Here is a 288,358-nt window from a genome sequence, read left to right on the forward strand (position 1 = left end):
TACAATCAGCATCGATGAAGTAGAAATTTTTGGTACTATTTCAGTTACGTCTGCAGAATATTAAATCTTTCAAAAATATCAGATATCAGTCAGAAACTATTCATTATTAGTTAGATTTTGAATTAATCGTCAATACCTATATCTACAATTTTAATCAGACTACATTGAAAAAAAGTCCTTTCACCGTAAAAAGACAATTGAGGCTAAATAATAGTACAAGTCCTTCAGTAAAAATAAGAGTTTCGCAAAGACGTGTCATGGTTAAAGTAAAGCCTAATGTCAATCGTCTTCATACGATGGAAGGACTATATACCACTATAAAACATAACCTTGGATTTCGTGCAATTGATAATTTCAAATTGTATTTTCACAATCATCTTTCACCATAATTAGCGTGCTTTACTCAAGCTTTTTTTTAAAGTATAACTTTATCCTTCAAGTATGAGAGTAACTATCAGCAGGCTAGACTTGATTTATCATGAGACTTGACAAGCCCGGGCCTACAAGCCCGGTGTCTGGGGGCCCCCTAAATTTTACAAAATGTTTTTTTGTGTGTATTTTTCCATACGAATTGTCAATTAGAAATTATGAACTAACAATAATTGAGCTGGGGTTAAGCTAGGGTTCCAAGATTTCTAAGTCAGACCCTGCCAGCAGGAAGTTTGCTTTTTATAGGTAAGAATAATGGGTTCCTTGTAAGATGCCTCATTTGTCTTTTTAGTTGTTTAAACATAATTGATAAACTCATTTAACTTTCGTAACGTCACTAACGTTTGGCGCAGTATATTCCACTCCAACTATTGTGTCATTTCAACATTCGACACTACACACGTGACGCCTGTGATTTATCTCTAAAGTTTAGACATAAATTAACAATTTGAAACTTGCACAGTTCATTAAATATTTGAAATAATCACCCTTGAAAATTAGTGATCTGGCATTGTTCTTTTGTATAATGAATAATCCTATGTTCAAAAATGAGGTATTAATTAGCAAAGAAATCCGTAAAAAATAGTTAAATTTATGTATCGTCTTAACTTAAGTATCAATTAGAAAAAGAAATTGCGTGAAATAAAACATGTGAGAACTGTTTCAAATTTTGCGATTTCTATTGGAGGAATCTCTTTACTTGTTCTCGTGTTTCAAACAGGGCCACAACATTATTAGGAAGCAGCATGCACTACAAATACCTAGTTTTATTTTTGTATTGTATATTACTCTTTATATACAGTAGAAAAAAATATTTCTAGCATTTTAGATAAATCTGATTAAGCATTATCGTCCGTTTGCATGAACATATGGTAACGAAATTATTAATGTGCTCAGTAATTATTTTCTCCCCATTTTTTTTAAAATTGTGCTTAATATTTTAGAGTTATTCAAAACTTTCCTGAGTCTACATTTAAAAAGAAGGACGAATTAAAATTAGGGCTGCTTATAACTCGACTTTTAAATTATAGTCCGGACTAAAATTTCAAATTACGCCTTGGCCTACTAATATCAACTAAAACAAAATTACTCATAAAATCTCATCCAACAATAATTATCAAATCTTAGAATCTTACAATCATTTAAGCATTTATAAAAATTTGCGCATTAATGAAGTTAAAGCAAAAAGAAAAAAAAGAAAATTAAATTCAATGTATAAAATGTAACCACTCATTCTCCGTAAATAATATTTACTCCCTCTACGCACTCTATATTACATTATACATATTTCATAAGCACACAGTGTTTTATAAGCTATTAAGTCTACAGTATTGAGTAATTTTTTATAAAGCAGAGGTTGCTTAATTTTGTTAAACCGAAATTAAACAATTATTTTACTCCTTTTTATCAACAATATTTTGGTATCAACAAAAATGACGCTAAAGATCATTATGTCACCAAGTTTTTTGCATATGATTTCTAATACTAGTATATTTAATAAGAGAAGAGTTGTGTCAATGTTCGCTAGACGCATTATTTTGAAATCGTAAATCTTACATAGCGTCTACAATTTTCATCGAAATTGTTACTATGTTCTTCGAATCGCCAGGCCATCTCACTATCAATCAAGCATGCTATCAATCGTAAGTAAAGAACGCTGTCTTTTCATTCTTTAATGTCTCAAGCACTGTTCATCTTTAGTTTTCAGAGAGAGTCTTTAGGGATAAATTTGAAAGAAAAAAGCTGAATCTCTTGAAATTTTATAATTTTTATCTTTAAAAGTATTTTATTACTTTTAAAGGGATTTTTTTTCCTGTCTGATGCTATATAAAACATCTAAGCCAGATAGTTTGTTTGTTTCTCTTTTTTTTTTTAACTTAATAGCATATAGAAAATAAACAACAGAAAAAGAGGAAATAATATTTTTTTGTTTAGTACACGTGTAACGATTCAAATAAAAAAGGAAACTGGTTTTTAATTTTAGAGCACTTTTTACTTCCCAAGTAACAATATTTCTTTGACCGAAAGTATTATTTAGGAAAATCAATATGTTCTCTTTTCGTACAAACTAATTTTGAATTTTAAAAAATGAACTTTACTTAAAAAATAATCTGTAAAAATATTCTTTTTTTTTTAAATTTCCGGAAGGTTTAATTTAAAAACTTTAAAAGTGAAGGAATGAAAATTTATTCTATTTCAATCAATCCAAAATGAGACTATTTTACCATACAAGTTTATATAACATCATAGAGAAAATAAATTTAAAAACTTTATGCATCATATATATTTTCTGGCGAATACCATTTGTTCGTTAAGATATCCAGTTTTACCACCGATGTTGATATAAAACATTTAATTCACTGAATTCTAATAAGTTTAGTGATACACTAAATTATTGTGATAGTGAAATTCCATAAAAATGCCAAAGTTTTTCGGACCAAAGACAAATTTTTCGAAGCCATGTTAAGGAATGGAAAGTAGGTAACAGGTATTTACTTTTCTAATTTTATAAAATTTCGAATAACAGAGTCTATTTCTTGGCTCTGTGGCGACCAGTTATGGATTTGTAGAGCATATTCCAAAAAGTTAATTTTAGTTTACTTGTAATAAAATAATATTTAGCCCTCTTTAAGTTTATTTAATATAAACAACACTCGGCTCGCAACGACCACAGAACTGACGTAAAATACAAAGTAGACGGATCATGGGTTAGAGTCCGCATGCCATCAGGCTAACCACGGGAAGTTTTCGTAGTTTTCCTCTCCACGTAACGCAAATGCCGGTTAGTTCCGTCAAAAACTCCTCCACGAAGGCAAATTTCTCCCAATACTTGATCCAGAAGTTCCCTTGTCATCTGGATTGGGTTAATAACCAGGCTAAGGAGGTGAACATTGGTAGTCCTGAACTGAAATTTGGTTCAGCTATTCAACGATGGTTACAAAATAAAATAAAATACAAGTAATTTGAGTAGTGGTAGCTCTGGAGATAGAACCCTCGCCTACCAAAGAGGTGGCCCTGGTTCGAATCCTAGCGTTGGTAGGTAGAAACGAATTGGATAGCTATGAGAGGTTTTGTGGTTTTCTTTTCTATGTAGCGCCTATGTGGGTTAATCCCTTTAAAAAGTCCTCCATAATGGTTAGTTTGTGTCCAATACTTAATCCAAAAGTCCCTTGTCTTCTGGGCTTGTCTCAAAATTACAAAGTAAACTCAAATGGAGGTGTGAACTCAGAAATGGGTCGGCAATCTAATGGCGTTTCTAAAATAAAATATAAGTGGCAATATCGGAATTACAATCCAATCGAAGGAATTTCATCAACATATCTAAGATGTTATTTAATTTGAATTTCAGATATTAGTGTATTTCAGATATTGAAGACCATATTATAGCAAAAGTGAAAGTTTAAATCATGTGGTTGATGCTTTAAGCGAGTAATGGGATTTTAAGACCATTTTCGGTTTTATTTATTTAAGCTAGGCTGGTATCACTAAAGCTAGGCTGTATCACTAAAAATCTATTTAAGATTTGACAGTAATAACATTCATAAGAATTAGTGATTTTAATTCATAAACACTTTTTGGTGAATTTCAGTGAATCAATCACACTTTTTGAACAATTCGCAAACACTTTTAGAACAATTTCAATGAAACCACTCAATATTATAAATTCGAAATAACAAATTCGTGCCTTTTAAGTAATAGTTTAAAATCACTTTTGAAGAATTATGCTATGATTGGAATTAACGATTAAATTGTTGATAATTACAAGGCATAAATTGGTATTTCTCAAAACAATTTTCAATTGTTTTCAAAAAATCATCCAAAATAGATATTTTTATGTTTAAAAAAAGATACTGTGAATTTCAAAGTTAGCACCAAGCAATCATATAACAGTTAAAATATATATTCTAAAAAAAAGAAAATATATACTTCAACAAAAGTCTATATCTTTTTCCACTTAAATTTTAAGCAATATACCTTAATAAATTAAATTTTACACATCATATGCCTCCTTAAAAAATGTAAATATTTTTGTAAAATTTTACTTCCTAAAATATGTTAAATAAGTACAAAATATTTATTTCGATCAATGTCATTATCATCAACGTGAGCGTTATCTTCTGTTTTTGTTCAAAATTTTATTTTAATATGTCAGAACTTCAGCACAAAATGCTCACAAATACATCATAAAAATTTTATTAAACAAATCCTTGATTAGAGCAAAACTTAAATTGAAATGATATAAATTGATATAAAACAAAATCATCATTTATTACGAATTTAGTTAATATAGTTTTAATCGTAAAAAATTTAAATTTATTAAATTTATAGAACACAGCACTTTTATTAATTAAAGAAAAACATAAACTAATTTTCACAACTTACATTTATTCCGATTCTCTAGCGAAGTTATATGGTGCATTTTGGAACTCTGTTTGCAGAATTTGTTCTGCTACATTATTTATTTATAACAGCTGGATAAAGTACAAATTTTAAAGTAGATTGAAACCTTAACAAAAATTACTAACTGTATAATTTTTTATCATTATGGAAACATATTCTATTTAAAGCACCAAATATGATTCAATAACGCTGAAAAGTTCTAAACTAAACTGAAATGTTTAAGAAAGTAGATTTAGAATATTCCAAATGAATTACTGTGCAAAATCTTTTAAGACCTGATGCCAAAATTTTAGCTGACGCGAAGTAAAGTTTTAAACAGTAAGCAAAAAAAAGTAAAATAAAAAATAAATATTATCGTCTGCGTAATTATGCTGATCGAAAATATAGTAAAATATATTTAAATTAATTAAGAAGTTATAATAATTATCAAATGTGAATAAAACTAGCATAATTGGTTAAATTTTCCATTACGTGATTATTTATTTATTTTGTAATGTTTAAAAAAATTAAATTTGGATCGTACCGAAAAAAGTAGTTTGATAAAAAGAAATCGAATGAGAAAGAAATCAGTAAAAAATGAAACGTTGCGTAAAAATGTCATGAATTAATAAAGTTTTTCATAAAGCAACCTAATCTCACTTTTCTTAATTTTTCAGATATACGCAAGTAATCTCATTTTTTTCAATATTTTCTGTGCTTGTAAACATCTATTAGTTTAATGATTGACTTAGTTGTTTTAAATTTATATTGTGTCTGTATTGTTGCCCCCTTTTCATCATGCAAATTTATGAATAAAAAAATTTATCATGCTAACTTCTTATAAGATTCCAAAACATTTTTTTTCATTATTATATTACTCTGAATTGATCACAATTGTTTCCAATTTCTAATAAATTAAAATTAAATTAATAGCTGAGTATTAAAACTTGAATCAAATTAAGGAAATATATAATTAAAAAAGTTTTAATCAATGAAACCTTGAAATGTAACCTGAACACCTTGAAATGTAAAAAAAAGAGAGAGAGAGAGAAAGAATTTTAACATTTTTTTATGAAACAGATTCTTTGTAACTGGTAATTCAAATAAATGTTTTTCTTTTTTTTTGGAACATCTGTATTACTATCACATAATGCCTCATCAAGTTTTAACTTTTAATACAATTCTTTACATTTTATCTTTCAATTCATTAAAACTAAATAAAGAACTTGAGTAACCCCAGCAACAAAAAATTTCAACTATATTCCAATTATTTATCAATAACACCTTACGAGTGTCGTAAATATACTATGTCTCATGATTTGTGCCTTTTCGAAACACGACTTTTAACTTTTTATCAGTTCTAGACCTAAAATAGAAGCATGGTGTGGCGACATTAAGCATCTATTGATAAGATATCTTTTCTCTAAGTGATAATAATCGATCTTTCCATTGTTTCCCCGCTGCTCAATTGAGATGAGGAACCACATAAACGTCTTCGAATGCTTTTAAAAAACGGAAATCGTCTGCTCTTTTACATCATTTAAATTTATGAGCTAAAAGCAAAAACAAGTGACGTACTTCCTACTTAAATTTCCTTTCTTCTCAAAGTGAATACCACTCCAAAAAAAAAGAATGTAAATTCTTCACGGAGAACAATAGTTTCCTTATCTGTCTTTTTGTTTGACTCACACCTTCGAAGATTGCATTGACGCGCTTGCGGCTAACTTTAACTTTAATCATTCAATAAATGTAAACAATAGTGCTCTTGAGAGTATTGGTAAATGGAAACTTATCTTTGATTTTTTTTATCGGTACAACACTTGACAAATGAAACTTTTAGACTATTCTCAGTTTCGTAAACCTCTTTGATCGTACCAGAAAAAAGTTCTGTGAATATGTATCCGCAATTTGTGACTTTGTTGTTAATATTTTGTACCGTTCATGGTTCGATTTTAAATTTTTTACAAACCCCAAAACATGATGGGGTAAAAAGAGTGTGCCATTTAACAGCAGAAAATTTCACTAACATCGTCGGCGCGGCTGATACTGCTGTTGTTATTGTGAAGGATTTAGCAGTACCGAAGACTACATGTCCTACTGAAACAGAAAGTTTTGCTGAGGTAAACTATAACTTCATTAATTATTTATCTGAGTTTCATTTATTCCGATATAGTTTCTTGTATCATACATTAACGTTGATTACAGTAAATTATTAATGCATCTACATACTCACATCTACATAATATTTTAATTAAAATAAAGCGTTTCAGTTTGTTTGTTTGTTTTGTTGTTTTAATTTTTTTGAAGTAAAATGCAGCAGGTTCAAAAAAGGAAACCACATATATCTATCTATATTGTAAATAAAAAAAAAACTTTTGTTATTCATAAAATTCATGTTAATTTCAAAGTTTAAAGAAATTAATCAAAACAAAGAAAAAATAGTACAATGTTTATGATGTGTGTATGCCTTTTTGAGTACCGATTGTGCATCGGGTAGTTAAGAATAGACAATTATATATGTTCGTGTTTTTACCTCTTTTTGTTTGAAACATTCTTGCCATTTACGCGTCAAAGAAATAGAATCCCTTTATAAACCATAAAAAAGTTTATGCGCAAGTTTAAATTATAACTGTGGTGAAAAGTTTGATAGGCGAAGTGTTTTGTTAATCGGCTTTTCAATTGCATCATTTGCCTTAAGGATTAAAATTATTTTTAAACTCTTTTTTTTATTAATAGTGGACCATTAATACGTGAGACAACCCGAAGAAGAAATCAAAACTTTTGCTTCAATAATTTGATTCAAGGAATTCATTCAGATATTATATTCAAACTATTAACTAATGAGTGAATTGATACTAATATCTAATTAGGGGATATATAGAGCGTTAAGTTGTGACCGAAACATATGTAGTTGTGATTTATACATATGTTTCGAATTCATGTTAAAAATGAAGTCAAAATGATGTACCTGTTTAAGGACGCAAATTAATAAATACGCGAGAAAGAGACAAAAAATGTTTTCGAAATCTGACGAATTACTGTAGAAAAGTCGAGATTAAAAGACATCGAGAATTTTTAAAGAAAAAAAAATTAGTTTATTTATTTTAAACCTTGGTTTTAAATCAAAATTACAAATAATATCATGTTGGCGCTCTTTTTCCCCCAATTTCAACTGACAATTCAAATAAGTAACGTCTGATTCATGCTTACTTTTTGTGTTACCAACAACGACGAAAGTTGTTAAATGTTGATTGAATATTATTCTAAATATATTAAATTTCCTTTTTTTTTCGTTTTTTTTAATCATATTTTGGGGAATAGAGAGACATATTACAGGTATTCATTTTTTTCAATCATATTTTCGAGAATAGAGAGACATATCACAGGTATTAATTTTTTTTCTTTCATTTTGATGACGCTGCGTATTTTATCACACAAATAGTGAAAAGTAAAGACGCCACAACTGTTCTCGATCATTGTTAATATTGTGTTTTTTGTTATGATTAACGTTGTGTTTCAATTGCGGTATTATAAATGCGCTAAGAGTTAGCTTTTTCAAGTTATGTTACAAACTTATTTTGAGAAGTTTAAGTTTGATTTCTGAGAATCAAAACCTATTCCGACATAGTATCAAAAAAAAAAAAATTCCTAAAATAGCTTTCCTAATGTTTTTATTCAGTAATAATCCTAAATTTTCTCAAATCTTCTAATAGGTAATTACTTTCATGCGTTCTTCCATCGGGCTCTTCATTTTTCCTATTTTATGAGTGCCTTCAAATATTTCTTCCCTATGATATATTACTCTATTGTTTTCCGTTGGCATAAAAACGCTGAGAAAAGTTTAATATTTTAGTTCTCATTCTTCTAACATGTTTCTTGTTCCTTTTTTTCTTATTTAAATTTATCCTTATTAGGCCAATATAAAAATATATATCTTTTCATAAAAAAAAAACTTTTTATTCCTTGTTTAGCATTATTTATCAACCTTAGAAGTGAAAGAACATAAAATTACGAATCTAATTGTTGCGAATAATATAGCTTCTCAGACTTAAATATGGATTGCGCGTTCTTTGGATCTTTTTCACGATACGAAGCTTTTGGAGCCTACTCAAAAATATCTTCAACTTTTGAGAAGCTTATAGTTTGACTGTAAACAGTTATTAATCGTTTAACGATTGACTTTTCGATGGATTCAGTTTATAATTTTCACATAAATCAACATTTAAATTTTTTTTCAGAAAATTATACTGCAACAAAAACTTAAAATATAATTCACACTTTTTAACAAACATAGAGAATATTCCTTCTGAATGTGGCTTAATAATTCTCCTTTGAATGCGCCAATCAAATTCTCAATTTTTTTACTTATATTTTACATACATTTTTATTTTGATGAAAACGTGATAAAAAATATTATCGGTGCAAGCGTTGGAAAGTATTTTGTATGAATGGTGTTTTCAATGCAAAAATGTAAACAACAACAATCTCGAGCTCATGACATGCTCTAATAATGTCTCATGATCTGTAAATAAACTTTCTACTACGTTTTACTAATTCGAGATCGCAACGAACTATAGGGGGCGTTGTTGTATGAAACGAATAGCTGCGATTTCTATAGATGGTGTTTTCAGTAGAAATGTAAACAATAACAATCTCAAGCTGTATGTCTGCTCTAGTTCCGGTTAGAAAGTTTGCAGCTGCTTACTACATGTAATTCTGCAAGGCGATATTTTCAAACGGATAATTTTGTTTTCAATAAAAGAAATTAATTAGATGATTTCTGAGCTCAAATCTGCCGTATTTCACAAGATATTAATGCTATTATGTAATTCTGGTGAGTTTGAAGTGAAAATTTGTTTTAGTTATTTAGAAATATATTGTTGAAAAAGGTGACATGGTTGTTATATTTTAAATAACTCGCTTTTTTGGCAGTCTAGATATGGTCTCTTTCCATAAGTTTATTACTGATTGCTCTTGTTGCAAGCTGTGCACCATCTTACCTTAGTGTTAACAAGAATCTCAAAACGCAATGATGCCAAATGGCTTTAAAATACAACGGAAACAGTAACCCGGAAATTTAGGCGGCGCCGAGCTTGCAGCGTTCCCTAGTGTAGAAAACACCATCCATGTGAACATTGAATAGTCATTCAGTTGCTCTGGAGATGTCATTAATGTGGCGTGTAGCATTGTAACGTTCCTTCTTTATTGTGGCTTATTGAATTTAAAATATAAAATTGTTTGATATTCTTTCTTATGGAAGCGAAAACAACATGATATCTCTTTTTTTTTTAGAGAAGGAACATCCAAAACACATCGAAAAATGTTTCTAAATAAAATATGTATATTCTTATTAGAGTTAAAACGTAATACCTGCGAAATCGTTTTACTAAATTTAATGATAAAACATAAAAGACCTATTTAAACTTAACATTCCATAGTTTTAAGAATCATATTACTTCAAACATTAAAATATGCAAACAGTATGCATTAGAAAACAAGAACAATCGCACATTGCCATTGGAAAACAAGAACAATCGCACCACTCTGACTTAACAGGCATACGAATACAACAACAACTATAGTTGTTGTTGTTTTCGTATTTTTTGTTTTATTAAACATTGTCGACATTGCTTATAAACAATATTGACTTCACTTTAATTTGTAATTTACTGAAGACAAAGGAATATTTGAGGACTATGTTAAAATTCGGAAACATATTCCATCCAGAATGACATTAAAATTTTTTTTGGACAACTATTGAAATTTGAAGAGTATCCTTAAGATTTCATAACGTCTTGTCACCTTACCTATGGATAGTGCTTTCTACACTATAATGTAGAAAACTATAGGGAGTGCTTGTACTTCCGGGTTACTGTTGTTTTTGATGCTTTTTTAAGCTATTTGGCTCACATCGTAATCATTGAGTTCTGAGAATCTCTTGAGTAGTATTTCTTGTATATGTATATTTGTTACCTGATTTATTATTACTGTTTAAAAAAAAAATCGTAATAAAAATCGTCATTTGAAGACCTGTCATTTCAAGATGTAAGAATTGTCCTTTGAAAAAAGAACCGTTATAAAGTACTTCTTACCTTATTAGCAATATACCAGCTTCGAAATTCAAACCTAAATGATAATTTGTAAAATTAACTTAATCTCGCTGCTCGAATAACATGCTGACACTAAGGTATGATGGTGCACGGCTTGAACCAAGAACAAACAGTAATAAACAAGTAAAAGGAGGCTAAATCAGAGATGCCAAAAAAGTGATTTATTTATAAAACTGTCAACCATGTAACATATTTTAACAATACGTCTCTAAATAACAAAAACAAATTTTCACTTCAAACTTACCAAAGTTACTTAAAATTATTAATATCTTATGAAATACAGCATATTTTAAACAGAAATTATGTAACTTATTTCTTTTATTAAAAACAAAATTATCTGTTTGAAAATATCTTTTCGCGGTATGGATGGTGTTTTCAATATAAATGTAAGCAATAACAATCTCGAGCTCAATACCAGCTTTAGTTCCTGTTAGAAAGCTTACAACTGCGTACTACAGCTTATTCTGCGAGGCGATACTTTCAAACGGATAATTTTGTTTTCGACAAAAGAAGTAAATTAGGTGATTTCTGCACTCAAATCTGCCATATTTCATAAGATATTAATGTTATTAAGTAATTCTGGTGAGTTTGAAGTGAAAATTTGTTTTAGTTATTTATAGATATATTGTTAAAAAAAGTGTCATGATCACGTTGTGAGCCAAAGGGCTTTAAAATACACCGGAAACAGTAACCCCGAAGCATAGGCGGTATGGAGCTGGCAGCGTTTCCTAGTGTAGAAAACACCATACATAAGCTGTAGTAAGCAGCTGTATAATTTCTAACCGGATGATGTTGTTAGCTCGAGATTGATGTTGTTAACTTTCATATTGAATAACCATTCATACTGAAAATGTAATAAAATATTTCCAAGTAAGTTTTATGTTGAGTTATGTCAAAATAAAAAGATTCCTTTAAGAAAAATACGAAGAAGAAATATCTTCAAGAAATCTATTTTAATTATTTTTTAAAACAAAAAGCATGGCTTTATCATGCGTCTTTTTTTATTTTTTGTGCTTTTACGTCTTGTAGATTTTGTTTAATTTTAGTATAATACAGCGATTCTGATATATGCTTTGTAAGAGGAATTATGATTCTTCGTCACAACAGTATGTATGTATTTTTCCAATCAAAATTTGAAATAGAAGTTTAAGTTATATTTTATTTTTCTCTTGCGGTCATATATTGACCAGTCAGCCACCGTGGCCTCTTTATTTCCTTCTCTTAAATTAACTTTTAACCGTAAAGAATAAAAGCGTCAATTGTAGAATTGTAAACAAAAACAAAACTTTTGACATTGACGATTCTTACTAATTTGCTTCACATTTCAGCAGAATTTTTCAAGATGTGCCCTTCTAAATTTAGAAATGAAATAGATTTTAAAATGAGGCGAAACTTTATTCGTTTTCTTCTTTTGACGATGTGATATTCAAAGTAATATATGCGATCTCAACGAACGACTAGAAGCTGATGTTCCTTTCCAAAGATCACTAAATTGCTTTATTTTATTAATTTTATTCTTATATGACGCCAGAAGTACCCGATTCATTCATAAACCAATGCTATAATAGGTACTTATACTCAGATTTCCATAAATAATATTCAATGTAAAATTCCATAATATTCAATGTAAATTGGATTCCACATATCGTGATATTTTCGAAAGTATAAAAACTTTTGGTTATTTTACAAGCTTTCTGGCATAATTTAGCTGTTTATTAATATTTTCTACTATTAACCCGAGATTTTCTACTATTAACCGAATCTCACCAGAGCTAACTTAACTAAAGAAAGTGAATTTTCCAGGAAGTGCCTAAGATTGCTTCCAATTGCTATTATTTAATCATGAAGTCATTGTCTTACGATCGTCAGCTAGGGCAAATTTAAATCATTGTAGAGCTTACTTAATTGGTAGAGCATATTTTTGTAATCCTAATGATGGTTTTAATACAAAAATTTAAATTTTGGAGTTAAGATACTGTTGCGAGGGTATGCGATGTTCATTATGTAATTTAAGTTCCCTAAATAAAAATTCGAAATAATGCTATTCTTTTTGTATTGATATATTTAAATATAAATGAAAGTTTTCTTTTTTTTTTTCTGTTCTTTATGCAATGAACACTTTGGATCGAACTAATCCAAAATTTGAAAACAACCAACTACCTTGCATCAAGTTCTCTCTTTTTTTTTCAAATTCTATGTTAAATATGTTGGAAAAAACATTTGTAAAGTGTCCATTTATAGACTCTAATTTTGTAAAAAGTCTGTTTTTTACAATCACTGTTTTGTACAAAATCAATGAATGTATAAAAGGTATTCTTTTTTACTTTTTGTTTATTATAAACAAGTCAATTTGTAAATCACTTTCTTCTATTTTTTTTCTGTGTAATCTATAATTGAAAATAAAACCATTTAGGTGTAATTATTCTATTTTGATTTTTTTTAAGGAAAAATCTTGTTTTATTTTTTGAACAATTTTATAAACATTGATAGAATTTTTTTGTTTCAATTTAAAATAAATATAATTTATCTCAGTAAATTTGTAAGTTACTATTGAATAAAATGTAATATTTTAACAGTTTGCTAAATGTTTATTTATTTTGTAGATAACAGCACAAGTACTAAGAAAGAAAAACAGTATTGTTTGTGAAGCATCAGTTGAGGTTGTTTCACCTAGCCAAAGTCCTGATGTATCTGGTAACTTTTTCTTTTATTTATTTATTTATTTTTTGCATTGTAATTTTTTTCTGTCTGATAAGAATATTAATTTATTAATATTTTTTTCCCATTTATACTTAAGCTACGTTGAATTTAATTCATAATATAATATTTTAATCTTAATCAGAGGCGGAAGATGAGTTAACGGCACCTGGGGATGACCTTAGTTTGTGTGCCCCCTTTCAAAATCATGTTGGGCTTTTGGGACTAGAAATTTTAAATTATGAAAAAACTGAAAATTATTGTACATTGGATTATAAAATTTTTACTGTACATTAGATTATAAAATTTTTCATTGAATAAAATTTTGAACCTTTAAATAATGTAACTTCATAATTTTTCATTCACTTTGGTTTTAAATTCATCAATTATTATATTATTTAAACTTATTTATTAAATTTATTGGTTACTAACTCTATTTCTGTGTCATAGATGTTTTTGATCCTGTTAATTATTCTTAATTGATTAAATTATAGGTTAATTGTAAGAGCATGTTTCATTCAATAAGGCATCTTTGTTAAAAATAATTTAAAAGAAAACTATGTGCATAACAAACTACAGTAATCTTCTTAAAATTTATTTTTAAAAAATTTACGAAGTTATGTGGTTGTAATTAGCAAATGAAACTGGGGATATTTGAAAAAGAAAAACATTTTATTCTGAAATTCATTGTACTTTTTTAGGAATTTATCATCTCTACATCACTGTACCAGATGTCCCTCTAGTTATGCCACTGTTCTTAATACTTAATTGTGTGTAAATTTTATTTCTTCACACCATAAAAAGGCATGAACAAATAATCAAACTTTCTTTTTATACTATCAAAATGCTCAGTGATAATTTTCTGATTGTTGTCTGTGCTAAAATTGTTAAAATGTAGAATTATATTTGAATCGCCAACTGTTTAAAATTTTATTAATTAAGACTTTGTTAGCAATTTAATTAGATAACATATAAATTGAAAGTTTAAAATAAAATTTAAATATTTTCATAATTATTTATTTTATTTTAAGAAATTATGAATGGAAAATATAATTTTGAGAACTTTAAGTCGAATGAACTTAACTAAGAATTAAGTCAATTTTAAAGAATACCAAATGGAGCGACTTACTTGTGATGTTTAGGCATGAGCTTAACAAGCGTAATCAAGGGTCTATCTAAAATTTCTTGCAAGAGTTTTTTTTCTTTTTTTGTAGGAATTTTTTAAAAATTACTTTTATCAACCCAAGAACTTGGGTCTGAATTTTACAAAATGTGTGATTTTATTGAAAAAGCTGCATTTATAAAAGAATATGTAAATTTTCAAACAAAAAAAAGAAACATATGGATGAAATTTAGAATTTTGTAAAAGGTATGTTTCAGTAGTTTGGAATTTTACAAAGGAACCTTTTTATCTTGAGTTTTATCGGAAGGTCCCTAGAATTTTGAAAGGCCCCTAGACAGACCTATTTTCGTTCTATGTTGATATGTGTGCAATAGCATTTAAAATGATATTCTATAAAATTATAACTTTCTACTAAAAGATTGTTATCCTTTCAGCTGAAAACTAAAAATTAAATGTTTTTTGTTGTAGCTCATCAAGCAAAACCAGGTGATGTGCTCATTTATAAGAAAGGCAAAGGAGTTCCATATTTTGGAAAACGTTCTACAAGAGCTTTGTTAAATCATCTTTTTAAAGTATGTGAACTTCGACATGCTTCCAATAGTCATGTTAAACTTTATTAATTTACTTTTATTATGCACGAATTTTATTAAATCATTTATTTAAAATTTGAGTTAAAATGTCTGTTTTTTTATGTTGAAGTAAGGAAATATTATAAATATATCAATGTATTTTGAATGTGTTTAAAATACTGTTTCAAACAAATTAATTAAATAATCCTAAACAGACATCCCGAAGATAGACATACGATCTATCTTCTTTTTTCTTCTTATTTTTGTTAGGAAGAAAACATGAAAATAAAATCAATGCAAGAAATTGGTTTGTAGACAAATACACATTCTAATTCTAAAGCACTTTATTATTCATCAGGGTTGAAACAAAAGATTCAGTTCTGCATATTTTAAACAAACACCACTATAATTTAGTCAAATATTTATTGATAAATTTCCATTTAGAAAAATTTAAATGTAGTGTGACCTTCCTAAGTTTTGTCAAAAGGAATTGGCACCAGATACATTAGATAGAAAAAATTTGTGTTAACAAGGTTATAAAGTTTCTCAATCTATTTTCACCAATACTCTGTTGTTATTCTTAACAATAATGTAACTATATTAATCTAATTTAAGCAGATTGTGTGTCAAGAGGGAAATGAAGAGCCTCCAAATCTCAATAGTTTAAAATAGTGAATACTAAACTGTTTATAGAAAAGGAACAATCTTGATTAGAGTTAATGTATATGGTTGTTCACAATAACCTTAAACCTTGTGAAAATGTTCACAATTACCTTAAACTTTATTTATAAGATCAAGGTATTGCTGAAAAAAGGTTGATTTTTTATGGTTGTGTAGCTAAAAAAATTGGGAACCACTGCTCTAAAACATATTTTTAAGTTTAGTCAAATTAAGTTCTCCGAAGCTCATTAGTTATTTCTGTTTCTTGTAATTAGTTATTTCTATTCTTTTTTATTGTTATTTCATATAAACTCACTAGTAGCATTTTATTAAATTCTATTATCTAGTTCTTCTCCAATCTTTTTGCACTGTAAGCTAGTAGGTCTTCGTTTGCACCTTTGGTCACCCCTTAAATTTTCAATTCCTTCTGTCTTAAGTCCTCTAGCATCCTGTGATTGCTTCTGTTACAACAATATTCAGGCATCCAAGAAAGAGCACATTTTGTTATGTCATCAGTATCAGTTCTTAAAACACATCTAATAAATTTAAGTCTGTGTTTCTTAATCTCTTCAAATTCTGTTATCAATAAACTTCAACTTTAAAAAAAAAGAAAACATTTTAAGTGATCAGATTATGTTGGGGAAAAAATCTGATATAGTATTTCTTTGTTTTTCTACTTTCTTTTCTTCCCTCAATCTATATCGTTAAAAGTACAATTGTTCTCCTTTAATAATGTTTCAGGTCAATGGAACTCAAGTTAATATTATTACTGGAAAAATTGAAAAAGTTGCTTTTGATGCTGTAGAAAATGTCAAATTAGTTGGATTCTTCATGCAAGGCACAGCTGGTAAAACTAAAGATATTTTTATGTATTCAAAAAACTGTTTATTTCACAGAATCAGCACCAATTTTTAATCTTTACCTTTTCTCACATTGAGTCATTTCAAATTCATATATCTTTAAAAGATTAAATTTTCTCTGTAATTTGAGAGATAATTTTTGTTTTAAATTAGCATGATTAAACCACTTCTTCACTGACAACCTTTTTTCTCATTTAACAAAATTTTCATAGGTTTGCATTTGGGAAACAGTTATTAACACTAGAAAGACTGAACATTGCTGTATACATAGAAAAATTGAAGGGACAAGTTTGGCCCTTTCCAGATTGTGTGTTAGTGGATCAATTAGACATCCAAAATCTTAAAATATAATCATAATTAATCTAATATGATATCTATTAAAGACTTTGTCATCAAAATTGGTATTTTATTTATTATATTATATTTTTCAAAATGGTATTTTATTCGATTTGATTAACTAAATATTTGATAAAATGGAACACTGGCTTTTCATTTATATGTATTCAATAGTTTCGTAGATAATTGAGTTTCCTTTTCAAATAGAGTTTCCTTTTTGTCAAATACTCTTGTTATTTTTATTAAAAACTAGGGTACCTTATACTCAAAACTACCTTGGGTTATCTACCTAAATGCCTAAGGAGTCTCTCTGCCTCCCCCCCCCCTGTCATTCTAGGTATAGGTTCTGTATTAACTTCTATAAGGATGACACAGGTATGTTTAAATATGCACTTAAACTGGATCAAATAATGAAAAGTCAGATGTACTCAACACTTTTAGTTAGTTATTTTTTGAATTACGGAGCAACAAAAAAATAGAAGAGCTTTTTTCTAAGTATTAACGTAATTAGAATGTGATTTTTTTTTTCATTTATTTATCTTCTTGGCTTTGCAGCTGAATGATTTTTTTTTAACGTCTCAAAATTAGTTCGGTTAAAATGGTGACATAAAACTGTTTTACATAACTCTGTGTAATCTTCATTCTGATTCTGAATAGATGCAACAATGAAAAGTTCTCTAAACAAATTTATGGACTTTAAGTGAATTTAATCAACTTACGAAATTCAAATTTATGTCTATTATTTCCCATTGATAAGTTATTTTCTGTTTCATTGTAAAGTTACCTCTCAAAAATAATTTTATTTTGTGGTTGAGCAAAATTTTGCACCCTAAAAGACTAGTGTAATTTAATAAGACATTAACAGTTAAATCAAATGCTGAAAAATTTGGTTCATTTCTTTAAAACATTTTCTATTTTTTTAAACTTTTCTGATGTAATTTTCATTCTATTTAAGCTTTAAAATCTTTCAGACATTGTTTGTTTATAATTTTTCTTTCAATTTCAGACTATTTGGCATTTGAAGAAGCAGCAGCACGCCTCAGCCCTTCTGTTACTTTTTATGCTGCATTTGACAGAGTGGTATGAAATATTTTGATCTTTTTATCTGGAAACATGACATTAATAACTTATAATGCAGATGATCTGAATGGAGGGGGGGAGGGAGAAATCTGGCATAAGATTCCTCTGAAATCAGCAACTTTTTTTTTCCTTTTTCTTTTTAATTTTTATGGCTAAATCTCCAATGTTTTAAATTATTTCTGAAGTTGTATAAAATGACCATGCCGTCAACAATGTTCTCTTGAAATCAACTTAAAATTCATAGATTGATAAAGATTGAGGTCATTGGATTTTGGATGTGCCTTATTTGTAAATCATTCTCTAATTTTTGTAAAATTAGTTTCATCAATTAAACTAACGTTTCTGTGATCACTTTTGTTATCTTAGTCTTTCATATTTACACCAATAATTTATACAGAAATTTAATCTTATTCAGTTAAATCTTTGTGTTACTAGCATTAGAAGATAACTTAAACATTTTTCAAATAATGTATTTTCTGTCCTGTTCTTCTATTGGTGCAGTGAAACCTCTTGAGAGCGACCACTCTCTGTTCCACAGTAAAATGATCATAGATGAAAGTTGGTCATTCTTAGAAGTTCCATTGACTGCAAAATTGTTATCGAAGTACATGATTTTTTGCAAACGATTTTAACTTTAGGCAGTGGCATTTTCTTGGTGCGGAAATGCCACTTCTGTTGGCATCATGAAAAGACGGATCTGTGAATAAAATTTATCGTCAATAAAAATGATTCCAAATGACAACTTATTTGTTTGGTTAAATTTTTGTGTTGATATTTTCTTGTGTTTCCTTATTTGACCTTTTCCACATTTGGTGCAGATGTTTGCCCAGTCGCTGGGAGAGATTTTAATGGTCTCTCCTAAAGTTTTTTTCAACACAAAGTTTGTGCAAAATTTATTTATTGAAAAAAATAGCATATAACAAATTTAATACATGACTCATAAATATATAACTTTAAGGAGTGGCAATGAATTTGATTTTTGCTTCAATTGATCGCAATTAAACTACTCCTTGGTGTAATAAAAACTGTATCATTTGTCCTAAAGATTATAAGACTAAATGCAGCAAAATGTATATAATGTGTGCTTACTTTGTCTTCATTATTAAAATTAAGGTAGATTTTAAACTTCATCTAAAAAAAAAAATTTTTTTTTTGTTTGCATATAAGTGGCTGATACCTTAGTTTTCAATTAAACCTTTAAACTACATCAGTTTTAAACATGCTCTCTTTCAATAAAAAAAAATTTTAACTAATAACTAAATCATATCCAGAACCCAATTATTTTTCAAAAAAATCTATTTTTTTAAAGACCAAAAATTTCACACTCCGTGTTCGTAGCTCAACATTTTTGATTCTTATTGTAATAATATGATTATTTTTTAAAGTTTATTAAAACTAGTTTGAAACACAATTATAAAATTTCTAATACTAGTTATGTAGTTTCTTTTAATTAGTATTTGGGAAGACAGATGGGCCAATCAAAGGTTGTGTTTAGTCCTCAGACTAGAAATTATGCAACCCTAATATATGTTAAACCTTAGTTTATGTATGGTAAATTTTTAGAGGTACAAAAAGGTAGTATGAATGAGACAGCATGATAACTACTTTATCTACTATAAAGTTATATGAATTCAGAAAAGAAAAAAATATTTTGAACCATAGTTAAGATACCAGTACAGTATTTAAACAATTGGTGTAAAATCTCATTATCTGAAAATCTGTCTTGGTTTAATAATGACCAGCTGAATAATCTAATTATTTTAATGATCTAACTGCAACAATGTATGCAACATCACAACTTTTGATTCATTCAAATATGCACTTGTGTAATATGTTTTATTTCACATAATGTTAATTAGTTTCTGCTGAAAAATATGTACTATCATATTACATGTTTGGAAAATTTCTTTCTGCACCTGAGACTTATAAGTATATTATTAATTTTTTTTTTATTGCTGACATTGATGAATCCAATTGTTGTTCTTTTAAAAGTAAGCTGTTTTTGGGTGTTTTATCTGCATTTTGAGCTAAAAGCTACTTTAGNTTTTTCTCTCTCTCTCTATGTGTATATATAAATGTAATACAAAAATTATAAATACTTTTGTATTAATAAAACCATTAAAGCTCTTTCGTTTTCATAAAATGTATTTGGTAAAGAATAGGTGCAGAAATTCTATTTTGGGACCTCAAGGATGAAAACATACCATTGAATTATAATTAGATTTATATTTCAAAGGAGGAGTTATTTTTAGAATCTTGTCCCTCTTTCACTTCCATATTAGGAAGCATTAAATGATTGTCGATTATGCATAGAGTTACAACGTATGTACGATTTGAGCCTTTTCACCTTTTTGTTCATTAGTATATAATGCAGGAGCAATTGTTTTTGCGTGTCTTTTGCTGTACGATGTTGCCAACATAACCTTCGCCACTACTGTCTTGATATTAGTCCACCACCCCCACCCCCTATAGCTGGGAGAGTGGGTGAGACTTCTGTTTACACCATACTCCAGTAAATAAAGCCTGTTAAAGTCTATTGGCTTATTATTTCCTCAAATGTAAATTAAAAACACTACCAAAATAATGGGGTTGTGGTTTTTATTAGATATATAAACAGCAGAACTTTTTATTCATCCTAATATGCACTACTGTAATGCATTTTTATTTCGCATAATATTTATTAATTAAATAATTTCTTTTTAAAGATGTTATGTACGATCTTTCCTTATAACATGTTGTAGAATTTCTCTCTGCACTTTGATTATTACTGTCTTTTTTTTTTATTGCTGATATTCGTTAATCCAGTTGTTTCGTTATGGTTTTAAAAGCAGGCTGTTTTTAATGCTTTAAAATTTCATCTGCTTTTTGAGTTTAGAATATGCAGTTGCATATGCCAAACCAATTTTTATTAAGAGTATGTTTATAATGTCAATTTTTGTTATTGTTGTTATTCTATCAATCTGTTTTTACTGTATAGAAAATAAGTTGTTTACTAAAGTTTAGAAATTATCTGTAATGCACTTAGATTTTTAAGTTAATCCATTAGCTGAAGCAACATTATTAAAAGCATTCAGTAAAATATGATGATTTTTACTTATTGTTGATATTGATTAATCCATTCTCATTTTAAGGTTGCAAAACACCTCAAATTAACAACAGTTGGGGAAATTCAATTAATCAAACCATTTAGTAAAACACCAATCCCATGTCCACAAAATGTAAGTTTAAAGTTTTTTATCATCCTCTATATAATAAGATTTTTCTATTAAAATTCATCTAAATTTTTTGCTATAAGTTTATTAGTTGATTAAATCCTTGTCAAGTTACAGATATCATTATAAATGTAATGTTAAAAAAAAAATTTATTAAGCTATTTTTAACAATATTGAAAAGTAATAACTTTAAAAAGTACTATTCTCTAATCATCATTATTATTTTTGTAGCATTATAATCAGTCTAGCAAAGTAAAATATCGTTAATTTAATAAATGTAATGAAACTTTGAATTTAGTTTGTTTACTTATCTAGATTGTTTTTGGTTTTCTAGCCTGCATCTGCCGCTGATATAGAAGCTTTGGTAAATACCAATGAAGGCTCCATTTTATCCAAGATTAATGAACATAATCTTTATGATCCTAAAGTAAGAACGATTATTTAATAGTTTTTATGAACATCAAACGTTGTTTTCCAGAGTTTGTTTTTATATTCGCAAAAAATAATTGCCCCTTACTGTGTAATTTTTTTCCAAACTTAATATTATAGTTATGTATGAAAAAAATTAATAAATTAGTTTAACACTGGCAATTATTATGCAACTCAGTTTAAGTATGAGACAATGTAGCAATTTTTAGCAAAAATTTGTGTTTTCAAAATCTACCTCGAAGAGAAATTCTTCATTGGTTTATGATAATTTTGTAAAAGAGGACACATGTTTAAAAAGAGAACGAAATTACACTGAAATATAGTATAAGGAATAATTTTAAATTCTGTATAAAGATCTTTGCATCGTTTAATTTTACGAGACAAAATTTAAAATAATTGAGTGAAATAGTTCCTAAAAATAACATAAAAATACAAGTGCTGTTTTAAAGAAGGAAAAAAAAAATTTTTTTAAGTTATTTATAAAGAGTTATTTTACTAATAACTTTCTCTAACTGCATTATTGACTAGTATATTATTAAGATTAATAATAAATAAATCATAATAATTACTTCCCGGTTTATGGAGTGAAAAGAAATAAAATTAAAAAGACCCAAACTTCTAACTACTCTGCTGGCAAACTATTAGAGCCACCTTTTCTTTATTAAATGAAATAGTTAATTCATTGCTAAGAAAATATTCAGTGGCTCAGTTACTTAGAGAGAGAAAAAAACATGTCTTTCCTGTATTATGAATGAAATAATTGATTTGTGGTCAAGAATATATTCAATGGTTCTTTTGTTTTGAGAAGAAGAAAAAACAAGTCTTTCCAGTTTTATGAAATGAAATAGTTGATTCATTGTTTAAAATATATTCATGACTTACTCACTTTGAGAAAAAAACCAAGTCTTTCTTGCATTATAGAATGAAATATTAATTTATGGTCAAGAATTTATTCAGTGGTTCATTTATTTTGAGAAAACGAGTATTTTCAGTATTATGAAATGAAATATCAATACATAGTCAAGAATATATTCAGTGATTCTCTTTCTTTGAGGTTTAAAAAGGTTTATATTCCTCAGTAAGAACATGCCTGGAGAGTTACAAATAACCTTATAAAAACTCAAGGAACGCTCTAGAAGAAAAGGAAAAATTTTGCTGAAAACCTGGAAAATTTTAATTTTTGAACTTTTTTTTACCCTTTTAAAGATTTTTTTTCTCAAGGCAAATGTAGCACAATGTCATCTCTGTTAATAGGAAATAGCTTTTACTGAAACTCTATAAGAAATTATTTACTGTATTGTTTGACTAAGTTTTGTATGATGGAAATGGCAGTTTCTTTGTATCTTATATGTTAGAAGTGTTTTAATAAGTCTGTTTTACTCACTAAACTAATTTTGATTATTTCTTCATGACAATAAATATATTTAATTATGGGGATTTTAGTTATTATTTTTTTAACTAAGAATATGAGTTATTTTCTTAAAGTTTATTCGTGGTTAATGATAAATAGTCTCTTATTTGAAATTCCTTAACATATTGGAAATTATTTAAACTCAACTATTAATTTATAGGTATATAAAGATATTGGAATAATGAATTTCTATTGATAATGATGCATATAACTTTTAATTTTTCATGGTGTTAAAGTGTTATTAGTGTTTGTCTTCTACAAATATTATTCTCTTGTTTTCTTGATTGAAGTATTGGATGGCTCCTTTTTTATTTCAGCGTTGCTTGAGAATTTTAAGGATTTTTTTTTTTCCTGAAATTAAGTACGAACTTTGGTTAAGAATTATGAATTGTCAAGAAAAAGTCATGCTTGTTTGTAACGCATATTATTATTATTGTATACATTATTTAGATATATATTGAAACCTCAACAACTCAATATGCTTTTTAAAAATATAAATAAAAAACTTCTTTATGAAATATTTAATTTATCAATTATGTTAATTATTTTTGCTTATTACATTTGTTAAAAACAAATAGCAGTTAAGATTTTAATTTTCATCAATGAAATTTAGCTTTTAAAAAAAAATAGGTTTTAATAATCAATTGTATTGAGCAATTGATCAGCTGGAATACAATACTGCATGATTAAAAGTTTCTAGACACAATTTTGGTACCTTTTAACCATTTATTGTGAGATTTTACTCTCTTGTCAAAGTCTTACATAAGAATATAAAATTTGTTCCAGTTTCAGTCTTCTAATTAATAAAGATCTTGGCACAGCAGCAGTCAACTTATTCATATTCATCCAAACTGTAGAGAAGACATGCTGTTCTGTAGTAGTTACTCTGCACAGTTCATACATACAATCAAGTGCAAAATACTAGTGAAAGTGACAAGTCACTAGAATATGAAAAATATATTGTAGTTTTTCAACGAAATATAAACCCTAGAAAAAATAAATTAAATTGAATTTAAATCTTTCTTAAAGAGCACATATCATTATACCTTTCTTAATGAAAGTCAAATTATACCCAAATTTGTTGAATTTGTTACTTAAAATTTTCAAGAAATAAAACGAACTTGTTATATTATGATGCAACTCTGCCAAACATTTGCATGTTTGTCACAAAGAAAAATATTTTTTAAACTTAAGCAAACTGTAGTTCTGATATAAAGTTTTGTTATTATATTTTTTCCAACAGTGTTAAATTGTAGAAACTATTTTTGTGTATATACTTCTTTGACTGTTTTGATTATTTTTAAAATTTAATTTTCTTTTTTAGCTGTTAGACCCAAACAGATATTTAGTCCTAGCTGTTGGAGAAGAAGCATCTGGTTTAGGCCGTTATTTCTTCCATTTGGTTACTAAATTAGTACGAAATAATACGAACAATACTGAATTTGAAAAATTAAATATAGTGTGGGTGGAACCTCAAATATTTCCAATTATTCATCTGGTATGTGTACATTTATGCATTAATATATCTTCTTATTTATTCAATTTCAAGCTTGTTTTATTTATTTATTAATCTATAGCAATAAAACTTTCTCAAATTAACAATATTTATATTATTGTGACATTTATCAAATAAGTATGTTATTAAATTTAATGTATTAATCTTTTTTTTCCTTGTTTTTAACAACCTATTTATTTATCAAAGTAATTAATAATTCGAATTTTAGGTTATTAAAAATTCATAAAAATATCTTCACTTATAATGTAATTTTTTAATTAAGCAGAAACTCACATGAAACATGTAATATAGCTATGGCTATCATTTATATATTTCTATAAATATTGTCAAAAATGTGCTAGTTTACTTGAGCAAACTAGTACTGATCTGGCAACTTGTAGATCCCTAATGTGTATAACAAATAAGGTTTTATTATTATTTAAATAGAATATTTTAGAAATTTCTAAAATATTCCATTACGTTATTTCCATTTCTGTATTGGCGTATATCACATGAAAATGTCGGTCTCTTCGTTCCTGGTATACTACAAGTTTTTTAATAAATCTATTTGATTTATCAGACTAATTTCAAATCTTTGTTTGTGACAATATATGGCTTTTTTTGCACTTTTTAATATAACATATAAAAGAATTTCATTTAAATAAAAACAGTGTATAGTAAATTATCAATGTTTAATTGAAGAGCTTAGGGAAAGAAGTTTCTTAGTGATAATTTAAACAATCGAAATTTCTCTGGGAAAAGTCTCATAGCACTTTACAACATTTATTTATTTTGCCGAATCTTTAAATTTTGCAGGTACTAGGTGACAATCTTTAATGGTTTTGGAGTGGAAGAAGATACCAATTGCATTTCACAAGAGATAGTCAATGAATAAACTTTCAAAGCTTTTCTTTTGGCTGCAACTAAAAATGCTAAGAGTGTGAATACTCTTAGCATTTTTAGTTGCTGTTTAGTTGTTTAAATGAGTGTTAGGGATTAAATATTTTGCAAGCTTGAGGACAAGAAATGTAGGCAAGATGTAATCTTTACAACATATCAACTTTAAAGCTTATTTACTCAAATATCAACTTAACTATTGATTAAACATGTTAAAATTATGCAATAATCATTTTTTATTTATTCAAAGAATTTCATTTTACTGAAGTTGGATGTTATAATGAATATTGTGAACCGTTTTATTTAATAATAATTAATATGCTTAATATCTTATTTAGGTTATGGATGAGTTAGAGACAACTTTAGGGATTCCAAACAAGCTGCCAGCTTTTGGAGCTTTAAATATTACTACAGTATGTTAAATATTTTCATTATTCGTTACAATATATGTTGTTCATGCTTATGTGTTCTTTTTTTTTATTTATTTAAAAAAAATTAAACTTATCTGTTCCTAACAAGATATGTCTAAGATTTAAGGAATAAAAATGAATTTAATTAAATAATTACAAAAATATGATGGTATATGTCTCTTTTTGAAAAATTGAATTTTGTGGGCAGTATTGATATTGCTAAAATGAATATATCTAAAAATATGACATAAATCAATTTTCCCTTGCTTCTGACATAATCTATAGTTTGTTAAAAAAAAGTTATAATGTATAGTGCTTCCCAATTTGTAAACTCACTGGTTAGTGGAATTATTGTCCACTAACTTCGAAGAATAGAACCATTTATATGTGATAACATTGAAATTTCTTTGATTATCAGACTCATAACAAGAGATATCTGAATCAGCGAATTTCTATGAATCAATCATTATTCATAAAAATTTGCTGAAAATGAGATTAAGTCAAAGAGTCATAAATGCCTAGAGGCAATGTTTTGCATTGCTTTTCTAAAAACTATCTGGTGTTACATAACAATATGCATTTTGTTATTTACAACTTCACTTAAAAGACATTATTTTTCATCATTTAATAAGAATATGAGATTTGACAGAATGTGGAAATTTCATGCGCAAGTGAGGGAGTGATTTCTTTGGGGATTGGGAGTGATTGGTAAATTATTTTTATCTAAACCATTATTAACATAGAATCAGTACAGAGAAGAGACTTTACTGTTACTTTAATATCAATATTAAATGTTAGTTAATATAGTTTCACTTTCTCAATTATGATTCCCATTTAAAATTTAAATTTTCTAAATTTGCTTCTACTGAATCCTAAAGTGCATTTAAGCTTGTAATGCCAAGCAAAACTAAGGAAATGCTACTGATTTATTATTCTAAGTAAGTATTCAGTTAATTTATTAGAATCAAAACCTGCAAGCATTAATGGGATTGTATTTAATGGTGGGCCTTGTACATAAATGTCACAACTGTTTTATTTTTAACATGTTCTTGCACTATATTTAAAAAGAGAAGTTAAAGGCATCCTGTCATTCAAACTTCCTCAACCTGTGAATGCTTTTTGATGAAATTGTGTGGAGTTCAGCAAAATATACTGCTTCCTAAGTGAAACCTAATTTTAATAGCCATGACTATCAACTCTTTAATTTAATAATTTGGTAAAAAAAATTATTTTTTAGCCCTTTTTTGAAGAAATATATTCAAGAAACGAATTTAATAGCATTTTTAATTCTAAAACAATATTTACAAATGTTTTTTTTTTTTTTTTATGAAATACATACTAGTTTTAGAACTATGCAGACTTTACCCCACTCTGGGGTAAAGTGGGTGTATCAANAATTTAACAAAAGTAAAGTGGGTGTATCAAAACATGTTCTTTTAAATGTGTTACTGTAAGAAAACAATCAACCAAAATAGATAGGTTATACTTCATATTTAATCTGTAAGAATCCAATGTATATAAAAAGCATGATGTATAGCATGAATGTATATAAAAAGTTTTGGTGAAATAAATTTATTTAGTTTGGTTTTATAGCCCTCCTTAAAAAAGAAACTTGATTTCATACCCACTTTATCTCACTTGGGGTAAAGTAGGTATTACTTCCTGAGGATCTTTGTTAAAGAGTAAGGCACAGTATCGATAAGATATGTACTAGTATCTCTATTTATAGAAATTCTGCAGTGTTGCTGTCAGTGCCATAAAATATGATCAACACAAATTTCCTTATTAATTGACAAAAAACTCATTTTTTATAAGTTAACTTATGTTTTTGACCCTTTTACTAGCTTTTTCGATTATTAACCTGTACTTACTCAAGATTTTAAAAAAAATTATTCTGCTTTTTCTATTTCTCTTTCGTTCTCGTCTTTTACTGCCTTTTCTTTCCAAAGCAGTGGGACAATAGTTAAAACTTAAAAATATCTATCATTATTTGTCAGTACTGATATTTTTTTAATTTTGAAAAAATATCAAAAATATTATTTTTAAATTAATATTTCATACTAATTCTGGTGATATGGCAATGCTTTGTCAATAAGTTTTTTAATAAATTTTATTGAGATTTGAGTTTTTTCCCTTCATTATTATTTGAATGATTTATTTAAATATTGCAAAAAGGTAAATAAAGGGTGCGAAATACATTATGTTTGTATTTTATACAGCTTAAAAGTTCGTGGTTGGATACTTCTTTACTCAATTGCACAAGTGATAAAACTACTGATGCCCAGAATCTGCTAGTTTTGCAAGAGTTTTTGACAGGAGTTGTTACCAATACTCTCGTACCTGTTAAAATAGGTATTTATTTTTTATTTATATTCTAGCGGAATACCCATACTCTCGTACCGGAATACCCATTCAGGGTTTATAAAAAAAATAATCAATATTTTAGTACTGAACAACTCTACAAAATCATGCACAACAGTGAAAGGCATATACCGACACAATTAATAAAGCTAAACTAATTTTAAAAATTTATTATTGTTTGTTGCCTTTTTCAGTGGCTTTACATTATTAGATTAAACAAAACATGTGCTTGTAGTTTATTTCGTCAGAATAAGGATTTACTGTACTTGACATGATGCTATTACTTGTTTTTTTTTATCAAATAAAGCTATAGGCCACCAAATATCTCTCACGTTATCGTTAAAATATTTGAAAACTTAGAATTGTCTATAGTTCAATTTAAAATAATGACTGATGCTTAACCAATTGGAAGTAGAATGTTGACAGTAACCTTCCTTGTGCTTCAAACTATCAGTGTGCCAAATTTTATCCTTCTCAGTAGGATGGCTTAGGAGTAAGATAAAATGTCAAATGAAAAAAATTAATCTTTAACTTTAGCACTTTTTACACACGTAATTACTATGCGCATACTTTTTTTTATTCTAACTTTTTGGTAATGCATTTTTAAATTAATATATCACTCAAGTTTTCAGTTTTGTAATTTTTGTTATTTACTTAAAAGAAAATATTACCTTAATATAACATGAAATAAAATATTTATTTTTATTAAGAGTTATACTGGTATTATGTTTATGCATTGTGTTAGTATTATGTTATTATTTAAATTTTTCTGACATTATATAATCTAGCATTAAGTTTCTGTAGTAATTATTTGGCTTGTAAATTTAGATTGGGTTTAACAGTGTAAAATTATTCATTAATTTGTTCCATAATTTTTTGTTTTTCTCCCCACATTCCTTTAAATTATAAATTTTAATTTTTCATTAGATCTATGGAATAAGAACAAAACACATTGAATTGTTTCTGGATTTTAAAAAAATAAAGAAATAAAAAATCCAATACTATTTTCTTAACTTCACCAAAGTTATATTTTTATTACTCTTTAGTGAACAATTTTTAATAAATTTGTGACATTGTATTTCAATTTCTATGTAAATACTTCATGTTTTTCTGTATAAATTTGTCGATACATATTTTTATATATAAAATTGTGTTTATCTTATTACCGCATTTTTAAAAGATGAAAAAGTCTTGTACAAGGAAATAATTCATTTTTACAATCAATGGCCTACTTGTAAAACATACTTTTTAGTCATGTATCTATTTAAAAACAACTTTCGAATCAATTTTAAACTTATAAATAATAAAATTTCAGGAGGTCAAGCATTTGTTCAGACTCCAGTCTCTCAAACTTTAGAAGAAAACTCAGCTGTCACATTGGAATGCGTTGTGGAGAATCCTATTGGTGACTGCTTGTGGATAAAGGATGGCAGAAATATTGGATATAACTTGGATAGATACCAACATTACAGCTGGAGAGGAAACCACCTCAATGGAGATTGCAGCCTGCATATTTCTTCCGTTCAGCTTGCGAGAGATAGCGGAGAATGGGTTTGTGAAATGACTGGAGATGCCGACAGTCCTACGTTGACGTCTCCACCTGCAAAGCTCTTAGTCACCGGTAATATATCAACCATTTCATGAAATATTTATCCATAATTAAGTATTTAGTTGTTTATTACATGCAGCATTTTATTTTGAAGTGTGTTGTTCTTCTACTTTAACTCCTGGGAATTACAAACTATATTAAATTATTTAGTAAAGATGTCCCTATAAAAGATACAGCAACACAAATCTTATTAAAATTTGTTTTCTGTGAAATTTTGACTGAAAATTTAATAAATTGCAGTTCAAAACATTCGGATTAAAAGTTCTCATTGACACAAAGTCCTAAAATTATAGTTTCCGAGATATTGAGCCTCAAACATAAGATATACATTAAAGTCTCAAACATAAGATATACATAACGGTCAATGTGGTGAAAGATGCTTGAAACGCCCTTGTGTGCAGTCTTGGCTTGGATTAATGCGAAGAAATAATGCTCGCTACTCATTTAGCGTTGGACTTTTTGACATACTGCTAGCTTTTTCATCACTTAATCTAACTGTCCATACTTATTTAAAAGTATTGAGAGTTAGATTAATTCATTTAATTTTTTGGTATTGTAATGTAAGTTTTTATATTGGTTAATACTAACGTGGTAATGGTAATAGAGTTTCTAAGCTATCAAATTATAAAAAAGTTTTATATTTAAAATTTGATTTCACACGATCTATTCTAAGGATTTCTTTTAAATTTTTAATATTCAAAAAAAATTTAAAAAGTCTGTAAAAATTTTTATACCTATCAATTCCAAAACTTTCAAACTATCATTAAACAGAATAATAATAAATAATTATTAAAATTTAATTTTTAAATGGAATTATCGTTGGATAAACGATTTTATTTGTGTGCAAAGATTCTAGAGATATGATCACAGAAAGTAAAATTAACATTAAGGGGTCCAAACGTTCGACCGCTCTCCTGACTCTATTGGGGCGATATTTCCCAGATCGCTGCCCCCATATTTTAATGGTAAGGAATTTGAATCTATCAACAACAAAAATTTTATTCATAAAAAAAGAATTTTGTGTCTTACTGCGTAAAATCTGCAGACAATAATTAGCACTAAGTATGACATAATAAGTACAATGATTGATTGGTACGGACAATATTTAACTTAAAATATCTGTTCTAATTAGCATATTTAAAATAAGTCCCACAAACTTAAGATTGATTCTTAATTCATGAAAACACGATCAAAAATCATTCTGGATTTTCCATCTGCATTGTACAGTCAATGTTTCATACATAATAAAAATACAAGGTCAACATAACTTAACAAGGTAAACATAACTACATGCATTAAGAAATTTTTTTTTGTGCTGGAAAACAAGTTTAAAATCATTGAAACCACATCAATAGCTTAAAACTTCCAATTATTAAAGTGGCAGGTTCTTGTTTTTGGTGTAGGTTCAAAAAAGTGCAATGTTTTTTTTTTTTTTTTTGCTAACATTGCAGCATTTTAATTTTAAATTTCTAATTACGTTAAAATTTTATTTCTATTTTAGCTGCTCCAACTGGAAGTGCAACTGAAAATGTGAAAATTGAACTGTGATGTTAATAAATGCAATTTCTATGTAAATATTTCTGTACATATAATTTCTAATTGAACCATTGATTATGAGCAAGAATAAAGATCAAATTGGACTAAGATGTTTATTTGAATGTATGTAATTGTCTAAAATAATTTGAAAAATTATTTTACATGTGTGTAAATTTATTACGATTGAATATGAAACTAACAAATAAACTGTGTGATGCATGCATGAAACCAGTTTTGATATGCAGCGCTAGTCAATCTCCTACCAACCAACCTCCAGTCAATCCTACCTAAGACCATATGCATCATATTTGTTAGTCTAGGTAATTCTAGTTCTTGTTAGTTTTTTTGTGAAATATCAAGTGAAAAACTTTAACTCTCTAGTAAAGTTTTCGAATGTTCCTAAGGCTCTTGATTTAAAAGTATCAAGTCTTTTTTTTCTTATTTTGTTAATTATCATGATTCTCTATTGTAAAATAAGGCAGATTTTCATGCATTATAGGTTACTTGCTAAAATATTAATAAATGAGAAATAGCAAATGCACTTAATTTAAAATTTTGCTATTACATAAAAAGTTCTAAAAAAATTCCATTTTGAAAATAAAAAGAAAATATTTTCTGCAGCATATTACCAATTTTAATATGTTAGCACATTAAGTTTAACTTATTTATATAGTTATCTAAGAAGGATCACGACCCACACAGATTCAGATGACTTTATGAACATAGATTCAGTTTCATAAATTTTAGTTCCTAATTCTATAAATATAAATTTTTAAACTTAACAATTTTTAAATAATTTAATTAAATTTTTGAACTTAAATCTTTTTACTTGTTAACAACTAGAACTTCATACATATTTTTTTTAATTTAATTATTTTCTGCTATAAAAACTCATTTAAGAAAATGTTTTCATCAAGGACATTTTTTACAAAAAGTGTGAAAAATTCATTCCTGAGGGTGTCTTACAATCTTATATTTAAATTTTGTAATTTTTCATGACTGGATACAGTTTTAGACACAGCTAAACGTAAAAGTCATTATGACTTATTTACTGTTTCATAATTATAAAGCACTGTATAAGATTAAATACCAACTTAAAATGTAACATCATCATATATAAGGTAACATCATATTATGTAAAGATTACTATAAAGAAACAACATTACTATAAAGAACATTAGTTTTCAACTTTTAATGTTAAATAATGATCAAAATCAAATTCATAAAAATATCTACAAGTACTAAAAAGATAATAAATAAATATTACACTTTCATACCTTTATATTAGAAGAGATAAAGAACTATATTATAAGTAAGATATGGTTGTAACTTTTTTTAGTTTTATGCTAAAGGCAACTAAGAAATTTTGAACTTCATGTGAGCATACCATGTGATTTATCTATCCAATGAAAATGCACTGACTGATGATTATTATCCTCTGATTTTTATAAGTGGTTTTAGCTTACGGCGGGTACTCATGATCCAGAATAGCAGCGGCATAAAGGTAAACGTTAATAATTATTTTAATTAATCAAAAGATAATTTAACTTAGTAAAAACAAATTTCTGTTCCAGAAATTTCTGAACATAAATTACAAATCAATTTTTAATTGAGATATCTCGGATGCATTAAAAAGCCTGTAGAACATTATCAAGAAGTCGTAAATTACATTAAAAATTAAATTATCTTGAGGGGGGGGGGTTTCAGGTGTTTTTATGGAACACCTTTCCTGAACTTAAATGCATTATATAATTAAAATAATTTACATTGAATGAATGAGCTAAAATCATATGAGAAATAAATTTGAAAAATAAAATTGTTTTTATTAATCAAAATAATTTTTGGTTCAAGAAATTTTGAATCGTGAATTAAATTTTAAAGCGCATTTATAATCAGTGGGACAATTGCATACGAATTGAATGCGTAATGATTCCATTTCTAAACCTATTTTAGTTCAAAGACAAGTCTAGTCACCTGAACTCCACTAAATATTCTTTTTAGTAAAATTCACAGTTAATAATGAAATTGATTTTTCAAAATTAATATTCCCACTTATGCTCCAAACAACCAGGCACTGAATAAAGTATGCAAGTCTATAGGATTGATTTACTTCCAACGTTAATTTGTCCTGGGAAATGTTTAACAAAATGTTATTAAAAATGAAATAATAAAGATATTTACACTGCATTCAGTAAAATATTTTTCTTTAAAGAAAAGGTTATTATTTATATGGCATTTTAAAGGTCATTTTTAAAGAAATTTGGCTCCTTTAAGAATTACAAAAATATTTTACTACAAAAAAGGACTTCACAATATTTGTTTTATTTTAAAAAGGGACCCTTTGCAAATTTCTTTTTTTGGAAAAAGAATTCTATGTAATGATTTAAATCTTAATTTTATATCTTTGTTTCGTCATTCTGTGAACGACATAATTTTTGTGAAATCCCTCTCCCCATAAAAACAGGATCCTGACAGGAAGGGAAAAAACATCTTAAGGTAGTGAAAAATTCTGAATAGATTTTTCATGCACAAACAAGATTTTTTCACAAAAAGCATGAACATATTAATGATATTTGTGATTTATTGTGAGTAGATTTTTTACATTTTCACAAAAATTGAGATTTTACTTAAATGCTCCTGAATACCTGAAATACTCCTGATTTTTGTGGCATTCATAGATAGGAGGATTTTTAGATTTTATTTAGGGGGGGGGGTACTTCTGTTGTCGCATTCTAAAGTTGTAACGAATTGGTACATAACAGTTCAATATGTATCATGCACAAAAAGAATAATCCTGATAAACTATGTCACATCATCCATTTTAAAAACAACAGATTAAAGGGGGAAAAAGATTTATACTTACAATTATCTTCTTTTCTAACCATGCAAGCATAATTAAGATTTTAAGGATCCAAGGTATAAGTGGATGACAACAAGTGATCTGCTTAGGGCAGAGAAGATAGTGGTTGTTGAAAGAAAAAACACAACCAGCTAACCACACTGCCAGAATCAGTCACAAAACATCCATGCTGAACTATCAACATCTCTAAGCATAATAATGAATGGAACCTAAGCTAGGTACAAAATTTTTACAATTAATAATAAAATTTTTATCATTAATAATAAAATCTTTACATAATGTAACGCTATTCCCAATATAATAATTATTTCCTTGTTTGATTTTGTGTATATATAACAATGAACTTGGAGAATAATTACTGACTGAAAACCGGTGTTTTACAAAAGATAGTATTAATGGCATATCGGTTAAAGTTTAAAAGCTTAACATAAAGGCAAATTAATTCCGATACGAAATAGTTTCTAAGCCTTTTTTTATTTCTTCTTTTTTGTTCTAATCTTAGGGTTTTATAACCCATTCAACTGACAACCGTTTTGTCTCATTAATAATATAGAAGAATTTTTAACTTAATTATCATTTGGAATTTTCAACCTTGAGGTTATTAAGCTTTTGATATTATCTTCCGCGACTATAAGACAATGATTCATCAATCTTATGTGAAAGGATAAAAGAGATACCTAAACCTAGAGTTGCAAATTTCTTTTCTTATTAATAGGATGAAACTTGACATTTTTAACGGTTATTTCTGGTTGTCTCATAAAAATATACGTTTACATGAATATGCATGCAAATAAATTTTAAAAGGAAAAAAAAATTTTCAAGATTGTCTTACTTTTAAAATATTAAGGATTTTGATTCTTTCATAGAGTTGAAAAAATTTAAGGTTTTTTGCACTGAGCTTATTTTAGATAAAGTAAATTCATCTTTTCATTTCTTTTCCTGCATAAAATTTGAAATGAAAAAAACCCCAAAAAGTGTGTATATTAAATATATTTCTTTAAAAAATAACATAAAATTATTTTTATAAAAAAGATAGAGGAATAAATCATTTTTGCAAATCAGATAAGTTTTTAATAAACAAAAAGAAATGTAATTTTGCGAGACATTTAAAGAAAAAAAAATTGGAGTTGGTCAAAAAATCAGAAACGAACATAAAGATTTTCAGTATGTTAATAATGAAGTTTTTCAAAGAGAAAAAAGGTGTATCAAACTGAAGACCTAAGTTAGGTTGTTAGGAAAGCAATTTCGTTTTTTTTTTTTTTTTTTTTTTTTTGGTGGAAATAAAAGACAATTTTCTTGTAGTAAATAAATATTATATTACATCATATACTGTCCGTTCTGGTTCAATACCTTTATCCTCCCTTCTGGCAATAGTATGATTCTACGCGCATAAAATTTTTGTAATTAGTGGTGCCCAATAAAAAAAAAACTGATCCAAATGATTTTTGACTTTCTTATTTGAAGTAAAGGTTTTCTAAAAGATTTTGTAGAAACCGGAACATCGTTGTAGACAACCGATTTCTTGTACCTACGCTTTAAAAATGGATGTTTGTTTTTTTGTTGTTGTTGACGTTTGAAAAGCAAATCACAAATTTTAATCTGCAAGTGCATGAGAAATCTGTATATCGAGCTTTTAGATAAAACATTTAGGCTTTTCAAATGATCAGGAACAATCGAATTGGGTACTTATACTTCAAGAAGAAAATCACCGATAACCACACATGTGATCAATGACACCAGCTGACCGTTCATACGTAAAATGACGTGTTAAAGTTTAGCTAAGTTATTCCACACGTTAGAATGTTAATTAATGTGAGGTTAGTTAAAGTGCCGTATCGCCCATCAAATTTGTTACAATAGAATTCTCTCTCGTCTTATACTTAAATTAGATTTATTATTTGTTATGTATTTTAATGTAACCGTGATATATTTTTCTTTGTGTACCTGCCAACTTCGATGCATAATTAGTTTGTTTATGTACCACGTGGCTTCGTGCCTGTCTTTGTGCTAAGTAAGAAATATATAGTGAAAGAATTGAAAATCTTTGTGAAAGAATGTAGAATGTGTCATTTAAGAAAATTGCTACTTGGCAGTGCCGGATTACTCATTAGGTCAGACTAGGCCTGACCTGGGACCCCCTTTGATTAGGGGCCCCCTTAAAATGGATTTTTTAAAAATAAATTTAAAAAAATTAAGAAAAACAATGATTTTNTTTAAATATGCTTTCTTAAAAGAAAAGATAGATAAATACTTTTATATTTGAATAAATGAAAAATATATACGAGAATTTTTTTTTATCTAAGGGCCCCAAAAATTTGAATGGCCTAGGGTCCCTGCAAGCGTAATCCGGCACTGCTACTGGGAATTAATTGCTTGGCCTAGTCGAATAAGAATGGAAGGAACAACTGCTAATGTCAACAAATGCCACATTTCAACAACCAATCAGGATCGAGCTACCCACACTACGTCACTTGTAGGTATCCCATTCAATAATTTTAATCTCTCAGCCAGTCTCACTGGATTTTATTCACAGGTTTACATCAATTCATGTTTTTATTGTATCTCCATCAGCTTAAACTGGTGTGGTGCACCCTTAATCGAAATTTTTCAAACCACTTTTGCACTGGTGTACAGCCGAAATAGCTTCTTCATACACATCGTAATAAAGTAAATATAATAAATAATTTTATTTGTTTGAAGTATTTAAATTTTTTTAGATAAGTGCCAAACACTTGTCTTGAACAAGAAAATGTTTGGCTTGGTATTTTTCTCAAAAATTTTAAAGATCAGTTTTAACAATTTGAAATAAAATAAATACTTTTATTTGTTTCAAAATCTTAAATTTAACAAATAATTTCAAATTTTTTTAAAGTCATTTTCGAAGGGAAAAAAATAGTTTCCATGTTAACAACAAAATTATATTTTTCGACTAAGTTAAAAAATATTTTACTTAAGCATGACATTCATAGTTTTCTTTGCTTTTTTTTCACTCATTTTCTTTTTATTAGCTTTTTTTTTATATATAATGTGAGATGGTACGCCATAGCACCGGAGAAACTTTTCATCGCAAACATAGAAAAATTTGCAATGAAACATTTCTCCCATGGTATAGTGTCCTCTTCAGAAAAATTAAATTAGCCTGCATTTCCGTTATATGGAGAGGAAACACATCCATGATTAACCCAACGTTGTCTCTGGTTGTTGAAACTTTTTGACAAACTTTTCTTGACAAACGTTGTCTTGAACTTGACAAACTTTTGAAAAATTGAAAATTTATCTCTCGTTGTTGACACTTTTTGTCATTAATACAGTCAAAGCCATTAAGAAATCATAATATTTCAGTCAACATGGATTAATAGCTTGAATTCGAACCTGATTCAGAAACGATGACAACTGAGACATTTAGGAGTAAGGCTTTTGAATTGGACACTGTTACATTTATAAAAAGTTTAAAAATTAGAGTATCCAAAATTATTTCTCTTTACCAGGAATAACTTCCCAAACCTATTAAAAATTAGTTAAGATATGTTAAAGAGATAATTTAAAAATACCTAAAATTGAAGAATCAGCAATCGAATACTTTTTAAGAATTCGTGGCTTTTAAATTATGTTTTTTTAAAAGCACCATTTGATTTGAAAACAGTCAAGTGATTTCTTAGACGTTGCGCGAGACAGCGGTATCGAAAATCGCCAAATAAAAGTAGTAAATGCAGCCAAATGTGGCTGAGGTTTGGAAGATCGATATAACGCTTCGTTAGGAGGTCAAGGTGAAGGTTGGGCCGCGTGGAGACCATTTTCATTGCCAAGATCAAACCGGCCATAAATTATGACTCAGGCGAGATGAGAGCTAAGTCTCATATCACAAAGATCCTTTTCTTAGCATTGGATTTAATTTTTTTCAAAAAACTTATTTTGATTTTGGTCGTTTCTTTTGTATTGTGACAATTATGTTCAGGCGTTTCAAAAAATAAAATTTAAAAAAAAGAACATAATTATTTTGAGATCTTAATTCATCAGGTTCAGTATAAAAATATACTTAATTGACTATACCAAGCTTTTGCTGCAATCTTTAAGTGTTGTCATGATGGCTAGGTTTTCAGAATATAAAATACAAGTTAACTTTTGAAGCAGTTTCTTTTCCTGCAAAATCACATTAAATTGACTAATTGTTTTGATTCTGGAGTTATGGTACTAGTTTGTATCTTGTGATTAGATCTCCTCTCAAATATAAATTACAACTGCACCAAATTAGTATTTAAGAAGTTTTCTATGACCACGTGCTTATTTTGTTTATAGTTATGCTTTTAAAACGTGGTCATATATAACTAAATAATTTAAAATAACGGCAATTGGGTATACTATAGCCTACGTCACAGGTTGTGTTATTCCTACTAAATTTAACCCAAGAATGACATTTTCTGCGAGCATAACTTCAAGCCATAAATAAACATACGAAGTGTTTGATCGTTTAAATAGCTGCTCGCCAGATTTTATTGCATTATAAAGAAAAGTAATTGATATTCGATTTTTGATTAATAATTGATTTATGTGGATAGTGGCATAGAATTTAGCATAGCGTCATGGTAAATGTTATTCCTACTAAGTGGAAGTAGTTGTGTTTTTTTCATATTATACCCAATTGGGTACTTGAACTCCAAAATGAAGACAAACAATACCCACACGTGACCTATGACGTCAGAACCAGCTGATCTTGCCAAATGGCGTATTAAAGTTGAGCTAAGTTTTTCTACATAGCTTAGAATGTTAATTAATGTTAAGTTAATTATATACATAGCCGTATCGCTCGTCGAATTTATTTAAATATAATTTTTTCTCGTCTTTTTATTTTATTTAACTTAGATAAATTGTTTGTTTATGTATTTCACTGTAACCGTGACATATTTTTGTACTTTTGGCAACTTCGATGCATAATAAGTTTGTTTATGTTCTACATGGCATCTTGCCTGTCTTTGTGTAAATATACAGTGAAAGAATTGAAGTCTTTGCGAAAAAATCATTGTGGTGTTGTATTTAGACTGTGTTACATAAGGGAATTGGTACTTGACTTACTTGAAATAGAATAAAGTCGCTAACGTAAACAAATGCTACGTTTCAACAACCAATCAGGATCGAGATAATCACACTAGGTCACTTGCTGGAATCCCATTAAAATAATAATTTTAAAAAAATATGTTATGTAATGATTAGCAAAATTAAAGTAGAAATAGTAAAAAGTCACCTCTCGATTATTGACTCTATTATCTCGATTATGGCGACCAATGATTCATAACTAATTTTGAAAATAGATAATAATTGGATTAAAAATATAATTGTGAAAAAGATAACAAATTTAATAAAAAAGTAGTACTACTTCGTTAAGGAGAAGCTTGAAAAATCTACATGCTATTATTGACGCCAATGGTGCTTAATTCATTTTGGTAATAGTTACTACTGGTGTTATGGTAAATGGTGCAGTTTTAATAGGTGATAAGAAGGTGCAGTTTTAATAGGGTATCATAGGTGCAGTTTTAATAACTGTGAAAAGAAGTTTTTACAGCCTCTCAAAAGGGATAAATACAGAAGAAAATTGCTTAATTATGGTAAATTTTGATTACCATGAGTTAGCCTCGAGCAACAGCATCGTGGCAAATGATACTAAATACAGTTAATCTTTATTTTCATGGGATGAAAGACTAAAAACGTGTTTTGCTAAATGCAATAAATTTAAACAAATGGGAAGAGCAAACAAAAAATAAATTTTGTAAAAAAAAGTTTTTTTAATTATTTTAGTTTCATTAATTATGTCGGTATATTTTTTCAGTTATGTGCATAATTTTTTAGTATTGATGAATAACGATTTGTCACCTTTTTCTTTTATTCCATACGAAGAAAGAGTATTCAGCTATTTGCAAGTAAAAAATTTAAAAAAAAACTAAATTAACGAAATTTTTAAAAAAATTATTAAAAAACTAAAATTTTTCTGTAAAATATTATTTTAGCCAAATTGTTTTAAGCCTGTAAGGTAAACTTTAATAGGCATTTAATTTTTGAAATGAAGCAGAAGAGGGAATAACATTTACACGTGGTAGATCAGTCATCACTTTCTTTTATTAGCAAAAATAAAATTTGTTTTTCATAAAACGAAATGGAAAACTATATTTTTCGCTCTGCAGATATTTCAAATACTTTCCTGTATACATTAATTGAATATACGTTTTTGTATTCAGTGATCAAAGGAAAGAAACTTAATCATTTTTAGTATGGATTATCGGTAAATAACTTTAATGAAAATAATAACATTAAAGGAAATTTCTGAAGGTCATATTTTCACGGAAATCCATTACGCTATCTGTAAATATAGGCTACAAAGATAACATAATTTCGTCAGTGTTATGACAAATTTATATCTAGACATGAAAAAAATATTTTAAAACTTCCGCTTTATCCCCAGCTTGAAGAAAAATAAATATTACTATTTTTTATGTTTTATTGTGGCCATTTTGCTTAAGATTAAAATATAAATAATTACTTTGCAAGAATAGAATACTAACAATCAATACAAACTAAATCATACGCATACCAAATACGCAAAACAAAGAAAATATTTATTTTGAAAGTTCTAAAATGGCAGGTGTAGTAAACAAAGTAACAAAAAACACATTTATGTTTTATTTATTTACTTTTCACTAATACCATAACGTGTAAAAGTTATATGTGGTAGAAATAAATAAGATACATTGTGATACATTACTAATAGAATATAGCGAAAAAAATTTATTTAAAATTTTTTTTTTAACAATGCAGGGAAGGGTTGAATTTAATTCGCCAATTCTATTTCTCATGGTCTATTAAAGTCACTTTTTCTTTTTAAACCCTAAGAAACTGTAATACACTTTAACGATATAAATTTAGTATTTTTCGACTCATCTAAACTACTCAGATAAGGTAAATTAGATTTTACAGATAAGGTAATGTTTATTTCAAGCGATGACAACACCAAGAAGTCGGTCATTTTAATAAATATTTCATACACATGCAGTCATTGACTAAAACAAGACAATAAACTAATAGAACTTAGTCTAAGGCCATTAAAAAGTTTTTTAAAAAAAATTTAAAAAAAAAAAAAAGGTAAAAATTTATTTTACAGTAAAAAGGATTAACACCCTAAGTGCCGGTACTTTTTACCTTAATTTGATTTGGAATTTTTTACTGTGCAGATAGCGGCTATTTAATTTTGATTGTCAAGAATCCTGAAAAATAGTCTTGCGTATCTACGTTTTTGTGTATTATTTCTTAACTCAATTAAGATTTTGAATAAAGTTATTAGCAGGTTAGTTCTTCGAACTATCAAGATTGATTGATTTAGTATGCGGGAATCCGATCTCAAGAACATAAGTTATTGAGAGCTGAATCTTAATTTTGTTTTATTTTGCTCACTGAATTAACACATGTCTGAAATATATGTTGTAAGTAAAAAAAATAATGATAAATATGTAGACATTTTGTATGTAGACAATGTTGAAATGTAGACAAACAGAATAACTGATAACAGGGATACATGTAAAGAAAAAAAAAATAGCAAAACTTTTTACATTCAAGTGTATGCTAATTGTGAACATTCTCGTTCGTCATTTAATAAATAATTTTTAACAAAATATTTCGGACTTACAGATAAGTCATGAAGTGAATGCTACATTCAAAATAGAGAACTGGCCATTGACTATTGTCAATCTTTTATGGACAACATAAGCAAAAATAAATTACTGGGAAAAAAAACTTACATATTGTGGAGCTATCAACTTGTAGTTTTCATAATAACGCTTTTTTGAAAAAATAAATTCGTGTTTCGTCGTTTCTAAACGAACTTTAATGGTAATATAAACACAGGAGCAGCTTTTATCAGAAGCTTTTTATCTATTGGTTATTTTTAAATTTGTCGTCAACACATCAAAAAGCATAACAAGTTCTTAAAAGATTTCTTCTTAAATTCTTTTTTCTTTTTTTTTTTAACTCGTAGGTTTTAAAAAAATTATTTACAAGAGATGATCATATGCACAAATGGATCTTGCCCACACTGAAAAAAAAAGTATGAACAAAACTGTCAACTACTAGAGTATAGTAAAATTTCGCGAGTTTCTGGCTCTATGGAAACACCAAAAAACTCAGCAATTTTTACCTGCTTGGTTAATTATTTTGGTAAAATTAGCCATAACATAAGATTTTTAAAGTGATAAAATTTCGTAAATGTAGGAAAATTCAGTTATCGTGATACCTTAGATCAGGGATGGGCAAACTTTTTTGGTCGAGGGCCAAAAATCAAGGAAAAAAATGCTTGGTGGGCCAAGTAAAAACCTTCAAAATTTAAAAAAAATAAAAAAGCGATTTACAAGTTTTAATTTAAATATTTAGTGAGATGAAGGAAATTGCGATTTCATTTTTAAAAGTTCCTTATATTAAGGTTCGAAGTGAGATGTGCTTATTTTAAAGAACAAGACTAAATGCTTTTCTGTTAGTCTACTTCTGAAATGACTTTTTCTAAGGTTCATAATTGAAAACTATTGTTCACATATATAAGATTAAGCGAACATAGCACTGATTTTCTGGGCATGAAGTACTAGTCATGGGAACTAGCACATTTGGCATGGAAACTAGCTTTTGGTAATGATTTGTAAGACTTTGGCATATTTAGAAACAACTGCTTCAGATGATTGTTAGATTGTTCGTTCTTTGGAGCGTAAAATGCGCAGTCTGCCAAATGTGAAGTACAATTTACCTATATTAGATTCCATAAGTCAGCTCCTCGAGAAAGACAAACGCTAGTTGGAGCCAATCTACGGCCATTCCATAAGGAACTTCTGCCTTCAACATTTTACCAATTGAAGCTGTCTGCGCTAACTATTTCCATCAATTTATGTTTGGTGGAACAAAAAAAAGAAAGTAAAAATGTGTTCAGTACTTTGTTAAAAAAGGAAAAACAGAAATAATTTTAAACATAGTTGACAAGAAAATGGATGTATATTGTTTATAATTGCCAAGGATCGACAAATAAAAATTCTATCCGTGGGCCGGACAAAATCTTCCGGCGGGTCACAGTTGGCCCGCGGGCCGTAGTTTGCCCATCCCTGCCTTAGATCATGGCATAAAAACCATTGATTCGGTTAATTTGCTTTTCAGGTTTGTATTTTTTACTGAATGTGAGGTTATAAAAACTATAATTTTGAAAACCAGCATTTCCGGTAAACCACATTTTTACCACATGAACGGATAAAAAATGGTTTGAATACAGAATATTTTAGTTTTATTCAACAGAATTTATAATTATTTTTATTTACCAGAAATCTCATTACTATACAAGACGGTAATTTTACCAGAATTTTTTTTTCCGTGCACCGTTTCCAGTTTTAGTAAAATTTGCTACAAAGATATAGTGGACCAAAATAAATTAATAAATAAATAAATTACGCCCAAGAAAAGTTTTGTTCTAACGATGGGATTTTCAGAAACTAAGCACCAATCTTGGGGATCGTCTAAAAATAATGTCAAGCTTCGAGTGGAAATGAGGATTCTTAAAAATGAGTAAGAAGGAGAAAATAGAAGGGGGCTAAAAGAGGCTGCATCATACATTTTGGTCTAACTATTTAAAATCCGAAATTATTTAACATTAAATTATTTAAATTTATAATCCGAAGTTTAAATATTGTTCATCAAAATTACTACACCATTTGTTTAGTGTTTATGATGTATCGATCGATTAATCAGTGGATTGCAACACACATAATAATTTATTTACAAATTTAAAGATACAAAAATTGATAGGATCATTAAGAAGTGACAGGGAGATGCGTCCTGTTCCGGAGTTGAATGGCAACTGATGATATTGACTTGAGCGCCGCCTCGTGGCATAAATTGACAATTCTTAACACGATTATAGTAGTAGTTAAGCTCACAAACGTCATTAAAACGCGTAGTTAAAGTTTATACTCATAACAAATTTTTAAATATGATCAATCATGCGTTTTGATTCTAAATTGCTAGTATATGTTTACACATTAAAGAATGATATGTGACAAGTAGTTGTTGTTGTAGTTCATTTACGTCGCACTAGAGATGCACATAGGGCTATTGGCGACGGTCTGGGACACATCTCTGAGATGATCCGAAGACATACCATCACAATTTTGATCCTCGTGTGACAAGTAGAGGTAGAGGTTAGTGTGACGCATTGTGACAAAGGGAAGGCCAAAAATACTGAAAAAATGATCGACTTCATTTATGTCAGTGTTTCCCGAAGTGTGGTACGCGTACCCCTAGGGATACTGGAACAGTTTAGCGGGGATACGCGTTCTTATGCGAAATATCTTGCAACAAACGAAAATTTCAAAAATTTTATTTAAAAACAAAGCTAGCCAAGAAAATGTACGATTACGTATTTTTCTATTGGCTATTTTTTGCACAGTTAACAGTTAATAATTAGTGGTGTCAACAGCCAGTTTTCATTTTCAACTTTTGTGCAATTTTTTATAGTAAAAAATAGTCATTTTTAATTAGTGGTACATAGCGTTACAAAAAATTTAGAAAGGGTACACAAAAGTCATAAGTTTGGAAAACACTAATTTATGTGTACGGTCCCTCTTTAATAGTTCAAAGCGTTGACCTCAAATATGTTATTAATTTCGAAAGTAAATTACAATATTCAATCATTTATTTCTTTTAATCATTATTGTTTTAACTGACTAATATATTTAATATTTACATGCATTCTGGGGTGATTTAACCCCATCTAAAATGCTTTTTTTTTTTCTACGCCTAACTTTTTAGCAGAATTTTTGGTACGATTTGCAGCGTTCTGTTTAGGGAACTACATACTTATTCTCCCTAAGATCAATTTAGCTATTAGGTTAATTAGCATATGAAGCAGCTGATTTGAAAAACGTGGACAGTATTTTTAAAACCACCACCATTTTCAGCGGGAAATGGAAATTGTCTGAGAGAGCAATGAACATACCTCCTTGCAAATATTCCAATTGGAATGGTCTGATATAGTAAATTTTTGTTTTTAGTTTTTTCAGCTGCGTCATATGTTGATGAATTGCGCAGCTAATTAAAATTGGGTAAAAGCGAATAAACTGGTGCCTTAAGCAGAAAACAACAAACCGTATATTTCTAGCTTTTTCGCATTTCTTAAAATGATATTTCCAATTATCGATCACCTTTTCGGACACAGAATATCACACCTTAGAGAATCCACTTCAACAGTCTTTCCCCTAATTTAGAAAAACCCTTTTTTTATGATACATCACATAAACTAGGGGTGCACAACCTGCGGCCCGCGGGCCAAATGCGGCCCTCCGACTGCTGAAGTGCGGCCCGCGAGAGCTTCTAAACACAGTAAAAAATTTTAAAAAATGGCAATTTTTAATCGCACTTTTAAGTCATCACGTTTTGACCCAATCAATTTTAACAGATTCTTTAGTAAATGTACGTTTAAGCCGATTTTATCGTAAATATAAATGATTTTTTTTAACGGTTATTTCTGATTTTCTACGTGATTTCGAAAACCCGGAATTTTTATTACGATGCGAGTTTCAGATCGCAAATTTAAATAATCACTTTTTGTGCACTTTATTTGTGACGATTTCATCTTAAATCTAAGTGATTTTTTATCTTTTTTTTTCNTTATCTATTGGTTATTTTTAAATTTGTCGTCAACACATCAAAAAGCATAACAAGTTCTTAAAAGATTTCTTCTTAAATTCTTTTTTCTTTTTTTTTTTAACTCGTAGGTTTTAAAAAAATTATTTACAAGAGATGATCATATGCACAAATGGATCTTGCCCACACTGAAAAAAAAAGTATGAACAAAACTGTCAACTACTAGAGTATAGTAAAATTTCGCGAGTTTCTGGCTCTATGGAAACACCAAAAAACTCAGCAATTTTTACCTGCTTGGTTAATTATTTTGGTAAAATTAGCCATAACATAAGATTTTTAAAGTGATAAAATTTCGTAAATGTGGGAAAATTCAGTTATTGTGATACCTTCGATCATGGCATAAAAACCATTGATTCGGTTAATTTGCTTTTCAGGTTTGTATTTTTTACTGAATGTGAGGTTATAAAAACTATAATTTTGAAAACCAGCATTTCCGGTAAACTGTTACCACATGAACGGATAAAAAATTGTTTGAATGCAGAATATTTTAGTTATATTCAACAGAATTTATAATTATTATTATTTACATGAAATGTCATTACTATACAAGACTGTAATTTTACCAGAATTTTTTTTTCCGTGCACCGTTTCCAGTTTTAGTAAAATTTGCTACAAAGATATAGTGGACCAAAATAAATTAATAAATAAATAAATAACGCCCAAGAAAAGTTTTTTTCTAACGATGGGATTTTCAGAAACTAAGTACCAATCTTGGGAATCGTTTAAAAATAATGTCAGGCTTCGAGTGGAAATGAGGATTCTTAAAAATGAGTACGAAGGAGAAAATAGAAGGGGGCTAAAAGGGGCTACATCACACATTTTGGTTAAATTATTTATAATCCGAAATTATTTCAAATGAAATTATTTAAATTTAAAATCCGAAGTTTAAATATTTTTCATCAAAGTTACTACACCATTTGTTTAGTGTTTATGATGTATCGATCGATTAATCAGTGGATAACACACATAATAATTTAATTACAAATTCAAGGATACTAAAATTGACTGGATCATTCTCACCACTGCTCGCAGAATAAAAACAGTGGCAAAATTTTTGGCATGGTTTGCAGCGTTCTGTTTAGGGAACTAATACTTATTCTCCCTAAGATCAAAATTAGCTATTAGGTACATTAGCATATGGAGCAGCTGATTTCAAAAACATGGACAGTATTTTTAAAACCACCATCATTTTCAGCAGGAACTGGAAATTGCCTGAGAGCACAATGAGCATACCTCCTTGCAAAATATCCAATTGTAATGGTCTGATATAGTAAATTTTTAATTTTAGTTTTTTCAGTTGCGTCATCTGTTGATGAAATGCGCTGCTAATTAAAATTAGGTATAAGCGAATAAACTGGTGCCTTAAGCAGAAAACAACAAACCGTATATATTTCTAGCCTTTTCGTATTTCTTAAATTGATATTTCCAATCATCGATCACTTTTTGGATGCAGAACAGTCAACAGTCTTTCCCCACTTCAACAGTCTTTCCCCCTAATCTAGAAAAACCTTTTTTTTTATGATACATCACAAAAACGATAAAATCCAATATCAACTCCTAATTATTTAATTGCCGGAAAAAAAATTTACCCTGAATTTTGAGAAAATTTCTTCTTTATAGCACACAAAATGAAATAATTTTCCAAAATAACCTACAGAATAAAAATGTACCGGCACCCTGAGTTACCAGGTCTTTTATAATAAATTTTCGGTAGTTTTTCTCTCTTTTTTAATTAAAACATCTGTAATCTAGAAATTGTGGTGTATTGAAACATATTTTTTACAACCTTAAGTTGTATCCTATTATCGTGTTTCTTTATCTTGATTGCATAATACAATTATTCAACTTTAACAGAAACATGATTCAATTTTACATCTTATTCAAGTCCAACGAATTTGCCTCGTAGTTCAGCCAATATTATGGTTCATTATTAAACCGATTTTTCCGAAAACATATTGAAGTTAGGCTTGCAATTCACAAAAGTAACACTTTTGATGACTGAATAGTTGAGTATCACTAATGTATTACAAAGATGCGAGAGATATTTTTAACGTACATGACCCAAAGTAGCAAACTATTTAAAGTACTTTTTTTTTCTGTCTCACTGAATTATTTTTATTTAATTTCCTGCGTATATTGACACGCATGTTTTTAAAATGTAATCGATTATTTACTCTCAGAAAAATCTTATCAACGTTGAACCAAAATATAGGTACCATAATATGGTTCAAAATTGATGCAATCTCAATAAGATAATGAACCATTTTTTCATTCAAGTTAAACAATGGTATTTTGCAATCAAGATTAATGAAACATGTTCAACTTATTGCGATGTTAAAAGTTGAAGCAAGCTTTAACGATATTATCGTACATTTCTAACAATGTATCTAATTAAAAAAAATATGACGATGGTGTCGTAGGATCCAATGAAATCGTTGACAATTTGAGCGTTGACATTTGAAAACAAGTTTTAAGTTCAAATGGATTAACCAGCCAATCAGAAACGGGAACATTTTTAAATCAGAAATTTTTAATTATATGAACTTATGAGCGAGCTACAAATCTTTATATAACATAAAAACAGAATGGTCTAACAGTTTTCCATTGCTGTCGGTGGAATTTTATTAGCCGGAAAATCACATAATAGAATCCTGTTTTCCCAGATTAATTTCCATATATTTTTTCAGGATACATCAGGATAAAATTTACAAAAATCAAAAAAGTATAGTTTTCTTATAAAATATTTTTGCATTCCTAATTTGAAGGTATTTTAACTGCAATATTTATCTTCCTTATTTTACTCTGCTGTTATTACGTTTTGATTTTGATTGTTTTCTAAAATAAGAGTTTAAAATTTGAAGAGTTTTTTCTTTATTATAATGTAATTCTACGATATTACCTTAATACGCTACATTTTAAGATAAAATTATTTAAATCGGTGCTGAATTTATTAGATGTTTTACAATTGTTATTTTTTGGTGCAAATTAAATTAATATAGTATTAAAAATTACAGATAAAGAGATTCATTAAATGGTAAAATGCTCGATCAGCTTCATGCACAAATTACATGTAATGTATCAGCCTATTCGGTAAACGGAAATATTAATTTAGTGCAAGGTTAGAATTTCGGCCAGAAAATTATGTTTATAGAACACTGGAAAAAAGTTGAAGAAAGTGGAGAAACTGGACGAGATGGAAAAAACTATAAATTACAAATTCAAGAATAGCTTTAATTCAAACAAAAAAAATTATCATGGTACAAAGCAAAACAGTTTTCATATTATTTCAGTTTTACACAGAATTTAAAACCTATTATATTTAATTTTTAAATGGAATTATGTTAAACTTATTTTCCTGAATAAATAAATAGAAAATTAATACTAATATAGATTGAACTAATATCGTTTACGTGTTACGCAAAACAATATTTTTATTAATTGTGTTTTCCTTAAGATTTAGCTCATTAAAGATAATCATTGTTATAAAAAATATTAAGTATAGACATGGACATCTTTATAATTTAATGTATAGCAATTAACTACGATTAATGATGGGTCAGATAATTTTACTTACAATCAATCTTTAAGAAGATATAAAATAATGAATGATGAAACTAAAATCGATATTTTCATTTTAATTTTAGCTTATCGTTAATGAATTATCAAGCTTTATTATAAAACTGATAAACTTCAGCAAACATTTAAGACTATTATCATAGTGCATTCCAGATAAAATCATCGCTAAATTAATGTTTTATCGTTTTTTTTTTATTTAATGGACACTATTATTGCACAATTATGGGACACTTAATATTCCGGAATTAGAAAACTTTTTTCTTATTTAAAGCAAATAGCTTGACCACACGTATATTCAGAGATATCTTCACTATCTAGTGGTGTTCATTTTTTTTAGAAAAAGGAATTAAACTCTAAGAAAATTGCCGAAAGTTAATTATTGAAAGTAATTTCATTCAAGCCAGTATTAAAATAATTGACAAAAATTCTGGCAAGTTAGACAAGCTTAGTAGAAAGGCAAAAGAATCTACAATGCTTGTAAAAATTAAACTAGTTTCGTTAAACTAAAAATATATTTGAATAATTTGTATTAGTTGCTTGGCTTAATAACACGTAGAAAAAAAATTAGGAAAATTACCGTACTGTATGGTGATGACATTTCCAGCAACAACAAAAAAAAAAATAATAATTCTGGTTAATGAAACCAAATTATAAGATATTCAAACCATTCATTTGGTAATTTTTCGATTCATGTGGTAACGGTTTACTAGAAATTCTAGTTTTTAAAATTATAAGTTCTTATTACCACACATATAGTAAAATATGGAAAACTGAATAGTAAATTTGGCCGAATAAATAGTTTTGATGTCATTCTCTGAAATATCATGATAACATTACCAAGTTTTACCACATCACATATTAAAAAACCAAATTTAATAGTTAATTTTACCAAAATCGTTACCAAAGTGCTTCGGTAAAAATTACCGAGCTTTTTTAGTGTTCCCATTCACCCAGGAAGATGGAAAATTTACCACATTCAGGTAGATGTGAACATACTTTGTTTCTTAGTGAAGAAAAAAATTATAATTTGTATTGTAATGAAATAATAATAATACACATTAAAAATAATTATGCAAGGGACATTTTTGAAAATTTAATTCATTTAATAATTATACACATTTCAGAACAAACTTTCAAATAAATTCAATTTTTTTTTCTCATGTAATAACATAAATTAAAATAAACAAAAAATGATTGCAATAATAAATAGTATAAAATACTCAAAGCAAAATCTAAATATTTACTTAATGGCTACAAAATAATTCACGAGTAGTGAAAATGGAAAATTAAAACTTTCGTTTTGAAGGTAAAACTTTTTTCAAATTACATTCTTGTTAAATGACTTATAGAAACGGTTAATACACGGTTGAGTTACACCAAAATGAATTTTATAAATAAGTCATCATTTGTAAAATTTTATTTCATAAAACATGGCTATAAACTTCTACAACAAGAAGGAAAATTCTTTAAAATGTCTTCCTTTCAATGTCTATTTAAAACTTAAAACATAAGCTTGAAAATTTAACCACTATAATACCATATACAGTACCAAGTACCAAGATAATATACAAATTAAATAAGACTACACATCACTTTTGAAGTCAAACATTATTATTTTAGAATATTATTAACAACGAATAAATAAACATATCAAAACCAAATCAATTTCAAGCCACGTGTAGACACTAATTTGATGTTGAAATCGATAAATTCAACAAAATATTTACAAATGTCATCCTATTTTAACATATAATCAATCACTAAAAAAAAAACTGGTATTTGAAAATATTTAGAATTCTACTAATATTCAACTTTCACAAAATTATAATCATGTGAACGAAAACCAACTGTTTTATTGATCTACTTTTTTTTTTCAAAAATAATAAATGCAAATATAAAAAATCTAAAAGCGCTTTAGGTTTATGTAATGAGTTAAAAATTACAGATATAAACAAAATATAACGGGTTTTGATTCATGTCTTTCAAAAGAACATGATAATATACAAATTAAAAAACAAATATTTAATTAAAATAAGTAAAAACACAGCTGTAAATTTTATTTATTCTAAAATATTACTATTTTAAAAAATAAATTCTGGAAAATCACTGATAATATTAATATAGTATGAATACTATTTTCTGGAAATGATATTTAAATTATTTTACAAGCAAAAAAAAAATTTGCGATAGAAAGTATAGTTAAAACAATTTTTAATTGGTTAAAAACCTACTACTTTAAACGGTCACTGAAGCAAACATTTAACACTCTTCAAGTGCTTTGTTTTCGTTGCAGGTTTCCGTAAAATATAACGGATTACAATTAATCATCATTTACAATTACAATAATGATAGTGATTGTAAAAGGAATCATGATCGCGAATAACTATGATCTACGATTACAAGTAATTATTATTTCATATAACTTCAGTCAGATATCACGATACAATTGTAAGTAATCGTTGCTTAAGTAATCAGTTACCTTTATGATCAGTCACTTAGTAGCTGATTGCTTACGATTAATCGTCGTATGTGTAATCATTTACCTTTTGCTTACTTCTCTCTTTGAATGATATAAAATTTTGATTAATTAATAATAACTATTTTATTTTTTATCATTATGCTCAACAAAATATATTGATTAAAAAATTAAGAGATACACATAAAGAATTAAAATACAACTAAATAAAACTACAAATGAACTACACTATACAGAATTCATTTATTACAGGTAATTTACTTTTCTTAAGGAAAACATATGTATTCAAAATACAGAAACATGTTTATCGAAATAAAATAACTTTTTTTTTCACCTTTTAATATTTCAATCACATTATCATTTCATTTATCTTAATTGAAAGTTAAATATTTAAAATAAAAATGTTTATCTTTCGAACTTATGTTTGAGGAGGAAAATCCTTAATTGTTTTTTGTTTCAATTTAATAACCTATTTCAAAGTCAGCAAAAGGATGTTTTTACATTTAACATAAAAAATTAATAAATTATGAAAAATTGAATATTTCATTTATTAAATATGAAAATAAAACAGCACTAATATTAGAAATGCCAACTACTACAATATTTTTTCGTATCTTCAATGGATTTAATTAAATATTGCATGCGAAATTTGAAACGTACGAAATAATTAAATTTTTTGATTACCTACATTTTTTTCATTCCCTTCACTAATTTTTTATTTTATTTTTTCCAATCAAAAATTAAAAATTCTTACATTTTTTCTTACGCAAAGATTATTTCTTAGGAATAATTAACGAAGTTAGAAAAAATCCATTTGTCTACAGATATAGTTTATAGTTAAGAATAAAAAGCTAAGAAAATGACAACAAATTGTCGTAAGATGTCATAATCAATTATAAATGACATTTGATCTTAGTTTCAAAAGAAACTTTAATTACTTGACTAATTACCTCGTTACAAACACACTCTCAGAAAGAAAGAAAAACTGTCACTTATGCATGTCACATTCAGCAATTTTTGAGCAGTATTTCGTTAGTTAAAAAATCGTTTCGTCACGAAATCACGTGATTTGTGGCGAACTGCGAGTTCGCAAATATGACAAAAATGTTTCCTCAACTAGCAACCTCACCGTAGAGCATTGTGGAAGGTTGTTAACTAAAATGACAAAACTATAATGAAGATAAGACGATTGGAATGACTAAATATTTCTTAACTTTTGACGAAATTCATTTCGCCGAGATAGTTATTTCGTCACTTAGATGAAATGTTCGCTCAGAGCATATACCAGGAAACAGTCTCATAAAATCTGAGTATCCGTTTTGTGAATTTTATTTTCAGCAAGAAGAAAAAATATAGCTTAAGGAACAACATTTGTAATTTAATATTAGTACAAAAATAATACAACAAATTAAGAACGGGAAACTAATTCCGATACAACGGAAAAGCACGGTTAGAAGTTGGCATTCCTACAATACAATAAAATCATGAAGAAATTGCTTTAATTTCAAATAATGCAGTTAAAAATATTTAGTAAAATAGATAATAAAAATATATAGCATACCAAAATAAATGATTTCCAAGCAAAGTAAGACAAGATTAAAAATGTTAAATAACTTAAAACAATGAACAGTTAAAGCAGCATGCAGAAAGAAGTATAGAAGTTAGTCGCTCATATCATGGTTCTAGAGGGTGCATTTACAAATGTCTATGTATAATGCACCTCTGGAACGAAGATACAGACGAAACAGAAAATATATCCTTAACCATGCAAAATGAGGAAACCAAGTATATCCAAAGCCATGCATAAGAGAGAGCTGTAAAAGCAAGCAAAACTTCATATAGCCAACTACCGCTAAAGAATATTTTCTTTCTTTTTTTACTTTGATTTTATGAATGAGAAAAAAAGGGGGAAAGGAAATGCTAAGTGCAATGATGACTAAAGAAAATTATAAAAGATATCATCCATGAAAAAATTTATCAAAATAATACATTTAAGTTGCACTTGAGCTGCTGCCCAATGGACTAATAGCGACGGTCTGGGAAACACCCCTGAAAATGTTCCGAAAACATGCAATCACAATTTCGATCTTCTACAGAGCGGATGGCTTCCCTCTTTGGTAGCCCGAAACCTACGCGCGAAGCCGAGAACGAGGACCATTACTGCACACCCTCGGTCTGAACGCAGGCTGATCTGAGTGGTCACCCACCCGCTTACTGACGGCAGCCAGTGATACTTGACTTAGGTGTTCTACTGGAAACCGTGTTTTTACGATCAGTCCATTGCGGGACCATTTATGCCAAGGGCTAATTGGAAAATTCGAAGTCGACGTCAATTAAAAATGTACTAAGTTAATTGGGCAAGTCTTCCGTCATTTCTATTCACCCTGATATCTTTAAGCTGATTACAATCAGCTCATATACTCTAACGCTAATTCGAAATCATTCGAAAAATTGGCCATCTTAAATTTTCTTATGCTTATTAATGAGCTCCGCTAACTCGTTAAATAGAGTAGTGAGAAGTATATTGAATCATCTTAAAATATATTATTAAAATATGGAAAAACTAATGCATTAGTCCTTAATATTTTTAGGCTCATTGCGTATGGCTCATAATATATCAAGCTAATTGAGCAATGAATGATATATTCTCGAATTAACCTAAGACCTCTAACTGTTGTGCTGAGCAAAATATATTGGTAACACTTCCAAGTAACTAAGTACTGGTAACAAAAAGGCGAAATTTTTAATTAGAAATTAAATATATGTGCCATAGGCTATTTTAATTTAACCGTTATTGAAATATATACACATTAAGATTTACACCCAATCAACATTACGATGGCGGATCCTGTCCTATTGCGACCTGCGGTACATTTGAGTAAATTTATTAAAAGACTAATAGATTTCACTTATACTTTATTGTCAGAAGCATACTTTTCTACATATTCCGCAGTTTTAAAAGTTTCTAGCCTTAATTACATTTTTGTGGGGGTCATGTTCTTTAAGGCTTAAATAATGACATTATTTAAGGATGCGGCATTTTCTTTTTTTATGCTTGCTCTATTAGACCAGATATAAAATGATATCATTGGATCTGAAATTCAAGGTTATTTTATTCTAACGTCATCGGTGTTGTCATAGTAACGATGAGGCTCGGTAATTGAAGTATGATATGCGGAAACGTTTCCCGGAATGATCAAAAAGATTTTTACTTTGAGACGAGTAAATATGTTAATTCATTTCCAGAAAACGAAGCGGTGTTATCTACGTAAAGTTTTTTTTTTCCTTAAAAAAAGGTTTTCTCATGAAAAGGATTTTTAAATACATTGTGTGTCGCTAATGGTTTGAAAGTAGAAATATGAATAGATGGGTATGACCACTAAATTTTGCAGACAAAATACTGATTTTTAAAGGCTTAGGATTATTATTTTTATTTTGAGTTCATTGATATCAACATTCAGTGTTATTTACAACACTCAGATAATAATTTCCGCAAACTAAATAACGAAGTTAATCAACGGAACAAAAAAATAGCCAGGAAATGCTAAGCTTGGGGCAATATAATGATAAACCCTGTTTTTAAAGTGTTAAGGAGGGAATTTTTGGTGAAAAACAACAACTAAATTTTAATGTAGGCTATAAAATGTTGCCACGGATTGTGTTATTAATAGAAATTCTGAAAACTTGTTAAGTACTTATCTAGAAACTGTAAAAAGGATGGAGTAAATATTCAACCTTTTGAAAAAGTGCGTCTTAATATTTTATTGAGGAAAGAAAGCATTTTGACAATAATAAGATTTAAAACACTAGGGCATCAAATAGTTCGAATACTATTAAAAGAAGCTTTGAAAATTCAGTTCTAATCCTTTTTTGGAATAATTTGAATACTATTAGAAAAAAACTTTGCAAATTTAGTTCCAATCTCTATTTGGATAATTAGATTATCAGAAGAAGCTTTGCAAATTTAATTTTAATCTTTATTTGGAATGGTATAAATAGATAACCAACAAGGGATATTTTATTTTTACATAAAATAAGAATTCATTAATTTATTAAACGATATCTAGTTGTAAAGGTCATACGGCAACATAAAGTTTTGAAATTCAATTCCAAACTCTTACTCAAAATAGTAAGGGAAAAAAACGAATTCATTGAAAACTTAATATTTTACGCTCCATACAAGCTTTGAATAAAATTAAATTATTTTAATTGAAATAAAAAATAAATTTCGTACTTTTCTATTTATTTTGCATGGACATTGAAATAATTATAAATGTTCAAAATTGAGGTATTTAAAGAAAGGATTCGTTCAATTAAATCAACCTACATAGTGTAACCAAATCATATTCTAATTAGTTACCATGAAAGCAATCATTCTCAAAAATAGTTTTTTGTTCGTTATTTATTTATTCCATGCTAGAAAACGTTTCTTTATCGTTTATATTTTATTTTTCTTAAAATATTCAAATTGATCTTTAATTGTAATAGAACTACACAAAACTTTTTCTTGAAATTTTCCTCGAACTTAAACGCATAAGGATATTCTCAAATTCCATTTTTTAAGTTTTTATATTATTTTAATAGGGTATTGGGTGAAATTTATTCCAGATTAGGCTTTATATTATTGTATCATTAAAATTAATGAAAAATATGAAAGATAGAAACGAAATATGGTATTGTAATACAATACATAATTATATTAAACAAAATCCCTATATGCATTTCTCTGATAAAATATCTAGTGAAAATATACTGAACATTTACAGATAAAAATCATTCTAACGAAGCCAATTAATGTTTGTAAAACTACCTCACTGGCAAAGATCTACCTAGCTTTTTTAGTCATGAATTAAGTCACTTAGAGGATTTGTACGCGGAAATAGCGTGCCATTTATAATTAGAAGCAAACCTATTGCTAGAAGGTAGAACACAAGAAAAATATACTTTGGAAGTATTAACTTACTTGAGATAAAGAGTCGAGCCAGCTGCTTCTGACGTCACTGAGGGACTATGACGTGGCAGATGACGTCACACAAGTTCCACTGAGATACCACCAGCTGTGTTCACAGAAAGCAAACGGCACTTGTGAACGCAGGGAGGCTCTCGGCAGAAGAAGTGCTTTTTAATTTCTCCATAGTCACTGTCAGACTAGATGCATTCTTGCAGTTTTATATAAACAAGATAGTATTCAGTGAGATCCTTTATCTATGACATGTGGGAAAAAACATGCATACATAATAACAAAATATCAAATTTATTACAATTATGATATCTCTAATTTCTTTTTTTTTCCCCACCTACCCTCGGACTATTCATTCCGCCTTTTTTTTTGCCTCAGAAATAATTAGTAAACTTAAATAACTAGGTAGTAGAAAATATTAGCAATTACTAAATCAACAAATTCATGTTAGAGTACGTTTTTAAACTAGCTAATAAAATCATTGTATATTTTTTATTTATATTTAATGTTCCTTAAGAGTTTCTTCATCTGTTAATAAATACTAAAACTGATAGTAAATAATATTGAATACGGCGAAAATGCAGTTTAGTGAGAAAAATTTAATTACGGAAAAAAAATACTTTATTTTTTCTTTTTTGATGAAATAAATTTTGTTTTATATGAGAGTAGGAGTTCTGTTTCAAGTTCTTTTTACTTAAAGTATTTCAATAGTTTGGTTGGATTCAAGTGTAAATAGACAGTGGGAGAGACACCTTTATAGTAGAATCGTAATATTGAGTCCTGAGTTTAATTTTCTTAATATCACTTAATTAAATTTCCAAAAAAAATAAATGAATAAATAAAAAGATAGTTAATAAATTTAAATTCTTACATATTTATTGATACCGATTATGCAGGTTCGGTGTTTATTTAAAATTATCATTTTAAATAAAGATTAATAAATTATGAAAAAATAATTAAAAATATCATTTTTTTAAATCACTTAATCACACATATTTTTTGTTAACTATCAACCAAAAAAATATATACATTAACGAACGATAAATATAGTTTTCCTTCGATTAAATTAAATTTTTTGTTTATTAAATTACAATTTTTTTACATCCTAAATTTTTTTATACGGCAATATCTTTGCGCAAATGTATCATACGGAATGAACAGAAACTCATTTAACGGAATGCATTACACAAAAAATAACTATGAAATTGGAAAAAATTTAAATGCTTTTGTTAAAATTTCAAATAATTCAAAAAACATGGAAAAAATTTTGAGGTGTCTATGAGCATTATTTAAAAAGTTATGAGCCAGTTTGGACAACATTTTTAAATGCTTTTTCACATGAATTATTTCGCGTTTAAATGTTATTTAAATCATAAAATATATTTGTCTTTTGAAGATAGAGCTTTGAAGTAAAATATTTCATTATTACAACGATACAATTAGTAAAACTGTGTACGGAGTACGCGTTTTAAAAATGATTACATTTTTCACAACATTGTGATCAATATTTCATTAATTGTTTCGTACACAACCGTACATTTTTTTTAAATAGTTCTACAAACAAATTACTGCACAGTAGTCGATGTACTAATTAGATAAAAAGAACTTTCAAAACAATGCCAAAATAAAAAAAGTGTTCATATCTAAAAATAAATAACTATTTTTAAACAAACAAAACAAATAATTTTGGTAAAAGATTATTGAATTTCAAATTTTTAACATTTAAGTAAAATTCTCATTAGTTTAAAAAGTATCCAGGTACTTAAATCCTTCAATTCCTATAAAGTCAAGCTTTTATATTTAGGTGCATAGGAGATCACAAAATTTTGAAAACTACAAAACACAAATGTTTATGGCATAGGAAAATAAAATACAATTGTGAATGCAAAATAGATAATTTTTCAGCTTCGCGATATTGATTTTGTATATAAAAGAGCATCATATCACTTGGTTAAAAATAGATCTCAATATTGATTTGAAAGGAGAATTGATTCCTGAAGTTTGTATAACCTTTAAAGTAAAAAGCTTTTAAAGAGTTCACTCGAAAGGAAAAGAATTTATTAATTAATACGTTATATTTTAAGAGAGAGCGAATTTTATTAGCATATTTAGGACAGATTACATTTCATTTGATTACTTAATAAAAATTCAAAACTATTTTTATTAAATGATACAACTAAATTAGATTACAGAAATATTTACATTCTATTTTATTGTAGTTTTGTTAAATTTTTTTTTTCAATGCTTAATTTCATTACCTACTAAAATAGTTTAGGTGGGAGTACTTCCCTGGTACTTTTTTGAAAACTTTATTTATTAATTTCATTCGTTGAAAAATTATTTAAGCAACTTTTTACCTAATTATTAGAATTTACGACAGAATATTAAAAGAAATAACATAGTAATATAATATACTCTCAGATTTTACAATTTCTAGACCAACAGCGTGATGTCTGCAATGTGGTCATGTTTGCGCAAAGGCCGCCTTTACTAACCAGACAAGCTGGAACCTATCGATCTGAAGCAAAACGAATTTTAAGCCGCAGACGGAGATAGAACCTCACTCCTTCAAAAATAACAACTCAGTGCCTTAGCGACTTCAAAAAATATAAGATTATAAATTATTCGATTATTAAATATTTTCATAATTGTATTCAAATCAATTATACTATTTATTAAGCCTTGTTTCCAAATTTTAAACCACAATTATTTTGAAACTATACAAAAAGTCCCCTTTTATTAAACTAACCCTGGTATGGAAAAAAATTAAAAAATGATAGAAAAAGTTATAAATAAAAAAATAGCAGTTTTATATAATAAAATTCACAAACTATCGAATGTTGGCTTTAAAGAAATATAATTAATTCCTTTCATGTAAACAGAGCTAGCAAGTTAAATGGTCACACTAATAATGCTTAAATTAACGTTATTAAAATAAAAAAGTTAGGATACTTTCATAAAAAAGTATCTTTTAACAATACCAGTTTCAAATAAATAAACTAAGTATTTAAAATACTTACCGTCATTGAATTAAAGAGCAGAAGCAGAATGAATATTCCTAAAAATAAAACACAAAATTAATTCATACATAAACAATAAATAAACAGTATAGTGAGCATACATAGCACCTAAAGTTTCTATCTATTTAATAATAATTAATATAAATTAAATATATAATTGTTAAAATACTATAATTTAAGAACAATAAAAATAACATAATTTGACTTAATTAAATATTATAATATAAAATGCACAAACATTAAAACTATAACTGATAATAAATTATAAATAACAGTGAAATGAAATGTTATAATGATAATCAATGTTCTGTATACACCATTCTTTCCGTTATTTCGGGTAGACGTAATACAATTTTTAACATTCAACTGAAGCGTTTGGAATAAAAAGTTTTTATTAACGACAAGCGTTAGTTTAGAACTTCCGATTTCACTTATTAAAGGTAATTCCGCTTTACGAAAAATTGACGTAATCACCTGATTATGAACAAATTCCAATATTAAGTAAAAATAATGCAATGATCTACTCTGTATTACTAAATTGTTAAATCACATTTTCAAAACATGTTTCTAAAAAAAGCAGAAATGTTTAAAAAACAGCAATCAAATTAGGTTTAAAGGGAAAACTACACGTTTGCAAACAAATAGATTTTAGTTAAAAATTACCAATTTGCGTCCAGAAAATAAAGATAATTTAAACTTAGCAATTCAAAAGAATTTTACAGAATTTAGAAGGGGAAAAACTTTAATAATAATTTATTTCATAATTAAATTTAAGCTAGAACATCACACAAATTATTCAAATATTTTATAAGTAAATAATTATTAGAAAATATTAAAATGTTATTGAAAAGGAACCTTAACTAAATATTATTTTGGAGAAAAACTACATAATACTTTTATTAATTTATTTTATTTTACGTTTGTATTTATTTTACGTTTGAATTCTGAATTAATGTATATATACAAAAATGTAAACGGTGTTAAAAGCAAAAATAACTTCTTTTTAAATATTTTGAAAATCAATTAATTCGATATTTAGTTCATTAATACAATTTCTTTTACTTAAATGCTTTAAAAACTGCCTTCATTACATTTAGATCGGAAGTTTTGGGCGTATCCTTCACACATTTAATCAATCAATTTAACAATTTCCAGAGAATGGCAATTTAAAAACGCAACTGATTGTTAAAACAAATATTTTAAGTTTTTATATTTTGGAAACAACACGTCTGAATTTCGTGACATAATTTAGAATTAAGATAGATAAAAGTATTGCCAGGTACCAAAATTTAGAAGGAAAAAAAATAAAAGAAAGTTAATAAAGACTAAAGAAAAATAATTGTTTCACGTGAGAGCGTTTTATAACTAATATTGGAAATTTCAAATCTATTGGTAAAAAGTAGATTAACGAAAACAAACCATTAAATTTTCTAAAATACAAAAAAAACTCGATAAATTATCATTATTATAGAAGTATGTACATTACTTACTGTTGCAGATTTTGTTAAAATTCAAATATTTTGCAAAAAGCCCAAATTTGATTAACAAGAATTTTGTTGTCGTGTTTTTTGTTTTTTTTTTAACAAAACTTCCATTCATTATAAATGAAAATCTGAACTATAACTATAGTTACCCTTCTATCATAACATCAAAATACGAACTTAGACTAAAAAAACCTAACAGATTAAATGTTTGCAACTAATTCATAATATTTTTAAGAACTTAATTACCACTTGCGAAATATTATCTTTCCTTTTTATTTATTCATTTTTTGGACAGTTTCTACATAAGAATATTTTTTTTTAAAAAAATAATAAAAGAAATAAACAAAGCAAGTTAAAGCATTTAAACATTTTCGCAAAAAAAGCAAGTGCAAAATATTAAAAAAAAAATTTGCGTTAGCAATTTATTTCAATAAAAACTAATATAATGAATTACTACAATTAAAATATATGTTTGTCTGTAAGTATTTTCATTTTATATAGCACAATTATTTTTTAATAGATAAGAAATTAATAATATACGACGATTCCAAGTTAGTTTACACAAAAAAACAATGAATGGAGAAAATAGAATATTAAAATTACTGTATCAGCGATATAAAATTGGAAGAAAAAATTACACAGCAGAAGATTATACAGCAACTAATAATGTACGCAAAACTTCAATTGTAATGATAAATCACTTTTATTATTACTGAATGCCGCTTTATTATTTAACTCACATGACTAATTTCCTCGAATAGCGATAATGGATAATAACATGCCAAAAGAATATTCCTATTTTCATGCATGGCACGTACATCCTAACTCATTCAATCAAAGAAAACATAAATCATAAAAGATCCGAGGTACGAGTTTTTTTCTCTCCCCAAAATCAGGTAAAAATTTGAGCGATTCCGACTCCGTTGGAATAAAACAGCGGTTCCCAAATGGTGTTCGGGGAACTCTAGAGCAGTGATTTCAAATTTTTTTTGGTTACGGAACCCCAAATGATCGAGCTTCTTTTGGCGGACCCCGACTTTAAAATAAAGCTCACTAGCAACTGTTAATATACTAATAAAATAAAAATATGAATTAATTTAGAAGAAGTTTTAACTGTTTCAGAAACAAGTCTTAAAATTTGTTTTTAAAATAGGCAGATGAATTCGGAGGTATATGGTGGTTTCCAGTTTAGCAGTTGCTGTCGTATGCGTACGTTGAAATTGATTAAAATAAGCTGAATTATGTTTCCTTTTTAAAAAAAAATTTTTAAACTGTAATAAACAGTGAAAAATGGTTATCAACAAAATAGATTTCCTTATTCTTGAATTTGATTATTTTATTTTGAATTGTCAAGTTTGAAGATACTGATGCAATTATTTGTAAATGCATATTCTTTTCGTAATTCTTTTTCGTTTTCGTATTTTTTTAGAACAATATATTGATATTTAAATTTCGTTATTTCCTTTTTCATTGGCATTTTACTTAAATAATTTCATAACATTAACCAAAATATTAAATAAATAACAGATTATGCAATAAAAACATAGTTACGGGTCTTAAAAATCATAATTAATTAAAAAATATCCTAAAACCCCGGTAACTTTTCACGGAACCGTAACGCCTCCAGACCACCATTTTGGGAACCGCTGTCCAAGGGTTCCGTGGAAGAGTGAAATGAGTTAGTACTCTTATTTATAACCAGCGATGAATATTGAAATCACCGATTATATTTAGATACAATCTATAATTATTCATAATTTGTTTAACTTTTCGGTTGCCTTGATGAAGTTATTTCAAGTAAAATGCCGATGAAATGGAAATTGTATTTTTTAAAAGAAACTTTAATATTTCTAATAACAATATATTGAATAAATTATGAAAAGAACGAGCATTTGTAAGATATTGCATTGTTCACCCCATTGCACTTTCCATATCAAAATAAAACAATCCTTTAAGAAAGAAATATGTTTCCTTAATAAACTATTTTCAATAGCAGTTTTCACCTCGGAGGAAGCTATAATTAGACTTGTTTTATTCATTGTTTAATAGCAAAGATAATTTTCTAAAGTATTTTTCAAACTAAGTTTAAAATTCAAATAAAATTTTATTGATGCTACAGTATTTACATCTTTCTAAATAATTATTAAATAAGACTAAATTTACTAAACTACTTAAAGATCAAAATCCAAATTTATTCAAATATTTTTAAAGATTTATTCGAGTATAATTATTGCATAAGCATTTAGGCTGATCGCGATAAAAAGAAGTGTTTTTTTTCCACCAAATGTTTAAAAAACTTTGTAAAACAAAGATGGACAAATCGTAATAAGTTATTTAAAATTATTTTTTTAAGTACGGAAAGAAATGGCAATTGAAAATAATTAGGGTATAGGATTTATTTGTTTTATATTTTTGTTTTTACTGATATAATATCCAGATTTGCTAACTTTCCAAACTAGTTATTTATAATTTTAAGTACAGAACAACAGAGATATATACAGTTGGTGTTGCAAAATTCCTTTTTAACGTTTATTTTCTGCGTAATTCTCTGTAAGTATATAATACTAAAAAAATTATGCTGGAATTCATTATTAAATAAAAAAAATAACTCATAAATAAACCTACTAAATTAAAAATTATACTTTATACTTCAATATAAAATGATAATATTAAAATGATTACTTGGAATAAAAAAATTTCTAATTTTTTTTACACACAGCATTTCTGATTAAGTTCATCTTCTTTTGCTTCACTTATTCATTAATTTATTTATTTATTTTCTAAAAATAAGTTTTAGAGTAGCTTGTCTGAAGGGGAAAAGTTAGGATTTTTTTAGAATTATCTTTTTAGAATTGTTTAATTAGTTGAAGAAAATATCGTAGATTAATTCCGAACAACAAAATTTCAAAACCTTTCGTTTTAAGAAGAAGAAAAAACTTACTTTAAACAGATTATTGTAGAAATTCTTAAACCGCGTTACTCAACCGTAAAACCATAATCTTGGCTATACGACAGGAAATCGTATTAATTAAGGAAAAATCGTAATCGTTGACACCCACCTTTGTAGAATCAATTTTAGAACATTATCACAATCACTTCAACTTTGTTATTAATAAACAAATATGTCAACTAAAATTTTGATTATTAATTAATTAAAAATATGCTCAGCAAATAACAGTATTATTAAAGAAAAAATATAATTCAATTTATGCTCATAAAATCAATTTGAATTTTTGTTAATTCCGTAATAGTTGAAAATAGATTTACCTAGGTTACCTACTTCAGACAAATATCAGAAAAATAAATTTAAGTTAATAATAATAAGAGGTTAAAATAAATTCAAAAATAAATACTAGGCTAAAATAAAAATAAATAAATTAAAATAAAATGCCTCTTCAGAGGCTTTACCACCAAATCAGTGTAGTATTCCAAAGCACTTAAAAAGGTAATAAATTCGTAGCAATAGATAACCATAAGTTTTTTTCAACTTTTTGGCAACATCAATTGAAGGTATTCCAAAGCGTCACGAATCATAAGTTCGATACAAAAGTCGAGCTTCTAAAACTACTCTTTATAAAGGCCAATCTAAAGATTCCAAAGTTTATAGATAAAACGCTACAACAGTGATAAGTGATTTGAAACAATGCAGGTCGCGAGTATTGTGGTTTAACGCTTGTATTCTTTAATCAGGGCTAAGAGCTTTGTTTCAATAATTTTTTATCCAGTTTTTTTTTATTTATTATTTATTATTGAAGCACTTGTGATGAATTTGAAATTATCCTTATCTAGTTATAGATTACGAGTTCAGCTTAAAAAGGGAGTAACAAATAAAAAATAAAAAATAAAAGAATTCGCTGTCGAATAGTGAGGAAATAATGAAATGATTAAATTGTGTTCGCCTACGTTAGTTGCCACCTCCTTCAAACTTTCGCTTTTTGCGTAAACGATAAATTAATATCTACGTCGCCAAACATGTCCTGTTTTAAAATTTTATCTTGAAGATAGCATTGTAAAGAATATTTCCTAATTTACTTTTGGTGTCCAACGAACAGACAATGAAATCGAAAGTAAATTATTTACACTTCTGAAAACTTCAGAGAAAAGATAGTATTAGAGTGAGCATATCTTGCTTTAGTAACCAAAAACGTACATCAAACATCAACAGATAAATAAAAATTGTATCTTGTCTGCACAAAAAACCAACCATTTTAAAGTGGATTTAGTGATTGCGTCCTCAAGCGGGGTGCTATTCTACTGAAGAAACTTTTTATCGTGAACTAAATATCTCTTTCACTTCCTTAAGTCATTCAAAATTTTAAGTACAGAAAAAGTGAATTCAGGGCCACGAAATTTCATACACTGAAAAGAAATTTTCAAAATATTAAGATGAAAAAAAATTATGAGAGGGTAAGTTAAGGATTACGTAATGGAGAAGATCTCGTCCAATAATTCGTTTGCATTTTAAGATTAAGAAATTTTTGTTACAGCAAGTGAAATTTCATGTCTTACTACTCTCGGGTTTGTCTGATTTCACTTTTTCTATATTTTAAATTAATTATAGAGGTGAAAGTGAATTGGCGATGAGAAATAGGAAGCAGTTACGGACACAACACATCATTTTCGTTTTATAAACTTTGACAGAAGTTGTTTATTAAATTCGGCCCTGAGTACGGATTTTTCACTAATTATTTTCTCGTAAAAACGGACCCTTTACAAATCATTTAACTGCAAAAATGAATTCTTCACAATGAAGTCTTTACTTTATAATTTTAAACATTAAAACTCATTGAAAGACAAAATTTCATGTTTTTCACAAAAACAGGACATTTCACAAGTCTCGACAAACTACTGGTATTAGAAACTTTTCACAAAATCACAAAAACAGAACACTATTTCAACAAAATTACCACTTTTTTTTAAATTATATATTTTTTATGCATTTTAATATTAAATATTTTTTTAATGTATTTAAATTATAATATATTTTCTACAATCTCATAAAAACGGCCTAGTTTTATCACAAAAAGCCTGGTATAAACATACATGGCAATACTTGTAACGAAAGTAAAAATAAAAAGTGCGTAAAATAAAAGTGTTACTTCTTAAATTTAGTGCTTTTACTTGTTTTTTCGTTTCTATTTTGGCGGAAAAGTACAAATATTTGTAACGAAAGAAATTGTTACTTCTTCTGAATTTGTTAAAAAACAACTTCCTATTTAAAAAAAAAATTGAAATTTATTTATTTTTTAATTTATAAATTTAATGTATTATATATTCCTTAACAGCTAACTTCTTTTTTCAAACATATTTGAGTATTGCAATTTTCGAAAGGTGGAGGGCGGCTGGTGGGTGGGTACATGAAACCCTTACTATAAATGATTTTATGGATTTTATCTGCATAATGAATACATTTTTTTATTTATTTCTTTAAGCAAAAATTATAACGTTATCGAATTTGTTCAACAAATTAATTTGTTATTAAATATTCTAAAGGAAAAACAAAAAATTTCTAAATATTTCATAGTTAAAATGAGCATAATATAAAATTCCTTTTTAAATTCAAACATTTAATTTTGATTTCTCGTTTGGCTTCTTTCAACGTTCACTTTTTCCATAGAATTTGTAACATTTTCCGGCTTTTTAAAGTTTTATACCTTAAAATTAAAATTTAATGCATTTTAAATAAATTTTTCTTACATTTTTTAATGAAATTTACAATTACGTTGAATTTTTGATTTCCTCGAAATGTACTTTAAAATAACTACTTTTTTCATTTTGTACTTGTACTTTTTACTCGTTACTTTTTCCTATTATGGGTAAAAACTTTTTTAACGCGAATAACCACAAAAAACATCGATGCATCGACACTTCAGCGAGTTTTGGGGAATTTTTCTTAACGTTTGCGCTGATACGATGACCAGCAAATCAAATAAATCATAAATTAAATGTGAATGCTTGTTATTGCTTTTAAAATTATTATAAAATTGCATATTTTAAGAATTTTATCAATGTTTAACTCCGTAGCCTTGTAATTTTGAATCCACTGCAGAAGACAAGGGAACTCCTAGATTAAGTATTGGGAGAAATTGCCTTAGTGGAGGACTTTCTGATGGAACTAACCCGCATTTGTGTTACACGGAGAGGAATACCACGCTTAGACTGCCTGAAGGGAGACTCTAACCCATGATCCCTCTATGAGGATATTTTACGTCTGCACTGTGGTCGGTCCAAGTCGGGTGAGGAATTCTAGGATTCGAACCCGGTTCACCTCATTGGAAGGCGACCGCTCTATACCCTCAGCCAGCATGGCTCAACTCAACCCATTGAGAAATTGGTAGAAAGGGGCCTTCAATAAATAATGTCATGCTCAGGGGGAAAGGTAGGGTAGGCCCGTATAATATACAAGAACGCGCTAACTCTGTTGGCAGAAAATTTGTCACCATTGAGGAAAATATTTTTACTATTACTTAAAAAGCAAAAAAATCAGCCCCTCGAAGAAAGTTTGTCTTTTCCGAATTCTCGAGGGAAAAAATATTCATTTTTACGCTTTTTCATACCAATGCAAACGCGATTTAAAATTGCCTTCACTTGATTTAATATCACACATCGCGATTCCTTTTAACTCGATTTAAGTTCACGCACCGCGTTTCGTATTCATGCGATTTAAAAACCGTGTTCGTGACTTTAAAATTATACATCGGAATTCGTATTTACGTGATTTTAAACTGAAACATAAGGATTCATATTCACGCGATTTTAAAATCAAACATGGAGCAGATTTCTATTCAAGCTATGTTAAAATCAAACATCGAGGAGATTCATATGCAAGGGAAACTCAAAACATCGTGATTCGTATTCACGCAATTTTAAAATTGAACATCGAGACTCGAATTAACACGTGATTTTAAATCAAACATCGTGATTCGTATTCGCGTGATTTAAAAATCACATATTGAAATTTCTATTCACACAATTCATATAAATAAATAAAATCTTGCATATTTTTTATTAAAATGTCGATANTGCATTTTAAATAAATTTTTCTTACATTTTTTAATGAAATTTACAATTACTTTGAATTTTCGATTTCCTCGAAATGTACTTTAAAATAACTACTTTTTTCATTTTGTACTTGTACTTTTTACTCGTTACTTTTTAAAAGTACTGTTTCTATTATGGGTATAAACTTTTTTTTAACGCAAATAACCACAAAAAACATCGATGCATCGATACTTGAGCGAGTTTCGGGGAATTTTTCTTATCGTTTGCGCTGATACGATGACCAGCAAATCAAATAAATCATAAATTAAATATGAATGCTTGTTATCGGTTTTAAAATTATTATAAAATTGTATACTTTAAGAATTTTACTTGCTGCATAACTATTTGTTCCCATATAGATAACACAACGCAATTTACACCGGGAAAAACCTGAATACATGACACTATAGAACTCAATCCATTATTAACTCAACCCATTTTATTTTATAACCGTCGTTGAACAAATGACCCAATTTTTTGAGCTTCTGGCTACCAATGTTTAACTCCGTAGCCTTATAACTTTTAATCTAATCCAGAAGACAAGGGAACTTCTAGATTAAGTATTGGGAGAAATAGCCTTAGTGGGGGATATTTTGATGGAATTAAACCGTATTTGTGTCACATGGAGAGAAAAACCACGAAAACCTCCCACGATTAGCCTGTCTGAAAAGGGACTCTAACCCATGATCCGTTTACCAATTAAGATATTTTACGTCAGCACTGTGGTCGGTGCAAGCTAGGTGCGGAATTCGTATCGACCAACCATTGCTGAGATTCGAATCCGGTTCACCTCCTTGGAAGGCGAACGCTCTATACCCTGAACCACCATGGCTCAACTCAACCCATTGAGAAATTGATTGAAAGGGGCCTTCAATAAATAATGTCATGCTTGGGTAGACCCTATCTACCCTACTTATATTCATTTTTACGCTTTTTCATACCAATGTAAAAGCGATTTAAAATTGCCTTCACTTGATTTAAGATCACGCATCGCGTTTCGTATTTATGCGATTTAAAAGCCGCGTTCGTGATTTAAAAATTATAAATCGCAATTCGAATTCGTGTGATTATAAACTGAAACATAAATATTTGTGTTCAAGCAATTTTAAAGTCAAACATCGAGGAGATTCCTATTCAAGATGTGAAACATCGAGGAGATACATATGCACGCGATGTTAAACCAGGAGTAAGTTTTGTCTTCGGCAGACGCTTTATTCGTCCGAAATTAATATTCTGCGTTCAGCAGTATAGGCTAAATACCAAATATTTGTATGTTGCATATCTAAATTAGTAGCAGCAATTGCTGTTTTTTCTTTAAAATTTAATTTTTTATATTATTATAATTTTACAGTGTTGAGCATAATCTTGTATGTCCTTACAATTTGAAAATTCCCTGAAAAAGGGTTTTGCAATAACAGGACCCTATTTGCACAAATTCACAAAAGCAGGACCCTGGTTGAAAGAATGTGACTTAACGTTTATTTTATATTCACAAATTACGAGTAATTTTTTCACAATTTTACAAAAACGGATCTTTCACAAAATGTCTGGACAGACCCCTGGTTAAACTCACACATCTTGATTCGTATTCACCCAATTTTAAAATTTAACATTGAGACTCGAATTAACGTGATTTTAAATTCAAACATCGTGATTCGCATTCACGCCATTTTGTATTTAAATATCGAGATACTAATTTGAGTGATTTAAAAATCACACACTGAGATTCATATTCACACAATTCAATAAAATCTCGCATATTTTTATTAAAATGTTGATAATATTCTGTGGATAAATACTTCCTACGTACACTTTTTTCTTGCTCAAATTTCAGGTACTTTTTCAATGATTTAAAAAATATTTTTGCACATATTAGCATTTCTTTTTAGATTTTTTTTTTCTTCTTTTTTTTACTAAACTCATCCAATCAATATAGAATTCTATAAAAATTAAACGTTTAAAAAAAATAATAAAATCGTGATTTTTCAAACAAATTTCGTCTAAATGAGATGGCGACGAAAAGTTAATTAATTACTTTCATAAAGATTTTTAATCGAGATTTTGTGTTCGCAGAAAGCCTGGGAAGGGGATTTTTGAAATTAAGACCAGGGTGAATTAAGGAAAAACGAGAAATGCGACATCACATATTTCGGTTAAAATAAAACGTTTAAAAATGGAGCACATCAAATATTTTTATATTTTTTTATCAAAAGGCGTACATAAGTTAGCAATAATATTTACCCATAGAGAAAAATGTATGGTCAGAATATGATAAAATTTACCGTGGCAAACAATGGGACCTATGGGAAAACCAAAAAGCACAGTTATTTTTACCGTGAATTTTGGTTAGCACTTAGGTAATCATTTTGGTAAAATGAACGATGAAATATTGTTTTATAATCTGTTTTAAAATTTAGCAAAGGTGGTGATATTTGGTAATTTTATCATGATTCCGAATAGCATAAAATAAAAACCATCAAATCGGTTAAATTTATTTTCCAGTTATGTATTTTTACTAAATGTGTGGTATTATTAAACATAAATTTGAAAACCAGAATTTTTGGTAAAATATTAACTCATGAACGGAAACAGTTAATGAATGGTTTAAATACTTTTTCATTACCAGAGAATTATATTTTGTTTAACCACACGTGTCTTTAACATACAGTACGATAATTGTACCAGAATATTTTTCTCCGCGTACAAATGTAATTTAAAACACTAAATAATGTTTTACACTAAATAACGCTGATTAATATCATTTAAAACATTAAAGTCAAAAAATAAAATTTGAAAAATGAGCAGTAACATGTATTTTGTTTGTACACTTATATTATATTTTTATGTGACAGCGTGGCATGTGACAAGAGAGGGTAAAGGATTATGAAGTGTGACACTTTGCGACAAAAGGGTGGGGTTGTCAAAAATATTGAAGAAAATTTCATAATTTATAGACCACACCAAACAAGTTTTGTTTTTCATTCTTTAACTAAGTGCTCTACTGCTCTCATAAACTATTTCAAATTTTTATGAGTCTGAAAGAACGGCAAGATATCCTATCTGGTAAAAATTTATATTTTACCAATACAGACTTTTTTTATATACACTTTATATAAATTCACTTAATTTTGATAAGAAAATTATTGGATAAACGTTATGTGTCATTCGAAGTTATATAATTCGCAGTTTATTACAACTATTTTCGCGAGCTCTTATTAAATTGCGAAATAATAACTGATGTTTTTTTGGGCAGCAAGGAAAAAATGTCATAATGAATATATACAAATTTTAAAAAAGATAAATGTAATTTCCATGAGCTAAGATTATTTCATTATGTATTAGAATCCAAAATATTAAATTAACCATCTCAAGTCAAATGATGATTGTCAACTACATTTGAGTCATAGTTGAGTCATAAGTGAACCATAGTCATAAGTAAGACGGGAAAATCACATTTCCAATATACATAATTTGATAAGGAAAAAAGAAAACTACATTCTCAAGGTACATAATTTGATTAGGAAAAGTAAAAACTACATTCCCAACATACATATATTGATTAGGAAAAGAGAAGACTGCAGTTCCAACGTACATAATTTTATTAGGCAAACGGAAGACTCGACGTACAATGACGACTCAAAAGCACATAATTTGATAAGGAAAAAGAAAAACTTCATTCCAAAAGTGCATAACTTGATTGGGAAAAGGAAAGACTACATTCCCAATGTACATAATTTGATTAGGAAAAGGGAAAAATCTTCAGAACGATTAATAGAAATTATGCATTATCTGGGTAAATATAAAAACCGCAAATACAAAACCCACAATCACTTGTAATAACTTTTTAACATTCACAGGGGAGTTCTTTTACCTGAAAATGACATTGTATATTCTTTTTATCGATTTCTCGAAGGAGAATAATTCTAAATTTGACAGTTCCATTGTTCGCCTATCTTAAGATGATGGGATTGATGAAAGCCAGTTAAAACATAATAGCGATATCAGACCGCAATTGTGTTTCAATTCTTCTGAAGAATGTAATTGTAGCATTTCTATAGAGTAGATATCAAGAAATGAATCTAAAATATTTAGCGTATTCCACTTCAGAACTGATTTTCAATCCTTTAAATTTAATGCGTATTGTTATATTAGAAAAATAGGGTAATATTTAATAATCAAGTTCTGACATTTCTGCTCGCAATAAAGATATGTCATGTAGACATCATAATAATTGAAGACTTCCATAAGAGAATAATAATTAAAATAAATCAAGAGCTGAGACATTAGCTTGACACAACTGAGCTCAACTCGGAAGAAAAAAAAACATGCACTGAAATTCATCAAAAATTCATCAAATTGGTATTATAATTACAGGCAAGGTTGGTAAGTTTCTGCCGAGGTGGTTAAAACCACTGGTAGAAACCGGTTAAAACTGGCATGGCAGAAACCCCCTTTCTGCCACATTTGTGGCAGAAACTGGAAGAAAATCAGAAAATGACAAAAAAGTAAATACTGAGATTGACATACAATGGATAATTCATAGAAAAAACAATTAAATGTTAAACAAAGTTAAATTTTTTTATAAAATTATCACCATTCAAGATCAAATATTACATTGTTTGCACTTCGCAGTAATGTATAACAAAAGACAAGTTTTGGTGCAGTTTCTGAACCTAAACAATTTCTTTTCTTAATTTGATATACTGCATTCTTTATATTTAATATAAACGAAGTAATATATATTTACAAGCAATGAATTAAAAAGTTTGTTACATTTGCATGGAGTTACATTTTTCAGTTCACTTAAACAAAATGTCATTAAGCAATTACTAGAACTAATATAGAAGTATTTTTAGTTTCTGCCAGTTTCTGCCGGTTTTTACCGGTTAAAACCAGTTTCTGCCACTGGCATGGCAAAAACCAGTTTCTGTCGGCAAAAAGCCAACCCTGATTAAAGATTAAATAAATCAACTAAATAATTATTAAAATAAATATTTCAATTATTATTTAGTATATTAATGTATTAGCACATTAGTATTTTAAAAATTATTAAATATTATTAAAATAATAACAGGGTTACCGATTAAAATAAATCAACTATAGCCAATTCCAACTGAGACATTATTAGCTTAAGACAACTCAGCTCAACAACTTAAAAAAATAACATGTAGCGAAATTCATCAAAAATAAACAAACATTTAATATAATCATTAATGTAATCTTGAAATATAATCATTAGTATTATAATTACAGGGTTTCCGATTAAAATAAATCAATTAAATAATTATGAAAATAAATATTTTAATAATTATTTAGTATATTAATGTATTAGTATTTTAGAGGATTTTGTAATAATATTATTTATATCATATTATTTAAGAGTCGGTTGGAGTATTCAACTCAACATGGAGTATTCAACTCAAACATAATATTGTTTGAGAATAAATATTAGTATGTTAATTTTTAATTCTCATTTAAATATAGTGATATGTAATTATGTATATGTTTTACATGTGATTTGTTAATCTACTTTTATTAATATAATTCGATTATGATATTTTAACAACTCTTTATACAATTACAAATTTAGATTTTGCTAAACTCCTTCACATTAATTTTTGAAAGAAATACCAATTATTTCAATTTCACAAAAAAAAAATCATTAATCTTTTTCCATTGTTGCTTTTTAGTATTCACTTCTTAAGATATTATACATCAAATATCTTAGAAACTAGTACTACTTAAACTAATTGTTAGAAAATGTAAAATATTTTTTTGAAAAATAATATTTATATTTGTTTTTTAGAGTTTCTGAGGTGATTTTTTTCATGGTTATTTCTGAGGCTCCTCTCACACTGAAACTTACCATACCTGATAAAGTTAAAATTAATTTAATTCCTAAATCTTAATATTTTGCAAGAGAATTAAATGCGACCCAAAATAGATATTTTTGAGGTATCATAAACAGCTTAACAACATTTATTTGTGAGTTCTGTTAGGTTTAAAATTCATTTTTACTTACGTTGACAAAAAAAAGAAAAAATATTCAAGATAAAATTTATTTACACCAAATAACATCAGATTTTTTAAACGAAATAATAAAATAGCAACTAAGTTAATTCAAATTTAAACAATTAGAATAATGAAAAAATATAACTTATTGGTTTTAAATTTTAAAACTCAAAATTTAAGTTAAACTTCAAGTGTAACTATAAACTTCAAGGGAGTTTTTTGTCAACTAACTCATAAAAAAAAATAATTTTATTTTTAGGTATGTTATATTGCGCATTTTCCCGGGAATATGAAGCAATAGACAAAGGAATCTTTTATCTTTAATAGCTAATTTGACAGCAGAACAAAAAAGAGGGTCAATTAGATAACAAACAAATATTGACAATAGTTAGATACTCCTGATAGTGATAACAATGATAAAACAAAAAAGACAATATGCAAAATAAAACATATTTCACATTTAGCATAATTTAAATGATTAAAAAATTTATCTTTCTGATAATGTCACAGCAACTGTTAATATCACTTTGCAAAAAATATTAAATTGTTAGTCAGGGACAATTTTTTTGCATGTTACATCGATACTAGGGATACGAATATATGACTGCCATATAGTTTGTTTAAGTAAATTAAATTGCAGATAAACTCAATTTCTTTAAAGTAATTTTGAACCTCATGATGAATATAAAATACTCAGTTTATTATAGGTACAATCAAGCATTGTTCAAAATGCAATAAATAGTGATGAAAAATATCGATTGAACAATTAATTAGGTATATAAGGGGCGAATATCGTCCATTTTATTTTTATTTAAACTGCTAATTTCGTTTTATTTTAATTTAAATTGTTAGTTTCATTTTTAATTAAAGCAAAAACGTATATGTCTTAGATTATGATTAAATATTTTTTTTTTGTGAAAAAAATATTAACTTAAAACTTTTTGTGTTAGAAACAAATATTAAAATTACTAACTTTATTATAACTTTAATTAAAATAAGTAGTTAAAAATGATTTATAAAAATGATCTTTTAATATTAAATCAAAATTTCATATAACAAAAAATCATTAATAAAACTAAGATTTAAAACTTATGAAACAAAATCCCAAAAAATAACTCAAGCAACTTAAGATAATCATTTTGATTAAAAATAATTTTTAGTTCTTTTTCTTCTTTTTAAAATAGTAAAACCTCAAGTAGTAATAAAACCTCAAATAAGGACCCAGATTTTAATTAAAATTTTCTTTTACTTTATAAATGCTGCCTTTTTATACGGAACAATTAAAGAGGTAGTAATGTAATGCAAGTAAATGAATTTAGTTTATCAACATTTTACTTGAACGTGTTAATATATGCTCCAATATGTCAAAAAGATCCTTGCGGACGTTGGTTTTAATATCATTTTCATTTTATTTTTACTTGTCATAAGAAAGAACGATATATATCAGTGTCACCACGATCACGAGTACCATGATGGATATTAGGATCTAATATGATAAGTAAAAAGAAATTTAAAAAAATTTGATTCTGAAATAATCTAAATTGAAACAAAATTATTGATATTGTTATATTATTTCCAATCATATATTAAACTATTCATTAGTTTGATTCATGAAAATACATTGATTTCACTAAAAACAAAAAGTTCAAACTATTTGATTCTCGTAAAATGTGTGTGAAAGTGAAACGGCTATTTTTATACTTATTGCTAGTAAATAAAAATATCAAAAATACTTATATTGTATCATAACTAATAACGGAACTTTTCTAACTTTCATTTTAAAAATATTTACATCGTTTTTTTTTTTGGGGGGGGGGCTAATGTTTCATTTTTAACTTCTAAATAATCCTTTGTTTAGGATTTGTTAAATCAGTTTGTTTAGTTGGTTATTGAAAACACAGTCAATAATTAAGCCACTTATGAAACACATTTTGGAAGAATATAGCTTTCATGTGGTACGCGACAATTATTTTGACTTCATTAAAAATTTGAGAACTGATTTATGTTTATTAACACAGTTCCATAGATTAAAATGAAGCAAAAAGAAATTTTATTCGATTATACGAAATAATTCATAAAGAAATTTTGGTTTAAAATAAAGAAGCATGAGAGAGGCTTGTATACTCAAAGGAAAGATATGATTTACTTATATTTTTTATTCGTAGAAATCTATGGGCGGAAGTGGGTTTAATAGCTGCGTGCTTTAAGCAAAATATATCTGTTACTTCTGTGTAGTTGTTTTTGTTGTCCTAGTAGGGGGTGCGTTTCTCGTTTTGGGACATGAATGTCCGAGAATTTAACTTATGCCATACATACGTCACAGCCCGTTTATAATGCGGTCCTATTCATACATACATTTATTCAGTCATCCACAGAACGTAATTTTGACCTTAACCTTAATTTAGTATTCCCAGAAGTCTGATTTGATAAGGGAACATGGGGGAATTTGTGACCTGACGGATTTACCGTGCACCAGTTACTATTTAAATGCACGAATCTTCGGCCGGCGGGGATCGAACTCACGATCTTTTGCACATGGGCCCAGCGCCCTACCAACCAGGCTACCCAGGTCCTATGTGTTACTTCTAAAGTGTATAAATAAATTATACTCCAGATTATCTAGCCAATGTCTAGGTTAACTACGGTGATCCGATAAAGTAGCAAAAATTTTTACATTTTTTAAATTACCGCGGTAATCTGCGAACTACCTAGATTATGTGCATTTTACTAACTAGGCACTCGTTAAAGTGTATTGAGAAAAAGAGTATTTTATTTCATAACAATATCTGAACAGCTGACCCAATTCTGAGTTAACTACTAACAATGTTCAACTCCATAGACATTTAATTTCTAACCCAATCTAGAAGACAAAATTAAGTATGGGGAGAAATTTTCCTTCGTGAAGGACTTTTTTGATGGAACTAACCCGCATTTGCGTTACATGGAGAGAAAAACCACAAAAACCTCCAACGATTAACAATAATCTCAATTAACAATAAAATATGGTTTTGTAATGTGCGTTGAAATTTGGTAAATGTGGTAAAATTTGTTAATTTTTTCATGGTAACTTTAAAGCATGGCGCAAAAACCATTTATTCGATTATATCTACTTTTCAGTTTTGTACTTTTACTAAATGTGTGGTAACTAAATTAAGAACTATAATTTTGAAAATCAGAATGCTTGCTAAATTTTTACCATATGAAAGGAAAAACTACTAAGTAAATGGTTTAAATACCATATATTTTGGTTTCATTAACCAGAATTTTGGCTTTTTTTTTTCCCCAGAAATGTCATTACCACACAGTGCGATAATTTTACCTGATTTTTTTTTTCTCCGTGTGAAAATAAAATCTTTGCTGGATAAACATATACGTTCCTATTTCGTTTCATATTTCGTTGGCAGACATTAACTTTATGAAACCTGCAAAAATTTTCATATTATTTAAATATTTTTTATGATTTGTTAAAAGCAAGTCAAGTTCGAGGCAATACATAAAAATGTTTATTCCATGAGACGGTTCTAAAATACATTGTAAATGGTGTAGTAGATACATTCTTCACTTTTCAACATTACGGTTTAGTAACAACCGGCGATAACATTGAGAAAACTCAGAGAAATCGAGAATATCGATAACATTACTTCTCTCAGTAGTGAGGAAGAACTTTGTATGGAGAATTACAAAAATACTCATAATAGAAATTTAGATGGCAGTTATGTGGTAACAATGCTTTTAGACAATGAACAAGGTTCAGGAGACATTAGGATTTTAGTAGAAAAAAGACATACTCAACTTTGGAATAGATTATAGCGTGAATCGAACCTGCAACTACTTTATACAGATTTTTTTGAAAGAATATAAAGATCTAAATCACTTGGAGTTTGTTTCAGAATCAAATAAGGCTAGTAATTGTAACTTTTTACCCTACCATCGAGTTTACCGCCCACACAAAAATAAGCTTTGAGTAGTTATTAACGCAACAGCTCCTACAACATTAGGCTTATCCTTGAATGATATTCTTTTGAAAGGAAAAATTCCGCAACTAGAACTTTTTTCCGATTATGCTTCGTTTTCGTAAACATCGGTATGATTTCCCTGTAGACATTGAAAAAATTTATACACAGATCCTAGTGAATCCAGATCAAAGAGACTTTCTTCGAATTTTGTGGAAGAACAGTCCTAGTGAACATTTACAAATATATAGACTCAAAACTGTGACATATGGAACTTAACTGTTAGAACGTTGGGGCATGAAATTGTACAAATGGCGTGCCAAAAATCCAGAATCGCAGGCCAATGAAAATCGTGATGGTACAGATTATAATTTTGATCATCAACAGGAATCGACTCAATTAAAGATTTGGGTGCTCTTTGGAATCCCAAGTTTATTGTTTTTCGTATACTGTGACAGTCGCAAGGGATGATTCTTACAATAAATAAGATGTTCTATCTTACATTTCGGGAATATTCGATCCTCTTGGCTTAGTTGGTCCAGTTATCACAAGGGTCAAAATTATGCTGCAAAAACAGTGGCTTTCCAAAATTGATTGGGATGACCTGCTGCATGAAGAATTGGCAAAGGAGTGGGATAGTTTTGCAACCACCCTTTCGGAATTACAAAATGTTGATATCCCAAGTTACATCTTTACATAACATTGCGTGGTTATGCTGGTGCCTCTTCGATGGCTTATGGTACCACAATTTATGTTAAATCATTATCGGTCCAGAATAGAATTCTTCTTCGGGACTTCTGAGCAGTAAATCACAGGTATCTCCGATAAAATCTCTTACCATACCAAGACTGGAATTGGGAGCTTGCCTTTTGTTGTCTAAATTAAAGGAAGAGATTGTAAAATCTTTAAATATTTCGATTGAGAAGGTAATTTTATGGACTGACTCGATAATAGCACCAGCATGGATTAAAAAATCCTCTCACCTTCTTTAAACATTTGTGAGCAAAAGGGTTGAACAAATGCAAGCACCGACCGAATGTCTAGACGATAAATTCTCGTCTCAAGTTATTGAATCTCTTTATAGATTCGGATGGAATATTACGGGTGGGTGGTCGATTAGCCAATTCCCAGATAAGTTTTGATAATAAATTTCCTATTATTCTCCCATCTAAACACAGGCTTACATAATCATAATGTTACAATTTCATCTAAAATATTTACATCTTGGTCTTCAGGCCCTTTAGAATTCGGTCAATACATGGCAGGAATCTTGCTAGAAAAATAGTTTATGAATGTATTGTTTGTTTCAAATTCCATCCTCTAGTTAGCTATCAAGTAATGGGTAAACTTCCTTCGTATAGGTTTAGTTCAGAATTCACCTTTATTAAATCAGTTTTGGATTTTAATGGAACTTTTTTTGATTAAGCAAAAAAAATCAACGAAAGGGAAATTTTCAAAAAATGTATGTCTTTGTGTTTGAGTGCCTTGTCACTAAAGCAGTGAATTTAGAAGTTGTTTCTGATTTATCAACAGAAGCCTTGATTTCTTCTCTAAAAAGATTTTTCGTCAGAGGAAATTGTTCGTTAGTAATGAGCGATAATGCGATAAATTTTTCTGGAGCCCGCAATGAGTTAAAAGATTGTTTAATTTTGCTGAAATTTCCGAAGAACATTCAATTTATTACAAGTAAAAGAGATTGAACGAAAGTTCATACCCCCTAGAATACCTCAGTTCGGTGATCTATGGGAAGCGGCAATTAAGTAAGTCCTTTAAAACTCATTTGCAGAGAGAAAAAAAAACTTATCAATTCTAAACCTACTTTAGAAGACTTTTTCACCCAAGAATTGTTGACCAAGAATTTTTAACAATTTTTGACCTAGTAAGCCAAACCTACCTGACATAGTAAACCAAATCGAAGGAATTTTAAATTCAATACCAATTAAGCCGCTTTCAACAAACCCAAATGACCTTAATGCTTAAACAACTGGACATTTTTAATAGGTCAACCAATATCAGCCCCCGTAGAACCAGAAATTACCCAACAACCAGACAATAGATTGTCATGGTGGGATAGAGTCACTAAAATCTCTCAAAATATATGGAAACGTTGGCAACGCGACTACTTATCTCAATTGCATCAACGTAACAAGTGGCAACTTAGTAAAAATAATGTAGTACCAGGTACTGTGGTTCTTGTTAGAGAAGATTTTTTTTTAATTATTACTTCCTATGAGCTGCACAATCAGTCTTCCAGATGAGTAGACCTAGTGCGTTCTCTAGAAGTGATATCCACACTTTCAGGACCACCACAATGGGTGAGATACCGTTGACCATGTTATTTTGGACGTCTAGTTTCTGTCACACTAGATGGCAGCACCGTAACTCTATTTGGATGCTAAAGTGCACTAGGAATTTAATTTTACCGGAAATGCCAAGAGCCAATAAGGCACTCCAGGGATCTTCTACTTGCCGCATAATTATACGACATGGCCGCTGAGGATTTTCGGCATCCCGAAAATCCGGTGTCTGGGCCGGGGATCGAACCGGCAGACTTGGGCTCAGAAGGCCGACGACAAACCAACTGCGCCACCCAGCTACTTGTTAGAGAAGAAAATCTTCCAATTTGCCACTAGATTTTAGGAGTCACAAAGATCAACGAGTTAAAAAGTTAAATCCGTTACTCCAGGAAAAGATAATAATACTCGCGTTATTATGATTAGAACTTCTAAGGGTATCTTTAAAAGATACCCTTAGAAGATTCATAAACAATCATTGTTAATGGGCCTTTAGAAGTTATTAACTAAATTATTCTGCTTCGTATTTTCATGAACATTTATTTTAGCTATTAATAATCGTTGCAATCATATAATCGCATTTATTCATATATTCACATCTTATCTTGTTACTTTTAGTATTGTTTATAATCCTATCAAGTTTGTTTTCTGTAGTAGATGTAACTTATAATTTCAATTTGTATTCGTATTTTCATAATTGAAATATATATATTTCAATGAGGGCCAAAATGTTCGGTCTTACTTGGAACTTAGTGTCATATTTATGTTAGTACAACAACGCCCTCTGCTGAGGAACGCTTTAATCAGTCAGCTGAAAATAAATTCTCCTACTTGCCAGTTGTGGCTGCAAGATTGTTAATGGAGCTTACTATAGTATAAGCTATTTGTAAATATGTAAAGATTTATTAATTAATTTTCATAGCCATTACTATATTTGTCGTCAATTTGCAATAAACCAGGGTCTGTAGATTCGTGCAACAGTACCAATATTAAAATCCATACAAAGTATTCAAAATAATATTAACAACGTGACAAGAATATAGCATTAAAACTATCACGCAAAAAAAAAGCGAATAAAAAATTCAAGTCAACTTTTCCTTTTGAGTAAAACATCAAATAGCATACAAAATATTCAAAATCAACGTGGAACTATATTGATTTATTTTAATTATCATAATGATTACTGAGTGTGTTTGAATTAAACTTTACACTTAACGAATTAAATGTTAGATATAAACGTTTGAATTAAATTTACAGATCTAAACTGAAGTTAACATTTCATGAAGTTCAATATTAATGGTGAAAAATAATTAATTTTTCACAATACTAAGCTGTAAGTATCAAAATTGAAGTTCAAGATGTTTAAATTATGACAAATATAAAATACCAAGATTATAAAACAAACTATACATGTGAAGTATAAAAATTAGGGTGAGAAGCATTTAAATTAAAGTTTGCATTGCATCAAGATTAAAATCCGAAATTTTTAAAAATATTGTAACCTTACATAAAATGTAAAATATCAAAATATAGTTCAATGTACTCAAATTAAAAATTTATTTAAGTGCAAGTTAAAAAATTACGATGTTCTTAAAGTAATCAAATTAAAATGCAAATTGTACCAAGGGCAAGATGCGAAAATTATAAAGCAAATTGTAGTTAGAAATTATATAGCACCTAGTAAAAAATATTAAAATTATAAGGCATATCATAATCTAAAATTACAAAATCACAAATCTACATTGCAGGAATAAAATAATAATGTTACTCAAATTAATAAAAATTATGATGCAAAATATTCGCATTTAAGGTCCAAATGCATAGAGTACCAAATGCATAGATTTAAACTTAAATGCATTTATGTATTAATTTTATAAAAACATTCATCAGTTCTAAAAATTTAAAGATAAATGTGAAATTTTTTTCTCTTCACCAATGGTAATTAAACATATTAAATAATAATTAAATATATATGAAATGAATAGTTAATAAATATATATTGCTAAATTGTTTTTTTAATTATTTATATGAATAAATATTAATTTTAATAATAACATAAAAGAATTTTCTGAAAAATAAGATTAATTCTGAATATAAAGAAAATTAATTAATATTATTGATATTCTGACGATTTTTCTTTTCTTTTCTTTTTAAAACTGCAGTATTCCTTATCTGTTTCTATATCTGTGTAAAGAGGTATAGAGTTAGACTTACCAGATGAAAAAAGCATACTAAAGATCTACATGAAAATTATCTTCTTTCTTTTTTTTTTTTTTTTAAAAAAGAAGAAGAAAAGGAAAGAATGGAAGAAATATAAATTAAGAAAAAAGAAGAATGAAAAAAAAAAGAAAAAGCATTTCTTTTTTTTTTCGTTCAAATATTTTCAAGACATTAGTAAGAGCTCAATACTTAAAATATCATGAAGTTATTAATTTTTAAAACTAAAAAAAATTATCCTTCTTAGGGACAAATCGAACTTAAGCTCTACTCAAGTTTTTAGTCATATATAGACGGGATAATTAACACATTTTTATCTTTGAAAAACTCTGTTGTTCACATTTAATTTAAAATAATGAACAAAATAAAAATTAAAAATTAGCAAAACAAACACAGATGATACACATTTTCAAATCAGATTTGAAAAAGAAAACGTTAATATCAAAATGTTTTAATTAAATAACATTTTAACAAGGAAATTTTTAAATTAAAACAAGTCTTCAAAACTTAAAATGCAAAACTTAAATACGTTTTTTAAAATTAAATGTGACTCATTGCATGACGTCACTTTACAAAGATGACGTCATTCTGCTTATATTTCCTCTAGGTACAAAAATAGAATCAAAATTATTTAAATTAAAGAAGTTAAAACCGACAAAAGAAACAAAATGCTTTTTTCAATTAAACGTAATCAAAACGTTAAGATATTTTCCTCCACATTTTTCAAGGTTGGATAAATATTTTTTAAAGTATAAAGCAATATGGCGACAAAATTTGCATGCCAAAACAATGATGCAATAGAAGAAACAAAATTTTAATTTGCTCCAAATCGAATTTCTTCGAGAAAATATGCATAAGACAGGTGTACTTCATAGACTTTTAAAATTAAATAAAAATCTAATTCATATATTCACAAAAAGAATATAAGAGAAATTATAAAATTAAACTTACTCCTAAAATCACATAGCAACAATTTTGTTAGTAAATACGGCAGTTGCGTCATCTTACTTACTATCGCAGGTATATTACGGGATAAAAGTTCGATTACGAATTGCAAGTAACTGGTGTCCGAAGGGAAAAAAAGTTCTAAAGAGCGCCAAGAACTAAAGGGAACAAACTTTTCGCCCCTCTTTTTTTCATTCGACTCTTGGTTAAGTCCCGAAATCAGGAGAAATGTCCGGAACTTCTCCGGAGAATGATGCGGACTTAGGAGGAGCATGGAGAACGGGAGAAAAGGGATGTAGGGGGATGGATGATTCTTCTGCGCAAGTCGAATGAGTCAGTGGTATGTCCAGCGTTAGATCACGGGATTGATGATCAGGGACTGTGAACAAATTGATGATTCACAATGTTTCACGTAACATAAATAGTGAAATATTTGACTCAAAACATTATGTCAGTATGTCAGTAGAAATTGTAGTCTAAATAACTCATACTTCAGAATAAAATAAAATAAGTATAGTCAGTAAAGTAACAGGAATTTAAATATATTTTGATCTAATAATCAAATTTTTAAGCTTTCACAAACATATTTTACATCGAATTTAAATTACATCTGTGTATAGTTGTACTCATTATTAATTTAAATAATTATTAAAAATTATTTATTTAAATGCAGTAAATTATTATTAGCTTCTACAGACGACGCTAAAAAAAAGAGGACAAAACAAATTTTCAAGTCGTTTTTAAAACAAAATATCTTGCATTCATATTTGATGAAAATTATAAAAAAATATATCCTTAGTATGATAATTTTCTTTAGTTATAACTCAATAAGTAAAGTGATTCCGCACGACATGTAATCAAAGAGACACATAGTTTAAATAAAATAGTTCCTTTTTTTTTCAGTGAGTCATCATAGTCGATGTTCTTTGACCTGGTATTTTTTTTAATTATAGGGCCGGAAATAAAACCTCTAATAATTTATGATTTAATGCTCCGATTTTTGCATACAAAATTTTCCTTAAATTGACTCAATGTGTGTTACATTGTTGATAAATAAAACTCTAAATTTCACACATGCATGAGACATTTTCAAACTGGAGAGGCATGTAGAAAAAAATTTTCTTAAAAAATTAAGAATTCGAATTACTATTTATAAAAGCAGAAATTGAAATGTTTCTTGTCCATAAAACTTAAACAGCAGTGCACTTTTTGATTTAAAACATAAAATAAAGACATACTATGTTATTTTGATTCCGAATTTCGTTCCCCCAGGTTCACAAGTTGCAAATAAAAAAATAAGTTTTCCTGAAACAGTAAACGATTCACACTCTTGTCAAATTTACATGGTAAATCACTAAAATTGCTATTTTTAAAAATTATATAGGGAAATAAATGGTAGGTAACAAAGTAGAAAAAGGTAAAAGAGGGGCTAACAGCAGATTGAATTTTAACTGTTCTTGTATTGCAAAACACTCATTTTTAGTCATACAAGTATTAACATTTATCTATATTTTTTAATAAACTGAACATTTGATAAAATACTAAATTAAAAGTCAGTAAATAATGTTACCATAAGCATGGTAACAGAAGGGAAAAGAGAAACTGCTAGTCCCTTCACTTGGACATGTTCAATTGAAAAGAAAAAATGTTTAAACGTTTATATTAAACTGAAAAACGTAATTTGATATTACCGTAAAAAAAATAAAGTGAACATTAAAACAATTACGTTAGTGACAGGCGTGAAAGTGAATAAAACATCCTAACCCTATCAAAGACTTATTTTCTTAGAACTCAACGAAAAAAATGACCAATTTTAAAATGGCTAATTTATCTAAAAATACATGATCCTTTTTCCATTTTAACAGAAATCCAATAAATTAAAATTCAATACCAGAATTATGGGAACAGTGTGGAAAAAATCATCGGACAACATTAAAATGTTTGATTTTTACTGAAAAATAACTTTAAAACTGCATATTAGATAATCTGTTTTGTATGCTGCATATTAGATAATCTGTTTTGTATGCAACATGTAACACAATTTTCACAACTAAAAAAATTAATATTATCTTCAATTAACAGTTTGTTTATTGCAGTAAAATAAGAGGCAATAGCAATTTGGCTATATTTGACGCATAAGAAAGGTATTGCAAGGGCATTATTTTTAAAATAGTATTTTCTATGTATCGACAATTATGTAAAAAACACATAGTAAATCACTTTGAATGCTAAACTATATTATTTAGAATTTTATATCAATAATCAATATAGCTTAAATTTATGGGACATCATTAGAAAAAGATGTCCCATAATTTAAGTCCCATAATTAACATAATAATGGGACTTAAATTAACAGTATTATTACAGTCCCATACATAATTAACAGTCCCATAATTAACATAATTATGTCCCATGATTAACATACATACTCCCTTGAATATAATTTCAAAATAATGGTTTATAAAAAATTTTATTACGTTTCTAAACGTCGTCTGAAGTAAACAACGTTTTTTGATTAACGCAACCACGCTAAAATCAAAAGATACTTTAAAAAAGTGCATGGTAGCTAAATCAAACTTTAAAACAACTTATTTAAACTCAGAAACTATTTGACCAATTGAGCTCAAATTTTGTATTTTGTACATTTTAGAAAATAATATTCATAAAATGTAGAATTCAATTTTTTTCGACTACTATTAAATAGAATTACAAATAAATAATTATTATCAAGTATTTATAGCATAAAATTATCTTTCTTTGGATTAGCGAATTTAATTGTGTGCAAAAAGTAAGATGGTGAAATACGCAAAAAGTAAAATTAATTAACATCAAGGGTTTTTAACTTTCGACTGCTCTGCTCAAACATTGTTGGGACCATTTTTTTTCAGACTGCAGCTGCCCAACATATCCTAGAATAAGGAAGGCCTCAGCACGGATCAAATTAGTAGTCCGATGTGACGAAGTTAACTGCGCAGTTGATAAAAAATAAGAAAGATGTCATTACGTTCGGGGTACTAAGCTGCGCAGTGGTTGAAAATACGTAATATGTCATTACGTTTGGACTACTAAAGGATATTTATGGTAACCCGTGCAGAGGCCTACTCTTTTCTAGGAGGTATTGAGCTGCCCCCCCCCCATACTTTGAAGACCAAATTCTAAATACCTCAAAAAACTCAAAAAACGGAATGTTTATTCAGAGAAAGTACGCTTTTGAGCCCGATTTCGTAGTTAAAGTATCGTCTATACTAATTAATTAATGTATTTCAGGTTAGATCCCTCAAACTTTTAAAATTGTGTGCGAGTACATGAAAATCCGATCATTAGATCAAAATGTATCCAGGAAGTTCAATTTTTTTTATTTTGCGCACTGTACATCAATTCGGTAGAGAAAAGAATTTTCGCCAATTCGCAGTTTTACCCTCATTTAAGAATTTCACTATTAAAATCATAATCAAAACAATTCTATATAAAACACAGCATGATATCTGAAAAAATTTTAGAGTCACTAAAATAATAAATATTTAACAACATTATGGTCAGCTTATATGTCGATGAGAGTGTTCCCGTTTCGTCCAAAAATGGAATCCCATCATATGACGAATGGTGATGGGGGAAGAAGAGAGGTGTAGAAAGTCAGGTGATGGCGGAATGACGTAGGAACAAGATCACACGTGGACGTCGGGCGATGCGGGAAAGAGAAACCAAATGAAGTGGGCGGAAAAGAATACCGCTGCTGCCTCTACCTTAGCCTTCAGAAATAGGAAAACCTGTACACTTTAATAACAGAGTCAAATAAATATAAGTACACACAACTCATTTCCCTTCCTGCAACCTTCAAGTATCTGATGTCTGAAGACAGATGTTAATTTGCTTTTAAAAACAATATATTACACAAAATGTGTGAAATGATTGAACAAATAATAGAACCATATGAGTTAGTTCGACATACTGAGTTATCAGTTTGGGTATAATAATGAGACCTAATATCATCAAATAAGGAAGAGAAAATAACCAATTTCAAAGTTAAACAAACAACATAAGAGCACAACTTATTAGAAATGTTTGTCTTGATATTTTTATGTGCTTAATTAAGTCTTTAGAATAGAATAGCATTCTACAAAACAATGCTTTTACAAAAGAGATGAGAATTCCTTAGAGGCAAAATTTTTATTCAGCATATTTTTCAAATTTTTTCCTTTTTTTGTATTGATATAGATAAAAATAAGTGAGAAATATTATATTTGTCATTTTAATAACTTATGGTTATGAAATACAGCATGTAACACCGGTGTCTTTTTCTGAGTTAAAGGTAAAATCTTCCAAACATGGCTGGCTCACTTCCAAACAATACTTTTTCAAATTTGCGCATATTTGTAGTAATTTATATCTAAGAGAAACAGTTATTCATCATTTAAATTTCTTTAATTTACAAAAGATTATGAATGGAAAAAAAATTCAAACTAATTTTGTTTTATTTTTGTACAAATATAATTCCGATAATCTTACTGATTTTTAGTAACTACTAAACCGTTTTTTTATAATTAAAAAACACCAAAATATATTTTTTCTTGTAAACAGAGCGTCAGAAAAAAAAATCTAAAAAAGGAACACTGGTGTTTATAAAATGAGAATTAGCATTTTATAGCTTTACGAATCCAGCGAATTTTTTTTTTCAAAAACGTTAAGCTATAAAATTATGCGGTTAATAAATTTGGATAGGTAATTGAATAATACTCATTTGCTATTTTTATATGTTTTAAGATGCATCTATATTTTTTTAACTGATGACAACTGAGTTGGATAAAATGGAAAAATTCCTTTGACATAAATTACGCGAAAAAAAAATTTTTTTTTTTCAAAAATCTTAACTTAGACAAATGTTTAATACGAAAAAATCATTAATTTATCCGAATTTATCTGACTGCATATTTATGTTAGCATCATTTTTTCAGGAAAAATTCATTAAGTTATAGAATACCATCTCTCATTTTGCAAGTTTCGAAAGAGACTGCTTACTGAAACAAATATTCATCATCAGTTCATTTATGAAAGCTAATTGAAGTAAATTCAAAGGATGTTTAATAATTCCTACTTTGCTTACACACTTTGAACAGTTAAGTTCAGTCTCTATAAAGTGACATCGCAAGTTTAATTGATTTTAATATTATTCAGAAACTAAAATTTTTATACAGTGAAGTTCTGTATGAACAAATAAATAAATAAACTAATATCACATAGCAAGTGATATCATAAAACAGAGTAATACAATTTTCCCTGTGATTTACGCTTCATTTGAATTCTTCTATAAGAGTTTTTATCTTTTTTTTTATCAGTACACACGATAATTTGTAATGCACTTTAATAACTGGATGAATTATTAAAATTTGATTAATTATCAAAATTTAATTAAACTTAAATTTATTTATAATAGTTACAAAAAATACAAACTAGTATAGGCTACATCTACTAATGAATGGATAATCAAAGCTCAGCTTGTTTGTAATTTTTAAAAATCACCAATATTTTTGAAATCTGTAATTTAAGATACATGAATAATGTGAAGTTTAATGCAACATATATAATCGTTAGATGCATAATTATGAAATAAAATTGGAGTGAATTTACATAGTTCTGTTTTAAGTTTTTACTAGTTCAAGCTATAGATAAAAAGATAAGTGAATGAATAATTGGTTCAAAAATTAGTCAAAATGATTATTTAAATTTTGTTGAGTTTTTCGCTTCTTAAGTGTAAATCTTGTTTCAATGCCATACTTTTTTCAATGTCATACTTGTTACAATGCCAACATATGCTTTTCAATATTTATATAATAAAATATACAAAGAAAGAAGGGTAATCTTTACGCAAAAACAAGTAGTGAAGTTCATTGTTTTTCCATTATATTAAGAACTTAGAAAACATACCTACTACGCTACGTCCTATACATTAAAAAAAATCAAACATTTCTTATTTAACAATAAACATTGAAAAAATTAATCAACTTTATAACCCTTTATACGTTAAATTATATTTCTGAGAATAATACATCGATTGCATTTAACAATCAACTTTGAGGAAGATTAATCAACTTTATAACTCTTTAAACATTAATATTTATTTCTTAGAATTAATATCTATTACACTTAACAATCATCTTATAGGAAGATTTATCAATTTTATAACTCTTAATTTTATTATATATTTCTGAGAATAATACATCGATTGCTTTTAACAATCGACTTTGAAGAAGATTAATCATAGGTACAACTATTAGATAAACTCTATTTTATTTATTTTTTAAAGAAAAAAATACTTTTATAATAATTATTAAAAACTTAAATCAAAAAATATCTTTATAAACATAATTTTCAAAGCAAAATTGACTTCCAGGCATATTTATTTGAAGAAAAAAAAGATATATATAGATATAAAACCTGCACGCAAAAACTAATTGGATGCTTTTTTATTCAATGAATTGTTAACATAACAGCCCGTTGCTATACGAGTATAGTTAAGAGATTATCGATCGAACTGGAGATCGAAGTTGAGACCTTGGCCAGCTTTTAACCACCGGAAATCACACACTCGTACATCATACAGCCGCATTTTTTTTCTTCAGTCTCGTAATAATAGTTAAATATCGATTGTAAGACTTATGCTTCTAAGCTAGAAATCAATTACAAGGACAAAATGAAATAAATGTTTTAAGCCAACGGTTCCCAAATGGCGTTCCGCGAAACCCTAGGGTTCCGTGAAAAAATTAAAGGAGTTCCGCGAGATAGTACTTTTTTTATGATTTGCGATTTTTTATGATTTTAGAAACCTCAGATTATATTTATATCTAACCTATAATCTTTCGGTTGCTTTTATGAAATTATTTCAAATAAAATGCTAATGAAATAGGAATAGTGATTTTTTTTAAAGAAAATAATTTCTAAAAACAAGATATTGAACAAATAATGAAAAGAACAATCATTAATAAAATACTGCATCCTATAGTATTTCCTATAGCGCTTTTCGAATCAAAATAAATATAAATTCTTTAATAAAGCAATGTTTCCTTAATAACCATTCTTAACGTTTATAGCAGTTATTGTCAATTTTAAGTTCGAAGTAAAGCATAATTTGTTTTATTTTATTCATTTCCTGTTCATGTATATACATCAAAAACAAAGTATCCTGACTAGAATAAATGCAAATTTAACTGACGGATATAATATCTAATTTAAGATTATTAATGATAAAACGATGAAAAATCTTAATTCTAGTGACTAACTTTTTAAAAGATAATCTTTTATAGGTTATACGATCACAACTGCTTTAATGAACTATATAAAGTCGGAGTTCCACCCCCCCCCCCCAAAATGGATTAGGGTTCCGTAGCTGAAGAAAATTAGGAAATGCTTCTTTAGACAATTAACATGCAATATTTCGAATTCGTGTGTAAAATAACTGTATAAATATCTATTAGTATAGCTGTAAAATTCTTAGCACTGTAAAAAGTTCATGATCAAATTATGATATAAAATACTGGCTCTTAGAGTTTATCTTTTTGCCGTAATATATTATACCATCATTTTTATAGTAATATTTATCAGATTCAAATTATGTGAATAATATTTAGAATGATTCAGTGATTTTACGGTAATTTTTACAGTAAAAATAACGGTATATCAGATTTCAAATTTCGAAAAATGCTCCTGAAAAACAGATTTTAAGAAAAAAAAAGTCACGGCACCCTGAGAGCCGGTACATTTTACCGTAATTTGGTCTGGAATTTTTTAGCGAAGAAAAGAAAAACCTAAGTTTAAAAGTAAAAATTAAATTTTTTTAAGGTGCAGAGTGGTCAAAAAACGATAGACCCTTAAATAACTTTCGTATGGCCATGATAGCCAGGTTGGTAGGACGTTAGGCCCATGTCCAGGGGGTCGTGATTTCGATCCCCACCGGCCAAAAAATCCTCGTGTAGAAAATGGTGACTGGTGCACATTAAATATATCGGGTCACAAAGTCTTCCAAAGTTCCCATANGTGTGGTTATCCAAAGTCACAGCCGGTCTCCGCTAAGCTTAGTTTCTGAGATAGAAATGCGTAAGTTTCCTCCGCAAGCAACTATCCTGCTTGGCTTATAATAACAGGGCTACATCCCTGTTATCATTGTTGTATTCAGCTTTAATAATGGAGGGGGTGGACAAAACTTCGGATGGTTCCGGCAGATGTTTTATGGAACACGTTATTCAGCAAGAGACATGCGAAAACCATCGGTCCCGCATTAAATACTACAGAGAATGATGTAATTAGGTTCCAGTCGTACATAACTTTGTAACTCTACGCATTATGGAAAATCATTTAATGCTTCCTAATATGGAAGTGAAAGAGGGACAAGATTCTAAAAATAACTCCTCCTTTGAAATATAAATCTAATTATTATTCAATTGTATGTTTTCAGCCTTGAATTCCCGAAATTGAATATCTCTACGCTTACTCTTAAACAAAGACATTTTATGAAACCGAAAGAGTTTTAATTCTTTTATTAATACAAAAGTATTTATTATTCTTGTATTGCACATATATAATTATTGTCCGGGTATGATACATTAGTTATCAGGTCCGAAAGGCTTGAGCGAAATAAATAAAGGCCTCTCTCCCCGTTGCAAAATTAAATATATTTTATTTTATAGCAGACGTTAAACAACCGACCCAAATCTGAATTTACGGATATCAATGTTCTGCTAGGTAGTCTTGTAATTATGAACCCAACCAAGAAGAATGGGGAACTCTTGGATCAAGCATCCGATAAACTAACACCTTCGTGGAGGACTTTTTGATGGAACTAGCCTGCATTTGGGTTACATGGTGAATAAAATCACAAAAAGCTTTCACTGTAAGCCTGATAACAAAGGGTGTTGTAACAGATGATTCCTCTATCACTGAGGCTATTTTAAGATCAACTCTGTGATCGGTGCTAAATATATTTAGTGGGATTCTGCATTGCACTAACTGTTAGGCTAAACTTGATTTTTTACCCCTTAGCAATACTGTGGTTTGTAGGAAATGTCTTGCGCATACGCTGTGAAGCGCAGTGGGAAACCATAATCAAGGGTCTGTCCAGACATTTTGTGAAAGGTCCGTTTTTCGTGAAATTGTGAAAAAATTACTCACATTCTTTCAACCAGGCTCCGCTTTTATGAATTTGTAAAAGTAGGGTCCGGTTATTGCAAAAAACTTTTTCAAGGAGTTTTTAAATTGTAAAGACATACAAGATTATGCTCAGCACTGTAAAATTATAATAAAGAAATTAAATTTTCAAAAATAAACAGCAATTGCTGCTTCTAAATTGGAGATGCAACATACAAATATTTGGTATTTAGCCTATACTGCTGAACGCAGAATATTCATTTCGGACGATTAATGGAAGAATCGTCTGCCTAAGACAAAACTTAATTCGTTTACATCCATCTTTCTTGTTTTCTGCCTATTCGATTAACAAAACAATAATGAAGATAAACAAATTTGTGAATAGTCCGATAATAAGAAAAATCCTTTTGTGAAGGGTCCGTTTTTAAGTTAAAATATTTTGTGAAGGGTCCGTTTTGATGAAAAGATATTTTGTGAAGGGTCCGTTAATGGACCCAAATTTCTTCTAAACAGACCCCTGATAATGATATGCAAAATCTCTCTACTCATAAAAATAATCCTTACAATAATCTTTTATTAATATATGAAAAACTTGATGGATTTTGAAATTCTAAAATAAACGAAAATCATTCATATATAAATGCTTCATCTACAACGTTTTTATAAAATCAAATTAATTAAACAAAAAATATAATTCGTATTTAGAATTATTTACCTTCAACAAGTATGCATAATTTATTCAATTTACAATTATTTTGAAATTGTTAGTTAAGTAAAAAGTAATTGTATATTTCTTTGGATATATAACTGCTTGCTTGCAATTTACTTGCAACTTGCTTGCAACTGCTTGCTTGCAACTGTTAATTTGGAAGAGTAATTTTACATCTCCGTCGGGATTCCTGATTCAGCAAATATTTAGAGCTAGATGCATCTCTCCTTCATAAAAAAAGCCTTATAAAAGAATTTAGAATATTCTATCTTTCCGTCGTTATTGAACAAATATTTAGGGCCGAATACATCCCTCCTTCAGAAAAAATACCTTATAAGAGAATTTAAAATATTCTATCTTTCCATCGGGATTCCTGATTCAGCAAATATTAAATCCGGATACATCGCTCCTTCAGAAAAAATACCTTATAAGAGAATTTAAAATATTCTATCGTTCCATCGGGATTCCTGATTCAGCAAATATTCAGAGCTAGATACATCTCTCCTTCAGAAAAAATACCTTATAAGAGAATATAAAATATTCTATCTTTCCATCGGGATTCTTGATTCAGCAAATATTAAAGCCGGATACATCTCTCCTTCAGAAAAAATATCTTATAAGACAATTTAAAATATTCTATCGTTCCATCAGGATTCCTGATTCAGCAAATATTAAAGCCGGATACATCTCTCCTTCAGAAAAAATACCTTATAAGAGAATTTAAAATATTCTAATCTTTCTAAGGGGATTTCTGATTCAGCAAATATTTAGAGTGGATACATTTCTCCTTCAAAAAAAATACCTCATAAAAGAATTTAGAATATTCTATCTTTCCATCGGGATTCCTGATAACATCTCTCCTTCAAAAAAAAAAAATACCTCAGAAGAGAATTTAGAATATTTATCTTTACGTCGGGATTCCTGATTCAGTTAATACTTAAGAGCCGGATACATCTTTCCTTCAAAAAAAAAATAATAACTTATAAGAGAATTTAGAATATTCTATCACATGATGCAAAGAACATTTTTTCTTTCTTATTGAAAACAGTTTAAATAAAAAAAAACTAAAACACACTCAATTTGGTGCAAATTAGAAGAAGCACTAAACACCCTTACAAGTCTTCAACAACAACTCCCATAATAAAGCCATGAAAGATTTCTCCGAATAATTTCAATAGAAAATTGCAGCTTCATACTTTTCGATTTATACTAAAAAACATTGTAATGGATCTCGCAAACCAACCGAAGCAAAGTAGTTTTTTTTTAAGTATCTTTTCCTTCGAAATGGTAGGCCGATCTTCACAGCTCATGAGGCGGTAGGCGCCTCCCAATTATCACTGAAACGAAGAAAACCTTCAAGGGCGTCCAAACACTCAACGCTTACGTAATATCAACAATTATTTCTTTTTTTTCCTATTCAATATGGCAGAGAGATAAACAAAGAGAAAGGCCTACTTGACACAAATAATATAACTCTTTATCAGGCGTCTCGAAGGTGTTGATCGGCTGTCTATTTCAGCTCGTTCCAGCAACTAAACACATTCAAACAATTGAAATTTTTAATTCTTTTACTTGGAAAGGGATAAGGAAAAGAGGCGTTTCTAAAAGGCATCTCGAAAACTTTCATAACGTAAGTGAAACTAGTTTTAAGCTAATAAAGTCATATTAAAAACACAAAATGAAATTCATCACATTAGTCCGTCAATTTTCTTCTGAAACTCTTACATAAATTTTTATATTACTTGAGGTAGATAGAGTAATGTTAAAGGAAAGATTTCCATATGGTGATCTGCGGTAGAATAATCGCCAAGTCTTAGCAACTTCCGGGCAACGGCCCGTGAGAAAATATATTAAAACAACACAGAAGGAGGCAAACTCGAAGGATATAAACTCTTAACCTCGACATGATTTTTTTTTTTTTTTTTTAATTTACAAGTTTAAAATCCATTTAGCACCTTGGCGGTTGTAGTTGGCGGAAATATCCCTATGTTGAATGACCGCCAAACTTTACATTTAGTTTTCAATAAGAAATATCTTAAATCTAAGAAATATCATGCGATTTCACGTTTCGCCTAAATCGTTTATCAAAATGTATCTAGAGTACTATAGAACGAAAGTTTAAAATAGGGGTGCACGTTGCACCACAGGCTCCACAGACAGACGAATGCTGTCCATGAGTGGACAATGCACGACTCTCCGCCAACACAACTAGAATTAGAAATTTTATAACGGATTTTAAAACTAATTTCAATAAACTTGTAAAAAAAACTGAAATTATAATATAAAAGTTTCAGAAAGTAGATGCCAACTGGCTTTACTCTTTATACAATTCGTTTCTCTGTTAGTGCTTAAGTGCAGAAAGCAGTTATTCTACTAATTATATAGATGATGTGAAGATTAATTGCAGTGAATTAGAATTAAAAATTGTTTAATTTCTTTAATTTCTAGGTAATCTGCAAACTACCTAGATACTTTTCAAATTAAACGATGCAGAAACCGTCAATGTGCTCATTGCCTAGCTAAATTGCCGCAAATTCTTATATCCTAATTATATCCAAGCGGATTTCCCTAGTTATTCTGCAGATTCGCCAGGTAATATGCATATTAACGGCTTTCGAGCTCTATACTGGATAGAATAAGAACTGGTTGATAGAATGAGAAAAACAAACTTATGACTAGTTAAAAATTTAGACAAAACAATGAGCTCCGCTCATTGCCTAGCTAAATTGCCGAAAATTCTTATATCCTAATTATTATATCCAAGCGGATTTCCCTAGTTAATCTACAAATTAGAGAGGCAATATGCGTATGCTTACAAGCTCTAGTGCCAAGATTTTTATTCTTTTCTTTCTTTCTCTTTTAATTGAATGATGTGCAAAATAAAAGTAGTTTAGAGATCCATTTAAAAATTTAATAAGTAATTCATGTACAGTAAAAAATATTTGTAATTAAGAAGTCAAAACCCTGTTATAACTTAAAGTTAGGAGAAATTGTACGGTGAGAGAAGAGTACGGGGCAGAGTACAACAGTATGCTCACTGCGATTCTAAGTATTTGTACAACAACCGTTATGCAATGTATGCTTATATGACCATGTTCATTGCAACTAGCGTCAAGGATAAGAGATACCTAGTAAGAAAGATATTTTTCCAAAAACAAATGCCTGAATTTTCTTAGCTTTTCCTTTAAATTCTCTGAAGCTGCCAGTAGTATGAAATATTTTAAAACTAAGCGAATTGTCATCAGTTACAGACCCATGTAACAATTTCTTCATTCTTTTTCGCAACGATCATGTTTAAATAGAGAAATAAAGCATGCTAAGAAAGATAGGACTTAGTTCCATAGTGGGAGAAATTACGCTGAGTTTAGAGCAGCCAAAAAGAATCTGACAAAATATGGTTGCCGGACTTAATCAGTCTCTTTCCTTTGTCAGCTTTTTTAAACTATATACCATTTATTAGTTGAAAAACAACGATTGCAATTGCAGTAAAAATAAAAAGTTTTTTTTTTCTGAATGCAAATAATAGTTCAAAACTTTAAATTGAAAATGTTTATTTAGCGAATTACCGGAAAGAATTCTTTTTTCTTCGGAAAAATTTACTTGATGGTATCCTAATTTTTATACCAAACCATAAAAACAATGTTAATATTTGTTTGAAATTTTAATTATTTACCAATAATTTATATTTAAATGTTATTATTATTTTAATATCTCATATTGAAAAAAGGCTAGCAGGTCATTAAAATAATATCTTTAATTTATTTGAAATAAATTATTTTATTTTATTTTTGATTATTAATGTAATTAAAAGTTTTTTACTGATTTATTGTAGATTATTGAAAACGTTTAAAACGAACTGTAGACAATTTTATTGATTGCATTTTATTTCTATAAAAATTGTTTTCCTTTCTAGAAAAGAAGTAATCAAGGGAAACATTGTGCTTCCTATTACATCCCGCCCTCTCAGCAATTCCCAAAAATTATAAGAAACACTTTTCAGTTTTCACTTTTTCCTTCCTTAAATTTTATGGAATAAATACATAAAAAAAGAGATATGCATTTTCATAAATCGCAATGTCTACAATTGTATAAACATCACAAAAAATATATAAGATTTTGTCAAGAAAGGTTTTTGTAATTTTTTAGATATTTGCTTAAGTAGTGTACGGTATACACTCATTCTTAAATTATAACTGACCACTTAAGCAGTTAAATTCCAAACCAAGAACTTTTTTCCCGTTGAATAAAGAAAAGGTTTTTTGCATTCATTTATTTACTATCTGACTGAAAATTTTCAGTAAAAGATTACATAAAAACCACCGAAACACCACACCTTGTTTTACTCATCTATTTTTACATCGAAAAGTACCGCACATAAAAAGGTTAAGACGAAATATAAAGAGTCATAAAAAGATATTTTAGGTTTAAAAAAATGTACTGTGTGTGCCTCTTTTTAATTCGATATCCTTTTCTGTAAGTTTATTAGTATCCCCTTTCAAATATGCAATTTTAGAATCAAACAATTTGATCCCTTAGAATCAATTTGATTATCAAACATTCAAATCAAATGATTCAAATCAACGGTTTGAAAAAATGTTTAAGATAATTCGTCATATTTTGAAAGAATATAAACAGTAAGTACACTAAAAAACTCTTAACTTATTGAAATAATTCAATTTTTTTTATGCAAACGTTATTACATATATTGATTGAAAAAACAACAAAAAAATTTTTAAACAATGTAATGCATGTGCTTATAATCTAATATATCTTAATATATCTTAATCTTATCTTAATATATCTTAAATTTATGTTTATAGTCAAGTGTCAAAATGCATATACATAGAAGATTTGGGTATTTTACATAATTACATAATTGGGGTATTTTATTGGGTTGGAGTAATATATATTTAAAAATAATACTCATTTCAGATTAAAAATGATTAATGCTACGACTTATTACGTACGGTTTCTTTTGTCGTATGTAATTTGCTTATATCATAAAATTTCTGAAGAGCAATTCATAAAATTTTTCAGAATTAGTGAACAAAAGGCATAAAAACAGTGACCTAATAATTTTCTACTAGAAGTGAGTCAATTAATAATTAGATAACTGTATAAATTTTAACTTCAGTATACANGGGGTTTTTAATTGGGTTGGAGTAATATATATTTAAAAATAATACTCATTTCAGATTAAAAATGATTAATGTTACGACTTATTACGTACGGTTTCTTTTGTCGTATGTAATTTACTTATATCATAAAATTTCTGAAGAGCAATTCATAAAATTTCTCAGAATTAGTGAACAAAAGGCATAAAAGCAGTGACCTAATAATTTTCTACTAGAAGTGAGTCAATTAATAATTAGATTACTATATAAATTTGAACTTCAGTATACATAAATTATCTTTCTTAAAACAAAATAATAAGGATTTAATAATAACATAAAAACATCCGATATTTGATTTTAAATAATTCAATTCATAGAAAAATTTTTATTTAAGCTTTAAAAAATTTAATTTTTTTCATTTATTTAGAAAAGTTACTATTTTTTTTTTTACTCCATGATTTAATCAGTTTGCGAAGTTTCATTTATTTTGTTGAACGCCTTCATCTTTTAAATGTCCTGTAAGTTGTACATAGTGAAATCCTCACAAACTTATATTTAAATTCTGTTTACACATTATACTGTATCATTAGATATAATACAAGCCTTCTTTCATTTATATTTTATGAAATTTTATGAGCCTTTCATCTCGCGAAGCGTTTTGTTTAAATAAGATAATTGATAGCTTAAATTTCTTAATTAAAGGAAACAGCTAATGTGTTTTTAGATCAAATGATTAATTGAAATTCAAAAAAGGTTTTTTACCTAAAAATTTTATTAAGTCGCATGAAACTTTCAAAAGATTTCTTGGAAACACCCAAGTATTGTAACAGATCAAAATATTCCGGGAGATGGCGCTTCCGTTGAATGCACCATTCAATTCTCGGAAAAAGTACGGCACTTAGTAAACTAGAATAACTCTCTGCGAGAAATTGCAGGGACGTTCTACGATTCTAGAATCCGAAGAATCCGTTTCAGCATCTTCTAGGAACTGAGGGCAATCCCATTAAAGATGAATATGGGGAAAACCACATATTTCTCGTATTCCTTTCAAAATTATTTATAGATAGCATCTACTCGTATATGTATTATTTTTCACCATTAACATATTGAAAAAAAACTAAAATTGTTTTCACTTGAAATAACGGAAAGAAATATCTCTGAAAAATAGGTTTTTATTGCACAAAATGTGGAATTTTTATAAAATTTTTGTAAAAATCTAGATGAAATTTCGTAAACTACAATTGTAAAGCTTTTAGAAAATAAAAATGGAACACGCCCCTGTTTTCAAATTTTCCTTATTCTAAATATTCAAAATATTATTAACAGCCTAATTATGAACATAATGCAGGTTTATGAACATAAAGCAGTAGTGATATTAATATAATTTGTTTTTATGTTTATATATTTATTATTTAGAAAAATATTTTATTTTCTCTAAGTAAATATATATAGATCCAAAGGTGGCAGATATGAAATTTTATTTCGATAGTGAGAGCTAAAATTAGAAAATTTTCAGCTTCTTAATAACAAAATTGATACCAGTCAATTTTTTCCAAGTTCGTACGAATCCTGTAATACCTTCTTCCACAATAAATATAGGCCATCTGATTTTTAATAATTTTAAATTGAATGCAATACAATGTGGTTTTTTACTTCAAAACGCTATTAGAAAATAAGTTAAACTAACTGAGTTGTTTCTAATCATTTATTGAAGTTCAAGACTTGAAATTGTTCCAAAAAATTCTTTTTTTGTCAACGAAATTTCCTTTTTCATTTATTTCATATTATTATTCACTCCATCATCCAAATTTTCCTTTAAAAATATTAGCATGGGTCATAAGTATAATTAATGTTGTATTTCTTTCTTCTTTTTTTTTGTTTATTCATTAAAGTATGAAAAATCTTCGAATTCAAAAATTTGTTTTCGAAGAGCAGGAGTTAGGGTTCGACATACTGTCTCCTAGCTTTTTAAGTGCGTACGTTCGTCTTCAAATCGGCATGTTGACAAGCAACCAGAGTTTTTGACAATTGAGAATTTTATCCAGTTTTAAAAGGGGTTTTATCCGTCATGTCAAAAAAACCTTTTTGACAAGCGTCAAAACCCCAAAATGTTAGTGTAAGGATAATTATAAGTATTATTAATACGAAGTGTTTAAAAATAAACATACATAAAAAATTATAAATTATAAATGTTGTTGAATTATTTTGATATTAAACACTCTTTTTGACAATTACTATCAAAAACCCCAAATTTTTGTGCAGAAAATATTAAAAATATTTAAATGTGTAAAATTGAAATTTATCCAACCTGTTCATTCGTTAAAATATTTGAAATCAAAATACATAAACAATCAGCTTAATTAAGAAAAACACTCAACAATCATCTTATTCATTATATCTAAAATCATTTTCATTTACTCCCATTTTAACTCCTCCTTTCCGTAAAACATAAAACAACAAAAAAATACAAAATATAAAATTTCAAAGCCCTCTTAAGTTCATTTTTCAGTTTTGTATGAAAAAGATCAAAATTCGTAACTATTCTTTCGATTGATGCTGAGCTGCATAGTCTAGAAAGAAGAGATACTAAAGCTATTATAACATAATAAAATAACATTTAACTAGGAAATTTATTTTAATAACTGTACTAAATATTAATAGTAATTTAATTAAACCCTTGAGCTCATTGATTAAAAAAATTATTCACTCATTTAAACATTTATATTTTTTATAAATTATAATTAGTTCATTAATCAGTGAACTAATTATACATTAATAAAATTAATCACGAATATTGGAAATATTCATGTACATAAAAGTAGGAGAGAAGAAAATTCTCAGAGCCTATTATTCCCAAAGAATTAAGTTCGTTTTTTTTTTCTTTTTTNTTTTTTTTTTTTTTTTTTTTTCGTTTTGTTTTTTAAATATTTTTGGAAAGTAAAGTTCATATGAGAAAAAAAATTCCTTTAATTTGACACAATTCTTGAATAAACGAGCAAATGTGTTATGAAATAATAGAAATCAAAATATATTGAAATAGTAATAATTTATTTAATTTAATTTAAAGTTTCACTTATTATCTTATTAACTAAAGCAATTCAAACTAATAAATATACCAATTGACATACGCTTTTTCAACAAGAAGTTTTTTTTTTGCAAAACGACAAATTTTTTATTTAAAAAAATTTTGTAGGAACTTTTTAGACCAAAAATTCCCCCATGGCTGCCTGAATTTTCTCCAAAGCCTTGTTCGCGCGGTCAGACATATTCTGTCCACCTGAATATAATTAATAATAACGCTACAATAATTGAAAATCAATAAAAAATCAATATTTATATTGATTTTTTGCCAATCAATATTAAAAATTACAATTAAAAAATCGAAATTTATATTGATAATAAACAACTCATAGTTATTGCCTGTAATATAAACCGAATAGTTATAACATGTGTCCTATGAATTAGATATAATAGAATCTTGCCCCAGGTTTTCGACAGATTATAACAGTTTTTGACTCTTTTTGCAGCGTCGTGTCAAAAACCATCTTTTGACGTCAAAACCCAACCTTGTTAACAACTGTTTTTCTTTTCCCAGAAGACAATAAAAGAGAACATAAATAGTTGGCAACCCTGTACTGAGAAAAAAAGTATCTGAAAAATATAGTCAAAACTACCATAATATGTTTAATTTACTGTGCTTCTGGCTCTATGAGAACAATAAAAAAGCTCGTCGATTTTAATGAAGCACTTTAGTAATGATTGTGTTTAAATAACCATACGATATACTGTTATAATATGTAATAAAATTTAGTAAATGTAGCAAAGTTGTATAATTTTAGCATAGTTTCTTATAACATGGCATAAAAACCATTTATTTAGTTATATTTACTTTTCAGTTTTGTATTTTTTTTACTAAGTGTTAGCAATAAGAGCTATAATTTTGAAAACTAGAATTTCCCGTTAACCTTTATCATATATGAACGGAAAAATTACCAAATAAATGGTTTATAAATACCATATTTTGTGTTTTTTTTACCAGAAAGATCATTACCGTACAGTATTGTAATTTTACCAGAATTCTTTGAAATATTCGGGTACACACATACTTTTTACACGTACCAGATTAAAATCAGTCGTTTCATTTCTAATATTAAGTCATCTAAATTCCTTTTAATTAGTCACTTCTAATTGAATATTGAAATAAAATTATTAAAAAAAATTTAATTAAAATTTTAGATAAAGAGCAAAATTTTGAACGTATATAGATTTCATTTGAGTGCCATGCATCATTAACTATCCAAGGACACAAAGCGCGATAAGATATTACTGATACCTATTGTTTTCTATCTTTTAAATGTCATACGAGTAGATAAAGGTAGCCCATTTCAGCATTTTTAAAAATATTTTGAAATGTTTTTCGGAAAATATTTACCTTTGTTTCGTTAATTGAATTTGTCTATTTGAAATGAAACACTCATAAAAAATAAAAATTTAACAGTATTTAATGCTGAATTAATTTTAAAAACTACATTTTATTTATCAATCAACATATATCTGATTTTTTTTTATATATTTTATTTTAATGAAGTAAAATATCATTTCGTTATGCAACAGGCCAATAAAATATGAACAAATTTATTAGAATTTTAAAAAAATATTAATTTTAATTATTTTTATAAGTTAATTTAGAAAAATATGGAAATTCTGATTTGTGTGCCAGAACTCAAAAAAATAACAGCCAAGATAAGTTATAACTGTAAATTAAGTAATTATATTCTTAACGTAGGAATGGGTAGTAAAAATATTTATGCAGTTTGTAGATTTTTACATAGTTGTTTACTGATTTAAATTTGATTTTGATAGATAATAAAAAAATAATGCAAATGTGTTAACGTACGATCTAATATTTCAGCATTTCTTGTAAAAAAAGGGAAAAAATTCTTGAAAAAAGGCATTGAAAATTAAGGTTTGCAAGCCCTGTAACTAGTAGTAGCAGGAAATTAATAATTGGGTTTCCACAATGACCGCATTTTATATAAAATGCTAGCTGAAACTCCGTTCTCCGTACGGGGCGAAAAAAATTAAACTATCAATAATTCAGTACAGAACAACACTACGAAATCATGCACAAAATTGAAAGGCATAAAACAGCACAATTAATGAAGACAAATTAACTCTAATATTTCTGATTTATTATTACATTTTGCACTTTAAAGCAGCATTCAGGCACTTTTTACCATAACGGCCAGTACTTTTTACCGTAAACATGTTACGGAACAAAAAAATCATATGCATAGAGGGGTACCTCTTAGCTTAGAGCATGCTGCGGAACAAAAAATCTGATAGGCCGAAATTTTTTAAATAATAATTACAGTACAATCACTGAATCACTCTAATTAAAGGAATATTACGGTAAAATTTACGGTATTATATTTAACGGAAAAAATGGATTTTACGAATAATGCATCCAAAGTGTCGGTACTTTATACGGTAATTTGATTCTCAATTTTTTACAGTGCACTGCATGGAAAAAACTGCGAAAATTAAAGGTTAATATTTATACGACCATTCGTAATTTTATCTCCATAGCTTGAAAATGGAATTTAAATTTTTGTTACTGGTAATTTATAAGTTGTTTTAACAAAGAGAAACATTTACTTTTAATTTCATTCATATTCTCTCTGCTCCTTAAGTAGAGAAGGGGAAAATTAAGGGTTTAAACGTTGAAATTAAACTATATTTTTAAATAAAATAACTTGGTTCTTCAACATTTTGTTTATACAAGCTGAATATTATATTATATTATCCGTTACTCTATTAAATGGGATAAACTTATTAATTAGTAATCGTAATGGTGATAAATATATGGTGGTGACATATAAATAACAGAATTGCAAATTAACAGCATACAGCAATAGGAAAACTTATGAAACAGAGACTTTATAACGAGGAAAATCAATCAATTTTCGATTATCAGAAAAATTAAGTAAACCGATGGAATTAAACTATGTTTTTATATGTAATAATTTGGTTCTTCAACATTTCATTTCTTCGAGCGGGATATTACATTATCCTGGCTTCTCTTTTAAATGGGATAAACTTATTAGTAATAGTAATGGTGGTAAATATGTGGTAATGACATATAAATAACAAAATTGCAAATTAACAGAGTACAGCAATAGGAAAATTTGTGGAAAGAAACTTTATAACGAGGAAAATCAATCAAATTTGATGACCTGAAAAATTAATTGTTTAACCTGTGAAATTAAACTATGTTTTTATGTAAAGTAATTTGGTTCTTCAACTTTTTATTTCTACAAGCGGGATATTACATTATCCGCCACTTTATGAAATGGGATAACCTATTAATAATAGTAATGGTGATAAATATATAGTGATGACATATCAATAACACAATTGAGTATTAACAACATACAGCAATAGGAAAATTTATAGAACAGAAACTTTATAATGAGGAAAATGAATCAATTTTCGAAGATCAGAAAAAATTAGTGTTTAAACAGTGAAATTAACTATGCCATGTTTTATTTTATAGTGAAAATAACTATGTTTTTATATAAAATAATTTGGTTCTTCAACATTTTATTTAAACAAGTGGAATATTACATACTCCCTTACTCTATTCAGGGGTCTGTTTCGAACAAATTAACAAAATATCTTTTCATAAAAACGTACCCTTCACAAAATATTTTACCTTAAAAACGGATCCTTCACAAAATAATTTATCTTTTAATCGGACCCTTCTCAAATTTGTTTATCTTCATTATTGTTTTATTAATCGAATAAATCCTTGCCAGGAAGGGGATGAAAGAGAAACAGATGTAAACGTAATTAAGTTTTGTCTTCGGCAGACGCTTCTTCCCTTATTCGTCCAAAATGAATATTCTGTGTTCAGCAGTATAGGCTAAATACCAAATATTTGTATGTTGCATCTCTAATTTAGTACCAGCAATTTCTGTTTATTTTTTAAATTTTAATTTATTTTTAATTATAATTTTACAGTGTTGAGCATCATCTTGTATGTCTTTACAATTTAAAAACTCCTTGAAAAAGTTTTTTGCAATAACAGGACCCTATTTGCACAAATTCACAAAAACAGGACCCTGGTTGAAAGAATGTGACTTAAAAGTTCATTTTATAATCACAAATTACGAGTAATTTTTTCACAATTTTACAAAAACGGACCTTTTACAAAATGTCTGGACCGACCCCTGCTATTAAATGGAATCAACTTATTAGTAATGGTGATAAAGAATTACATTTAAATGACAGAATTGCATATTAACAGCTTACAATTAGAAAATTTATGTAACAGATACTTTATAACAAGGAAAATCAATTAATTTTCATAAAAAATTCTTACAAAGATTTTTTTAAATTAAGTTTAAATTTTCAACATTTTAAATTTTGTTAACGGTGTTGGCAAGTATACTTTATGGACGGACGTAAAAAATCGAGTTTGCTGTCATCTTTCCAAGTGAAATATTTTAAATCGTATGCTGACTAAACAAAACTGAAAAAAAAAGTCATATAAAGAAATCATATAGACATTAATTTGTAGCAAAACTCGCGAGAACAGTAAAAGCGGTACATCATTTTCAAGGTGAAAAAGAGATCACAAGGATAAAGTCAAGGTTCTGACATAGGTCGTTAAAAGAGGAAAAAAGCCGTTTAACTAGTTTATTTATTCTGTAGTTACAGCTTTTCATTCTTTAACTACCTATTGAAGATTATTTCAATTTAAAGAACAAAAAATGGTTGGAGTCCTCTCCAATCTGTCTGGCATAATAATTAAATCGGGAGTGGCAGATAGACTTTCATTTACAGTAGAAAGTTTTTCCTTGAACTGCAAAGCAATGGAATATTAATTGAATTATATCTCGATGATGGTTGAAACTAAAGGCGGCTGAATCTTTTCTTTGATGAAACTATTATTTAAAATGCAGCAAGATTCCACACATTCATGAATAAAATGAATATTCTAATAACTATTATGGTTTATCTATTACTATAATAGTTTATTATTTTTAAACCAGGTGGTTCATTATTATTGAAATTTCAAAAATGTTTAAAACTAATTTCATTGTTTCTTAAAAATTATTTGTTTTTAATTTTATTTTTTTCTTCACAAAACTAACGATACATATAACGAACTTATAACGAACTAAAATATACGTAACATAGATAGTAAATAATTTTTGTAGTGAACAATATGAGATTAATAATATTGTAAAATACTACATCTAAAGTAATTTAAATAGATGCTTTTAAGCAAGTTTCCCTCCAATGGAAATGAAGAACTCTATATATTAAGAGAGATTGTTTTCTTAATACATAGTATTCTACTATGGTCTGTTAATAATATTTCTCCATATTAATTATAATTTCTAAAACTCAATAGATGGCGCTCTGCGCAGTAATGTAAAATCATTAGTTTTCTAATCAGTTTCCTCCATGACACTGTACCATTATCATCATCCTTTTGTTATTAAATATATATTATGTTAAAAGGCGTTTGTTATGATTGAAACCCCGAGATCTGAGATCATATCACCGTATTTAANTCTTTTCTTTGATGAAACTATTATTTAAAATGCAGCAAGATTACACACATTCATGAATAAAATGAATATTCTAATAACTATTATGGTTTATCTATTACTATAATAGTTTATTATTTTTATAGCAGGTGGTTCATTATTATTGAAATTTCAAAAATGTTTAAAACTAATTTCATTGTTTTTTAAAAATTATTTGTTTTTAATTTTATTTTCTTCTTCACAAAACTAACGATATATATAACGAACTTATAACGAACTAAAATATAGTATACATAACATAGATAGTAAATAATTTTTGTAGTGAACAATATGAGATAAATAATATTGTAAAATACTACATTCAAAGTAATTTAAATAGATGCTTTTAAACAAGTTTCCCTCCAATGGAAATGAAGAACTCTATATATTAAGAGAGATTGTTTTCTTAATACATAGTATTCTACTATGGTCTGTTAATAATATTTCTCCATATTAATTATAATTTCTAAAACTCATCATTAGTTTTCTAATCAGTTTCCTCCATGACACTGTATCATTATTAATATATGAAATGACTAAATTGTTATGAACTAAGAGTTCATCGGGAAGTGTGTTAATAATATTTCTCCATATTAATTATAATTTCTGAAACTCAATAGATGGCGCTCTGCGCAATAATGTAAAATCATTAGTTTTCTAATCAGTTTCCTCCATGACACTGTACCATTATCAACATCCTTTTGTTATTAAATATATATTATGTTAAAAGGCGTTTGTTATGATTGAAACCCCGAGATCTGAGATCATATCACCGTATTTAATATGGTCTAGTCTACTATAATTTAGGTTTCTTTCTAGAAAAACAAAGTTCTTAAAACTATTGTCCGGCCAGTCTTGGCATACGCTTCTGAAGCTTGGACAATGACAAAACTGGAGGAAAATTGTACCGCAATATTTGAGAGAAAGATTTTGCGGAGTATACTTGATGGTGCAAATGTGAAAACAATAACTGGAGAAGGAGATTTAACTTTCAACTGTAGAAGATTTATAAACAACCTGATATTATTAAATACATAAAAATAAATAGAATGAATTGGATGGCCCACGTGATTCGAATGAGTGATGACGATACAATAAAAAAGATACTGCTTTTTAGACCCACTGGAACAAGGAAGCGGGGAAGACCAGAGATGGGCTGACTCAGTGTAGTCTGATTTTCCTGCAATTAATGAAAAGAATTGGAGATCAAAGATAAAAGTCGTCATGGAGAAATCTTCAGAGGAAGGCATTGGCTCACATTGGGCTGTCTGGCCAACTATGATGTTGATGAGTATTCTACTATGAACTATGATTAAAATAATTTTTCAAAATTTTCAACTTTCTGGAATAATTTTTTTGTAAGTTACGAAAATTCTGAGAAAAATTTGAAAACTTAGGAACAGTCTATTAACACGGAATATCCTTTACGTTTAATTTACTATAGCCTGACTTTGAGATTCAACTGAACAAGTCATAAAAGTTTTTATGAATAGCAAAACTAATAGAAAAATATATAACTTTTTTTAAAAAACTAAATGTGATACCTTTTCTAAACAATTCATCTGAGTTCCCTGATCTGATTAAAATAGGCAAAATTATAATCTAAGAGAAAATAATAAGAATATAGATTCTCAAATAAAGCAAAGAACTTGTGATTCCTGAAAATTTTAATTTAAATAAGTTAAAAAAATAATTTCAAAATAGCGTGCACCAAGTCTCAGGGGTTAAGAACAAAAATGGTATGAGCGCTTCCTAACAGGCGTGTTTTTAATATAATATTTAATGTATTTTTTTTACATATTATATGCCTAAAAAGTATTCATTTTTGTTATATTATACATTCTTTTAAATTTTTGAACATTAATATTAAATGTTGTGGTTTGAATTAAGAATTAGTCATTTATGGTTTAAAGCCCAAAAAGCTATTTTGTATTTTTTCTATCAGTTCTGACTTTTCTTTCAGTAATAATGCTCCGAAATACTATATTAATATGTTGACCGACAGAATATAAAATGAAGAACTACTAATGCCAAATCATTTTGAAAATTTTATTTTTCTTTGAAAAAAAAAGCCTTGTTTTCTACCTCCCATGGAAACTTATTTCAACGCTGTGTTAAAATCCAATTTATCGTGTATTTGTAGTACATTTGCTTTTATTTTTTTTTAGGTGAAATTTTGATTTTTCAATTATAAAATGCCATTACTGCAAATGCAATTATAATGCAGTGTGCATTAGAAAAATTAACTATGTGACAAAAAACTTACAATTTTCTTACGACAACAATGTTCAACTCCGTATCCTTGTAATTTTAAACCCAATCCAGAAGGCAAGGGAACTCTTGGATCAAGTATTGGGATAAATTGGAGGAACTTTTTGACGGAATTAACCGATATTTGCGTTAAGAGGGAAACTATGAAAACCTTCCACGGTTAGCCTAACGGCAAGAGGACTCCAACCCATGATCCATCTACCACTGAAGATATTTTAAGTCAGCACTGTGGTCGGTGATAGCCGGATGCCTAATTCATATCGACCAGCCATCGCTGGGATCGAACCCGAGTAGCCGCATTAGAAGGCGAGCGCGCAATCTCCTGAAATAATCTCCAATAAATATAATAAAGCTCCAAATCTCCTTTTTAATTGCACAGCAGTATAAAGAACTAGTCTCATTTCTAATATAACTTTTAATATTTCCTTAACTTTCGTACAAAAGAAACATTTAAGCTAAGTATAAAATAATTTAATATTTTTTCCTAAAACAATGAAAAGGTTTCAAAAATCGTATGTAACTAAAGTAAACTTAAAAGCATTGCCATCTTGCTTATACAAATATATCATCAAAAAGGATAAAAAATACAAAACCTGATCAATTTTTTAAAAATATTTTAGCTGCGAATAATATCGAACTATCTCAATAATTAATCTGATACATAATAAATATAATCCATGCGAATCTTTAACCGGCATGCTTCCTTTTAAGTGCACATTACCTTCAAACGAAAACACCACTATCTTCCAACTTACATTAAGATCAAGACCGTTAGGTGCATTAATATTCTTAAGACATATCCAAGAGATCGAGTTTAAGTCACGTATTCGCAAGTAGCGTCATTTTGTTAAAATGCTACACGTTGTTAGCCGCCTTAAATAAAACTTTAGTTAAGTAAAAAAAAGATTGACTATATTTAACAATGTCAGAATTTACTTTATGGGTTTAGGGGTTGAATGCTTATGATAAAAGATAACAGGGAGAATAGTTTATATTCCTATCTCAGTAACTACTTTAATGAGATTAGAGCGAAAATACTTGAAATTTCAAATTAATTTCTTGAAATTTTAAAGTAAACGCAAACAATGATAGAAAATAAGTGCGTTTGTGATAATTGTTCGTGAAAAAAAGGTTATGAGTTCAAAAATGAAATTGCTTTTTTTCCATTGCATGTTTTTTTATTTCTTCGTTAAAGACTTTTTTCTGTATTTTAACCCTTTGGCTGCTAAAGTATCATATATGCGTTCACAGAAAAGCATCGGAACGGTGTGGTGTGGTCTATGGGTGCATATATACGTTCCACGCAATCCGTCGGTGAGGCCTATAGCAGACGTGCGAGCAAACGTGCGACTTGCGCAAACCATCGGTGTAGACTATGGGCGTATATGCGGGCCACATACAATATATAGGCTTGGCCTATGAGCGCATATGTGCCCTCCTCGCAAGCCATTAGAATATATTATGGGTGCAAATGCGTAACCATTTAAAAAATTAACCATTGGTGAATAAGCAATATATATTGAAAATACAAAATGCTTGGATCAGATTTGGAGTGAATACAGGAAAAATGGTGTTTTAGAGTGTGTACAATGTCTTAAATGATGTAGAATGTCTTAAAACGTCGCCAACAAAATCATTAATACCCGAAAAAGTATTCCCCAGCTATCACTTCAAGTTAGAGCAGTTCGCAGTCAAAAGAGTTGACATTTAACTGCTCCAGAATTACATATTTATTTTCTAACATATTATTTTACATTCCTAACATGATATTTTACGTAGAAATAAAAAAAATTATCTTTGTTAATTAACTGGTGATCTGTTGATTCTTAACGGATACCGTACAGCGAAATTCGCAAAATGGTTTGTACAGGGTGTAGCGTAATGTTCAGTTCACCATCAGTGGTTATTCCAGGCTTTTTGCAACAGAACCTGTTTTTGTGTTGAAAATTAACAAAACAGGGTTTGGTTTTTTTTTTTTTTTGTTTCTGATTATTTATTTCGTGAAAAATTGCAGAAATCAGTGGTATCTTCAGGCTTCTTGTAATAGATCGTGTTTTCGGGAGCTTGTAAAAATTTTACTTTTTTTACAAGCTCCCTTTTGTAAATTTTGTAAATTTGAAATTATCGTAGAATCAGTTTCTTTCTGTCAGGGACATGATTTTGTCAAAAGGGTGAAAATACGGTCTTCTGTAAGCGGGACACAAAAACCATGTCTTCGAAGGATTTGTAGTTTTAAAAGTTTGAATTTAAATCGTCACAGTCTCTACTTTTCGAAAGAATTTTGTGAAAGGTCTGGTATTAGGGCATTTTTTTTTAAGTTATAGCTTTTTTTTGAAATATACTTTTTATTTATGAAGTAAAAACGGTTCATGAATTCATAATGCTACTGAGATCTAAAGAATCGATAACGAGGAAAGCGATACTAAAAAGATGAACGCTTGCTTGATGTTTTCAAGTTGCCGGAGGAGGCGTCTCTAATTATCACCTTTAAACTCTTCTCTACTTCTCTACAAGCAATCAAACAGGTTTTGTATTTTCAGTCTCGTATTCCTCGCCAGAGTTTGATAACGTTATTGTTTTCCCCCGCTTAAATATGAATTTGCGATTCTTCATGTTCATATTTTTCTTACCTCATGTAAGACGAAAATTTCAAAAAGGAGCATTTATTGTGGAATGAATATTGGGTATTGGTAATTACATAAGTAGCTGCAGTTTGATAATTTTACAATAATAAGACAATAAGATTAATTTTGCGATGTAATGTAATTATGCGATCATGATAATTTTGTGGTATAATATATACATTAGACTACCTTAAAAAATATTGCATATACTATTTCGAAAACTTCGTTTTGTACGGTAAATTTATTTTAGTGTCCGCAAACTTTGAAAAAAAAAGAAGAAAAAAAAAAGAAAAAGGTGACATTTAACGTTTTTAAATAAAGAATAAGATCGAAACAAAGTGATCAGAAATGAATTTAAAAAATGGTGCGATTTTAGCGCATGCGTACATACAGTGAGAAATCTATAAAAACCTGACCGACCTGGTTGAGACTTAAAAAAGGAATTCCTTCGTATGAAAATAGATCAAGATAAGTTTAAAATTAAATTGATAATTACAGTTATTTTTATTCAACGATAAATTACTTTAAAACTAAATCTTATATTATCTACATACTAAAAAATAATGAATATGAAAATTAATACCGTTTACTTAATGTTCAACTATTTTAATTAATTGAATTTCTCAATTTTTACTAGCATTAATGATTAAAATTAAAAATAAATCTATCGAAAATCTTTAGATATTTAAAATCGATTATTTTAAAAGCCGCCCTTATATTCTTAGAAATTGGGATGTTTTGAGCTAAAAATCAAGATAAAATATTTCGTATCAGGAATATCAGGACAACTACGAAGGCTGCGTTTTGCAATTTTTTTCAGAATAAAGGCTGGCTAATAACAGTCAAAACTTAACCTAACAGTCATAATTTATCCTTACAAACTCACAATAGTTATAAAATGAACATATTATTCGGAGGGAGAAAAAAAAACGTTATTTCAACGCAGAAGCTTCGAAAAACAGCCTTTAACTATATTCAACTATATAACTATACCTGAACATAGAGCATTCAGTTATAATAAAACACCTACATGCCGCGCTAGATAAAATTCAAACTTTAAAAAACTTAATGTGATAACATGATAAAATAAAATTTTAAGCTTAAAAAAAAATTAAAAAAATAAAAAATAAACAAAAAAAAAACTTTTTCTCTCAATTCGGTTACACGTGCTTGCAGGAAAAAAAAGGAAAAAAAACTTTCCTTCTAAATATTTAAAACTAATTTCGATTGTAAATTACAAGAAAGTATGAACATAAAGTTGCAATGAAATGAAGCATATACTTGCCTCATGAGATAATAAACCGAGATATTTCAGCTTCAAGAGCTGCGCTTACGTGAAGAACAAATTTTATTTTTTTTTAACTCGTAAGAGAGACTATTCTCTATTTGACTACACGTGTCTTTAAAAATAAGGTGAAAGTCAAGTCATCCTGTCTTAAAATGTCGCTTGAAGGTCAAGGCAGGACTGTCAATAAATAAGACAGCGAAGCAAGAAAAAATGTTCCGCATTGTGAGGTTGCCTTGTCTTCAACCATTTTGATTTTCAAGGCCCCATTTCATAAAACGCCTCTTTTTTTCTTCCTTTTATTTAAAGAATTAAAATACGCAATTTTGCATGCAATCTCTCTAACCTATCTCTTCTCAGTTGATAAAGAACCAGTTGATAGAATAAATACTTCGGCTTAAATTACATTTAGAATACCAGCATTACCATAACCTATTTAAATATTTGAAATTACACTTCAACTATACATACATTCAATAATTTGAGCAAAAAATATTCAAATATTTGCTCGGAGTAACAGATTTATATCGAAATCTAATATTACATAGGCAATTTTTTTTTAAGAACTATTCTTAAATTTATATTTAAATTTGCCAAACTCATCAATAAATATCCCGTCATAGCATCAGTCATGAATTATTTTTTTAAATACAATATTTTACATTCTGCAAAAAAAAAACTATCATGAAATCTGAATGTAATCAACCATAAGATCTTAAGCGCTACATTATAATTGAGTCAGTTCTAAAATTTTTTAAGCCCTTAATTTCATTAAAAATAAAAATTTAAACCCATTTTTAAACTTCAGTAATAACCATTATTCAAACAATGGAATTAAATAATATAAAATAAAATATTTTTTCATTGAAGGGAAATACCTCCATAATTTTCCCCAAATCACCAAAATTTTCATGATATTTTTTTTATTTTTACATGATTTATGCCGAGTTATTCGAAAATATTCTCTTTAAAAGCATAACCTGAAAAACACTGACATAAAATATTATAAAGATAATGTACATTTTGCTTTGCCGTACAAGTAAATAGAACAACATTTGTAAATTTTAAATAGCATTTTTCACAAAATAGCGTTTTTAATACTCGTAGAGATTCGATAACTGTATTTTACATTCTATATATTTACAAATTTAACTAAATTAGTACTTAAATAAATAATCCAAAGTATCGGAAGCAGTAAGAAATTACCTGATTAAAAACTTCATTCGCTTCGTAAAAATATATAAATAGGAAATAACAGTCAACATGTTTTAAGAGCTCAAAAATATTCGCCCATTTTAGAATAGCCAAACGTGAATGAGTAGAAAAAGTGATTTGAAAATGGGAGCAATTTTTGAGTGCTTGGAACATGTTGACAGTTATTTCCTATTTATAATACATGTTTGAAGCGAATGAAGTTTTTAATCAGTTTAACTAGTTCTTGTTGCACATTAAAAAATTTTATTGTAATAAATTCTTTTAGTTAATTATTAGCCATGAGCGCTTTTGTCCAGTAGGTCTCATTTTGTTTTAAGAATTTTTTTTTCAATAAAATTCAAAGCGCAGAAAAAGAAAAAAAGAAAAAAGAAAAAGCAACTGTTTTAGTTTTCTGTCAAGCGGATTAAAAAAGGTATCTGGAATCGGCAATTTTCAGATGTCTCCTAAGAGAAGTGTTACATTATCAATACATTATTACACTGTTTTTAATATCGATGCATTATTACATGTTTATAATTAAAATAGTTACCGTTTAATGTAATTTTTCTGTTGTTGTAATAGTTTTTTTTTTCATTTATAATGAAATTGTGACTCTGGGAGGGATTTTTCGTTCAAAAATCCCCATTTTGCTTTAAAAAAATAATTGAAAAAAAGGAAACTACATCAACAAGACATCTTTTTTATTTTGAAATTTAAATAGGATAAAATGTCGAGTCGAATTTTTTAAATGTTATCTAAGAAAAGTCTTACAATATTAAACGAGCATTTATTGCAAAAACAATCATAATAATATAAAATAATAATTACGCATGCTTCATTATTGATCCGGTAAAAATTCAGTTTGAAAATTAAGTAGGGGAGAGTGGGGTCAATTGTAACAGGGTACGATTGTAACACAGCAAAAATTTCGAGTGTCGGGTTCTAGATTTGGTTCCTAGGTGGCGCACAAGGTGTATTTAATAAATCTACAAGTACACCCCTGCTGGCAACCATTTTTATGTACTTTTGAAAGAGTTACATCACAAAAGATATTTTCACGCTACGTAAGTACTTTTTTTGGTATTAGAATATTATATTGTAACAAAGTAATTTTGTTTAAACAAATAAAAATTAGTAACCGAATATGTAAGTGGACACCTTAATTAACATTTCAAAAAAAAAAAAAGATTAGTTTTGCTAATTAACTAGCATTGTTTTTAACAAATGAAGCTGAAATGGCGTCTTGGGGACAATTGTAACAATAAGTAAAGGGACGATTGTAACAGCTGAAAATAAATAATCTTATGTTTACAAACCATTACTTAACTCTTTAAGAACCACCAATAGTTTCCTATATCATTTATATTATGTTGCATGTGCATTATTTTATTTGTCACCTTTCACAGCATAAATTAAAATTTTTAACCCCTTAAAGTTAAAAGTTTAACCCTTTAGGTCTCTGCTCATTATTATTTTTACTCCTAAAATATCACTACTATTTTGATCAATAAAAAAATATATCACAACTATGATAATATGTATAATTAACTATGTTTTAGTTGAATTTATGAACTGTTACAATTGATCCAATTGTAAGTGGGGACAATTGTAACAAGTGGACGACTGTCAAAAATTGTTAATAACATTTAAAATAAGGTTTTTTTTTCTAGTTGAAGATAGTCTATTTTACTCGTCTGTCAATTAATACAAATTATATATTAGATTTTTTGTTAGTAAAAAATTTTACAATTGACCCCACTCTCCCCTACTGCTGGTTGAGAAAATCGAAGTGGTGTGTTCCTTTACTTAAAAATTTAATAATAAAATGACATTTCTATCATTAAACTACTTACCGGAGATGAATCCAAAAGTGAAATAATTATTTGCTCCCAAAAGTCCAGAAGTACACATTGTAAAATTCAGCTCATTTATTTAAGATGAGGAGTAATTTATTCACACGAAATATACATTTTTTGAGGCTTAGAACACATATAACACTTTGAAGCACCACCAGTAGTATTCCACTGAATAAAACCTTCCATTGTTTTTCTGAAAAAGAAACAATCAATGAGTAAAAAATGCTTTCTAACCCAATTTAATTTTAAAGAATTATTATTATTACATTCAAGCTTTAATTAAATTGAAGCAGCTAATCGGTAAGTTATTTAATTAGAAATAGTGCAACAAACTACATTTTATGTTACATTGCTTTTAGGTTTAAGTATTTTATGCATGTTGTTGCGTTCCAAGCAAATTTAAGGCAGGGGATTCGTTTATTGTTTTTCAGTAACGCCATCTATGGCCAAGAATACGAATTCAGCCCCACACACACACACGTCACAGTCCATTTTACATTCATACATCCTCAGATCATAATTTTGACCTGAGCAATCAATTTCCAATTCAATACACACACAGATATAATTTTTATGAGAACTTGGAGGAATTTGTAACCCAACAGATTTATCGTCCACCAGTAACCATTTACTACACGGGGAATCTTCAACCGGAAGGGAACAAATTTAAGACCTCTTGGACATGGGCCCAATACCCTACCAACCAGGCATTTGATGATTGTGGTTGTCATGCTAAAATATCCATAACATATTTCCTAACATTTAAAAACGAAATTATTATTTTATTCAATCCTTTTTCAATGAACAAAAATCATTAATATAAATCTGTAATCTTTTTATACCACAACCTCGAATTGAGTGCAGAATAAAATCTATTTCTAGAGATTTCCTCGACTTCTGCATTACACATTAGCATAAAATTAGAAAACCGTAACATGGTTGCTAATATTTTGAATTCATTAAAATTCGTTATTATTTCTCAAGCTTTCTTTACCGTCAACACACTTGAATGAGTAAGTCTGACAAAAGAGCCTTAGCATTAAATTTAATCAATTAATAGCCAATAACTTGGATTCCTTTAACTCTCCTTGGCGAAAAGTATTTCAACGTACGCATGACACGTGCATTTTTGATTTCTCGTTAGACGAAAGTGTCCTGAGGTGCTACAGCCGGGCCATTTTCTAAATTTAATAATTTATAAGTACACAAAAATGAATCATTATTTTACTTTGGAGCTCCATATGATTCCACATAGTTTCTGAAAAAAAGCCTTTTTATTTATTATTAGCTGAATACCCGTTCTTCGCACGGGTATAGTAAAATTTAAATAAATCAGTATTGAGAAACACTACGAAATTATGCTCAAAAGTGAAAATGATATACCGAAACAATTACAGAACTTAGAAGAACCAGGTAAGTGAAATTTTTAGAGGAATTAATGATTCAGAGAGAATTTTTAAAAAAATGGTGGCATCAATACGAGTATGTTTAATGTAACAGAACTGTTTTTGCCTTCATTTAAATCCTAACACAACTAATTACATCAGTTTTCAATATGCTTGCATGCTTCTTATTTCAAATTAGGCAGTGGTAAATAAATAAAAACAAAGAAATATTTGTCCCGCTTTCTAATAAATTGGTAATAAAATAGTTCGGATCGAATTTTTTTTAGTTCTGGAAATGTCACTTACCTGGTTCTTCCACTAAGTTTTTTAATTAACATAGTTAAAATAATTACTATTATTTTTTAATATTATTTGTTGCCCTTTTAGGTGGCTTTGCGTTATTAAAGTAAGCAAAATCCGTTTTTTTGTAATTTATCCCATTAGAATAAAGATAAGATGTATTTACACTTCGCATGATGCTATTGCACTATCAAGTAATTTTCTAAGGTACATATCCCTTCCGAGGACCGTAAAACGCTTATGTCCAAAGTATCAGTATGAAAACTGCTAAGCATTGGTGCTGTCTTAATAATCACCAAATATAATATTTTATACCAATGTAAGTATATTTGGAACATATTACATAACCCTTCAACATTTTAGTTTTGTGAAAAATACATTTGTGAGTGACAGCCAACTAAAGCCGAAATTTAAAAAAAAAAATAGAATTCTCATTAAAACTTGATAAGATTTTTGGGACGTGGACATTTCTCTATCTGACCTTTAATTTACTATTAAAATATTAATAAGTAGTAGAGGAACAAAGTTCTTTAAGCTATAATTCATTAAAATATTAATACACTATCTTTGCTACCACTGCCATATTACCAGTAGAACATATTACCGTCAATAGTGCACAATAAGTAAGCGTCATCTGTAAATAGCGATTTTGAACGGTTTTCCTAAGCGAATTTCCTATTAACCTTTTTCCCCTTAACTTTGTTTTTTAGCACATAGCTTGTTTTGTTTTATTTCAATTCATTCATATTATCAATATAAATTAAGCATTAGTGTCAACAATAACATCGTGATTTCTTACGGCTCCCTAAAATGAATAAGTTCATTTTCTCTATAATTTTTGCTTTTTAGTACGTTAGTTTTTTTATATCAATTAAAACATTAATTAAGCATCATTGTCGTCAACGATAGTATGACGATTTCGTTCTGTTCTTCTAGATAAATAAATATCTTTACTCTAGTACTTTTGCGTTCCAGTACATGGCTCATTTATTTTATTTCAATATACATATAGTATTGATTAAATTAATTAAGCATCATTGTCGTCAATATTATTATTACGATTTCTTTTACGCTTCTTCTAAGCGAATTAGTGCCAGTTTTTCATTAATTTTGCTTTTGAATACATAAATATTATTCAATTAACATTGATTTTAAATACTTCATTTTTTAGAAACATGTCTTAAACGAATCAATATAAATATATAAAAAAAAAGTGCGCGGTATCAGAAAACTTTAAAAGTATAAATTTGGTGACGTACACCCAACTTGCTACCAAGTAATGTTGCTTATTTAATTTATCTGAAACATCGAATATAAAATATAATTCAATATTTAAATTCGCACAATAAACTATTTTTTATTAAATATAGCTATAAGCTAGATATTATCACTGCATTTTTCTTTAAAATGTGTAATTACTGAATAGCTTATAGTAAAATTTAAAACAATGACTAACGCTAAGTTATTGAGAAAATTCTATTTCGTTTTTCGCTCATCCCACTTGAACAGTTCGCCGTATACTGTTCTAATGTTGACAGTGACCTTCCTCGTGCTTAAAACTATCCGTATGCCAAATTTCATCTCTTTCTGTCAGATGGTTTAGGAGTCTACAAAGGACACACACACAGACATTCATAAAAGACATTCAGGTGAGCCCAAAAAAAATACATCGCTGAATAACTTTTGTTTTTAAGATCAAATTTTTATATACTAAGTGCCAATCTTTTCGGTTTAAAGAGCTGATTTCAAAGCCGCAATTAATCTTGAAAATATTGCCCAACAGTTAAGTTGAAAGTGTGTACCCGTATTGGATCCATATTTACCAGATTACGCTACCACCCATGGACTTAAACCTAAATCGTTCAAGAAAAAATTGGAAAAATGTGTATTTAACTAAGCTACATTTTTGTGTCTATTACCTGAACTTAATAATAAAATTATTTGGCATATTTGAGGTCAAAGCATTTGAATCATCCAAATTAGCACTTGATTCGCGAAAATTCAATCCTTGCACTGAAAAAAAAATTGGTCCAAACTACCCGAATATAGTAAAGTTTATCGTGTTTCTGGCTTAAAGGAACTGCAAAATGGTCTGCAATTTTTATCGAGCGCTTTGACAATGATTTTGGTAAAATTAACAATAAAATATGGTTTATAATATGTGATAAAAACTTGGTAAATGTGGCAATTTTATCATGAAACTCTAGAGCAGTGGTTACCAACTGGCGGCCCGCGAAGCCTTTTTTTGTGCCCCGCGAACTATAATATATTGTCATTTTTTCGCTAACAATTTTCGTAAAAAATCTGTATGGGTTTAAAATACTTTTCTTTAAAAAAAAAAATTTAAAAAAAATATATATATAAAAAAAACCTAATTTCTTCGTTTCTGTGAAATGTAACTTGCCAACGGCGCAAAAAAAATTTATTTCTCAGGTAAAAATCTACTTCCCATTTTAACTTGTAATTCAATACTTTGGTTTTGTACAACTTGATAAAAATCTCACAGTAATATTTAATGTTCCTTCAATAAAAGCATAAAAGAGTCCTATATAATTCTTTTATAAAGTTGCGGCCCGCCATTTGACTGGCGTTTTTAATTGTGGCCCTCGGCCTCATGTAAGTTGGAAACCCCTGCTCTAGAGCATGGCATAAAATCCACTTATATGGTTAAATTTACTAGTCAGTTTTGTATTTTTTACGGAATGTGTGGAAATAACAATTATAATATCGAAATCCAGAATTTCCGGAAAGCCGTTACCATATGAAAGGAAAAATTGTAAAAGAAATTACTTAAATACCGTATATTTTAATTTTATTAATCAGAAATGTCATAATCATACAGTACGGTAGCTTTATCAGAAATTTTTTTTTCTCCGTATAGAAAAAAAAGTTATTCAAGGTGATATTTCTCTCTTTGGTTCACAGTACACATATAGCACAAAATTCAATTTAAGATTTTTGTGTACTGTTGTGCTGTATGCGAACAAAATTACAAAATCATTCAATACTCATTTTAAATTAGTTTCATTTTCCAGATTACATTAACTACAAACTGTAACTGACACTACATAAGAATCTAAGTTTATTATTAAAAACATAAATAAATGAACAAAGTGGAAGATACGTTTATGAATATAATAAATAACGTATAACTCAACATATAAAAGATCAGGAGAAAAAATGAAGAGATGAGAAAAAATATTTCATAGTTTTTAACTTTTCTATCTAAGCCTTAAACTTTGTTTCCAGCATTATTATAATCCTGCATATCAGTCCTTTGTACCTTTGAAAGCGTTTAGGCCCGAAAAGGTTAATGATCACACTCATTGTAAGAAGATTCTTCACAAGTAGAGATTTTAAAAATAAAAAATAAAAATAAAAATTCTACTTTTTCTAATATGGATTAGACAAGAAGATTCTTAAAAACCTCTCTTTTTTTTATTTTACTCCCACTCCGCCTTTTCAAAGCAACTTATCGTAAATGTATCTCAAACAAATCCGTGTGGAGGTAGAGGATATCCGAGTTATAAATTAAGTGAAACTGACAGTTATTACGATCAGTAACAAGTGCTTTAAAAAAAACCTTCAACCGCCCAATATTCAAGAGTGCCGGTCATTTCCCTACATAATCCTAAAGCTTCACTGTCCAATCAGAACAGTTGATCCCCTATTGTTCGACACCAGAATCTGCATATTTTCAATCTGGTTCTGACCTTGCTGTCGAAATAAGTTTTTCCCCTCCCCCATCTTTTACTGCATACATATGTATACAATTTAAAAACTTTTTCTTTTTACAATCTTGCTGATTCGTTGATTCAAGGTGAGTCGGTGAAGAGGAGTTTTAATGTGTTGCTACCATGATCGTCTTCTTAATCCATTTAAGTCCCAGTTTAAATTTTTTGCGTCACACTTTTTAAGACATATTTATAATAGATATCAGGTAAGCAACTGGAAATTTAATTACAAAAAAAATCTTGACTATTAACTTTCAGTTTTCTGTGAAAAATCGACCACACTGTAAATTTTTAGAATTGTTAAATGTTATGTTTGAATTCTGAGCCCATTAATGTGAAATCACTATTTTTTATATCTTTTTTTTTTTAACATTAATGTTAAGCAGGGACTGGTTATCGCCTAGGCCCAATAGGCATGGGCCTAGGGTTCACATTTCTGAAGGGCCTAAAAAATTAGTAAAAAGTCTAATGATAGGAGGGCTAGCTTTGTGATGGTTTAAGTATTCAGGGGTCTGTCCAGACATTTTGTGAATGTTCCGTTTTTCGTGAAATTGTGAAAAAAGTACTCACATTCTTTCAACCAAGGTCCGCTTTCATGAATTTGTGCAAATAGGGTCCGGTTATTGCAAGAAACTTTTTCAAGGAGTTTTTAAATTTTAAATAGATACAAGATTATGCTCGTCACAGTAAAATTATAATAAAAAAATTACATTTTCAAAAATAAACAGCAATTGCTGCTTCTAAATTAGAGATGCAACATACAAATATTTGGTATTTAGCCTATACTGCTGAACGCAGAATATTCATTTCGGAGGAATAATGGAAGAATCGTCTGCGGAAGACAAAACTTAATTCGTTTACATCCACCTTTCTTGTTTTCTGCCCTAGGAAGGGTTTATTTGATTAACAAAACAGTAATGAAGATTAACAAATTTGTGAAGGGTCTAATTAAAAGAAAAATCATTTTGTGAAGGGTTCGTTTTTAAGTTAAAATATTTTGTGAAGGGTCCGTTTTTATGAAAAGACATTTTGTGAAGGGTCCGTTAACGGACCCATATTTCTTCTGAACAGACCCCTAGTGCTAAATAAAATATAATTACAGCTTACAATAAAAAATAATTCAGCTAATCAGTCACTTTTAGCAAAAATCACTGATTTCAATTGTTTGTGGGCACCAAACAATTCTTATTCTGACGTAACATAGTTTTGTTGCATTTTGCTTTAATTTATAGATACGTAAGCTTCATCTTAGAAAAATAATCTTCAATAGTCTGCTTTCAAAATTTCTTAGAATGTTTCGCTTGAATTATGCAGTTCAATAGATTTTTTTTTTATTGTTAGGACTCTTGTTTTTTTTATTGTTTTTCTCGTCAGTAATTTAATTTCAAAATATTTTGTAAGGGGCCTGGAATTGTCTTGATCGGTCCCGGATGTTAAGATATAATGTATTCAAATAGACGTTGACCTAAACAAAATTCTGATCAGAAGCCTTTTATATCGTGTAAAAGAAGAAGTTTAACAATTAGTAAATTTTTATTTACGTTGCTTCCATATCTGGATTAATTTATTTAATAAATTAGGAAAAAAAATTTCTACCAGAAAACTTTTGAGAGACTAACATCTAAGTTGAACAATTTGTAATAGTTCCGAAAGTAATGAAAAAAATTTAAAAAAACTATTTACAGCTAAAATGTATGCGTGACTCCCAAAAAAGTATTTTCAAAATTATACTTATTAAATTATTTCTGTGTATAGATTACTCAAACAAAAAAAAATATTTTTGTGCTGGACTTCACAATAAAAAAACGATTACATTATCAGGGGTCTGTTTAGAAGAAATTTGGGTCCGTTAACGGACCTTTCACAAAATATCTTTCATTAAAATGGACCCTTCACAAAATATTTTAACTTAAAAACGGACCCTTCACAAAATGATTTTTCTTTTAATCGGACCCTTCACAAATTTGTTTATCTTCATTATTGTTTTATTAATCGAATAAACCCTTCCCAGGGCAGAAAACAAGAAAGATGGATGTAAGAGAATTAAGTTTTGTCTTCGGCAGACGCTTCTTCCATAATTCGTACGAAATGAATATTCTGCGTTCAGCAGTATAGGCTAAATACAAAATATTTGTATGTTGCATCTCTAATTTAGAATGAAAACTTAATTTTTTTGATTAAAATTTTACAGTGCCAAGCATAATTTTGCGTCTATTTACAATTTAAAAACTCCTTGAAAAAGTTTTTGAATTACCGGAGCCTATTCGCACGAATTCATAAAAGCGGACCCTGGTTGAGAGAATGTGAGTAATTTTTTCACAATTTCACGAAAACCGGACCTTTCACAAAATGTCTGGACAGACCCCTGATTATCAACCATAAGTTTGGTACGTGTTGCTTTTAAAATGTTAAAAGAAAAGAGAACGATTCAAATAAAAAATATTTCATAATCATATTTTTATCGAAAAACTAGTTTTAGTAACATAGATACATCATATGAAAGCATTTAAAATAATTAATTTTGCAAGCGTGATTGTGTTACATAAAAATAGCAAAAAATATGAAAATAATTTTATTTTTATAAGATACTTTTATTTTTATAACTAGGGCTGATAAGTTTGAATGCATTCATTTATTTTTTTTAACTCTAGCTAGCCGATGTCGCTCAGGGGATAGAGAGTTCACCTTCTAATAAGGTGAAAAAGGTTCAAATCCCAGCAGTGGCTGGTTGGTACGATACCGTTTCCGAAACGTACCGACCTCATTGCAGACGAAAAATATCCTCAGTGAAAAACAGATCATGGGTTACAATCTCTTTGCCGCCTGGCTAACCGTGAGAGGTTTCCATGGTTTTCCTCTCCATGTAACGCAAATGCGGATTAGTTCCATCAAAAAATCCTCCAGGAAGGCTAGTTTGTCCTACTGCTTGATCCAGAAGTAACCTTGTCTTTTGGATTGGGTTCAAAATTACAAAGCTACGAAATTGAACATTGATAGTCGTTAACTCAGAATTGGGTCGGCTGTTTAACGATGGTTATAAAATATATTTGTAACTTATAATTTTTCTCGTTTACTTTTATAACTGCTTTTTTTATCAGTTTTTTATTGACTTTTCGTGACAGGACATCCGGGTTATCATAAATACGCTTAGTTTAAAATGAATCGATTTTTAAAGTCGAAAACACTTGATATGCATTAGAACGATAACTACATGTAATTGAACGAGTTCTTACAATGAAATAAAAATGAAAGAGCTAATGGACAGAAATTATCCAGCTATTCCTTACAACGAAAAAAAAAATGCTGCATTTATGTGATTTTCTCTTTCAAATAACAATGTACGGTTTTAAATAAATAACACTTAGGAAACCTTTATAAAATTAATACATTTTCCTTCATATAATTTGGTATTTTTCCTTCACAAAGCAATAATCTAAGCAATAACGTCGGTTGTTGTCTTATGGGCCATTTATGGCTGAATGAAAGAAAAAGATAGCTTTACATTTGCAAATCACGTGACGTAATGCATTCAACCATGAATGTCCATTTACCAAGGTCTTACCGATGAATGATTACATCAGAATATTTCAAGGTTTAGTATTTAACTTCATGCACAAAGTAACAGTTACCATTGAAGAAAAGATAATTGTATGACAGAATTTAGATTTTCATCAACCGTGGGTTTTGTGACATTTAGCAACGGTGTGTTGCCCTAAGTAACCGATAAGAAATAAAGTAAGTAAACACAAAATTAATTTAAAAAAATCGATGACAATGCTTTTGATCGAAAGATAGAAAATATTTTAATATACCACAAAATTAATAGGTTGAAATACATCATTTTAAAATATTATTCATGTAGTATGTCTGTAGTGCTGTCACTGTACTATTGTACAATATACTACCATTGCACAATGTACTAAAAAAGGCTACGAATCAATAAATCGAAACTAATCATCACTTAAGTAAACATGCATAAAACTGGAAATTATGCATATAAAGACACAATGAAATCAGTTAAAATGATTCCAATTTTGTTTTATTATTTATAAATCCTTTCCTTTTGATTTACGTAATTAGATTAGGCAAAACAAAATTTGAGCATGTTGTTAGATGACTTAATATTTCTTATTTTAATTACCGTTGATTTTTCACTCACCGTTTAGTGAAACACGTATCAAAAGCACAATTTTAAAGCGTATTATAATTATAATAAAAAAAGTGTTTCAAAAGCATATAATAATTACATATCATATAATTATCAAAGCCACATAATTAAACCCAGGGTGACGTCATCCCATGTGCAGCATGGAAAAAAAAAATCCTTGAGTCCTTGCGAAAGCTAATGTGCTTAACTTGAATGGATGAAAGTATTTCGCAAGAGCAAATAATAGAATATCCAATACTTAAGTAAATAACTAAAGTGAAAACATGACAAATGGCAACACAATATCTTTCAGAATCAACAAATTCAATTTTCAATGTTCGGATTTTTCTAGATACTTAGTAAACTGCACAATGCTCATAAAATAAATAAAGGGATCACCCTGAATAACTTCTGATCTAGAGATCGGATTTTCACGTACTCAATCGTAATGGCTCGAAGGAGTGGCCTGAGATATGTTAATTTGTTGGTGCATACGATATTTTAAGTTACGAACTCAGACACAGAAACGAACTCTCTCTGAAATTACATACCTTCTTTTTTGTCGGATCATGCCAAAATATTAGGCGCAGTCTGGGAAATAGAGCCGCAATAGTTAGGTATGGAGAGCTGTCGAAATCTTGAACCCCTTAATGTTAATTTTAGTTTTAGCTTATTTCCCCATATCTCCCCATGTCTCGAGATATTTTTTAGCGAATTGAAAAACTTTTGCACATAATTATAAAATTCGTTCATTCAAAAATAATTTTACGCAAAAAATAATTTTTAATCATTATTTCATTTGATAATCGACAAAAAATTATTTTAAGTTGCATGGTATACAAATTTTTACATCATTTAAAAGAATGCAATTTTATATGGAAAAATACAAAATTTGAAAGAAATAGGTCGAATAGTTCCTGAGAAATCTAATTTTTAATATGACTTTTTAAGATAAAAAAAAATTATGCAAAAATTTGCATGCCTTGCAATTTAAAATTTCGACTATTATTAAATAAATTATTAAAAATAATAAATAATTATTTAAAAAAAAAATATTGGAATTATTTTTGGATAAATAAATTTTATAATTGTGAGCAAAATCTTTAAATTCGCTAAAAAAGTTCATGGCAAAATATGCAAAAATAAAATTAACATTAAGGGATCCAAACTTTTCGAACGAACACTCACTTCCCTTACCAATTTAATGGGACCAATTTCCCAGGTTACGGCTACATTTTGGGGCTCAGAAATCATAATTTACAACAAAAAAAGGTACATTTATTCAGAGAAAGTACGTTTTGAGTCCCGTAACTCTTTAAAATATCTTCTGCACTATTTACCATATTTTGGGTCACTTTCTCGAACCATTAATATTGAGTCCTAATAAGCGAAGATCCGATGACTCTAGATAGGAAATTATACAGGATATTCCGTTTTTTTTCCGCACTACATTTTGCGGAACCTTACTTGACATCCTGACATACTGAACCAAACATAAATATTTATTGAAATGCATGCACTTAAATCCGTTTTTGATTAAACAGAGCTGTAAGCTAGCAAACATGACTCATACTTTAAATAAATTAAAAGAAAAAGCGTCTTCATTTTAATTTGTAACAATGACTAAGGCTAAAGCTATGTGAAAAAATCATTTTTCAAACATCCCTCCTAAACTGTCAAACTGAAATTATTAAATGATTTTTGGGATCGGGAGCAAAAATTGGACGGGGAGAGAACTAGCTGTTCTACAGTTATTAGACAGGGACACTTTTCCTCAATTATACTTAATACCAATAATCTGCAAAGAAAACAAATCAATGACCGTTAATTTACCGGTCTAGTCAAGATGAGTTGAAGATTAAAACATAAAAATTTGTAAAATTATTTTAATGCGTGACAGCTTAAGAGCAATTACTTGGAAATTTGTCAAAAAAATTGGTCGGTCACCCCCTCTGATGATGAATTGTAAGCAGCTTTTATAAATAATGAACTTTTTTAAATTTCAACTGAAATCTTCCTAGGGAATTTATTTTAAAAATTTGTAGTTTGTTGAAGCAAATATCGGAATTAGTAAATTTGTAATAATTTTTAAATTCATGATTAATATACCGATTTATTATAAAATTTTGATTACGAAAGTGCGCAACACAAATTAAGATCTAAGATTAGTTGTTGTAGGTATGTAACAGTTTTCTATTCATTATTGGTTTATCAACGTGAAAATTGCTCGACGCAGAAACTAACTTTATTGTACATATTGTATTGCATATTGTATATATTGTATTTGACAATACAATATATACAACAAACCATGTTTATCAATAAAGCAAATACAGTAAAAAAAATTGAAATAAAAATGCACGAAGAAACACGAAAGATGTATAAGCTGAATACAATTTAAACTTCATTAACTGATATTGCTAATAAACTTCATTAATTGATACTTATGAGAATTTATACTTGACGGGATTGGCTTACTCGAAATAGAATGGAAAGAACAGTTACTAACGGAAACAAATTCCATGTTTTAACAACCAATCAGGATCGAGATACCCACACTACGTCACTTGCAGGTATCCCATTATGAATGATAGAATAAATAAATTAACAGTTATGGTTTTTTTAAGTTTGCATTTAATTTTTTGTTATAAAAAATTAGTTTACTTTAAAAAATGAGAAGTTTGTTTGTTTTAAATACTCAATTTTTTTTTAAATAATTTTTTTTAATTTAACTTTTAACTGGTAAAATAAATCGTTGATAGCATCGACTTTATTGCACTTTGACTGTAACATGAGGTTGCCAATTTCTTTCTGAGATCGTCAGAGAAAGCTCTCTAGTACGAGCCACTAGCAAATATTTTGAATACATTTGAATCTACTTATTTGTTTATGGGAAAAATTGTTAATATTTTTTATTATGTTAAGAAGTTTAAGATTGTTTTACTTACGCAATTGTATTGAGATTGCAGCGAATTTGAACAATATTGTTCAAAGTTCTTCCAAATTTTTAACAATATAGAAGAAATAAGCAGAAAATTTTAAGATGCCCTGCGAAGCACCTAAATTTAAGAGTGTTTAAAAACACGAAAACTATCATAACATAAGGTAGAGAGTAGGCATAACCGAAGGCATAGGCATTGCAAAAATTTTAAATCTTTCATAAGATATTAACATAACATAGCTTCTGCACACTCTTAAAATTTAGTTCAGCGTGTAATTGTATTATCGAACAAACTTAAACAAAGAATCAAATTGTCAGAGTTTACGTACAAGATTAAACTACAATATTATGCAAAATAGTTAGAGATGGATCTATTTGCTCAATCGTATTGCAGTTACAGAAAATTTAAACGATATTATTGTACAAAGTTATACCAAATTTTAAACAGTGTAGAAGAAATAAGCATACCATTTTAAGTTGCACTTCGCAGAACCCATTATTAATAATTCCAATTATTTAATTCCCTAATTATTAATAATTAAGTTGGTAATTAACAATTAAGTTGAAGCATATATTATCTCGATTTGAAATACGCCGCACGCAATGTTTCATTCATAAGCATTAATTAATTAAATATTTCTTCCACACTTACTACTATTCTCACATTCAACGAACTATATTTTTAAAATGCGTTTAATATTCATCTGTCATACAAAAGTAAAGTTTAAATTGTACAGAACAATTCGAAATTATTTTAGACAAATTATAACAGAAACTCAAGCACATACAAAAACAAATAAATTTTACTTTGGAAATTCAGGAAGGTGTCACATCTCTACAAACTCGAACTTATAAACACTTAACATTAAATTATGTCTCTTTAAGTCAAAAACTTTGTTACTACTGCCAATTATGACACAATTAAGCCACTGGAATATTTGAAAAAATCTATCAACAAAAATACATATAAATACATAATAAGTAAACAAAACTGATGATATATGAATTAATTGCCTAACAATGCATCCAGTGATATTATCTCGCACCCATTATTATATCCTCTTGCAATAGTACTAATTTATTTCCCTTTTAAATACTAGTTTATATACTAGTATTTCATTATAGTTATTAATATTATTTTATTGTAGTTATAACTAGTATTTTATTATAGTTATAACTAGTATTTTATTATAGTTATGTATTATAATGTAAAATAGTTTTAATTTCCCTTTAAAATGGGTAAAATGAACTTCCCCGCATAAGGAATAATAAAAAGGAAAAACCCATGTCCAGGGGAGAAGACTGCTTAGTCTCGATGGAACTATGTACTTAACAATATAAGAATGAGTTTAATAGCGTTTATCAGGTATGGTGAGTGCCTGCATGTCTATTTAAGGTTCTAAATTCTTTTTTTAAAAAAATAAAGAATTTGCACTATATACCAAATAGACAGATAAATATCCTATAACATATTTGCACAAAATATAGGAGCTCTAAGATATTAGGTTTCTTTCTGATTAGAATTCTAACTTAAACAAAAGTTTAAGCTTTTAATGAAAAAAATAAAAATCTAAGATTTAATAATCCTAATTCGTCGGAAACACACACCTAAACAAAATATCGTAGCTCTAAGATATTGGAAAGAAGGTGACAATTGCATTAAAATATTCTATGTTTTTTAGACACAAGAAAAAAGTGCAATTAAACAAAAACGAAATGGAAAAAAGAATTTCGTTTCCTTTAATCAGTTTATTTAAACTAACTAATTACCTTAATTAGCTTGTTTAATTTCGTTCAATTTTAACTTAATTCGAGCTTTTAATTTAATAAAAAATCAATTTTTTTAAAATTTGATAATCTTAATTCGGCAGAAACACACACTTGTACAAAATTTCGGAGCACTAACATATTGAGAAGAGGGTGAAAATGGCATTAGAATATTCCAAGTTTATCAGATACAAAAAATAAGTGCAATTAAACAAAAATGAAATGGAGAAATGAATTTCTTTTTTATTACAATTTTAGTTTAATTAAAGCATTAAATTTTTTTTTAAAAAAATCTTCTAAAGATTGGACAATCTTGAATCGACTGAAATACACACCTATATAAAATATCGGAGCTCTGCACGAGATTGAGAAGAGAGAGAAAATAAATAGTATTAGAATATTCCATGTTTGTTTTTTTTTGTTTCTTTTTATACAAGAATTAAGTGCAATTGAACAAAAGCGGAAAAAAAAGATATTTCGTTTCTTTTTAATTAAAATTTTAATTTAATTCGAGCTATTAATTTTGGGAAAAAAAATCTGTTTATTTAAGATTTGACGATTCTAATTCGGTCGAACACACACATCCATACAAAATTTCCGAGCTCGTACGTATTGGAAAGTTTATGAAAATTACTTAGGGATACTCCTCCATCTTCTTTCGATACAAAAACCAAGAACACAGTGCAGTTGAGAAAAAGGAAAAGCAAGAAGGAAATTTTAATTCTATCTAAGTAGAAATTTAACTAAATACAGTAAAAACATGGACATATTAAGAAAATGAAAAGATGGGAGCAATAAAGTTTCGTTTGATGATTGATTTAATAATATTATAGATATAAATCCACAAAATGATTTTTAAAAACTTATAATAATCTCTTTTATTAATACTATATAATTATTGTTTCCTTAATATTTATATATATATTATTTTGTTATTATTTATTTGTATAAAATTTAATACCTATGCAAATAATCCCACATCTTATAATTCTTCAGGAATGACAAATTTGCAAACAACAAAAAGTGGGATTTATTTCAAGGTTTTTTAACCTTGAAACAAATCCCACTTTTGTTATTTAACAGTCTATGTGATTCACTAAATTTCCACCTTTAAACGTGGTTTACAGCATAATGCTTTTTTTTTTCTTTTTAATTTCGAAGGAAATTCATTAGGAATTTAATACTCACTATTATAGATGTTACTGGGTCCTAAAATTGATTGTTTTTTCCAGCCGGTTCTGGGAGCCTAGCAAAAATTTTATTTGTAACGCTGCCGGGTATCATAACATTTATGCATAGTATAAAAAAATCATATAATTTATCGAACTGATATTTTACAAGATATATTTCTAGCAACATTACTAGACGCCTATATAAAAGTTATGTTTTTTTTTCTTTCTTTAAATTTCTGTAAAAATAAATTTTAAAAAAAGTTTCTAAAAGAAATTAGTATTGGATGTAGAATGATTAAAGAAACAATTTGCAATTAGTAGACTTAATAATAATTTTTTAATTTGATTTCCTTACGTTTTTAATGTCAAAAAGGATATTTTAATAAATAGCCAATACATTGAAAGAAAAATGTTTTTACAATAAGGTCTTAATTTTTGACCATCCGATAAACGCAATTTATGTGCAACGCAATATACCCTAAAACAATCTCTTAAGTTTTCGATAGTTGAGCAATTTTGAACCCCCAAAAGATAAGAATAATTCCTAGATTAATTAGCAAAAAAATGGCAAATTTGCTTTGATGAAAAATTTTCACTATGAAACTAGGGCGTAATTTGCTTTACATAAAGGGGAGAGAAAATAAAACTTCGGAAACCTTCCGTGATTAACCCGACAGTAAGAAAGTTTTTACCCGAGTGGTTTAAATTTGAACTTATTGAACTATAACAAATAAAAACATATTATCTTGTAAATACTTAGTTTAAAGTTCCCCGTGGCAAATTTTAATCATGCAGCATGCTAACTTGTACTGAGAATGTAATAAAATGTTTCTAAGTTAGTTTTTTGTTGAGTTATGTAGGGTTTTTTTTAAAAAAATAAATAAATAAATGAATACTAACTCCAAAATATTTTTTAATAAATTTATTTTTTTATAACAGGACTGGAACCCTTCTAGTTCGAAAAAATAAGGAAAGCAAAATAATGAAAGATAATATTTTATGGGCTGTTATTTATTTCTTCTCATTCCGGTTATACAGAGGGTGGTGGGAAAAAAAACAATTTTTCTCACTTAATTTTCTTTAATATTTCGAAATAACTATTATTAAATTCTTTCTAGCCCATTTCTAATTTCCTCGCAGAAAAGTATTCAAGAGACGGATTATCCGTTATAAGAAGGTGGTTAATTTTTTGTAATAAGTTAAAGATAATTTTCTGATTTTTCATAGGAACAAAAACCATTTGAATTTTAAAAATAAACAAATCAAATAAAATAATAAAAGTTTTACATCAAAATAAAAAAAATGGAGTTGATTATTATCTATGTTATTGTTATTGCTCTATTGCTAAATCAATTCTTCTTTTTTTTTCTTTATATCCTAAACAAATATGAGTTCTTTCCACTAATTTTGATTTCCTACTTTATATCCGTATAAAGAAGTTTGTATTGAATTAAATATGAAAGACTCAATGAATTTTCTAAGTTACACAATTTTCTTTCAGCTAGAGTTGATTACGAAACAACCTTGAATTAAATCCTACTGTATCATTTACGATCTTATGATTCATCGAATTTTTCGTCTTTAAGGAAAAAATATGTTTACTAAGCTACTATTAAACATTATCGCAACACCTATTAATTCAACAACAAAAAATTGCCTCACAAAAATGCGAGCACATGTACGAGCGCTATCTGCAAAAACGACGTGGCAGAAGTGGTAATTCCATTCCTCTCTAATGATCGGGCACTTGTTGTCAAACAGACGATAACGAAAACCGCAATGTTTATATTTAAGCCAGATGATTAAAAAGACAGGAACATAAGAAAACCTGAGAGATTTCAGAGGAGTTCTTCAAACTGTTCAATAACAAAAGTCTTCGCCCCCCTCCTCGTGCTCAACTAAAAATTTCTATTACCGAGAATCGCCTACGCAGTTAAAGAAATTAGGTTTCGGTCTTCTCTGCGACTGCGCGGCTCTCACTGCAGTGTTTCAAGTTCAAGGTCATGCATGCGCCGCCTGCCAACCACCCACCTATACATCGTGTCGATAGGCGAAAGCGTGTGCTTTGTAAAATATGGCAGCCTGAATTGGCGACCGTTCGCCTTGCAGAACTAAATAGTTTTTGTTTTTAAAATTCGTTTCTAACAAGGATTGGGTTTTAAATTATTATTTGAAAGAAGGCAGGTGATGTTAAAATGCTTGTAATAACAGATTATTCTACGTGTCATTATTTTCATTCATGGTTTAAATTCAAAATATTCATATTTCGTCGAAAACTGACTCATGCTAATAAACAAATTGGAAGAAAACGTAATTTTTTTTTAAATACCAGAAAGCTACGCTCAGATGCTTCGAATAGTGGGTTAAATATAAATCAAAAGCCTATTTTCAGTGTCAATTCAAATTTTATTTTGATACCATCACTATATTAAAGTTTATTTGAAGAACGTAAAAGTAAGCAGGTATGTCTATATAGTCTTTAACTGTAATTGTGCGGAAAAGGTGTTAATCAGTTAATAAATTTGTCAATTTAGCTAAAAGTGCGTCGATTTAAAATCCAGAATTATATAAATTTAAACTAAAATATGTATAGATTCACTAATAATTGAAATACAGGATTACAGTTATTCTTGAAATGCAGATAAATCTAAATGGCTTAAAATACTTTTTTCCAAACGTCAAGAAAATTATGTATAATGTTCCCTTATCTATAAATCATAATAATCGGTTTTAATTATTGAGTTTTTCTTTCATACGTAATACAAGGAATTATTCCTCTGTTTCATTTATGCTGTATTCTAATTAATGAATGCAATTTTTCTTCTGACAAAAGTAGACCATATTTCGTCGAAAACTGACTCATGCTTTTAAACCTAGTTATTAAACACAGTTTTAGACACAATTTATACGGAGTATAAGTCAAATAAAGCGGGAGAAAAAAAAAAAAAAAAGCTTTAGCGAAATGCTAAACTGCCACAAAGTTTATTTATGAATGTGAGTTTGCATATATTATTCTAGAAAGCTGGATCGATACACTAAAAAAAAAAACATGGTCAAAACCACCAGAGTATGGTAAAATTAACAATGGAAACCGTAGCTCTATTGAAAAACTAGTAGGCTCGTTTTTTTTTTTTTTTTGTTTTTTTTTTCATCGAAGCACTTTAGTAATGATTTTGGTAAAATTAGCAATGAAATATAGATTTTATAATATGTAATAAAATTTGGTAAATGTAGCAAAATTTGGAAATTTTATTTCGATGCCTTAAAACATGGCAAAAATAGAACCATTTATTCGGTAAAGTTTACTTTTCAGTTTTGTATTTTTTTTCTAAATGTGTGGAAATATAAACTACAATTCTAAAAAGCGGAGCTTTTAGTACATTGAAAAGAAACACAGCATAATTTAATTTTCATTTCAAAACCATGCCTTAAAAAATATAAATGTTTTTACTACTAAATGATTTTGTTTAATGTTTTTAATGTATGGTAATTTAAGCAAAATTTTTTTTACCGTGTGTCATCCTCATTTGTAAACAAATTTTGGAATTTCACTTCATAACAAATAATGTTGCTAGTATAGAATACGGAATTTTTATTGCTAATTTCATAATTTGTTTGTGACACAAAGTTGTTTTTCTTTCGTTTATGTGACATTTCTCTATGCTTGCGAAGTAGGAACAGCTGTAAAAAATTTACGAAAGATGTAGTTATTCTTCTTGCTGTAAATATGTAGTTTTTTTTTTCCTTTTTTAAAATATGATTTATTGATAGAATCGGATTAAAAGCTTTATCGAAAAAATAGGGGGGAAAAGAGTGAAAATGGCTTATTATTTGAACAATTTTAGATAGTCTTCTTAATACAAATAAAAAACCTGTAAATAACCTGTCTTAACCTGTAAATAATGTATGATTATAAATGGGTTATAAATAGAAAAAACACCCTTTATAATTGTCATTGCATTACTCGAAGTTCTGGAATTCAGCTATGACATTAATGAATCATCCAATTTAAATAATATTTGTCCAGGTGCATACCAGCTTAAGTAAACATTTGTGTTCTTTATTGTTTACATCTTTATGACTAAGGGGATGAACATTTCATGCATGATTTCTATTGTTTGTTGAAATAGTAGAATTTACACACATTGTAAAGATATTTGTATTATTTAGTGGTAATTTTTTTTTCGAATATATTTTTTTGTGAGATATTATTTATAAGTATAATATTTTACTAGTATTATATATTTTGGTTTTAAAAGTTTTTGTAAGGGAAGGAAAGGAAGATATATTGCCCTCGTGGTGATTTATATACTTTTAAAAATGCCTTTGCATTATTAACATTATTCTGAATCACTAAAAAAATAAGATTAAAGGATTTTTATAACAATATTTGAATCTTAAAAACCTCGAAATTAAAAATAACGTAACTTGAAATTACGAACGAGTTTAGAAAAATATGAAGTACGATGAGTTAAAAAAAAATGTAACATTTGGTAATACAGACTTGAAATTTGATGTACTTAATGGGCCTTTTTTATATTATAACAGGAGTTTCTTTTCAAAATTCTATTTTTTCCGTAAGTTATTACACACTTAACAGCTTTTTTAAGTAGCTTTTTTCCTTTAAATGATGACTAGTTATCCATTGTTACAAGAAAATTTATTTATCTATTTCGATATCTTCCTTTTAAAAGCTCGAGCTTGAGTGATATCTAAAAATTAAAAAAGAGTGAGTGAATGGTATAAAGAGAGAAAAATAGTTGTTGCCAGGTGTAGTTCATAACATTTATATTGAAATTCTTAAAAAAACCGTTTCTAAATTAAACTGTTATGATTATAAAGTTATTTAAACAAGTAGAATTACTTTTCATAAATTTATGATTGTCTCACACTTTCTATATTCCTAAGTTTCTTTTTTAAGTACTATTGACCATTTTTAAAAATACAATCATTCATTTGGTAGCGATTAACATGTTTACAAATTGTTCTTGCATAAAATTATAATTATTTCATATTTAATTCGAAGAATGATCTGTTAAAAATATTGAACTTTAAGTTTACCATAATGATAATTGAGAAACTGTCATAGGAGTTGATGTGTGGTAAATCTTCAAAATGTGTGATCAAATTTCTTAACGTAACAGTAGTAATAATAATTTTAAATAAAATGTATCAATATGAGAATTAAATTTGAATGTATAAATATGGCTACCAGATTAACTGTAAAAATAAAATCTTCCAGGTAAACCGGAAGAGTTGACAGGTAAGTACAGATCGCACATAAAGAAATATTACTTAGTAATATACCAAAAAAATATCACCCAATTCATATACTGCCAAAAATTTCGGATCAAATTACGGTCTCTTGGTACGGTATAACTTGGTATTACGGTATCTATATATAACTGTATTATGAGAGCAAGTAAAAATATAAGGTTTTTTTAAGACATCCAATACTTCCCATTTGCAAATTTTTAACACACACCGTTAAAAAAAAATTTGTATTTCTTTTTTGTTTCTTAATTAGTAGTCAACGTATATACAAATATAATCAAAGATTAATTTGAAGAATTTTAATTCTTAATAAAGTTTATTTTAAATCCACCAAGCAAAAAAAATTAATTGGAAATCAAGAATTTTCAGAATTTTTGTTTTTTTCATCACTTCGTATCAATTTTTAGTCCTTTCATTTGAGTCATTAACATACGCGTATACCAAAAAAAAACATATTACCGCCTAATTACCATTAATACACACATGGCTATGAATTGTTCTACATTTTCAATAAAAATAAATGAATGCGAGTGACTTGTTTGTGACGCACAAAAAAAAAAATCTTCGACATATTTTGACGAAATTAAAAATAAAATCTTTAATTTAAGTTTCAAAACCGAAACAATTTTTTATTCTTTTTAAATGAAAAATCAGACTTATTACAGACACTTAATATCGGTTACCGTTACAGCTAGCTATTTAACGGGGGATGGAGAAATGCTTTAGTCGAAAATGGACGAGCCAGACAATAAACCAGACGGTATACACTGCGTAATCAAGCTAAATATTGATTTATGTTAACCAAGCAAGATAAGAGAAAGTCAACGCGTTTAAATTTAAGTTCTAAATGTGATATTTAAAGACAAGACTGAATTCATTCTTAGCAACTATTTTAACCATTAAATATTTTATAAATAAGTTAGGGATAGCGAATAGAAATATATATTGTAAGATAATTAAATGCTTGTTAAATACATGAGACAAAACTAATTTTCACCTCGCTTATAAAACAGAATTTATGTGCCTATTTATCATTTGTAAAAATATATAATACTAGTTTAATATGCTTGCAATAAAATTTGTTAATATATGCCAAAAATTCAAATGATGCATTTAAGAGACCTTTGATATTATTTAACTAACGTTTCAATAAATTGAAATCAAAATACTTGTTTTCTAATTATATAATTTTGTGTTTAATGTTAAGGAGCAAATTTGCAAAACAATTTCTGTGCCAATCGTGCAGGAATTTCATAAGATTTAAATTAGAAAAGTTTTTTTTTTTTAAGTCAGGCTTATCTGATACAACTTTTTGGTAAATCCAACGGGTTTTTTTTTGTTTTTTTGTTGTTGTTTTTTTGGAATAAATATCTATTGATAAAATCAGATCGTTCGCATAAGACTAAAGATTCTTTTTGACTAAAATTTTGTTCAAATTGTTCTGCCTTACAAACGATTACAGCAAATTTGGCACATTGTCTGAAAAATATTTTATTTCGTAAGAATCGAGTACAGCAAAGGATGGGCAAGAGTAACATTACAAGAGGTTTGAAATAACTTTAAAAGAAAACGCCAGAAACAGGAATGGCTGAAGTTTTCTAAGCTTTTTGAATTTGAACTTTTGATCAAGAATCAAATATTGTATCCTTGAATATAAGCTTTAATGTTTAAAAATAAAGTCATTTTCATAAACCAAGAGATAATTAATAGACCAAAAAGGATATTATCAATTAATAAAAATCAATAATATTTCTTATTAGAAACAAAAAAAATTTTCTCAGAAAAAAAAATCCATATGAAAATCAAATATCCCCAAATATAAAAGACATTATTGAACTAACAATGAGCTAAAAGCAAAGAACTATTATCAATTTAAAAATAATATTCACAAAAAGACTTCCATTCTAATATCAATCAATAAAAATTAACAATATCTCTAATAACAGAAACAACTTAATTTATTGTTGCAGAAAAAACTCTTATGAAAATATAATATACCAACTACAAGTGACATTGAGCTAACGAAGAACAATAAAAAAGAAGATCATCAATTTTAAAATGAAAATGAATAATGTTATTCAATAGACTGAAATTTAAAAACATTCTAGTTAAAAATAAAACAAGCATTAATTATTATTATCTTACTTTGATTTCTTACATCCTGCACTGTGATCAAAACGTGATCTAAAAGATTAAAATAGTGTCCTTTTGATCCTAAGTGATTAAAAATATTAAAATAGAACGAAAAATTAATTATGGAATTCTTTGAAGTCATATTGCCATTCATAAAGAAGCAATAAAAACATTTCATGATTTCTCATTTTCTTGAGTTCTCTTATTTTTTTATTATTATTATTTTTCAAACAATGGAAGAAGGTAGCCATAATAAATAGCTATATAAACTTAAATTCTGAGTCAAAAAAAGAATTTATTGCATTTCAAATCAGCAGACGATTTTTAAAAAGAAAATATTAATAAATTTAAAACAGTAACAATGCATGCAAAAGGAAAAAGTGCTCAAATAGTCTTTTTATGCATATAAAAATTTCAACGATTTATCTGAAATTGAAAGAACGTAAAATTTTAAGTATTTTTTCCCTTTATTTTGACAAATTATAAAGCAAGTTATGTCAAAAATTGTGTTTAAAATATATTAGAAATAAAGTTTAAAATGTGATATTAAAACGTATTAAGCAAACGATATTTCAATTTTTGAAAAACCATTAAGTTTTAAATGTTCATAATATTTACTGAGTCATAAAAATATCATGAATATTTAAAACTTTATTACAACTTTATTCAGAGGTTTAGTTAAAATGAGTTTTGATTCAGCTACGATAAAAATTAACTAGTAAAAATATTAAAATACAGACTAGAATAATGTTTAAAAAATCAGCGTGCAGAAAGTTATGTCAAAGCGTAATTTTTTTTTTAATTTTAATCAGATGTTTTAGTAAAAAGTTTTTCTGAATATTAAAAAGCATGAAATTAAGAATTCGCCGTATTTTAGTTAATAATTACCTCTTAAAGAGAACTTTTTAAAGTTAAACTACAAAAAAATTACTAGACAGTATCTTCTTAACCACAGAGCATAGACAACTAATGAGAAAATCATTCAAATTTTATAATGATAAATGTATAAAAAAAATTCTTTACAAATTATACAACTTATATTTTTAACGACATGATTTATTTATTTTGTGATCACGTAAGCATAAATTACTGTGCTAAAACCTCTTGCATCAATTTAAAATCCACGTATCTGATGCAATATATTAATTAAACCATAAAAAAGATATCTCCAAAAAAGCTAAAATATGTAATACAGGAAAATAAATTTAAAAATAGATCTGCCACGTAACTTCAAATGAATAAAAAAGAGATCAGTATTATCAACACGAGAAGATAAAAAGAAAATTTTCCGTCGACCTTGAAGACTCCTCAAACTATTACTGAGAGCCAAGAAACGTGTCCAAGAATTTCCGTGTAAAGGGCTTGGATGATTTAACTTTCTTTTCAACTCACTTCTGAAAGCTAACTCAGAATGGTTTTAAAAAAATTTTTAATTTTCACTAAGTTAGTCGTGTATTTTTGAAGGTTTTACGAACCAGTATTAATAATTTTTTTTTAAAAAATGGCAGCAATAAGGAATGAAAATGTTTCATAACATTATACATAACTACTTTTTACTGTGTAAAATAGTTTATGGTGTATTGGAATTAATTTTGCTACATGAAGCAGTCGTTAAGAGTCATGGAGTTAAATTTTACTTCCTTATCTAGGTTAACCCACAGAGAATTAATTATATAAATACTAATTTTTTATTCATAGAATCACAAACACTTTAATTAATTGAGTCATTTTGGTAAATTTTTTGTTCATATTTTGTTCACTAAAATGTATCAACTTTTAATACTTTTAATACTAATAGTATCAACTTTTAATACTAGAGCATACAAAAAAAGAATTTTTTTTTTTTTTTTTTTTTNGCATAAAAAAAAAAAATTTTTTTTTTTTTTTTTTTTTTTTTAAGGAGTGACAAAATGGCGACACTCTCGTCCTAACTATTTTAGCGCCTAGCCATGGTAAAAAGCTTTTAATAATTAGATTGATGAGTCAATCGTTTTCCTTAATTATTTTTAATGGAATTCATGCAACTTATTGTAATCCTTTAGTTAAAGGATATTTATCCTTAAAGGTTTAAAGGATATTTTACTTACGGATATTTTACTTTTGCAATGATGCCGTGAGTTGATGAAGACAAAAGTACATTTCATAAAATACAGATTTTCAAGGACAGAATCTCTAAACATTTCTTTTGTTCTTAAATTTATTGAAAAAAATATATATAGAAAAAAAAAATACATATTAATATGTATGGCAGGCATCATTTATCCTTTTAAACTAAAGAAAAAAATTCTGAAAAGAATTGAATGTAGATTTTTTTTCTCTTTTTATAGTAAAGCTTATAATATGACGATAATATGATAATAATAATTTATAAATAAATAAAAATTTAACAGAAATACTTCTTTTACGGAAATAGAACAAAAATCTAAGATAAAAAATTTGGAATTGATTAGAAAAATTTATGTTTCGACACAAATTTTTCTAATTCTACCTAGTATAATACTCAGAAATCCAGATCATTTTTAAAGCAGCTTAAATAATGATAATTCAACTAAACTTAGCAATTTCCCATTTTTGTAACAAATATTAATTTTTTCTGAGTAAGTCTTGAATTGAAAGCAAGTTTTGAAAAATTTTGTACAAAATCACAAATGTAAAAGCGAACATATAACAGTCTTTTCTAATTTAATAAAAACAAATTTGACAGCGAATTTTTTTAAAAGTAAAATTCAATAAAACGCAATCTCTAAAATAAGACGCAATCTCTTTCATTGAACATATTTTAAAAAATGTATTATATAATTCGTAAATCTACTCACATTATTTGCATCGCTCATATTTACACCCTACTTGCTTTCACATTATGTATTTCACTTTCACAAAAATTTTGGTGAAGAAATTGAGAAGTTTCGAAGATGACTCAATTTTCGAAATAATTAATTTTATCGCAGATTTGTGTGTTCACAGTATAAAGATTAAATAAATAAATACATTTTTTAAAAAACTTAGCTTAACTAGGAGGTCTGATCTAAAAGCCAATTTAAATATTTAGAAAGAAGGGTTAATAATGAATTAAAACCACTTGCGATTAAATTCATAACTTAACTTGTCTTGGCTTAACACAAGAAGATTTAACTTTTGGTCCTGAATACAAAAAAAGAAAGAAAAAGAAGAAAACACTAATTGGGGTAGCAAATTAGTATTTAAACGAGTAAAAAATAAAAACCAATTTGCTGGTGGGAGAAGACTTTTAAAGGTATTTCCAGTAATCGTCGCTGACCTCCAGTTTCTTCGCGAATCAAATATATTTTGATGTTTCGTGCAAACACCTTCCTCAACTATGGTTCGTCAGATTTTGATAGTGTTGGGCTTTTTTTCTCGCTTTAACATTTTTTTATTCTTTTACTGCACTACATTCACAGTTGAACTCATATTAGATAACCTTAAGCAATATTTCATTACAGCCTTGACCTGAAAATTTAAATTTTCATCAACAAGCCAGTGGCCGGTAGACTCTAATGACTTAGTAGTCACTTTTTTGTCAAACCTAATGAGTCGGAGACCGATATTAATAGGTCCTTTTTTGAATGAAAAGGACCTATAGCCACTTTTTTTTTATTAAATTAATTTTTTTTTTAAATTCATGTTTAAAACAATCCATAACTATAAAAAGTGAATTCAACAATAAAAATAATATAAATATGGGACGAAATTTAGTTAAACATGCAAACTTTTAAAAAAACTTAATGTAAATATATTTGAGAAGGTAAAATACATTTAATGTATACATTACAACTTTGAAATAGGTAAATTTTTAAAGAATTCTCCTTCCCCATGAATTTAACCACCACAAATTAATGGATTCTGAAAGATCAAAATTTTGAATGGAAACATCGGACATTTTAATAAAAATTCTGTTTTCCAGTCTCTTTCTACATTCATGTACTTTTATCATTAAACGATCTTTAAATAACAAAAAGCAATAAGAAAAACAGATCGGTTGTTTATTTAAGTCGCTACTTTATTTCATTGACTCGCCACGGGGCAAGTGGTTATTTTTAGGACCATTATAATCTAATACAGCCTGTTTAGTAAACGCACGCTGTTATAGTTAGTGTAATAGTACAATATAATAATCTGTATTATTTGACTGTATAAATTAAATTACGTCAGTATTAAGGAGGTGGAATCAGTAACCAGATTGAAGAAAATTGAATTGTTGCATCTAGAAGAATCATAGAGTGAATTCTCGTATAAAAAATGAAAAAAAAAATAGCTCAGATCTAGAACTAATCATTCGAGAAAAAAAAAAATTTCAACATTCCGCTAAATCTGTTATTGTTTTCCACAAAAACTCAATACATTTTTCTAGTACATGGCATTTTCAATTTCAAAATTGTTTTTATAAAGTACTTAATCACTATAAAATTCTATTAATTTTTTTAATTACTATAATTAATTATTTCTTTATATTTTTAAACACAAAAAGTCAGAATTTAAAACATCAAATATTTTACTTTAGAAAATTGAAATATAATTTTTTTATTTTAAAAATTAATGTTCAATTCAAGAAATTTTTTTTTTATCTATAACTGCGTTAAAATTGCTTTTTTTTTTCTTTTCATTAACCTACCCAGGAATGAGAATCAAACTTGTAATTAGTTTAAATAAATTTATTACATTAAGCAATAAAGATTAAGTTCCAGATTACAAATATAAAAATTATCTCAATTCAAGCCTTAATTTTTCTAAATATTTTCTGCACTTTTTGTTTTAATTCATTTAAAAAAAAGTTAAATAATTATCTCATCGAAATGAAGATACATTTGATACATTTGCGTTTCGAGTTTAGAAATGGAGGGGGGGTTAAGTAATAGAAAAAGTGGTGCATGGAACGCAAAATATAGAAATCCTTTGATATAGCCTTACAGACCTTGACGATGGCATAAATAATGGTAGAAAAATAACAGCAACCCTGCAAGAAAGCCATTATTTAGTGAGGAATCTACGACCTATTGGCCCACTAAATACTTTGTGGGAGGGGAAAACTTAGTTGAAATTGTATCAACCCTGTTTTGGTTTCAGTTTCCCAGAACGTGCTTTAGACTTCTTTAATACGCAGGGTTCCCATTCAATTTCTGAAAAAAAATTCTCTGACTTTTCCAGGTATATCAGGGAAATTTCAATGAAAATACAAACCATATTTAATCTATACCATGCGATTTTTTATCGGAAAACTTCGATTTTTTTTAACGCCAATTAGATTTTGTAAGCAAAAACATATAAAAGAATGAGAATGGAAATATAGAAAAGTTTCACTAAAATGTTGAATTTTATAAAATATTTGTAGTAGATAGTAGATGTTAGAATTATTTAACTCGAATCTCAATAACTGATTACTGTTTCTGACAATTCTAAAACTGGTTAATTTCCAGGTATAATACAGGAACTTTCCAGGTTTTTTGTAAAAAATTGCTATTTTCCCTGCAAATTTCAGGTATTCCCTGCTCACCCGTGGGAGCCCCGATACGTTTTCATTTCTGGAACCTTTAATGATATAATATTTATTCTTAAAGAACGTGACAAAGAATCTACCATTTGAATTTCAAAAATTCTTAAATGTTTTAAATATTTGAACTTAATACTAATTGATGCGAATATAAACTAGTCTTCGTTCAAAGTTCCATGCATTTAAAATTTAAATCTTTTGCGCCAGCTTATGGAGTACAACATTATCTGAAGCATAGACTACCTGATGCCCGTGGAACGTTTTTATGTGGTCCGCGAATTGCTGGCCTTTTAGGCTTAACAATAGCTATAAAATATTAGGTTTGCGTTATTGTTTTACCGCAATAATATGAGCACAACTAGAATTATATATTTCAAATTTTATTTAACTTATTATACTTTATTTACTACTACTTTTATTATACTTTATTAAGCAGTATATAAAGTACAATAAAGTTAACTGATTATACTTCATCTACTACTCATACTTTAACAACTACTTCCATAAATATAAGACAACATAACTTATTCAAAGTAGGCTTAAACTTGCAGAGGTTTTCTACTGTTGATTTAATTTGGAAACTAGAGTTCGTTTAGGTATGAAGAGAGTGCAAATCACTGAACTGAAGCATCTAGATCAGTGGTTACCAACTGGCGGTCCGCGAAATGAAGTATATTAGTTGTCATTTATTGTGGACAATTTTCGTAAAAAATCTATATGGGTTTTAAATACTTTTAAGTTTTATATCGTCAATTTGATGTCTGTTGCATATTAATTGTTTAATACATAGGTACACATTAAAGTTATTGTAGTCTGATTTTTTTTTTAATATGCAATTAAATATTTTTAAAAATCTACTTCTTATTTTAATTTGTAATTCAATACTTTTGTTTTGTACAACTTGATAAAAATTTGACAGTAATATTTAATGTTCCTTCAAACATAAAAGAGTGCTATATAAAATTTTGATAACGTTGCGGCCCACCATTTGACTGGTGCTTTTAATTACGGCCCCCGGCCTCATGTAAGTTGGAAATCCCTGATCTAGATTCTAGAATATTACACTTGCATTTTAAAGCGATTAAGCCTTCTTAATGGAAATGAAATTTATCATATGGCCTTTGGCGACAGCATTGGGTATTAATGACTAGTTGAAAATAGCAGCAACCCTATGCGAAAGGCAATCATTACAAACCTTGGAACTACTGGCCCACTGAGATACTACGTGGAAACAGAATACCTGAATTGGTTTCGTTTTCTTTATTTCTAGTTTTAATTTTCCAAAATTTTGTTTCCGCACAATTAAACACGCACGTTTTTTCATTTATTTGCGACACATTAACTTCTACAAACACTAGAGATTTCAATGATGCGTAGTTATTTTTTAAAAATCATATAAGTAGATTTATTCACTTGTGTGTGTATAAACGGAACATTAAAAAAATAAATAAAAAATAAACCGACTGATAATGCACTCCTGGTGATCTATTTTTAAAAGATTAAAGAGGTACTATATTTCAGAATGAAAATTTTAGAACTATTTATGAAAGATGACGACGGTATTTTCTTAGTAAAAAAAGTACTTTTTCCCCTGTTCAGTTTGTAACATATTTTATAAAATTAAAATTATATATATATATATATAGTACCTGGCCAAATTATNGCATTATAATTATATATATATATATATATATATATACATACATAGACAGATAGATAGTTAGATAGATAGATAGATATAATAAATTTTTACTCTCAGCTTTCTATGAGTTATATAGTTAGTATTATTATAAAAAATCAATAAAAAAAATCAATATCTTATCAAACATATAGACAAAATTAATATTTTATGAAAAAAAATCAAAACTAACAGTTGAAAAGTTAAAATCTAATGAAAAAAATAAAATCTAAAAAAAAATAAAATCTGATTTAAAAAAGTACTATTTTTACTTTAAATTCATGATAATTTCAACAGCGGGATTCAATTGAATAAACAAGTATTTCAAACCCTTGGTATGCTAAGTGGGATGATTTGCGGGACTTGAAATCCATTAATATGGAAACAACAAATATCTACAAATCTAGAACAACGGATTCTTTCTCGCCATTTCAAGAAAAACTTTTAGCTTATTTTTCTGTCACTACTTTTTTCCTCTATATATTATGCCAAGTCACGCAAGGAATTTTTTTTTCTCTATCTTTTTCTTTATTTGCATCCTTTGCACGCCAAATGCTTTCCCTTTCTTCTCATTAAGATCGAAAACAGGTTTTTTAAGCAGTTGGAAAGCTTAACCAGCTCAATATGTTAAAATATTTTTCTGCTATCGCATAATTTTAATACTTCAGAGTCAAAAGTCATTCAAAAAAGGATAAAACTGATGTTTTTGTGATGAACAAAAGATGATAAAAAATAATAATAAATGCAGCAAATAATTTTAAAAAAATAAATGTCCTAAATCGAAATCGTGAAAACACAGGTAAGTAGTCACAAACGCATGCTTAAAAAACCAAGTAAACAATAAATAATAATAAATAAGTCCCATTAATGATGCTATCATCATGTATAGAAATGTTTTTCTATTTACCCTTATTTTATCAATGTTATGTACAATAAAAGCTTTTAGATATTTTTTAACACCAATACAAAAGAAAAAGAAAGTAAACATTTACTATACACTGTAAAAAATACCGGATCAAATTACGGAATTAAGTACCAGCACTTTTGGTGAACCATACGTAAAATCTATTTTTACCGTAAAATTTTATAGTAATTTTTATAGTAATATTCATTTTATTGGAGTGATTCAGTGATTTTACGGTAATTGTTATTATAAAAATTACGGTACATCAGATTTTTTTTGTTCCAGTACATTTTTCGGTAAAAATTAATTATGGTAAAAAAGGCCGGTACTTTTTACTGTAATTTTATCTGGGAATTTTTACAGAGTGGGATCAACAGCAAATAAACTTTTTAATCTACAAAATCTATAGTGCACCAAGAGTGAATTGATTAAAAATATACCAGGGGTTATTCCAAACTTTTAGAAAATGGAGCACTTTCGAGAATTTGTGAAAAATCTACTCATCTTATGAATACGTAAAAATAAAATCATGCTTTTGAGAGAGAAAAACAAAGTCAATCTCTTTCAACGAGTTTAAGTTTCAAAAAAAATTGAAGACGCCATTACCGTTTCTTAAAAGAAGGTTTTTTTACCGAACTCTTTTTCGCATAAAAATATTTTGTGAAAAGTTCGTAGAAGAACCCAGATTTCTCCTATAACGACCCCTGTAAGCAGTTTTGCCTTGGCGTGGGTATTCATTAGCAATACTATATGGCTATTATTACATTTCTAATGCATATCATAAGCAAATAGTAGACGATACATAACAAAACATGTTATTTAAACACGAAAAATAATATTAACAATGTAAACAACTCAAGTTAAACTTAATTCTTTTATGTTAACCCACCATAAGTTATATGAAAACAATTCTATGACTTAATAAATAACTAAAATTTTTGAACAATGTACCAGAATTTAAATTCTGGAAATGCAGCAGCTCCTTTTTTTTTCCCTAACCATTCCTCAATGAGAGAACTTTTCAACTCGCTTTTTCGCACATATGCATCCTACATATGCTATCGCAAATCCAAAATTAAAACTTAATATATTTAGAAAAGTGTCCCAAAATTAAACACTTCTATCACAAAAGGAAAGACACTATTCTATTAATTATTTCACCTTTTCTGTCGCAGTAAAAAGTAAAGTAACTGAAGTTTAACTGGGAGGACATATAACATTTAATTTGGTGCACAGTTGAAATTTAACTAGGAAGGAAACTAAACGTTAAATTGGTAGACAATTAAGGCTAAACTTAATGGACAACTGGAATTGAATTTAACGCATAACACATGGATAATCATAAATATTATAACATTTCTTTTTTTATCGAATTGATAAAACCACCATAGAGTTTATTTAATTTGTTTATGCAATATGCTCTTTCAAATGTTCTCTTTTTTAACTTTATTTTATTCCTTATAAACTTATTTATTTTATTTTTCATTGAATTATTCGTTTTCACTTATTAGTTTATCTGGAAGTGATTTAAAAATGCTATACGGCAATTTTAATTAATTTGATCATAAGATTAATTTTGCTATTAGAATTCTGAAGCAAAAAAAAATAGTTATAATATTATATCATGAGGAATGTGTTTAGAGTAATCTTGTACACTTCAAAATGAAATACGAAATATGTTGAAAGTGTGTCAACTTATGATGAATAAGAAAGAAAACCCGAAACACAATAAAAAAATGATTCTTTCCACTATTTCAAATATCTGCATGACGTAATTAAACTCCTGTGTTGACGCAAGAAAAGAGAACATCAATAAAAACACGGAACACATCACGTAAGCACCGACTTCCAGAAATAGGCGAAAACAAAGACTCTGTAGTGGCAACGACTGTATATCATTACACTGTATGTATACAACTACAGTAATCTTCCTTTAAAAAAAAATTTCTCGTTTGTTTGTTAAAAAAAAAAACAGTACACTCTCAGAAATAAAACTCTCACGTTTGACTATTCCTCAATCTTTGAGCTGTATTTCGTTAATTTTAAAAGAATCATTTCGTCACGAAATCACGCGATTTGAGACGATTCTCATACTGAGAAAAATGTTTCCTCGACTCGTAATCTTATTGCAGTGCATTATGGGATTGTTAACTAAAATGAAAACCTTACGATCGAATCTAGAATAAAGAAATAAGCCGACTGCTGTATGGTGGCCAGTAAGAACCCGAGTTCGGGTCCTGCTTCGGGCATGGCTCGTAATTTCACTCTTCTGATGATGTTCTTTCTGTCTGTCCTGCTTGCGTTGTTAGGGTAACGTTGATCTACATATATGGTGCCCGCGAAAAATTTATCAAGAATACTGCCCGTTAGATTATTATAGAAATTTTTAAACGGAGCATATACCATAAAACGGTTTCGTCAGAAACTAAGAAATTTGCACGATATTTGAGTACACATTTTAACAGTGTACAAAGCAATAAAAACTAACAATTTTTAAAATAATTATATATTTTTCTTCTATACTACTAATGCTGCAACCTACTATAGTTAAAGCGTCTCAAAAGTCAGCCTATTTATTTTTCATAAAAATATAAAAAAATCCTTTAGTATTTACACAACTTACTCGTATTTACTACTGCGGTTACTTATTTTATAGATAAAATAAAGAATTAAAAATTAGAAAACGACTTTAAAATTCAGCCATTTATATTTCTAGATACATTACTTTTTTTGTTAAAAAAATTTCATTACACAATCAAAACCTATAAAAGCTAAAGGTTTTATTTTCTTTAAAAAAATAAATTAAGCTCTTAGATTTTACACATTTTACCAAACGATAATAGTAGAAAAAAGAGTTGCCATGTTTTATTCTAAAAGTTTATAATTAACAATCAGAAAACGATTCTGCGTTCTCACTAATCTTAATGGTTCGAAAGACTAACCTTAAATATACAAATTTCATAAGTGCAGGCAATATTTTAAGTAACAAATTTCGAAACAGAAATGCTTTTTCTCTGAATAATCATGGAATGGATTGAATTCTTTAAACTCAAAAGATAGGGTGTAGCAGCAATCTGAAAAATATGGTCCCAACATTTCAGGTAGAAGAGAGTTCAAAAGTTAGGATACTTTAATGTTATCTTCACGATTCTCTTATTTCATAAGCTTCCTCCAACATATCAAGTTTCCCATATTTCAAGAATAGATAACATTTTGAGCACAATTATAAAATTCGTTTATGCAAAGATAAATAAGCATGTAAAAAATAAATTTATTTAATAACAATCGAAAAAAAAATTTTTATGGTATATAAAATTTTTTGTAATTTAAAAATATCCAATTTTAAATGAAAAAATACAAAACTTGAATGAAATCGGTCGAATAATTTCTGAATTACTTAATTCTAAATCAAAAATTATTTAAAAAAATAAAATAAAAAAAAAAAATAAAATAAAAACATTTTTTTTGTATATAAAGTTTTTAAAGATTCATACTCACTCCTGACTGACTATTAAACTACCTTTCTTGATACTTATTGTTAAAATAAATAGATAAAACTAAAAAAAAATATTAATGAAATGTACATTAAAAAAAACCTTGTGCTTCAGAAACAACGACAAAGTAATTTATTTAAGTACCTGTAATAATAATCAGAAACTTAAGAGAAGGTCAAATATTTCACACAAAAAAAAGGACACGTCAACTGTGTTTCGTATATATATTTTTTTATTATTTTTTATCCCGTTTGGAGCATACATGCTACATCATTAATTTCAAGGTCATTGAGATAATACTCATTACATTCTCTTACTAGTTGCAGCAGAGAAACATTTCACAGTCAAACATAAAACAATAAAACTGCAGCCATTTCCTCTGATTATTAACTTTTTAAAAACCCGCTTCTAAGTAGTAAGCGGTACCTACTATACATGCGTGTTCTAATTAATAATTTCAAAATTCAGTAGATTAAAACATTTCACAGAAAAACATAAAACAATGAAACTGCAGCCATTTCCTCTGAATATTAATTTTTTAAAAACCAACTTCTAACTAGTAAGCGTTACCGACTAATATATCTGTATTTTAGTTAATTTCACAATTCAGTAGATTAAAACATTTCACAGCTAAACATAAAACAACAAAACGGCAGATATTTCCTGATTATTTTTTTTAAAAGCAATTTCTAAGTAAAATCTTTCAGTGTTACCCGACTAATTCATTTGTGCTTTAGTGAATTATTTCAAAATTCAGTTAATTAAAACATTTCAAAGAAAAACAATAAAACGGCAGGTATTTCTTCTGATCATAATTTTTTAAAGCAATTTCTATGTAAAAAAATTTTAGTATTACACCCTCATACGTTTGTATTTCAGTTAATTATTTCAAAAATCAAAAAAGCACATTTTTAAAATTCATTGCACATAAACTTTTTAAAATTAGTGAAAATCAAAAAAAAAAANAAAAAAAAAAAAAAAAAAAAAAAAAAAAAAAAAAAAAAAAAAAAAAAAAAAAAATTGTGGAAATTTTAATATAGATAAGACGCAATAATATTTTAACAGAAATTTTTATATTTTATTTTTTTAATTCATTTTTAACTTTTTAGAGGCAGAAATGCATTTGTTTTTATTTAAATTGATAAATTGAGGGAGAAACACTGGTATAATTTCCGGATATAAGTAATATAAATTCATCAGTCACGAAGTTAACGTTGTTTAAATGGATAATTACAAGATAGAACGATTTAACAAGAATTGGTACTATATATATGAATTCTTTACTTTAAACAATATACATTATCCCTTATGAATTGAAATAAATTCCTAAATAACTTTTTAATACACGTTAGTAATTATTTATGCGTGAAATAAGATGTCAACAATAATGATTAATAACAGTTAGTTATAAGATTAATAACAGTTACTAAATCGAAATTTTAGAAAACAAATTTATCTGATTAGAAAAACGATTTTTTAATTATTAATGTTTATTTTCCCAAAATTACATCCAAGTAGACATATCGATTTTGGATTATTATGGGTTTTGGATCAAAAATGTTTTACGCATTTCGGATCAGCTGTTCATCGAGAAAGTAATACTCATAAATAATAACAAATAAATAATATTAAGCACTGTTCATTTTGTTGTTTAATAAATTAAAATAATAAGTGAATATTTATATAGTTATTTAATTTGCTCAATAATACGCATATGGAGTAACTTCCAACCATAAAATGTAATTTATTTTCGCGAAAATTATGAGTTATTTTGGGAACCGGACAAAACCTTTTAATGAAATAACTAATGGACCACATAACTATATTTTAATAAGCAAAAAAAAAAAAAAATTTAAAATTGTGCAAGGAAAGGGAAAAATTCATTATCTGGATTGCTTTAAAATTTATCAGCTGGATTCTGGTAAAACAATTAAAGATAATACTAGATGATAAATTGAATGATTACATCTCAATTGTATTTTTATTTTAAGGACTTCGATAAATACTGATACCATGACAAAACAGTTAAAATTCAGTTTTAAAGAACCTTCTGTTTAGTGTGAACGTGGCATCTGATATACTCGAGGAATTGTTTTTAAATTTTTTAATAAAAAATTTAGACAGTAAAAATTTTAAAGAAAGAGTTGACTTACCGATTCTTTGGCCATATATCAACTAATATTCACAGTGAAAAATGAATAAAATTTTTCACAATTTTTTTTCCTCCAATAGAAACCGCCTCGAAATTTCTAGTTTTGGTGTCCGAATCCTGCGCATGGCTCTAAAACTAGGAATAGCAAACTGCGTCATACAATACCTTAACTGCGTAGATATTGAGCAGGAAAAAATTATTCAATGAACATTTTCATCTTTGAGAAGTCGAAAAAAATTTTTTTGCTAAACGAGCGATTTTTTTTTTAAAAATTAAAAGCACTCGATTAAAAAGCGGTGTATTAAAATTTAGAAAAGACTTTTTGACTTCTCTACGTTTTAGTTTCGCGCGCTTCGCAACCCTTTTTCTTTGGCGTCAATGTCAAGATCATCCCGTACATCAACGTGAGAAAAGGGTTACCGCTTATCTATTTCTTTCGCCAACAGTTTCGCCAAGTATACAAATACCGGTGATGGATCGTGCTGAAACACCTGGGGCAAAGAAAAGATTTGTTCTTAGATTAGAGAGTAAAGCGCCATCTGATCAAAGTGTCGTAAAATTCAGAATTATTTTTTTTCTTCTTTTTTTTTGTAGAATTTGTTTGATGACATTAAATAAGTGAAAACATATATAAACTAATTGATGCATGTAAAAATGCGATTCACGCGTTTTAAAGAGTCTAGAAAAAAAATAGAATAGATTTTAATTTTTGTAACTGATAGAATTTAATTTTTGTAACTTTTTTTTTTCCATTTTTTTTTTTGTTTTTTTAGTATATAGAACAGGGGTTTCCAACTGGCGGCCCGCGGGCCACATCCGGCCCTCGAAGCCTTTCTTTGTGGCCCGCGAACTAAAATATATTAGTTTTCTTTTTTTGCGGACAATTTTCGTTAAAAATCTGAGGGTTTAAAATACTTTTTCCGTTAAAAAAAAAAAAAAGAAAGAAAAAAAACCTAATTTTTACATTATCTGTGAAATTTAACATACCAACGGTGCAAAAAAAAAAATTTCTCAGGTTTTGCATCCAAGAAAATATTTATTCAAATACAAAAATAATCGTGTGAGTTGCTCTTTTTCCTTTCGTTTTTTTTTTTTTTTTTTTTTTTTTTTTTTNATTTTAGCATGTGCGTATCAGAAATTTTCTCGAAGAAATTCTCCTATTTAACTTTTTGAAACCACTCATTGTGGACGAAATTATTTACATTTGTAAATTTTAAAAGGCATAAAAGAGAGAATGAATATCATGTTTTATTTAAATTCCTTGAATTGAATAAATGAGCGGAAAAGAAGAAAAAAAATTAATTTCAGGTGCTCGAGAATTTTGTTGTTGCTATAATTCCTAATAAGTCAAAAAAAATTTAATTTATCACTGAATTAAATTTAAAAGGAAAAAAAAAAGCCTGTCACTAAATTTCTGATTAAGAGAAGATTCAAAATGATACGTAACAAGCATTATTTGTAATGCTTGTTATTTCGTTTTTTAATATTAAAAAAAATACTTTGATAAAAATCTGACAGTAATATTTAATGTTCCTTCAAACATAAAAGAGTGCTATATAAAATTTTGATAAAGTTGTGGCCCGCAATTTGACTGGTGCTTTTAATTGCGGCCCCCGGCCTCATGTAAGTTGGAAACCCTTGATATAGAAGAAGGGAGGGGTGGCATCTGATCAATTTTTCGTAGAATTTGTTTATCATAAAATATATGATTACCAAACAAATTAAACAAGTTTATACAAGTTAAAAAGGTGGTATGCTTTATTAGCAAAAGCACATTATTTGTTAATTTTTGGAGAATCTAGAAGAAAAAAAATTAGAAAAATTAGCTGTTTACATAAAAGTTTTCCCCCATTTCTTTCTTTCTTCCTTTTTCTTTCTTTCCTCCCTAAAATTTTTTTTTTTAAATTTAAAAAAATTCAATGAAACGAATAAGATTTAGCGGCAAAAGATCAGAGCTATCGCATTTCTTAGGGTCTAGGCAGTAGGGCTCTAGAGGACCCCGGCCCTAAGAGATTTTTAAAAAAATTAATTTTTAGTATTAAAAGTTCAAAAACTTTGTTTTACGTTTTAATCATTCTTTCACACAATTGCTCAGCAAAAAACAATGAAGGTACTATCAATTTTCCTTCCTTTAATAATTAATTTTAATTTTTAAAAAAACAAATAATCTCTTAAAAATTGATGTTAAGAATATATAAATATGTACATATCTATGTATGTGCATATCTATATATGTACATATCTATATATGTATATTAAATCGCTTTAAGCTAAGATTCCATACCAATTTTTGTTAAATCACACAAATAAGTGATAAGTCAGTACTTATCAGCAAGTAACTGATTGCCACCACTAGAGTTTCGACTTGGTTTGTTGTTTTCTTATTATTATTTCTATTTACTTTTTTCGAATTTGATTCAAACTTAACGCTTTTTTCTATATTTTTAATTTATTTCCTTTTTTAAATTTTAGTCGACCTTTTTTACCCAAATTTTGTTCTACCATATAATTTTTATACCTCCTAATTCATTCTTTTCATTTTCGTTTATTTCTTTATTTTAATTTTTATCTATCTTCATTTATTGATATTTTTAATTAATAAATTAGTCATGGAATTAAATTTTCAGTTTATGAGAATTATTATATTATATTTTTACATTTCCTTTTATAAGAAATTATATACATATTATTCCGCTCTAACTGAAATAATTATCTCAATATGTATAAATAAAACTTATTTTCTAATTCTATTATTTTGATTTCTATGAATAGTGCGCTTTTGTTTGGGGCTTCTAATCATGTGGATATCACTTACCTTACCATTCCCTAAGTTACCATTTATCTAACTAAAGAACTCCTCTCACTAGCTTTCTGGAGCACCATCGGGGACTGTGGTTACAAATTTAAGCTATATTTAAAGTAGAAATGTTGGGTAATCATTTGAAGCAAGTTTTGACCCGGGTAGACAAGAAAAGTATCAAACGTAACCCTTATTACAACTTTCCATAACAGTAGAGTTATGGAGAAAGATCATTAGACAATGTCAACTTTCATCTATCAAAAGGTACCTCAAAATTGAATCAAGTTGTCTTATATACTAATGAATTGATGTTTAATAATCGTAGTGGTAGTTACGTCACAATATTCCCCCACCAGAATTTTATCAGGGATAGAATTCGATGAACGGATACCACTAATTGCTGTATTTGTGAAAGACCGGGAAAGCTGGATTAAGGTCACCTGGTTTTGAGCTTTAATCATGAGAGCTACATTAAGTACATGGTTGTGTGTGTGGCCACTTCTGTGTTGCTGTTAGCAGTCGAGTGTGTGCCGAAACCAGTTGTGTGTAAATGAGATTGAGAAGCAACAGCGTGAGGAGGAGAATGACGCAGTCACAATTAGCAAGTCAACTATTCAATGTGGACCATCCATCGAAGTAGTCGTGTTCATATCACGTCCGAAGGTCACCAATGTGGGGAAAGTTTCAATTCAAAAATTGGGACTAACTCTTCTTCGTGGAGGACTTTTTGATGAAATTAACCATCGTTTGCGTTACAAGAACAGGAAAACCACGTAAACTTCCCACTGTTAGTCTGACGACAAAGGTTTTTTAACCCATGCACAGTCCACCACTGGGAATTTTTCTCGTCAGAGCTGCGGTCGGTACTAGGCGGGAGCAGAATTCGGGTAAACCATCCACCGCTGGTATTCGAACCAGGGCTACCTCATTGGATGGCGAACGCTCTATCACCTAAGCCACTCACGGCTAGTTATATATAATGTATGTAAGAGTAGACCGAATTGCATCATCCATCATCATGTAATACTTCGGAGAATTTCATCATCTACTTCCTCATTGAAAGGCCCCAGCCACTCCAGACGGGAAAAATCCAGAATTGATAATTAACTCTTTTCCATAGAACAATCTAATTTCGCATTCATATTCGATTCGGCGACCCTGCGAGTAGGCAGCTCTCACGAATCATGATATCACTGTTAAACTTATTTCCTTTTTTCTATTAAATGTTAAGTTTGATTATTAAATTATTGTCGTTATTTCCGCTTATGCTGCACAAACTCCTACATATATGGAAGAGAAAAGCAGCAGGATACCATGGTAACGTAGAAGGTATAAGTATTGAGAAAGGGGAAAACGCTTTACCATGAGACGCCTATTTTATTTGCAAAGTGAATAGTAAAAGAAATAAGGTGAAAAATTTGACCGTGATATGAAGGAATTATAGCGGCGATTTGAAGGTAAATGGAATGCCATCACGCTAACTGATTATTGTTAGATGTTACTAAGACAAACCTAGCAAAGTGGTAAAAGTACTTTGAGGGAACGAAAAAACTATTCTATAATGATTTATGATTGTCTACTTATAATTAACAATTACTTGAAATCAGTGGGGTGTAGGAATACCGGGCTAACTTTTCGGATAGATGCCCTTGAATAGACAAGTGTAATAATCACTAAAGGGGTTGGCCCTTTCAATAATTATCAGAGAAAAACAAGAGCCAATTAAATAATTTTTTAAAAAAACGTTGCAATGAAATATCGATTTATAAAAATATAATTCCATTTTAAACTCATTTTTGCAGATACGGAAATTCTACTACAACAAAAAATTCTTTTGTTTTCTAAAATGTGAAGAGCATTCAAATTTTAATGTCAATCTTTATCATTGAATTTCTTTCAAAATCATACCTTTTTCTTTAAGAAGTACTCTGTCTGAACCATTTAAAATATTCAATTCCCTAATAAAATAATTGTAATAGAGTTTAAGTTGTAAGGTCCTTAATAGTCAAATGGATGTTCCCTTTGATTGCATGCCTAGTGGGGCAGCCAAAGTACTGGCGACCAAAGGTTATAACTAAAGGACAAAATTAGGAAATTTTGCTACTGGCCAGAGGTCAGTTGCAACATTTTTAACAGTAGCGACTTTTTAAAACATGCGGCCACTTTTTAAATAAATACAAAATTAATTGACTACTTTATTACAATACAAATTGTCTATCATTTAATTTTTTAAAGAAAAACTTTTTGTTAACATTTATACACAAGCAGAATAATTTCATTATTTCAAGTTATTTTTAAAATAAAATTTATCATAAATTATTTACATACAGCAACAGATCACAAATTTTTGTTTTGTTACATATCTATGTTAACGGACAAAACAAGTGTCATAGTACAATGGCATGCGTTATATAATAGTGTATATATAATATTATAAATTAGGAAGCGTTATAAGCTTCACTAAAAAGGCAAATCATGTTAAACATCAGGACCATATTTAGTTCTCATATTTAGTAATCATATAAGCTATCACATTCAGTATCATATAAGTTATTATGTTTAGTAATCATTCAAGTTATCATATTTAATAACTTGGAAGAGATTTAGTAGAGTGATAGGAATTCCTTAGATAACCTTTTATCTAATAATCTTAATAATCGGTTTTCACATATTTTTATGCATTATTTATCTTTTTTAAAAAAACTTTTTTTGAACAAATATTTTTTATACCATTTTATTTTATTAATCGTAGTTCAGAAGGAGGAGAAATATACGGAGTGTTTCGTAACTACAGCCCTTGATGTATGTTTTTAGAATCCTTGTCATAAAAAAGTAAATATATATATAGGTATATATGCCTATACCGAGTCGCAATTTAATATCTAAGCAGGTTATCGAAACCAGTGATTTTAATATCTGAGGAAATTTTCCGATATCGGAATCCGAACAATCAGCTCTAAAGAAGGCAAGGCTGAAAACATTAAAACCTGTTTGATTACCAATTTAAAAGAGGATTGTTGGAAACATCCCCAAGTTGCAGCAGGTGATCAAATGGGTTTGTATCTTTTTTCCATCTCACTTTCGTCATTAGCGATTCAACAGATTCCATTAACGTTTCTGTTTCTTCACCGGTTTTATATTAATTATCGACACCCTAATATGTATATTTTTAATACTTTATTTTTGACAAAGCATACAAAAGTAAAAATGAAGATCAGGAATTATTGAACACTGTATATTTTATAACCGTCGTTGAACAGCCGACCCAAATTTGAGTTTACGACTACCATTCTTAAACTCTGTAACCTTATAATTTTGAACCCAATCCAGGAGGTAACGGAACTCCTGGGTCAGTTCCCCACCCCCAGAGGTATTGATTTGCTTTTGGAACTTGGAGGACTTTCTGACTCTTTTAGCGTGCACCAATCACCATTTAATAGACCGAGAGTCTTCGGCCGGCTGGATATGTACTCCCGTCCTCACGAACACGAGTCCTATGTCCAACCAACAAGGCTATCCCGGACCCGAACACTCTGTATAGAAATCAGCGACGTACACCTTCAGACAAAGCATCACTAAATTCGTTCTAGAAAGAGCTTTGCTATTGCTTAAAAGATTCTAAAACGCGACTAGTGATAAAAGACTTGGTTTTAAAGAATTTTCGCATTCCATTATTTCATTCCATTTGCAATACAACGCGATCAATGACTTTAGTTAGCGACCGCTTAAACATTACGCAAATGTGATTTTTCCTAATTTTCGTTGGCTTGGGGGATAGAGTGTTCGCCTACCTGTGAGATAACCGGGTTCGAATCCCAAAGATGTCTGGTTGATACGAATTCCACACCCGGCTTGCACCAACCATAGTGCTGACTTAAAGTATAATCAGTTGTAGATGGATAGTGGGTTAGAGCAGCGGTTCTTAACCTATGGGTCGCGACCCAAAATTGGGTCGCGAAGCATATTTCTTGGGTCGCGCTGAGTCGAACCAAAAAAGTTAGTAATACACCAAATAATAAGTAATACCAACACCTCCTAGAAGAAGTCATTGTGGCTTACTCAGCCTAATTTTGACTTTTTTTTGGGTCGCGACATGAACATATTTCTCAAATTTGGGTCGCGGCTTAAAAAGATTAAGAACCACTGGGTTAGAGTACCCTTACTGTAAGGTTAACCATGGGAGGTTTCGTGGTTTTCCTCTCCGCGTAACCCAAATGCGGATTAGTTCCATCAAAAAGACCTCCACAAAGACAAATTTCTCGTGATATTTGAACTAGGAGTATTCTTGTCTTCTGGATTGAGTTCAAAATTACAAGGCTACGGAGGTGAACATTAGAAGTCTCGAATATTGGGTCCACAGTTCAACGACGGTTATAAAATAAAATAAAACTCCCTACTAAGCTTCCGTAAGAAGGTCGTAATACCCTCCCCTCCCCACTGTTATATGTAAATCAATACAACTACCTTTAAAAATTTTTGGAACTTTAAATAAAATATGCAATTTTGCATCTAACAAAATAAACATCTTAATTCGATTTATAAAATTTTTGTCACTCCTTGAAGAAAATTTTTTACAATTCTTCTTCTTTTCCCAAATTTAACTTTTATTTAACATTCGGAATAAACAAAGTGTAATTTAAAATGTTTTTTAATTGATAGTAAGGAGAGTTTAGAATAGTAGGCATGGCTCGTAACCCCCCCCCCTCTTCAAAGCTTGTCAGAAAAAAAATTTTAATTGCAAGGTCCTTTTTCTCTCTTAATGATGTTTGCAATGCGAGACAAACTGATTTTTTTTCTCCTTGTGCTGCCATCTGTCGATGATACTAAGATTTGCTGGAAGATAAATAAATACTCTGATATATATGGTGCTGCTATCTATCCTCCGTATAAAGAAGTTATCATTTTGATTTGAAAATAATATTCTAAATGTGGTGTAAACATGTATATTGATATCATATCTGCCCTTAATTATAGTCACTTAACTAGATATTTTAGATACATAAAGATATTTTCATAGCTCTAATTATGTATAAATTTTTTCACATTTAAATATTCAAAAATAAATTTTTTGCAAAAAGAAAATTAGCCTGCCAGATCATATGTCAAATAATCATTATGAAATGTAGCAACAATCAAAAAATTTATTACAAAAATCTAATTATGTAATTATCTTATTTCTAATGGAATAAATAGTAATGTATTACAATTTAATTTAATAGGAATGCATTACAATTTATTTCTCAGTTTTAAAATTTAATATTAATTAAATTAAATATTAATTGAATTTAGTTTTTTTTTTGCCGAATATTTCGATTTTTTTTTCTTTTGGGGAATTCTTTTTAAAAAGATGCCGCTCTCGCGTATCGAAAGGACCGAAATACTCCGGATTCTAATCATAAGTATAAATCCGCAATGCTACAATGCTTCAGCCAGTAGGAGTTTAAAATTGAAAATATAAAAAGTAATAAAGAATATAAAAAGAATTCGCAAAAATCACGCTCGCTCTAAAAATAATGTTTTTTTTTTTTAAATAAAAATACACATTATAATAAAATTATTACATTATAATAAAATAATAAAACGGTGAATGGAATTTCGATTTCCTTTTTTGGTACAAATTCAGATTTATAGCAAAAGAATTAATAGATCAATGCGATATATTTCTCCCACCTCCATCTTTTTTATTTGGTTTAAATGAATACGACTCAAAATTTTTAATTATTACATTACGCATTTGAAAATTTTAAATCAATCCCTGAAGTCTTCTCTTTATGGGTCACAACTTGCGCCGTAATATATATATGTAGCGTTTTGTTAATTTCTCTCGGCAATTATTGCTACGAATTTTTGCTTGTTTTTTTAATATCCTGATTTCGTTCATTACTCAGTTATTAGTTCTATCGATATTCTTAGGATTTTTTTAAAAAAAATACTGATAATATTACATTGGCGAAGTTCGAATCGTTGTTCGAATGAAGTATTGGCAAGCTTAATTTGTGCCGATAACATCGTAAATCAGTGGGGTGTTTCAATCTTTTTTTCAACAGTTATTGCTACAAATTTTAAATTTTTTAAAAATCTTGATTTTTTATGCAATTTTATTGCCCGCGAAATCGCACACTTGATTACTTACTTTCAATATGATGATACCACAGTTTTTTCATTGAAGTAATCACTCTTTGTCAGTCATTGAAGTAATCACTCTTTGTCAATCAGTTCAATTTGCGTGTATCATGAATTCATGTAAGTGTTAAGTGGCGGATGCAGCGGGGGGGTCAGAGGGGTCATGACCCTCCCCCCCAAATTGAAAACAAAAAAAATAATAATAATAATCTTTTTAATAGTTTACAAAAGAAATAAAATATTTTAAAAATTATTTTAGGGGGCATATACACCTAGGTAGGTCGGAAAAATCGATTTTTTTTTTCCATCTAATTATGTTCTTCACTGTTTCAAGAATCATAATCCAAAAGATTAAGACGAAATTCGTCATAGTTTCATTGTAAACATTAATAATGTTGAAGCGCGCCGAGTGCGATTAAATGGACTCGGATTATTAAACATTCCCCAGGAAATTGATTTGGATATTGAAAAAATCATTGACAGATTTTCCAAAGTTCCTAAAAAATGCATTACATTTATTATTTAAAGATGTTGAATACTTGAATTATTTATGTATTGCTCTATTGCTCATTATGAAAAAAATAAATGAGAAGATTAGCATTAAAAACCCCAGTTTTTTTTTTATTTTTCAAAAAAAAATATTTAAATTTTTTTTAATAATTGGGGGGGGGGATCTGAGTCTATGACCCTCCCCAGGAAAAATTTCTGGATCCGCCCCTATAAGTGTTTCGTTTTTTTTTTTATCAGTCGAGTCGAACATTACAGTAATTACTTTTTAAAGCTATGGTTCTATGGTTTTTTCAATTGATTTTTTTGGCAGTTATTGCGATTACTTTCAAAATATGATACATTATTAATACGATATTATTTATTACAGCAAGTTAATTTCGAAGCGAAACACGCATTTGAGTAACCCTTTTTTGAACATTTGGCTTACAGTGATTTCGTCTTTTCGATCTTTTTCTCGGAAGTTACAGTCAAAAATTTAACAATTTTTCATTTTCCTTTCATTTTTTTTCTTTTGTGATGACGATATACAAAACGCGAAAAATGGAGTAATTCGTACGATTTTACCCCTTCAAAATGCGAGAATAACGCCCATAATATTAGTAGAAAGGGTATTCTGTTATAAGTAGATGAAAACAAATTATTAAATTTGCAATTAAAGAAATTATTTACAGTTTTATTCTATGCGTATTAGGCCCCCCCCTTTTTTTAACCTCTTTTCGTTAACACAAATCACTTCAGTCTCTTTAAATTAGTAACATATATAGGCGATCGCAACACTCGAATGCGCCAACTGGGGAGAAGACCGGTTCCATGCTTTTCTTAATATTTTTCGTATTTAACAGTTAAAAGTATTTTTTTTTTTTTAAATTTTCATTATGCTTTTTCTTAGAACTATGTTTAATGTAGTTTTCAGTTCCACATAGTTTCCTGACTTAAAAGATTTTAATCGAGTTGAAAATCCAGTGTAGCGTATTGTGGGGAGAGTAGTATTCGACCATGTCAACCTTCATCTATGAAAAGGTACCCCGACATAGAGTCGAGTTAACATGTCTTATATACTAGTGAATTGTAGTTGTAATTTTGTAGTGGTAGATACGTTACAGTACTCCCCCACTAGAATTATATCTGTGATAGAATTCGATGAATGGATACCACTAGTTGAATCATTGCTGTTTTTGTGCGAAACCGGGAGAGCTGTATTAAGATCACCGTACTTTATGAGTGCTGAATGTGAGAAGTGTATTAACTTCACGGTCGTAGTCGCTCCAGTGTTGCCTTTAGCAGTCGAGTGTATGCAAGCCGGCGTTGTGTGTGATCGAGATGAGACTGAGTAGCAACTGCGTGAGGAGGTGGATAATGATGCAGTCACAAGTCAACTGTTCAATGTGGACCATCCAACGAATTAGATGTTACTGCCGATGTAGGCGTATCCAGATAAAAGTGGGCGTTTTTGCCAAGGTAGGCGTGTTCACATCACGTCCGAAGGTCACCAATGTGGGGAGAGTAGTATTCGACCATGTCAACCTTCATCTATGAAAAGGTACCCCGACATAGAGTCGAGTTAACATGTCTTATATACTAGTGAATTGTAGTTGTAATTTTGTAGTGGTAGATACGCTACACGTATCAAGCTATATTAAAGAACTGTTCAGTTTATTTATAAAAAAAATTATCTTTTATATATATTATCTTTTTTTATATTTTTAGACTTTATACCAGAAAGAAACTAACGTACTTCCTTCTTCTATGACTCTCCACACGCTAATGGTGAAATCATGCGAAATGTTGCCATAGGTAGAGAGTTCTCCTTTACTCCATCTGTAGCCCATTTCGATATCATTGGCGATATCGCCAATAATTGTTACTATTAAAAATATCTTGAAGAAAGATAATCGTGCTAGGATGATTTGTCGAAAAAAGCAGGGGGAAATTCTGCCTCAGGATGGATTTCTAGCAGTCAGTCCGTTCAACCGATTGACGAGATGAAATTTCAGACATTCGTAGGAAAGAGCTCGAGATTCTGAGAACGACAGCAAAGTGGCACTCACGGCTACGGTTATAGGTACAGAAATTCGAAATTTTCGAATGACATATTCAAAAAATTTTTGTAACAAAATGTTCAGAGCATGAAAAAACCCTAAACAACATTGGAATGGCAAGCGTAGAAACCGACGCGCTATGCCAAACACACAAAAAGTAGCTCTGCTCACGCTCTATAGAAAGCAACGTTTTTTTCATGACCACCCCTTAAATTAATTGCTATAAACTAATATTTTTTTAAAAAAACTATAGAAGCTATTATTCAAATTATTAATTAAGTAAATAATATACTAGTTTTAAACTGTTATTTCATAAAAAAGCAATACAGGCAGCTACTAAAAACTATTAAACAAATTAATAAAAAATAGTACTGTTAAATCTACCTAAGTTGACCTCTTACTTTTACGACGGTGCACTCTTCATTTGTAGGCAACTTACTCAGAGACTCACCTTAAAGAGGAGAATGAGTCACTGTTTTTATTATCATTTCTTAAATCATTGCTGTCATGTTGCCTATCAAAAGGAATATAAATGTAATTTAATTTTTTAACCATGACTTTAAAATTTTATTTCAAATTTTAATTTTATTAAAATTTTAATTTTATTAAAATTTTAATTTTATTAAAATTTTATTTTATTTTAAGAAATAGTAGTTCTATTATTTAAAGAAAAATTCAAACAGTAAAACTATAAAATAAACAAATAAAAAACAGTGCAGTTGAACTTGCCTAAGTTGATCACGTACGATGCAATCAGCTCTTGTAGTCAACTTAGACAGGAAGAAAATTAATTTTTTATTATTACTTTAAAATTTTATTTAGCTTTAAAATAAGATTAATTACCAAAATGAATTAAAAAATTTTACATAAGCACAGTCTTAAAAAAATACTTATTTAGTTTTTTAGCATGCAAATTACTCATTGCAAAAAAATTCTTAATATATCTTTACACAGGAACCTATGTCATTACTAAACTTAATATTGCACTCATTTAAATATTTTAAAACTTATATTATTGCACTTATGAAATAAATTTGTTGACTCTTACGATGCTAATGCATAAGCTGATTCCATTAAAATATTCCTAACAAAGTTCTTCCCTCCCGGACAACTTTATGAAGGTTTCCGAATAACATACAATAACTAAATAAACAACCAAGAAGAAATTAATCGATACCATCATAAATTTTGTAAATTTCTTTTTAAAGCTTTATATATTCGTGTGGGAAAATTTTATTCAGATTTTGTATATTTTTATGTTAAATATTGAAATAGATGGTTTATTTTAGAAGTAAAACACGCGGTATTTACATTCTTTTTATTTTATTTTCGCTTTGCAGTTCTTCGGACGTATGTTATTTAGCGAGTATGATAATGTAAAACAACCTGACACCATGTGCTTAGAACAGAAAACAAAAATTTTGGAGCAATTCCCTTGAAATTTAATCCAACCATTATTCAATTTGCCATTTAAATAGCTAAGCGGATGCTGATTTCCTGTTTTTGTTTTTTTAAAGTGTCTATGAACCCTCAGTAAATATTATCAATAGTTTTGTGAACTTAACTTTTTGCATATGTTTATTTGTTACCTGATTTATTATTTGTGTTTAAAAGAAAAATCGTCATAAGAATCATTATTTGAAAACCTGCCATTCCAAGACGTAAGAAGTGTCATTTGCAAAAGTAATCGCTATCAAACACTTTTTATTTTGCAAACAACGTATCAAGTTCGAAATTTAAACCTAAATGATAATTTTAAAAGAACTTAATCTAGCAGCTCTAGCAATATGCTAACACTAGCGTATGATGGTGCATGGCTTGCACTCAGGGCCGGATTACCCATTAGGTCAGACAAGGCCATGGCCTGGGGCCCCCAATGATTAGGGGCCCACTTAAAATAGATTTTTTGAAAATAAATTTAAAAAAATTAAGAAAGACAATGAATTTTCAAATTTTTTCAAAATATTATGATTATTTTTGAGTTCTAATTTAATAAACTAAAGTAAAAGTTAATTTATTGTTATTTATTTTAATTTTAAATATGCTTTCTTAAATGAAAAGATGCATAAATACTTTTATATTGGAATAAATAAAAAATATACGAGAAAAAATTCAATCCAAGGGCTCCAAAAATTTGAATGGCCTAGGGCCCCGCGTATGCTTAATCCGGCCCTGCTTGCACCATTAACAAACAATAATAATTAAAAAGAGGCCAAATCAGAACTGCTTAGAAAGCAATTTCTTTACAGATCTAGCAACCATGTCACCTTTATTATCAATACTTAATATCATTAATATCTTATGAAATACAGCAGATTTGAGCTCATAAATTATATAATTTTTTTTTTCAAAACAAAATGATCTGTTTAGAAGTACCGCCTCACAGAATGAGCTATAGCAAGCAGCTGTATACTTTCTAGAGTGAAGTAGTGCAGGTCAAGAGGACCAGATTGCTGTTGTTCACATTAATATTGAAAAAAAAAAAAAAAAAAAAAAAGCTATTGAGAATGGTCCATATTCTCTGAATAACTCTCTAATAAGTTTCATCCCGCAGTGGCTGATCGTTAAGACACGGTTCCCAGCAGATCACCGAAGTCAAGCATCACTGGCTGCGGTCAGTGTGCGGGTGGGGGAAAACTTGGATCAGTCAGGGACCGAGGATGTGCGGTATTGGTCCTCGTTAAACTGTTCTACCGTAAAGTGCTCGACTGCGTGAGCAGGTCATCGGACTACCGACGCGGGGGTGCCGTACCCTCTGCAGAGGATCAAAATTGTGGTGGCATGTCTTCGGATCATCCTCAGGGATGCTTCCCAGACCGTTGCTAATAGCCCATTGTGCAGCTCTAGTGCGACGTAAATGAACTACAGCAGCAACAACTCTAATAAGTTTCTCCTTTTCCTTTCGACGACAAATGGCATATAGTTAGAATGCTCCTATAAAAGCTAACATTAAATAAGGAACCATTCTCAATTTCTGAGAGATTTTTTACCAGCAAATGTGAATGATGAAAAATCTGCCAGAAACTATCCAAGGTTCTCACTGCATCCGACAGAATGTTTAAAAATTACAGGCACGAACTTCTCACGCAGCTGCGAAGCACGTCCGCGCGCAATCTCACATGCGAATTGTATGCAGTAGAAACAGTTCTTAAGAGATACTCTTGGGGTTTACAAAAATTGTCAGGCGGAAGCTTTAAAAATATCCGATTTTTATCAACAAACCTTCAGACAATTTTTACACTGAAACTGATCCCGAGCAATTTTTTATTAAAAGGTCTCTAGTTATGATATTACAAGTATACGTCTGTCGTATAATTTTACTGATTTTAGCCCAATCCTGACGGGTAAAGAGAAAATCTCTCCCCTAAAACTTACAGTTAAAAGAGTTTTTTCTTCCTTTAGCTGAAGAAAACGGCTTTATCTATGTGAATAAGGTTTTAGATAAAGAGTAATTACCAAAATATTTTCTCGTTTAACAAAATACAACTCCTGCAATGTGTGTTAAAAAACTTATCATATTGACGAGAAGCTTTATACTGAATGTGTGTGGTACATTTTTCACACACAGTAGTAATTAAAAATTTATGTTCATAAAACAGCCGACTTATATATGAACATAGATATTAGTTTACAAAAACTTCTTCACTCTCTATAGCTAGAAAAGTATACTATAATTTTATAAATACACTATAATTTTCATAAAGGAGGAAATCCTTATTCATGCAGTACATGCCATGAAACATTTACACAGGAAGATAGTTTAGAGAATCATAATCTTCTTTATTGTGGAGGACTTTTTTATTGATGCTGAGTATGTGATAACATATTTTTATAGAATCATGTTCATTGTGGTGAAAAAATGTATTCATAATGTGTGTGATCCCACATTCTCTTTAAAGAAACACGTTGATTCTTGAAAAATAATCTTATTCATGTTGTGCATGTGATCACACATTTCCTTTAAAGAAACGCTATCGTATTCATAGAGAAACCTTATTCTCGCAATATGTGTGATAAATCCTTTGCATTCAGACTTAAACTAAGCAAGCAATTTCCTGCTCGTATTGGAGAATCACCTTATTTATGCAGTGTGTGTGATAAAGCATTCTCACAGAAAAGTCATTTAAAGGAGCATTCCCTTATTCATACTGGAGAGAAAAATTATTCTTGCAGTGTGTGTGGTAAAAAATTTGCTTCTAAAAGAAGTTTAAATCGGCACTATTTTGTTCATACCGGTAAAAAACCTTATTTATGCAGTGTGTGTGGTAAAACATTCTCTCAGAAACATCTCTTAAATGTACACCTTCTTTTTCATACTGGAGAAAAGCCTTATTCCTGCAGTGTATGTGATAAATCTTTCACACGTCAAGCTTCTTTAAATCGACACTATCGTGTTCATAGCGAAGGAAATCCTTATTTATGCAGTGTATGTGATAAAACATTCTCACAGAAATGCTTCTTAGATGAACATTCTCTTATTCATACTGGTGAAAAACTTTGTTCGTGTAATGTGTGTGGTAAATCGTTCTCTCGGAAAAGAAGTTTGAATCGACACTATTTTGTTCACACTGGAGAGAAGCTTTATTCATGCAGCATGTGCAATAAAACATTCTCACAGAGACGTTTTTTAAATGAACACTTTCTGGTTCATACTGGAAAGAAATCTTACTCATGCAGTGTATGTAATAAATTTTTCACACATAAATCTAATTTAAATCAACATTATCTTGGTCATACTGGAGAAAAACCCTATTCATGCAGTGTGTGTAATAAAACATTCTCACAGAAAGGTCACTTAAGTAAACACTCTGTTGTTCATACTGGAGAGAAGCCTTATTCTTGTACCATATGTGATAAGACATTTACACAGAAAACCAATTTAAACAGACACTCTCTTATTCATACTAGAGAGAAACCCCATTTATCCAGGGAATGTGATAAATCTAATGATAATCAATGGGTGCACTAAAATATTCAGACAGAAATCTATTTTAAAAAGACTCTCTGATTCATATTGAAGAAGAACCTTATTTGCTTTTCATTGATTCTTATGCAAATAAAACTAGTTTGAAACTAAGACTTGAAGTACTTTAAAGAGATTGTAAAATTTGTTACAGTACATCTGGAAAACAACATATGAAAATTGTAATAAAATTTAGAAAGAAAAAAAAATACAAATATAATAAATTTTTTAAGTTATTAAAATAATTATAAATACATTACAAATAATTTTATACTGCATTTTGGGCTCACAGTGATAAATGTGAGTAGGGTAAATACTAACCTGTATTTATAAATGGATATTTACCCAAAGTAAGTACCTAAAATCAGAATATATAGTCATTTTGAAGCACAGTTTTCTGAATTGAATCTTATCTGAATATATTGTAAATGTCTTTAATTAATGCAACTAACAACATTTATAATATTCTAATTTTTAGAACACTCTGTTAGCTATTGCTTATTCATTATCTCTGTGTAATTATTAGTGATATTTATCAAAGCATTAAATTTCAAAAATAATTTTTTTTCCTCTAAAGTATTTACCGTATAAAGTACATGACTTTTAAAATTATTTTTAAAAAAATTAAGGAAAATTTTAAAATCCATGATTTTTAAAAGGAGAAAATTAAAATATTTTTGTCACACCTAAAATGAGAAGTATTACAACAAAAAAGAATTTATTTCTTTTCAGTCATCTTGAAAAATGTAAGATTTTTAATTTACTTCATTCTTTATAATGACATATTTTTACAATATTAAAATTTAAATTAGACATAACACACAAAATAGTAAATGAAAATTTTAGTTTAAATAATGGCAAATACTTTGTACAACAGAAATGCCAAGCTAAATTGCATACATAAATTCTTATTGTTAAGTTAGTTATTAAAAGATTTGGACTACAATGGGTTTTGGTGTTTTATAAATTCTACTTTAAAATATATATACTATATTTATCAGTACAACATGTCAAGAATTATGAATGTTTATCATTGTGTAATTCGATGTTTTTATTATTATTATAATTATATCCCTTTTTTGTTTACTCTTTTCCCCATATTTTTTTTAAGATTTTTTTAAAATCTTTTTAAGTATTTTTTTTCTCTTCAAAATAAAGCACTTTCTGCTTTAACTTTTTCTTCAGCTCTTTCAATCTCTTTAAATTTTTGTTCTTTTTCTGAAGTTATTGCAAAAAAGTAATTTATTTCTCCTCTTTTTTCCAACTTTTTAGTCAATGTAAATGTATCTTCGAAATTTCTTTTGATTTTCCAGTACCCTTTCTAGAATTCCACACTGGATAATAAATGAGTAAAAGGAGTTTCGAAGTTTGAGTAAAATCCATCTCTCATTGACTTATATCTAGTGGGTCTTCAGCAGTACTTACCATTTACTCATGGAACCAATTGTTTTTGCAACTAACAATGCCTCGAGAGGACTTATATCAAAATCAGTTTTCAAGATACTTTCATTATCAATGTTGGTTGTGTTAGCTTCAGTGCCAAAATTTGATTAACCAAATGTTCTTCTTGAAATAAATCCTTCAATATTGAGAAAAGCACAGGCTATTGGATATTTGGGAGATTAAACTTTTCTGTTGTCAATGCTCCTTTAAAAATTTGCAACATAACTTGTGAGATTTCCTTCTCAAGCTTCTGAAGAAATAGTGCATCGTTTCGCAAATAATAGTGCATCGTTTTGCAAAAAATAGTGCATGTATTTTGTTGATAAGTTGTCTTGCTCATTAACTCTTGGTGTCTGTTTTGCATGCATTTGTTACAGTCAACGTTTTCTACATCGAATGGAAAAATATTGCATTTCATAAAAGCATTTTAACTTCATCACTTAATGCCTCAAAATCTTATTTAAAATTGGATGTAAAATTTTCTTGACGTATTGTTTTACAATTCTTTTGTTTTCGAGATTTAATGGGAGATTTCCATGAATTAGGTAGAAAACTAAACCAGAAAATTTGTTTTGATGAACAAAACTTGCTCAGTTTCAAATTGATATGAAATTTATACCTATCCAGAAGAAGCAAAATAGGGAATTTGGTAGCATTTTTAATTAGCCATGGGTAGAAACGTTTGCAATATATTTGTAAAATGTTGCTGCGGTCATCGTTTCATTTCATTAATCACTTTTTCCAATGAAATATATAGCATGGACTGATTCTGTAATATATCAGGGATTTCTTATGTAAAGAAAAACTACCAATGGAGGTACTTTTTCTTTCCTAGGTACTTTAGAATATAAATTCTTCTAATTTTTAGGGCCAAAGATTTTTCCCGTTTAAGGTATCCGTTTTTGTATTTTTAATATAATTTTGATGTACAATATGTCAAAAGGTACAAGAAAATTAAAATTTTTCTTTCATTTTCATTAACTTGAAAAATTCCAGTAAAGGAACCAGTTTGGTAATCCAGTTAATAAACACCCCCTAATCTCAGTACTTACTTATGTTATGATGCTTAAAATAAATAAAACGTAACTTCAATAACCATATTTTGAATTCTTTTTTTCACAATGAGAAAAAAAAGCATTATTATATACAATTAATTGTACTTTAAACGGATAACTACAAATACTGACCTTATAATTTTGTCAAAGAAACAAGGCGTTGAACAGATACTAACAAATTCAAAACTTTTTCCAGAGAAGACTCTAAGACCAGGTAACTCAATGCATTGTAAGATGCCTTCCTATTGTTTGGTAGTAGGCTACTGTTACCAATCAATCTAAATTAAAACGTTTAAAATTTTATTTTTAAAAAATATTTATGAAATGTTACTTTACCGGGGTGTGCTTCTTCACTGGTTGGTTTACCCTATATTGTCTTAATCGTAAAAGAAATTTTCTGAAGTGTTTCGCAGAACTATTTTACCAACTATTTTTATTAAATTTTAACATTTTTAAAAATCTTATTCTTTGCCCTTTTACGTTTATTATTTCTTCATTAATATACTAATAATTTTTTTTACTACTTTAATTTAGGTTTTCTTTAAAGTAAAGCTCCTTTTTAAATTATAGTCGTTTTTTTTTAAAAAGAATTATTGTCTGCTAGCTAAGAATAAAACCTTGTTAAGAAATTAAAAACATTCCGCTGTTTAAAATTTTTAAACCAAATTTTTAAGCATCTTAAAATATCTCAGTATCTTAAATGTCCTAACATCTTAGTTGTGAAATTAAATTTTTAATTCTCTGACCACGTGTGACTCACTAATTATTTCATTATATCTGTTACTCTTTCTTTATGATACCAAGTAGATTTTTTCCTGATAATATACTAAACTGTTTTCTTTAATTTTTTGCTTTAGCACGATTCCCAAGATATTATTGTTGTATAATTTGTTATCAGGAAAATGTCAGAAATGAAGCAAAAGAAATTCCAAAATATTAATTAGTAATTAGTGACTAAATAAAGAGTAGGTTAAGAATCATATAATTCTTCATAGGTTAACATGGGGAACGAGGAAAGTAGAATCTCACTCCAACACACCCTTAAGCAGGAAATACTAAAAATTGAAATTTGTAAGAAGATTCCGAAGCCGTGCCAATTTTAGAGGCATCTGATTTTAAAAAAATGCTATAACGCAATTTCCGAACTTATTTTAATAAAAAAAAAATTTAAAAACGTGGCAAGAAGGCTAACATACTTTTTACAGAAACTGAAAACTAATTTTTCCTATATTTCGTCAAAAGAGGATATGAATGATATTGCTCCAAGCTATCTATAATTGCTATCTATAATTTCGCTATTTCCAGAATGAAATCTGTTTGATCGAAACATATTATTCCTTGAAAATTAAAACTAAGAAAATATTAACTTTTTTTATTTATGCAAGCTTATTCCATTTATTTAATGATAGCGGTATTAAGGTAAAGGATATGCGATGGAAGCCCCGTTTACTATTATACTACAAATGCATTAAATCATGTAGCTTGAATAATTTATTTTAAGCAAATTATTTAATAATTTTAAGCAAAGAAGGGTGTAAAAATAAACTCAATCGAAATACTCCGAAAGTATACCCTAAAATATATGTCGAATAAACTTTGGAATCGATATATAAAAAATACCTTTTCAAACAACTTCGAGTAGAACAGAAATGCTAACTTGTTTGAAATAGTTCTCCTTGTAACTATTTAATTTCGATTCCTGGTTCTAAGGGACATTCTATTTTCACATTCGACTTTTGAACTTTCAATTGTCAACGAAATTTTTTTATGTCCTTAGATTAAAATGTTAAGTCTTGCAGCAAAAAAAAAAAAAAAATGTACCGCATTAATTTTTTTACAAAGTAGTGGATTATTATTTTTTGCAATCTAAGAACCTGTGCCTATAACTTATGTAAAACTATTTTAATGTCGAGTGAAATAATTTAATATGTTGTGTAACTAAATGGATAATCCCAAGAAACTGAATCGAAAATATAAAAACTTCATTGATTTAAAAAAATAATAGATGATAATAAAAATAGACATGTTTTGAGAGTCCAATAATAAAAGTCACAAGTTATTCAAAGCTGACAAGTCTTGAGAATGGGCGATTATATTTGAACGCTGGAAACATGTCGACTTTTACTTCCCTCTTCATATTTTTTGAAGCCAGTTGAGCTTTTATCGTCAATTATACTGTTTTAGATTAGGGTCTTGATCATTATTTTGATAAGGTTTTTACACTCGTTAAAGTAAACATATGCATTTTAATATTTTAACAGGATTCATGTGGTCTTTAAAAACGTAAAAGCATTAATATTGTAAAAGTTACATTTAACTTAAAAATTAAAATTTTGAGACCAGATATTTTGAGTTGATGAAATTAAATATTTTATCTTTTAAGTTTTTGTGCCCCCACTTAAGAATCTTACGAGCTCTGTTTGAAAAGAGAGTATCAGGTATATGTAAGAAAACAAAAATAATCATAGTAGCAGTCAGTATTTGGTGGTAAATGTAATTTATCGTAATTGAAGAATATGCTGTGCGACATTTTATGGTGAATTTGCGAACGTAAGTTTCAGAATGTATCGAAACATGAGGATGCTATTTACTAATCATCTTTATCAAAAGAAAACCATGTAACCTAAATATCTAGCAGAACGAAGCGATTTTTTTAAACAATGAATCATACAATATGCAACATATTATTTCAACATCTTATTCTTAAACATAACATATTTCAGTGTTTTTAAGATGCCACTAAACATTCCTTGAGTTATAGAAAAAAGAAATATCGTAAATTATAGAAATCCTTGTGAATGCGCATTAGAATTACTGTACAATCTACATTTTATTTTTCAAGCACTTTTTTTCCCCTTCAAACTCTCTTGCCTAGAAGACTCGATTAAAGCTGTAAAAATGATTGTCCCTAAAATTTTGTATATAGCTATAATAAGTTATGTTAATTTGATTTTAGTATGAAATCCTCGAATTAATATGGCAAAAACAGCATATTCTAAATAATATCAGATAAAAATTTCACGTATTTGATTTCTAAAATAGAAAATCATAAATAATTTATAAATCGACTCAGATTTTCTTTTCAAAGGAGATTAATATAATTTTTTTTTTGCTTTTTTGACAGAAATCAGCTTAAAAGTTGTCTATTGCCTAGAAACTTCGAGATATTTTCTATTAACAATTAATTAAACATCTCCGAGCAATCACAGAACATAATTTAATTTTTTTTACAGTCAGAGCTTGGTTGCTTAGCAACCTAGTAAAATTAAGCGTACCTCTTTTGAATTAGTCAATGGGTTATCTTAAAATATTCATTTGCGCAGGCGACTTTTTTTGGCTGTCTTCTGGACAATCGCCAAATATATAAACCTTTTTTGCGACCCAATTTTTTTAAAATTTTGTCTAATTCAAGTGTCTAGATTCCAAAAATGTCAAAAAAAATATATGTTTATTCAGAGAAAGTACGTTTTTGTGTCATATTTCGTAACGTAATTAATAGTTAGCACTAATTAATTAGCATATTTGAGGTCACCCCCAGGAACCATTAAGATTGACACTTTGTTCGTGAAAATCCGATCATTAGAACGAAAGTTATTCAGGGTGATTCGTTTTGTTTTTTTTTGCGGACATACATCGCTATTTCTTGCTGCTAATATAGCACGTTCACTGACCCACTGAAGATTTTTGTAACTTTGGGCGATATTTGGAAAAACGTTGTGAAAAAGTTCATCAATGGTTGAAATAATTTTACAGAAGTCTGTCGGCAGTATAATGCTTTGGGTGGTTTTATCTATTGCCATCATTCCATTACCAATATCCAACAATTGCTTTGCAAAACGTTCGGCTGATGCATCATGCTGTAGTTTAACACGCATGCTGGTCTTCAAGTTTAATTTTTGTGCATGTTGCCACAACGCTGATGATTTGAGACATGCGTTCGTCTTAAACAACTAATACTAAAGAAAAAAGATAATAATGCCGACTCAACTTGAATTTGCCGACTGGATAAACTCGGTGGAGGGTGACACACCCCTCTCACTCCCCCGTTGACGACGGACATGAACCTGGACCCACATAATGAAGCCGCTAAGTTCCCTGCAGATGTGTACATATGGATGGTGTTTTCAATGGCAATGTAAACAATCTCGAGCTCGGGACCTACTCTAGTTCCGGTTAAAAAGTTTTCAGCTGCTTACTACATGTTATTCTGATAGGCGATGTTTTCAAACGGATAATTTTGATCTTCTCCTTTCCTTNTTTAGATTAATCACCTAACTACGCAATTAATTTAATTGTAAAAATTGATGGTAAAGGTAATACAAAACGTTTTATAATGAACAAAACCAACTTTCATGTTCTACAAAAGATTATTTATTAAATCCTTGCTTATTGAATCCATATTTTCTTTTGTCTATATTCGTGCTTTAGATTAATCACCTAACTACGCAATTAATTTAATTGTAAAAATTGATGGTAAAGGTAATACAAAACGTTTTATAATGAACAAAACCAACTTTCATGTTCTACAAAAGATTATTTATTAAATCCTTGCTTATTGAATCCATATTTTCTTTTGTCTATATTCGTGCTTTAGATTAATCACCTAACTACGCAATTAATTTAATTGTAAAAATTGATGGTAAAGGTAATACAAAACGTTTTATAATGAACAAAACCAACTTTCATGTTCTACAAAAGATTATTTATTAAATCCTTGCTTATTGAATCCATATTTTCTTTTGTCTATATTCGTGCTTTAGATTAATCACCTAACTACGCAATTAATTTAATTGTAAAAATTGATGGTAAAGGTAATACAAAACGTTTTATAATGAACAAAACCAACTTTCATGTTCTACAAAAGATTATTTATTAAATCCTTGCTTATTGAATCCATATTTTCTTTTGTCTATATTCGTGCTTTAGATTAATCACCTAACTACGCAATTAATTTAATTGTAAAAATTGATGGTAAAGGTAATACAAAACGTTTTATAATGAACAAAACCAACTTTCATGTTCTACAAAAGATTATTTATTAAATCCTTGCTTATTGAATCCATATTTTCTTTTGTCTATATTCGTGCTTTAGATTAATCACCTAACTACGCAATTAATTTAATTGTAAAAATTGATGGTAAAGGTAATACAAAACGTTTTATAATGAACAAAACCAACTTTCATGTTCTACAAAAGATTATTTATTAAATCCTTGCTTATTGAATCCATATTTTCTTTTGTCTATATTCGTGCTTTAGATTAATCACCTAACTACGCAATTAATTTAATTGTAAAAATTGATGGTAAAGGTAATACAAAACGTTTTATAATGAACAAAACCAACTTTCATGTTCTACAAAAGATTATTTAAATCCTTGCTTATTGAATCCATATTTTCTTTCGTCTATATTCGTGCTTTAGATTAATCACCTAACTACGCAATTAATTTAATTGTAAAAGATGACATTAAAGGTAATACAAAGCAAAAAACTTTTTATAATGAACACAGCCAAATTCCATGCTCTATCACAGATTATTCATTAAATCCTTATTTTCTTTTACCTATATTCATGTGTTTTAGATTAATCGCATATTTGCGCAATTAATTTAATTGTAAAAATTGGCGGTAAAGATAATACAAATCTACGAAACTTTTTTTTTATAATGAACACAACTATTTTTCATACTCAATCTAAGAACTTAACGCTGTACGTAAAGCTTGATATTTCGCGTTACGTAAACAGCCTTCAATCCACGAAGGTCATTATAATCGCTTCTAAATACTGTCATATATTTCTGATAGTGCGTGTTAGATTGACAAGGAGAGGTGTAATAGATAAATTTGTTCTGGATATTTTTTTTGATAAAAAAAGTTTTAATATCAAAAAAGAAAAAACCTTATTATTTGGTTTCCCATTAAAGACAATGCTGAAGCCATTTTAAACTGTCCTATGAAACTTTGAAAATGTTCTTTTTTCATATTGATTATGTTACGAAAACACTGGGAGTGTTTATTGTTTCGTTAATATTATGTAGTATAATTTACAGATGGTTTCGATCTAGAAATTATCCCCCAGGACCTATTGGTTTACCGTTAATTGGTTACGGATTCTTCCTGGGTAAAAAACCTAACCTAACACTCCAAGATTTAGGTAATAAATATGGCGGCATATTTAGGTAAGTTTATCTCTTATTTATTTAAATAAAGAATACAGATATCTTCGTTTTAAAAGTTCTAATTTTAATCTTTTTTAATATTCAAGAAAAATTTATATTTCTAAAACTGACTTTTTATACACTTTTACAAACGTTTATTATCATGTCTAATTCATTTTAATAAATCTAGAAAGAATGCATTATTTATCTTATATTATATTATTATTTCTTGAAAGAATACAAATGTCCTAGTTTGAAAGTTCTAATACTTGGATTTTTAAATTTACCCTTCAAATTTTTTTCCCCCACTTAAAGCTATTTTTTTTTCATGCTTATTTAAAAAACTGTTAAACCTCATATTTCAGCATATATTTATTAGCATATCCTATTCACATTAAAATAAATGTAGAAAGAATACTACTGTCCTAATTTGAAAGTTCTTATGTGTTTATCTTTTAAAATTTCCTTTTAAAAGTTTTTTTTCCTTCTCAAGGCTATTTTTGTTACATATTTATGAAACTGCTTTTTTATATTATATACCTTTTGATATATATTCATTAAGATATCTAATTCATACAAATAAGTATATAAAAATTGCAGAAAGAATACCATTATCTTAGTTGGAAAGTTCTAACTTTCTTTTCCGTATATTTTTAAATTTTGTATAAGCATATCTAATTCATTTAATTAAATCGAGTAAGAATGAATAATTTATCATTCTAAAAAGAATACAAATATCTCAGTTATAAAGTTCTAATTATCCGATTGGATTTAATTTTTAGCTAGATGCCTGGGGCCATATAGCCCCTTAGCCCCACTTTCATTACGCCAAGGCATTTTAATAACAACGTAAAAGATATTTTAATCTTAAAAAACTAATTTTAAATAACAAGTTTTATGTAAAAATGAAAAGGCTTCTCTACCCTTTCGTTACGCCACTGCATTTTAATAACAACTTACAAAATATATTTTAACTTTCAAAAATAACTTTAAAACAATAACTTTTAATTCAAAATTAAGGAGCTCCCTTCTCTACCCTTTCGTCACGCTACTGCATTGTAGTAACATCCTAAAAAAATATTTTAACTTTAAAAAAAGCTTTAAATAACAATTTGAGTAAAAATTAAAGAGATTCCATCCCTACTCTTTCGGTACGCCACTGAATTCTAATTGCAATTTAAAGAAATATCTTAACTTTAAAAATAACTTTAAATCACAAATTAAATTACAGCTTAAATAAAAGTTAATAGATTCAAGATTTTTAGTAGTAGCCTAATGGACGTCCTTGATTAGGTTGGATAACTCGAGTCGTTGCCCTTTCACCCCTCTGCACGCCACTGCACTGTGGGCCAGAAGACCATGATCTTTGGCCAAAAGTCAACAATTAAATTTTCAACTAAAATATGTGTAGGCAGTTTTAATATAGCCCAAATTAAGTATTCATAATCATTCCAAACATTATAATTTACTTTTTGGACCGACTAGAGTTCAATGATATGTTAAATTTTTATTTTTAAATGTAACTTTTAAATTTTTTTTTCAGAAATATACATAAGAATTTCACCTTACTGTTACATTTTTATCAGAGTAATTAATCTGAAATTATAGTACAATTTTTCAATTTGTTGGATTAGTTAATACTCTTGACAAATTTATAGTTTATATCTTATCATTTGACATTTTACAATGTTTGAATGACAAAAGTACCACGATGTAATTAGCTAAACTTATTTTTGTTGTCTTCTTTGATGTTTCTTCTTTCGAAAAAACCTTCCCCATTTTGCCCGTATTGCAAAGGTGAACTAAATATACCAAAAATCAAAAAGTAGGTTTTTTTCTTCATGTTTTCGCGTTATTTTGTAATATTACTTCGGAAATATAATTTTCTTTTCAATTTTAATATAAAATTACGAAAATTATTATATTTTCATTGCTATATTTAATTATTTAAACGTACTATATTATTTTTTTAATTTTTGCTCGCCATATTTCAGCCGCCATTTTGTTTTTTTGGGTATTTTTAGTGTATTTCAAAATTTTAACTATGAATTCAATTTACCAGCACATAAAAACCCCTAAATAAAAAATCCCAAATTTTGAAACAAATTTTATCGAAATACTAATTTTGGCCACGAAACCTTGGATGCTGGCCCACTGTGCACTGCTGTGTGTAAAAACTTTTAATTTTCTAATGAATAAATAATGTATAGATCGGCTGTTCTTGATTTATTCCGGCCATGGAAACCTAAATGATTAACCAATAAAAGACTTTATTGTAAAAATACTTAATAAGGGGACTGAAATTTATCTTTAATTATAATCTTAAATTAGGTTTCAGGTCCGAGAGTTAAATTAACAGTCCTAGAGCTGCATCTAGTTTAGTTATGAAGTTGTTTTTAGTATATATACATAAGCTAAAAATGAATAAAATTAGCAGAATTGTGGCTTTCTTTGAAATTAAAACTAAAAAGAAGTACTATTAAAGTTGAAAATGTTTATTAGGGAAACATATTAATTTATTAGTAAATGTAGTTATTTTATTTTGATATGAAAAGTGCGATAGGAAATAATAGTGCAATGTTTTATACAAACATGTTCTTTTTATAACTTTTTGGTTATATTGTTTATAGAAAAATTATATATTTTTAAAAACAAAACTGCCAATACTTTTTTATTGGCATATTACCATAAATAATTTCAAAAAGGCAACCAAAATATTAATTAAATAATGGATAATTGATTGGATCTAAATATAAGTACAGGTGTCAAAAATCAATACTGGTTAAAATAAAAACTTAATTCTTGGAACCATTTTAACTGTTCCACGGTACCCTAAGGTTCAGTGGAACACCATTTGGGAACCTTCGGTTTAGCTAAAAAGAATTGAATTTTTTATGGGGCCCTGATAACTGTTTTGTTCTAGACTGTTAAAGTCATCGTTTTGTTCTAGACTGTTAAAGTCATCTAATATTTATTCTAGCTTCTATACTGGCCCGCAACTAATTGTATGTGTTACAGAATATCACATGATTAAGGATATTTTGAATCTGCCAAACACTTTATCAAGGACCCCTCATTCATTTGATTTCCTGGTTGGAAAAGGAGGTAATTAATTTTACTTTTAATGCTTCGACGCAGATGGGACACTGGTGTCCATTTTATTTATGTTTTTTCTTTCGCTTTAATCAGAAGTAATTTAAGTTGCACTCTATATAATGATACTAAAATTAGAATCACTCCATATAGTTAAGCCTGTAATCAAATTACAGAAAAATTCGTTACTTTTTGCTTTTTAAGAAAATTTTATATATTTGCAAGATGTGTGGTAGATGTAGCAAGATTATAGCTTTTTAATTTTCATTGGAAATAAGTTTAGAGGTGTTTCAATCTTTTGTCGCAGATGAGACACCGGTGTCCCTTTCATATATATTTTTTCCATATATTTTTTCCTGGCGTTCATTACAATTAAAAGTGAATTTTGGTATTTTTTTATTATAAAAAAACAATCTAATAGTTAAAAAAATATTTTAGATTATTGAGATTACATTTGAACTAAAATATAAAATCCAAAAAAAGTAGTTAATTTTTTTTCCATTCATTTTCTAAAATTTATCAACGATTGATTTTGAAAATGAAAGAAATTGGAAATAAGTTTAGAGGTGTTTTAATCCCTTGTTGCAGACACAGGTGTCCCTTTCATATATATTTTTTCCATATATTTTTTCCTGGCGTTCATTACAATTAAAAATGAATTTTAGTATTTTTTTTATTATAAAAAAACAATCTAATAGTTATTGAAAAAATCTGTTAGATTATTGGGATTATATTTGAACTAAAATATAAAATCCAAAAAAAAAAAAATAGTTTTTTTTTTTTTCATTCATTTTCTAAAATTTATCAACGATTGATTTTGAAAATGAAAGAAATTTCAACGAGGAATAACTATTTCTTTTAAGTCTAAACAACTGCAAATTTGAAAAATTATTGTTTAAAAGTGAGCCATTTTGGGAAAATTTTACCTTTAGCGCAAAAAAAGATGTCTCATGTTGTATTTCGTCTCATGTTACATTTCATAACTGTAAATTAATCAAATACTAAATATAATATTTTTCACTTATTTTGATCTAAATTAATACAAAATAATTATATGTCTAATAAAAATTCTGCGTCAAAAGGGTTAATAATTGATCAAACGGTTGCTCCTCTTGCTACTTCGTCCGGACATAATTTGACTATAGTCGGGGCAAAGCTAACCTTTAACCATTACCATGACTACGATAGCCTGTTTATATCAATTTCTGGTCAAATTACACTTTTTGTGTTATTTGTTTACTAATGCAAGCTGGTGTCTATTAATCTGAAGCTGGAATGCTCTGCGGACCGAACCCATGTCTTTCGCAATGAAAGCTGAGTGCTTTTAACCACTGAGTTATTACGTTTGACAATCCCTTAAAGGCAATAAACTCTACTTGTGTTCGGAGACGATTGAAACTTGTATTGTCGTCAGTTAGACAGGGGTCGGAATTATGATTGACAATAAATTTCCTGGTGTCGGTAATTTACCGATAAATTACTGCTTTGTGCAATCAGGAAATGATTGAAATTTATATAGCCATTCGATCGGGCCCTGAGGTCTAGTCTAAATATAAGAATTCTAGGTCAAAATTGTGATTCACGATAAATCATCTTTGCCATACGTAATGTGACTATACATTCTGACAGAGTAACGGTCAGGAAAGGACTGAAATATGTCTTGTCGCCGGACATGGAATTTCACTCAATTTTAACCACTTAGTCGTAAAATTATCGAAATTTCTTTTTGACAGTAAATTTAATTTTACGATAAAAATTCTGATTATATTGGTTTGAAAATGTTTGAAACTTGGTCTACAAACGCATAGCTTCTTACCAAAGATTTAAGTGCTTTAGCTTAATGCTCTCTAACCTTTTTATCACCGAGGACCGATCAACTTTTGATAATTTTACCGCTGCCCGATTGTTTGCATTTTAGATTGTTTTGATCGGACAATTTTAATTTAATTTTATTTAAACATGGTTCCAAAATAAAATACAATTACATGCGCGGTATTGGTAAGGGGTTGGATATCGTCTCTCGGCATTCGATCAACCTCTCATTCATGGAAAGTCGTACGAACTAGAGAAAAATACACCTCAGTAAATAAAATAGAAATAATCTCAGACAAGAAAGCGACTCAGACAAGAAAGCGAGTTCGTATGTAAACGAACCAGTAATAAGAATAAAAGAAATTCATTTAGTTTATAAAAACTATAAGATTAATATATATTTTTAGGATTAGGTTCATTAAATGGAGAGGAGTGGAAAGAGCAGCGTCGATTCACTATGCACACTATGAGGAATTTGGGACTTGGAAAAGGACTTTGGGAAACAATGATACAGGTGAAATAGAGTCAAAATTCTAATTATTTTGTGTTTGATAAACAAATGAAGGAATTAATAAGTAGTTTCTATTTAATTCTTACTATTAAGTTACTGTAAAAATAAGATCTTGTAATTTATTTCTAACCAACAACTCTTAAATGACCGACGATTTTAAAAATCAATTAAAGACAAACGGATGAAGATTTGGAACGGATTCGGTTGCGACACCAGATGGCGCTATTGACTAAAAACTAAGAAGTAATCATAGATATAAAGGCCCTGTATTATACCCCTATATTACCCCTATATTAGTCCCTGGAAGTAATATACTATTCTACTCCATTTCAGACACAGCTTTCTAAATGAAATCTATGTACAAGGGTTTGTTAATTGCATCTTCAGGCTACGCCACATTGTTGCTGCAATTATATATATATTTTTAGCATTAAGTTTTTAGTATTTTTAATAATTATTCTATATTATGTATATATATATTATGTATTTTTTATATTATGTATATGTATATATATATATGCTATTGACGAACTTTACACTTTTGAAGTTTGATGAGAATAAATTATCTTTTTTCTAAGCAGAATTCAGGCAGAGAACATTACAATTCAATTTTCAGCTCCTATAATTTTTATTTAACGATTTTTTTTTAATCCTTTGTGATTTTTTGACACATTGAGCATTTCTCCGTACTTCATTAAATATGTTATTAATAACACTTTTGAAAATTGCACCCTTATTCTTAACTTGCAAAACAGTTCGTAGTACGTCCAAAAAGCTTTTGAGACTTTGTTGGTAAAATAAAATGGACAAATAATTTGTTATTTTTTATTCAAATCAACCCATTCCAGCTTTGACTTATACACTTTTGTTGCGAACATCAGATTTATTTATATATCTACTTATGTATTTTCATTAATCAAAATCCTGATTTTGGGACAATCTGGCATCTTAGATTCACAAATTACCACTCTGAAAAGCATAATTCAGTTTTATTTATTTGTTTGTTTTATTTATTGTTTTCACTTATTAAAATGGAATTTTGACCCCATGTCAAACATCTTGAATTAACATAACTCATGAATTAATTATTAAAAATTAATCCATGAATTAATTTTTAAATTAATTCATGAATTAACTGTGTTAAGCATGATTCAGGCAACGAAGTTTAATCTTCAACTTATGTCCTTATACTTTTCACAAATCTAGGGGGTTCGCGAAATATTACTTATGAATTAAAGTTAAGAATAAGGTTCCAATTTTTCTTAAAAGTTTTTTTTAAAACTAGTTATTTAAATGTTATAACACCAAAATTGATGCCATGCTGTTATGATCATCAATTCAGAACAGACATCATCAATTAATAACAGATTACAACCAATAGGAACACGAATCGTCAAATAGGAATGATGGGAACGACAATTGATTGATTTATTCCACTCAAATCATGTAGTTCAGCCTCTGGCTTGGACTATAGAGCTATAAGGAATCAAAACTCATGCATTAAAAATCTCGATTGTTTTATCATGAGCAATTTTTTTTTTTTTTTTACAAGCAAGTAATTTTTAAAAATCCATTTGTTTTATCAAGAGTCTCAAAGTAATTTTTTTAAATCCAGTTGTTTGATTTAGAGAGTTTAAAGTTTTAAAAGAAGTGTTGTTTTATTTCTTTTAATTAAATTATGATAATTGTTACTTCATATGTACAATACAATCAATCTAATTAGAGATGTTATATAATAGTCATTTTAATAGTTCTTTCTAAAATATTATTCCTTTCATTTTTAATACATATTTTCATTTAGAATATATATTTGGAACATATTAAAAAAAGTTAAATAATTTTTTTCCCATTTTTCTCTTAGGAAGATGCAAATAAACTTGTAAATAAATTGAAAGATAAAAATGGGAAACCATTTTTCTTTGAGCCATTATTATCAAGATCTCAAATCACCAACAGTTTATCTCTACTTTTCGGTAGACATTTGGATGAAGAAACTGAAAAAGAAGAAATCGAAGTAAAATTGCCTCTTTATAAATATAGATGTAGAGAAATGATTTGGTCAAAAAATACTGGGCTGTGAGTTAAAGTAAAAATTGTCATTTAAATATTATATAGAATGAAAACGTTTTCCATTTAATTTCAGTTAAACATAACGTGCTTTTTTTTTACGATTTTGTAATGAAATATAGAAATAATTTATGATACTATACTGAAATATCTTAAGGAACCAGATTTACATTCTGATTTTTAGACCAAAAGCAATTCACTGTATCTCCCCATAATTCTCTGTTAAACAGTAATTTTCTGTTTAAAAGTTCAACTTTTTTAATAAAGAGAGTTACGTTGCAAGTCTTATTTTAAGAAAAAAAGAAAAAGAACTACAACCTACAGAATCTGAAATGATGTAGTTGATGGGAAAATGTGTTATTGATTGTTGTAAAAATAAAGTTATACAATACGTATGTACTATCTCATGACGGAAAAATACGTACTTTTTTGGAAAAAAATTCAACTAATCACAGGGTTTTAAAAAATTTATTTCTGAGGAAGATGCTTTCAATCAAAGCATAAAATAATACAATCATCAATATGATTAAGACAATTGAATTGCAATCTATATATGATTAAAAATTAATTGTAATATTCCAAACAGTAAAATAATATTCCAAACATACATGATTTATGTTTTCTTTTTTTTTTTATTATTATCTGTCAGATTAAAAACTACACGAACACCAGGGCCGGATTTAAGCTTGGCGGGGCCCCAAGCTACTGAAAAAGATGGGGCCCTTATACTATAGTAAGTTCAATTCTATTTATATACACATGAGGAAAACTGTCATTCTTTTTATTGTTGAGTATTAACATTAAATTACTAAAAACATTCGTTTACGTTACATTTTGCTTTGTTGCTCAAAATCTATAGACTTAGAAACATGAAATTATGAAGGAGTGTAGAAAATACGCAAGGAGTTAAAAAGAAATACAAGAAAATACAATTTGATTATTAGTTTTATTCTTTTTATGACCGCCATTGAAAAACTGACTCAATTTTGAGTTTACAACTACTCATGTTTAACTACGTAACCTTGTGATTTTGAACTCAATGCAGAAGACAAGGGAACTCCTGGATCAGTACCCAGAGGTATTGATTTGTTAAGAACTTACTGGACTTTGTGACCCAGACAGATTTAACATGCACCAGTCACCATTTTAAACATGGGTATTCTTCGGCCGGCTGGATTCGAACTCCCATTCTCACGAGTACATACCCTACTAACCAAGCTATTGCGGCCAAATTATTAGTTTATTTCATAACAGTCATTGAACAGCCCACCCAATTTCGAGTTTCGACTACTAATGTTCAATTCCGTAACCGTGTAATTTTGAACCCAATCGAGCAAACAAACTCCAGGATCAAGTATTTGATGAAATTTTTGCCTTCGTGGAGGACGTTTTGATGGAACCAATCAGCATTTGAGTTACATGGAGAGGAAAGCCTCCCACTGTTAGTCTGACAGCAAGGGGACTCTAACCCATGATCCGTCTACCACTGAGGATATTTTAGGTCAGCACTGTGGTCGGTGCAAGTCGGGTGTAGAATTCATATCGACCAGCAGCCATCACCATCATAGACCAGCGAACTCGGTTCACCTCATCCGGAGGCGAATGCTGTATCCCTTGAGTCTATCTTCACTGAGAAATAACTCTGCGGGAGGTATCAATTTTCCAATTTTATTGATTTGCTTAAATTTACTCATCTTCAAAATGTAAATGGCAATCGTAATTCTTGTGTAGAAAAATGGAAATAAACCGTTTTTCCTCTTATCTGTGCACTGATTAATGAGAAGCAACTACGAAGGTTAGTGAGCAAAGTGAACAAGGGGCGGAGCCTTCTAGTTTTTTTAATAATTGTTAAATTATTAGTTTTTAACATGAATACTTTAAAAACTAAGAAAAAAAAATTTCAGTGTAAAGAAATAAAAATAAAAAACTGCCATCAGCTGGAATAGAACCCACGATCTCACAGTTTCGTGTTAAATTTCATAATCTTCAGCTCCAAATATACACACCTGCCATGTAAAGTTTTATTATTATTATTTTTTTAAATTTAATAAATTAAGTCATTTGGATACTTGGGCTGAGGGTAAAAGGTGTTAAGAAAATCAATTAATTAAGAAATTAGTGCTAAGGGTAAAGGTTAAGAGTAGACTCAGCCACAAGAGCCGACTCAGCTACAAGACTATTTAAATATCTTCAAAAAGATGCAAGAACATCTTCACAATAAGGAACTAGTAAAGATGCTCCGATCCCTTCTCGCTGATGTCAAAGCCTAATCCTGCCATATGGATTTCGCTATATTGATGATTACAGCTTTGCTGTGATCCTGAATTTTTATTTTTAATTAGAGATTCACATCACTTAATAGCCATGATCAACTTATCATCATCGATGAATCAGTTAATGACGCTTCGCTGCAGTGTACTAAGATAGACTCTATAGTTTATGTTCTAATGTTCAATATGATGACAATTGCTAGAATTTTGAAATTTTACATATTTTTTACTTATTTATCTTGCGAAAATTTTTTCCTTCTCTTTTTTTTCTTCATTTGTACGATTTCATAAGTAATTACATTTTCTTGCAAACTCTGTACTCATTGCCTTATTAAAACTTTAATATTTTGAGAAAGGCTCTAAACTAGATCAGTAACTCTCTGTGAAAGAACGTGGCTTAAAAAATAATTTTTATATTTTTTTATATTATATTTTAGACAGTTTAGAGGGCACTATGAGAGCCTTTTTTGGCCCACGGGCCATAGGCTGTGCATCCCCGCTATATATACTGACATGACATGATTCGTTAATTTTGTTCTAGATAGGGTAAACCAACCAGTGAAGGAACACTACCCAGTGAAGGAACATTTCATATATATTGATTAAAAATAAGAATTTGATAGTTTTTCTTTAGATTGATTGGTAACAATAGCTTACTGCCAAACAATAGGAAATCATCTAACAATGTTTTGGATTACCTGGTCAAATAGACTTCTCTGGAAAAATTTTTAAATTTGTTATTATCTCTGCAACACCTTGTTTCTTTGAAAAAATTATAAGGCGAGTGTTTGTATTTATATGTTTGAAGTGGAATTAATTGCATGTAATAGTTTTATTTTTCTCACTGTGAAAAAGAGAATTCAAAATATAGTTATTGAAGTTACGTTTTATTTTTTTAAGCATCATAGCATAATAAAGTACTGAGATAAGGGGGTGTTTATTCACTGGATTACCAAACGATGAAAAACCAGTGAAGGAACAAGTGTTCCTTTACTGGTTTTTTTTTCTAAGTTAATGAAAATGAAAGAAAAACTTTAATTTTCTTGTACCTTTAGTGATGTTCCGCATCAAAAGTATGCTAAAAATGCGAAAAACAGCTTCTAACCAGTGAGGGAACGGGCATGTTCCTTTACTGGGCATAGATTTCCCAGTGAATGAACAGTATGTGTTAATATGTTGACACTTTAATTTTTAATTCATGATTACAAAAAAAAGTTAACATTTTCCAAGCATTTATATGTTATAATTTCAAGAATAGACTTTCTTTTAAATATTTGTATGGCTTATAAATTCATAAAGAGCATTAAAAAATAACCAAAATTAAGTGTTCCTTTACTGGGTGTTCATTCGCTGGTAAGAGCTGTTCCTTCACTTGGTCTTCTTACTACTTGTTATTTGAACCTCCAAAACTTTAAAACAATATTATGTAAGTTCTCTACAATTTTTTTTACATAATTTGCAATTAGTAACAAATATGTTGACACTGTCATGTAACTAAAATTACGAATTTTGAAATTAATAGGATTTTTTAAAAGGCAAGCGAAGCTTAAGTGTTCCTTCACTGGTTAGTTTACCCTACTTATAAGAAGTCGTAACTAATATGATGTATTTCATAGATGATGTATTTCATAGATTAATAATAAATGATGTATTTCATAGACAATGTGTAAAGTTGGCAAAGAAATGATGAAACACATGGTATCAGTCAATCTAAACATTTTGTTTCCTGGGGCGTTCAAAGTTCTTGAAACTTTGAACATAAAAGGCATGAAAGATTTCATGGTGATTCTCAAGAAACTTGAAAAGTTTATTGGGTAAGTAAACCTATTGATTTCAATTACATATTTTTTTAAAAAAACTTTTTATTCTGACATTCTTACCAGTTAACTGCTATGCCTGAATAGCGTTCGAATGCCGCGAAAGGGAACTTTGATTTGTCCGTACACTTCCACGCTTTGAATCCCGGCATGTTTTTTTAAGGAAAAGTTAGATTTTGAATCAAACTTTTATTTTCCATTTAAAGCTAGATTTTGGAACCCACCAGTCTCTTGATTAAAAAGTTAGTGTTTTTGCTTCAAATAACTTAAACAATATTGAGACGCCTAAAGTGTATACGTATTTGTACAACTTTACTCATGCTAGGTATTCTAAATTAGCCACCTTTTCAAAAATAAAAATAATTTCCCCCCCCTTTTTTTTACTTAGTATTTTTGTCTATCCTGATTGCGGAACCCTGTTTCGAACCTCCTATAACTACAGAACCATAAGTGATAAGATTCTGAATTTTGGACGTTGTGATTTCCTCTCGCATGTGTCTCGTAGTTACTCAGTCAGTCAGTGATGTTTAAATTTTAAGGAGAGTAAGTTTGATGGAGTTATAGATGAAAATGTAATTAAATAAATTGTTTTTTCTTTGTAATGCAATTCTAGTCTGATCTTATTAGAATACGTTACAGCGTCAACTATACGGAGCAATTTTAGCCCCGATCCTAAAATTAGTTCTAAAATTTTAATTTGTCTGTTCAGGAGAAATATTTGAAAAATGAATTTTTTTTTTTTGCATTGGTTTAACATTAGATATTGTTATAAATAAAACTTTAACTCCACAAAGGTGGCTTATTTGCTAGACGTCCTGAACGCTGCATTAGGGAGACGTCTTGCGACACGACAGTATCCTCCTGGTAANATAAATTTTTTCAGTAATAATGAACACATTAATTAACAAAAGATTATTAATTATTTTAAAAATACGCAACTAGCTAAATTTTTTCAATTATTTTGAAAATATTAAAAGAATGAATGAAGAATGATTTTTTTTTCATCACATCATTTGATCAATAATAATCTTAAACTTTTTTTTTTTTTTTTTTTTNTTTTTTTTTTTTTTTTTTTTGCCAGACAGTTGAATTCACAGGTCTGAAACGATAGTTCTAAATTTTAGAATCTGGTCTAATTCTAAATTTAATTTTAGTTCATGCTTAAACTGAAAATCAATGAGATAAAATGTGGTTTCCATTAAAATTAAAACGAGAAGAAAAGAAATTGAACTTTGGAAATACTTATCCTAGAAACATACTTCTTCACTGTTAAATTTGATTATTTTTATTGGATGAAAAACAGTACTAAATTTTTTTATAAATGTATCTATCCTTTTCATGCTTCATTTATTCTATTGTTATTAGAAAAAAAGTTGTTTTGAAATTTCTTTCTTTAAGCATTTCAATAAAATAATTTCCTTAAAATAACTGAAATATTACACTGGTGTGCAAAGCTTAAGCAACAAGTGGTTTTTCACCCACAGCTCCCCAACAAAGTATAAGATAGCCATGAAANCGCCATTATTCTTTTACCATCGTTTAAGTACAAAATAATGTACATCATATTCAAATTTCATGTCAATCGGATGATTTCTCGTAGAGTTATGACAAAAAACGCACTTGTTGCTTAAGTTTTGCACACCAGTGTAAATAAAATAAGAATTAGTACTTGAATATAAGTCTATTTACGGGTTTCGAAAACCATAACTTGTTAAAGAGATGTAACTCTCGGAACCTCTGTGACCCTTCTACAGAACCCTAGGCTTCAACGAAACACCATTTGAGAACCTCTGCTGTAGACAATTCTATTTAATATTTTAAGGCACGTACTTTAATGTTTAATTATTTTTCACAAGCTCAATCCTTAACGTGAACAGTTGAATTGGTGCTACGTAACTGAATCAGTATTACTAAATTTATCTAAAACCAAGCGTTTATCTTGTTTATATTTGTATTTTTAAAATGTGTTTCCATAGAGCTATATTATTTAAAATCAATGATACTTGAAATAAGGAAAATTTAGTTGTGTACTAAAAAGCAAAACCAATTGGTGATAGAAATGTGGCTACAGGTGGCGTTGAGAACTACCCTCTATCTAGGGTAACATTTAACATGCCTTCACCATTACCGCGTGAAGAGTCATAGAAGAAAGAAGTACGTTTGCTTCTGTCCTGATTTTTAGATAGATCAAAAATTTTTAAGTTAATAAACTATATGGGACTGAAAACTACATTGCACATAGTTCTAAAAGAAAGCATTTTGGAAATTTTGAAAAATATTTTTGACTGTTAAATACCGCTGGAAATCGAACCTGAGACCTCAGTGGAAGGCGAACGCTCAAACCCCGGAGCTACCGCGACTCTCTCTTAACATATCCGTATTATGCTCGTTATAAATTTTTATTTGAGTTCCTCAAGCCATTCGCAAGCAGTTGCTCAGATAGCTGAATCCAATACAAACCACCACGACAGTGGCCTACGAGCAGATCATTAGCACAAGCCCCCGATTTGGTCTCGATTGTGAGCACCACCAATTGGTAGACATGCAAAGGAGGCTTGAATTTAATCAAGCACCAAACTCAAATCCACAATGTCCATAATTCGCAGTTGACTTAGTTAAAAACCAAGCCGACAGTAGCAGAGTAGCAACCGCTCTGCGTCAAAGGGACTAGAAAGTTCTGACTAGAAAGTTTTCGAACTCAAAATATGTTACAAAATGTACTGAAGTAAGAAAACAAACAAAGGATTACAAAAAAGTTGTCTGAAATCCTTTTTATAAAAACTTAAAATAGTAAATATTAAAGTGTTAAGAAGAAAGGTGGATGATTATAAGTATTTAAACAGCGCGTTTTATAACAGGATTTTATATAAGTTAATGCAAAACCAAACATTTGTTGAAAAATTTCTCGTTAAAAAGGGGATCTCGTTAAAGCAAGGTTTGTATTAAACGAGTTTGATCGTATATTTTAAAAAAATTATTAATAAGCGCATTCTATTTTCATCAAATTTTTCCTCCAATTGAAATAAAAATATTTAATTTTAATTTTCAGAAAAGAGGTGGAAAACCGAATGCGTTCGAAAAATGAAGTTACAAGGGATGATTTTATTGGTTGTTACTTAAACGAACTAGATAAAAAAAAAGATGATACCAACAGTTCATTTACAGGTATTTTTTTCTATTTCTGACTCCAAATTTTCATTTTTGACTGCCATACTTATGTTTTCAAACAGAATATCAGAAAATGGTCGAAATTTTGGATGTTATTTATTTAAAATCATCGAAACATATTGAATTATTGCTGAAGGAAGGTTAACATCAAAGCCTGATAACATCAAAATCAGTTTGATTGCCAGACGATATTTGAATATCTTTTTAATCACAGCCTTCCACTTTCACTATGTTTCATCTCACAATCAAACAGGTTTTGATGGCTTAAATTGTCTAGAAATCCTAGTATTACGGAAAAAGAGTGGAAAGGAAATTAAAAATTTCTTATTTTTTGGGCAAAACAAAACAGGAAAAAAAAAACGACTGAGAAATTACTAAAAGAAAGTTTAACTAAACTCAGTGGCGTGACAGTAAATAGAGGGCCAAGGAATACTGTGCCCATCCGTAATCCCCGAGAAGATAGAAAAAGGGCCGTAACCTCCCTTTCTCGGAGGTTCCGGCCGACTTCCGACTGTGTGGTCAGTCGAACGAGGAACCCCAAGTGTTTAGTTCCCAAGCATGCTTGGTACTCAAGTTTAGAATTGAATAAATCTATAAGAACTTATCGTATATTCTCATTATGGAAGATGTTTTTGCAAATTTTGGATGTAAGTTCTTGAATTTTTGGAAACTCTTTGAAATCTAAAACGAACATTTTAACAGGGCTCTTTTCTTTCTGCACACAGAACTAAAACCACTCGCGAATGATGCCAACTATATTTTCCTATTTTTAATAAGCGCTATACCTAGACCAATGGATTTTCCTCTTAGTCTATTTTAGAGAACAGGATTTGTGCTAAACGTTATAGAACTATAGCATCCATAAAAATTTCCGATTCCCCGTAACAGATCAGTGCATTAAAACAAAAGGCTTATATCATATCCAATTTCCGAAACGGGTTAGTTCATACCTTAAAACAAAAAAAATTTTTAAAAAAAGTCTCAGCAAAGAAACAACGAACTTAAGACGCTCTAAAATTACCTGCTTCTTTTAATTTTTTTTTTGTACTGATTTTCTATTAGTGGTTCTGTTATCTGGATATTTGTAGATATTTGCATGGTTGTCTGTGGTATTTTAATGGCGTATTATATGTGTGTTCATATATTTATTTCTTGCCACCCTGAAAGGATTAAACGCTTCCCTTATCATCTCTTTAAAAAAAAAAATGTAAAAAGTCTTTTCATTTTTTATTCCGTGATTAAAGATAAGAAACTAAAAACAAAGCATAATGTTAGAAAAAAATATAAAAATATTTTTAAAAAAGAGAAAATTTTGAATAATAGTTACCCATTGTTGAATTTTTTTCTCACTTGATAAGACTTTCATTAAAGCTGCTATTTTTAATCCCAAAATTCTTTTCCTTCTTCTGTATTCTTAACTAATATTAAAATTGCCGCCAAGATGATTACGATTAAGTTAATCATAAAAAGAATATAGAAATCAATGCTGTTGAAAATAAAAATGAGCCTGACTCCAAACTCTAAGAAGTTTCAAAATTATCGTCTGCTTTCTTTTATTTGATCTTATTATGCTTTTTTATAAATGCTTATGTTAGCCTATTTCTTATGACTTTTAAAATTCTTCATTTGGGAATATGGTGATGAAGTTGATCTAGTTGATTTTGTCGAAGAGTGAGGGGACGTGAAAAATCTAGAACTATTTTCCCAATGAGTAAAAAAACTCTTTGAGGCACAAGTGAAAAATAATGAGAAATAGAGAACAATTATGTATGCCTCCGAATTATTTATTTATCGACAAAACAAATAGACGAACTCATCAAAAATTTCATTAAAAAAAACAATGGATATCCAACTAATGTAATTAAATTCTATATAAAATCTAGTTAATTGTATGTTATAATTATTAATAAATTTGAAAAAAAAAAATAATAATTGATATTAAAATTTTATAATTGAAATTCAACCTCATTGAATTATCCAGTATTATATTTTTACCTTCCGCACATTCAGTTTCGGATAAGATAACTTCCAAGATAACTTAACAAATCGAACTCGTTATAAAACGATACCTTCATCCTCTTTTTGCGCTTCTATTTTAATATTTTGTAATCTGGCTAACTTGTTACAAAAATATTTTAAATTAATTTTGAAATATTATTTTGAAAGTGGAAGTACATATGAATTCGCTACACGCTTTTATATTACATTTTGTGTTTTATTCTGCATTTTCTTGAATTTTTTATTTTCTATTTTTTGCTTGATATGTTTGATTTAGCATTTTCCCGCTTAATTTTGTTTCAATTTTTTTTTACTCCTCACACTGTTGTATAGATATATTTTGCTTTGTAATAGAATATTAGAAAGCACTCTTTTTGCTGATATAAACATGTGAAATTTTGATGAGATAATATATTTTCTTTATTTTGTTTTTTGACTTTTTATTTTTTCTCTTAATATCTTTCATAAAATATTTCATTTTCAAAATTTTTTTCTTTTTCTTTTCTTTTAAAAATATTTATATATTTTTTCCATGTTTTCTCTATCATTGTTTTTTAACTTATTTTATGAGTTCTTTGTACTTGCTGCTCATGCGCAGTAAATAATACTGACTGCGACTTATATATATGTGTGTGTTTTATATGTATATGAAAGTCTTGTGGCGTAACTACCACTATAAATATTGAATGCCAATTCACTAGTATATAAGACATGCTAACATGATTTTATTTTGAGGTACCTTCTAATAGATGAAGGTTGACGTAGTCGATTTACGATTCCCCTCAGTCTTTTGAAGTAATAATATAAGCCGATATAAGTGTCTGCTTACATGTAAATAATAATAAAATTAAATTCATAAATATTTCCTTTTTCAGTTGAACATCTCATTGGTGACATGTTTATACTATTAATTGCGGGTCATGACTCAACAGTTGCCAGTGTAGGTTGGCTGCTTCTATTAATGGCCAAAAACCAAGAAATCCAGAAAAAAGTATGCGAAGAAATCGACCGGGAAATCGGAAGAGATGGGACGGTTTACTACGAAGACAAACAGAAACTACCGTACACTTTGGCATCGATATTGGAAATGTTACGGTGGGCTTCAATAAGTGGACTTTTCCCAGCCCGATAGTAAGTCATTAATACTTAAAATAGTAAAATATATTTAATTATCAGTGGTATAAAATCTAAAAATTTTCTGGCTAGCAAAAGCATGAATAAAAAACGTATAACCAAGCACGAGACTATTTGAGTTGATTTTTGAAGAGAATAATTTTTGTTTTGAATTTAAGGTTTACACTAACCCGTTTATTTTGTAAGGTTATTAGTAACCTGTTACGGGCAATTCAATTTAACTTGTTTAGTTTATGTGTGGTTGTCAAATAATTGTGTAAATGTAAATGTGTTTTTATAAAAAAGAACTGTTTCTTTAATATAGCTTGATTCGTTACAGCTATATTTAAATTGGTGGCAGCGTCGGGATAAAGTTACCATTTACTTTGAAGCAGTGTTTCCCAAAGTGTGGTACGCGTACCCCCAGGGATACGGGAACAGTTTAGCAGGGGTACGCGTTCTTATGAGAAATATCTTGCAACAAACGAAAATTTCAAAACATTTTATTTAAAAACAAAGCTAGTCATGAAAATTAACGATTGCGTCTTTTTCTATTGGCTATTTTTTGTAGAGTTAACAGTTAATAACTAAAATATGTTAATAAAAATATTTTTAAAAAATGCATTCATTTTTTTATTAGTAGTACACAGTGTTACGAAAAATTTAGAAAGGGTACACTAAAGTCATAAGCTTGGGAAACACTGCTTTAAAGGAATTGTGTTTCAAGTATTATTAACTAACAGAGCCATAACATTGATTATCAGATAACAGAGCTATTTAATCCGTATAATTCTGCAGTAGCTGCATTGCGTAAAATACACGCAAGTGAATTTATGGCATGCCACATGAAAGTACTAAATTGACTGATTAATGATATTGTGTTTTAATAAAGATTTTCAATGAATATTTTAAATCCAGACGATTGTTTTACAGTGTAACGGAAAGTTTTACTTTTCAAAACTATGAAATTCCACAAGGTGCTCAGATTATCTGCAATGGATACGCAATGATGCATGATCCTAAATATTTTGACAACCCAATGGCATATCAACCCGACAGATTCCTTGATAAAGATGGCTCAGTCAGGCTATACAATGTTGATGCATATGGACCATTTTCATTTGGTAAGAATTATTCACTTTAAAGTATTGTTTATCAAGCCAATTTAAGTGTCTATAAAAGTCGTTCAACTTAGAAGTTTCCAATATGAATACCTAGAGACTCGATGGCTTAGGGGACTGAGGTTTCGCATTTCAATGAAAAAACGTTCGCCTCTCTATGGCTCGACCCTGGTTCGAATTTTCAACTGTAGCTGGTTGATATGAATTCTTTTCCCGCCTTTCACTGACCACAATGCTGACTTAAAATATTCTCAGTGGTAGAGGGATCTTGGGTTAGAATCTTTTTGTCTCCTGGCAAACCGTGGGATATTTTCGTGGTACCGCAAACGAGGATAAATTCCACCAAAAAGTGCTCTACGAAGACTTGTATATTGATTTGCTTGATCCAGGAATTCTCTTATCTTCTGGATTGGATCAATTTAGTATTTAAAAAAATCGATATGAAACAGTATCTCACTTGTCCAGATAGCAACGTCAGAGACTCAAATAAGTCGAAAATTGCACTCTTGAGATATTCTAAATATTAAACCCCTTATAACTTCTAAACTAATAATCCTGTCGAGTTGGCACAATATTTCCTAAAAGAGAGAAGGCCTCAGCACGGGTTACCATTAGCAAGAAATTTGATCCTTTAGTAGTCCAAACGTAATCACATCTTTCATATTTCCCCCACTGCGCAGCTTAGTCGTTCGAATTTAGTGACATCTTTCTTATTTTCCTCTACTGCGCAGTTTATATTCGTTAAGTTGAACTACTGAATTGATCCGTACTGATGCCTAGATGTTGCTTGGCAACGGCCTAAGTCATAGTAAAAAAAATTCTAGTTAAAAACTTTTAAAAAAATGGGTGAGTACATATATTTTACTTGCTTACATAAGCTTCCATCTTATCATTTCTATTTAATCAAGATTCTTTTTCATTTGATTCCCTTCGTAAACTCAAGATATTGCGAATTAAAATTCAGTAATTTTTTTCCTTTCATAAAAGCATCTTAGTATTTGAAAGTCATACTGATCAATTTCCCTAAATGAATTAAAACTTCTTACATTCACAAAGACTGGCATGTATTTTGGTAAGAGTTTTCATTAAAATTTCATTTCTGTGAATGAATTGAGTCTTGAAACCAAATATTTTAACTGTTTTATTTTAAACATTTTATATAAATTTATTAAAACATTCGAATTATTGAATTCAACTTGAATGTATAATTTTCAATGTTATTTTTGTTACTGCAGGGAAACGTAATTGTCCTGGAGATGGCATTGCTGTAATGACCGTCTACTTGTATTTCGTGTCCATAATGCAGAAATTTTCCATCCAACCTCCGCCTGGAAAAGTACCTGATCTGGATTATATATTTACAGCTGGTCTCATTCCGAATCCTCAGGAACTGTGCTTTATTGAGAGATGATAGTTGGGATATAAGTTGCATGAAAAAACTAATGATTTAAGATAAATCTTAAATCCTCTTATTTTAATCCGCTGTTAGCACCTTTATTAATAATTGTTTAATAAAAGTACTTCAAAAGCACATTTCTCTTCGTTTCTTTTTTTAATATCTATTACAATAAAATGAGATGTTGATCTGCGAGCAAGCAGTAACATTTACAGCTTACATACATATCTAACATCAGTGCGGAAAGGAAGGATAAAAACTGGTCTTAGGCAGGGAAAAGAGGGCGCAATATTTATTTCATAATTAATAAAGAGAGAACAATCATCCAAGTGACACAAAATCGTCGTTCTCTTCAATAAAAGTTAGGGAAAATCTTGTTAAGTAAATCCGTAAAATGTATCATTTTAGGGAAATTTTATTAATTATAATTGGTCTATTACAGTGTTTCCCAAACTTATGACTTTTGTGTACCCCTTCTAAACTTTTCGTAACGCTGTGTACCACTGATAAAAAAAATGAATGTATTTTTTAATATAAAAAAAAAATTTGCACAAAAGATAAAAATCACAACTGGCTGTTGACACTACTAAATATTAACTGTTAACTCTGCAAAAAAAAGCCAATAGAAAAATACGTAATCGTAAATTTTCATGGCTGGCTTTGTTTCTGAATAAAATTTTTTAAAATTTTCGTTTGTTGCAAGATATTTCGAATAAGAATGCGTACCCCTGGGGGTACGCGTACCACACTTTGGGAAACACTGGTCTATTAGATATGTCGTGGGGAAATGTATTTCTCAGAAGTTAGAAAAGGGATAAACGTTAAAAATGTTATTTAGATATATATAATGCATACTTGAACTAAAAATAGACTAAAAGACGGGATGTGAATATTAAAGTATGAGAACGATCGTGTTTTGAATAATAAATTAAGAAAAAGATTTGCAGAAAAGGAATTACACAAAAAGTTTAGTTGAAATTTTCTATGCTTTTATTTTGATATAAATAATTTCACTTTAGAAATTATACACTTCAAAGAAGATCAGTAAAGTTTTTTTTTCAGCTGGAGGTTGACCTTTTTTTAAAAAGAATTTGTTTCTCATTAATTGTTTATTTGCGATGGCTAAAAAATACAAGGTAAAACTAGAAAAACGATTTAACCCATTACAGCCATTGTTAAAACCGCATGAGATAGAAGGCAATGAGCAGAAAAACTGATATCTACTATACAATTGTCACTTATTCAGTTTTCAAGGAGACTTATTTCTGCGCTGTTAAAGAATATCAAAAATTTAGTTTTTTAATTTTTAATATTCATTAAAAATAATAATTATTTTTTTCGAAAATTTTTTTTGTAAAAAAATGCACGAGTTGAAAGAAATAACACAGCTTAATTAAATGAGAAATATTAATTTCCTACACTGTCTGAACTACATAATTTTGAGATAAATAACAAGAAATTTCATAAACTTTATAATCTTGAAATTTTTTAAGAAAATTATGTAATAAATATCTTAAATACACGATTACGTTACAATAACTTCCAATTATCATCATCAGCATTGGCACGACAGCCCTTTGTGGGCCTGGGCCTTCCTCAGAAGCTTTTTCCATTCTGCCCTTCTCCCAGCAATTGTTTTCCAGTTCTTTACTTTTAGGATGGCAAAATCCTCATCTACACAGTCCTTCCATCTCTTTTTGGGCCTTCCTCTTGGCCTTTTATTGGAGGGGGTTGCATTAGAGACTTTCAATGCTGTTCGTTCTGGGCTCATTCTCACTAAGACTCATTTTAAGAAAATTATGTAATAAATATCTTAAATACACGATTACGTTACAATAACTTCCAATTATAATATTTCAAAACTGGGCAAGACTTAACTTTTTATCAAAATACTTGAAGAAATATCGAAAACACCATTAGAATTTTTTTTAAACAGAAATGGAACAGTGATATTTTAAAAATTCAACAATGCATTATATATTGTCATGTTTTATTTTAAGTTATTTTAAAGAGCGAATACAAAGAAAAATTATTTACAGATGAAAGAAAACACAAATGAAGAAGAGATATATCGTAACACGCACTTACTCAAACACATATTACTCCAACGTAGCATCCACGAGACGAGTTCTCAATTCCAACTGATATATTCTCCGTCTGTAAAAACATCTCAGTCTCACAATTTCTGTTTCCATGGAAACAGCCCGGTGTACAAAATGGTGTCTGTTACACACTAAGTCCTCCAAGTTCCCATAACAAATCAATAACTTTGAGGGCACTGGATTGGATATTGATCGTGCTCCGATTCATGTCAAAATTACATTCTGCGGATGGATGGTGTGTGAATGTGTCCACCCTGTAAAACGGGGTGTGACGTATGTGTGTTGTCTCCGGATCATCCTCAGAGATGTTTCCCAGACTTTCGCAAATAGCCCATTGGCAGCTCTAGTGCAACGTAAATAAAGGTACCGTATAATTATCATAACTCACATAATACAATGCATGTAATTACTGAAACTAATGCACGCATATACGCATGAAACTTTCATAACAATATTGTCATTGTTCACTACATTTATTTCATTTTTCGTATTCAAAGAAAACTTATTTTAACGTTGTAAGGGCAACAATATGATAAAAATATCCTTCTTCACTATGACATTTTAATTGTTTTAGTTGAATTTTTCAAAAAAGTAAAATGTGTATTTCAATTTAAATTTCTACCTCTTTGAATGCACTCAGATAAACGCAAAAAAGCAAATTGAAGTTGTCAACATGAATAAATCGTATTTCTTTGAAGTTACATAATCAAAGATCTCATTTTACGGGCAACATTTAAAACTAAATCGGATTTAGTCACTTTTATTAACATTACTTAGAAGCTTCATCTAAGTTGTGTGGTGAAGACAGCCAGTGTTTGCATCCAAGGTCAGGAATTGTTAATGACATGGCGATGAAACATCCAATGAGATATCTGCAGCTTCTGCCGAAGGATCTGAAGGCGAAAATGGTAATTTAGCTGATATAAGTGAAGGATCCAATCTCTAACATTATATGGCAGTTATAGGAGCACAACAGAGAATTTCCCGTGCGAGTTCAAGATTTAAGAGGAACTGAACACCCAAAAATTGAGAAATCTAGTAGAAATACCGGTTGTGAAACATCAACTGTCGATCCCGGTTGTTGTTGTTGTTAATTTACGTCGCACTAGAGCTGACCAATGGGCTATTTTCGACGGTCTGGGAAACATCCCGGAGGATAATCCGAAGACATGCCATCACAATTTTCATCCTTTGCGGAGGGGATGGCACCCCCGCTTCGGTAGCCCGACGACCTGCGCGCGAAGTCGAGCACTTTACGGTAGCACAGTTTAACGAGGACCAATACCGCACACCCTAGGTCCCTACGCAGGCTGATCCAAGTGGTCACCCACCCGCACACTGACCGTAGCCAGTGATGCTTGACTTCGGTGATCTGCTGGGAACCGTGTCTTAACGATCAGTCCACTGCGGGACCTGTCGATCACGGAATCACCAGCTCGTGTGACACCAATAAAGCACTTGTTGAAGTATAACTAGAACTGGAAGCTCTTTCAACCACAGCAGCAACGACTCTTTCAACAGTTTCGTTCTCAACAGAGTAGGCCTTTTCAGTCAACACACTCAACTCTCCAGTCTCTGCAAATTTCGAAATCATCTTCTTCTTCAAACTATTCTTCGACATGGGCCCTTTTCGCAATCTCATTAAACGATAATATTCACGTGGTGCACCTAAGTTATTGCTGCGGACAGTTTTCACCAGTAAAGCTCGATCTTTTTTCTGTAAGAGCAGGATTGACGATGACAAGGGTACACAGGACAACTTTCTGGCTTTAACTGCAAGTCTTTGTAAATTAGACTGATTAGTAAAAGGGATTTTTGAAAAGTGCCGCCTGATCTTCAAAATGTGAACTTTTTTTTGTAACAAAATTCATTTCCAAATGGTCCATATAATATATATAACAAGTTTCATCAAAATAGTATAGGTAGAACGGGTTCTAAAGAGGACCACTTTAATTGTAACCACCCTGTATACTTCAATCTATTCAGTTGAACTGGACTTAGGAATCTATGAGTAACGTCATTTTAAACTTATCTATACTGTATATGTATACACACAACGAAAAATAAATTATTTCTTTAAAGATTAATAATGCAGTTGTTTTAAAAATAATACAACTAAATTTTTAATATTGTTTTTCTGGGAGATGAAAAACTGCTAATAGCACAAAAACAATTTTTATGACAAGAAATTATTAAAAAAACCTTTTGTAGAAAATTCATAATACTAGTTCCATTAAACTGTAATTTGTGAGATGACAAAATACTCAGAATTGGAAATTAGTGCATAGATATATAATTTTATCCCAATTTAAAGAAGAAAAAAAATACTAAAAGTAACCAGAGCATTATCTATACAAAACACGTGCAAAGTGCTCGTATTTACCGTACGTGATATACATTTTAAATCTTTTATATAAATGTATTTAAAAAAATCATAAACTACACATTAAGGGTCTTAAAATGAAAAACGAGAAACAAAGCTATTAGAATTTGTCAAATCATTGTATTAAAAAAAATTTCATCAAAATCAGTGTTATTGGAAGATAAAATTTGAGAACAGCTAAAGACTTCTAATTGTAGTAAGAAAAAAATTTTTTTTTGGTTAATGACGAGAACTTGGGTTCATTTCCCATTTGCCTCAGAAATGCTACTCTCTTATCGTTACCCAGTGAGCACCTATGGCTAAGCCACGGCTGTGGAGTAGCGTCGCCCACGTCATACAAACACAAACCCGATTATAGGGCGGGTTACATTCACACAGAAGTAAGGACATAAAACACACAGAGAGAGAGAGAGAGAGAGAGAGAAAGAAACATCCATGCCGTGAGCGGGATTCGAACCCACAACCATCGGCTCCGCAGCCAGGCACGCTAACCAGGTGGTCGGCTTGTAGTAAAAAATAATACTATTTAAAATTATTCCACCAACAATAAACTGATTTTGATGTATCTAATCCAATCTTCACTGTGAATATACTCAATAATAATTAGTAACCCTGTGGCAGAATTTTTTCGAGCTTTCTGCAAGAAATCCCTCTAATACTAATATCTTTATGCAAAATACTTAAAAATAACAAAAATACATGTTGCTAATTTAAAGTAAGAAAAGCATCAACTTCAAAAAATATTAAAAAAAATCGGATCAAATAAAATATTTTTTTAAATTAAATATGTAATATTTTTTTTTATTCTACTATTATGGGCAATATTCTCTCATTTTGTAGGAAGAAAATACACTAATTATTTCCTTTTTCGCATTCTGTAATTCATCATCACATAAAAAAAAATCGTGAAATCTGTAGCAGTAACTACAAAAAAAAAAAAAAAAANAAAAAAAAAAAAAAAAAAAAAAAAAAAAAAAAAAAAAAAAAAAAAAGAGGAAGAGATCGAGCGAATCACGCGAATTGGCCCCCTCACAGCAAATATTATTTAACAAATGTATAATTTTGAAAATTAAAGATAATTAAATCATCAATAAATTAAAAAACAAAATTATATGGGTTCTAAGTACTTGCAGCTAATGCACAGTGTAAAGAATATCAAACTGTGAACCTTAACCTAACTTAACCGAAATTAATTTTTAATTTTCTTTGTAAATTTCTCCTTCAATTCTGTTCTGTCTCTTTATTGTGTTATATACAATACATGTAAATACACACATATATGTAAAAAAGAAATTAACAGCTAAAAATTTCCTTGCATTAAGTTTTTAATTAAAATATCTTTGAAAAAGATAAAAAATTTTATAAATTAACACTTTGTACAAAATTTGCCTAAATAATGCACAAATTAAGAAATAAAAATTATTTAATGGTACAAATAAAAAGCAAATTTTTTAAATGCACATACAAGTGATACAACACACTACATTTTGATACATTTACAAGGCATAATTATGAAGCAGTGACAAAAATACAAATATAGTTTACATACTGTCCTATTTGGAAAATTCATTATTACACTATCAAAGTCTAATTAGTTAAATGAGCTATTGATTAAATAGCTAGATTCCTCAATCTAAAATTGAGGATCAAAATTATAAATTTAAAAAACATCCATTCACAGCTAACCAAAATAGTTAGAAATATTAAAAAATTTATAAGCAAGTGTTAATACTTAATCAGAGTAAACATTAAAATATAATATTTATAAACTAATATTTTATATTAGCAAAATAATTTTTTTTATTTTAAATAATATTGCACTTTTGATAGTATTGTTATAAAAAAAATTTCGTATACACTTTGCAAAACCTTGAGTTTTAGTTCAGCAGCTTGGATGGAATCCTGTTTAAATACGCTAATAACTCTATCAAAAACGACAATGGGGAAATGTTCCCAGATGACAAATCTGCGGCCACTGGCCTTGCGAACCACTACCAACGGATTAGCAGACTCAATTTCTCGAATGAGGATAGGCCAATTCTGACTGGAGCAAGACGCATCGTGCACGGTTGTCGAAGCTCTGATATTGGAGATTCTTCTTTAGCCAAACCCTTTTCTATGCGTGAATTACTCCTGGCAATGGCACTTCTTGATATGACCAAATCTCCTGGCCCAGATGGTCTTTATGGCTGTATGCTTGAAAACCTTGGCAGCTCAGGGAAGCAATGGCTACTAAACATCATTAATCAATCCTGGAGACAAGGGCGACTTCCACAGGAATGGAAGAGAGCCACTATTATTCCAATCAAAAAACCAAACAAGAATACTTGCTCCTCGGAAGATTTTAGACCCATTGCCCTTACATGCACTTCTAGCAAGTTAATTGAAAAAATGTTCCTAACAAGACTCAAGTTTATCCTGGATAAAAATCAACTCATTCCCAGAGAACAATATGGATTCAGAAAGGGCCATAGCACAACAGATCAAGTCCTACAGTTTGCGCAAACCATCAGGGATACCCAGAATCTCAAACCTACTCAACATAGTGTCGCTGCTTTACTGGATCTTACTAAAGCTTTTGACAGGGTTTGGAAACATTCATGACACCTTCAACATACGAGGTAATGCCCTAGTTTGGATTTCAGACTATCTTTAACAAAGATATATCAAGGTTAAATATAATAAAACACTTTCTGACACCTATAAACTGAGCCAAGGAGTTCCTCAAGGAACCGTACTTAGCACTACTCTGTTCACCCTTTATTTGGCTGGCATTGAGCTGACAATTACCTCGGGCACAGATATTGGACTCTTTGCTGATGATATTGCCCTTTGGTGCTCAGTAAACAATCCGGATTACTTGGAGTCCATACTCAATGCTTCTTTGGAGTCTATCTCTTTTTTTTGCTGCTGACCATAAACTTCACTTTAATCCAAGCAAATCTACAACTACCTTCTTCACTACAAATAAGCATTTGTATAATTATCACCCAAAACTGGTCCTTGAGAGCCAGAAACTTATCTATGAGAAACATCCAAAATACTTAGGCCTTGTTCTTGACCCTGAATTTACCAGCAATAAGCATACTGAACATATTACCTTGAAAGCTAGAAAGCGTTTGAACATCTTGAAGTACATAGCTGGCAGAGACTGGGGTGCGGATGCGACCACTCTGAGAACTACCTTTCTGGCTCTCATAAGGCCAATTCTCGAATAAGGTTCACCAATTTTCTGCTGTGCCTCTGAGACCAATCTAAATAAACTTGAACAGGTCCAACTTAGTGCTGCCCGTATTATCACAGGTTTGAAACAGAGTTGCCCAGCCAACATTGCACATTATGAAGCTAACCTTTTGCCTCTCCATACCAGAAGACAAGCCAGCCTGGTAAAATATTATAACAAGCTCCTCAGCTTTGGACAACATAACAAGACTTCCGAATACCTCAGCAATTGGATTTTCTCCCAAAGGCTCAGGAAAAACAGTCCATTTAGCCAAATAGTTTTTCAAAACCTCCTTGTCGATAATGTAGAGCCGCACTCCCTTCACAGTTCTTTGAACCCTTCTGAAGATCTTCCAGAAGTTTTCTTCCATTTCAACCTTCCCGCTCCTGTCAATAAGAAGGAATTCCTGCCCGAACATCTAAAGCAACTGGCTCTCGAAATTATTCACTCTATTCCAAAACAAGACGCAAAAATTTTCACTGACGGCAGCAAAATCGATAGTCATGCTGGTAGCGGAGTCTACATCGAGACTCCTGATGAAAAATTTTCTCTCTGCCAGCGTAACCCAGACTTCTGCTCCGTTTTCAGAAGTGAACTTCTGGCTATCAACAGGGGTCTGGAATTTGTTATGCAAAATGACCTTTATTTTAAAGACCTTTGGATATTCTCTGATAGCCGCAGCTCCCTGCAACATCTCAACAACCGGACCCAAATTGGCGACAAAACCAGTATTTCCATCGTAAACAACCTAAAACTCTTGTCCCTCCAACATAATATTCACCTGCAGTGGGTTCCTTCTCACGTCGGTATCTATGGTAATGATTTAGCGGACAGCCTAGCTAAAGAGGGTTGCAGCCAACCGCACCCTACCTCTTCTGATCTTACCTATCTTGAACTTTACTCCCTGAAGAAATCCCAGCTTCTCAGAGACTGGTTGATTCCCCCCACCCACCATTGGTACAAGGGAAATAAGCCTGGAGCTTCTTTGACCCTTCCCTTTGAAAGGAGAGTCTGCACCACCATCTCCCGCCTAGCTACCGGCCATCTTAAAGGTTTACTATTTTCTGAGGGAACTAAAACCTACCTACTCTGCCCTGAATGCCATCTACACCGGGCTTCCGCCGATCACATCCTGAACTGTCTTGGTCTTCTCTGGGAAGACATTTACTCTACTCCTCTTTTGGTGTTTGATTTTCTTCAGGTCAACGGGTTCATACATCTGGCCTGACGACAATTAATTTTAACAGACCTATATTTTTTTAAGTCACGAAATAAGAAATAAAAATATACCTTCTCTGATTAAATATACCTTTTTTTTTCAAAAATTCCGATTCTTAAATAGAGTGGCAATCTGAAAAAATAGTCCTAATAGTTGTTGGTAGAAAAGATCTTGAAAATTTGAATCCCTTAATGATAATTAAATTTTATGCATATTTTGTCATCGCAAAAAAATTGACTAAATGAGATTTTCTATTTATATTATTTAAAATTTATGTTGTTGTATAGCAAACTTTTTATGAACCAGAGAGACTTGAGAGGGAAATCATCAATATTTGGCAACATAGACGTAAAAGGAACTTGTCTTACATTCTAACGGAACTCATCTCACATCTCGAACAGGAGAAAACTTTGCCACAAAAAGGAATCAGACAAATAATGAAGAAAACAAGATAACTTCTATCACCAATATCAAAAATGTAAAATATAAATTTATTTAGTTAAAATAAACAACATCAAGGTTTTGTTTGAAAGGGTATAAAAAAGTATTTGTTTTGTATATTTGAAAAGTATATATATACAGTACCGGTGAAAAGTTTAGACTAGTTCTTGAATTTTTTAAAAATGAACAAATAACAAGGTTTTTAGACCGAAAATCCCAACAAATTAATTTCATTTTGATATTATTGATACATATGTGTTGTAAGAACTATAATTTGATAACTTATGAATTTCGACCAATCTTGTATTCTTCGAAATATCCTCCTTTAGCCTTAATAACAACACAGCAGTGCATATTTTTGGGATTTAGTTTATGTGTTTATTAGTTTTTTCAATGTTCTAGTTTAGATCTGGTTCCAGCTAAGTAAAGATTCCCAAAATTTGTTTTGCTATATGGTAAACATGGCATTTTTCTAACATTTCTAAATCCATAATAGCTCAATAGGATTAATATTATGGGATAGATGGAGTCAATCCACGTATTTCAGTACATTTTTATTTTATTTTGATACAAAATAGTTTCTACAAAATTTTGATTAATGTTTTGGATCGCTATCTTGCTGGAAAAAAAATCTTGATCAACGATTCGCTGCCGCTTACTTTAAATGCAGATAAACTTATCCTCATGTTTGAATGTTATTCTAGGTCTCCCTGATCGTTGGTGGCTCTTATTTTGACCAGTTTCTTTCTTCCTTTACAAAGTTCTGACAACAATGGTCAGCGAAACACTAGTTTTAAAGGCAATTTGTTTATGTAGATAGCCTTCGCCTCGCCATAAAGTGCAATAATAACTGCACGTGTTTCGATACTTATTTATGGTTTTTGACCCATATTTCTATAATAAATTGTATAAAATATTGTTTACATTTGCTTTTAATATGTACCAGTTATTCTGTCAAATGAAAACTATTATATCAAATTTTTAATGTGTTATGTACATGAATTTAACCAATGAAACTTACAAAAAAAGATTAAAAGTAACCAAATAAACTAAAAATTAATGAAATTTTTTAAATAAATTACACTTTATTTTAGAATAAGTATTTACATGCACTTTTTGTTCATTTCGTAATCAACAACAGTATAGATAGAAAATGAAAAAATAATGAACAGTTTTAAATGGAAACAGCATTTTGCGAAGTTTGTTGATGCTTATGTTTGATAAAAGTGAGTCTAAACTTTTGACCGGTACTGTATATATGTATTTGTTTAGATATATTTAAAATGTGGCTAAATAAAGGAATATGTTATTTTCATTATGCTTCACAAATACACTGAATCACATTTTTAATTAAATATATCATCAGCAATTCTGTTAATTTAGATCCAAAATGCTTAGGTATTTGCTAACAGAATCAATAATAAATAAAATTGCATCAATTTATGTTTGTGTTCAGAAATATTTTCCTGTTGTGCATTTGTATACAAACATAAAATTTTGTAATCTATTTTAAATCTTTTATTTTAGTTCTATTATTTGTATAAAGTGGCTCTGTCATATATATATTATTTACTTTTTATTTCAATCTGTCACACAATAAATTCTACTATAAGCAGAGAAATTTTAAAAAAAATTACATTAATAAGGCCTTTACGTATTTACACATAAATTAGTTTAATTAATGGTGTATATCATCCATAAAAACATGCATTTTATTCAACAATAAAATAATTTCAAGAACAAGAAAAATGGTGAGCTAAATAAATAAATTATAATTTACTTTTACAAAATGCACTTTGATCTTCATTAACACAGGCATTCTTAAAAAAATCAATATTTAAGCATTTTATGAAACTAAAATAAAACAAATAAACAAGCAATTACAGAGAACTTTATAAATTCAATTAAAAATAATAAAAGAAAACGATAAACTAATGACTCTAACTAGTGGTTAAACTTTTTATCGTACTATAGTTCAAAAACTATTTGGTCCAGAGTGCTGCCATTTTACCACACTTTGGAAAAAATAATATGCCACTTTTTCTTATGCTCAACATTAGAGTGGAAATTCCTTATGCATCTTCATAAAGTTTTCTCCCATAGAAGGCTTAATTATAACATCTATTATGAACAAGAGAGAGCTTATTTAAAATAGTTTTCTATGTGAATGTTATATCAAATGCTACACATTACCCAACTATGATTGAGGATCTACCCTTATTTTTCTCCACTTTTATGTTTTAACCGCCATGTGCAACTCCACATAATTTTGCTCAAAATCAGACAATGTGGACAGTGCCATGTCTGGTATCCCTATCTCCAGATCACATATTTCTATTCTCTTTATTTCCCCACCACAATCCTTCACAGGATTTTCACCAACAACAGATTTAAAGAGCATCTTGCTGGATGTTTAGTCGGCTACAAGGATTGATCTCACCCCCAGTAATATGGGAGGAGCCTTTAACTGATATTATCACTGTAATGCTATTCACACATTACACTAGATCAGATTTCTTTTTTTTTGTTATGAACAGCAAGGTGTGCAGTTAAATTGGCTCTTCGTGTGAATGTTTTATCACATACACTGCATGAATGAGGCTTCTGCCCTGTATGAACAAATTTGTGTCTATATAAACTAACTCTTTGTGCAAATGTTTTAGTGCACACTTTGCACGAATAAGGTTTCTCTTTAGTATGAACAACACGGTGCTCGTTTAAAAGAAATTTATGTGCAAATGTTTTATCACATAAATTGCACGAATAGGGTTTCTCTCCAGTGTGAACTGGATAATGCCTATCAAAATTTATTTTATGTACAAAAGTTTTATCACAAAGATTACAGGAAAAAAGCTTCTCCCCAGTATGAATAGCAGAGTGTGCATTTAAATTGATTTTACGTGTAAAGGTTTTTCCACAAACACTGCATGAGAAAGGCCTTTCTCCAGTATGAACAAGAGAATGTCTCCTTAAATCAGCTCTCTGTATAAATGTTTTATCACAGATACTGCAAGAAAAAGGCTTCATTCCAGTATGAGAAAGATAATGCCTATCCAAACTGGTTTTCTGTGTGAATGTTTTATCGCATACACTGCATGAATAACGGTTAATTCCTGTATGAACAAGAAAGTGCCTATCTAAACTGGATTTCTTAGTGTATCCTTTATCACATTCACTGCATGAATATGGCATTTCTCCTGTATGAATAAAATTGTGTCGATACAAACTGGCTTTGTGTGCAAAAGTTTTATCACACACACTGCACGCAAAAAGTTGCTCCATGGTATGTTCAGCTAAACTTAATTTTTTATCAGGCGCAGTGCATGAATAGTGTTTTTCAACACTATGTACAAGAGAGTGTCGACTTAAACCAGCCTTTTGAGAGAATGTTTTATCACATTCGCCGCATGAATAAGGCTTCTCCCCAGTATGAACAAAATAATGTCTAGTTAAATTAGATTTCTGAGTGAATGTTTTATTACATACACAGCATGAATAAAGTTTTTCTTTAGTATGGACAACGCAATGTTTATTTAAATGCACTTTTTGTGCGAATGTTTTATCACATACACTGCATGAATATGGCTTCTCTCCGAAATGAACAGAGTAGTGTCGATTTAAATTGGCTTTTTGTGTGAAAGTTTTATCACACAAACTGCATGAATAAGGTTTTTCTACAGTAGAAACAACTGATAGTGCATTTAAACTTCCTTCCAAAGTGAATGTTTCATTACACATACCGAATGAATAAGAATAAGACTGCTCTACAAGATAAACAAAATAATGTTTGCTAACACCTGAGAATGTGTAATATTATACGCTGAATAAATAAGAGTTCTCTCCAATGTAATGCTCGGTGTTTGTATAAAAATTACTGTTTTTAAATTACTCATTAACGTTCAAATAATACATAATTGGAGCTATTTTTTTAAGCACAGATGGGAGAAATTTTACTTTTTATTTTGAAAGTTTTATTCAAAGACTCATCCTATGTGATGTAGGAAACATATCTTTAAACCATTGTCATAATTACCCTTTTCTGTGACACACATATTTACTATTTACACAAGCTTGTGATGTCATTATAAGTTTTTGCTAAAAGCCATATGACTGTTTATTTCTGCTCAGCTTTAGCGATAAGTGGGTTCAAATAATTAAATAAACAAATCTCATATGTCAATTTTTATTGTCGTTTAGAACTATTTTTTACATTTTCTAATTTACATTGTTTTTTTATTTAGTTAATCAACATTTTCATAGAGTTTGGAACCTTATCTTGGAGTTAACACAGTTAAGACTGAAATTTCAATTCCATTCAAGTTTTAGAATCTGGCAGTAATTTGTTTATTTACTTTATCTTTCTGTACGGTATCGGAAGTTTTGATTTCTGATTATTTTTCTATTTATGGCAGCATTTTTACACAGTAATTTAATTAAATGATATTCGTATCTTTAAAAATATCAATCAAATATTTTATCATGACTTTTAAAGAAAATATTTTTAAGATTATTGTCTCATTTTATTTAGTTGAGCTGATGATTTCATGTTTTTATATTTTATATTCTTCCTCTCTCAAAATTATTCTTACTTAAAGTAAAAAATTTTACTTGAAAATGGAGAAATTATGTATCATGCATTAATTTTTTGCATTGGATTATAAGTTCTTTAAATGTTGAAGATCCAAGCGACATTTTTTTGTATCCTTTATCACATTCACTGCNCTAATTTTAGTCTTCCTTAACTTCATAGCATTCATTTATTTTGCCAAATCTTTTTATACAAATTTTAGTGGATAATGGTGACAGTCTTTAGACTCTCTTTTTTTAAGGGGGTGATATTTCTGATCAGTACCTTACCAATGAATCAAAGTGTTTTTGTGCGTGCAAAAACTGATGTAAGTAAGAAGAAAGGAGTGGATGCCCTGCTCGTAGCCTTGTTATTTTGAACCCAACCCAGAAGACAAGGGAACACCTGGATCAAGTATTGGGACAAACTAGCCTTCTGAAGTACTTTTTGATGAAACTAACTTGCATTACATGGAGAGGAAAACCACAAGAACTTCCTCTGGTTAGCCCGATGGCAAGGGATTCCAACCCATGATTATTATACCCCTCAGAATATTTTATGCCAGCACTATGATCAGTGCGATCCAGGAGCAGAATTTGTATCAATAAGTCACCTCTGGGATTCGAATCTGAATCACCTCCGTTGGGAGCCAAAAACTTAACTCCCTGGGCCACTGTGGCTTATTAAATGTTACATTGAGGAAAAGCATTTTGCCTTTTTGTTGCACTTATAAATTGTCAATATATGAAATATTTTAATTCAAAACTTATAAATTTTCTTAAGCATAATTGCATTTTTTATATTACAAAATTTTTAATAAAAGTATTCATTGCAACAAATTTAAATAACTGCTATTGTAACTCATAACTAATACTCAACTCATAATCTAAAAAAAGGAAAATCGAAATTATTTATTGTACATGTCTGAAGACTTGTATGGCCTGTATTTACCTGAAATCGGACTCAATTTAAGCATGAATCCCTTACAAAAGTTTAATTGAAATTTTTGCATTAATTCTTTTAATATACCCTTAAAAACCAACCTTTTTATTATTAATAAAAAGGGAATCATTTTTTATTTCCCGATATTTTTCAAAATCGGCCTACAACTGAATGTATACATCCCTTTCAGTAAAATATAAAAAATTATTTTTCTAATTAACTTTTCACCGTTTTTTTCCATTAACCTCTTTCTTCATATTATTTTATATACTTGACGAAGACAGTCAGGCAAGTTGGGCACACTGGCACAGGATGTATCCAGGGCAAATCAAATTTTATTTAACCATTATTGTCAGACAAGAGAATAAAATTATCAGGCGTGTCTGAATAAAATTTAGGAAAAATCTTGCAAACAAGTCCAATGAACTCTTAAATCACAAACAAAGCGGGAAACATTAGTAATTACAATTTGTCCATTAAATAGGTCAAGGAAGTAATATGGTTCCCAAACTTAATAAAGAGAAAAACTTGTTAATTCTTGTATATTTGAATCCAAAAATAGAATAAGAAGACTGGATGTGAATAATTAACTGTGAGAAAGCGCCCTAATATCCCTGAGATTTTATTAGCCCCAATTCTTAATTTATATATATAATATACTAATATATTTCAGTTTTTCTTTCTAATTAAAGGCACATTAGTATGTTCTCAAAACAAGTTGAATGCATTTCAATTTATGTATTAAAAAGTTTTGACTTTTGATGCTTGGAAGTTTTTGTTTAAATGAAAATAATTTACAGTATTGGAAAATATGAATGCATATTTTTAAAGTATTTGCTTTTGGAGTATTGTAAAATCTATTGATCTAGTACAATTAGTTTTGAAAAACAAAAAAACACCTTGGAAATATACTTTTTTCAAGTGTATGCCCCAGAAGAAACCCAGTCTGCACCCACCTTGGTTTCAACTGAAATGAATAGGCACTGATATAGAAATATTCCCCAAATTATGCCTTCACAATTATATTCAGTATGTTGAAGTTAAGAGAAGCAAAAGAAAAAACATTTAAACTATAATGAATATAACTATTTTACATAATTATAATGTATATAACGAATATAACTAATTTACTTATATTTACCCAAATGTCTCGGAAACTCTTATTCTATTCAGTTCTTCAATTGCATTACAATTCATTGATCACTTGGACGTTTCATTTTAATGAATTTTACATAATTACTTTATGTTTTTGGTGTCTTTTTGAATTCTAGAAATGAAATTGGCTCTTATTCAATTTGCTGTCTCTACAAGTAAAGAACAAAACTTGAACAGAATACAAAAATTCATTAAAGAAGCTGCACAGAATGGAGCTAATTTAGTATGCTTACCTGTAAGATGATATTTCTCATTTTAATTGAAAAAATAAATTTTCAGATATTAAAATTGTTAAAAAAAACTTAATGGTTACAAAAATTCATTTAAGAAGCCCCACAGAATAGAGCTAATTTAAGATGCTTACCTGTAAGATAATACTTCTCATTTTAATTGAAATAAATAAATTTTTAAACCTTAAAATGGCTCATTTTGTATTATTAAAATTCTACTGTGAATAAAATCATTATAATTTATTTTGGTTTGGCTTTCTTTTTAAATATTGCTTTACAGTGTTACATAATTTTGATAAGGATTTTAAAAATATGATTAAAAAATTTATTATTATAATTTTAAATTTATTTTATGGAAGTACAAACTCATAAGAGCTATTTGTGAACATAGTAAATTAATTCTTTTTTAAATGGTAATTTTTATATCAGTTAATATTTTCTGACAAAAAAAGTTAGAGAGGCCAGCATTTTTTTAGAAGAAAAATAAGCATTGTATTGATGTGGTCAGGTGTGAATGATTAAATAGGTTTCAACAATTTACTAATTTTTTGATTAATAATAGAATATTCAGTGAATGTAATTCTTTGTATTTATTGATGATTTTATTTCTTTAGATCAGGCCAGGGGTGCAGAAATTTCTCAAGGCCTAATGTTTCTCCAAAAAAATTTTTTACTTTTTTAAATATCCCTTATAGGGCTTTTTTTAGGAAAAATAACTTTTTTCAAAAAAATTTTGTATATTGTTAAATTTTTTTATTTTAATTTTTGTTTCAATAAAACAAATTATATACACTTGATTTAACACAATTCTTGAATAAACTAGCATATGAGTTTAAAATTATTTAAAATCTAATTATATTGAAATAGTAATATTTTATAAAACTAAATTTAAGGTCTCACTCATAAACTTAAGGAATTTAAACTAATAAATAAACAAATTGACACATTAATTTGTTTGTGTTATATTTAACATAAATGACATAAACATTTTTTTTCCTACTCAGAAATTTTATAGGAAGTTAAAAAATTAAATATGTTAAAATAAATTTTAAAAATGTGTATTTTAAAGTTGAAATGATGACTTTTAGTTCCATATTTCTTATGTCTTATTTGTCAAAATATTACATTTTTAATTGACCAACAAGATTTAACAAAAGTAAGAAAGTTTCTTAAATACTATGCATCAAAAATCTCTCCAGGGCTGCCTGAATTTCTCCCGAACCTCGTTTGCGCGATTTGATGTATTCTGCACCCCTGGACCAGGGATGAGTCATCATCAGTGAATAACATAAACATATTATTAATATTTAGCCCAAAAAATTAATACAATACATGGTTAATTTTCATAGGAATGCTTCAACTCACCATATGGAGTTAACTACTTTAAACAGTATGCAGAAAATATTCCTGGAGAAACTAGCAAATTACTTTCTGACACTGCCAAAGAAAATAAAGTTTATTTGATTGGAGGTAAATTTTATCAATTTATTTCCTTGCATTGTCTACTGCTACTGTTAATCTTCTACTGGTCTACTGTCAATTTTTGAAATGTAGGCGGTCATGGTATGGATCGATGGCATTTTTATGTAAAGTATAAAATATTAAATACTTTTCTTTATCATTATATAGAATTCCTAGGGATAACAAACAGTTTTTAGTCAAAGTGTGAATTTATAAAAATTTAGTTTTTATGGCAATTTCAGCAGCCTCTCAATTATCCAGTTCATGGCTATCTGGTTTCTGTACTATCCAGCCTGGTAAAACATTACGAATACAGGAACCGGTCATTTGTAAAACTTGTCCTGGTAGGTGGCAAATACAAAAATGAGGAATACTAAAACTGTGGTCTATACATTTTGATTCTTCATAGTCATGAATTTTCACATTTGAGTAGTTTATTAATAAGCTTTGAATATTTTCGCATTAATCATTTATCTTGAAATGTGTAACATATGTTGATGAATTATGTAGGAAAGTGGATGGGTAGAATTTCGTTCTATCTAGCTGTTTTGTTAAGCGGCATATTTTTTGCCTCATTAAACTGGATATTTAAGAGTCAACTGTATTAATTTGCCTCATCATTATATGGAGTACCTGTAGCTTTTTCATTAGTTACTACATAGAATGCATAGGCAATGTGTTAAATATTATTAATTTCACACTTTGTTTGATTTTATTCATTATATGAAATGACTAAACATTCTAAAGAATGCCTAATTTTTTACATTGATGGTAACATATTCAATTACAAATTTATATATCTTTTAACGTGTAAGTGTGCACCCAGCAGGTTGTTAAAGAGACAGCTAACTTTATTTCTGACTATATGTATCTTAGAATAATAAATAATTGGTAGTTTTAATCAAAAAAATAACACACTTTTCTTGGTAAAATTTTAAAAGAGGAATTTATTAATGTTGTCTCCAATTTAAATAAAATGAAATAGTTTAAACTGTCTTTCTTTTTGTAATATTATACTTTCATTTTAAAAAAGAAATGGATAGTATAAACAGATCAAGCAATTTAAACCTCTTGCCATTAACAAGACGTTGAAAATTTCAGCCCTTTTTTTAAAAAAAAATCGAACTCAAAAATAAGAAATTTTTGTGTAAATTACTGCTGCAAACACAGACTATATCAGTTAGTTGTCACTACCTGCTGGAAAAACTTGAGCTTTTTGTTGAGAGGCAGAAGAATTTTTTTTTGTTGTTGTTGAAAAATCTGGAAACTAGTTTTGTAAATGTATTTGAAAAATATTTTAAAATGACCTATTTTAATTTTTAGGAACATTTCCCGAAAAGCAGGATTCAAAGTTATATAACACCTGTTTAGTTTACAATCCTGAGGGAGAACTCATAGCCAAACATCAAAAGGTATAGGTATAATATAAAATTAATAAATGTTCAATATATAAATATTGTTGCATTTACTAGACTCGAATCTTATGCACTTTATTTAACAATTTATGCATAAGCTAAACTGATTCATTTCTAATTTTATTATGCATCCTTTATACAAATTGCATAAGATAAACTTATTTTAATTAATTAGAATCATTAATTAAAATTATTATCATTAATTAAAATTAACAGTTTTTTTTTCATTCAAAATTAGTTTTCATAATTTGGTGCTACAGAATTTGGATTACTAATATAGGATTTATTGAGCTTTTCCTTTATTTTTTTCAACTTGTTGAGCCTTTTTCAGACTAATTGGGGATCAGGAGATCTTCTCTTAAACTTCAAAACAGAATCACTTCTCATTATCTCCAAGCCTCTTATTATTTCTGTAAAACTAAAGTAATAATAATAATGTGTTTTGTTTTTGTTAGAGAAAAATTAGATTATTTTTTTCAATGTATTAAGACTCTTTAAGTTTTCTGATGACATAGAAAAGTATTTATTTACTTAGGACAAAAATAATCTTGCTTTGTTAAATATTGTTATTTCATCTTTTTTTAAAATTAATTTTTAATCCTCCTAGTAACAATAAATAATTGTGTATATCTACTTTGGTGCTCAAAATATTTTTTTAAACTATATAATTATGCTGTTTCAAATGAATTAAATATTAGATTTTCTTAAAAATTAGTTGTGAAACTTTTGAACAGTTGCTAATTTCCAATTTTTGCATTTCCAATTATAATGCACCATAAATTTTTTTAAAATTATTTCATTAAACAAATTTAATGAAACTTAGAAAATGTATCACTCAAAATATTTTAAACATTAATTAAGTTTACAGTATTGGAAAATATGAATGCATATTTTTAAAGTATTTGCTTTTGGAGTATTGTAAAATCTATTGAGATCTAGTACAATTAATTTTGAAAAACAAAAAAACACCTTGGAAATATACTTTTTTCAAGTGTATGCCCCAGAAGAAACCCAGTCTGCACCCACCTTGGTTTCAACTGAAATGAATAGGCACTGATATAGAAATATTCCCCAAATTATGCCTTCACAATTATATTCAGTATGTTGAAGTTAAGAGAAGCAAAAGAAAAAACATTTAAACTATAATGAATATAACTATTTTACATAATTATAATGTATATAACGAATATAACTAATTTACTTNTAAAGCATTAGTATGTTATTGGTAATACAGTAGAACCTTTATTTAAAGGCACTCGTTGGACTGAGCAGAAACTTCCTAAAAAAATAGGATGTTATTATATCAAAGACATGAAAACTAAAATTTAAATGCTTACAAATTTAATTACCCTTTGTTAAATTCTTAAACCAATAAATTCATCATTTTTGTTTGTTTACTCTTTTTATCTTGAAGTACTCGATGAATTTTCCAACAATTCCAAGGCAGCAATTTCTCTCTCTTTTTTTTCTTGTATTGGATGAAAATTGTTTGTATCTGCAGTGCTGCTTCAATTAAAAGTTATGAGAAAATAAACATTTAAAGTTGCATTTTGAAAAAAATGCATTTTTATTTAATAAATAATTTTAAAAATTAAAACCATTGAAAAAAATTTCAATATCCCCCCTTTAAGAAAGAGATACTTCTAAAAATTTAAAGAGTTGAGAATAATCCTAACAAAGTAAATATTTTTAATAGTAATCAGAATTGAACCAATAAACACAGTTAATTTAAGAGTGTGTAATTATTATTTAAACAGTGAATTAATATTTTTGCAATTGGAATCTGAATAAAAAGGCTGTGCTTTTAAGGGATTAGCAGCGTTTTTAGAAGGGCGGACCGCCCTTCTTAAAACGCCGACAATCCCTTAACAGCAACGGAAAAGGAAAATTCTGCTGTTATTAACATTAGTTAAAATAAAACTAGTTTCATACAACAACTTAATATTATGTCAAACAATTTACTAAAATTTCTATAAATATATTTTAAATTTTCTGTATGAAACTATTAGGAAATTTGTATAAGATATATCACAGGTAAAAAAAAACTTTTGTAAAGTTTGTGAAAGAAGTTTGAACTTAAGTTCTAATTTTCAAAAACTTGTGCACAGTTTATGAGTGTGTTAATTTATGTCATATTTTTTAGGCAACTGGAATGTTGGAATAGGAATATGCTATGACATTAGATTCCCAATTATGGCTAATATATATGCAGAGAAAGGTAATCTCATATTTATAAAATAAAATAAGATTAGCTTTTGTTTTTAGATGTATGTATAATTTCATTGTCTCTGAAAATTATTTGAATCAAGCCAATAAATTTAATTCATTTAAAGCATGTATGTAATTATTTTTTCATAATTTTTATTCCCAATTTCAAGAAAAAATGAAAAATTTTCACAAAACAATGCAAACATTAAGAACAATAAAACATCAATAATTTTTCAACCAAAACAAGGCATACCATTACACGGTAGCTGTCTCTTTTTCACTGAGTAGGCATCTTTGCACAAAACAATGCAAACATTAAAAACAATAAAACATAAATATCTTTTCAACCAAACCCAGGCATACCATTTAATGGTAGATGTCCCTGATCTCTTCTTTTCCATTGAGCAGGCAATTTGAGTTTACAAAAAACATTTACGTTTAAATAAAAACCTCTTTAAAAAAGAGAAGAAAAATACGAGACTATTTAGATTTTTTATTAAAAAAAACAGGTTTTGTAAGAGTGGTTTTATTGAAAGACAGAATTCTTTTGGCTTTCCGGAAATTTTTTAAAGTTAAACTTAAATGTTATGGCTAAATTGATTGTTTTTGTTATAATATTGCAACGAAACTTTTCTTTCAACATAAAATTTAAACATTTGGTCACTGTTTATCACTCATATATATTAAAGATACAATAGTTATTTAACCTTCTGTATGTTGGACTCTCTATGCTGTTTTTAGTAAAATGTGATATGTGGCAAGGAAATTACTTGCTTAATGTTTGATAGGTTAATGTTTCTTGGTTTTAACATTATAAACTAAAGTACTTAATCTTGATAGTAGAATTATTTCACTTCATTTGCCAATGACTGATCTTACTATTTTAGTACACAATTTCTTAAAACTGAAAAATATAAATCTAAAAATTAAATTGAGTAAAACTAAAAGATGAGGATATTTATGTATAGACACTGCTAACTTATAACTGTATACGAAAAGGGGGGAAAAAAGTGATAATAAATTAGAATGTTAAATAAACTGTTAATGATTAAATATTCTGGTTTATTAAATATTTTCCGAATTTATTAATTAATTATTCTAATTGTAAAAAACTAACCGTATTCGAGTGTTTTACAGTTAGAATGTTAATTAAATATTTTTTTCAGTTAGATCTTTTTTTCCATCATTTATTTATTTTTTCAGAATTGAGTTAGATATCTTTTGAAATGCAAATCATTCTGAATTATGATATTTTGCTATATCAACTTTTTCTAGATTAATTTATGCAACATTTGTTCAGTTTGACTACAAGCATGAATAACATAGAAAGCGATATTAATGAGTACAAGTAAAAATAGCCGGGAACTGTTAAAATGTTATAAACATGCATTAAAACAGTTTGTGCTCTTTATTTGTAACACTTAACTCTATAGTGCGACCCTCCTCATTATAACAACCAATGCATGAAATCCCATTTGTTATTCCGCTCTTTAGCGGATTTCCGCTTTTTTCGCTGTTGTTTCTCAAATTTCAGCCTTTTTATCAAAAACTTCGATTCTCTAAAAGTTTCGGTTATTTTTTTTAAATAGATATTCCGCTTTTTCTGGAAATTCAGTAGTTCAAATAAAATAATTTTATCTATTTTCGAATTTCAAAGATAAACAGAAAATTCAATCTACGTAGCTGCCAATCCTTCCACATTTTTGCTTATTTCAGCTATTTTCTCCGCTTATACACGCAGAAAATAAGATTTTTCGTATTGTCATTTGTTTAAATAATTTTTAAAAGATGTACGTTTTCTTTTGATTTATGAATGTCTGTGTTGCTAAACATGTACTTCTGGATATTTCATTTCATTATTTAAAAAATACAATAATTATTTATTTATAACATGAATTTGGCTTGGTTAGTGGCCTCCAAAACTCAAATTACCCTTTTATTTAGATACCGTCACCCTGCCCTTCTTTTTTCTTAGGAATCTCTTAGCATGCAATAGTACTCTGATTTTAATCCACAAATAGAAAAAATCTGTAATAAACTAGAATTGCTATATTCAAAAAATATATCTCTAAAATTATCAATTATCTGAATTTACATTTTACCAGTAAACTATACATTTGATATATTGTATTTTATCTGTTGAACTGGTGTAACATTTCAGGGTGCCAACTTTTGGTGTATCCTGCTGCTTTTAACATGACAACTGGGCCTGCCCATTGGGAACTGCTATCAAGAGCAAGAGCTGTAGATAATCAACTTTATGTTGCGACAATATCTCCAGCCAGAGATACTAATGCAGGTTATACTGCTTGGGGTCATAGTACTTTAATTAACCCTTGGTGAGTTATCTATGGTACACTTTAGTTATTTAATTTATTTAGAGTTCTATTTATTTTATTATGCAGTTTTTAAAATTAATTTATGCTTTATATCCTATTGTTCTATAATTTATTTTATGTATAGTTTTTAAAATTAATTTAGTTTAAAATTAATTTTTAAAATTAGTATTTTTTTTCAATGTTTATGCTGTTGTTGTTAATTTACGTCGCACTAGAGCTGCACAATGGGCTATTGGCGACGGTCTGGGAAACATCCCAGAAGATGATCCGAAGACATGCCATCACAATTTTGATCCTCTGCGGAGGGGATGGCACCCACGCTTCGGTAGCCCGACGACCTGCGCCCGAAGTCGAGCACTTTACGGTAGCACAGTTTAACGAGGACCAATACCGTACACCCTCGGTCCCTACGCAGACTGATCCAAGTGCCCACCCGCACACTGACCGTAGCCAGTGATGCTTGACTTCGGTGAGCTGCTGGGAACCGTGTCTTAACGATCAGTCCACTACGGGACAATGTTTATGCATTAAATTTGATTATTACTAGAAAGAAATTGTTTGGAAAAGGTTAAAAAATATTACAATTTAAAGGACGTTGTACCGTGGAAGAAAAATTCTTTGACTAAATTATGACATAGACTGATGTATTTTGAATGTTTTCTTCCAATTTGGTAATTATAGCTAGAAGAAGGGTGTTTATTCAAAAAACTTAATCACCAGTGTTTTTCAACAAAAAGTTTTGCCATGTTATTTGATGCCTGAATACTCTTTTACTCCTCCGTGCGCTTTCCTCCTTTTTTCTTTTTTCAAAAGGGAAATGGTGTTTTGAGAGAAAGATTTGTATTTCTTCCGGACAAGTAAATAAAGCATTGTTTCCATTGTATTTTTGGATGCTGAGTTGAATGGAACAAATATTGAGGCGATCAGACTAATAGTTTAGGAGTTATAAATAAGTGTTTCATGTACAAAAGTGTAAATTTATATGTGTACTTTTTACACGTCTGATATTGCGATTTCAGCAAATGAGACATTGTTTTTCCTGTGTATTTTTTCATGCTAAATCAAATGAGACTACACAGGAGAGTCAATAGAAAAAACACTAGAAACATAGAAGAAAAGCGTTCTTATGCATAAAAAGTACTACTTTTGAATTGTACACTTTTTACTTTGTTATCTAACGGGCTATTTGAACATGTAATGTACACTATGTTATTTCATGATTTTTTTTACTGAATTGAATCAGATTAAAATTTGAGTTGATAGGATTAATAGTTTTTAAGGATTTTCTTCATAAGTGCAATTGAACTAGTCATGCAGATGAAAATTTTTATTCTTCGACCTAAAATTAAACAGTCTTATTTAAATTTATTTTTCAATTTCAATAAATAAAGCTATTCTAAGTGAAAGATTCAATTTTATGGACATTTTGAATTGCCATTGTTTGAAGATGACCATTTCTTTTTTTAATTGACATATGCCCATTTAAAATCTAAGCATATTATTCAGAAATAGGAAAATTATAAATGAATTTCAATTAGCATCTTCAATGGAGAGACCATAGTATATTTTGTAAATACTATTTTACCTAATCTTAATTTTTTAATAGGGGAAATGTAATTGCAACCACTGATGAGAAGGAAATTATACTCTATAGTGATATAGGCAAGTATTGAATTTCATTATTGAATTTATATAATCTTATCTTATTATAAATTTTTATTTTCTTTTATTACAGATTTAGATTACGTGAATGAAGTCCGTGAACAAATTCCTATAAGACAACAGCAGAGGAAAGATTTGTACAGCATTAAATATTCTGAAAATATACTTATGTAAATGAAAGCATATTTGTACTAACTTAATCCTCAAAGTATATTATGTGATCTGAAATAGATTTTTAATATATTACATAAATATTTTTTCATTAACTATTTGAAGATCTTTAAATTTATTAAGCACATATGATACATAACAAATTACATACACAAGTATATATGGTGTTAAGTATCATGAATCCTATTCAGAGCTTGAAGCCTATCCAGTATCAAATGAAAGGGTACCAACTTGTAAGGAAAATAAGGACTACATTGGCATCCTCATATCATTGATCCCAAATTGTGGAACTTTAATACCAACAAATAACAGTTGTAGGAGTTCTGAAGGAGAATATATATATGTTTCCATTGAAAAATCAATTTATACACACTTAACCGAATAAAACGATTTTACTTGTCAAGTTGATCTCAATTATCTAGAACAGAATTTATTCTAAATAAAATATGGGAGAAAAATCCTTGTAACCTGTTTATCTTGAATGTTAACCACTAATAAATTGGTCAAGCACTGATATTCTAAAACTTTCCCATGGTAACCAAGAAAAGAAAAAATTTCAGTAAATTTTCTATGCCATTTTGAATAAATTGGAGAAATAGTGTAAAACGTTAATTTAACCTTAAACCCCTGAATGAGTTGACAACCAGGAGAAACTAGAAAGGGCTTATTTATTCTTTAATCAATTCTATTCATTCTTTCCTTCTTCAGATGTCCTTTTTGAGAGAAATATTTGAACATCCTTTTTTTCGTTCATTGAAACTAAATGTCAGTTGAAAAGCATTTCTTTTAATTCCATGATTAGCATTTTAGTAAAAAAAATATATACTGTGAAGGTCAAAATGGGAAGAAAGAAAAAAAATTTCAGCTAAATTTTCAATATTTTGAATTTCACTATAAATTAGGGAAAAAGTGTAAAAAGCTAATTTAACCATAAACCCCTGGATGAGTTGACCTCCTAGGGTAACTAGAAAGGACTTTTCTTAGCAAGCTATTATTTTGAAATGAGCTATTGATCTAGAAGGATTTTAGAGACAGATTCTGATAAATTTTTACTTAAAATGACCACAAAAAAAAAGTTAATTTTTCAATTGCCAAAATCAACCTCAAGACACATGAGATAATAGACAAGACGGTTACGAGGAAGCCAGCTATACTAAAAACATTGATAAGAATCCTTTTAATTTTCTTAAAAGCATAAAACTGTGACAAAAATTTAGTATGCTATGCCTAATAAACATTCTGATATTTTTGAAAAGATAACAGATCACTATATGTTTGTATTGAAATATATTTGGCTGATGTAAATTCACCAAACAATGAAAAATAATATTTGCAACAAATATGTTTGCAAGTATAACAGAATAAATTTTAAAACAAAATGTATTTTTATTTATTTAAGTTTTATAATTGCAAGTAATTAAGAAAGCAAAATTTATTCTGGTAATCTATTTAATTTCTAAAAATATACATTGGGGTGTTTCCAAAATAAATTTTAATTTCATATTAAAAGCGGTTACAATTGTTAATACTATTTTCATAGGTGGTTCTATAGAAATGAATATATAAAAGTAACATTTGAAAAATGATTTAAAAAAAAGGACTCATCCCCCTCTACAAGTTGACCATTGAAGCAATGCATTACAAGTGGTGAACTTATACAGGCTTCACCGCAATTAGAAGTAGATACGATGGAGACTTTTAGAATAAATATAATTGTTTGTTTTGATTTTATTCAGAGTTATGAGAGTCCCAGGCTTCCAATATATTTACACAATTTGAGTAAAATAAATAGTTGTAATAAGTTTTCCATTCACCAGATGGTTGTTTTTATTTATTTATCCATAACACAAAAGTAAGACTTGCTCAACAAAACAAATTTTTTATAAAATGATTTATATTTTTTTTCAACTTGTTTAAGTGATTTTAGAATACTAGACTTGGTTAATTGCAAAATTTAAAGCTGATATAATAGTAAAGCTCTTTATTTCAAAAAGGTCAGATGTTCACTTCTCAAATTTTCTGTAATTGTCAATTGAAAATATGCTAAAGGCTAAATTTATTTTTTATGTTGTAATTGTGTTGACAACAATGAACTGGCAAGAGAAAAAAGTTTGAGATAAGCGTTTTCTGTGCAAACTTTATCCACGAGTAAGAAACACATTCTAGAAAAAAAAAATTAGTTTCGAGATATCAATGGGCAATTTTATTCATTTTTTTCAATGTGAATGTAAATCAACGTGTACAAAAAATTCAATAAAATGTCTCCAAATAAGTTTTATGTTGAGTTATATGAAGATAAAAAGTTTTTTTTTTAACTAAAAAATAAAAACTACTTTCAAAAAATTTCTATAGCAATTTTTATTAAATAAATTTTCTTCGTTTTAACATGTTTTTTTTCTTCTGTTTACTTGGAAGTTAATCTTTGATGTGTAAATAAAAAATAGTATTAAAAGAACTGTCATTTGTAAGAAAATATTTATATTCTGTTTGCAACTGTTGTTTATACTTCTTTATAATAAGTCTAAAAACCTAAATAATAAAAACATTTCATTTATCTGCTGAAGCACATTTAGTATGAGAAAAATACACAGCCAAGGGTCGGTCCAGACATTTTGTGAAAGGTCCGGTTTTTGTAAAATTGTGAAAAAATTATTCGGAATTTGTGAATATAAAATAAGCGTTAAGTCACATGCTTTTAACCAGAGTCCTGCTTTTATGAATTTGTGCAAATAGGGTCCGGTTATTGCAAAAAAACTTTTTCAAAGAGTTCTTAAATTGTAAATAGATACAAGACTATGCTCAGCACTGTAAAATTATAATAAAAAAAATTTCATTTTCCAAAATAAACAGCAATTGCTGCTTTCAAATTAGAGATGCAACATACAAATATTTGGTATTTAGCTTATACTGCCGAATATTCATTTCGCATGAATAAAGGAAGAAGCGTCTGCCGAAGAAAAAACTTAATTCGTTTACATCTTTCTTGTTTTCGTCCCTGGGAAGGGTTTATTTGATCAACAAAACAATAATGAAGATAAATAAATTTGTGAAGTGTCCGATTAAAAGATAAACTATTTTGTGAAGGGTCCATTTTTATGAAAAAGATATTTTGTGAAGGGTACGTTAACGGACCCAAATTTCTTCTAAACAGACCCCCAGACAGCTATCATATTTTTCTAGTTAACAGTGAAATTAATTCATTACGATTTTATTTACTTTTAATAAATATAAATGCTTCTCTATTTCTAAATTTACATTTATTTAACTATTATATTAATTTAGTTTTCTGCATTGATTTCTAAATTAACATACTTTTCTCTAAGTGGACACCTCTCTTTAGCAAGCATATTTCGCTGTCCACTAGACAATGGTTCTTCTGAATTAAAATTCTCCATAAAAGTAAAATATGTACTACCAAAACCAGTCGTTTCAGCCCGATTGGTAAAAACTGATGGAATACATGAAAATGAGTCTTACCTGGTACTAGATACCCAATAAAATTGGCCGAATATGTGTACCATTTCTTGAGATTGAGAAATGGGTCTGGGTACCTGGTATCTTTATATTTGACACCAATGATATTTAATAATAAAAAAATGTTTTTTAAAAATAGATCCATCATAGTTTTAGTAGTCTTTTTTTTCTTTGCAAATGACTTTCAAAAGATAATTTCATTAATGAAAACAGGTAATTTCAGCTTAGAGAATTGATTTTTATTTGCAGATTCATCTCGAATATTGTTTCTGATAGCCATTTAGTTGTGAACTGAGATTTATAAATTAATGTATCTAGCCATGTCTTATTCTTACAGATAAAATATACAACAAAACACTTTCACATTAAAGTTGAAAATGTTTTTTTTTTAAATAATTAGAACACCAATTTATTTTGTAAAAATGTACCTCTTGACTCAAGTACCTCAAACTCATAATAATTCATTTCCCTGAATTTTGGGTGTTTTTATTAGATTTCAAAATTTTTTCCAGTTCTATGGACACCCAGCCATCACATCTTACATCCGGAAATCAGGATTGTTTTCTAAGTGTCAAAAACTATTCCCCCACTAAGATCTTCAATTTGATGAAATTCGGTTAAAATATTGAGAACATCAAATACTAGGAAAAAAATTTTACTAAAAATTGTTTTGGAAATAATTTATTACATAAAATAAATTGAACTGAAAAATTAAGAGTTTACAATAGGACAATTCATAAAAATACAAAGAATAATGATTACAGAATATATACATAAGTAATGATTCTTTTATGAAATGGCACCTAAAAATAATTTTAAAATGAAATCTTTGCTATGAATGGCACAGTTAAAAATAAACTAAATTTTAATAAAGTCATTCTCAGCTGCCAAAATTTCCAGCAAATAGAAGTAATTAAAGAATTATGTTTTAAAGAAAGTCTATTTGTTTAGTAAGATTTCTAAAGACTGTAATGGCAGTGCATATAACCATAATGAACAACTTTGGGCTTTCATGCTAATACACTAAGAGAGAGAATTATGTGCAACAGCCATTTTCTTAAAATTTAACAGGATAACTAAACAATTTAACATCGCCTAGTAGTGCTGTACAAACAAATTAACTGTTTCAATACATGAACAATATTCTTTAGTAATCTAGATTGATATAGCCAATAAAAATATAATAATTAGTCGATACAATATCTATACAATTGTAAATAATTAAACTTTCACATATACATAAAAATAATAAATAAATCTTTATACATGCCTTAAGTAATTTCATATATTTGATTTTTTTTCATAAGCTAATGAAATATAGGCTCATAAGATTCCAAATTGAAATGATAAAATGCTACATTTAAAATGGCACAATAGTATTAATATGAAAATACATTACACTTTTTAGGTAGATTAAAATTCATGAGGAATGGATATACATCAATGTTTTTATAATTTTAAAATATATCTGAGTATCTAATTTACAATTCCATCTGAAAGACTGGTCAGTTGAATTCAACATGAACAATTTGAAATAATACAAACAAATCAGTAAATGTACAAGATAACTTTTTCCATTCGTGTAATGATATTTTTGTTAAAATTTACAATAACAAAAAAATAAGGTGAAATAAATATTAAAAGCTCAGAGATTCAGTAGAATAGTATTCTTCCTACATTAAAATTTCCCAATGTACAAATTTACAGGGGCATAATGCTATTAACAATGATTTATGATTTAAATACAACAGTAAATGAAATTGTGCTTTTTCAGCAAAACTAATTTAAAAGTAGACTAAGTAACAAGTGGAAAAGGTAAAATTCCAACTCTAACATCCAAACTCCTATACAAGGAAAAAAAATACAAAAAGGCTAGCCTCTGTATCGTAAGGAAACCTCAAAAGAAGCCAAAATTTATTACCAACATCCAGAGCAATGTAAATCAAGCAATATAGGAAAGCAAGCGATTATCACCAACGGGAGGATATAGAATTGGCATTGGTGTTCTAAAAATAGAACACTTTCAAGCATGCTACATTTAAATTTACTCTATGCTATCACAATGTNTAAATTAAAAAGAAAAACATTCCTGGTGGTGACAGATGTAGGCCAGGATCGAGTGACAGAAGTGACAACAACTGCTAACTGTTGTGAGCTGGAGGGGAAAAAACACATTTTTGTGTGTTAACTTTTAATATTTGGTATGCTAACATAAAAATTATAATTGCAAATGATTCAGGAAAATATTTGTTTCAAAGAATTTAATAAAAAATTATATAAGAAAATTTGTTTCATTACATTAACAGAGCTAACGATAGTAGACCTGTTATTTTCATTTGAATGAAAGATGGGAAGTAAAATTCGTAGTCAAAATACATTTCAAAACTAGGTAGGATATTAATAAAAAACTATTAACAACTCCTACCTTAACTGCTGTTGCTGGTACTGAGCTAGAAGCTGATTCAATTGCATCTGATCCAAATGAGTAGTGATGTTACTAGCGTCTAATACAGGGGGAGGAGAAGATGGTGGATCATCACTGGGTGAAGGTTGGGCAGGAATAGGGGTGGTAGATGGAGAGGGATTAACTAGGGTTGTGGGCGACAGTCTCGTAGCGGTCAAGAATTCAGTTCCGTTTGAACGATATTCAGCGATGCTGTGGGTCAACTCGGACATGGCTTGAGTCAAGAGATCAGCTGTGGGTATACCATCAGGATGTGAAGAGACCTATAAACATTTCTTAGTTTTATAATTTTATTATAGTTAATAATTGGCATATTTATTAAGAGAATATTGAAACCATATGATAAAAGAGGCTGTTAAAAAACATTTCAGTATTTTAAAGTTTTAATAAATTATTCCATTACTATACATCATCATTTATCAATTTACCAAAAATTATAAACATCTTTTTTCAGTTCATACAAAAATAATTTTGCAGTTATGAATAATATTTTTTAAGGAAAATATTTTTAAGGTGAAATTGTAAATAGAGCAACAAAAAAAATTGCTACATAACTTTCTCAGTTCTCCTTTACGATTTTTATATTCTGCTACTAGATTGAATTGTTTTTAATTACTTTCAAGTGATGGGACACAAAACCAAGGCTTTATTTCTAACAAAATGAGCACAGCTTTATTATATTATACAGCCAACTTAGAAAAATTGTAAGGAATACAAAGTGCTTAATTTTTTTTAAATGAAAATTAGGCATTCTGAGAGTTTTAAGCATTTTTTCCTCCTCGACATATGATAGATTATTAAAAACACAAATTAATGATAAAAATGGTAAAACCAAAAAAAAAAATAAAAACAAGGGTGACAAGAAATTTAGAAAACTTGAAATGTAAGACGAAAATAAATTTTTGGTAATCTATATTTACATATGTTAAAATTAAATCTGAGAAAGATAGTCATAGAAAACCTTCATATAATGACTGAAAATTGCCATACAATAATTTAACTTGCAATTTCAAAGCAATATTTAAGTCAATTTTACTTTCTATTTCAAAATTGAAAACAATTCTTTGGCTCCTATGGTGTTAATTACAACATTGCCCAGGATGCATCAAAGAATGATTCAGGCTAGTTCAAAACAATTTCAGTATTTGGCTAAATAATATTCAGCTGCCGATCAGTAATTTCATTATTAATTGTGTTAATAAAATTAAATAATATTTTACAGATTTATCAAAATTTTTGCTTTTAATTCCTTTAGCATTAACTTTATTATTAACCTTGGAAAAATTATTTGGTATTTGGCATAGTTGAAAAAAATACTAAATAACAATAAGTTGCAAGCTATAGTGCATAATTATCTAATGGCACAAGATTGAACCTTACATAAACAAAAGAAAAAATTGTTCCAAGTGACATAACTTAATTTGCATATAATAAAATTGCAAAAATTTTTGCCATTGTTAAAATTTCTGCATTTATAATTTAAATTCCTTTGATATGAAGTACTTTATAAATAGAAAAATAAAATTATTTAGCTTGGACAATTCATTTGATATTAGGCATAATTGAAAAACACTAAATAACAATAAGCGCAAGCTGTAGTGCATAATGATCTAATGACACCATTTGTATATAATAAAATGGCAAATACAGAAGTTTGAAAACTAATATAATCCTGTATTAAACATTTTTATGTAACCACAATTTTTCTCTCGTATATTTTTATAATTTTATAATTAAAATTTAGTTGATTAATGCTTGTCATAAGCAAAAGCTAATATATATACATAATGCCATACCACCAAAGAATCTTTATCAATATAATGTATTTTTCGCTTTGTAGCATCAATAAGTACAGCAGCAGCTTCATGTGACAATCCCGAAGAGACACTTTCTATCACTATCTGTCCAGTCACCTGAGTGCTTTGATCACAAACTGGTTCCACCTGCAACATATTGTTCTATTATGATGGCAATAAAATGCTTGCCTTTTAAACCAGAATAACAAAATGAACTTCAGGTCATTGATTGAATGCTATTTCTATTTTGTCATTATGCTAACAGTAGTTTTGGTTCATGAACCTATTATTTGTAAAGTGTTGTAAAAATGATGATAATCACCCTACTTACAACAAATATACATCTGCATCAAAATGTTTTAGCTTCCTTACATTTAGGGTCCTGAATAAACCCTCTTTGCTTAAATTGGAGCTTTTTTTGTTTTATCTTCTCAAAATTGAGCATTTTAGTGTTAAAGCTCTTATTTTATAAAATTTGCTGTGTGGCAAAAAGTGACTTTAAAATGTGTGATTTGAATTTTGCATGTATATAACAATAAATGTATAAACAACATAGGGATTTAGAGAGAAAAAAACATTGAGAAAATTTATAGCAATAATAATCGATAAAACGAATGAAATGACGCATGGATTTACGCTGGTATTTATGCACATTGAGCACATTAAAAAGTGAAAAATCAAATGCTCGATTGAAGTTTGTATATCATAAAAATCTCAGAATTTAGAAAAATTTATTGCATTAATGACAAAAGAAAAAAAAAACTATTAGTGATGGTATCGAGCACATTGAAAAATGATTACTGAAATGCATCAAACAATTTGAAAATTTCATGTCGAAATATCATATTAAAATTTGGTTCCATCTAGTTGCAGCCAAATAAAAAGAGGTAGCAAATATATCACATTGATTGAGTAATACTACTCTCACAAATCAAAATTAGCAACAAAATTGCTACTCATTAAAATATAAGTTTAAAAAAATGTGATAAAACACCATTTTTTTCTAGCAAGCGACCTTTTAAATGTTCGCCATTTTTGAATTAATTTATAGATAACAAATTTATACCTCAGAAATTCATTGATTTTAGCCGAAGTTTTCAACTAATATTGTTTTTTTCAATCTTGCGCTTTCGAAGTTGAGTTTGTCGCTAACAAATCTGCGTAAAAACAGTTATTATCGCACATGGATAAGACCTTTAAGAGAGAGAGAGAAAAAAAAAGGTGCTGGTAGAATAAATGAGATTTTGCATAAGTAATAAAATTTTGAATTACTGATTTGCAGAACACCCCAAATCAACAGTCTGGAAATTCGGGAAAATCTGCAAATTAGCAGAAGAATCAATCAATTTAGAAGAAACTCACAATTCAACCCAATACTGATCCTTCAAAAACATATGTTTGAAAAACAACTCTTTCATAAAAAGTGCTACAGAGCAACATTAAAAAACTCATAATAATAAAAAAAAATTTATTTTCATTTCAAAAATGTGCTGAATGACTTCACAGAATGACTTCAATTCTTGAGGTAACTTAAAAAGTTTTTTTGGAGTCTGTTTTTAGAAAGAATTTATAAGATAAAGTGACATAAAACAATGAAAAAATAATATCTTTCAGCCTGATGCAGGATGTTTTTACACGAATAACACAACTTGTTTTATAATATAATAATTGTATAATTATTAATTTGTCATAATATTGGTACATAAATTAACCTCTCTCATTTCAGTATACCCAAGTACAACACACAATCTCATTATGTATCATTTATGGAGGTTATCATTTTCAACTAAATTCACAAGCATGACCCATATGTAAAAAAAAAACATTTTAATGAGTGAAAACTTGTAATTTATAAAAAGAATTACATGTAAAAATATTAGGTACTAACTTTAGTATTGTTGGCAACATAGCTCATCGTTAGCATATCCACATGTTTTTTCCGTTGATGCTGCAGTAACTTGGCTTTGCTAGCATACTGTTTGTGGCACCAGTTGCAGTGATGGGGGTGAGTTGTGATGCTTCCCACTGTTTGGGAGAATGTTGGATTTGGCATTCCAGGAATCTCTGGTACACCTCCCTTCATTAAGAAAAAACACAAGTTTAAGTAAACTACTTACATGCCAGTCATTAAAAAAAAATGAAATTTTTTTTTACCAGGCTAGAATAATTGCTGTAAAAAATTGCTCCCTTTTCAAACTGTTTTAAAATGGATTAAAGGCAATTATAATTACTAGTAATATTAGAACATAACAGTATTCATTTTATTACTTCTAATTTTAAATATGAAAACAACAGTGTCAGAACTCTGATTATATTTCTGCACATATGAGCGACCCTCGTCTTAAAGGCTAGTGGGAGATTGATACGAGTTCGTTATATTGTGGGGGAGGGAAAGGTTTAAAAAGAAAAGAAAAATATCTTGTTAGGAATCATTATGGAGAGATGCATATAGAATATTGATATGAATTGAGAAAAGGGAGCAATGTGGCTTTAGACGCAGACATCTGGACTTGTTTTTTTTTTAATAAAAATATATAATTGTATATTGAACATAATAATCAAGAGCCTGAGATATATAAAACTCCTGAAATCATTGAGTCTATCAACAAGAACCACAAAAAAAACTTTTCACAATGGTTTCACAAACAGTTTATAAAATGTTAGCAATAATTAAAACTACAGATATGCTTGACTAAATAGAATTAACTAACTTAATTTAAAATTTAATCAATTAGAAATATTTACCTTTCTTCTGTTGCTCATTGGAAGTTCAGAGCCTGGATGATTTTTCAATATGTGAGCTTTACGTTTTGAGCTTGATTTATAAACTTTTTCACAATACTGGCAGTAATAATCACGAGTGGTTTTTAAGATAGGAAGGTTGAGTTCTGGCACTGATTCTGGCCTGATATCAGGATGTCTCTTAGCAAGATGGTTCACAAGCATACCTCTTCTTTTAAAACCAAGTAAGCATGTATGACATTTATATATGAATCGGTGGTAATCCGTGGGAGATACCTTAATAAAAATATTGTTTTAATCAATAAAAATGTGATTTAATACAAAAAGTAAAGAAAAAATTATAAATGTTTAATAGATCTTAAAATGATAATAGATGACAGAAGAAAGAAAAAATGCATAAATTCAGATCAAATTAATGAAAAATAGAAATAAACGCAATTTAAAGGAGATTTCACAATAATAAAGACGAACATATTTTAACTGTAATTTTTTTTTTTTTAAATAGGGCATTTCCAAGGTTAAAGTGCTGTTTTCTAACAGCAAATAAACCTCAAATTGCTGTATTATAACAACAATAAAATTAAAATAAAAAACACACAATAGTAATTAGCTAACAACTATCGTCATCCACAACAGTAATTGAGCATCAACAGCTGTCATATTCACAACAGTAAGTGGTTACAGCTGTAATGATGATGAAATGTGTGACAGAATGTTTTTGTTAGATAACAAAATATCGTATGACAGGGCATCAGTTTATCAGGTTTTTAATGTATTTTGATTTATGGAACTAAAAAAGTGCCAAAACACAATTCATTATGAAGATATTTATACTAAGTTCATAAATTAATCTTTGAGTGATTAGTTTATAAACAAAAATGCTAGTTACAGTGTAAAAAGTGATTTAACATCAAAAAGAAAAAAATGGATAAGAAATATGTATATAGATTAGACTGAAGAATTAACATTACAAAAATAACTATTAAAGATAAAAATTTGCTTTATTAACGTTACGTAAATTAAGTATTAATTATAAAATATAATTAGTATTTTAAAAAGATCGGAGTGTCAAATAAGCATTCAAAAAATAATTATTTAGTTTAAAGGCAACTATTTCACAAACAATATATATTGAAAAAAAATTGGAATAATGAGTCATTTCCAAGACACAGAGCTTTTGGAGCCTACTCCAAGCTATTCTGATAATGTCATTCAAAAACAAACGGTGAAGTTTAAGCAGTTTTCATCTTAAGAGAATAGGGGGTTAATGTTTTGAAAGCAAACTTTTCATTTAAGTACAAACATTTGCTGCACTGACAATGTTGAATTGATTATAATTTTATGTCACCTTTTCATCAAAATAATAATTCATTTAAAATAGAAATTTAGGAATTAAGAATTTGATCAGAGTGTTTTAAATAGAATGATCAAATCACAGTCAATAGAAATGCTTCCTAAGTTTATAAGAATAATGACTGGTATTTTATAATTCTTTAAGATTTTTACTTTTTAACTTTAGTTTAATATTCTAGTAGAAATATTTAAAACATTGATAAAAGAATTATAATTAAACAAAGAATAATGACGTAACTTGATTATGAATTGCATCAATCAAAATATTAACCATTAAACTTCAAAATATTAACCATCCAAAATCTCTGTGCTCTGGAACTGACCTATTATTATGTAAGAATATTACCTTTGGAACAAATTTTTTTGAGCCTGATGATTTTGAATTTTTGGCATTCACTTTAGCTTCACGATCAGGAGCATGCATTCGTTTCATATGCTCTTTTAGCTTGTCTTTCCTTTTGAACTGTTTTCCACAACTGGAACACAAGAATTCCCTATGATCTGAATGTCTCAACATATGCAACTTGAGCTTATCAGGACGAGGGAATATCTTTTCACATTTGTCGCAAGGATATCTCCGCTCAGAATGGAATGCCCTTATATGCTTCCGAACTTGATTATATTCTTCAAAAACCTAAAATAATGAAAATACTTAACGCAAAATAGTGAGCTTTTAACAAGGTTGGCATGGTTTCAAACCAAATGGTTTTAACATTTTTTAAACTAATTAGGGTTTTTTCCCTATATAATAATCTAACTTTAATTTTTTTCCTAAATTATTTAATTAAAAAAAAAAACTTTTATACATATTAAAACAACTCATTTCATAAGTTATCCCACTTATTACCTTTTCTAAAAATAAACTAACTAAATTTTACAAAAATACAAATCTTAGATTTTATGTACATAATTTTAACTTCTATTTTAAGAACCAATAAAAAATTTATTCCTAAACTGTTTCATGTAAATTAAAAACTTCCACTTTTATCAAAACAAATCAACTCATTTCAAAAACAATCTTGTTTCACTCAAATAATTGTTAATTCAATATAAAATCAAGTTAATTGAGGGCAAAATGTATAGCACTGGTATAAGGAAAGATTGAATCAGGTTAAATTTCGAAGAGATAAAAAAATTAAAAATAATAGGATATACGGCTGAATGCAAAACCTGCAATTAAGAAATGAAAGTTCAAATTACCAGAATGAAGAAACATCTAGTAACATGCAGAAGTTTTCATTGACAGTTTTAACAATATTTTTGGTTGTTAAATAAATTAATTATCATTAACATTACAAAAAATTACATCACAAGTATTATATATGATGAACAAAAATATCTCAATAATAATCTTAACTTGTAATTATATTATTCCACTGATAAGCTTTTATTTAAAATAAAATTTGTTGTTGCCACTTGGTTGAAAGTTATACAACTATTATTTGTTATAATATAATAACAAATAATAATTCTTCTATTAAAGTTAAAAAAGAAAGTTAAATTGAAATCAGAAAATTCTGAAGAATATCAGGACGTAGATTCCGAAATCAATAAATTTTAGAAAGATCTTTAAAAATCAAAAATATGTGCAAATAATCAAATCTTTTTTACATACTCATAAAATTATGTTTATTTCAGAAGGTGTATCACTTTTGAATTGTAATTCAAACTCTATGGATTTAACTAATAACAAAGAGATTATGAATGAAATCAAACCTCAAAAAGGAAAAGAAATGAAAAAAGTTTAATTAAAAAAAAATTTAATTTGAAAAAAAAATTTATTCTAGAAATCAACATCAGGCCAACAGCACATATTCAACAAACAGGTTGCCAGATTTGTTTATGCAAAAAATCAATCTTTCAATATTGTAGAACATCTTGAATATCAAATTAGTCAGAATGATTCAATGCGACCAGATACTCTCTGCCATCAACGAGATGAATTACTCAAGATTTACCAGATTTTACTTATCACAAAGAAAGAGAGAATAAGCAAAATTACATATTAAAGTTGAGCTCCATCAGTTAGAATGTTAAATTAATGTGATGATAATTAAATATCGCAAATCAAATTCGTTGAAATATAATTCTTCTGCCTTCAAAAAGTGAAAAATATGACATTATAAATTTAATATTAATGCATTCAACAAAATTTTAATGATTCTTACAGTAAAAGCTTTGGCAATTGATGTTAAATACATTTTTTTCCCCTTTTGGATTGGTTCTGCACCTTTAATTTTACCCTTAACTATTTTGTTGCAAAATATTTTTTTTTAGTGTTATCTTTTTAATGCAGATATTTTAAATGAACATAAAATAGATTAAATTTAGTTTGATTTCTTATAGCAGTTATTTTATCAAATCAGTTATTAGTAGTGTTTATTTAAATTGTTTTTATATGAAATAGCAATTAATATTAGAATATTAATTATTCTTCATAAAGTTAGTAACTTTCAATTAAATTGCAGTTCGAAAAGAGATTGAAAAAAAAAAACTGGTTTTGAAAAAGAAAAAACAGAAGAAAAACAAGGTTTAAAAAAAAAAAATTCCTACGAACAAACTTAGAGCTCAGATATTAGGATTCACTAGGACAAACTTGAATATTAGAATTCCCTATTATCTAGCATTCAAGATTAGAAGAAAAGACTGAACCTTGTGAACCCCATTAGAGCCTATTTAAACAACCGTAGGAAAAGAAATTGTTACTTACTTTGTGGCAACTTGGACAATTGTAGACACCATTTTCACAGTGCACATGGACATGTTCTTTCAAAGCAACAATTTGATCAAATTCAGCTTTGCAAATAGGACACTCATAAAATTTTCTCTCTTCACTGAAAAAAAATACAATAAATGTATAAATTTTTTTTCAACAATACAATAAATGTATAAAATTTTATGAGCAAAGTTTAGGAAAAAATTATTTTAGCTAAGCTAAAATAAGGCAGAATCTTTGGAGATATAATAGTCCAATAAATTAAAAGAATCCCTCTAGAAAATTTACATAAATATAACTATAGCCCAATTCCAAGACTTTTAAGATCTACTATGCATTAATATGAATCTTGAATCAAATGATTTTGAAGCTGAACCAAAAATTTCCATATAAAGAACTTATGGCAAAATTATAATGATATATTATTTTCCCAATGTTGAACATTTTACGTCAGGTAATTCTACAGTACTGTTTTCAGACAGGTACTTTGCACATTTCAGTAATTTCCATTAGATAACAGTTTCATACACAAAAACATACACCACTTTCATGGAAATTGTGACGATTTAATCCGAAAACGTTAGGAACACTTTGAAAATTTATTTTAACATTAAATTGCCCCAAAACTTTCATTTATATTTGAGGCAGTTAATTATGAATCGGGGATAATTTTGTGACACAGAATTAATGAAGCGTGAACCGAGTTGTTAAAATAGTTGCAACAATTGCCATACTCAAAGAGGTTCTAACTAAGTTCAATCAGTTTGAATCTCAAACAAAAGAGTGTAGTGACTTTCTTATTACACTATTTCATATTCATAATGGAAAATATTTTCCAATGAATTATAATTGTATTTTTTTATTACAACTTTCTCAAAATCTACCAAAAATATACATTAAGAATCTTATTAATGTAATTTTGGCGAATCAATAGCCCATAAGTCAAATATTATTTATAAAATATATCAAATTTGATTTTTTTTCTATTTGTAATTTGATTTTCTGCTAGAATTAGTTGAAAGTTAAAGAAAAGAATAATTATTAAAACAATGGTGATCTTGCATGAAAACTATGAATGAAATAGCTCGAAAAATCAGCAGTCAACAATTGTTTACACTACTGTCAAAGAACTTTCCCATAGTTAAAAAATTTAGAATGCAAATGAAAACAAAATATTTAATCACTTTACCTATGCACTTTGATATGGCATGCTAAAGCAGAGTTATTCAGAAAACGTTTATAGCAGATGTCACACTGTAGGGGTTTAGAATCCTCACTACCATGAACTAGGTAATGTCGTATGAGTCTTTCATCTGAGGCAAATGATTTATAGCATAGATTGCACTTAAATGGTTTAAGTGGATTTATAAATCCTCGAAAACATCGTTGTTTTCCAATTTTGCCATGGACGCTGGCATGTTCAATCAGATCTTTCCGATTGGTGAACTCCTATATTAAAAATTAAAAACATTGAAAATGCATTTAAGAAAAATTAGTAAAAAAATTTCAAGAATAAAAAACAGCATTACAAGAACCCAGATTCTAACTTAACTAATTTTGATTATTCCAAATGTAATCCTGATTAAATGAGATTAATAAAAAGCCAAAAGCAGTTATACTGCAATATAATGTACGACAAATGATAAAATTTTATGTATTTTAAGTTAAATCTAATGCAGAACGAAAAAGAAAAGAGTATGTAATCACTGGTATAGCTTCTTGTAGCATCATAAAATTGATTTTTACCAGAATGTAAAACCAGGATAAGAAAATTAATTTAATACAAAGGTAGAAAGTAATTAAAAATTAACACTCTTATAAATAGAAAAAAAATGTGAAGTAGAATTAGTTTATATTAAAAATTTTGTTACAATAATACTAAAAAAATTTTTTATAAGTAAAAATAAATAAATAAATTATTACTTGAGGAAAATTATCCAGATATTTATAATATTTCGCAGAAAGAAGCTCTGTGATCACTCTAAATTAATTATTAAATGCTAATTCCTCTTCCTAAAGTATGCATAAATATAAACTAACTAACTCAGTGGCGCGACAGCCCATTAAGAGGGCCAAGGCCGACTGTGCCCATCTCAGTTTTCTTGACCTTGGGCTCTGGGGTGCAGGAGCATATGTTCCGGTCAGGTGGTCAGCCGAACGCGGAACCCCCAGTGTTAGTTCCCAAGCATGCTTGGTACTCATTTTATCGACCCACTGAAGGGATGAAAGGCTGAGTCGGCCTTGCCCGGCCCAAGGATCGAACCAAGGACCTGTGGCACGACAGCGCGAAGCGCTACCGCTCAGCCACCGGGCGTATGCATAAATATACAAAGACAAAATTATGAAAATTAATTATAGCTGTTCCTTTCTCGAAAATAATTTTGTATACAAAATATTTTGTTCATTTTCAAAATATTTTCATTATAACAACAATTTAATATTCTAAAAAAATTTTTTACCTTTGAAAAATATTAACAATTCCAGCTTTTATCATTTATTCACTTATTTTTGAAATGTTTTGTCCATAAGCCTGAAAATTTACGCACAGCATACAACATACCTGAGTACATTCAGGGCATTTATGCATCTCATCGATTCCCAATATTTTTTCTTCACCACCTTCAACTCCATTTTCCAAGGAGGCATTATTAAGAAATTGTTGCTCTTCGTTGAAAGCTACATCTTCAGCAGCATGAGTTAGAGTGTGAAGATTAAGTACATTAGAATTATCAAAAGTAAGTCCACAATGAGTACACATCCATTCTGCACCTTGCTTCTTTTTAAACAATGACTTGGTAGGTTTTGGAGCTGGTAATTGTTCATCATCTCTTTTATGCCGGCGGACATGCCTAGAATGAGTCAACAATACTGTAACATTTTTATCTAAAGTACTCATTTTATTAAATCATTCTAGAGGACATATTTTAAAGACTCGTTCAAATAATTAAATACACTGTCATTTACATAAAATGACTAAAACAGGCTAAAAAATAGAATTGATATATTTCCTTCTTTTTCTTATTTTAAAAACTATTTTGATTTACAATACAGATCTAGAATAGACTACTTCTGCTTAAATTGTAGACTGAATTATGTAGCTTTGTATTTAATCGAATCAGAAATGTCTAGGACAGAAATGTTAGAACAACAAGTTTCCAAATTGTATTGAGCTTTAGCAAAAAAATAAAATGATGTGCTTCAAAAACTTTTAATATCATTGATAAATATGTGGGAAATGAGATGCATTATTTTGAAATGTATGACAGAATTTCTAAAAAGAGTTGAAGAGCTTTTCTTTTCTTAGAAAGAAAATAATTTAGCCATTGGTCCTTCATGAAGATAAGGAGTTAAAATAATAAATGTTCGGTTTTCCATATTAATGCCAGAAAAACAAATACCTTCCATTTTTCAAAATATTATTTACTTAAACAGAAGAAAAATAGATTTCCTATAAGTAGTTTTGACATAACATTGGAAGACTAGCAACTTTTAATTAGCAAAAAACATACAGTTCTTGTATTTTTAAAATTAGCATTTTGACAATGAGTGGGAAATTTGCTGTAACTTCTCATAATATACCATACCCGTCATATCAAGCCTATACAGTATTTATTTAATAAGGAAATAATAATTAACTAAGCTACAACAAAATGGATTAAAATTAAAGTAAAATAGTATTCACCTATTGCGATTATACACATGACTAAACTTTATGTCGCAAATAGGACATTTGTATTTCTTTTCACCCGTATGCATGATCAGATGTCGTTGTAGACTATAATTTCGAGGAAAGCTTTTGTAGCAGATATCACATTTATAGTCTTCCTGTTTGGCAGGTATCTGAAAAATTTTCAAAAAATATTTTTATTATTATAATTATATTAACAAAAAACTAGTAATTAGTAGAGCCATTTCCAGGTTTTTACAAAAACCTGGTAAGTAAAAAAAAAAAAACCTTTAAAATGGATTGGAAATTTAACACTCGATATGTTTTAAATTAATAAAAAATGAAGGTAAGTGTTTGATTAAATAACAGAATTTTTTTTTTAAAATTACAATTTTACATATATATTAATGAAATTATATATAACCTGTGAATCATTTATTAAGAGACATTTCAAGCCTGCTGGAATCGTTTCGATTTGAATGCATCAAAGAGTGATAGGTCTAATTCGAAAATTGTAATAAAAAATAAAAAATTCGATTCAGATCGAAATTGGACCGCTTGCGGCCTCTTCACAAGATTCAAATTCCAAAAAAAACGACCTATTTACAAAATTCAAATTTATAAAAACAGCTCTTTCACAAAATTAAAATTTTTATAAACCACCCCTTCAAGAAATTTCACTTTATAAAAATGATTGCACAAAATCGTTCGAAGGATTCTCTAAAAAAATGACAAGAAACGGCATTTTTTATGACAGCATAGTCACGAAACAAGCACATTAAAACTCTTAAAAATACGCATGTCATAATGAAATATTAGAACTATAGTGATTTCGGAAAACTTTATACTTTGAGGAAAATGCCAAAATGATTAACACTCGATAACATGAAGTTACGATGGAATTGTCTCGATTTGAACGCATAAAAGATTGATATTTCTAATTCAAAAGTCATTATGAAAAATAAAAACTTGGAAAACTATGTGAAAATCGTCGGGAAAAAACTATCACCGATCAGGACGTTAAGATTGAATCCTCGCAAATCGAACGTGTCAACTTCGAATGCTAATTGAAATTTGCACATTGTAATAGCATCATATTTAAAATATTCGAATTTTAAAAACCACATTTAAAAGGTCGAAAAAAATTACAGTTTAGGAAAATTATCATCAAACGGCATGAAATTACAATGCAATCGTCAGAAATCGAATGCGCCAGAAAGTGATAATTCAAAATTTTACTTCGTAATAGCACCTTATCAAAAACATTTGAATTTGAATCGATCTGCCAAAAAAGGATTGGAAATCTATGGACATTTACGATGGAATCGTTACGAATCAAAGGTGCCAAAAATTCATTAGTAAAGTATTGTTGTAATATCATATTGGAATAATAACAGAATTTAAAAAGAAAAAAAAAAAACACACAGAGAAGACAAAAAAAAAAAAAANAAAGAAAAAAAAAAAAAAAAAAAGAATGATTTAAGACATCATGTGAAAAGTGGCGAAAGAACTGCCATCAAATGAATTGAAATTATTATAGAATTGTCACGAATTGAAAACGTAAAAAAGTTATAACTCAAAATACAATAACTTTGCATTAAAAATATTGAATCAGAAAAAACCATGTTAAAGGAGACAAAAAAAAATTACAAATACATGCGGATAATAAACTATTATCAAGCAACGTAAAGTTATGATAGAATCATCACAAATCGAATGTTTAGAAAAATTGATAGCTCAAATTTCAAGTTTGCATATCACAATATCGTTTATAAGTATATAGGAATTAATTTGAAAAACAAGAAAAAGTTGTGAAAAAATAAAGGGATTTATAAAAAAAAAAAGAATGAATGAAAAATAGTGAATGCTAAACTGAATGTTCTTTATTAATGAAAACAATTTGGAGAAAAATAATTTAAATTTTTTACAAAAATGGGCACTAAAAAGCACCTGGATTGTCCCCAGGATATAGTATTGAATAATAATTTCCATGTGGAACCGCAATCCAAGTGCTTCTTGTGAGTTCTTAACAAATAGCAAGTTTAATTAATTGTAATTAAGCAAATAAAACAATAAAAAAGCATTAATTTGTAAGAAATTAAAAATTATTTATCATAATAAATTTCTAAATCAAAAATAAGATTAGTCAATCTGAAACACATTCACCCTTCTATCTGTTCTAAATTCTAGCAACCGATAATGTTGGAAAAGTGTTCTATGGTAAATGTTGCCTCCAAGATCGCACACTTCGCGATTGCCAAATCAAATTCCCTGACATTTCCAGATTTTGACTCAAAACTGTTAATCTCTGTTTTTGGACAATTTCCAAATTTTCTACCTTTTCCCAGTTTTCCAGGTAGCGTAGCAACCCTGATGGAACTTTCTACTATCTTTTAATAGAAATTAATTTTAACAACAAAAAAAAAATTACACTCAAGAAAAAGGCAAATAAAATAATATGTACTTTATATTTTTTGGGAGGTCGACCTCTAGCTTTTCTCACTAAAGAGCTTTCAATGCTTGTATTTACATTTTCTCCCTAAAAAAATTAAATTTATAAAATAAGACATATGGACACAGAGATGAGTGTTAAATGAAGTCTTGAAAATGTCTTACTCTCAGACGTGTTAAATTTCCTCTTTTGGTAAATTTAGATTTTGCTTTAGCTTTGGTTCTAGGACGTGCTCCACCTGAAGTCTCATTTTCTTCATCATGCTGATTTAAATGCTTTTGGAGATCTTCTGATGTAGCAAATCGTTGATTGCACTCAAAACAGGGCCAAGCATTCTCTTGCTCTTGAAGTGCTAATAAAGTAATAAAAATAATTTATCGATAAATTTTTTAATAACAAAATTTTTTAATAACACTAGATTAAAATAAGTCTAATTCAAATAATTCTCTAAAGTATACTTACGAGTCAACAGCAAAATTTATGTACAAAAAATGGTCAGGCTTACATACACACAAAGGATAAGATATATATTTCACTTTATATCATCTTAAAATAATATATTGTCATCTTACATACTATATTATCATCTTAAAATAATAGTCTATATCTTTCTTTAATACAACACGTGAAGAAAGATCCTATACAAATTCTTGTAGTTAACGTAATAGCTCTTTTGTGAAGATAAATCATATAAAAATTACATCTACTTTTAGTTATAAGGTATCATGGATTATCATTATCAAGATATAAAAAGCCTGAAAACTGACTCAGAGAGAAAAAAAAACACTTAAACTTTTATTTTACTCAGCTATTTATAAATAAGTATGCAGTGTTTTCACTACAGCGCGAGAATCTCGCATATTTTTGTTCTTTTCACGCAATAAAAAATTATTAACGTGAGAAGTTTGCACACTCTATTAATCAATTTCAAAATGCGTAAATTTTGGAAAAAATTTCGTCTTTTGCCATTTTGGATAGAATCTGTTTCACTTTTCTTCCTTGATCTTTCATTATTTTGAACATTGGTCCTTGTTATCTAGCTTCCCTATTTACCAGCATTGTTCAGAACCGGTGCGAACAGCAGAACCCCCCCAAACCGCTTTCAGAACACATTTCTCTGCAACCACGAGTTCACCGTAGGTAAGGTTTCTTCATGTAAGGCGCTTACATTTTTTTGTGCATAAATGTAAGATGGACAAATATCTTGTTAAGGCGACATCTTCTACTCAGTAACAGACAAATTAAAATGAAACAAATGTCGGTAGAAACTGTCAAAACGAAACAAATACGGATATTTTCACCAAATAAATATAATAACTGATGAAAAAGTAGATATAGAACATTTTCCTTATGATGATGCAGCAAAAATATTCAATTAGAAGATGTTAAAAATGTATTATAATTAAAGAAATAATTTTTTTCCAAGTCTACTCGTGTTTTTTTTTTAAATTTTACTTTTTGAAATCTCACCCTGTTTTTGAGAAAGGGTGAGAAATTCTATCCCATTTTTTTTTCTGTAATGAAAACACTGAGTATGCCACATAAAAGTGAAGTAAAAATTGCAAATTACCAAAGTTTTATTTACAAAAGAATAAATAAAATAAAACAAAACACTTCTAAACTACAATTAAATTAAAGGATTTTTTTCAACTATGTTTATAAAAGTCTTGATGTCACAATAAGACATAATGAGAACCAAAACATGTTTTTTTTTAACCTTAATTTCTACTAGCCTGCTACAGACAAGGATTGTCAAACAAAGACAACTCTAAATCAGGCTAGAAGTCAAATCAGCCCTATTTTTTGGAGGAAGAATCAGAAATCACAATCCTTAAAAAGAGATCCTTATTAAAAGAGATCCTTTCACAATCCTTATGTTTATTGAGAAAAAGTACATTTTTATGACTGATTTTGTAACTTTCAATATAGTCTACACTAAATAATAAGCATATTGGAGATAACCCCATCAAACCATTAGATCAAAAGTTATATTTAGGGTGTTTCATTTATTTATTTTGCACTGAACATGATTCCCAATAAAATTTCTCACATGGATTAACTCATATTTTCATTCAGATTTTCAACTTCAGCAACCACTTTTTCATGACATTTTTGGTAATGGGGAGCTAAACAATTTTCATGTCTTATGATGTGCACTGTTCCCTTAAAAATCAGTTGCTAGATTTTTTTTTAGATACCCAATATTTATTCACTTAACATGTCTCCATAAATCACTTTCAAACTTTAATAATTTCCATTTAAAAATAAGTGAAAACAGCTCATTTTGCATCCAAAATTATTATAATGCAATTAACCCATTCCCGAGATTTTAAACTCAAGATTGTTATGAAATGGAATGTGTTTATCAATTACATTTAGTAAACAAAATTTTAGCAGACATATAAAAGCCCATTACAAATTATCCAGAAGTGTGCAGATAACTTAAATCAAGGTATTACCTTTCTTTTCATCTTCATTTGGTTCCAAAATTGGCAGACCCCACTTTTCAGCATATGTTTGAGAATACCAAACTTTTAATTCTGCTTTAGGATTAATGGCTCGAGTGGTGTTGAAATAAAGGGAATGACCATGTTGAACAAGAACTAAATTTTGTTCTTTGTGCGTCTCTGCGGGTCGGACAAACCTCATCCAATTACTCATGGATTCATCAGAAGTGTCCAAAAGCAATGCCATTCCTTCTTCATGCTCTATCTGAAAAATAAATTAACAAATAAAATTTGTACTCTTAGTTAATGCCATTCAAGAATGAAAGTTGAAATGTAATAAACTGCAGAAGATGAGAATTAAATTAGCTCGTTAAAAAGCAAGTTTCTTATAATGTGCTCTGGGATTCTATAATGATTTGCACATAACTAAAAGCTTCAAGTAGACAAAAAATAAAAACATTTATCTAAATATCAGCTTAATTGATTTTTTTTAAACATTCAAAACAATAAGAACATAGAATTAAAAGCATGGAGGAAAATACTGATACAAGGTTTAAAAAATTGAGTTTCATAATGATTAAACAGTATGCCATTTCAATAGGTGCTAATTTCACTAATACTTTTTAAATAATTTTTAATCATGCTATTTATAAATTTAATCATGGTACAAAAATCTAGGTACTTCATACTGCAGCTAATTTTACCTCAAATTGCAAGTTAGTTCAAAATTACAGAATTCTTTTAGCTGTCATTAATACCATCAACCTTTCATTCAAAATTATCAGATTTATAATGCTATTCCGAGAGCAATCTATTAACTAGGTTTAACAAAACAAAGAAGAAAAAAAGTCTAGGACTTTTAAAGTATCTCACCAGTAATAGGAAATTGTTGGTAGGAAGTTCTTCTCTTTTAACAAGTACACCCTCAATTGGACCAAACTGTGTCCTTTTAGGTATTGTCTTTTTCGCAAAAACTCCATACACTGAAAATTCAAAGAGAAATAATGTATTTCTGATCTGAAGCACATTTGCATACTTTATTATAAAATATTTTTAAGATCTAAGGAATAAAAATATCCACCTGGATCACCTTCTTCATTCATAGCTATTTTGTTCACATACAAATATGTAGCAGGCAAACTAGCCCAGGCCCTACTCAAGACTGGCTTGTCAAATATTAATTGAATTCTGTGTTGTGGGCATTCCTTTTCATAAAATGCATTACAATCTTCACACCCTAGAAAAGAAAAAGTATGATAATTGACAATATCTTCCAAGCTAGTGCATCTGATACTGAAACACACAATAACAATTCATTAAACCAGAAATTTTAACAACAAAGCCGGAAATATTAATAACAGCTACAAACTTTAACATTAGAAAACTGCAGTGGGTTACTGCACTGATTTAGGAATAATTGGCAGGGCATTTATTGAGTACGAAAGTATTAATTTATTGAGTATGAAATTTATTGCGAAAAGAAGGGGAAAAAAATCGATCGTAGTGGCATCAGAAAAGCAAAACTGCAATCTGCTTCAGAAAATAATCGTATGTTCAAATTAATAAACAATTCTCCTTTTATTTATTTTTCATAAAACACGATTTTTAACAAAAGCAGATGTAATTCCACATCAAGAAAAACTTGTAAATGATACCGCACATCCAAAGAATTAGAATTTATTCAAAAGAAAAAGATTTTATTTTTATTAATCGATGTCAAATAGATATATATATTTTTCTCTTTCATCTTCTGTTCACTGATAAGCATGTGCAATGCATTTTACCCAACCCCTCGTAAATCAAAGAGAAAACGAAAATCAGCATGCCACTCCTTTGAGTTTGATTGAGGGCCTAAAGGAGCAAATAAAACATTCATCCCATCCCTGCCTCCTCTCCATCTAAAGATCTTCAAGGTCACGGAAATGACGTTTCTCTGGGTAAACGGGGGGGGGGTTCTTCCCTTCCTCACATTTTCCTCTACTCAACTTCAAGGATTAGTCCAGTTTCCGCTTTTTTTTTTCATATCGTTTTAGTTCAAAATGGCNTGTGTAGCCAAATTATTCAACAAAAAATAAGCACTTTTCAAGCACTCAAAAATATTTTTAAGCACTTTAAAAAAATATAATTAGGCAGGGTTGCAAAGTTTTTGACAATTTTATCTTGTTTTAACTTGTTTGTTAAACCTTATGCATTATTTTTGACAAATGTCAAAAATCATGAAATTTTGAATCATGTAAAACGAATGGCGTTTTCATACGCTACGCTACGGAAACGAATGGCAATTAAACATGATAAAACGTTAAATAGAACAATGTGAACTGTGTCTTTTTGTATAATTCGTAGGGAAAATCAACATGGTAAAGGAAAAATATCATTTCGAAAAAGGGAAAATTAAGCACTTTATAAAAACACCCAATGAAAAAAGCACATTTAAGGGCTTTTAATAAACGAAAATCAAAAATAAGCACTTTTTAAAAATGCTACGCACCCTGGCTCTGGCATTCGTTTGCGGGAAAACCGAGCAAAATTTTCCCCGGTTATCTGAATACCCGATAGATGGTTCTCTACTGTATGTACATTCTTAATTCATAAAAAATTTCAGTTAACCTCTTCTTTTTTATCAACTCACTCTCAACACAAAGGATGTCAATGTATGAAAACAAATATTGAAAAGTTTGTATAATACCAAAATAATTGATTTATAATACTTTTTAGAAGAGTGAAACCTTTATAACTTCATAAATTAATTTTAACCTAACTATCTTTAAAAAAAATATTAGGTACTTTTTAGTGAATATATAAGAAAAAAGCATAATTTTAGCAGGGTTCCCACTCAATTTCAGAAAAAACATTCCCTGGCTTTTCCGGGTATATCAGGTAAATTTCAATAAAAATCCATACCATATTTTATCTATACCAAGCAATTTCTCATCAGAAAACTTTGAAGAGAATGGAGACATGGAAAAAGAAATGGAGAGTTTCACTAAAAAATGGAATTTTATAAAATGATTGTAAAATAGATGTAAGAATTATTTAATTTGAATCTCAGTAACTTATTACTGATACTGACAATTCTAAGACTAATTATTTTCCAGGTTTTTTGTAAAAAATTACAACTTTCTTTGACTATTTACTGCTTTTTAGAATTAAAATAAAATTCCTTGGAAATTCTAGGTTTTTCCTGTTCTCTCTGACCTGTGGGACTCCTGTTTTAAACTTTTTCGATCAGCACATCGTTTTGCTGAAATCGGAAAGCAGAAATAGGTCATGACCACAAAATTCTTTTCAAAGGGGGAAAAAAAAAAAACCAGTCTCTACTGTTTCACATTTTTTAAGTAGCATTACTTTCTGAAGAAACAAAAAATTACAAGTAAAACTATTTATCTAAGTACCAAATATATCCCTAATTTCCTCATTAATATAATATCATGCTCAATTTAATATTGAAAAGGATACAGACATTTTAATAATGAACAAATATTTTATGTGTGTGAGTAATAACTAAATATATTATAAATTGGTATTTTTCACTTTGAATAAAAACTTTTAAAAAAAATTCCTCTCAGCTTTTAAATATTTCAAAAATAAAGTACTTACAATGACGATTACTACGAAGATCTCGTCTAGGTCTTGAATATTCTACTTGCACTAATTCAGATGAATCAGAAATGGATGTGGTAGCGAGGGCATAATGTTGAGAATTCTCAGCAAGACCTAAAGGACTTCTAGTTGAATCAGGATGAGTGGCACTAGTAACAGTAGCGCAGCTTTGCAATTCTTCCACTATTAACAAAAAGATATTATTTTAATCAAGAAAAATATTTACAGTTATAAGTAGTAAATAATGTATTAGCTAAAGGTATACCGTGAGCTAAAATTTCAGACTTTGAGTAAATCATTGAAACTCACATTAACCCTTTAACAATCGGTTAATTTTCAATAAAACGGTCATAAAAGTGCTTATTTTTTTTATCCCTGACAATTATACAAAAATATATGTATGAACAATATATTTATTCATTTTTAATTTGTTTTTAGCTTGAAATTTTAAAAAAATAAATTATTAGGAAAAGCCAACATTCAGGGTTACTATGACTTAATGTTGGTTTTCCAACAAGCAAGGAAAATTTTAAAAATAAGTGCTTTAAACATTAAAATTTTTTTTATTAAACTTACGTATAATATAAATAAATATTAGTAATTTTTTCTTGTGTAATAAATTTCAAAACATGAGATACAGAGGCCAACGTTACAATCTGGACAGTAGTACCGAGTTACCTTCCTACATCTCTTATTGTTTTTATCTCTTTTCTACAATTACCTTAAAAATATCCTGGCACTGCCATCTGGTGGGTAAAATGAGAAATAAAATGTTTTCCTGGCAAAAGAAATCAATTAATTTCATTCCTATTGGTGCGTTACTACCGAACACTCCAGCCCGGAAATATCACGGGAGTGAGAAATAGAGGGCGAAACCTCAACCTGTCACGTTCACGGGAGCGAGAAGGAAGGGGTTAAAATATTTCAGTTACTTTTTCATTAAGTGTATTCAAAAAAATAAATAAATAAATAAAACTAACCATTAATAGATGTGTTCTTATTGCTAATAGTGCGTATAACTTGATTAAAACTTCATTTGCTTCAAAAAAATATACAAATTTGGAAACAATCAACATGTTTCAAGGGCTCAAAGGAGAAGAAACAAAAGTGATTTAAAATATAAAACAAAGTTGCCTACTAAAAATGGATAAATAAAGATGAGAAACAAAACTAAAAAAACCCACAGTTTCCAGTCTGTTTTTCATCTTTTAATAATAGTATGTATAAGAAAGTAAGAAGTAAGATAGTAAGAAGAAATTTTAAGTATTTTTGAAGCTGCATATATATTTTTGAACTTTCTATGGATGGTGTTTTCTACACTATGGAAGGCTGCAAGCTCTATACAGCCTATACTTCCGGGTTACTGTTTCCAGTGTATTTTAAAGCCATTTGGTTCACCAACATGATTATTGTATTTTGAGATTCTTGCAAACGTGGTATTTGATTACTTACTACTTGAGTTTACAATGCTAAAGGTGCTAACACTAACGTAAGATGGTGCACAGCTTGCAACAAGAACAAACAGTAATGAACAAATGGATAGAGGCCAAATCAGGATTGCCAAAAAAGCGAGTTATTCAAAATCTGGCAACCATGTCACATTTTTTAACAATATATCTACATATAAGTAAAACAATTCTTCACTTCAAACTCACCAGAATTACTTAATAACATTAATATTGTATGAAATACCGCAGATTTGAGCTCAAAAATTATTTAATTTATTTATTTTATTGAAAACAAAATTATCCGTTTGAAAATATCGCCCCGCAGAATAAGCTGTAGTAAGCAGTTGCAAACTTTCTAACCGGAACTAGAGCAGGTATTGAGCTTGAGATTGTTTACATTTATATTGAAAACACCATCCATAACGTAATATAAGAACTTGTTAAACATTTTGAGATTATATAGAAGTACATTAAAAATTTTATGTACATAAAAAATGTCAGTTGATGTGTAGGAAGACAAACAGCTTACAGAAGAGAAAAGGTCGACACAGAAAAAAATTATTTATCATTTACTTTCCTGATTTAGCTGTTCTTAACTGAAAAAGTTAATACTTACAGCGACTGTGCGTAAATCCATGATTTGATGAACTTAGGGCTTCATTTGCTTCAATAGATCCATTGCTTAAAACTGAGGTTACTGCTTCATTAGTAGAGGCATCACAAGAACCCATTTCAGCAATATGACAAGTGTAATCTTCTAGCAAAACATAAAACAATCAAAATTTTTACATAGTTGTAAAACATGAAAAGGAATAGAAACAATTGTATTCAGAGATAATTTGAATTATTGAAAAAAAAATTTAAGTAGAAACTCTTAACAACTGAAAATATTAATATTTGTTCTAATAATATTCATCAGAAAAAAAAGTCTTTGCTAGATTGTTACTCATTCATAAGGGTACAGAATATGTGCAGGGGAAATATAGACATCTTAAAGAAAATGTTTGGTCAGCTCTAAGAACTTGTCCCATTAAATTTCGTAATCAGTATAATTTTTGAAAATTGTAAAAACATGTCAATTTTGTTTTGGAGGGAGACATTTAAAAACCCACTCTAATCATCCTAAAAAAAAATTTTTAAAAATGAGGTGGTGGTTAAAGAGTTAATATACTTTCTGCTTGGTAATATGCGAAGATCAAGAGATTGGTTACTCCTGCTAGAAGGCTTCTCAAATATACAAAAAAGGGTTTTTGTAGAACAGAAAAACATATCACTTTGTCCTTTAACAGGCCACCAACTAATTATGAATTTTTTTTAATTAGAAAAGATTTTTAAAAAAACTTAAAAAAAGCTTTTGAAAACCAAAAATTAAAAATAACACAAACCTTCAGTCGTGGTATGCAGGATATGATCTTGGTTTTCCATGTGTTGGGAGTAGCCATCAGAACTGTCAACAATACTCTAAAAATAAAATAATCTTTTTTAGACAAAAAATGTTTCATGAGAATGAATGAAGAAAATGAAGTCTCTTAAAAAAAGCATTATAAAAGTAAGTAAATCTGATATCAAACCAAACAGAGTCTATTATATCAAATAAGAAAACTGTATGTATAATTTCAGGCTTTAATGGGAAATTAAATTCACACCTCAGATTAAACTAAAATTTACATTGAAATTAGCGATATGTTCTGAGAATAGACTCTACACTCCTAACTGAAAAGGCATTGTCTCTTAAGATCAGAATAGATGACACTTAGATTTCAACCATCTTTAATTTAACAAAATCAATTTGTCTTTCAGTATTTCAAAAACATTTTGGCAATTGAATGTTCACTGAGAGAATAACTTAACTAATAATTTTGCGACATTTTAATTTGATTTTTTCCAAAAGCATTTTTCTGATTTCCTGAAATAAAAGTGATAAAACCATACAAAACATTTTAAATGGCATTGAAATAATGCACTTCTAAATAAATTTTAAAAAATAATAAACATGTGATAGTTAATCAAACCAAAGTTGAACTATCACCAATTATTCAATTATGCTATGTTACAAGAATTAAAAAATAAAATAGTCAATCATCATTTTTTTACCTTTTCATCAAAAATGTTTACATGTAAGCATTTATAAAGTAATAAACATGTGATAGTTGGTAAATTTAAGTTGATTGAGCCCCTAATTATCCAATTAATTTAAGTTATAAGAATTAAAGATTAAAATTTTCAATCACTATTTTTTTATCTTTACCTTATTTTTTTTTACCTTTTTTTTATTTTTTTAGATTAAAATAAAACATGTAATCCTTTATAGATAAATGCCTGATGGCCACTAACCCTGATTTACAGTGCAAATAAATTTTACAGGAGTAACACCGGGTTAGATTCCAAAATTTCATTTTGCAGAAGCATGTCATTTTATCCCAAAGTGAACTAACTTTAACAGAAGGTGTTCTAAGTTAGAATAAAAGTAGATGTACCATGTGTGAATTTGTATTAATATTAAAAATTATTTTTAAATTATATAATAAAAAAATCATTTGGAAATATTTGATAACAATTTCAGTATAAGATGATTTCCATTTATAAAGAAAATAAGCATGAATGAGTAAAATTGGACAACGGTAACTTTAAACTAAATTTTGGTTGGAAAAAATGTTTCTTACAAGTTAGCGCAACAATTAAATTTTTAATCTATTTGGTTAAAGTTCTCTAGATATCGGGCAGGTTTTTTTAATATGTTTCTCCGTGTAATGGAAATATGTAATAATCTAAAAAAAAAAAAGGTTTTACAGGAAAACAGATTAGCCTATTGTTTGATGCTTGATCTAGGATATACTCTATCTTTTAGAGATTCACAATTGCTTGGACATTGAGATAGAATCATAAGATTAAGAACAGCAAAACTGTTATAGAATTTTTATCTAACATTTGTGTTAGATAAAAAATTGTTTAATGTTGAGTCAGTCTCTGAGGGATAATTTATTCATTTAAAGAAAATACATTATCTTTTATAATCTTTCATATTAAAATTTCATATTATAAAAAGAACCTGATAATCTTCCAAACATGTGCAACGAACACTCAACATTGCAAAATTAGCATAAATATTTGCCTAATAGCAACATATTTACAATCAAATTGATATTTATAATTTAAAAAGTTGATCGCAGTAAAAAGAATCATACAAAAACACTATGTAAAATTTTTTAAGAACATATAAATTGACATGCAACCAGTTTCTTGAAATGATAATTACTTCTTCATTATGATGAAGTTTAGGACTAACCGTAGAATCAACAGCACAATGCATTCCATGGTCCAACTGATGCGAGTGAACAAGATCAACACTTGATGATACATAATTATGAACAGAATGATGGGAAGATGGGTGCCTGGAAACGGTTTCAAAATCTACACTGTCCTATAAAAATAATGAAATATAATTATTAGATGATGCTTTAAGATTGTTTACTTTATGACAGGAACAAATGCAATACATAAAAGAAAAAAAAACTGAAGATTTAGATTTTAAAGCCAAACTATGACATAAATTCTAAGAGTAAATCTATTTGAAACTTATAAGAAGCATTCACAGTTCACAAATAGAATAATTTGAAATATAAAATATATAATACCAGAACAAAGTCAAAGTCAGTTTTTCACAACACAAGCAAATTCATACATAATTGTAAATTCACAGAGTATATATAATGGTACTTTCAGAAATATATGATTTTGAAATTTAGAGACGTTCAAGTAAAATGATGCAACATGATGAACATGTGGATAAAAGAGGAATGTGCGAACTTCCTTATTTATTCTCTATTTAACGTTCATTTTAAAAAATTTTTTAGCTGTTTAATCATTTGATTGGATATTATACTAGGATATCATAAATTAATATAAATGAAATGAAATTCACAATCATTTTATGCTTTAATTTTGAGCAAAACAGGATTATTTTTTATATCTATTTTTTAAAATTTATTTTAAAGGTTGTTTATCATTTGATAGGTTAAAATTTTAGAAATTTAAAATTAGTAAAAAAACAAAATGGGATGCTTTCATGATTGTTTTGGTTGTTAGACAAGATTTATTTTATTTTATTAATATTTGTTTGAATTATTGTAAGAATTTTAAGCTGAGTAATCATTTGATTTTATAATATTTAGGTATTTCAAATCAAATTACCATAAAGCGTCATGATACAATCGTAATTGGTCTATATGGTAAAATTTTGCATCAAGTAAGATTCTTTTCATCAATTTATTGTATTTTGATAACTTATTTTAATATAATTAGGTTTGTAATCACTTGGTTTACACATAATTTGAGTATTTTAAATTAGTATTTATTAATTTAATGTGTTTGTGTTGCATTTGAATTGCGCACTCATTTACATGGTATAATTTTGCATACATTTGAAAAGCTATGTTGAAAATTATCGAAATACATATTTTTTTTTATTTTAAGTAAAACTGCATGCATTAATTTATTGAATATTTAATGATTTTCAAAGGTTGACTAATTTACTTTCCGTATAACTTCTTATTTAAAACAGGTGCGTTCCACGATCGATCAAGCAATTAAATTTTGTGCAGCATATCTGATAAGAGTTTTTAACTAATATAACTTTTCCTTTTCAAAAACTTTCCTTTTTAATCAAATTTTACGATTGCGGCGTAGATGGCAAGGTGGCGTATGCACGCGAAATTATGGTATATAAAAAAAATCATAATCTGCAAGCGTCCTAAAAACAATAATAATTATCCGAATAAGATACTGCTTTGAGAAAGGTGCACATTAAATTGGTGGTGGCTTAAAGTATTCTTGTTGGTTTTGGCATGAAAATTTGGAGAAGGACTACTATTCTCAAACACTGCTATTATAGCTGTTAAAAGATAGAGCTCTTAAAAATAGAACTAGCTGATTGGCCAAAGTTGGGTGATGTGATGCTTTGTGATTTTATGTTACTAACAATATCACTCAATACTAAGAGTAAAAATAATACAAAAAAAAAAAAAGAATTGCAGATTGAAAGGAAAAATTTAAAGCCATATAATTAATTTTATAAGTAAAATCTATTTGATACTTGTAACAAAAACGGTTTATAGATGCAATATATCAAATATGAAATATATAATGTCAAAATATATCATAAAAAATAATTTTTTTTTACTACTGTGTAAAATATATATATTTAAAAAAATCTTAGTTGAAGTTTCAGTAATTTAATTTTACCTGTATAACTGTTTCAGGACTATCACGTGAGCTAGATACCAATGCAACACTCCTGTCAATGGCGTACACATCTAACGGTAAACACTGACTAACAGAGGTACTTGGTAATGAGGAGGTTTGATCATCATACAGGGCATTAGAGTCAATCAGTGAATTAGCACTAGATGGGACTACGTAGGCTGACGAAGATCTATCACTCATACTCTCAATCAGCTGCTGATCCCTTAGTTCGTTGATCAAACTGGCAGTGGTGGTTGGACCCAGCATCTCAGCAGCATATTTTTGAGCTAACATCTGCTTATGGTTGATTGGGAAGTTATTTCCAACTGAAGAGCTTGTGGGAACAGTAGAGGTAGAGGAACTAGCAATGATAGAAGTAAGAATATCTTTTTGGGACAATAGTGGAGGTAAAATTGTAGTGGATATGTTAGGAATGGTTGAAGCATCAGCAGAAAGGAACTGAGGTTGTTCTGGAACTGTTCTTTGTGAGATACTCTGACTAGACAACAGAGAGCGTGGGAGGTGAGAGACATCCAGAGTGAGAGTGCCATCCCCTCTGGATGATGAGATCAAAGCAGCTAGGCTATTTCTATCCAAAATTATAGGAAGATTGCCAAGATTTGGTATGCCGTGGTGAACAATAGATACATGGGGTAAATTAAGGTGGTCAACAGATAAAGCAACCGGTTCCAGGTGATCTTCATCTTGTACTTGGGAATGATGAGAATCGACAGAATCTTCATGCAGGCTCAAGACATTTGCAGAAGCTGTTTCTTCGGCTGACGGAATGTTTAAAGTGTCAGGATGGGACTGCAGCATCTGTAACACAAGACCAAATGAGTTAAAAAGAAAACAAATTTTGGTAACTTTTAAAATTTAATAAGTATAACAAATTAATAATATAAACCTAATTATTCTCCAAATTAGTATTTAGATAAATTCACCAGTTATAGCATCATTAAGCTTTTAAATTAAGGCTATACTTCATTTATGTTAAATATAAACAAACTTAACATTAACATTTTCTATGAAAATTAATTTTCAAACTTTACGTAAATTGAAAACGATTTGTGCACAACAATCTATCACCCTTTATGTATTTTGTAGCTGTACTAGCCAGTAAATATTGAAATAAGCCATATTGTCTTTTTAATTATAAAGTTCATCAAGCGAACAATTCATAATTTGTTAGGTTGTGAAAATTTGGAGGATAAATTTAACATATTTACAGAACTTAAAAAAAAATTATGCACAATAATTTAAATTGTAGACAAATGCTACGGTAAAGAAATAAATGGTTAAAATTGAAAAACTTTAGTAAACATGCACCACGCATAAAATTTGTACTAAAAAAAATAATTTTTTTCAATGATGTATGTTGTGGCTGCACTAGCCAGCAAATATGGAATTTTGACACAATGCCTCATAGTTTTCAACTTTTTAAATCACATGTTATAGATTGTGAAAGATTTGGAAGCTAAATTTAACATATTTCTTGTGGAAAATAGGATTGCTGAGTTTTCTTATAGACACCTGATTTTATGATCTAGGACAGGGGTGGTAAACCTTTATGCACCAACATGCCATTTTTTTCAAAAAAATTGTTTAATGAGGTCATAGACGTGCCGACAAATAGTTTTGACTTCTTGATTATTGGGTAAATAATAATAATAAATACTATCAACTCAAAACTCCTTATTTACTAAGAAGAAAAAAATACATTTTGCAATGTCTCAGCTATAAGCGTAATTTCACTTAAAGTAACATCAGTGTGACTTCTATTGTTGCAGATTAGATGACAAGTAATTTATATTAGGGATATAAGATGTTAGTTTAAGCAGAATGGTTAAATTTTTTTTTGCTAGTTATTTATTGTTAGCTTGTTAATTTTCTGTGAATTTTAATTTAATTGTAAATATGCTTCATAGTGAACTTTGTGTTTGGTTCGCCATCTCTGACGTAGGACATTACTAGCATGTGAAAACCAGCCTTCATAGATAATAAATAAGTAATCAAGAAACAATGTAATAGAAAAACAATCTGTTTTATGATGTTAATTCTCTGAGAGCAGTTAAAAAAAGGGGGGAAATGTTTTTAATTAGAGCAGATATATTTCCTATTTTCCCCCTAAATCTTCTTAGCTTATCCCTTATTCCCTACTTGAAACTCAATTTTTTCCGGTCTTAAGTACACAAGTGAGATCTAATGATTTGTCACTAGAGTAATGACGTAACAACGCTTTAGCCAACCAGCCACCTTAGGGAGGAGCTACTTTTCTGAGCAGGAGAGAGAACTTTTTTTTTTAGAAAGGTGTAGCAACTAGTGAATAGCATTCCCTGTCAGCAAGATTTTTCCCATTGAGATCCTGTCACGAGATCAGGGACATATGGAAGATATGTCCCTGATCTAAAAAAGATATGAAATCTTTTTTATAAACATTAGTCTTTAAAGTTTTTGCAATCCTCCAGTTTTACTTTAATAGAAATGTTATTCTAAATTCTTTAACTTTTGGCACACATGACATGTGTCCGTGCTAATCAGTTTTACTGATAATTTTTTTTTAAAAACTTAATTTCCTTCTGCTCTAGAGATTAACTTTTCTATTGATTAATTAAATAATACAATGTTACCATCACAATTTTTTTGTATGTAATAATATTGTACATACTTGGCCATGTGGCCTGAAATAAGTTGAAAATTGTTAAACAATAGCTTGACATGTGAAAATAAATTAACTAATATTTCTAGAATTATTTTCATTACTTAATTTATTCCTTTTTAATAACTTTTCTTTCCCATTTAAGGTAAGATTAATATGTTTCCTTTTGTATTTTCCTGACAGGATTGAATCTGAGTTAAAACTAAGTTAATTACTCAGATCGTGATAAATATTTAATTTTTCAAGACCCTGAAGATAAATGGCTAATGTTGAAGCAGCATGAATTACTTTGATGAAAATTTAAACTTGGATGTTATAAGATTTAAACATATGATAACTCCACGTGTTAGCTAAAAATCTAAGAAGATTAGTAAAGTATTTATACACAAAGCGATATCAAAAGAAAAAATTAGGATACAACACTAGGATAAAATTTTTTACTGGCAGAATCTGGTGCTTGACAAATCCTATGTGCTAACTGCTGTATGTTAAATACTATTTTTCCATAATATTAATATTTTTTGTTTAAAAAAAATCTCTCTGGAAAATTCGATCTATGATATTAATAATATGTCCCTACTTGACGTATTTTGTATTGAGGTTTTTTGTTTATCGTACAATATATATATATATAGATATATATGTAACAAACAACTTTTCAATGTTTAAAATTTATAGTTATAACTTTTTTTTTCCTTTCATGTAGCAATAAAATTTGATCTGAGAATAAAAATTTTAAAGAAGTGTAATATGATAAAGCACATTTTCAAGCAAGCTCTAATAGGAAATTTTACAGATATATATTGAATTAACTTTTCTGCAGTGGACAAGTCAATCAATTCTGAATTGATCCAAAATTTACTTTAATTTAACACTAGGAGAAAACAGCATTCTTCACCAGAACAAAGCAAAAATCTGTTAAATATTAAAACACTAGCTACCGGGGAAACGGGTATAGATAGAATTGAGATCTTCTTGCTCGTATCACTAGAAATGTAAGCTTCCTGTTCATGAGACGTATTAGTTTCAGGTGAATGAAAATCATTTTCATTGCTGGTAGACACATGTGTGACTGTTGAATATGAAGGCAAGGAAACCTAAATAAAAAAAAACAACAATTATTTGTCTGCATTCCATTGTTTAAGAGAAGTTGTCCATACATATTGCTAACTCTTGAAGAATGTGTACCGTCCTTTCCTCTACAATTACATTTCCCAAGCTTTTTTTCCAAACATTATTTAAGACCAGAAATTAAGAAAAAAAGATTCTTTAAGATGTTATTTAAGACCAATAAATACAATGCTGATTTAGATTTTATCTTTGTGCTGGGTTGGAAGGTTTTTGAAGGGCTTTAACTATGGATAAAACTATCATGTAAAAAAACTCTACCTAACCTAAGTACCTAAACTCAGACATGACCTTTATAAGTTGATGATTTTACAGAATTAAATTTAATAACATATTCAGTTTAAAGTGATACAGAGTTTATGTTATGTAAAACAAAATACAATCTTTCTTCTCTCTAAAGTTTTTGTTGGTTTAAATGCAATTTTTGTCGCTTGTCACATTAAAAATCAAATTTACGCACACCAAAAAATCAACCTTGTCTTTAAACCATTTTCTGATCACAGGATTTCTGATATCATAGAGATTTAAATATTGAGTTATTTACTAATTACAAATAAATTACAATGTTCATATGTATAATTAACTAACAGAATTTAACACTAAACATTTAATAGCTTACATCAACTAAAAAAAAACTACAAGCATGACACTTTTTTTATCACCAGTTAAACTCTCATACCCCAAGAGCTTTGATCTCACTTTCTTATTGTATGACAAGAAAATAGATGAACAACACCAGACTTCCTAATTTTATACTGACATATTTTAAGTATTTCCTAACAGTTTATAATTAGTAAACCATTAATTATTAATTATAAAATAATATTTCCTGTAGCTATCTAGCAAAAAAAAATATCACTATTACATTGATCTTGTAATTATGTATTGTAATCAGGGTTGGCAAGATTTTGCCGCAGGTGGAAAAAACCATGGTAAATACCGGTAAAAACCGTCCTGGCAAAAACAGGTTTTTGCCAAGCAAATTGGCAAAAAGTGGCAAAAACCTATATTTTCCAAGATGAGAGGACAAAAACACATTTTTGATACAAAATTATTCCTAAAATTGAAATATATACTATAAATATAAATAATTACAAAACAATTAACAAAATTATTATTCCATAATTAAATCATAATTTAATAATGTATCATTTTAGTAGTTTAAGACATTATTGATTGGAAAATTTGCGATTATTCTCTTTTTTCCAGTGAAATGAACTTATTTTAAATTAATATAACTATAATTTAAAGCATAAAATATCTATCAAGATGTGTAGTTAATTATTGTACAAATAATAATTTTTTATAATATAATAATATTATACAAATAATAATATTTATTTATTTGTAAAAAAATGTTTATTTAAGGATTCTAAAATGAAAAGAGGTCAAAAACTTTCAATGTTTTAAAAATTATTGCCCTTATATTAATTATTAATATGTTAAAATAATTTTTTCATGTAATGTATCAAAATTATTATTCTTTATGATTGATTTAAATTTGTTTAAGTATTTTGTAATAATATTTAATCAACAATTTAGATAATTTGATTTTCGCCGGTTTTTACCAGGTTTTTGCCACTGTCCTGGCAAAAAACCCTTTTTGCCGGCAAAAACTCCAACCCTGATTGTAATTACAAATATTTTGTAGCAAAAAAATAATAATATTGAGAAATAATTCAGAAAAAAAAAATGAAGCTTAGTTTTGCATTACATTATTTCTATTTGTTACATTTCAGTACTTAAAACAAAGATTAAATAATTATAAGATATTATACCTGAGCGTAAGTAGCAGATGAACTACAAGTGTCAATTAATGAACCATAGCTGACCATTGGAGATAAACTAGGACCTGGTTTAAAATTAAATTCCTCTTGGAATGGAACTCCATTTCCATCCCCAACATAGTTTACCTATTTGAAAATGAGTAATAAATTAAGTTTAAAACTACATTACAAGACAAATATACAACAATGTTTTCATTCAAATAGTACTCATTTCATACCTAGAACTGAATAAGAATTTTAGTGGATAAAGATTCGAAGTGATATTTTAGTAAGAGATACAAATCAACTTTGTATCTCTTACTAAAATATCACTTAGAATCTTTATTCACATATAGCTTTTGATAGATTAATTATTTACAGTTGAGAAATGAAATTTTGATAAGATGCTAATTACCACCATGATGAAATCATGATTAAAATCTCAATTTAAATCACCTAATATTTTTTTTAAAAAATCATTGATTTAAATCACCTAATATTTTTTATAAGACATTAATTTAAATAAGCTGATTTAAAATAAAAAATTAAAAAATAGGAATAAAATATTGTTCTTTTTTGCACAATACAGTTAATAAATTCCTCATTTAGAATGTTATTTTCCTAAGTCTTGCTTCATTACGAAGATTTCTTAATAAGAAATAATAAAAGGGATATACATGTTAAATATAATACAGTCAAACCCCGCTATAGTGAACACGGCTTATAGTGAACTCCCGGATATAGTGAACCAAATGTTCGGTCCCGTGCCTTGCTATACACGCATAATGTTATTTTTTGTGGATATAGTGAACCAAAAAAGTGAGGAAGTTGGATATAATGAACTTTTTTCTGTCTTCGACTGATTTTTTTGTTCATTTTTTTTTGTTGTTGTTGATATTTTCAGGGAATATAAACTATCCAAATCTGAAGTTTGTAACAAATGGAAAAATAGGCAATTAATAATTTCTGCTCATGAAAAAAATTTAGATGGCAGAAAAAAGTTGAGAAAAGCAGATCACAAGGATGTTGAAGAAGCATCACTGAAGTGGTTCACCATTAGAAGAAGCCGCAATCTGGACAAATGTGGATAAATTTGCTAAGTGATTTTATGAGACTACTTTCATGTGCTCGAATGGCTGGTTGGACAGGCTTAAAAAACGGAATAACAGAAATTCGGGAAAAATTATCTGTGATTCGGGAAGTATTTCCATAACTGATGTAGAGGATTGCTCATCAGCTAAACATTACTAATTTTTTTTGTAAGCAAGAAGAAGAGTAGTGAAAAATAACACATTTTTTGCTACTACATAATATTTTTCAGTCATTTATTTGAATAATGTGTAATAAAAGGGAGGAGTTTGGGAACCATTAGTTAAATTGCCTGTGTTACGGATATAGTGAACTGAAATTTCGGTCCCTTGAAGGTTCACTATAAAGGGTTTGACTGCATTTCAAAGTAGGCTAAAAATTAAAGAAAAAAAATGAAACTTAATGTGGATAAGAATGTCATGTAACTTTTAATATATTTAAATATAAATAAAATAATTTGAGAGCAAAAAAAAATTATATTTTTTAGCATATCCATTTAGTTCCATGCTCATTTAAATTCAGTGCTTTTCAAACTTATCAAATATGTATGCATCCAAAGTAACTCAAAATAATTTTTTCAGTTATGTTTTTTGATTTTAACTAATTTATTAGATAGCTAATTGTCAAATAGTCTCCTAAACTTTAACATTCATTAGCAAGTTGAGCTTGAAAAACATAACTATGATTTAATTTATTTAATATTAGTTTTCAGTAATTGAATAATAATTTTAACCATTTTAGTAAGAATTATTTACTATTTTAGCTAAAATATTTTTAAATAATATTAAGTGCTATTAATACATCTTATCAGATATTTTGGTTGCTAAATTTTAAAAAATCAAATAATCTGATTGAAAATTTTAAAAATCTGATTTTCTTTTATTTTTTTAAAAAAATATGATTTTTGCTAATCCTGGTTACAACTCTTTACATCTCAGTTATTTGATTTTTCATTTTAACTGACCTATAATAATACTAAAAATACAACTGACAGCAAAAAAAAAAAATTCAAATAAAAGTATTCAACAGTAAAATAATCAAAACATACGTCACAAAAAGTACGCATGTCCCTCGAATGTATATCTTCTTGCACATGCTGAGCTGATGTTTCTGATGATGAAGATGGCTCAGGTGAATTGGATGCCATCGGCCGGGAGTTTTGTTACTGACAGCATAAGCTATGTTTCAAAAAATATATATCATCTTAATTATTTTAAAATAAATATTGCTTATAAACTGCATACAAAGCTTTAATTAAATTTAGAAATGTAAATTGGGCAAAGTTTATTTTTAAAAGTATATAATAGTGTACAAATAATTCATTTATCAAGATAAAAAATCATTATCAGTACTTGAGATAAGTGCAATAGTTTTTAGTTATGTAAAAATAGAGAGAGATTTCCCTATCATGATCTATGGCGAAAAATTGTAAACTCTTGGTAACTACCGGGCAGCAGCCCACAAGAAACTTAACAAAAACACCACAGAAAGGGACTAACTCGAAAGGTATAAATCGTAGCCACCTCCTGGAAAACATCTACAATTTTTTTTTTTTTAAAATTTGCAAGTTAATCTATTTGGCACTTAGGCGATTGCAGTTGTATTTTCTGATCACAGNTCGAATGTATATCTTCTTGCACATGCTGAGCTGATGTTTCTGATGATGAAGATGGCTCAGGTGAATTGGATGCCATCGGCCGGGAGTTTTGTTACTGACAGCATAAGCTATGTTTCAAAAAATATATATCATCTTAATTATTTTAAAATAAATATTGCTTATAAACTGCATACAAAGCTTTAATTAAATTTAGAAATGTAAATTGGGCAAAGTTTATTTTTAAAAGTATATAATAGTGTACAAATAATTCATTTATCAAGATAAAAAATCATTATCAGTACTTGAGATAAGTGCAATAGTTTTTAGTCATGTAAAAATAGGGAGAGATTTCCCTATCATGATCTATGGCGAAAAAATTTTAAACTCTTGGTACCTACCAGGCAGCAGCCCGCAAGAAACTTAAAAAAACACCACAGAAAGGGACTAACTCGAAAGGTATAAATCGTAGCCACTTCCAGGAAAACATCTAAAAAAATTTTTTTTTAAATTTGCAAGTTAATCTATTTGGCACTTAGGCGATTGCAGTTGTCGCGACAGATCACGATACGGAAATATTCCCTAAAAAAGGCTCAAAATAATAAAAGAAGAAAAAAAAATTAAGGAAATTTTTGAGAATTCAATAACTCTGCCTCAACAGGAATTCACTTAAGGTTAATCATCTCTGTGGAGGAACACAATCTCTTTCAAATGGTGGTTAAAATATATATAAATAAAAGAAAGGAAAACAGTACTTCCTTTTTAAAATTAATTTCTTTAATTAATTATTTATTAACTTCTTTAATTAAATCTAATTAATTATTGTATCAAACAGGATTTTCTTTTTTACAAGAGAACAATTACCTATCTTTCAGCTAGTAAAAATTAAACAAGAACAAATGCAAAAAATACTTAAGTTCAGAACATAAATATTGTATCATACTACTTTTAAAAACAAATACTTATTGCTTCTAATTACATTGGGTCAGTTCCTAGATATGAACTTTTTGGAACTTACTCTAAATTTTTTTTAAAAAATACCATTAAAAAAACGTTTAAACAGTTTTAATTTCAAGAGAGGAGTGGGGATATTCCATCTTTCTACTTTTGGTAAAAACAAAGGATTTTATGTTGAATTAAAATATTTCGATAATTAACTTTTCATTTTAATAAAAAATATTTTCTAACACTACACCAATAGCATTTTTAATTAAAACTTTATCCTCAAAATAAAAATTCTTGCGAAGCATACATTTAGAAATTGAGAATTAGATTAGTACACTTAAAGCAAAACCAACTAACTAGATTTAGTAAGATTCTAGATTCAATAAATGAGTATAAATAAATATATTTTATAATTTATGAAGTTCTAATTCGATACAATATTTTTTGCATGCAATGACTACTTATTCTAAATATTTGAATGTACATCAAATACTTAAACATATTATTTAAGATACCTTTTTAACAATTCACAACTTTAAAAATTCAGTTATGGAAACAATTTCTTGAAACATACAAAACATTAAAAAAGTACTTTTATCATAAAGCAATGAAAAGATTAATGATTTGAATTAAACATATATATACAGGGGTCTGTCTAGGTCAAATTTACAACTGTTTAGCGGTACCTTCACAAATTCAACTTTAGGAGAAACGGTAGTTTCACAAAATACTTTTTCTTAAAATTTTATTTATGTAACCAGTATGAATGGATAAATCCATATTTTTTTGCTGATTTTTAAATTTAATTTTAACAAATTATGCCTGTAATTTTCACAAATTATGCCTTAATTTTCACAAATTATGCCTAAATTTTCACAAAATAGGTACCTTTCAGAAAAACCTAGACAGACCCCTGATTTAATAAATGAAACCCTTATCGCATAGGAGAATTACAATTAATATACAAAATACAGAAATAATTCTAATGAACTGGAAAGAATTTATGCAAACCAAGATTTTTATAATTTTTCAAATGATATTTTTTATATTAAATTGAAATATTTGTATATGTACAATTACTTTTCTTTAGTACATCCTATTAATAACAGAAGCTATTTTTAATTAATATTTAACATGTACAACAATAATAAGCATACATAGAAGTTAAATTCAGTTGCTTTATGGAAAATGCAAACAAAATATTTGAATGTGTAAGTTTGGGGGAGATTTCCATATCATGATCTGTGGCCAAGTCTCGACGACTTCCGGGCAGCAGCCCACAAGAAAATTTAAAAAAAAAAAATCACAGAAAAGGACCAACTCGTTGCCACCCTCAGGCAAATCAGCACATGCATTTTTTTTTTTAAATTTTTCCCATTTAAAATAAAGTTGGTGCCTTGGTGATTGCAGTTGGCATGACAGATCCTGATATGGAAAGATCTCTGAGAGTTTTATAACACTCAAAACATTTCTTTAAACTATGTTTTTCTTTTCCCTTTCTCTCTCTCTTTTTTTTTTAAGATTTGAATATAAGAATGAGTTTAAGATTGAACTTATGTTGATAAATGTTTTTTATGCAGTGATTTTATTCATTTTAATTATAAAATTCAAAATATTAAGTTTAAAGACAAATGTGAGAGGCTAAAGAATAAGTGCCAACTTCTAATATATAAATAACCAGTGTCAATTATTATATGAAAGCCTAAAAGCATATTCTAAAAAAAAATAAACTCCTTATTTTAATGGTGATAATTTACTCCAATAAAAGTATTAATTAATTAATGAGGACTAAATCAACAATAATTTTTTTTTAACAACAAGCATAAAAATAGCACTCCTCTTGAAAAATACATTTGCTTAAAAAAATACAAGTGCTTTAAAAATTAAAAAACCAATAATAATGAAAGTAAATCTTGAATTATCCCGGGTATCTCACTTTAAGAGAGTTTAGAAGCAATAATATAATCGAAAAACACAGATTTTAGATCTAATCATACTAGGTATTGATTCAATATCCCTATAATAAAAACAATGTCTAGATTAAATAATATAAATTGCATCTATAACTTCTAGAATATTATAAATAAATAATGCTTAAGCTTAATTAATTTAAATATTAATAAACAATTGATGCCTACATCAAATTAATGAACATAACTCAAGAAAAGCGAAATGCAGGCAACACAGAAAGTAGATAAATAATGTTTTCTTTACTTCTGAATCAGATGTAGTAGTACTAAAATAAATATTTATTGCTAAATTATAAATCAACGTATCATGTGAATTAGTTTAAAAGGAATACATAATGTAACAGAACGGAAATGTAACAGAAGAATGAAACAGACGATTATTGGTATTCGTTCAACGAGTGTGTTGTATTATTGTTTATAAATAAAATTATTAAAAAATTGCGTTTTGTCTATATTTTCTGTATCTCTTAAAGTATTCGTTTGATAGTTTATTAATCAGTGGTTTAAATAGATATTTATTAATTCATTTTACGAGTCAGATATAAATGACATCAACATTTCATAAACCAGAGCACAGTTACGTTAATAAAGAAACATGTATTTTTTGACTAACAACGACGCCATTATTAAGATGTCTGACTCAACCATATCAGCCACTTCTAAAGCAAGTTTGGAATATTTTTGTATGGTAATTTTTATTAAAAATATCATGTAAAACTAAGTTATTAGGTAATGTGAATTTTGTCCTAAAGCCTCTTCATTACTGGAGGGTTACTAGGCCAGAGGACCGGCACAACTTCAAAGGACTGTACCAAAAGCATAAAAGGAAAATAAGGGTGGGGAAGAAAGAAAAGAGAGGACTCATTAAACATCTCATCAACATATATCTTTCATTTAAATCATTTTCACGGTAAATGAACATCTTTTTATAAAGGTAAAAACTTACCTTGATACATAAAATAATTCCCAATATTTTATATGGTTTAAAATTACTTCAAATTAACAGTGTATTTAGGTTCCCACCTTTCACACTACACCTTCACCCACTGACTCTCGTTCAAGTGCGTGATTTCACGAGATATCGTCATTTTTCGAACTCCAATAAGATGGCGCTGACCCTATTTTCAGAAAAAGAGTGTTTTTTTCTTAATGCATGCAGCTTTGAGCCAATATAATAACAAATACAATCGTTCTTATTATTCATAAATGAAAACCCAAGCAATATACTTATTGCCCTTTATTATATACAAAGTATTCTATCATTGGTTAATCTGAATTAAGGTAAAGATAGCAGCCAAAAGCCATATAGCACTAATTAGTATTTGCTGTCTGAAAAAATATTAATGGCTCACAACAAAGAAAATAATGATTAATGCGAAAATAAATCGATAACATATACATTGTTCTTTTCTGTTAACGTATTGAATAATTTTTATGCCGCTTTTTTTAAGGAGTGAAGAAATAAGTCCCCGAAAAATGCAGTTTTTCATACATATTTTTAAGTACTTCGAAAAAATAAAAAGTGGTACAAATATAATTTTTTNTTTTTTTTTTTTTTTTTTAATTTTTTTTTTTTTTTTTTTTTTGTTTGAGCGAGCTATCCTCTGTTTCTCTCAATGCTTTTGAGAGAAATGGAGATTGATGATATATCTTCGAACGTCATAAAACATAAAATATTCGAAATTATCTCTATGGAGGAAAATTTACACCCTTCACAATTCAGTTATAAATATACCACCACCTTACTTTTTTTTTATTTACTCCTTTTTTTTTTCCAACGACTCCTCGCTAAAAGAACTTAATTTTCTGTGTAACTTATACTTGTATCGCTAGAAAAATTACACTAATAATAAAATTATAATTCATTTCAAACTAAATAAAATTCTTAATAAAATAATTTAAAAAAACATCTTTTCGGTGGAACTACCGATGTAATAAGCAAAATATCGTAATTATAAAAATCCAGTTTATGCGGAACAAGAAATCAGCTAATAGTAGTCAAAGCTATACTTTCCCAATTTTAATTAATTTTATATGAAGTTTACCTTCAAATGTGTTGCAAGAATTTCTTTAGAACATTATCAGTTATGAAACCCTGCAATAAAATTTGTATCCAATTAATTTTCCATTAGTTATTTAATATTGATCTGATAATTATTCTTAACGTTTATTTTCGTCCTTTTTCATTTTTATTTAAACAAGAACCGCATTTTAGCTCATTCATCTTCTTACAATAAAATTACTTTGATTTTATTCTTACAATAAAATCAAAGTATGAACTAGACTAAGACTAGTTGCAAATTTAAGGCCTGTAAATTCAACTACCTGATATATAATCCAATTTTAAATCTAGTGTTGTGAAAACTACACTGTGAAAAAATTTCCTTCGTCATTCATTAAATATTTTCGAAATGATTGATAAAATTCTAATTTATTAGCTATTTTCAAAATAAATAGTTGCTTTTAGTTGAGTAATATTTTTCTTATGCGGAATTTCTTTTAAGTATCGAGGTTCCGCTAAAAGAAGGTCGAACCTTTATAAAGCCGACTAGGCTTTCGCAGTCGGAAAAAAATTGGGAGCTGTTGACCTATGGTCATATGTTAATAAAAAGCTTCATCATTAGTCAGTCGTCTCTGAAATTATTACGCATGTAGCATGTTTTCCCCCTTTTCCTTATCTTTCAATCTCAATCAATTCTAATACATATTATATATAAAATAATAATAATAATCCTCAAAAGCTAATAACATATACACTATACTACTTACTTACGCAATGCTTGCAGTCAAATGTGAGCTTAAAATAAAAATGAATTAATAAACTAAATTGTATTATGCATTTAATAGTTAATTGATGATAACTTAAAAACTACCTGCAAATGTTTTCACAAAAGTCTGAAAAACTTTGTTTTGTAGGCATTTTTATTTACTCATGCACGTTTCTGGGTATGAATCGTTCATGATATGCTCTTTTCCTAAAAAAGTTTCTTGTTTTACTTTATAGTTTTATTAAATATGCTATGATATCAAACTGTATTTATAAAAGTTATTTTAAAAGAATGAAAAATTAAAAGGGTGTTAGGCAGAAAAATAATAATTCCATTTTATCCCCCAAATACTAAAGCGTTGAATTATAAGGGAATTAACAAGTATGAATATCGCTAACATAAATATCGACATTTAACGAATTCTTTTAATAATTTTTTTGGAATTTATAAGAGCATGTTTCTTTTTTTAAAAAATAGACGTCAAGTCGTTTAAAATATTCATATATTCTAAGAAAATAAAATATTTTGAAAAATTTAAGAAGAAAACTTGGTTGGTCCAAAGCTTGCTAAGTTCAAAGCATAAATATCACAAATATAATGGTGGGCACTTGACTAATTTTTATATTTTTTTGCAAAGACTGAATTCTTTGAAAATGTACTTGTACAATGCAAAGAATATACAATGTAAAGAAATATTTATTGAAATTTAAGGATAAATAAATAAATAAAAAAAGCTTTAATCCAATACACGAATTTCACCACATTTATATCGCTAATATAAAAGTGGACATTTTGCGATTTTTTTTTAATAATTTTTTGCAAAGCGTAATTCATTTGAAACTTGTTTCGTGCTAAAAAATATGAGTCAATTTGCTTGAAAATGTCCATATTTGTCAAAAAATATTTAAGGAAATTTTTAATACAAACTTGTTTAGTCTAAAACATGATAAGATCAGATCATAAGTCAGAGCCGTTTTTATGTTCTTAGGGGCCCTGGGCCTGTTTTTATTTAGAGGCCCTTTATTAGTAATTTTAGAAGAAAAAAACATTAAATTGTGTAATTTTTAAAAATTATTTTATTTTAGGAGTGAAAAACAAACACATTATTATAAAAGTTTTAATACATTATTTGTATTGAAAGTTTAAGGTAGCAATACTTTTCACGTTATTTGAAAGGCGAAGTCTATCACATCATTTTAATCAATTTCCTGCAAGATATCATATTCAATGCTCATGACTGACTCACTTATTTTCTTAAGTCATACTGTTTCTTAACTCATTTATTATTAATTTCAGTCTGGTGAATGAGCGTTCGTTACTACAATTAGTTATCATGACATGAGTAACAAAAAATTCGCAGTGAAAAGTCATTGTTTGGAAATGTGTCTTCGAAATTGTTGTTTTATAGTATTTTAAGCATATCATCTATGCCTAATTGGTCTAACTTATTTTCTTTGGCCAAATAATGTTTGAAATGTTCTAATTCTAGTTCCTTTTCATTCATATTATTGGTATAAAATCTTCATAAATTATTACAATGAAGTATTAATTCCTAGAACTTTAAAGAATTCAAATTTGAAAAAAATCCGAACAAATCAGTTATTAGTTCATACTCCATTGAACGAGATTTTAGCTGACTAATCAATGTGTCAATTATTGAGAGAAAAATCACACCTTTAAACTTTCGCTTCCTTGCCTTTCCAGGCAAAAATACTCAGATTTGTGACTTACAATTGGAATAAAATCCAAAAAATGTTCCACTGAAATTCCGTTGTTCACATATCGGACAGCAAATGTCAACTAATCTATGTGGGAAATGTTTGGGGTTGAATTATCATTTACTGAAAAATATTTTAGTTGTGTCATTTTTTTGTTTAATACTTTATATCCCATAATCGATAAAACTTAATTAAAAAACGAAGCTGATAAATAGGATAATTTTTTTATAAGTTCAGCAAGAAAATGGTCAAGTTCACTCAATATTTCCTAAGTTCCCAAATAATTTCCCTTATGCTGTGATTTAATTGTTGGATCGTCTTCACGGAATGCAAGTTTTCATGATGCTAAAAACTTTATTACTTCTACAATTCTTTTCAATACTTCTTTCCAATAATTTATTTGGTTGTTCACCTGATTAGTTAAATAAAATTGATAAAACTCTATTCATTAAGAGCCCAGCATTCCTTTTTCTTGATAAGTAAATATAAACTATCGTAGCCTGTCTGGTCCTAATGTATTTTCATGTTCTAAAATGCAGGCATTAGACTGTTACTAATCGCTAAGTTATTTTCAAATGTATTGCTAGTAGTAGTTGCGAAAAGGCGACACTCTCTGAAAGTAAACTTTTAAATCAGTCGATCATATTTTAAGTCATTTGAATTCCTCATTTCAACAATAATCAATAAATATGCGTTATAAAATTTATACTCACAAATTAGATCTTGTTTTGTGAAATCGAAATAAAATTGATATAGTTGATACCTTTTAATTCTCTCTCACTCTCACCTGAGCTCATCACCAAGCTAAGTGTCAATGCTGTTCTAATTTAGAGTTTAGAACACAAACTAAGCAAAATAAAACAGGAAGGAGCATGGTAATTAAATCCAAGGAATAACAATTCTAAAACATTGTTCCTTGCTGATTGGCAATCAAAGCTCCCTTTTCCCAAAACTGTATTGCGCGTGCAATGAATAAAGAAAACGAACCACCCCTATGAAAAACAAGTATCAGTTCATCTTTCTGTTCTTTCCATCATGATCGATTAAATGCGTGGCTAAACCACTTTTTTTTTTTTTTTTAATTTCATCTCAATCTCTCTCACTCACTGACACTTTTTTTTATAAAAAAAATAGAGAATAACAGTAGGAAACATTAGGATAAGGAGTTAGTCAGGAAAAAAATATTTTTTTTTTTTTGTAAATGTAATTAGACTTCGGGGGCTCCATCGGAACTCGAGGCCATGTCATAAGTATAGCTAATTTTAGGTTGACCAATTTCCGAATTTTTATTTATTTATTTTTTCAACACAGAATCCCTTTGAAATTTGTTTCATATTCAAAAGTGAGCCTCAATTTGTTTGAAAATATCCATATATGTCAAGAAATATTTATAAGAAATAGAAGAAAAGAAAAAACTTGTTTCATTACAAACAAGTTAAGCATTTATAGTTGACTTATAGTCATACTAAGTTGAGCATTTATAGTTGACTTATAGTCATACTAAGTTGAGCATTTATAGTTGAGCAATCGCTAATATGAGCTGAGACATCCAGTAAATTTTTTACAATTCGGAATTCATTTGAAACTGATTTCATATTGAAAAAAAAAAAAAGTCAGCGTCAGTTTGCTTGAAAATTCCAAAGGCAAGAAATATTTATGTAAAATTTTTGAAAACACTAGTTTAGTCCAAGACACACGTAGCTGAAAGCATAGACACTCTTAACATAAAGGATACTTTTCGATTTTATTTTTTATAATATTTTGCAATGCAAATTCATTTGAAACATGATTCATATTAAAAAAAAGTGAACATTATTTTGTTTAAATATTATATTAACTCATCAGACAAGCTGTGCAGCTTATTAATTTGAATAACCATAAGATTAAGATTTAATTTAACATCCTCTTTGGGAAAAAAAAACTGAACCCAACTCAAATCAAGATCCAACATAAAAATAAAAAAATTAACCCCTAATCAACACATTACCATTTCATACTTCTGAAAATGCATTCAGTACACAATAAAACTTCGCGTCGATCAATCGTTTCTTAAGGGACCATTCATTGCAAATGGTAGATACGGGAAAACTACGAATGCGGGTGAATATTAAATACCAAATAATGACTTGAAAAAGCATGAAGAAGTAATGAAAATTAATAAAATTACAATAAGAATAGAATATTTTAATTGAAAAAAATTAAGTACTCAACACATAAATATTCACGATGCAAAAGAAAGATGAATAAAAACATTTATTTAAAATATTAGAAAAACTTCTGCAACCATTTCTTTAACTGAAAACACCTCAAATTTCAACATTTTCGTCAACTGATACATAAACAAGAAATGTGACTTCTGTAGCGTTTTTCTCACACTGTAACGAATGCAAATTCTCATTTTCTTCTTCATCATTAGCATCAGAACTCAGGATTTAATACTTTTCTTCTCGAAACAAATTTTTTTTTTTTTTTAAATGTCAGTAGAATTTTTGAACGATCTGTTAGTCTTAAAAAACGATCTAAACTGGCATTATTAACATTATAAGAATAGCATTTGTGACTGGTCCGTTAAAACAAGACGACATAAACGAAAGATGCTGGAATGATCGATCGAGGTTCGGTTGTAATACTTTTTTCACGCTAATTATGTGTAAGTCTTTAAGAAATTAGGGATATTTTCATTTTTACCGCCTTCAGATCCAGGCACTGTACTGCAGTAATCAAACACAACCATAAAAATTTTCATTGGACCATTTAAATCAAATGTTTTTTTCTTTTATTAAAAAAAAAAACGCTTTTTATTACTTCAAATTAATTTACATGCTGTGATGCATTTTCTTCAGCATCACAACATATAAATTAAATTGTTAATGTGGAGCAAGAATAATGTTAAAGTTAATTATAATTAGCCTATTGATTCAACACTGTCAAAAAAATTAGTCAATGTTTTATCAGAATATCAGTACTTTGAACGATAAAATGGTGTAAATCTGTTGCAATTTTAACCAGGTTTTAAATTAAACCAGAATTCTCGCCAAGTTAAATTATAGAATTGCGTAATCAAATTTAGAGAAAAAAAACTATAAAATTGTTCAACTAGGCACTGTATTAAGGTTGCAGAAAATTTGAACGATATTATGGATTAAAAGACTTCATTTCTAAACGTAATTTAAAAAAAATCTGACTAACCACAATATATGGCTGTGTATATAGAAGCAATTTTTAATTAAATAATTATTTGGATTGTTGGTCATAGAAATCAATTCTGTATCAGAGAGCGTAGCCAAATCTTTCAGCAAAAAATAAGCACCTTTTAAGTACACTCTTTAAGCACTAAAAAAATATTTTTAAGCACTATATACATTACCAAATTGCAAAATAGTTTTCCAAGACCAATTTCCCTGATCATGAGAAAATAACTAGTTTCTGACAAAGAACTTTTTTCTTGATTATATTAGCCATTATAAAATGATCGAGAGATTTTTTGGTTCGATATCAGTAGGGTGGAAAATGAAGTCTGAAATTGAGAATATCTTTCAAAATGCAGCAGATTTGCACACGAGAAGGCAATTATCTCGCCGAACCCAGCTCAGTAGACGCACGGACTCGCATGTATTTCATCAAACATGTAAAATTATTGGAGTTTTCATACACTATGGACCTACGTTACGCCAAAATGATTTGTGAAAACGTGGAATAGAACAATGTGAAAAGCACGCTTTTGCATAATACGTGGCGAAAATCGACATGGTAACGAAAAAAAAAAAACTATCATGCTTGAAAAGGGAAAATTAAGCACTTTTTAAAAACACCCAATGAAAAAAACACCCTCAAGGGCTTTTAAATAACGAAAATAGAAAATAAGCACCTTTAAGCACTTTTTAAAAACGCTACGCACCATGTGTATGTTAGAGCAAAATCACAATAAAGTTGATTAAATGTCTTCTCACCAACAAATCATTCATTTCAATAGGCATATAAATGTTAACATTCATAATTTTTTTATCATCCATCATAAAATGTTGTTTCAGTAAGAACTCTTAACTTTTAAACCATTCGACTGATTATTACGATTTTTTTCAATTAAAGTTCATTGCATTTTGAAAGGGTTAAATCCAAAAAATGTTAATAAAAAAAGAAGAAATTATATATTGCTCAGCATAGTCCAAATTTGAGAAAAACTAAAATGTCGACTCACCATTTCATGTGGTCTACATTTTGTAGTGTCTCCTTTTTTAGATCTCGTTTAAATTCACTCGTTAAACTTAAAACATAAGTATCAAAAAATATATATAAATCATATAATATAACAATATGCTTCAGTATAATAAATGATAAAACATAAGTACAATATAGAAAATTCCTACAATGAAAAAAAAAATTTTTTTTTAAATATTTCATTAGATTTTTTTTCGATTCTGCTATACAAAAGTAAGCCATATCTTTTGAAAAGTTTTCAGCTATTTTAATAGCAGTCATCAAACTTGTGTTAAATGGTTTATAAAGGAAAATAAAATAAAAAGTAAGAAAATATGTATTATTTAGTTTCATACAACTAGAGAGATCAAAGTTTCCTCTGAAATGTTTCGAAAAGTTTTTTTATATTGAACTGTATTGCTACATTCTTATAAAGTAAACAATAATAAAAATAAAATAGTATATTTTTTGAATAAAAGTAATGGTTAATAATTTAACTTATTTGTAAAAAATGCAAAATATTTAATTCTATGAAAAAAAATCAAAATATTTTTATGAAACTTTAAACTGTTTACAAAATTACAATAATTTAAAAAATGGTGTTAACACATCGTTGACTGGTAAAGAGTTAGAGTTCAATGAACTTTCATTATCTACTTTAATTTATGAAGCTTAGAGCGATAGAGAATATTCTTAAATTTAATTTCTTTTCATTTAATAGAAATAAAATCTATTGGAGTTCATATTCAGAATGTTTAACTTTACTTCCATATTCAATAACATAATCACAGCCGGTGATATGATATAGTTTCTATAATTGACAATCAACAAAGAATCAAAACTGTGAATAAAAATGAAGAACTTTATTTTGTTCTAGAAAAAAGATAACCAACTTTGTTGGGAAAATAATATTTTCTTAAAAAATTCTTTACACAATTAACTTTATAAATAAAAACAATGGATGGTAGTTTATTTATAACATATTCTACAGACATCATCAATTTTATAGAAATAAAAACAATCATACAAATTTAAGTAACAAATGCGTTCAAACAGAAGAATGATTAGCCTGAATTAATATATATATAACTCAAATTAATTTGTAGCTGAATAACTCTTTAACCCTCTAAGTGTTAGTCTTGAATTTTTGTTAAACTTTTAGATGCAGGCTTTCCAGCATGAAGTAATGGGTAGAAGGAAAATTTTAGTACAATGTTTCACAGGGGATGCAATGTTTAATGGAACATTTCTTAATTTAGTTTAAAATACAGGTCTGATTGCTTTACTGTACTGCAAAATTTTTTTATTAGTAAAGGTAAAAAAACACAAGTAAAAAAAATTTAAAGTGTATGGATGCTATTTCAGAAGAGATTTTTTTTTTTAACCAACTTGTTTTAGAAGTTTGACTATTGAGAAAAAGCAACCAACTTGCAGTTCACAATAAAAAAATTAAACCAAGTAGTTTGTTTCAGAAATGCAGTCAAACTTGTTCACGTCAAGAACATAGGGACCGAGACAATTCATTTATTAACTCATAGTGATTGCTAAACCATAGTTGGTCAAAATTATTGAACTTAAGAGCCACCATTCCTATCATGGATTTTAGATTATATTTTTGATTTTGTTTTTTTTGATATTTTTTGTACTTAAAACACTTATTCCTTTATTCAGAATAGGTGATGGCCTTGCATTTTACATGTTGCGAAAGGTACTGAGAAAAAAAGTAAATATCCACAATCATTATTTTAAATGAAATAAAAGGGAATAAATTTATATTTAGAATGTGCAACACTCATAGAGTGAAATTCAGGAACTCAAATATTTGGACAAAAATATTTATGCAAACACATGAACAACAACAAGTTATTGAACGATTTCCATATTAACAGCCATTATACAGCTGTTGCTGCACTGATTGTATAAAGGCCTGTTTAGACGATCCAATTTCTTGGACAGAGATTGATTGATATTGATGGAAACTTGTTTTGCTTTGAGCTTTGATCGCGTAAACAAACATCCAAGAACTTGGTCAAACTTCTTGAATGATAGTAGAGCATGTTCTACTTTCCATCCAAGTTTTTTCTCCCTTAACCAATCAGCGTCTTAGGTTTTGTGACGTCAACAATCAGGCAGCAAATTATGTCATCTTCTTGTCTGTTTTCATATGTTTTAGTCCAAATAAATTGATCTGTTGTGGTTTATTTGTGTTATTATGATTTTATTTGAATTTATTTAGTAATTTTAAACTTATGTAAGTATTATTTTAAAATGTTGAATATGAACAATGCGCATGCGCAAGTTTTTCTTTCAACGAATCAGCGACATTCCAAGAACTTGGATAGTGTCAATGAATCATCCAATTTCTTGGACAGAGAAATCCGTCCAATTTCTCGGATTCAAGAAATTGGACCGTGTAAACAGGCCTTAAGTCAGGACAAAACCAATACAGGTCAACACACACTGTTGCTCTTTTATGTTTATGTGCAGTGCTCAAAATAAAAAAGTGTTAACTGAACAACTTTTAATCTATTGATTGAGATTTCAATTATTAGAACCCAATCTTAATGGTTTAACTTAAAATTATGTAAATTAATGCAGACAATATTTTAAGTTACAATATTAGACAAAAAAAAGTTTCTTACTCTGAATAAACATGCCTTTTACTATCTGGAAAATTTGGTCAGGAGAGTGGTTGAATGTTTAGACTCTTTAAGACTATATTTACTTTTTGAATAATTTCCCACAGTTCAAGAACTTTAAAATTAAAGGACTCCTTTCAAAGGGAATAAAATTTCCAGCAATAGCTAGATACATTTTTCTGATAGTTGTAGCAAAGTAATTTTCAAAATTATAAAATTTTTTTAACTAAATCCAAGTTATGCTTGCAACAACAGAATCAATACAGCTTTTTTACAAAAAATAAGTAACTATTTCACGTTTAAAAAAAATTCTTTTCATACCCATATTAACTCAGATATATACTCTTTATACCCTGATTCTTTAAATTGAGGCTTGCAATAAATAAGTTTCATTTTATACAACAAATTTTTCTAATTTCACATAGCAGTAATAAATTATAATTACAATCAGTTATAATACATGACTCTAACAAAGAATCGGCACAATACTACATAGATTCATAATGTGGCAAGACCTCGCAGGCTTCTAGTAGTATTTCCCCTTTTTGACAACTGTTCAAAACTTCTATATTTGAGTTCTCAAAGCTTAAAGTCTGTTCTGCATTAGAGGTATTAAAATATAATTCATTATTGCAAGGAGACATAATTTCTGGAGCTTCCAAAATTTTAATCAAAATAGGTTCCTCTTCAGAAACATTACAATCTGAATTAATCAAGCTATTCCTGCCTCCTTCCATGCAGACAACAACAGATCCGTTGATAACAGGGTTAGAACTATGAAGAACTTGCTTATTAGATACTTGTGATTCAGTAATATTAATGTCATTAGAATAGATATCGGGTATTGGCTCATTTTCAATTGCTGGTCTTTCCACCCCATCAGGGTTATCAACATTTTCTGCACTTTCACTCATCATAGCTTCAGAAAGTTCCAAGCTTTCATAACGGACTGTTTGAAGTCGAAAACAGCCATCTTCATTTAAGTTGTATCTGAAAAACACAAATTATGGAATGGGAATTATTAATATTGAGAACTATTGAATGAAAATTATTGACAAATCCAATTTTGTTTTGTTTTGAACATGGACAAACATCTCCATTCAGATTGTAATTAAAGCACAAATTACTGAATCAAAATTGGTGAAACTGACAAAGACAGTGACCTTCTTTTAATTTTAATAAGGCTAATTCAAAACATTAAATAAAAATAACAGATAATTTGAATTAATAATAATTTCCATTATATTTTTCATTAACATAATGTTAAAGCTTGTTATTAGTATTAACTTAAATTTTTTTCCATTTTTTTTATTAATTTGAAATTTGATGTAGAGGCAATCTTTTTTTCTTTTTTTTAAAAAATAAAATTTCATTTTCATATGCTTTTCTCTAATAACTATACTTGAATAAAAAATTTTACATATACAACGCTTTTTCTTTTAAAAAAAACTTGAACATGGACAACCATCTTTATTGAGATTTTACCCCAAAACACAAATTATTGACATTAATAATTACAGAGGACTTTATTATAATTTGAATGTAGGTAATTAAAAGCATTGGATAATTTAAACTTACAATAATTCCCATAAAATTTTTCAATCAATACAACTCTGAAAGTTTCTCTTATTATGTATCTTAAATTTTTCCTTAGTTAATTTGAAATAAGATACAGAGACTATTCCAATTTCTTAAGTAAAATTTTATAAGAAGATTTCACTAATCACCATAAATTAGAATAATTAAAGTTTACAAACAGAGTGACCCTTTTTAAAATCTAAAGATAGATAATTCAAAATATTTAACAACTCGAACTCACTATTTACATCATTCCTGTCAGCCACATTGTCAAAATTTGTCACCATTAAATTAAAATTTTTCTATCTGTTTGTATACTTTTCTCGATTCAGTGTTCATATTTTTAACCATTCATTGCAAATTCCTTTTTAAAGACACATTTAAATATAACTGGAATGAGATGCAACCTTTTTCAAACTCTCATAGTTCCAGCACTTTCCATTTAAATTTTTAAGCAATCAATGGATGTGTAAGAAACATAAGTTAAAATATCACTAAATAAATATTGAAACTTTCAAGAACACAATCACAAAATATGAAGCACAAATTAGAAAATAGAATAGAATTGATGGTTAACCAAGTATAAATGAAAGAACTTCCTTGATTCAGAAGAAGCTTATAAAAATTCTGGTGTATACTTTAACTTATGTTTGTTGCGTTTATAAAGTAAAGTGGAACAAATATATAAGTAAAGTGGAACAAACTAGACATTGTTGGATGTTTTATCGTTACGATTAGGATTTAAGTTTTCATTGAATATTACCACCATTCATTTTTTTTAATTAAATGAAAAACAAGAATTTAACTAAAAATAATTTAAAAAAATCAATAAATAAAATTAATAGCTTTCCATCTTTCGTGTGTTGTCATCTATTTTGGATAATTAATTGCTTCACCTCAAATTACCTCTCAATCAGATTATTGTTTTTATACTGGATATCATTCTAAATGTTGAGAAAGTCAGAAACAGAAGAGCAAAAACAAATAATAGTGAAAAATTAGCATTAAAAAAATTATTCAGGATTATGGTTGCAAAAGGAAGAATTGCGATATTCTCAAATGGACATCTACTTTTTCTCATCAAAAATTGATCCTCATAGTAAAAAACTTAAAATAGAGTGGAAACAACATTTTTAATAATGATTTAGGCAATGCCGAAAAGAGATAAATATCATGGTGAAAAGATATAACATAAAAATTATGTTTTCTTTCTGTTGCTATTTAATTACACACAGTAGAGCTTCAGCTTTTGAAGTGAATCGCTGACACTTCAAAAATGCAAAAAATTATTGCTCCAACTCACTTTTAAGTTTTTTATTGTGAAGGTATTTAAAAAAGTTAATTTATATTCACTACATACACATATATTTACTACATATATTCAATTATACATACAACATAGTAAAAAAGAATGTTTTTTTTAACAGCATATAACAACTTACCGAAATCTGCAGTGACCAGAAGGCCAACGGAATTTATGCACACCCAAAAGATGTTTAGTCAGGTAGTTTCCACGAGTAAATATCTTCTCACAGAGATGGCAGGCATATTTCAAAGGACCTTTTTTCTAAAAGAAAAATACCATGAGTAATTTCAAACATGTTTTTGACTGGTTGGTTTTTTCCCTTTAATGTTTCTTTTTTGTAGAATTTTCTACTATTATTCTGTTTCATTTTCCTTTATCTCTTTTATTAATGTTTTAAAAATTATGTTCTTAAAAATGGAATATTTAATTTATTACATATTTTTTTCTATTGAAATAACAATTGAAATAAACCCTAGAATATAAGCATTATCTTTCAAAAGTTTAAAATATTAAATTTTAAACTTAAATGAACTTAGAACCAGTTACAAAATGTTTAAGAAAGTGTGTCAACAAGAAAATCTTTAGATTTCATTCTATTTCTTTAAACAGCCTTAACTTGAGAATTTTTTGAAACTTTTATACACTTCTATATTTTAGAAATATTTCAAGTGCATAAAATCAAAAATAGCATTAAATTAACACAAATATTAAATAATAATTTTACATTAACGTCTACCAAACTAAGAATAAAAAAAAAAACTTAAACATAGTCATATTTGCTAAACTTCTTTGGTATAATTTTTTTTAAACCTTTAATTGGTTTTATATAATTATAACCACTTAACATTATTGATAGCTGAGTCAATGAATGATCTAAGTAATATTTTAGTCAATTTGAGTAAAAGAACTTTAAAGTTTATATCTTGACAGTCAGAAATGAATGCTTTGCCAGATTTTTACTTCTTATTTGCAAACTTCCGACTGGCAAAAACTATAACCTTCATTTCAGCGGATCCCATTCTTTGTGTCTAAATTTGGTATCAGAAGACATGGTTTCTCAAGTTACTTGTTGACTATAAACTGAAATAATAAACTTAGATCACTCATCTATTCTGTCACTCACTGAAATCTTTGGAATTAAAGTCCTTAGCAAAATAAATTAATGCTGCAGAATTAAATAAGACAAAAATTCCCCAAGAAATATCAATTTTTTCAAAAATATCATTTATATCTCCTTAATTATAGCCACCACACCTATTTATAATATAAATTAATTCCAATATTGTAAAGAAAACTTATATCACTGTTCCTTATCAAAAAGAATGTTTTAAAAAGATTCAATCAGAAAGCATGATCAAAGAAAGATAGTTAAAATTTTTACCGAATGCTTTTTTCTACAATGAACACTAAAGCAAGTTTGAGATCTGGTAGCATAGGAGCAGTTTTCGACAGGACATGTATAAGTAGGAACCATACTATGGGATTCGAGATGTTTTCTTAGATCATTTTCTGATTTGCACCTAAACAGAAAAATCCATTCTATAAAAACTACTTTTATTTCATGTTAGATCAATAAAATAATGCACCAAATAAGCAAATTTAGGTTAGTAAACATACACGGTACTTGCTGTTTTGTGAGAATTTAAAATCCCATGCAAGATATTGTCTGCTGTCCAATTTCTCACTGTGAGGAGTATCAAAACTTGAGAAATTTAAAAAAAAATTTGAAAAGTGTATGGACCTAATGCAATGAGGGTGAGATAGCAGGTGCGGTATCTCAATGAAGTAAGTAAAAATGTAACCCATCTCCTTTTTTTGATCATTTCACTACAGCCCAGATCTTGGACTAAATGATATTCATCCTTTCTATCACCTGAAGTCTTTTTTTCTTCTTGTTGGCAAACAGTTTCAGGTCAACAATAGGACCAGATTCATTGTTGCCCAATGGTTGCACTCCCAAGTGGCATCAATCTTTGAAAAGGGTCGGTATCCAAACACTTATGGCCAGTTATAATAAATACTTTCATAATGGTGATACCAGTGTCGAAAAATAGTCTGACCATTGTAGTTCATTATTTCATAAAAGTTAGTTCAAAATGATTTTTTAAATTTTTTTTAATGGAAATACATTCTGGGATCTCTGATAAAACAATTCTTGTGTAACACTGTAGATGCATTGCTTAACTTTCAGAGGTCCAAACTTCCAAAGAAATTTTTTTAAGAAAGATCCAAGCATTGATTTCTTTTAAAAAGATTTAAAAAATCACAAAGGAATTCTTAAAAATGTGTAACTGTTTCGGAACAACTTCAAAAATGTATTTGACAAAGTTTACCTAGGTTCAAAAGCAGTGGTTGTAAAGTCTTTTCTCAGTCTGCTTTTATCACCATAGGAGACTTTTTTCAACAAAAAAATAAATAAATAAAGATTTAATGATAAATTTCTTTGAAATGTTAATAAAGTAAAAAATTAGTCTCCTTCTTTTGGAAAAGTGTAACTTTAATTAAGAGAAACAAAAGGCTTGTAGAGAAACAAAAGGCTTTAATTAAGAGAAACAAAATGCCAGATTTAAGTATAAGTTAGATCGGCTGCAACTTAAGGTCCTCAAATCTAAAATATCTTTTTTAAGCATTACTCAGAGTTGTCTAAAATATGTGGGGCCTTCCGAACCACAATTTTTTTATTGTATTGCATTGCTCGGAGCTGGTCAAAATCTGCAAATCAACAAAAAAAAAATATCTCTCTAATTTCTAGTAAACTGTTTTCTTACTTGCTGCCCTTTCACGCCTTTCTTGGTGTCAAATTTTTAGCACTAATCTCATTTGAAAATGGTAGTGTTTACTAAATTGAAGGGGGTTTTAGATTGGTGTCTTACATCACTTTTAAATCAGTAATAAGACAAATTTAACTACCTACATTAACTTAGAATAAAAACCTATTAAAAGAAACTCAAAGTTGCATGTCTTTTGTATTGTTTTCCCGCAGATCTATATTGAATGCTTTTACCCATTATTTGTTTTTATTCTGTTGGTTCATCAAAAAATATAAATAGGGGAAAATGTCCAGCTCTTTCAATGCTTATTCAGAAATATCCAGCACTGGAAAGCTATACTAGATAACATATAAAGGGCACCACTACCTTCAATAGTTTAGGGCTTCACTAATTTTAAATTCTGCCTTGTGTATGTACAGTTTGTCTCAAACATTTAAGCACACAAATTTTTAAATTACAACAAAAATGAAATGTTATCAAGAAATGTTCATTAATTAAAATTGATTTTATTAATTAATATTGCAATTTTTAAAAATTTTGTTTGAGAGGACTGTTTTGGAGATTAAGCACTTAATGAATTTCTTAATGAAGTGATGTACTTCCAGGAAATCACAAAGACAGTCTAATTATTTCAAATTAAGAAGTCTGACACTCACAAAGTCAATAGCTGCAGAATTCACACAAAAAAAGAAAGTTTTGAAAATTTATAAAATCTTATGAAGATCAAAACATTGTATTTATCAAGTGCTGAAGAAAAAAGATGATTTTACATGAAAACAAAGATGTGAATGACAGTGTGCAATGAGTGTTCCATCAATAGGCGAACTCGGGCACTAGTGTCAAAGCAAAATATGTCAATTCGCCAAATAAAAAACACTATCGGTTTAGCAGTGTCTAAGGACTCGGTCCTAGACGTATTTGAGAATGCATTTTGAAAACACTTTACTGCAAGCCATATCTTAAACTACATCATAAGCTGGCAAGAAGGAACTGGGCAAAAACTCACATGTTGTAAGGTAATAAATGTTTATCTGCCTACCTCCAGGCATAATCGCAGTGACATGGCGACATTGTTGCACAATGTTATAGAGTTCTTGTAGAAAGATTTTTCTTTTTGAAAAGTAAAAAAGTTTAGTTTTCTTTTCTGTAGAAATTTACACATAAAATTTGAATCAAATATTCAGCTAATCACTTTTTGGAGCTCTCAATTTACGCCAATAGTATTGTAAATCGAGATAATGTTTCGATTATTTTTGGCAGTTATTGATATTGATTTTCACATGGTTTTTAAATATCTCAATATATTTAAAACAATATGGAAAATTTGAATCGAATCGTGTATTTGAGTATTTACTTTTTAAGGTAACGATTCTATTGTTTTTTTTTTAGATGTTACTGCTATTGATTTTTCCATAGTTTTTAAATCCGACATTTCTTATACGATATTTATAACATCCGAATTTTGAAACCAAATACGCATTTGAGTAATACCTTTTTGAGGAGTCCATTTCGCGTGATTTCGTCATCGATCTTTTCTTCTTTTTTCCGGCAAGTACTACTACAGATTTCATTATTTCTAATTATTTTTTTATTATGATGATTATTTACAAAATGTGAAGATGGAAATAATTAGTGCGTTTTCTCCCCCAACAAAATTTGAGAATATCACCCATAATATTAGAATAAAAAATCATTTACATGTTTCATTAAAATTTTTTATATATGATAGATATTTCGTAAATACAGCGCTTTTGTTATTTTAAATTAGTAACATACATGTTTTGTTATTATTAAAAGTATCTTGCAGAAAGATACTAGTGCTAAAGAGTTTTGTCGCAGATAGCTTTAAAAATTCTGCCACAGCGGTTATCTGTACTATTTCGTCTACAAATGCATACTAGTTGCTATTACTTAGATTTTTGAAAATTATAAAAACACAATTTTCAACAAATATTATGGTGCAATGTCAGTCCTTAAATTTATTTTACCAATGGACAATTAGGACTTGTATTCATTCAATAATTTTTGATTTACAGTAAAAAATAAATTTATTATCTTTCAGAACAGAACTTGAGGAATTTAAAACTACCTAATTTATAAAAATATTTATTATTCATAAATTAAATCATTCATTTTTAATAATTAAGTAACCCAAAGGGAAAATCTGCTCAATAATGCATGCACAGTATCTAGAGCCACAAGACTCCATACAATAAAAAATAACATCTACAGTACTCAAACATAATCCCAATAAAGTTAATTAAAATTTTCCTGCATTTAACTTATTACATCTGCAGTTACGTCCAGTATAACAGAATCTACATCCAG

At 28.5% G+C, this 288,358-nt stretch overlaps 9 protein-coding genes and 2 long non-coding RNA genes across 17 annotated transcripts in view; 5 read left to right on the forward strand and 6 right to left on the reverse strand.

The window, feature by feature from the left end:
* The first annotated feature begins 6,215 nt into the window (after positions 1 to 6,215).
* LOC107447481 (calsequestrin-1) lies at positions 6,216 to 31,712 on the forward strand. The gene is made up of 12 exons (XM_043040157.2): positions 6,216 to 6,929; positions 13,523 to 13,613; positions 15,208 to 15,311; positions 16,710 to 16,815; positions 18,171 to 18,244; positions 21,376 to 21,462; positions 21,791 to 21,883; positions 24,621 to 24,794; positions 26,027 to 26,101; positions 28,318 to 28,450; positions 29,775 to 30,080; positions 31,570 to 31,712. Exons 1-12 carry the CDS (start codon positions 6,705 to 6,707, stop codon positions 31,614 to 31,616), a joined length of 1,515 nt encoding a protein of 504 aa, XP_042896091.1. The 5' UTR covers positions 6,216 to 6,704; the 3' UTR covers positions 31,617 to 31,712.
* Positions 31,713 to 51,156: 19,444 nt separating this feature from the next.
* LOC139425529 (uncharacterized) lies at positions 51,157 to 57,316 on the reverse strand. The gene is made up of 2 exons (XR_011636713.1): positions 57,192 to 57,316; positions 51,157 to 54,042 (listed from the first exon to the last, which is right to left on the reverse strand). It is a non-coding gene; the product is annotated as an uncharacterized lncRNA (long non-coding RNA).
* A 492-nt stretch (positions 57,317 to 57,808) lies between these two features.
* Positions 57,809 to 153,952, reverse strand: LOC139425530 (uncharacterized). The gene is made up of 3 exons (XR_011636714.1): positions 153,531 to 153,952; positions 116,940 to 117,135; positions 57,809 to 60,246 (listed from the first exon to the last, which is right to left on the reverse strand). It is a non-coding gene; the product is annotated as an uncharacterized lncRNA (long non-coding RNA).
* A 15,055-nt stretch (positions 153,953 to 169,007) lies between these two features.
* On the forward strand, positions 169,008 to 169,970 carry LOC107453157 (zinc finger protein 813-like). The gene has a single exon (XM_016069860.1). The coding sequence runs from the start codon at positions 169,008 to 169,010 to the stop codon at positions 169,968 to 169,970; it is 963 nt and encodes a 320-aa protein (XP_015925346.1).
* Positions 169,971 to 178,194: 8,224 nt separating this feature from the next.
* LOC107453154 (cytochrome P450 2J4) lies at positions 178,195 to 199,118 on the forward strand. The gene is made up of 9 exons (XM_043040156.2): positions 178,195 to 178,639; positions 181,599 to 181,723; positions 183,931 to 184,037; positions 185,896 to 186,048; positions 190,031 to 190,185; positions 193,238 to 193,353; positions 196,230 to 196,485; positions 197,401 to 197,591; positions 198,824 to 199,118. The coding sequence occupies exons 1-9, from the start codon at positions 178,428 to 178,430 to the stop codon at positions 198,997 to 198,999; spliced, it is 1,491 nt and encodes a 496-aa protein (XP_042896090.1). The 5' UTR covers positions 178,195 to 178,427; the 3' UTR covers positions 199,000 to 199,118.
* Positions 199,119 to 206,682: 7,564 nt separating this feature from the next.
* LOC107453160 (A-kinase anchor protein 1, mitochondrial) overlaps positions 206,683 to 288,358 on the reverse strand; it is a 187,796-nt gene continuing 106,120 nt past the window's right edge. The window contains exon 8 of the mRNA XM_071180553.1: positions 206,683 to 206,878. Coding sequence (XP_071036654.1) covers positions 206,724 to 206,878 — 155 coding nt within the window. The 3' untranslated portion in view covers positions 206,683 to 206,723. The remainder of the gene's footprint in view (positions 206,879 to 288,358) is intronic.
* On the forward strand, positions 206,985 to 207,986 carry LOC139425570 (uncharacterized; the record flags this gene model as incomplete). The annotated part of the gene is made up of 1 exon (XM_071180852.1): positions 206,985 to 207,986. A coding segment is annotated over one exon (936 nt), but the record flags the coding sequence as incomplete, so codon positions are not given.
* On the reverse strand, positions 208,382 to 212,646 carry LOC107453165 (zinc finger protein 888). The gene has a single exon (XM_043040155.2). The coding sequence runs from the start codon at positions 212,088 to 212,090 to the stop codon at positions 210,861 to 210,863; it is 1,230 nt and encodes a 409-aa protein (XP_042896089.1). The 5' UTR covers positions 212,091 to 212,646; the 3' UTR covers positions 208,382 to 210,860.
* LOC107453166 (omega-amidase NIT2-A) lies at positions 212,681 to 224,600 on the forward strand. The gene is given in 8 exon segments (XM_071180853.1): positions 212,681 to 212,776; positions 215,133 to 215,251; positions 216,596 to 216,716; positions 218,031 to 218,147; positions 220,251 to 220,340; positions 222,492 to 222,669; positions 224,276 to 224,331; positions 224,405 to 224,600. Coding segments are annotated over 8 exon segments (801 nt in total). The 5' UTR covers positions 212,681 to 212,757; the 3' UTR covers positions 224,506 to 224,600.
* Positions 228,642 to 270,223, reverse strand: LOC107453163 (PR domain zinc finger protein 10). 3 transcript variants are annotated; one of them, XM_071180551.1, is made up of 24 exons: positions 270,000 to 270,223; positions 265,593 to 265,722; positions 263,468 to 263,602; positions 261,503 to 261,658; positions 257,903 to 258,721; positions 255,948 to 256,082; positions 254,047 to 254,122; positions 253,278 to 253,418; positions 251,211 to 251,396; positions 248,704 to 248,850; positions 248,487 to 248,596; positions 247,626 to 247,878; positions 245,331 to 245,518; positions 245,179 to 245,253; positions 242,730 to 242,887; positions 241,608 to 241,896; positions 240,237 to 240,496; positions 239,042 to 239,165; positions 236,678 to 236,965; positions 234,982 to 235,254; positions 234,125 to 234,313; positions 232,237 to 232,383; positions 230,402 to 230,703; positions 228,642 to 230,131 (listed from the first exon to the last, which is right to left on the reverse strand). In XM_071180551.1, exons 2-24 carry the CDS (start codon positions 265,689 to 265,691, stop codon positions 230,026 to 230,028), a joined length of 4,656 nt encoding a protein of 1,551 aa, XP_071036652.1. In that variant the 5' UTR covers positions 265,692 to 265,722; positions 270,000 to 270,223; the 3' UTR covers positions 228,642 to 230,025. The 3 variants fall into 3 exon arrangements, with proteins under 3 accessions (XP_071036652.1, XP_071036651.1, XP_071036650.1); XM_071180550.1 differs by having other exon boundaries at positions 248,695 to 248,850; positions 270,000 to 270,219; XM_071180549.1 differs by having other exon boundaries at positions 248,695 to 248,850; positions 255,918 to 256,082; positions 270,000 to 270,218.
* LOC107453162 (Histone H4 transcription factor) overlaps positions 278,585 to 288,358 on the reverse strand; it is a 23,878-nt gene continuing 14,104 nt past the window's right edge. For 3 of the 5 annotated variants that reach the window (XM_016069865.3, XM_071180547.1, XM_071180548.1), the window contains exons 8-10: positions 284,641 to 284,779; positions 283,396 to 283,520; positions 278,585 to 281,365 (exon numbers count right to left, since the gene is read on the reverse strand). In XM_016069865.3, the coding sequence (XP_015925351.2) occupies positions 280,864 to 281,365; positions 283,396 to 283,520; positions 284,641 to 284,779 (766 nt within the window). In that variant the 3' untranslated portion in view covers positions 278,585 to 280,863. The remainder of the gene's footprint in view (positions 281,366 to 283,395; positions 283,521 to 284,640; positions 284,780 to 288,358) is intronic. The other 2 variants (XR_011636715.1, XR_011636716.1) reach the window with 1 other exon arrangement.

Source organism: Parasteatoda tepidariorum, chromosome 5 (assembly GCF_043381705.1).
Source record: "Parasteatoda tepidariorum isolate YZ-2023 chromosome 5, CAS_Ptep_4.0, whole genome shotgun sequence".
Classification (NCBI taxonomy): Eukaryota; Metazoa; Arthropoda; class Arachnida; order Araneae; family Theridiidae; genus Parasteatoda; species Parasteatoda tepidariorum.

Coding starts and splice junctions, on each gene's coding strand:
- LOC107447481 (XM_043040157.2), top strand. CDS start 6,705: ATGTATCCGCAATTTGTGACTTTGTTGTTAATATTTTGTACCGTTCAT. Junction 21,463..21,790: donor CAATCCCATGTCCACAAAAT/GTAAGTTTAAAG, acceptor TTGGTTTTCTAG/CCTGCATCTGCCGCTGATAT. Junction 26,102..28,317: donor GAGCTTTAAATATTACTACA/GTATGTTAAATA, acceptor TATTTTATACAG/CTTAAAAGTTCGTGGTTGGA.
- LOC107453157 (XM_016069860.1), top strand. CDS start 169,008: ATGTGTGATAAATCCTTTGCATTCAGACTTAAACTAAGCAAGCAATTT.
- LOC107453154 (XM_043040156.2), top strand. CDS start 178,428: ATGTTCTTTTTTCATATTGATTATGTTACGAAAACACTGGGAGTGTTT. Junction 184,038..185,895: donor TTTGGGAAACAATGATACAG/GTGAAATAGAGT, acceptor TTTTTCTCTTAG/GAAGATGCAAATAAACTTGT. Junction 196,486..197,400: donor GGACTTTTCCCAGCCCGATA/GTAAGTCATTAA, acceptor ATTGTTTTACAG/TGTAACGGAAAGTTTTACTT.
- LOC107453165 (XM_043040155.2), bottom strand. CDS start 212,090: ATGTGTAATGAAACATTCACTTTGGAAGGAAGTTTAAATGCACTATCA.